This window comes from Corvus hawaiiensis, chromosome 3 (genome assembly GCF_020740725.1).
Source record: "Corvus hawaiiensis isolate bCorHaw1 chromosome 3, bCorHaw1.pri.cur, whole genome shotgun sequence".
NCBI lineage: Eukaryota > Metazoa > Chordata > Aves > Passeriformes > Corvidae > Corvus > Corvus hawaiiensis.
The window spans coordinates 103,704,962-103,948,754 of record NC_063215.1 but is presented as its reverse complement, the minus strand read 5'-3'; the positions used below and the strand labels follow the sequence as shown (position 1 = coordinate 103,948,754).

Here is a 243,793-nt window from a genome sequence, read left to right as displayed (position 1 = left end):
CAGCCCAGCACGAAGCATCTTAGATGCAGCAAACACTCTCCCATCTTCTACTGAGAGCAGCAATGCTCACCTGAGAAATGCACACAGTTTTGTTCAAACTCTTCCTGTCAGTCTCCTGCATGTCCCACCACCAGAGAAACAGTCCTCCCAGATGAAGACCTCCAGAAAAGGGGATGACAAACCATCTGGAGGCCCTACTGTAATAGAACAAAGACATCTACTTAAAAACTTAGGGCCTGATAGCCACTCCTGATAAAACTGCTTGCCCAGAGGCAGAGCAAGGACAGAGGCAAACTCTCTCCCCCTCACATGCCTCAGCCCAAGCCCTCTAGGGTGAAAGTCACCTTTAATGTTATACGCACAGGCCATACTCCCTGCTCCCAGGAGCAATTTCTGGTTGAGATTCTGTGTGATTCAAAGTTCTCAGGAAATAAGACCACCTTTTCTCCACAGTACTGAACTGCAAAGGAGGGGTTTGGGGCAGCTAGAGGGTGAAAGCTTTGGCCTCCATTACTAATGCTTTCTGCAAGGACAGGCAAAACAGAGAAATACATTTTTTAATTGCATATTTGTGAGGAAACCAAGAGGAAGGGACAGCCACATTTCCAGAGTGCCAAGCCATTCATTTTGACTTTGGGGAACTCATTTGAATGCTCTGAGAAACCACAGACATGGCCAATATCACCTCCAGCTGCGCTGTCTGCTACCAGGGTCTCAGTTTCTTCTTTCTGACACAGGATACCTGCTGGAGATGTGGGTCTTTCCCTAGGGCCATTATGGCAAGGCTATTCCCAACTGGGTAATGAGGAGCTGAGAAACAGCCCTTGTGCCTCTACATCAGAGTAGCACTCAAGCAATGGAGAGAGAAACCAAGGGGCCTGAGACCTGAAGTTACATTAAAAAAAGGTCCTCTAAGAACATGAACTTTGCCATAGATCATTTCTTGTGTCAGTAATTACATGGGAGGTAACAGAATATGGCTAAAATGGAGGACTTACCCACCTACCACTGCCTAAGGCTATTCTTTAACAATCCTGGTTAAGCAGCACAGCAAGGCTGAAGCTGAGCTGTGGTTCTTGGACACTCAAAGGTTTCTGTGCCCCTTTATGTAGATGCTGAAAAGGCTGGCAGAGAATTTTTCCTATATTTTACAGCTGCTTGTGAGAGTCTCCTTTCTCATGCAAGCTAGCTGTAAACAGTGTAGGGGGTTTTTGTAAACCAAGACTTTTATCTCACAGGTGCAAACTTGTTATGCAGAGTCTTGTTCTCCACACTGAAGAAAATATTTTGAAATAGCTGTCGTAGCATTCAGCCAATCACTCTGGGAGGTGTATGGTCAATACATGTCAATATGGTCAATATCCAATAATGTCATTTCTCTATTGTGAACCAAGTTATATAAATGAGGTGATAATTAATTAAATAACCCCATTTATCCTGGACTTCTGTGTCGCTCTTCGCACCGTCCCTGCAGACAACAGTGACACCTTTACATGAAGAAGCTGGAAGGGAGGGTAGAGCCAGATGCCCCTTTCCAGCCTCCCATGGAGAGATGGGGGATTCTTCTTCCCTCAACAGCCACAAACCATGAGTGGAGCATCGAAATGGACACCAGTCTGCCTGAGCCAGTCAGCCATATGACTGAAGACAAGTGCAGTAAAAAGAAAAGAGCAAAATTAAACACATGCAATGCTTCAGGTCTTTATTGTTGCTGTAGAGTAACTGGTACATGGTTAAAACATTCTAATAATATTATCAGTGAAATCTGAAAACTAAGGCTTTCTCCTGGTGTTTCCTTTCACACAGTGCACATATAAAATCAAGTTATAAAAACATGGATCATTTTTAAACAACACCGATTGATGCAATGCACAAAACTAGGAAATACATCTCCTATGATCAAGACAACACCTTACAGAGCAGCTTTGGGCCTTGCAGCTTTGAAGCCAAGATAAAAATGTCTTGGCCTGACATGCTGCTACCCAGATGAGCCTGATGACACACACAGATGGCAGGATTTCAACCTTCTGTTCTGAGCAGAGAGAAAGAAACCCCCTGATGCTGATGAGGAAACATTTGATTGAGCAAAGGGGAAGCAGCGTCCTTAAAACACAGCCTTGATCCCAAACAATATATACAAGACCCAGCAAGATCTGTAGGTCCTGCAGACAGAGCTCAGAGGTGCAGCTGCTGGGCTACGAGAGAAGGTGAACTGGGACAAACCAGCTACTGAGACGAGTCCCAGTGCCAATCCATGTCTCATGGAAGAGGGTGATGTGATTCCTGGAGTACTAGCACCTTTAGCCCAATAGCATTGAAAAAATTTCAAAGTGATTGACCCAGCACAGAATCACAGAATGATTTAGGTGAGAAAAGATCACTGAGTCCAACTGTAAACTCAGCACTGCCAAGTCCATCACTAAACCATGTCCCTAAATGCCATCTTGGTGATCTTTGAAAAGGGAGACAGGGTAGGAACAAAGTACTCTCCAAGAAATCTGTATATTAGAACCTTTTGAGTAAAAAGCTACATTTTCACCAAAGGAAAAAAAATAATTCTTCCCCCAGTTCCTTAATCACTTTTTATACAAAGAATCTTCTCTATCCACAAAGTTTTTAGTTTTTGTTCAACATTTTTCCCATCTTGCATTTCTAATTGACCTGGAAAACGATGCACATAATCTAAACATTTACATCAGACACAAACCCAACACCCCTTCCCTGTGAGAGGAGGATTCTTCACTCACCACTCACTCTGCATCACGGGCATTGCAAACGTGACATTACCAGCTGAGAAGCAGATTATTCTTTCTCTTTGATCCAAACATGTGAGAGAGGAAGACAAGTTACAGATTTTGCAGGATGTTTTTACCACATTACAGTAGGTCACATTTTTGGCTCCAGCTGGGAGAAAGCCCCTTGTAAGGGTCAACGATGGATTGCATTGACTTCATTTTCAGAGCTCAACTTTAACTACACACAGACATAAATCCTGTACTGTGCCATGACCAAGACTCACACTGGTGTTCCTGATACATTTGATGACACCACAAAGTTCTCTGAATGACTGAGAAAAGCATAGCTGGTATTTTATGTCACCAACACATGAACCTGTCCTCTGAAGTCATTCCTGAAGATTATGTTAAGGCTATTGGAGTAGGCTGCCTATGGTTACTCCTGGTATGAAAGCACAGCCGTGGCTCAGGGCAGACTGGAAGAAGCCTTTTAGGTCTCCTCTGCATTAACCACAAATGAGGCTTTTAGGTTTTCCCTTGCAGTGGGTTACCTGAATGTGCAGGGTATTAGCTGAAGAAAAACCAGGCTATGGAGGTTTAAGCTGCAACCATGCCTGTGATATCACAGAACTGCTTTAAAAAAAGACCTCAAGGCGCAGAAATGACCTCCTTCCCCTCATGACAATGCAACACCAGTTGTCAGGTACACAAATACAAACACGAAAAAATCATTAAGAAACATAACCCTAAATAGAAACCTAGTTTTATTATTTTTAAGAAAAAAGGGATTAAAAAAATTGGAGTAAAACAGATGGCTTCAAGTACTTTCCGCATAATAAACTATTAGTTTTTATAAGCATAGATTAAAAAAGACTTGTCACCTTGCAAGGGACAGCTGAATAGAGGCTGGTGATTCGTTCAAAAAATGGTCTTTGAAACAAACACATTAGACAACATGCTTAGTGTTGTAATTTAGAAGCAAACAGGTGTGTCCACCACGCCGACCCAACACTTGAGATATGCAGCACAGTACGAGATACATTTTGCACTCTGGTCTTGCATATTTCACAGCAATGCCAGTCAACAAACGGAGCCAGGCCATCTGGGTCCAGCTCAAACAAGCCCTCATGCAATAAAGAACAAACACTTAGTAAGTGAGGAAGGTTTTGCAGCAATACAATTGTCAAGTTGCCTAAAATTTTTGAGGTTGCAAAACAATCTAACCTGAAGACCTGAAGTGTCTCCGAAGTGCTGGCAATGTTTTTGTCTTTTTCTGTGTGAGCATGAATATTACTTTTATTATGTATGACAAGGGATACACTTGAAAGTGCCTTGTCTAAGACTTCAGGTTTTCTGAATGGCATGAAAATAAGGGAGAGTACCATAATGTGAGCCCCAGAAGAACCCCCCAAAAATTGCGAAGGAGGTTGAAAAAGTGTTGTCATCAGGCAAACAAAGCCAGTGTGCAAAGGGAAGATGCAGCTCTTCCCTGTGCTAAGTCTAAAACCCAAACCCATCTCTTGTACCACCAAGGAGAGAACTTTTGCATTTCAACAGGTCTGTCTGACATGCACTGAACAAGCAGTCTTCCTGCTTATGTACATGGACACGTGAAATGCCAAAGGAAGCAATGTGAAAACCAAAATTAATACAAAAAAAAAAGGTATCTTGCCTACTCTAAAAATGAAATAAAATGCTTTCAGCCAAAGAATGTCTACAAAGATACAAGGAAACCTTTTTGAAAAACATTTTCCAGTTACTCAGAGAGGAACAGCTATTTCTGCCTCTGTGAGAAAAAAATACCATTAAACCAATAAAAACCAGCTCCCCTATCCTGCAGCTCTGCATACTACAGTAGGAACAAGTCTCCCACAGCTAACAGGGAGACTAAAACAGAAAGAAACAGTGAGAGATAAAAACTTAGCTGCACAGGTCTATTAAATAATCAGCAAACACTTAAATGGAGACAGAGTGAGCACTGTACTGTTTTCTGTACTATGACACAAGACTGCAAGGCTTGAAAATCCTCCTGAGTGACCAAGCCAGAACAGTTGAATAGTTGGTAGGTTCAGTAGTGTTTGGAAAAGCTTATGCAAAAATATTACTTCAAAATAAGTTTGAGTATTTGAAATAGAAAAAAGAAACAGAACAACTTCTCCTTCAACTTTCACCTACCATCAAAACTTACCAGTTTTCCAAATCCGGTGCTTACTTCATGCCAATGTGACTACAAAGAAATCATACATCTGCCTCTCTTAGCCAACTGTTTGGGTTTCTACATGAAACTTCAGTGCATGTCACATTTATTAATGTCCTTATGATTGTTCAATAATCCAGCAATTTGTTTCCTAATGACAGCAGAATGCAGTTGCTAGCTGCTTGTGAGAGCAATGTCGAAATTACATTCAGAGATTAAAAACTACCATTTTCACGTGTAGCAATAACTAACATTTTTCTTTCTCTTCACAGAATCATGTGCAAATGCCTAACAATGGCGATAGTAAAAGACAATTCTCATGCAAAAATTGTTCCCTGTGCATCAAATTTTCAGGGCATCTCAAAACCACCCTTCCTCGACCCCAGAACTAATTGATTTTTACTTTCGTGTCGTGAAATTTCTGTTGCTTTTTAAAATACCGATGGCAAGCGAGTTCAATGAGTTCCAGCCCACCAAATATCTTTTGCTGCACAACGAAAAAGACGACCATGGCTGCAAAGTACCACTGTGCAAAGCTGTACAGGTACAGCAGCACGAGCATTCCCAGTGGGAACACCGTCCAGTACAGCAGCGAGGCACACTTCACCGCCAGGACCCTGAGCTCAGATTTACAGGGCGGGACAATGCTCTGCCCCGTGGCACTGAAGCGTTTTCCACCTTCGTAGAAGTGTCGCAGTCTCTCCTCTTTCTCTTCCCAGCGCTTCTGGCACCAAAGCTGCAGCTCCTCCTTAGAAGTGGGCACTGTCTCTATGGGGTATCTCTGGACGTGGAAGTGAATCTCCTTTGGGAAGTTTCCTTTCAAAAGGTGCTTCTCCGTCTGAGGAATGTTTTGGGGGTATGCCACAGTGATGTCATGGATGGCATCGAGATTGTCACCTAGAAGAAAGGTTTGGGGGAAAAAAGATGAATACAGATCATGCAACACTCAGAACACTAATCTGCTTCAAGACATGAGTGAAAACTGTCCGAATTATGGCAGAAATCCCAGAGATACATTAACTATGCAGACTGTGTTTCACCCGCTAGAATATCTGAAGGCTGAGAGGTTGAACTTTTCCCAATCACTGCACGTTCTGAATCTGAACAAAAAGCTTTGGGAACAAGATTATACACAGCACACACTAATGCAGAATTACAATAGTAAGAGAATTAAGTCAAATGTAAAGGAGAGAAGATGCACATCTGGTCTTGGAAAACAAGAGCTGCATGTGAGTCTGACGTTCAGCTGTTTGGGTGAAGGGAGCATAGCTAACCATTCAAACAGCAATTGCAGAGTAGAAATTCAAGGGGATATTGATGAAAAAACCCCTACTCTTCATTAGCATGCCTGATTGAGCCAACATTTTTGAAAGGATATCAGTATTGCCAAAGCAGGGCTTGCTAGAGCATCCCTTGTACTAAGTGTTTTTACATTTTGCACTTTCTAAATACCGTCTTTATCCCCCAGCCTCTGAACAGACATTCTTTTTAGATTTCATAAAGTAAATTCTGCTAGTGTAAAACTGATCTAAAAATAGGCATGTGGTGCACTGGACGTTGCATAACTGTTAAGTTCTGCCAGCAGTGATTTATGTTGCTGTTTTTATTTGGCTGGCTGGCTCAGGGCAAAATAGAATTGGAGACTAAAAGCCGTCTCCAGTTGCAGCAATTGAAGACCTTTGTTCTCACAGATGATGCCACCTCTTGCAAAGATGATCAAAACCTACTCTTTAGCCTCACTCTTCGTTTTCATTTCCTCCCCATCCCTGGCATTTTGGTTTTCCTTTACAGCCCTAAAAATGACAGGGCCAGAATAGAAAGTTACTTTAAAAGGCCATGTTCAAAATGATGTATCTAAAGTTCAACTCCAAATATCACAAGAAGGGGAAAAACCCTACTCAGCCTTTCAGAGTATTTTATGATTGTGCTGTTTTGAAACGATCTGTCGGACAGTTTTGTGGCAGGTTACTTGGGGTTTTAAAGAGATTTATATGGCTCCCTGGAGGTCTATCAGGGAAAAACTCAATATTCCATCTTTTGTCTAGCTCTGGGATCACCTCTGAACTGAGCAGAGAATCCCGGTGTTCTGCACAGGTACAATCTTTCAGATCTCCTTCCAAGAGATGCCAAAATTGGACATGCCTTAGATGCCCAGCCCTAGCAAAGGGAAATAATGGTCAGCCTGTTGCACCTTAGCACAAAACGTTTTAGTTTTGAGAACAGCTTGCACTTTTCCTCCCCTATTCCAAATGCTTCTACCATCAGAATTACAGCCATCCTACAGGACAGACATCCACCCCTTAGTTCCTGGCCCAACCAGGGGAAGGGCTGCTACATAAAAAACCTCCAAGAGATTTCCGTCTCTTACAATCTCCTTCCGCCCAATCCTCCATAGCTTCCCAGCTCTAGTGGAACATAAAACCTACACACTTTACCCCAAGAGGGAGGCCAGAAAGGTCCAGTCTTCCTGATATCCTTGCATCAAAAAAGCCTTTTATAAGAAGAGTTTTTGGCTAGATGAGTTTCTTGTACATCTTGCAGTCATTCATGTCTGGGCAGCTGAACTATCAGTCTGCCAACTACATGAACTACTTGAAAAATCAAGGCTTGACATTTAAGGGCCACTGGCATACAGATCACAGATAATAAATCATCAGATATGCTTAAGACACAGATTTTCTGACTCTGTGCAAGCAGCACTAGCAGGACTCCCTGCACTCACACAGCTGGTCTGATCTCTTTGGTATGCAGGTGTATTTCTCTCCATGAATTCCTGATCAGAAATAGGAAAGCCTCTACTCCTTGCCTATGGATCCATAGCATCCCCAGACAAGATACCTTCCAGTGGGGCTTCCCACCAGACTCTAGAAGGTCTAGACTACAATATGGCTTCTTAGTCAGCCAGAACAAAGTTCAGAGCTGCACACAGGAGGGTGAACGTTACTTTTTCCACATGTGGGGAAATTGAGGCAAAGGAGGTTTACCTGGCCTGCTCTGTGTGTCCAGCTGGAACCAGTATCTCCTAATTCCAGCTGCAAGGTTCATCTATGAAAGTGTATTTTACACAAGAAGAAAAGAAACATCAAAGGCAAATTTAGCATATCTGAAAGAGCAGAAATATCAGAAAGAGAAAAGACCAGAATACTGGGTTTCGTATGCAACAGACCCCTTGCTTGGGTCATACATATTTAAGAACTCCACACAAATGGCAGCCTGAAGCTTTAATTCCCTGGCAAGGCAAGTTACAAGACAATCTGCTAAGAAGAAGAAAAGTCACCACAGCAGATGAAGGTAGACCATTCATGAGAAGGGACAAAATTCCCTTAGGCTAGGTTTAATGAGGCAGCTCTGAACCTGCATCCTTGGAGCATCTTTACCATCTCTTCCCCTGTGAAGTTAGGCTGTTGTCTCTGCAATCTGGAGATACCTAACAGCACGTGTTTCAGGTCAATAGCAAAGTGCCAGTCAACCAGAAAATCAAGTGATCCTAAGTGAAGACACAGGGCAGTCACTGACTTAAAGATGTTTTTTCCACCTGAATTTAAAGACCTGCTTCAAAAACCTGTTTCTGCTCATTTTAAGAAAAAATTTCCCTAAGGGAAACTGCATCATCCTACTTCTCTAGTAGGTCAAAAAAGAAATAAGCAAACTCAGATACTTAAATATCTGTTCATAGCTCAGAGAAGCTGTTGGAGGACAAAACACTTCTTGCAATATTTTTAGTGACATCTGAGGATCATCTTTGTCCTGTGTGTATCCATGACCCCTTGAGGAAGGAATGAAGGACAAAGGAAATCAAATAATGTTCAGAGATTTGCATCTGAAATCTAATTAAACTAAGAAACTGCCATTTAGGCTAAAATGTCAGGCAGGTAGCCCAGCTCCTCAGGACAAACAGAAACACCAATTTCAGTAGCTTTACAGTCTCAAGACTCTCTTCCTGCAGTAGAACTATGTATCCTTCATACCCATGAATAATATTTTGTCCTATGCTTTATTAAAACACCTCAGAAAAGGAAAGCTTACTGCAGTGCTCAGGAGTGAATATAAAGTCTGTTTCAAATTATTGTTAAGTGGCTGTAAACTGCACAACATGCAGACGATGATTAATCCATGTGGCAGTCTCCATTTTGGGATGACAAAATGCCTCAAAAGCACTATTCTTTAACGTACTGAACTTTCTGTGCCCTAATCAAAGTTATTTATATTTCAGCTCCGTTGATACACGACGTTACTTCAGGCGATTACAATGCACAGCTGGTTGCTTTGGGCACTGTGCTCAGAGGTGGCACAGGGAGAACTTGACCAGGCTCAGGACGAAAATACCAGCATCAGAGAAAGACATGTTTTTTAAAGAAACACCTCCAAGGAAAAATGAGGACGTTTTCCTTCACTACACCAGTTGTTCCATCAGAATTTTTACCCTGCAGTATCTGGTAGCCCAGTACAGCTCAGTTTCTGAAGCCCCCTGCCCCAGCAAACCCGAGCACACAATCCCAATATGCTCACACACAACACAAGTGTACTATACACGGGCACAGCCAGCCAGCCACGGGCCAACATGGACAGAAAACAGCTCTCAAGCAAACAAAATGGCCCCATGGTGTTCCCCTCTCTGGCTCATTAGGATAAAGACCTGTCAGAGGGAATTAGACACAGGCTGTGGATGCCTCTATTACTGCCTGTAGCCAGTCTATGCTGCAGCTGGCCCGGATCCTTGGTTCTCCCAGGTGCTGGTACACCTGGACACACGAGCCCCCAGGGCCACAGTCCTTCTGCAGTGGTGGTCCAGACTCCTTGCACGCACTGCTGACCTCTCCAGTAACTGGCTTTGCACACTGAGGGCCATCCAGTAGCTGGTCTTTGGATCCTCTCTTTTTCAGCTGCCTGTTCCTTCCCTAAACATCCCATCATAAGCCTTGTCCAAACCCCAAATGCTCCTCTTTGGCATCCTGTAGTGACTCCCAGAGCCCTGCCCCAGTCCATAAGGTGATGGACAAGGCCCTCTCGCTGTGACAGGTGTCACTCCTGGCCCATGGGCTGATGGCCCCCCTGTGACAGCCCTTGGAGGAGCTGGGCTAAGGGTTCTGTTCCTCCATCTGAGCTTTGGGGTTTTCCCTGCCTGCCCTTCTGCCTCTGTGCTCCCTTGTATGGGTCCAGACAAGCCTTTTATCTCATTACCTATTATAAACTTTACAACCAAGAGCCTCTTACTAGGTTCAAAATAAAGATGTTACAGGTAAACTGAAAATTACTTTTAATTGTGTGTTCAATAATACCATGACAACACAGTATTTTAATTCTAGGGGAAAAAACCCAGCCTGAATATAAAAGGCAGGATTAAATTATTTTCAGCTTCCTTCAAACACATTCACAAAGAGAATATTGCAGTGCAGCTACAATTGCAGACAACTGCCAGAGGCGAAGCTCAGCCCTACAGCACGGTCCCAAATAAGTGGAATAAGCCCCTGGTCCTGGATGGATGGGCCCTTTTCCTGTGCTAAAGCATTGCTTGGGAGCTCAAGCACAGCCTGTTTCTCAGTTCTGACTCACACCAACTACAAGGACACTTGCTCCTACCCAGCAATGCTGAGCAAGCTCACTGCGAGACAAAGAGATCTGTACAAACAGGGACTCGAGGGCCAAAATGATTCAGAACAGGAGCTCTGAAAGCCAAAATGACCACCAGTGAGCTAAAAAAGATGATGGCCCCAAGGCAAATCCATGCAATGAACTGCTCAGACTCTCAGCAGCCTCAAAGGTGAATTTGAGTCTCCTTAGCATTAACAGGGGTGGCTGTTACCCATTTCTATCCCTAGAAAGGATCTCAGCAACCCTAATTTGTCCTACTTTAGTTATCATTGACATTCCTTTAAACCTTACAAGGATTATACCATCTCTTCCCCTGCTCTGATCCAGCAGAGAGGATACTATTCTTAACCAGGGTACATCACAGCAGCAGCTGATGAGCTGCTGAGCCACCAGGGGAGAGGCACACGGAGATGCTCTCACAACAGAATATTCATTCTTCAATTAAGCTGCTCTGTTGAAAGTGGGACCTCTATGCGAGGCCCTTATCCATTCATTCCATCTCCCAGCTCAATGTAACTGCTTTCTGCTGCAAAGTCCCTTCACTGCACAGCTCCAGATATTTCATACACTTCTAGGCTTCCATAAAACACTGGCAGTCACTCGCCCACCTATGCCTTAATATCCTCCACCCTATACATATTTCCTTAGGAAACTCGACAGGAGGAGGCTTGGCACTTCTATAAATAAACTGATCAGCAAGGTCATCAAAGAAAAGATAGAAACAAGTAGAAGAAAACTTGTCAGGTTATCCAATATGTGAGTATTGTATGTCAGCCTTAGATACACTTTTAGACATTAAAACAAAAGCCATCTAAAACTGCTTACTGGGAAATATTACTGTCTTGGCTCACGAGATTTAAGTGATTTTTCTCTGAGAACACAGTATCAGGAGGGAGCAGCTTCAAGGATTTACAGCCCCTCCTGGGAAGTATCATGCTTGTGAGGATTTAAAACTTCAGGCAGCCCTCCTTAAAGCAGTGGTGTCAGCTGGGGTTAATCTAAATCACTTTCAACTCAGTAGTTATTGGAAATCTTTTTTAGGTAAGTGTAGCAATCAAATAAGCAAACAAAAAAAGACAGAATGATAATGCTGGCTTTGATTAACAGAGAAGAGTGATCCTGCATACCAATTCTTTCTATACCTATCTGATTTTCCACTGGCATTGTGATACAAGGAGAGAGGGAGACCTTCCACCTGCTGACACGAAGGAGTTAAGGACACTGCACCTCTAGTCCCTGAGGGTGGGAGCCAGGGGAAAGGACAGCCCTGTCTGCTTTCTGCTCCCCAATAGGAAGGAAACGTGCTCTGGGTGCTGCATACAGGAGTAGAGGACTACTGGGATCCCACCCCAGGAACCTCCAGCCCAGATAGTACAAAGATCAAGAGATCCAAGGATATGCTCACAGCTATCAGCAACCATTACATGTGCTTAATTCTTCCCCTAAATACATTTAAATCACATCGTTTTGCAGCCTGATGCTACATCTCATTAATGTGTAAACAATACCACTAACTGAAGTTGCTGAGAGAGTGGTGGTGGGGAGGGAGATCAGCTTTGACTTTGAAATCTCTGTAAATACCTCATTTAATTACTTTAAGACCAGACAGAACGTTATCATCATCTAATCTGATCTCCCGAATGACATAGGAGCTTATGCGGAATGCTTTTGGTTTTGCCATGGGATGTGGTGAGACAGACATCCGCACTGCCCTAAAGCTTTTACCATGAGATAAGCAATTCCCCATACTAATCAGGGGGGCGTGTATGTGTCTGTGTACATTATTTTTGTACTTCTACTTCCTGACCACGTAACTTGGCTAAATTTAGAGAGCTGTCTGCTCACAGAGGTAAGTGGTGGTATGATCTGTCAACTTCGTAAGTTGCTCCTGAACAAACTCAACCTACTCAGTTTCTGAAATCTCAATATGAAACGTGGCTTTAAAAGCTCAAATCCCTTCAACAGCTTTTTGAATATCTTCTAATATTTCAATATACTTTTCAAAGCCTGGGTGCTGGAAACAGTAGAATTTTCAAAAAATGGCCTCATTAAGTCCATACACAGGCATCTAGTACTAACATTCCTACTTGCTTCTTGTTTTTCCAGTCTTACCTGTGATAGAGCCTGAGATTCCCTCACCCCAGGCTGGTGTCTGCTAATTGGCTCCACCAGCTGCATCCTGGGCTGCATCGAAAGCAGCGTGGCCAGCAGGTCTAGGGAGGGGATTCTCTCCCTCTGCTCTGCTCTAGTGAGACCCCACCTGGAGTGCTGCATCCAGCTCTGGGGTCCCTGGCATAAGAAGGACACGGACCTGTTGGACTAAGGCCAGAGGAGGCCATGCAGATGCTCAGAGTGCTGGAGCATCTCTGCTACAGATAGGCTGAAAGAGCTAGAGTTGTTCAGCCTGGAGAAGAGCCCCATGGAGACCTCAGAACACCTTCCAGTACCTGAAGGGGGCTACAAGAGAGCTGGAGAGGGACTTTTTATAAAGCATGTAGTGACAAGACAATCAGGAATGGCTTTAAAGTGAAGGAGGGTAGGGTTAGATCAGATAGTAAGAAGAAATTCCTCACTGTGAGAGTGGTGAGGCACTGGCACAGGTTGCCCAAAGAAATTGTGGATGCCCCATCACTTGAGGTGTTCAAGGCCAGGTTGCATAGGGCTTGGAGGAACCTGATCTAGTGGAAGGTGTTCCTGCCCATGGCAGAGGGCTTGAAACAAGATGATCTTTAATGTCCCTTCCAACCCAAGCCATTCTATGATTTTTGATTCATATTTATTGCTTGAACACGTCTCTCCCCTTGCCCTCTCCATCAGTCAATTAATAAGAGGGACCGCCAGTAAGCCTGCCAGCTCCCTTGCAGCTCTCCAAACTGAATCAGATGGTTTAATATGGAGTAGTCCAGTTATGTTATGAGAAGTCAGTACTGTGGGAAACCTAGGAGCAGACCAAGAAGTATCTTATCCTGATCTGCAAGTTAAGATGTATCAAGTGCTAAACTGATCCTTAGTTTGTGGATTAATCTGGATGAAAATACTGGGCATGGGAGTTGAAGCCAAACACAGAAGATTCAGCTCAGAATTATTGCAGGCATTGTTTACACATTGTGCTTTACAGGATAAATACAAGTATGGGTCGTGGTGGTGGATTTAATGCATTTCAGGACAGCTTACAACCCCCACCAAGGTTTCCCAGATAAAACTCAGCCTTGCCACCTCTCCAGACACAGGGCCTCTTGACCCTGCTGCTGTCAAAGTCACAGCCAGCTGGTTTGAAACATCTCACGTGGCTCCTGTCAACACAAACCCATTAATGACTTCAGGAACCGAGGCTGCTTGTTTAAAAAAGAAATCTCTGTGCAGATGAGGGAAGGATGTGCATGGGAAGGTGGGGATCCGGCCTTGGCAACAGGGAATGATCCAGTGGCTCCATCCACAAGACTGCCCAGGAGCTGCTGCTCCTCAGTCTTCCCTCCCTGACTCTGAAGGGTTATTTTACAAATTGCAAAGCAAAAGCTGGTCGAGCTATAAATAAAACACAAAAATATGTGGAGAGAAGGGAATGAAGGGATAAAGGGGTTGGAATAACAAGTTATTTCAGTCACTAGAGATGACCAGGCAAAACTGACTCACCACTCTTTACTCTATCATTCCCAAACTATATTTATCAAATCCAGATAACAAAAATGCCATGTTTATTCCTTTGCCTGCATATCTGCTCTCTCCCAGCCTCCCATACTACAAGTCTTCTCTACACACACATGTGGGATTTGGTTTTCAAAGGTATGTTACAAGTTAGGTAGAAGAAGACACGCTGTTTCTAGGCTTATAGGACACCATTAGTTTTTCAAACAGAAAAATGATGTTTCATGTAACAGAGAGACACTGACATTCTGGTATGCAACTTTCCAACTCCTCTGAGCTCGAACATGCATTTCCCGGCAAACTGCCAACCAGCTCAGACAAGAATCACAATTACGCTTGAAATGAAGATAATTTACTACACTTCAGTGAAATCTTTTCAAAAAACATCATGTGTACTCTACCTTGTCACGATAAGATGTCTTGCCAGGCAGGCAAATGTACCTAAATTAGGAAATGGCTGAGTTATTTTTATTTTTTAAAAAAATGCTAAACTACTCATCCAGGTATTTCTGGAAAGCTAAGTATCATTACAATTAAGTAAAAATAAGACACCAACTACCCTTAAAATAAATCATACACAAACATATAGAGCTTATTCTTATCTTTAACATAACAGACTATCCACCTAATTCTTCTGTTATTTGTTGGGCATTTCAAATCCCTGGGAGTCTGAGAAAGAAGTAATCCACCCCTGTACACTTATTTCTTTGCTGTCTGCTTGAATGAACAATCTCTCTCCAATGCAGATGAAATTAAGCATCAATCTCTACAACAGAAAACACATTCCTATTTGAGGTAATGCAGTTCTACCAGAATCCAGCTGTTGTATCTGCAATTTCCACTGCCATTTCTGACTGGCCTCACTGAGTTAACAGTAAAGCAAAACACTCTGGAGCAGTTTACATACACAACTGTCATACCAATGATGCTCAACATTGCAGGATGTTGCTGCTAGGTACACAATGGAGCTGGCTTAAACCCTGGAATTTTTGGAGAAGAAAGTGGTACATTTTTAACGATGCGAGCAGTAGCAGTAGGTATGAATTGCCCTGTTGTAGTACAACAGCATATGCAGGCTTTTGGGATCCCAATTAAAACACAAGCATTAAAGAGGTTATACTTCCCAGTCTCCCTGGTCTTCTTATTAGGTGCTATTTATTTCCCTCAATTCTTCCAAAACCCTTGCTCATACTCTTTTCAAATGCTTCTATCTCTTTTCTGTACTTCTAGGACTTGTCAGGATATAAGGTAGGAATTTTCTCATAATTTTTAAGCACTTGCACATTGCCTCAAATAAATATTTGCCAAAACTGCAGACTGAGCATGCAACTTATTTTGAGCCTTGTCTTTGGTAAAGTCACTACAAAACTAGTGTGAGTCACTGTGAGTAGAGGAAACTAATTCACCACAGATACTCAGAAGGAAGCAGTTGTGGCAGTTCTTGCTTGGTAATCAACAGCTCAAAGTGCACCCCACCTCCTCGGAAATGCCATGGATTCTTGCTGTCCATCAGCCCTCACTTCAGGCCAGTGGAAGGATGGTGCTATGAATAGCATAACACCATCCACTGCTGTATTGCAACAGTAGCAATTAGTAAATAAATGATGACTATTAGAGAAAAGACATTTTATTCTTGGCTTCTAGTGCATTACAACTATTCTTTTTCGTAATTCAGATATGAAGGTCAGCTTCCTTTCCTCACTTTACTCTGTTTCTCCCTTTTTTCAGTAGCTACTGATGAGTACCCTTCCCTTAATTCAGTGCACTTTGCTATCCGTCCTCACTACCCACAACCAACCGCTAGAGAGAACTCTTCAGCTGTGCACTGACCTAACACTGCCTCCAACCCTGCCCCTTCACACTGTCCCAGGCATCACTCAGGGGCCTTCAGCAGCCCCAGGAAGAGCAACCTGGAATCAGGAGACAGCTCTGATTCCATGAAATATGACGGATTGGCTAGATGATATACCCAGTACCATTACATTTGGGATACCTGACACTGAAAACGCATTTTGAGATACTTGATATTACAAATACGGCCCATCCCAAACCAAAACACTAGATGAAAACGTACCCTGCACCGAAAATAGAGTATGAACTGGATATTGAAAAAAACACCTGCTAGCTGCCACCTCAAATATTTGGATGGAGTGCTTCTGCAGATGTCCTGAGCCGATCTCTTGCACGCCTCACCAATTTGTGCTATTGCCATTCTTGGTCACAGTGGTTTGTTTTCATTTCTGTGTACAAAGCAGGAGGAATGCAGAACAGCACCAGCAGCCCCACAAGAAGGCATAATTTCAGCACACAGAAAACAGTGATGCTTACAAGCTCTCTCCAATGGATATAGACACTAAAGCCATATCACGCTTTAGTTTCACCTTGATTTTTAAACCCAGGACAAGGGTTTTGCTCTGAAAACATTTCATTCTCTGCTGTTAGAAGAACTTCTGTCAGGAGCATCTGTTTTATTATCTGAGTTTTCAGCTGAGGCATATTTACATAGAAATGAGCTCATCTATACATCTCCAGGAGAGAAAATGGTTTGGGGTAGAAAAGCACTCAAGTCTGAACTCAGCAGAAAAGCCCTAGTCATGAAAGTCAAGGAAACAGAGCCTCTAACATACTTTAATCTTCCCTTCTTTATTGTAACCCTCTAGATGTAACTTAGCCCTTTGAAATTCAACTCTAACACTGCTAATTCAATTCCCATGGTTTTTTTCCACTGCTGACTGACCACACAAACCATACAGCCCCCTGAAACACGAATGTACAGCACTGAGCAAAACAGGCGTTTAGACCCATGGCTGCCTGCACCAAGATATGAACTTATAGTTCCCAATCCCCTGGTGCTAAAACAGTTTCCACCAGACCACGATACACACAAGTGAACAAATCTTATTAAATTTAATCAGACCAGTACTTGGGGGAGCCATCTTAATCAGAAAGGGATTTAATGAAAAGCCGCAACGCCAATGAATACTCTTTAATTACGACTGACTAATATTTATCCACAAAGAGGAATTTGTTTCAGGATTAGTCTGAGACCTGGAAGAAGCCAACGACATCAATTTAATAATGGAATGCCTAATTAAAGTATAATGGAAACCTAATTGTGATATACTGCTTTGTAGCGCACATGATTTATTTAGAACAATTGCTTTTCACTGGGCTCATTAGGGAAAGTTAAACAAAACACAATAGTTAAAAAGAAGAGGGAAAAACAGACGCACTGGAACTTCCAAGATGATTATAATCAACTGATGAAAGACAGTGACATATTTGTCAGATAAAATACCGCCATCCCTCTGCAGGCTGTGATTAAACTTTCTAAAAAGGATAATGATTATACAGTTTCTTTCCTTCCTAATGACACAGGATGAGACCCAAACCCTACTGCAGCTACGTGGTGGAGCTCCTCTGATGGAAATGAGACATGAAGCTGAAGGGTCTGACGGCCTTTGGATCCTCCTCATGGGTAGAAGCCTCACACGCACACGTGCACCCTCCCAGCTGCGACGGAAGGAGTGAGGATAACCAGTGCAGACCCCTCCAGTCCTTCCCACCTGCAGAACCTGACTGCAGGACTGACTGTTCCTGATCAGGATGCACTTCTAAGAAGGGATGGCCCTACAGGTACCCATGGCACATAACTGAATGTCTCCTATTTTTTTTCCCCTAAATAAAAAATAAAAAGCTGCCCAATCCATTCTTATTGAAAAACCAAACATCTTCCTGATGGCATCCTGGTGGCACTGGCATGGTGGTCCCCACAGGATACTGGGCTAGTTGTTACCCTCCCTTCACTCAAGCCAAGTTAAGGACATGCACTGTTTATCCTGCATCACATTTCTAGAGTGTCAGAGCAAACAGTGTTTCTTCCCTTCACTAGCAAAATGGTAGGAAAACTGAAGGAGGTGCTCCTCTGTCCTGCAGTGCCCTGCAGAAAATAGACATGGGGAGGTCCAGGAACAGATGAGCTTCCTCCGACAGTGACTGCTGGAAGCACAGAACAATTCCCTGAGCTCCAGCTCGGTTATGTTTAACTGGTGATGTGAGAATGGCTGTACCAATGGAAGCTGTCATGACAACAATGCCACAGAAAAGAGAAAGGGATGCTCCATACCACGGGATGTATGAAAACACAGTACCATGGCCTTATAGATGCATGAGGGAGTGCAGCCATTTTAAATGCACAGCACCACAAAGATCTGTCTCCAGTGATAAAAAGATTTGCTAATGTTTTTCCCCAACTACTGCTATGAGTGCCTGGACAGTCATTCCTGTGCCCAGACAGAAGTTGAATTTTGGGCACCCATCTTGTACTTCCACGTGTGTGATGCTCTCAGACAGCAGAGAAGTAAAAATCAAATTCCTTTTGCAAGGACAGCAAAAGAGTCAGATACAGGACAGTGGTTCATCTCCCGATCTGGTCTTAATGTTGCAAGAACAAAGCTGAGAGAGACCATTTACCCCAGTACGCAATGGCCCAACACTGAGGCAATGTGTTGCTCAAGGCTTAGGGTCATCCTCTATGCTTTGTACCCTCATATTAAAGATGTGTACAGCAGGGGTGTGCTGGTTTTTATACTGATCAGAAGGCAAACCCATGCTGGCAGCTGAAGTCACAGATGAGAAATGTTGTAAATCCTTCTTGTACAGGCATCTTTGAACAGAAGTTTAAAATCGATTTCCTGAAAACATCTGCTATAAACTTCCATTTCTGAACTCCAGTGGAACGTTTAACTCCACCAGCACTGCATGCTAGAAAGCTCTGAAAGCACTCATCACTAATGTTTTTAACATTGTTTTTTAACACAAATATGAGTATGTACATAACTAAACCACAATGAATAGGATCAACTTAGGCAGTTGAATTTATTTCATAGGAATTACAGAAACAAATGGCCTGAAATTTAAAAAGCCCATTGTTGTCAGTACACAATTGTTTTCCTTCAATATTTTAACTCAAGGAAAAATGTAGCCTCCTAAATTTCACACAGTGCATGGAGAGGACAATGCTTAATTAAGGGGAGAAACTATGTGTCACAACAGAAAATCCTTCTGAGCTATGTTTTCCACAAATATACTTTGCTATCCCTAACACATTTGAGTTCAGAAACATCTTCCCTCAAAACTACCTGAACAATCAATCTATCTGCATGTTGATCCCCTAAGGCTTACCACTGACAGCACAAAAGGCATCACGAAAATCCTCACTCCACAGCTTCCTCCACTGGGAGATCCCAAGGTGGACAGGAACAGCAAACAGATGAGAAACACATTGGGAGGACATCCCAGAAAATTCCATGTTCCTCAGCAGAACATTGCTATTTTCCCTCAAGTGCTCCTGAACATAACCCTGTGTACTACAAACAACATTTAGCCTTGCTAAATTCTGCCTCAGTGCCCACGGACAAGCTACACACCATCTGCACAGCCTTTAGGGAAAGACTGCTATTCCCACTCCTATTTGGACTATGGACACAAACAGCTGTGGAGGGCTTCAGGCAGGAGGGAAAGGAGAAGAGCCCTCCTGAACACCACTAAACACACCAACACCTCTGCTCTGGAGGAATGAGAGCCAAGGAAGAGACCCAGCCCAGGGCTGATGTAAAACTCTCTACTGCCTGCAGGAGGCCTTTGCCATGGTACAGCACGATGTCTTCACCAGCCAGGTGCAAATGGATGTCTCTCATGTTCCATCCCAGTGGGAAGGGAAAAGGCTGTCCTTACAAATGGGAACAAAGAAGTTGCCATTGGGTCACACAGCAGGTCAGCAAAGGTGGTGAGAGAGTGAAAGTTTATCTGAAGAGCATAATCTCTTTTCTGAGGAAGAGTTAGGCTTTTCAAGAGCTGCTGAATGATGAACTGTCTGTTAGTCTTCCAAAAATAAACAGTGGGGTGGGTGATGAAAAATCCAGTGTAGCGTGGCTGGGCAAAGATAGTTTAGCTCCATGAGGTAATTCTGGTTGAAACCTTTCTCTCTGTGGGCAAACACAAGCCATGGAGAACTTCAGTAGCTTTGATATACTTTTTGAAATGCATGGAGTGCTGAAACCTACAGTCCACCACTCAGTATATCTGCTGCCTAAGCAATGGTGACACAAACTACCTCCCACCAACTCTTCCATCTGCCCTGCTTCCAAGAGCACTAAAACAAATAAACACACCAAACAATAAGCAATTATAGCATGAATATCTCTGGAACTACACACACTTAGTGACTGAGACAAAAGAAATGCAAACCAAACAGCAAGACCTCTTATTTTTATTCTCCCAAAGCCATGTCAACCCACAGTCACGAGTTCATTAAGTGATGACAGCAACTTTAACTGTGTCACTCTACCATAGAAACGGCCTTTCAAATGTCCAGGCTACAACAATATTCATTTGGCCATCTGATCACAACTGTCCAAACACCTGCAGTAAGTCATGTTTAGGTGGCCTGCACACCAAAGTGATAAATTCTTTGATTAGCTTATAAGACGTTTTGAAAGACAAATCAAAACACAGTGTTAGAAGAGTGAGTATGCTGCTGCAATAACAGCTAACGTCTCAGGTTACAAATGGAATATTTTTCTAGATCAGTGTGTGATCTGAGAAGTCGTCATAGTATCACTCCACTCACCAACTGCAGATATGAATGAATAATTCTATCCATAGAGTAAAACCCTGGCACACTTTGGCATTTTAAATTGACTAGTACATTGAGTTATGGCACTGCCTGTGATGAAATAACATTGTAGGCAAGGGACCCAAGATGGAAATGAATTGGCTACTGTCCATCTGTCTTCACTGACTTTCAAAAAACTTCTCCCTCGACACTAAGAGTGAAAAATTAGGTAGCAACATGTTTTTAGACTCGTTGGTAAATTATCTTACTTAATCTGAAATAGGAAACTTACGGAAGTCTGGAACGCTAACTTTATTCACACCTTTTAACCTATTTTGGCTACTTCTCAGTTACAATTACAGGGCACATTTCTCTATTGCTCCTTGTGAGAGCAGAGAAGTAGCAGAGATGTACACCGTAGTAGACTGGGAGAGTTACATCTCCACTGCTCTCCTGGCAGTCTCAGGGAAGGCAGGAGGCCAAATTAACTATCTGTTCCTAGTTACTTACCTGGAGCACTCTCCTGGGGCCAGCCGCAGGGAAATCCCACTGAGACTCCCAGACGGAAAACTTTGGATGTGTCCAGTGCTTAGCAAGGAAACCCTCCTCTATTTACTGTATTGTGATTTGGTGATGTTTGTCCTCTCCATCCAGGTTAACACCAGGCAGACCCCATGCATTGTCCAAGGTCCTTCACAGAAGAGCCTCAGCACCACGTGCCAGCAGGGCCTCAGTGGGATTTGTACAGTGCCTAAAGTGTCAGGATCTGCCAGGGGGGAGCAGGAGGACCATGCTGCTGAGTGCTGTCACCAGCCCAGACCCAAGTGTGCCATCAGAGCCCTCTGGCTGAGCACAGTGCTCCTGAGCCAGGCAACCAACAGTGGGTCCTGAGAAGCCTAGACCCTGAGCTTTGGATTTACCATCTGCAACAGGAGTGAAAAGCTCATCCATCTACAGATGCCACAGGCACACTAACACATAATAATCATTTTTACAGCACTTGGAAATATACCCAAGAGTGCTTGTACTCTTAAAGAAGAACTGCATGCAATAAAAAGGGAAAAGACCAGATGAACAATTACCTTCCCTTGTTTTCCTGCACTGAAGACACACTTCTACTGCCAACAGTTGAACTTGAACTATGACATACAGTTTTGAAGTACACAACCAGAAATGTATCCTCTAAAGATGAAGATGACTAAATGCTGAGGAAGTATATATTATCAAGGAAGGATTCCAAAATTGAGAAGACCATCATTTTGTCCTGACATAAGCAGGACCTCAGCTAAAAATGCAGATGCTATAGCTACTATATAGCATATCTACATAGCTGCTTCTGATTTACCACACATTGCTTTCCTTTCATGATCCACTGTCTGAAAATGTTAGCCAGTAACAATACCTGTCTCATTTTTAAATACTGGAAAAGGGAACAGCAGAACAAAATACCAGGAAATGCATGATGCCTTGAATTCCTTACTCTTAAGTATACATTCTCAAAGGGCTGTTTTAAGAAAATATTTACTTTTTCGTTGTTATGGTGATCATCTTTTCACAGCAGTTTATAAAAATAGGGATGGCTAAAAATAAAAATCCAAAGGAACCTAAGACACTAAAAAGGAATATGGCATGCAGATTTGCCTGCTTCAGAATAAATCTGCATATAGTGTCCTGCAGCAGCACGTTTTACAAAGGGAATTAAAGCCATGAAATTAACATTTTAATGAAGTAGAGAGACCATTGACGTCAGGACTACTCACTGATTGTTGCTTCCAGGTGGCCTAATGAGATGAAAATGAAGTTTATATCTTCAGCTAGTCTAAACCAGGCTTGTTTTGTGACTGTGATTGAATTTAAATGAGAAGATACTGCTGTGTGCAAACATGTCTAGGCTGGTAAGTAGCCTTATCAAATCTAGGCATAATAAATGCTTGATTTTAAATATTTTATGTTAAGAAAGGGGATTTCAGTCTTCCTTTCACAATTCAACACAAATGCAAAGCCCAAGTCTTATCATTAATTGTATAGCACGCCCCAGGTTTTGTGCTGGTCGCTCCAGGAATTCCCACATAAAATTTTTACTGCAAGATGTGCTTGTTTATCTATCCAGGCACAGAATACATTCTGCTTACGAAGGTGAAATAGGAAATTGTAAATCCAGTGTAGCCTGTGGATAACCCAGAATGAGATGTTTTGGCACCAGAGGCATGTCAGGCATTAAGGCACACTGATGGAAATGGGAGACCACCATATATTGCGAAACACAATAAACAAGGAACTGCAGCACATCATAAATTCCATGTTCCTGAATGCCACTGAGAGTGCTGCGTTTCATTTTCTGTCTTCACTATCCATAGTGAATAGATGTGTATAAATATTTTTCATTGTTTTTTATTAGAGGAATGAATTGATACAGGTTTTGCTTTAAATACCATATTTCTACCTAGAGAACAAGACAATCATCGTGCTGGGGACATACCCTCACAATTTCTGTGAAATCCTGTGAATAGTTAGTACTGTTTCACTTTTGACCCCTTGACACCATATCAAAAAATAAATAAAACCCAAAAGCCAGGCTCAATTCTTAAGACTACACATATTATTTAGGTCTAATTCTCACTTAATTCCTGGGTTGACACATCTGTGAAGTAGTCTTCAACAGTTCTAATTTCTCACTTCCAAAGATGTCCTGACATGCAATCTGCTACTGCTGTTATAACTGATCAGCAGCAAAGGCTGGAGCAGGGCTAGAGAAACCCAGAAAATAAACTGACTGGCCCTCCAACTCAGATCTTCTCTGTAATCTAGAGCTAAAGAAGAGCTACGAGGGGATTTATTTTAGATATTCTCTGTTTTGTCCATTATAACATACATAGTTTTACGTTCATAGCAAGAATAAAGGTAGCCCATCAACAGCTCCTTGCTCTTTTTAAAATCTAAAAACCTCACAGGAAAGCCCCCTGTTCCTCTGCAAGATGGGGCCACTAATATTTACTACTTTTAGCAGACTGCCTGCAAGCCTTTTATAGACATCAGCTTTCCAGTCAAGATGCATCTCTGGATACAATATGTATATTTACATTCCTTTTTCCTTTCCCTTCATTTTTTCTTCCCCTTCTTTTTTTCTTCCCCTTCTTTTTTACTTCCTTTTTTTCTCTTCCCCATGGGAACAAGGATTGTTGTATTTGGATTACATCTAAGGACTCTGTAACTAGGTTTAAAAAATGGCTCCACTGGTAATGTAACAGTCATACCATGCCTAAGCTACCCCTAAACCCTACACAGCATGGCCAAATAATCTTCCTGCCTGTGAAGGTGGAGATTTCCAGAAATTTCTTCCTGTTTGAGATCTTGAGATCTCGAGATCTCCAAGAGAGCTGGTGAGGGTCCTTTTATAAGGTCACGTAGTGACACAAGGAAGAATGTTTTAAACTGAAAGAGGGTAGGTTTAAGTTAGGTACTAGGAAAAAATTCTTTACTGTGAGGGTGGTGAGGCACTGGCACAGGGTGCCCAGAGAAGTTGTGGATGCCCCATCCCTGGAAGTGTTCAAGGCCAGGTTGGATGGGGCTCTGAGCAACCTGGTCTAGTGGGAGGTGTACCTGTCCCTGGCAGGGGGTTGGAACTAGATGATCTTTGAGATCCCTTCCAACCCAAACCATTCTATGATTCTGTGATCTTACTAGGTATGAGGCACAGAGAGATTGTTTGGCAGGACTTCATGGAATGTTCTCCATGCCCTGCAATAGGAACTCGAACACAGGGAATGGGGACTGCTGGGAGCAGGAGGTACAGCTGGCAGACACATATTGGGGATGCTCATGCATCATCAGCACAATGACCCATGTTCTCACAGGCAAATAAACACATCTGAGCTCAGGACCACTCTCTGGCTCCTGGGAATACCTTGAATATGGATCTTCTGATCCGCTGCTTGCGCTCCTTTAATTGTGGGGACAACTGTCCTGGACAGAGGGCTAGATAAGAACGTGAATGTTCAGCATGCTACCATGTTGTACCACAGGCTACCACAGTGTAGCTTGTTCAGTCTGACAGCAAACACTTTTCCCTCCAAAAGGAGGTTTTAAGCCTCTTTTATTCTTGGGATGCAGGTGATACAGCAAAACCAATCCAGTAATATCCCCTCTGAAAGGAATTATCTTCCTGTCTCCTGCCCCACACTGGATGCTCCCTTTACTTCTCCAGATCCTGCACTGAGTCCTTTCAGCACATGGAATCAGCAGAAGCCAGGCCTGCCAAAGAGCTGTACTCGGGCTGCTGTGGAATCTGAACCCCTGACTATGGATGGAAGTGGGACACAGGTATTCCCACTGCTAGCCTGCAGAGCCAGGGAAGTTCATCAGGCTGGATGCTACAGGCACAGTATGTTTTCCTATTAGAAACCCCTTCCTTCATCCAACAAAGAGGGTAAGTGCTGTTTCCGCCACCCACCCAAGATGTAGGTCCAGGCTTGTCTCCTCAGAGCAGAAGACCCAACCTGCAGCTGACATCTGTTGTGTTGGTAAGATGCAAAAACAAGATTACACAGAACACAGCGTCCTCCTGCAATTCATATGAATTCTGGGCCAAGGGTTGGAACATTTTTTCTTCATTATTCTCCCACTGCCTAGAGTAGCATTTCCTCTATTAGTTGCTATTGCCTAGTTGAAGCATCTGGAACAAGTTAGGTAGCCAGAGGAGAGTAACAGACATGAGCTCAGTGTGTTCCCAAGACCTGATTTTCAGAGATACAACACACCTGCAGCTTTCAGCAAATTCATCACAGAGCTAAAGGGCTCAAAGCTATCTGAGAAAATCAAGCCCATGCTGATTAAACCCTCTTGGGAAGTATGCCACTGCTTTGTACACAGCAGCTAAATGCTCGGGAGACTTAGGAACATTTGCTCCAAGTATGGATTGCAGTATTTCAGCCTGGGAGGTGACAAAGACATGAATAACCTCAGCAAGATCCACATCCGAGAAGGATGTTCACAAATTCCTGGCTAGCAACAGATGGAAAAAACAAAGGCATGGAACCACAGCTGTTGCTTTTCTGAAATGGTGACGGGCCCAAGAGGACCTCCGAGCTACAGACTCCAGCAGAAGTGAGGGGCACACCCTCCCTCCTCCCTCCGGAGGTGTAGGCACTCACTCCATCCCTGCAGACAAACACGCTCTGCCCATCAGCTCCGCACAGCACTGCTGCTCAGAACCAAATCTCTTCACCACTGACAAAACACAAGAGAGGCTGGATTACAGAACAGTCTACCTGCCTCATGTGCGTTATCACAAACATCCCCAAACTAGGTGACAAGAAAACAGCAATGATGAACTCAAGTTGTCACAAAGCTTTATGTGGGGTTTAGTACTTTTTAACCCTTCCCCAGTATCCTTATGCATTCATTTATCTAGAACAGCAGAAGTTGCCCCATATTCCTGAAGTTAAAAACTTTCAGGGAGGAAGAAACTCATATTAAATATCACCCTGTGCCATCAGTCAGTGCTCAGCTCTGACACCTTCACACTAACAAAAAGGTTGCTGTTGTCAATAGGAGATACTTAAAACAGCAGTGCCTCAAGAGAAGAGCAGAATGACTGGGCTATGCCACTGCCTCGAGATGCAGAGCCCTGAACTCCTGGATATTGGAATTTTGCAGATTCTATCTAAAGAGCAAAACAAAAGCCCAAATAGAAAAACAAGTGGAATAGTTCCTTAGGCTGTTTTTTTTTTTCTCCCCCAGCAGCAAAAAAAAGCCAGAACTGACTTCAATTTATAATTTTAGGTTTGAGGGTTGTTTCTTTTTGTTTCCAAACTGAGGGTCTGTGTTTCAATACAGCAATTTTTACAAGATGTTTCCTGCCTCCCACCAGTCACCCAGCTCTTGATCTTAACTGATGGGTAAGTGACAAGACACATACATTCCTTATTACACTGCAAGATGCTCAAAGCTCCCTCTGTGACATACTGAGCTGATATTGTCTTAGCAAACAGTGCATTTCTGTCTTTCAGTGCTTTTCAGTTTCAACATAAGAATTCCTACCGAAGGCTTAATGCATACACTTGTAAACTGACAGATGAAACAGCACTAATGCTTGATGCAACATAATTACTTCTGCTACAGAAAGCCCTGTTGAAAATGAGTAAGCATGCTTAAAAAAAAAAAAAAAAAAGAAAGAAAGAAAACAACCCCTGCTTTGCCTAGTCCTTCAGTCTGGCTTCCTCGACTTTATACTGCTTTCCAAATGACAAAGTGCTTGACCAAAGAATTAACTGCAGACACAGAAACAGCAACCAAAACCCACCTAGGATTGTTTATAAGAAACCATGTGAGGCCCAAACACACCTATTCAGTAATAAAACTCTGAGTAAACATCTGCAAAAAACCTGGTTCAGACAAAGAAAAAGAGATTTGCCATCAAAGGAGCATGGAAAAGACAAGCCTGAACTAGACACAGGCATTCTCCACCATGACTTTTGTTACAGCTATGAAAAAGCAGTTCTAAAATAATGGTTAATGCATTTTCTCAAAACCAGGTTGTAGTCTGTACACCTAATACTTGGAATTTACAATGCTTTAGGAGACAGGAGTATTTTTTCCACACACAATGCATACAAGAAACATGCATGCTTAAACCCGTCTAATTATATTTTCTGCCTTTATGAAATGCATCTAGAATTTCCATCCTCAATTACACCTTGGATTCTTCATTGCAAATGACGTGACTCACCCCTGTATAGGTAATCTGCCAAGAACTGCATGGCAGGCACATTACTGGCACCCCTGCACATGAATTACCTCAGTCCCTGCTCTCCCACCCACCAAAAAGTGATCTCCAAAGTGTTCAAGTTCAAAGATGCTTCATGCTGCTTTTTGGGAATGCTCCCGCCACATGCAAAATGACCAAATTTCTGCACGGAAACAATTTTCTTCCAGGGAGGATCTGTATCTTTTTGTCTGTTTATCATGTATTCTCTGTGCTTGGCAGATATGAATCAAACCTCTGGGTCCTGGTCGGTACCTGCAGAAGATTATTAAAATGCAGTTCATTACAACAACTTTCAGCTTTATGGATGAATTTCAAAACAAGCCTGTGTGTTCCAAGGAGGCTCTTACTAGGACAGAACACATAATTTATCTTTAAAATTACCCAGACTGGTTGCTGAAAAGCTTGGTTCAGGTTTTTAAATGGTTTCTATGATGTTTCACTGCCTGTTTCTGAAAATTAGCTTCTAAGTGTAGTAGATCCACGTTCTTCTGTTGCTTAACTCAAGTACTCGACAGTTTAAGGATGCCTCGCTTAAACAGAACTTGAGCTTGTACTTTTCCATTTCTCAAATGGAAATAAGATCACAGAACTAAATGCTGTGTTCTCTTCTTGTTTCATGCACAGAATTGCAATTAAATGTTAACTTCATACCTTCAGAGAAGAGATCAACCAAGGTTTCAAAAAGGTATTTTTATATTACACTCCAAAACAGAAAGGAAAGGGGCTATTTGGAAAAATAATGCAGCCATTCTGAATTGAGGATGATTGCGTTGCATTTGATGAAGTCAAAATCTGCATCCCTTCACCACATTATAGCACTGGATATCCTGTGTGTGAAAAAGACCCCAACCCAGGTACTACACAAAAAGATGGCCAATTCTGGTTTTGAGAGAAATGCAAAGACAATTATAATCTACTTTAGCATTCTGTAAATGTATTTTCATATATCAAACCCTAATAAATTAGCCTAAAAAGCAATGCAACTAGAGTTTTAAAAATTTACTATTAAAAATATCAACTGCTCATCTGGAAAACTACATATTTTATATATATATATATATATATATATATATATATATATATATGCGCAGCTGTATCTGTTTATCTACATGTCTTAAAAAACAAGTAGAAGGTTTTTATTCCTGTGGTTTTAGAGTAAAAAATTATTCAAATTGGACAGAAAGTGACTACTGACAGCATTTAATAAAATGTGCAAAATACATTTGGAGGAAAAACACAATAAAACAGAAATCAGGCCTGGTTTTTTTAGTTGACAGGGTAACTAATAAAAATATATTGTGTTTCAACATGTTTGAAAGAAAGAAGATGCCTGCAGAAGATGAGTTACATAAGGAATGCTGTTTGGGTTTCATATAAATTGCTTTATTTTTATTTTCAGAAACCTAATGTACTAACAGTCCTGAAATCAGATGTGCATAACTTGCCCTGTGTAGTTGTGCAGTCCCTTGACCACAAATGAAATTGCTACATTAGGATCTAAAATGTAAAGAACCCCCTTTCACCTCTTGCACCTGTTTATTCATATGCACGGCCACCAGCGCCTTGAACAGTTTACAACCCCTCTGCGTACGCTTATTAATTTTCCCTGTGCCAGCTCTTTCATTTCTCCTTATTTCCTGCAATCCACAAACCACATTCCGTGCAGGCAGAGGAAGCCATGAAGTGGCCAACTGCACTTGCTGAGGCAGTAAGTAAGAGCAGCAGAGCATTATATAACGTGTTATTCTCTGCTCACGTACGTTATTCGATTTTCTCGGACACACGATTTGAAGATGAGGAACACAGACCCCAGGTCACTCTGTTTGCACATGCAGTTGCTGTAACAGGACACAGGTCAGGTGAGTACACACACAGTCATTTTGGAAAGTACATCTGCATACCCCGACCTACAGAGTTTGCTGTAAGCCCACCTATCTTTACTGCTATAATTTTTGAAACCAGCACTAAAGGTTATTTTCATAGATTTGACTTAGCTCATGATTAAAAGTATTACCTCTAACATTTACCAAAAAAGACTCCTAAATCTTTGTTTTTTAAAATCTGCCAGCGAAGCTAGGGAAACCTTGGCTTTTTTACAGCTTTGAATTGAAAAGATTTAAAGAAAGATAATACCTTTTAAGTTGCATCTCACAGACCCTTAGTCCTCACTGGAAAATGTTTATATAACATTTCCAAGTTATTCTATGTTGATATATAGACCCTGAATTTTATTAACAGAATTTAGTGTGATCAAAATCCCAGTAGGGTATGCTGACATTGCTCTCCCTCCAGCTGCTCTTCTCCATCTGAAATGTTCTCCAGTCCATAAACAGGAAAAACTACTAAGAAGCCGACAGCATCATATGCTGCAGACACATGTGTCCCTGCAAATGTGCAGTTTACAATATCAACAGCTGTATGGAAAAAAACACACAGAAAACAAAAAGGAACATTTCATAACAAGATTAAACAAAAAACCCCCTCTTAACAATTAAGCAGTTTTTCATTGAAGCTTATTACAAATATCCTGTCTAAAAGTTTCAGATTGTCCAGATGCAGAAACAAAGATAATATACAAAGACAGATGTCACTCTGAAGATGGTGCTGCATGCAAAACTGTCCATTTTTACGTCTACTAAAACACAACTGAGGGTGTGCAGGAGGTGGAATCCTTTTGCCAAATGGACAGAGGAAAAAAGAGAATTTCAATACGGGATCTGTCCAGAGAAAGAGGTCAGAGAGAAGAGAAAGGAGAAAAGGTCACATTCAAGCTTTTAATAGGCAAAAACATTTTCTGGAGGATATAATTCCAAAACTATTTGGCAAAACTTCAGGACATCCATCAGCACAAGCAAAATGAGGGTCAGTTGGCTATTCTGTGAAATATTGAGCATTTTATGAGTCATAAATTTAATAAAATGTGGATGTGCTAAATTTACTCCACTCCCAAGTCACACCCTTTTTTGGTAACCTCTGTCCATGATATTCTTCAATGCATCAATAACTGGAACCCTCCAAAAAAACTAAACTCAAAGGAATTAAGACTGAACAAAACCAGACAATACATGAAAACTTAAGTCCCATTTAAGGTTACAAAACAACAGGGTAAAAACTACAGACACGCACACAAGAAGACCAGATATGTTGTTTTTGCTACAGGGTTGTAATTAGTGATGGGAGAACCAACATTTCACAAGGCTCCCATAGCTGAAGGATCAGAATCTCATGAATAGTTTTGCTAGTCTCTGATAGATGTTTTGCAGCTCTTTTACTGAAAACCTCAATTTTTAAGCTAAGCCATTTCCTCACATACCTGGTAAATAACACTACAGAGCTGCAGAATGCGTCTCTCCAGTCCGTCTGCCCATGACCTCACTGCCACAGCTCACAAAAGTAAATTCCGCTAGACACAGATTTAGAGCACGTCCAAACCCATGTTCCTCTCTGTAGTAAACCAGCAATGATCTAGGTGGCAGACTCAGAGCATTTACATCTTCAGGTGACTCCTAGACAGACAGATTATTATGCAATTTCTTTGTTTCTTGTATCTCTTCCCGAAGCAGCTACTGAAGGAGTTCGGATACTCATTATTTTATTTCCCTTTCCTTTAAAAGACCTTTGCCACTGCTCTGCAATGCCTTCTCAAACCCCACCCTCTCAACCACAGTTTCAGTGGACAGGGCTCTTTTTCCTAAAGTCTTCAAAGGGAGCATGGGAGACTTGCTGCTACCCCATCCCTTTGCAGAGTTCTGCCTGATATTCTGCCTTTTTATTTTGACTGTGAGTTCCTTGGTTCAGCATTTAAAATTACAGTGGAATGAAGGAAGAACTATTGCTACAGTAAAAAAAAAAATCGCAGAGCAACGTGCCCCAAACAAGGCAGACTTTACATGAGTTACTAAGAGGTGGAGACTCAGGCACAATTTGCAGAAGGCCTCACAGATATGCTCTGTTAGAGTTTTAAATAATTCCTGGAAGAAAGTCAGTAGTGGCAAAGGGACAATCTGTAGATCCCAGTACTTTTACTACCTACAAATTAGCATGAGTCATGAAGAAAACGCTGGGTGGAGTGGGAGGGCAGGGGAAGCAAGGCCTAATTCAAGAAACCACCAAATGGAAGCTTTAACTCAACCAACACTTATATGTTCCCTTTTCAGGAAAACAAGAGAGAGAAAAGAGGACAGGAGGCTAAATAGAACTGAAACTGGCAAAAAGTCAGGTTCCCAAACAAATCTTCTTGTAAGAAACGATATCAAAACCACAGATTAACGGACCTTTAAAGACACTGTTTTAAGGAAACCTTTCCATGGCTGAGGCTCAGAATTTCAAGGTCCAGCCAAGAAAGAAAAACAAGAAAGTGTCTCTTATTCTTGGAAATTCAGAGGAGAAAATAGGTTATCACTGTTTTACAAGCATGACTTAGCCTGTATTTTGGCATCTTTCAAAAACACATTTGTTTTTATATTCACTTATTACAACTGACTGCATATTTCCTTAGGAGTTTCAATTCATCAGATGTTCTCAGAGAAGCTACAGTGGTCAGCACAAAATGAACAATTTCTTAAACTGCCAGAACTACAGTCACCACAGGTGACAGAGTTTGTATTACAGATACATGTAATTACTCTTGAAATCTCCAAAACAATCTTCTGAAAATAGTCCTGCTTAGTTTAAACTCTCAGGATGGTCAAGAAGAAAGGTGCTTGCTCCTCAGGCCGTGCTTGCAGATAGGTTCGCTCTCATTGTTACCCTAAAGTTGGGAGCACCCAGACGTTCAGCTTTTACAGCTCATCTTGAAGTACTCACGTGTTAAATTTAAATTATGCAATCTCTTGCAAAACCACTAAAATTGCAGCTGCTGGTAAGGCTACCAAACATTCTCATAAAGTACAAGAAGTTATTTTGTTTCTGTCTAAGGGTTTTTGTTTGTTTGTTTGTCTGGAGTGAGGAGGATATTTGCTCATTTTAGAATCATCCTGTCTCATATGAAGTACAGCAGGCCACGTTTCTTTATTATGGTCAAGCCACTTCTGTCTTACTAATTTCAAGTTAAGTGGCTTTAAATACAGGATAATAGCCACATTTAGGGGAACATTTAGTTTCTTTTGTTATGACTCCTGCTGTTTAAAAAGCAAAACAGGAATTAAAGCAAACAATATCTGTAGTATTTGTATAAGAAAGAGCATATATTAAACAAAAACAAGTGATGAAGCTCTATAAATTCTGGTAAGTATCTTTTGTCTTTTGGTATTTCTAGAACATTCTTTTTCAAAGAGAGACTAATCTGAAAATGGAGACTACCAGTATTTTACTGAATTATTTTATACCAAGCACAGTGTTTTTGTTAAGTTTAAAAAAAAAATTAAAAAGCAAAAGAATCCCACAACCTAAAAGATATTCTCGAAAAGAAAAATGTTTAACTGTTCCTTGTTAAATATTTGTAATGAATTGCTTTGCCAGGTTGGATGGGGCTTTGAGCAAGCTGGTCTAGTGAAAAGTGGCCCCGCCCATAACAGGGGATGGAAAAAGATGATCTTAAAGGTCCCTTCCAACCCAAACCTTTCTATGTGTTTGTGATTCCTACTTTTTGGAACGCAACATGGGGCTCGAAGAGCTTGAGATAATAAAAGATTGACCAGGGAGTATTAGAAGGCATTTACACTTGTTAATAGCTGTGGGTCATGTTTTTGATTCATCTGTATCTACAAGACACAAGCAATTTAAAAACAGCAATGCTGACACCTAATATCAAGCTGACTTCTAATGAATTCATGTTTTTTTCTCGATCAATAGAAATAAAGCATTGAATTCTCAGCAACCTCTGCTCATATACAAGAGGAGACAGCAAATACTAAATTTCAGAGGATGACAGTCAACTGGAGAAAAAAAAGAACAGTATCCCTGAAAATGGCCAATGTGCCAGATTTACCAATTTCTTCTGTAGCACAGCGAACACAAGAGTGTGAAGAGGAGACCTGGACTCTTCATGTGCCCACCCCCCATGAAAGTAAAACAGTTCAATACCCCGTGGTCTTTTCAGATGTATCAAACTGAGTCATCTGCCCGTTCATACATGTAAGAATGTATATATGTAAGAATGGTTTTATTTTGCCACTTGGTCTGATTGCCCTGCTGCTTTAGATGAAGCCGCAGCACTTCAGGTGGCATTCTCTACTGTCATTAAAATGAAGCAGCTTCATCCACCTCCTTTGCTTTCTGGCTGTGGCACTGTAGGTTTGCTCCTTCCCCCTACAACCAGTGCTACGACATAAGGACTTGCAGGCCAGATGGTGAATCATATAAGAAAAATTCTCCTGTTGTACAACAACCCTTTTCCTTTATTTTTCCCCCAGTGGCAGTCACTGGTTTACATGCACATAAAACTACACAGTTGGTTACAAAGCTTTTGGGTGGACTAATAATCCCCCCATCCCTTCCACCCCAGTTGTATAACTTGTTGAGAACCAAAGCAACTTACACACGGCTTCCTGGTTAATCTTTACTTAAAGTTTAGCTGGGAAATTAAAACCTGAGCTTCCAAGTGCAAATCCATACATTCTAGCTAAAAGAAGTGCAAATACTTGACTGGATGTACAGTGACAAATCTGTAGGTATTTCATGAGAGCTGAACTAATTCACCCCAGCTAAAGACTCACATTTACAAAAGTAAGGCAGAAAAGCAGCAGATCTGCACTAAAGTCGGCAAAGCTGGATTCAACTTGGAAGGCAGCAAAATAACTTTACCCATAAAGGGAAAGATGCTATTAGTAACAAAATTCTTCACATTCTTGTTGCAAAAAGATGTTTCCTATTGCAAGACGATCTCCTAACAAACCAGCCTTAGATGGCTGGACTGAGTCTGCACAGTGGCAATGCCAACATAGCACACGTTCTCCCGACCAAGCAAAAATCGAAGCAGGACAGATTGTCCAGTCCAGATAGGGCTATTTCATCTAAAAATAAAAGTTCCTGAGCACCAATTTTATGCTAGTATGAAACAACTCAGATGACAACAGCCAATTTCTTTTACTATAAAGCAGGCTTAGTACCTCCACATTACAATTTCCCAACTCTTTCATTACAAGAACCTCCTGTAATTGCTATGTGCAACAACAAGTTTAAACCTCTCCGACTGAAGTGGTTTAAATTTCCAGGCTCTTTCAGACTCAGATTCTTTCTTTTATTTTTTTTGAAGGGAAGAAGGAGCACCACAATCTCAGTTAAAGCAATTCAGCTATATCAAAGACTGAGGCTATGGAAAAAATGTTTTTGTTACTTAAAAAGTCACAAAGAATTTCAGATGGTTTTTTCTTTGGAAAGGAATAACATCCCCAAGCCTTGGAACTCGGACTTGAAGTTTGGCAGGAGATGGTATTTGTGTCAGTAATATGCCTTTTGCCAACTTTCAAGAAAACATCCCAAATTTGGCCAACAACTACGAGGCTTTGAAGAATCCTAATTTTGCACATGCTCAGCAAACATTTTGTAGAGTTTACAGCTGAAATTTAAAAAGAATCTGTCCTTACTGAGTATTCTCAACTTCTAGTCCTCATTCATGCACCATTCCCTCTGAGTAAAGGACTACATCCCCATCCCCTTGTGGCTCCTGCATGTGACCACCCATGCAGCACGGGGAAGGAAGCCATCTGATTCAAATGCAAAGGGGACAACTATTTAACAACTCTGGAAGGGAATTTGGCAACCAAAGCAGAGACCCAGCCTGTGGAGGGATGGTGGCAGTATCTGTTTGGTGATCAGCAGCTGATTTAGTGTTTGAAAACATCAGTAGTGAAGAACATTAGGTTGTAAAGTTCATTTCTCAGATGTAGGGAAATGCCAGATCTAAGGCTGCCCCTGCCTGTATAATGGATATTATCTTTAGTTCTGTGATGATATACTACTTTGCCCCAGGACGTGAACCTGCAGTGAATCAGGGCTGTCTAACAACTGAATGCAGGAGCTTTGCTTCATCTGCTGCATAAAGGTCTGCAGCAAACAAAACAGAGAAAAGGGAAAGCAAACAGGACAAGTTCAACTTTAGGCAGCTGAGTCTCAAACCAATCTTCATGCTAGATAAAACCCAAGAGAACTGAATGCTATTTCTGCCTTTTTCATAAACAGACTTGAATTTCTCAGCTTCTGGCTGGGCCGAGTGGACGTTTCTGGGGTCAGTTTTACAGCACTGCTGAGCAGGCTGAGCTGCAAGGGGCACGGAAAGTACCACGACTGGAAAACAAGCCCACAGGTGGCTGAAATCACGCAGCAGACCTGACCTCAGTCTTGCTGCACACTTCCATTTCCCACACACATGAGAAATACAGGCATTGTGAAAATAAATTCTTTCAAAATCAGGAAGCACTCTAGTACTAGAGCAGCAAGCAGCAGAGATGCTTATATAGAAAGTCTGTTTTCAGAGAAGGGTTTGAATAATGCAGCACATAAACCCCAGGGCCACACACTGAAGATGAGAGGAAAACAAAATATTTAAAAGTTGCTCCTTCAGTGAGTGCTCAATGAGGCAGAGGATGTGTGTGTGGAGACAATGGCATGCAATCATTTAGCTAAAGACCAAATCATCTCACATATACATGTAAGAAAGCCAAAATAAGATTCCACAAATAGCTTTATGATGTTTGTCAACTTCTGAGTGTCGAATTTTTTTCTCTTTCTCTCTCTTTTTATTTTGCTTTCATTGTTGGTTTCATCCAATCAAAACTACCAGTTCTACAACTAATGGAATAAAATAATCCTGTAATATTTAATGATACTGGATGCAGAAATGTGTTAAAGAAATCTGGCCTCAGTCCTAAAGAATATGTTTAGATCTTCAAATATTCAGTTTTGCCCCAGCTTTTAAATTCAAAGCCCAAACCTGACCTCTGAAGGAAAACTCAAATTTTATAATGTCAATGACCAAGTCTTAGCACTTTCCATGTATAAAACCAGTGCTCATTAGCAACTATAAAGCTAATTCACTATGATTTTTCTGATTCTGTTTCTCAGACATTTATAAATAAAATTACTCATTGATTTTAGACTTCAATTCCGTGTGAAAGTTGTAGATTTGGAAACAAGCTAAGGAAAAAAAATTAGAATCTCATAATTTTGATTTTCAGCTCAATTGTTAAAGCCTCATCTACAAACTTTACACATATAAACTGTTTGCAATAAGGGCCTATTTTTATTTTTGGCCATTATAATATGAACTCAGATGATGCTTTTAATTTTTGTTAATCATCCCGAATACAAACACTAGTCCTCAGCCCTTCCAGAGTGATTCAAACCTTTGTAATACACAGCACTGTATAACACAGAGGTAAAACACTGTGCCCTGCCTGCCTCTGGCAGTTTATTTACTGCTGCTGAAGGACTCCTGTCTTACAGGAAGCTGAGTGGCGGCTCAACTAATCAAATTCAACAGTAGATTAGAAAGAAGGAACAGCACCAAATTTGCAGCTTCAAGCTGAACTCTCTGTCATGACAAACTGCTTGACAGGCACTGATCTAAATGCCTTGGGATTTGTATTGCAAACTTGAATAGCCATATGCTTACCACTGAAACGTGCCAAAGGCAGCTGTTCCTTCACAGGCCTTGAAGTTTGTTTACCAGTACATATTAATTCCAACATATTTCATAATGGCTTTAATACCCTCCTCCCTGACCCTCAAAGACTAACAGCTCCAAGAGAGTTTTAAAAGGTATATACATCTAATCTGAACTTTTTGTGTACCCATGGACAATTCTGAAATGAAGTAATATGAGCAGCATAAATAAACCATGCATAAAGTCATGATAAACATTGCCATCTATCAAGCAATCTCCAGTAGAAGGCTAAAGACAAATGCACCCTCTTTTTCAACTTTTTCCTCGTCCTTAACCCTTCACAGTTTTTATTCTCCACTCAGTCACCACAAGTGAGTTTTCTATCTGTCAGATAACAGTCTTGAGCTGAATTTCTGCTGGAGCTATTCCCCAAGGAAGCAGTGTGGTGCAGCTGAGCCCACCTTAGAGCATCTCCACCTCTGCCACAACAGTCTACCCACAACACACTCCCTTTGGAGGGAGCACCCTTTTTCATTACTTCCACAAAGTTTTGGAAATAAGCAATCCTTACACAATCTTGGCATTAACTATGCCTTCTTATCACACTGATTCAACACGAGCCTCTTTAATCATTAAAAGAGAGAACACAGACATGAAACCCACAAAAAAATTAAATTAGCTTTTTAAAGCCTAAACTGTCTGATTGTTTCTGCACAAGACGTCACCTATGAAGACCACATTTTTACAGGGAATAAAGCAGACATTAAAATATCTACCCAGGAAAAGACAGTTTAAGAAGAAAGGCTCTATTTCAAGTGCGAATTTGCTGCTTTGTTCTATTCAAATGCAAAACAGTGTTGTTGCTTATTATATTGCCACTTTCAATGTTGCTTAATTTACATAAAAATTAACTAGACTCTTCTTTTGCATGCATCAAGTATTCATGGTTAGCTATCTATATATATTTAATATATTTCCATGTCATCATCCATTGCTAGGTAATTAGTTCCTGGAACTCTTACTGTGTTTCAAACGGTGAAACATAAGATGATCTTATTTAACATCAAGTTTCCATTCAACAGATGAGTAGCAATTTCCCACTCATCTTCACCTCTTCTGTGTTTTGATTCTTTTTTTCGGATGTTTTACACTTAAAGGGGATACACATTTCAGTTTCACCCGAGTTCAAACACACATCTAAGCTCTCCCCTCCTCTGTATTGCCTTTTCTCAAAGTCATTCCACCTATCCCAACATACTGACATACAAGATGTGCAGAGAAAGCCTCACTGAAATTCAGAATAAACACATCAATACCCGTTTGACACACTGGGATTTAAAAAAAATGCTGTTTATCGACATTATACATTATTTTTGTCACATGCGAGAACACATGTCACCACCTTTCTAGTACAGTCAATATGAAATTTTCTGCTAAATTCACCAAGTGAGGGATTCTGCAATGATCTGGTGGCCAAACCAGACAACTAAAATTATCTTACCGCAATCTTACAATAAAAGCCACTGAAATTTCTGGAAAGGAATTTCTACCTTATGACTAGATAAGACAGAACTGCTATATTAAACAAAAAAAGCCCCAAAACATTAAAAATGTTTGTATTTTCACAGTACACTAAGACCGATCAATACTGAGGTATTGCAGTAGCTGGGGCACAGGTTTGACAAAAATAACTTTGCCATTTCCCTCCCTCTTAAGGCACTTTAAGCAGTTTGCAGTTCTGACATTAGGTTCCACTCACATCTGCTATTCCTGGGCTAGACACTTTGGACCAAATTTTGCCTACACTTACCAAGGTGGCTACCTGCTGTTTGTTTGCTAGCAGAGGCTTAATCTCTTTTCCTTTCCAGACTTGGTGCTTCAGGCATTTATTTTCAAACCCAGTCAAACATTCATGGCAAAGCTACAGCTGGACACCTGCCCTCAAGTCTCTGCCTTCTGCCCAGGGCACCATTGAGGTGCTGGTACAGACCTTCCAGTCCCTCACGGAGCCTTACTCACACATCCTCTGGGAGCTTTTCTCAACATGGAACTGCCTTCCAACCTGATAGATAAGATCATTCAAGCACATCACCCGCTGGAAGCAAATTCCTTTGAGAGTGACCAGCTGGCTGGCTGTCATCTAAAACACAAGTTTGGGAGACTCAATTGTTCATGACTATTTATAAAACATAGCTAATTGAATTTCACTCAAAATGTCATCTATGGGGTGCATTATTTACACTGAACAAAAAAAAAGGAACCAAATATCTCGGCAGTGTTGAGTTGGAAATTTTACTATCACAAGTGCCTGTTGTGTGGCAAGAAATTCGATCAATTACATGCTGGATTAAAACATTATTGTACTGGGCAACTTCTAGGCATCAGCACAACCAGGGCTGCCTCGGATGGAAGTATGCAGAGCAGAAGTCTCACAGGGGCTACAGAAGGGTCCTTCCGACAAACACCTGGAGTGCCTTTGTTGAAGAAAATTAGCAAAGCATCATGTTTTTCATGCTTCAGAGAGGGGCCTATCCAAATTATGGCTTCTTTCAAGAGAACAAGCTGAGCAAAACACACAGGAATTACCAGCAGTTAATTGCACTGTAGTTGGTTCCAGAGCAAGAATGTGGTGGTGAGCGCACAGAGAAGAAAGAAGAAATGTCCAATAGACAAAATCAGGAAAGCTTGAAATTTCTTAATTCTCTTGAAGTTGAGAGTTTCCTGCCTCTGCTCTCAGATGAAGACAGAAAAAAATCAGGTGGTGTAAGAGAGAAGGAACACTGAAGAATGAACTGTCTTCTGCAGAACTGTGATGCCACTTAGGACACTCTTCAGGCCTATCTGAGGCAGGGGCATCAGGACACACAGAGGACAGACCCACAATGGCTTAAAAGTATTACATGAAAGTGTATTTGGAGTGTTTAGAGCAGGCAAGTGTAGGAAGAGAGCCTTCATAAAAATCCTGCTAGTGTTCTAACCAAGTATGTGGAAAAGACTGAGAATTTGGATGACCCTGAGCTCTTGTGTAACAGCTCATATTGTAATTGACCTGAAAGATCTTACTGGCTGATGAAGAGGTAGCTGGCCATCAGGCTCAACGGGGTACACTGGCAAAGGCACCAAATTCCAAAGCTGCTATAGGCTGCCAGAAGGTCAGCTCCATTTTAGAAGAATTGCACACTATGGTATTAAGGCTGAACTAATTTGACCCTTGAGACAAACACAACTGCCCTGTGGTGACAACAGTTACAAAAAGGCACTCTGCTTCCTCATCTACCCCTTCCTTGTCAGCAATTTGCATCTGATGGCTTCCAATTAATCTATTTCAGCGCCAAGGTTCTGCTGATAAGAATCTGCTCCTCTGGACTGGATTGCTTCAATCTCATTTTACCTTGGTTGATAAATCAGAACATTTGTGATCTTCATGTAAATTTGAACCACAAGTATGCAAATATATTAGTTACTGCTCTTTGTTTTTGACCAAAGTAGACTATTATGGAAAAACAACAGAAAGAATAATTTATCTCATCTATGTCAGCATTTTGCTTCTCTTGTAACTTTAAGTAACTCCTTTGGTTTATTCCTATTTAACCAGGCTCCCTAGTGTATTTATCTGGTTCTGAACATTCTTTTGTATAATAAACACTGCTGAAAATAATATCTTATGAATTACAATAACAGCCTGAGAAAGACACTTTATCCTTACACCATTCTAAAACCAGTTCCTGATAATAGTCATATTCAGCTATGCTCCAAAATTCACCCAGCATTTTCAAACACAAAATTTATTTCCCCAAACCTTATTTCCTGTGAGTAAGAATACCTGGTTCTCAGAGTTCATTGTAATGCTAATGAAAACCTTTTTTCATACTGCCTTAGTTGAAGGATATCCTGTCCTTCTGCTGCATTATTAATACTGCCAAACCACTGGAAAACTAATTGCAAATGCCAATTCACTTAGTGCTATCATTCGGCTCTACAGAATTTTCCATTTTAGCTACAGTGTGTGCTAAGTAGCAGACAAAATATATTTTACATGCAGGTCTCAACCGTCTTTGTTTATTTTGTGACAAAAGCCTGACCAGCATACTGCTCATGTTCCTATTTGTTTATAATTGCTTTCTTAGTGTGTTTAATATTTTTCAGAGAACGATTTTTGTGAAGTGTCATACTTCTGGGATTAAAACTATGCTGGTGCTTCTTTTCAAGATAGCTCTTGATTTTTTTTTCTACATCAGGTATACATAGCAGATTCCAGGGAGGAAAAAACAACATGACATTTCTGCTCCATAAAGCAGAAGTAAAATTTAGTAATGAAAGCCAACAAAGAAACATCACTTGAAAACTAGAAAAACTTTTGTGTGGTCTTTTATTTCTTTGCTTGTTTGGGGGGGGGTTTTGTCATTTTTTTTTAAGAGAAAATCTGAGAGCTAGATGCCTATTATGTAACCATGTGCAAGTGTCCCTTTGACAGACTACTGTTTCCTAAAGTGTAGTCTGGACTACTCATGGACATAAACCCCATCATTGTATTTACAAGATGTGGACGTATGCACTGCTGTCAAAATATAAATCTTCAAGCCTCTAATTTCTTTCATCTATCTCCACTACTTCCATCCTGTTGTATTTGCCACAATGCTTCTACTAAAATAATGAAAATATCTTAGGAATGTGTTTTCTGGATAGCAAAATATTTTGAGAAAACAGTGCTGAAATAACAGCTGTAAAAGAGTTACTATAGAATATTTGAAAATGAAGGCAACATTTCAGGAGTTATAACCAGATACTCTTGAATTCCACCTTTCTCCTAGGAAGAAACTGTTCATTTCCTCAGGTTCATACCTCTTGGGCTCTTCCAGAGAACATTACAGATTATGGAATTTGCTTTATTCTTTCACAGTTTCTCACACAGCAGATCAACTTCAAAGCCCTGCCAGCAAAAGCTCTCCATTCTGATTTTTTTTTTTAACTGTTGTTTGAAATGAAAAAGCATGATATACACAGTTAGAAGCTTGTCATTCTAAGCAAAGAAAATACCAAACTAGCAAAACACGTTTGTTCTCCTGTTCCAAAGCGAACGCCACAAGAGGGCTGCATTCAATCTCCCTTTTTGAAATTCCCACTTCTCAGTATTTAGTTATGCAATCTGAATGTCTGACACTTTCCGAATCCTGTGTTACTTTGAAAAGAGGCAGTGCCCTATGAGGCTGTTTCAGTTGTAGATCAAGACAGGGCATCCTGATAGCAGATGCTTGAACAGTTTCCAAGCAATGTGTACCTACTCAGTTGAGTTCCTCCTCTCAGCCAGCTAATAGACAGCAATGGGCCTTCAGCAAGAGGCCCATGAAACTCATTCTGAACAACCATCTCCTTAGTTTGGGTGTAAAGCAGCCCTGGTCTGCCCATGGTGCTTTCAGTCAGCTTAGAGGGAGTGACAAATAAAACCATTTTGCTTATAAAAAAATCACGGGGCAAATATCCTTATGCATAAATCCACAAAGGTTAAGTAAGATTTGTTTTCTGTAACTGTGTTAATGGGGTTTTTAGACTATAATCCTCATCTGAGACAGTTTGCCAAGAAAGATGGAAATCAATCACCAAAACTCCTCTATATACATACACACAGTTCTGTATGTACACAATATACCAGACCTTACAGGAAAAAACCCACCATTTCAGTCACAGGCTCAAATTATATTCTATCAGCATTTTGGCTGTTCAGTTTTAATGAATTCTGTGCTGTCCACTGCTATCCAAAGAAGAAGACATGAAGAAGAATATGCTGCTGGTTGATTACATGTGCCAGAATACAGAAAGGCACAAGGCTGAAAATCAAGAGAATTTATCCCTTCAAGGAGGAGAATAATCCTCTGAAAACGTTCTATCCTAATGTACAACACTGCTATTATAAATTAGAAATTATGTATATATTTGAACATGGAGTGCATGCTTACGTGCGTGTCTCAGTGTGTAATGTCAACTGAATTTGTCAGCACCACAGGTAGCAGAAATCCTGATGAATCTCCAGAGCCTCTGTGGTTTGGAATGTATTATTAACAGGTTTATTAAATATTTGTAATGCTGTGGGCATGGAGAGTGCACTGTTTGAGACAGCTGTGGCTTAACTGCTACCTGCTCCAACAAAGCTTACACACCAGTGAGATGGGTGTTTCAGAGGTACCAAAACAAAATACCTGCCTCAAAAAGACACAGGCCTCACAGACAGGGTGTGAACAACAGGGAGGAAAGAAGAAGCCACAGAGCCGCTGAGCATATGTTTCATTTAATTCTCTGATACATGCTACAAGAGTAGCCAAGCAAAGGGCTGACAGAGGAAGGCAGGGAGCTTTCAGGTCTGTTGGAAGGAATGCTTTTTGGATAACTGAAGGCAGAAGTCAACTGGTTAAATCACAATGGTGCTGCTGACAGGATGAACCTGCAGAGCACTTAGACAAAGAATCCTTTTGAGGGATGATTTTTCAAAAGCATCCAAGCAGATTTAAAAGAACACTAATTCTTACAGGATTTTAAATGGGACTTATGTCCCTAAGATCTGCCCTCTGTGTTTGGCTTTTAAACGCCAGAACCCGTAGCAACTTCCAGGCAACGCAAACGTGCCATTGCTCACAGATTCCAAAGTCTCTGAAGCATTTTGAGAATGCCTCTCTTCTTTTTATTTATTGTGCATGCTCTTCTTTTCTCCTAATAGATGTCCTTACTGACAGTGCCATGCCAGAATCCATCAGGTCAGGCTGGCTCCTTTCAGAGCAGCGCAGTGAAGGACTGGCGATCAGGAGAAGCCCTGCTCAGGTCCCTGCTTCTGGAATTCTTTTATAATCATCGAGAGCATTTATTTTTATTGTTAGGCTGCAAGGGCAACAATGACTATCTATGCAAACAAAATGACAGTTTTGCATAAGTCTGAATATAGATTATAGGCATTTCAGAGATGCTTATTTTAAGATATTTGTTTTTAATGGTATGAAATAGGGAGAGACACTACTGACTTTAATGTATACTAAAAGAGTTCTCCAACTCTTAACTGGTACCCATTCTACAAATAAATGAATTTATGGGGAAATATATTCACACCCTATAGCTGTAATATACTTCATTACAACACTTAATGCATGTTGCACTTCAAATAACTGGCATGGCACACAGGCAGTAAAGGGAAACCCTTCCTATATCCCACCAATGTTTAGTGAGAACACAGAGAGCCAAGACCTTACTTCCTGCCCTCTAAAATCCTGCAGTTCAGAAGAAGGTTGACAAAATAAGTCCCAAAGACAGGAGTATTTCAGATTACATATAAAGTGATGAATGAGGTGTAGAGTTGAATTTATGCTGAAGTTTATGTTTTGATAAAAATCTATTTTAAAAAGCATTTATGCTCTACTACAATTTTTCCCAAGCTCCTCTGCCCTCTGATGTTTTTCGTTTTTCAGTATCAGTCCCATAGCAACATCCAGGATTCATGGCTGTGGCACTGCTCGCAACATCTCTGGAGCAGAGCCTTGCAAATGATTGCTAAACTCAGGGATCTGAGTCAGCTTGGAAAAGTCTGACTGGGCTGCTGGGCTCATTTTTTTATATCCTGAAAATAGTGGCAGGGGACTGGGAGGAGGGCAAAGGGAAGGAGAGTTGAAGCTGCAACAGCAGAAAGGAATGAAAGAAACAAACTACTTAAGGTTTAATGATACATAAGCAGCATATTTTGCAAGTAGATGAGATTGAAAGTTTTATTACTGTCTTACAGATTTGGAGGCTATATCTGAACAGTTTGAGGATTCCAACATTTCCAGTAACTGAAACGATACTCCATGGACCCTCTCCCCTGCCAGTAATTACTCATATAGAAAAGTGGTATCAGGAATACACAAAACACATTTGCAGCAACCTTAATGCAGCTGGAAATAAAAACAGCTAGCATCTGCAAAAAGTGGAAGAGTAGAGAATCCAAAAAATATGACTGAGAATCTCCTGTACAATAAGACTCTTGATTTGGGATTAGTCTATTCAGTCTGTAGATGCTGCTATTTTTCTAATAAAACACACCAGGAAACATCATCTCCTAACGGAAACTAAAGCAATTAAAAAAAAAAAAAAAAAAGAAAGAGTATGGAAAAAGTATGTTTAGGTTCCTCTCTACTCAAGACTGCTTGAAGTGATTATCTGCCTTGCTAATAAACAGCTGAGAAATGGGTAAGCTGTGTAAAGCATCTGGTAATAGCATGTGAAACAAATAGATGCCAATACTATTCGTTTAGAGGAATTAATTTCAACTTTAGCAATCATTAAATATGCTACCAATCCAACCAACATCACCTGCAAATTCTTGCATCATCGGCTGACAAGAATGAGCAGTAATTAATGAACTTGTACTTTAGCTGAGGCTCACCTATTGTCTGTTGTAAGTCTTTAAAAACAACCATAAAGGTCAGTACTCAAAACACTCAAATCAGATGAGTGACCTTTCAAAACACACACCCAGAGAGATGCTGACCCAGTCTGGACCAGCAGATACACCTTGTTACTCACACTTGTGGTCCACCACCTAGTCAAAGCACATCAACTACCAGAAAAACCTTTCTTAAAAAAAACTTCAAGAGGAGATAAACATTAGATTAAAATCAAAGGGCAGGAACATTTTCATAATTCTGAAGAAAATAATTCCAGTTTTTCCTGAAAAATCATTTTTCCTGAACTCATCTGTGGCCAAGCTTCGTTTTTACATATGCAATCTGATGAGCTAACATCATTCCAGGCCTCCAGTTGAAGCAATTAAAAAAGTCCACACTTGCCAAACATTACCACATGGTTACCACAGATACTGTGTATTCAGAGTCAAGGGAAAACAGTGGAAACCTCTAATACCACTGTGGGGTAACTGCTGGCAAATAGTAACTTTTTAGTATGGTTACCACTGCAACTATTAATAACCTGTGAGGAGGTAAATGGAAAATGATCCACTGCATGGTGTATCTGCTTGTCACAAGCCATGACTCACACGTGAGAGACTGCAAGGGAATTACTGCAGTAGGCGGATCTTGATAGGCTCGAGAATGTAAAACCTGAAATATTTCCGATGTATATCACAGATGAGTGGTGACACAAACAGCAACATGTCACCCTGCAAACACTAAAGAGGCAGCGATTCTTACACCATAAACCCTCCAGTGAAAGGCTGTGCTCCCTTCTCAGTAACAGTGGGGGGTGGAAAGAGGAAAGGATGGGGGCTGAGAGAAAAAGAGTGGTTTGGAAAAAGCAAATCCTTCCCAGGAGGACTGAAACAATGGACTGTTTTCCACAGAGGTGGGGCGAGCAGTGCAGAATGCTGCTCCAGTAAGACACGAAAGAAGAGAAACAGAAACTTCAACGTGTACCAAAGGCAAGAAAATATCTAACAGAAAGCTGGTGCTCATTCTGAGAAGTACATCACAGCCAACACACACAGATGTTTGCAAGACATGGTAATCATCAGCGGTTAACATGATTCTGGAAAAAGTCGAGCTGCCCTTTCCCATGTTCCAGAGTACAGAGACAACTGTCAGCATCTGCAATAAAGCACAACAGCCTGCACCCGATTTTCTGCATTGCTGAATTTCACAGACATGCCCAGCAATAAAAGCGTGCTTTTGAACAAGGTCTCTGCCTTTTTTTTAAATATAACTAATGTTGTGAATTCTTTACTGACACACAAAAGGCATAAAAAGCATGCAAGCTTCAATTTACATACCGATATTTCTGTATCAAAGGCTATTCTATTTAATGCACAGAATCCAATTCTCATAAAAGCAGAAGATCAATGACAGCAGTCAGTGAAGCTCTAATACTGCATTTTCAGCTAAAAACTTGCTCAAAGCTCTTTCACAACGGCTCAGTAATTTCAGAGTATCAGTCTACTTAGTAACATGACTCTGGGAGGAACACATGCACAGAGGAAAAAAAAATTGTGAAGAAAGAAATTCCTTGCATTAAGGAATGATGGTTTAGAGTTGCTGTTTAATCTCTGCAAACCTGATGGACATACGGGTGAAATTAGTTGATTGAGGATCCAAAGCTAAGGCTAATGTGGACACTTACATTTTCCTATTTCGAAAACAGACTGATTTTAGTTTACACAACCGAGCAACCAGCACAAGCAGGCAGGAGCTGCCTCTGAGAGATGGCAGTGCTGGTCAGTGTGCAAGCTCTGGCCTCGCCAAAACCCACAGAAGTCTTGGCAGTGGCCCAACATATAATTCTAGGAGTCAGAAATCTGTTCAGTCACAAAGAGGGAGGTTAAATTGCGTTGAAACAACAAATCTAACCTTCTCTGTCATTTGATGTGGGGCCTTTCTATGTCCCGTACATTTGTTAAACAAGACAATTATGCACAAACCTGGAAACTGCTACATGGTTCTGTCTGAGCACAGAAAAACTCTGCAGGTAATTCAGCAGACACTCCTGTGATCGAGACCCACATGCCTCACCCAGTATTTATGTGAAGAGGAAAGAAACTATGTAATCAAAATTAAAAGCAGTTTATTTAATATGTATATCTATTCATTTATACGCCCCACCTACCACAGCCTGAACATTTCAGCCAATAAATAGACCTGATTTTCACACTTGCATCAATTTTCTCTTTAGAAAATGTAACACACTTAGAAATTGGTATTACTTTGATTTATGTTGGAAAGAACGAAGGGCATCTGTCTTGTAAGCTGTAGGTGCTTTGGACATAAGTGTCATCTATACCAGAAGACAAGCCCTTGGCAGTATCATGGTAGCATTTCTCACTGACATTTCATCAATGCATGCAATCAACCTCCTGCCTCTCTTTCAAAGTCAGAGTATGAAAAAAGCTCTGGGAGCTCGTATACTCTGGCTACTTCAAGCTGAAGGGTTTCATTAATAAATATTCCTGGTGCACAGCAAGGACGTCCAGGCACTGCTCACAAAGACCTGCTGCCTAACCCTGGCTACTTCACACCTCAGCAAAGGGGAGCCAAACCTTGTGGCAGCTTTCAGGAACTGTTAATCATCGTCTCCTATTGACTGTCTTCTGTATTGATCTGCAAATCACAAACTGTCTCCTTACATTATTAGCTCCTAAGTGCCGTGTAAGCAAATTGCACCAGAACGCAAATAGATGCCGTTAAGAGTTCAGTACATAAATATAAATATAAATATGCATATCTAGATACTCAAACTCCCAGAAAAGCATACAGAATCTACGTAATAGTCACTAAGCATCCCAGGATTAAAACATTTACATAGTTTGATATAGAGATAACCTGGACTGAACACCTAAATAAAACTTTCCTGCCTTAGCAATGAAACAGGTTGGAATACCTGCATGTAATTACTGAAACAATTGTAAAACCCAGGTATGAACATTAGAAGATACAGACTAGTTTCTGACTGTGTGTGTAAACATTAATTTTAGGGCAAAACTATCAATTCTGAACCAATCATAGGAAAAGGATGAGAATCACAGTTTCTTTCCATCAGTAAGGATGTGCAATGAAGGCAAGCATGTTAAATTTGTATCTTTGTTTATTTTGGGATGCTGTAGTTGGCAAATGTTATCTGCAAGATTTTTTTCAGTTGGCTAATTATGAACCAGAAATAAATTCAAAGCTGAAATACTGTAATACAACAACTAATTCTGACTAGTCATTATACTGTACAACCAGTAAAATATAAACCCCATAATGGGAACATCCAGTCCAATGTATCCAGCTATTAAAGACTGATGGCTGTAGAGGAAGTATCAAAAAGAGGTCAGTTTAAATTTAATGTTGGCAGAAACAATTGTCTACAAAAGCATGAATAATCTTCTAATGATGCTTTAAAGCTTTAGCTCTGTCTTAACACTGTTTACTTAGTCCAGAGAAAATGCTTAAAAGCCATGAAGCAATTTTAAGAAAACATTCGTAAACAGCTATTTTCTCTTGACAGACTATTTGGCTACAATTACAGATATTATGCCAAGATAATATATGTAATTCAATGAATCCAGACAATATTGAATCAAATCAAACCAGTATTATTTTCCATCTCTTTCAAACTGAGCATTCAAGTCAGCTAAACTTTCAATGTCATTTGGCACTTCAGAAAAAAACTTTATAAAATACAAACAGGTTTGAAAACCTATATGTCATTTCTGGGTAACCTCCTGACCATTTACAGAAGGATCTCACAAACTGGATCTTCATGAGCATTACATAAACCACAAATGTTTTCAATTAACATTGTTAAAGACATGCGTTTATAAAAGTCGTATTTGTGCACATTTCAGCCCTTTTCAAAGTCCCACATTTTGTAAAAGGAGATGAGTTATCCTAGCCCAAGTTCTGCCAAAAATTACTCCATATGTAACATCTACTCAAAGTTTCAGGCTTAAAAAAAAAGGATTAAAAATTATTTTAGGAGATGGTTAAAGAGAGGGATGAATTAAAAAAAGTAATGACCAATGTTCATTTTGATGCCTGGAGTTCATCTTCTGTTGCTCATTCACATGTTTTTACTCCATCTTTCAAAAAATGCTCACCTTTGTTCCCCAAAGAAATACAGTGAAAATCTCTAGTAATTTTTTACCAGGTGCTGATTGAAATCAGGATTCCTTACAACTCAGACAAGACAAATGAATTATTTGATCAAGTGAACAGAATTAGAAAGAAGCAAATCACCTATTTTATTTCTCTTAACGTTCCATCAATAGTCATTAAACCAGGTATCTCCTGCTTGAAAACTAAGAACAGCTGCATTCCTTATTCTCCTGAGTTTATTATTAATTATACATCTAAAGCATGTTCATAGTCTGTGTTTACTCTTGGGTAATTCTATGGTTTCTATGAATGAGAAAACAACAATGTGATCTTTTACAAATAAAATAATATTTTCACTGTTTTGGCACCTAAACGTAATGAAAGGAAAAACCAGTCAGCTTATGCGTGAGTTTCTGTTTAGAAGAGTCAGCTCAGGGGGGAAGAGCTACCACTCATGGAGAACCAGAATGGGGAAAGAAAGGGTATGACTCAAAAGCCAAGGAGATGTATTACCTAAACAACTTTTATTGCTTTTTGGTGGACATTATATAGTTCTTTTTTTCTTAGCTCCCATAATCTCAGCAGTGACTTAGAAACCATCACAGCAGCATCTATGGGCCAAAGAGACCAAATAGTTGAAATAATGACCATATAAGAGAGAAGCCAGCCAGAGGAATCCAAGTGCTTTTTGCCACCTATGGAAAGCAAAGAACAGGTAACTGCTCAGTTTATGCTGGCAGGGTGCAGACAGTGATTCCTCTAGGAATAAACTCCTTTGCAGAGATACAAGCAAAATTGTATTGAAGGTTATTTTTGCCTGATTCTTCATTTCCTATTCAGAAGGGTCACTAATAGTTATTTTTATATAATAACAGGTAACTATGCTACAGCTTGTGATGCATATTCATCGGGGTTCTTGCCAAATTAAATTAGTTTCTTCAACATTTAAAAAGCAGTTAAACTTCTAATGACATTTTCCCCCTCTTTTCATCAACCTATTTTTGGAGCAAAATAATGTACTCAGGCCTGAAGAAAAGACACTTGAGCCTCAGGAATGGAAAACAGCCACGAGCCAAAATGTATTCATCACAGGAGAGCTATGGGGCAATAAGGTTGTCATCTATGCACAAAAATACTTTCAAAGACGTAAACATGATATTAAAATCTCCGCCACTCCCTCCTGCATGTTAAAGTCACACACACTGCTCTATGCCTGCAGTTATGAGGAGTAAAAAAAGAAAATAAATCTATTTTGATGATTATTACTATGATTGTAGCATTAAGACACTTCAGAAATGGGGCCTCAGGTTAACACCATAGCCCATGACAGTCCTGGATTTTGTGTTACTGCCAGTATCAGAAATTAGGATTGTTAAAAAGGCATTCTATCAATTTAAGTAGTAACTCAAACCAGAGCTGCACAATAACACCAAGTACCAACTAGGCCATCTGCATCTCAATATCAACATTGACATCTATGTCGTACACATAAAAAGATAGAGATATGCATATGTATGTAATATACTGAACTATTTTAAAGTTCAGCAACTACAGCTGGGTTTCATATATATATATGTATGTATATATAGACAGATAGATATATTAAAAAAACCCCAAACTTTTCAACACAAATGGTCCCCATTTCGCACACTTGGAAGCAGTTGAAAACCAATTCTTAAATTAATAAGTAATAACCAAGTACTTTAAAATGCTGCTTGAACTACCTTCTCACACATAATTTACTACATAATAGCATACGGTTATAATAGATATAGCTTACGATGCCTATCAAAGTACCCAATATCTAGTAAATTCAACACTAAAGGGACATTAATATTTCACACAATATTTGTCTACCTTAAATAAAAGGGAGACATAAAACCACTTCAAAGGCTGGACTGTTATTGTTTTTCCCCCCCGCTTTCTACTGCATAAAATCAGTTAATCAGCCTCAAATATTTTCCTTTTTATAACCCAAGAGCCTAATTTGAAAAGATTGCTCATAGAGCAATGGAAGAGAAAAGCATTTTTATACAATTAGAAAATTACTGTAAACCACAAAGCTTGTTCTGCAGCAAATACAGAAATTTTTTTAAGTTATTAATATGCTGAGTGGAAAACATTTCTTTAACTGAAAATCTGTTCCAGGTTTGAAATATTGTTAGGCACTAGGTTAACTGAGTGCTGTGAAGTTTTAGGTAAAGCAAGCTTTTGAAATTGTGTATGTGGCAAATTTTTTTACTACAGCAAATTGAGTAATAAACATTCAAGAGAAATGAAAATCTAAGGTGTCCAGCTCCGAATGTGCAATACAAATAGGGTCAAATAGATATACGGTACAACTGGGGCTGTCCACCTGGACAAAATGCCAAAGTGCTTGCAGTGATTTTAGGATGCTTAGTAGGAAGCAGGTAAAATGCAAGCCAGGTCTGCTTCTAAAATCCAAGCGTGGATTCCAGCTAGCAAAAAAAACCTACCAGCAGACCCCTATTCTTTTTAATAATCTGGAACTTCTTCCTTTGGCAGTCAAAATAACCAGCATGTGTTAAACATCTAGAATCGCTTTTCCCTGAAGAGCCAACCTATAAAAAAGTCACTTCATATCTACTGTACATGTTTATTTTCTTCAACCATATATCCTGCAAATATTCACTCATCTGTACTTGAATCCCTGCCACATCTCTGCAATTTAAAGGTTATATCCTGATGGCCTCAAACCTCATCCAAACGCCCATTCCCAAAACAACTCCCAGACATCTCAATCTAACAATCACATCTTCATACTCTGTTCTCCTGATAAAAGGGACTCAACCCTGACCCCAGATTAATACTGGGATGGAAAACCACTTCTGGGTAAAAAACAAGTATCACTCCTTCTCTTACCCACCACCCTGTATTTCACACTTCTCCAAGTCACCATCACCCAAAACATCTGGCAGCACTGGGCAGCCGACTTGCTGCATTTCCACACTGCTGAGCATGCCCTTTGTCCATTTAACATAACTTGTTTACTCAGCTCTCAGACTTAAACCCAGAAGCCTTTTCAGAGAGGGCAGTGACATACATGCCTGTGTGTTCAGTGTCAACCACCCACTTGGGGTTGAGGATGGTATGGGCTGAACTTCCTTGGGATTTTTTCCATTAGCTTTCTGAGGTAAGACTGCTAAACAAGCTAAAATACTTAAAACAAAAGTTGCTTTCACTCACTGCATACCTTCTGATGATATTAGTGTCTCTTACCAACTCTCTCAAATCTCTCCATGTTACAATCATTTTAAGGAGGGTTGCAAACAAGGGCTTGCTTCGTGATCAGTTTTCCTGAAATTACTTCAAGCAGTTTTCTGAACATCAGCTTGGGTAAGATCTGTTACCTTAAAGGGAAAAAAAAGGACAGAGCAGGATTACCTTCCCTTAGACGCTCAACCACAAAGGTGAATCCGGTCGTTCGCGGGTGTAAGACGTACTCGTATTTTTTAAGTCCATTCTTCTCAGCAAATTCATGACTGCGGGCTTTGGTATTGGCTGAGGAGAGAAGGAGAAGCACCACTTTGTGTCACTGTGCATGCAGAGCTTGGATTAAATGGAATGATGACACGACAGGAACAGTACAACAGCAGCTCACACAGTACAGATGTAGAGGCAGACACAAGTGTGCTTTCAGTTGGCCATACCATGGTATGAGGAAGAGCCATGTGGATTGCAAGAAAAGCCTTTTTACCCTCTCATTTAATTTTAGCAAATAATCAGTAAACCTTTCATACTTATCAAATGCAATCTGAAATTTATAAATTAATAGTCTGTTAATAGCTCTCTGTACACCTCAATACCCATTCAACAGTAAAATGTGTTACTTGGCTCAGTTGCGTTCTGGGCTTTTTTCAACTCAAAAGGCACAACATACAGCAATGTAGGTTTGACATTATGAACACAAATACCTTGAAGTCAGTGTTTAGGCATGTTAAACTTATTTCAGAAAGAAAACATTAAATAGAGGAAACCAGTTAATCTAATACATTAAAATGGTATTTTACATCTTCGTTCTGAACTTGCCATGTTTCATTCATCAACCTGTGCTGCACATACCTACCCCATTTTAATCTTTTGACCAAGCACTTCAGTGTCACAACACATGCCTGCCACTCTACACAGAGTACACGCAAGGCAGCTGGAAAGCAGCGTGGCTAAACCCTGTGACAAACGTGTTTCAAACCTCTGATAATCAAAACCCTCTCGTGAGAAAACCAAAAGCCTTCCGGGGCTGGTTGCTAAGAGAGGCCACTAAGCAAGGAAGACATAGACACCAAAGCAAAAACTTCTGGAGACAGGTGGAGAGGAGGCAATTTGTTCTCCTGTGATGTGCAGGAGGCTCTTCCAAGCAGCCTCAGCCAGCAGACAAATGGACTTTGCTGGCTACACTCAGGTCTTTACTGTGGGCCCTGCTGTGCCTCCCCTGGGGCCAAAAGGCAATGGACATATAAAACGTTCCCTTGACAACATGGCAAAAATCAACTTGATCAAATAAATTACTTAATAACTCATATTTATGAAGTTTTACAGGTGTTTAAAAGACAAAAATCTCAGCAACAGATCTAGGGAATAAAATCACTGCTGAAGTAATCTATTTTTTTTTTTTTTAAGCAGAAAAAGATCTTTTTTAAGGGTCCACAGTTAAGCTTAACAGAGATGGGAGATAAAGTAATGGAAAACATATTGCTGTTTAATAATTTAACAGAAGGGATATTTAGAGATAAATCCTTCCCCTTAAAATCCTCATAATTTTCTCCTGTAAAAGCACAATAGCACAAGTGAACAAATCAACAGCAGTGAGAGGTTTCCTTTTTGTTGCAATGCAACATTCCCCCATCTTTCTTTTTTCCCTAAATTACATGACCTCTTTATTTATCAAAAATGCTGGTGCCCCTCCTAAAGGTTTGTCTACCAATTAATAAATACTATAACATATCAGTATACTGAATATTTTTTCCTTGTGACCTATTGTTTCCATGCCTAAGAGTGCTGCTTTTTGTATGTGCAAGCTTTAAGATTCACTGCACAGACTGCCTATGTGATTTGGAGGAAAGGAAAGCTGTTGCACAGTAGCCAAGCAAGTGATTCAGCAAAGAGGATCCAAAGATTTAATTCTTGCCAAATTGCCAAAACGTACAGATACTTGAAAAATACTACAACTTCAAAAAGCATTGCTAAAATTACAGAATGTGTCAAATACTAAAATTACACTTGGCTATGTAACTTTAATTTATCTTCCCTTGGACATATACATTACATCTTTAACCACACAGTCAGAATATCTATTTTTGCCTGCTCAACTACTGCTCCATTCAATACTGCAAATGACTATTCTGAATCAGCAAACGGGGACTTGCCTTGCAGACTCCCACTGCAATGGCAAAACTTGCAAAGTGAGCCATGAGCAAGATTTGGAATGGCTGAAGAAGCAACAGTGATCTGGTATTCATTAAATGCCCCTCCAAAAAATCAGGTTCTACCTCTTAGGTGTACCAGTATTAGCTCAACAACTAAAACTATTTTCTAAGAGGTGACACTGATGACCAAGCGTGTTCCTATAAAAAAATACCCAAATCAAGGGTTCTTTTCCAGATTCTGGGATGATTCAAGTAAAATGTTTTAAATTAATTTATTGCAAAGTTCCTAATGTAATGTATTGTTGTTTCCACAGGACAGAAGCAGCATCTTCTTCATTTTCTGCATATCCAAGTTTGGGTTTCACTTCAGAAAATTTGCAATCTGCATATCAAGTCAATCAGAGCTTTGAGACACAAGTGCCATATAAATCTACATAAAGTGCAGCAGTCTGAAAAAAAAATTCTAAGTCTTAAGCATCTCAAACTGCACCCAGTTAATGAGCACTCAGAAAAAACTCTGTGTGCCTGCTCACTAGCACTTTGCTTCAGAGGGAACATGAAAATGAACTCCTTGGTGTTTACAAAACATTCCTACTTGCACCAAAGAATAACCAAGGAGGGAAAGGGCACTTATGTTCTCTGAGTAAGACCTAATTGATGCTGCAAAGAAAGATCTGGGACCTCCAGTGCCCATTGCCTTGAAGTAATCATCTTCCTCTAAGATGGAAACATCCTTTAAGTGCACCTCCCTGCACTTGGAAAGAACTCACTGTAAACATCTGCAAAACATCTTCCAAATTTCCCTTTACTACACTGCCTTTCTGAAATGTGTGAACAGCTGGACATCAGCACACTGGCCAACACTATTCAGCTATTTCCTGACATTTGTATGCCTGTCTTGCCTCTGGACTGTAAGTTTTATATAACAGAGACTGTTCCCCTCCCCTTTTGCATGACCCTAGTGTAATGGGATTTTACAACTAGAATAATGCTCCCAGCTAATACAACGATCATTGTCATCTGGAAAAATCATCTCCCTCTCCCCTTCCTAACAACTATAAAGCCACAGGTCTTTGTGCATTAAACATTACTTATTACAGCAAGTCAGGAAGGTCAATGTGCTTTGATAATATACTGAAAGCAAGGATAGGGTAACCATTCACTCTACAAAAAAAGTAGGAGTGATGCCCTCCCTCCCCCTCCTGTAATCTTGGCATTGGAAAAAAATCAGTTTCTTACTCTTTTATAACTTATGACTAAATGCTCTGACTGCCATGTCATCCAATGTAAGGACCTTCATGCCCACTGCTGTTTGGGATCCTTGTGCCAGACACCAGTGCCCAAACCTTTGGGGGGAAATTCAGAGCAAATTCTGCTGCTTAACAAAAGGCAGAACATGTGATACTCCCCATTTTATGAAACCCAGAGGTTAGAAAACCAATCCAGGAAATTAGAAACCCATTTTTATATCCTCTGCAACTTGGGAGAATTCACACAACAAACGCCTCTTTAAAAGCCCTTAATCAATAGACCAGGCTGTACTGTCAGTGCTGCAAAACTTAAGCAGATGTCTTACTGTTCCACAGGCCAGTTTATAACAGTCTTAGGTGGAATAATAAAAAAAAGTGAAAGATGCCTAAAAACTTCCTTAAAAAGAGGAAACATATGTTCTTTTCTTCCAAACTACCAACACAAACAGCATCAAGCAGTTCTTGAAACAGAACCTGGAAATGCACTTGGTTTGGGTCTCCTCAATCCCAAAAGGCCACTCACGTCATTTGGTTGGCTACAGGTAATGTCCCCTATCACCAAACCTTCTGAAAAGTTGAGCAAGTGCTGCTTTCTAGGAACAAGTATTTTCTTTCTTACACTGTATTTAAGTCAAAGCAAATTTACTCCCCAAGTTTTTGCTCATCATTCCTATTACGAGTATTTTAACACCTTGGTTCTGCTTGCTGTTAAAAAAGAATAAGGAGAATAAGTTATTTTTATGGAAAGCCACCAGTTTATCAATTGAGGGTGATGTGGGACATTTCCAGAACTGCTTCATGCTCTGTCTCCTCAGGTCTCACACCAGCTTGCCTCTCCTCTGCCGTCTCCTTCAGCTAAAACATGCAGCCTCTCAGAGCATGTTCTGTGGGGTGGTGACAGGTACAACCATTCAGTTTATTTGAGTCTTTAGACACTTCTGCAGAGCAACTACCAAACTACATAAAAATACAAGAATTTAAGGGTTCTGGCCAAAACGTCTTTTTTTTTTTTTTTGCTCCTGCACCACCTTTGGTAAATAATTTGATTACATTTTTTCCCATTTTTCTCCAAATACCATTTGCCACACTGTAAAATTACTGGAATAGCTGAAAGTCAGCACTTTCTAGAAGCACTCCACTTCAAAATTTCATTTCAAGTAACTGGAGGAAGAAATGATGCTAACACATTTTCTTAATTTTTGAGTCACAGATTTTAAAGAACTTAAATTGCTTTTGCTCCTGAAAAGCTGTGCATAATATTAACAAATCTATTTTTTTAGTAAAATTACATTTTTAGTTTGTGAGCTGAAATTTGATACTAAGTACTACCTTTTCCTTTAATTTCACTTGTATAAAAACCCACTGATAAAAACATGCATGTTTTTCTGTGACTTCAAGTTCTCTCAAATTATATTAGTGCCAGACAGTGAAAGAATAAATGAGTACTCCAAAAGTCTCTCATACTAAATAAATAAACAAAATCCTCATCTATTAGAGGTTTGCATAGAATTTAGAAAGCTGTATTGGCTCACAGTCAGTATTTTAAGAAAAAATTTTTTTTTTCTTAAAAGCAATTTTTCTTACTTGTGCTACTTTCAACCTATTCCATGTTAGAGCAACCCCTACCAGTGCTTCTGATCAATATTTTCTTTGTTCTACCAAAGCACATCACATTTACTACCAAAGTTAAAAATCCAACTGCAGTTGATTGTTACCTTCCATCATTCACATCGCAACACTCCTGCCAAAATCTGAACTCCAGCAAGCTTTCCTACTTGATTTTTAGCTGTTCCTCAAGGAAAAAAGCTCTGTGCAATCACACTCTGTCCACCTGCTTGGTCCCCTTAACTTTTGAAGCTATTGTCCCCTGCAAACAAAGTTTATCAGGGACAAGAGATTCAAAGATAATCCAGCCCAGCAGAAGCTTTAGAAAAAACTGGGTAAAGGGAAGCTTCTGAGAGTACAGATGTGAATAAGGGAGAATCCAGGGTGGGGTCCATGGCTGTTGGTGTGCCAGGGCTCTCAGCACAGCATGCAGAGTCCATTGGGTGACACAGGGACTGGCGAGGGGCAGCCACAGCACACGACGCCTCTTGCCAAGGCAGCGGCAAGAGCTTTGTGAGGAAATGTCACACGGAAGGAAACACACAGAAAAAGGAGCAGGTGGCATGAAGAAAGGACCATGTACAGGGATGCAAACACAAATCCAGAGGAAATGAGGCTTTACCAGGCACAGAGCAACACAGCAACTTTTTTTTTCTGTCACTGCTTTCTGAAGAATTACTACAAACAATCTTGTAAGGAACACCAAGAAAAAAAAAAGAACAGGCAGTATGGTGGGTTGTATTCCAGCTTTCTGGAAGCATGAAACTCATGGTTGCTTTGTTTTCTTCAGGGCTTCAGAAAGTCTGGCTACCTGTTTACCGGCTGAGGGCTTCTTTTTAAGCAATTACAGTAAAATACCTTTGAGCTTTAACCTTCAAGTACTCCAGAGTGAAAAGATGGCCAACCTATCAGAAATAAGTATATAATTATACAATTATTACCTCAGCCCCTATACAATCCCGTCTGCAAATACAGTGTTCAGGGTTCATGGCATTACTATTTCTAAAATTTATTTACGTAGCATCTTCCACTGCAAAGTACTTCACCACCTTAAAGTCAGGCAGTAGCCCATAAATAAATACAGTCTTATTTTACATTTCTTTGAAATCTCATTCTCAAATACCTGAAAATATTATAAAGAGGAGTAAATCTATCATTGTCACATGGCCACTGAGAGGATAAAAAAATGACAGCAGCTGCACAGAGCTGCACAGCAATTCTGCTATTTAGCGATGTAGAATGTTACTTTTCATTTTAAGCACCAGAGGAATTTTGTTTTCAGAAGTAATTAGCAGTTCTGCCATTTGGTCAGAAAACAAGAGTCACTGCCTCTATTTTTGCAAAATGTTCCCTAGAATTTTGAGCAACTGTTCAGAAAAAACCCACAGTTTATTTATTATTCTAAAGGATGGAACATGAGGTTGCAATAGGTCCTAATATGTCAATAATGCAACAGTTCTCTGATAATAATTTCTTCAAAATGTTACATATATTATGTTCTAGCATTCTCATATGGCATAAATTTACTGCTTGGTCAGGATTAGTTTGTCAAGGGATTTTTCCCTGTCTCCTATAATATTTTAAAATATATATGAAGCAATATTTCCTGTGAAGACAATCAGAGAGGGAGAGCTATTTACTTCCACAGAAAAAGTCCCAGGGTTTTGCCTGTCTCTATTCATCCTTTTATGCACAAATGTAATATCAAAGTGGCATTCAATACTTGATGGCAAGTTAAGAGTGGTAAACACAGAACAGTTTATTATGTCAGAAGCCAGCACAGCAGTACCCTACTGTCTTCCCTACCCATCACTCCCTCCTTCCCACCGTTCTGCTTCCTCCAGGGCCGCTCACACCCACCTGTGGTGGTCTCAGCAGAACAGCACAGTTACTGCAGCTTTCCATTGGGCATTGTGAAGTTAAAGAGTATAAAGAGGTATAAAGAGTATAAAGAGGTATAAAGAAGGGTAATCAGAACCACAGAAATATCTTACCAAATGAAAAAAAAACTGTCAACAATCTGCGTTCGAAAATTTCATTAGAATTTTTTTTATATTAAATGAAGAAACTTGTTTCCATGGTATCAACAGCATATAGCTGTTTAGCCTATGTCATTTATATCAGTAACTACAGCACAGAGAAAACCCTGTGTTTCCTTAAGCAGCTCTACATTGAGGTGGGAACATCCTCACCACCAGTCTTTTGGACTCTGCAGCACAAGTACTAACACACTGTGGCTGTCTCAGTCCACAGCCAAATCTTTTTTAAAGCTCCAGTACAAAACTTCCTCAATTCTATAAAAATCTGTTGTCTCTCAGGAATATTAGGTTCTTCTAGAGATTAAAAGGCATACATAATTCATGGAATAAATCACAAGCAATCCAACTCTTTCGGACATCTTGAGATGGAAACACCTGTTCAGAGTATGTGAGTGCTCTAAGGAGGTGTCTCCTGACTCTATGAGATTGCACCTCATAATTATGAGAGCTAGGAGGAGACAGTTCCTCATGAACTCAAAAAAAATATTTGAAGTGAGATAATTTCATAGAATCATAGAATGGTTTGGGTTGGAAGAGACCTTTAAGATCATCTTTTTCCAACCCCCTGCCATGGGCAGGGACACCTTCCACTAGACCAGGTTGCTCAGAGCCCCATCCAACCTAACCTTGAACATTTCCAGAGATGGGGTATCCAGAGCTGCTCTAGGCACCCTGTGCCAGTGCCTCACCACTCTTTCAGTGAAGAAAATTCCATCCTTCTTCCTAACTTCAGATACAAGATAACCAATTCAACAAGAGATATCATGTGAAGCAGTCCAGGAATGTTCAATGAATTTATCCTCTTTTAGGAAGGCTGATCAAGTGATGACAATTCCCTACAGCATGACAGCATCTGAATACTATATACATACCCATTTTAAGGATATTTGGAATACAGAAGAAAAAACAGCAGGATATGCTAGTTATTCTTATACCATGTCTACTACTTACTGATGTGGCTTTGCAATAAAATATGATTTGTGAATATATGCAATAGAAAGTATAGCAAAAATCTTTTAAATAAGCTAAAAGTTAGAAGCTTAATTGCAATTGATTTTCTATTTAAAGATAAGGCTTATCAAATCAGGCATCATGCTGGAGGCATGAACCACCACAGAACATTCATACAGTGTTTTCTTTTATAGACAACTTGAGTTGTCTTCAGCACTGGTTAACAGCTTGCCACTGATGCTGTAAGATACCTGTACTAAGGTAGATATCTGATGAAAAATTAATACAGGATCAAACTCATTACATTTACTCCTATGGTAATCTCAACATTTGTTTTACAGAGTTATTTCCATAATAGAGGCAGATACAGACTGCTTACAGTGCTTACACAGCCTAAGGAACAAGTATCTCCATGTTCCCCTCTTAAAACATTAGGCAAGAAATCAAATAGAATCATAACCCTTTGCAGTCACTCTTTCATAGCTATGAAATTATTTTGTCACAGTAATTCAGGAAATGGGAGCATGCAAGTGATATATTCCAGGTCTTGAAACCTGCTTTTGCTAATGCAGTGCACGTACAGTACTGACCAATAAAAAGCACTGTTAATCATCAGATGCTCTGAAATGTAAGTTATTTCAGGAAGACTGGCAAAGTCTCTCAGTGGAACTACGTTTGTGCCTCTCACATGAATCAGCACATCATTTGAACATTTACTATCATTTCTACTACCCATGAGAACCAAGTCTTGCTCCTGCCTTGGACTTGCTTAAATTCTTTCCATAAACAACAAAGAATTTCTATGTTGAACATACCCTGAGAAGATGATAAATGCAGCCTACCTGTGAGATCAGTTCCTTCTGGAAAGATGAGGAGTTGTAGTGGTTCACGAATGTCACAGAAATAATCCAGCATTTTTTCAAAGTGACTCTTGTCATCTTCCCACTTTCTCTGAATGAAAACAAAGGCTGCAACCTGCATCGCCCAGCCTAAGGTTTAAAAAAATACACCTTTAGCAACATTTCATTCTGATACTTCCACAGTGTCTGTTATTCCAAAGAATTTTATAAATTATGTTAGACACAACATTTTAACTGCTGCCCACCTGCCCTCAACTCTGATTAAGAACACTTGGTTACCTTGTAAAAAGAGTTTTGGATTGGTAAAAAAAAGAATGCATAAATGCATTCAAAATGCAAAACTCAAGTTACCAGAGGAAGAACAGAGTCAATGCTGTCCTGAAAGGAGGTTGTAGCGAGGTGGGGGTTGATCTCTTCTCCCAGGTAACATGCACCGGGACAAGAGGAAATGGCTTTAAGTTGCACCAGGTGTAGACTGGATATTATGAAAAATTTCTTCACGAAAAGGGTTGTCAAGCTAGCCCTGGGAACAAACTACCCAGAGAAGTGTTTGAGTCATCATCCTTGGGAACATTTAAAAGCTTTGTAGATGTGGTGCTCAGGGATGTAGTGCTTAGGGATGTGCTCAGAGTTGATAATCTTCAAGGTCTTTTCCAACCTAAACAATGCTATGATTCTCTGAGGTGAAGCATTTAAAACCAGACAGTATCTGTTCCTTTGAGGGCTTTATTACATATACCTCCTTATAACTTTCATTACTCATAGAAAACACTAAGCTTTTCTTTACATTTGATTATAGAATTTTTAAAAATTATGTATATCTACCTGTTTGTATCAACAAACACAAAGATTTGCAGCCTGCCATCAAACTGACAACATAATGCAGTAAAGTAAGTGAAACTGCTGCTGAGCCTGCAGCTCAGGGTCACACCCCATTATCTTCAGTAAGTATTCTTGGCTCTTTTTGGCACAAGTATATAGTATGCAGCATACCACACAATATTACAAGTTCTGTCCATTAGCTCAGACAGCAGGATAAAAAATCAGGGCTACAGCTCCAGACTGAGATGCTCCCTTCTTAAAAAGGGCTCAGAAGAGCATGACATTGCCTTGCCACTGTACTTGGCGAGCTTGCACCTCATCAGAAAACCTGCAGAGAGATGCTGCACATCAAAGAGAAAACACCACAGCTACCCATTCTCCTCTTTGCTCACCACCATTCTCAAAGCCTGTTTTTCCTTTGCTGGTGACTTACAGCATGTTATTCTTGCCCTTTACTTCAGCTCCTCTTTACGGGATTCCTTTGTATTCTGTTCATAGCAGTATCTCACAAGGACTGTATGCTAGAAAACTACTTATTAAAGTCACTCATTTTTAAATCAGCTTTGTAAGTCACTCCGCCTGGATACATTACATTAACCTGCTGCATTATCTCTCCTGTATTGGTTAGAAATATTAATTGTATTGTTACAGATTTGTGACCTATATCATGGGGCGAATACTTCTAATTTTTAAATCAGTTAAACAGATGGAACATGCATAATTTGCATGCCTTCTGCAATCTGGACCTAATGCATCTCAGATATCCAGATAATCAATGACATTCAGATAACTGAATACTAGAAGCGGTTATATGAATTAAGAAAAGAAATGCCCAGAATGCAGTCTCAGCAAATCTTTTCAAATCTTTTCCCTATATTTGTGAAAACTCTTTGTAAAGGAAACTCAACTTTGACCACAACATTTTATATGCATTTATGTACACATCACATTCCCACACCTGCAGTATCAAGAAGTGTCAGTACAGCTTTATTAACAGAGGCTATCCATGTTTAAACAAATTGTTTGCAGGAAAAAAAATAAAGGTATATTTTACAGTAACTTTAAAATAACTGATGTAATTTAACTATGCTATCTTTTGGCATGTAATCATTTCCTACTGCTACAATACACAGCAGGAAAATGGTGCCAAAGCTGTATTTGAAATTGAACTAATCAGGGCTTCATTTCCACACTAGTATTACATAAAGAGGACATCTTTACATACCAAGTGCTGCCCAAGCATTTGGTTCCTCTAGAAAATACATGGAAATTGCACAAAGCTGCATACAGGGAAGTTCAGATTGGATACTAGGAAAAGGTTCTTTACTGAGAGGGTGGTCAGTCACTGGAAAAGGCTCTCCAGGGAAGTCATCATAGCATCTCACCTGGCAGAGTTCAAAGAGCACCTGACTGATGCTCCTGATCATATGGTTTCATTTTAGGTAGTCCTGCAAGAAGCAGGGAGTTGGACTTGATGGTCCTTATGGGTCCCTTCCAACTTAAGATATTCTATGATACTTCATCTGATATCAAATTCATAAAAATGGACAATGCAAAGGACAAAATCCCTCTGAGCAGAAACAGAGATGTCTTGACCACAGCATTTACAACTGTGAGAATGCAGATGCTCCACAGGACAGAGTGGAAAAATACAGAGATTAGGAAAGTTCTGCTGTGGTTTTGGTGTTTTCCAATCCTTCTTAGTCCTCAGCCCAGACCTTTTTATGTGTTTTACATAGGCAGGACACTACACATAAGTTAGTACATGGAAACCTGTACTGTGCCAAGTACAGGTACCATTTTATTGTGTGGTATCACACATCAGGCCTAAATTATTCAGTCCTTGTGTTCTCATTGCATCAGAGTCTGTAGGCTGAAAGAATGGAAGCAAAAAGCAAAATAAATGCTTACTTAAGGAAGCCTGCTGATACTTTCCCAGGTCAGCAGCTCCTTAGGAGTGATTTTGGACCATAACAAAGGGAATACGGAAAATACTGCCAGATCCCATCCTTTCTCCTACCTTTCTTCATGCAGCACAAGGCTTTAAATTATATCAAAACTTGCACATAAACTCACTCTAGCTATCATTCTTCAATAGCACTGTGAGCATCAAATTATAAACACCTTTAGCTGCTAGCAAAAGATATTGCTTGGGTGACTTGTACTTTACCTGACCAAACTGCATAAAGCAGAGGATATAGTGCAGTAGTTGCCCATTTCTGCTCTAAGTGGTGGTGTTATAGATGGGCTATGAATAATTAAACAGAGGCAGTAATGTAATGACAGTACGATGTCAGGGAAAAGGACTGGGAAAGGAGTTGGGAGGCATCCAGTTTTTAAGATAAACAACAGGTTTGATTTTCTAACCTTTCCAATAAATAACATCCAGTGTTCTGGAAGAATGTGTCTATCTTTAAGTGTTTATCTAATTACATAGAACAGTCCTGAGTGTTCAAATAAGAAGAGATTATCTAACAGATAGATGACTAAGAGTAAAGGACCCAGGTTTCCTCCCGACTTACTCCAGCACAGCACCCAGGGCCAAGCTATTTTACCATCTATGACAGTGGAAAAATTTCCACATTTGCTCATGCTTCAAGGCCTCCAGGCAACAAAACCACGAATTTCTGATTTCTGTAAAGCCCTGGTTCATGCAGCAGTGGGGACAGTGCCTGCTGTTCACGTGTCTCACCATCCCACCAGTGTGAAGTGGGAAAGGAAACCCCACACAGATGTCTGCCTTTGAACAAAGCAAAAGCAGCTCTTGCTTTGATTTCAATTCCAGTGTGTCTGCATTGTGCTGCTGCAGAAACAACACGTAACAAGTCCAAGACATGATGTGGGAGCCAAATGGGAATGCATGGGGAAACAGGAGGAATTCAGTAAATCAATGGGTAGAATGAAAGGTTTTGCTAATCAGTAAGATTTATGAATAAGCAGCAGAAGGCAGTCCCTTCTCATGTGCAGCCTGCAGTGAGATCTGCTGTTCAGTTTAGGTCAACATATTGTTCGACAAAATTAAATATATTTTACTCTTTTTGCACAGCTTTTCTGGTTGTCTAAAAGCTCCTGGACAACAGAAATTTTCCTAACAAAAGCAGCATTTACTTGACTGGGGAAAAACGGCTGCCTTTGGATTTGCAGATTCTTAAGAAATCATCGATGACAAAAACACAGCAGAGAAACAGCAAAGCTAAAGAAACCATAACAATGCACATCTATTTCTTTGCTAAAATAATCTTCTTATAGGAGCCGACATTTTGGATGACTAACATTGCTTGGGAAAGCATACAAAAAGCATCACATTGCACAGCTCTTGTTCAAAATTGCCAAACAGCAGTGCAAAAACCTACCAGAGAGAATAGCTAGCCACATCGACCTTTAAATCAACTTTTCAGAGCTGAAAAATAAACAAGGCGGCTTAAAATCTCTAGGAACACAGACACGGTAATGGTATGTATCCTATCAGGATATAATTCTACACAGAAAAAAAAGTGCTTGCACAAAAAGAAAAGCCAGCTATTGAAACAGAGAGATGTGCTGTTCATCAGAATTCCCTTACTGCCTTGGGGATAAAGCAAACTCCAGCTCATGCAGGTCGAGAATTTGCAGCATTGTATTAAAAATGCTAGCTCCAAGTCTAAAGCTTTTTAAATTCTAAGACCCTGTATTTCTATTTTCCTCACCCCAAAATCCTTTAGAAGAAAACAACACTCAAAGCTGAAATTTCTTGAGTGTGTTTTCATTGCAAAGGTACTTTGGAAGTAAGCAGATACCAAGGATGGATGCGGCAATGAACAAAAGAGAGAAAGAGCTGAGTTGTGCCAAAAAAAAAAATCTTTGTTGGGTTTTGTATCAGAATTTTATATACATAACCTCAGAAATTAGATATCCCCCAAAATGTCACATCTCTAAGAGGGATATTATGGCTGATATTGAAAGCAAACACACACAAACACCCCTAAAGAAAATGGTATCCATGTATGTTACCTGTAGCAATGTAACAACTAATAATACTAAACCCCCTGCAAACAAATTCAACAAATGATTCAAAACTACAGAAACAAGCAGGAAGGTAAAAGGCCCAACTATGGGGTTTGCTATTATATCTATTCATCCTCTCTCTTTTCTTCCACTGCATTATTCACTGGTTTTTCGTAGCATTATCTTGGTCAAAAATAAAAGCCTTACTCGGTGTGCCTGAATTCAACAGGGTTCTGGTCCTGATCAGAGCTTTTGAGGCATCAGGGAACCAGACATCCTGGCTTAATAAGGGAAATCACTTGGAAGCTCATGATCCCACTGTACACAAATAATTGGGCCCATTAACAGTTTGTTACTCCAAGTGTTTTGCTGCATAAAATTACCACAAGGTGACAAGTACGCAGTTCTGAATGTTCCCTGTTTCAAAGATCCATGGGTATTGAAAAGATGCTGGCACATAGAAAATCACACAGGAAGCCAGGGCATAAAGTTACTGTGCATATTCACTGCTGAGTTTTAATCAGTATAGACTGATAAGCATGTTCCTGCAAATTCAATTAGAATTGGGCATTTTGCTGTTGTTCCTATTTCCTAGATAGTTTTATGTCTAAAAGCCCAAAGCAATTTTTTTCCTTTTTTTTATGTTTAATGTAATGGTTTGAGTGCACAAACTAGGAAAATAAAGAAAAAAATGCTTCTTGAAACAATCTTGTAAAGCACAATCTCTGCTCCTGGCAAGTTTTCTTTAAACATGCTCTTTTCCAATAATTTAGTTAATAGGAGTATAATGAATTGAATGATTACTACCTGATTGGGTGAATTCTTTCGAGCAAATTACAAGATAAACTAAGACATAAAATTCACCAATATAAATTCACAGTAGTGTTCCTTGTTTTATAGTGAATCATCTAATTTAGTCTATTTGTTAATTTGATTCCATCTATTTGTGAGGTGTCCATTTAAAAACCACCATGCTTTTGCTACTGCCTTGCCCTATCAGATTCTGAATATTAATCTACATGGGTTTAAAATTATTTTTACAGTCATGTCGAGTTTTTCATATATTTCATATATTTCATACATATACATCCCATGTAGTCTACCATGTATCCTACAGATAATCATCTCTTCCAATGTATGTGAAGCCTAAACCTTTTTTTCCTTGTTCTCATGCATTTGTTTCAGTACCAAATTATTCCAAATTTTATGTCCATTTCAGTCACATTCAAATATTAACACTTTCTGCATTTCCTGTACTCTGCTTCATTCTCTTGTGGAAGAATATAGGATGTGCCAGTACAAACCCCTGCTTTAGCTTATTGTTTACTTACAACACAATAAGAAGCTTCTTCAAACAAGGTTTGCAGTACAAGATTTCCTCGTCAGGACAAGAACAATGCTGTCAACGAGCTAGTCAGATACAGTGGCCTGTGTCTCACCTGTGAAAACACAACTGTGGAACCTTCTAGAAAGAATATTCCATTGAATAATTGGTATCTCGCAGCCAAGGAACACACACAGAGTGTGTGAAAGCATCTGGGAAAAACTCATTACAGTAGTAGCAGGATATGTATGTATATAAAGCATCCAGAGATAGACCATTTTCTTGGAAAGTATTCTTTTAATATTCAGTGCCTTAATTGTGGTTCAGAAGGATGTTATTTGGACACTTCATATTTGAAAATTCATTTCATTTCCTAAATTATGCCATTTTAATAGAATATGGACAATTAGATGATTAACTCTACCATTATATTAGTGCTATTCACAAAATGCTATAAATGTCGTCATGGACTATTAAACTGCTTCAGTTACAGTATCCATCTTAAAATAATACTTTGAATTTTATTTGATTTGATGCACTGTGTAAGATCAGAACAACATAACATCACTCAAAAGTAAAGCAAACTAAAGCAAAGGCTCTGGGATGGCTGGAAAGTTGCTTTTTCTGATGCATTTTAAAAATACATCAATACAGTGAAACAGCACATGAAAACCTAAATATTAAAAGAGGTGAGTCTTGCCCAATACGTATCTAGAGAAAAGCCCCACGTCACTCTAAAATCTCCAAAGACATGAAGAAAACAACCTCCAGTTGTGAGACTGTGAGGAAGAACAAGCAGGCTCTACCGAAGTGTGAGACTCCCCCACAGATGTGTCATCTGAACTGCCAGTCAGGAATGGGGAGAGATTCTACAAATGAAATAGCTCTTCCAAAGGCCTGCATCCTCTTCAGATGCTCCATCTCCTCCATGGAGGGCCGTGCAGGTAACCCAGCCTGAGGAGCTGAGCTGTACAGATGCTGCATAACCCACTGATAACAGCAAAGGAATGCAAGTTGGGAAAACGCACCAACCGAATTCTGCTCTTATTTGTTCTGTGAGCTTGGACAAAACAACCTCTCCCTCTATCACTTATTGTTTATAAAATGGGGAGAATGAAAGAAGTTAGCATCTGATCTCACACTTCTGATGTGCATTTTGGAGAGGCAAAGGGGTAGAGAGCAAATGGAGTCCTTACTACATAGAAAGGATAAGGAAAGTTTAATGGAACACAGGCGAGTTGGCTTTGGTTGTGGGATTTTTTTTTTCCCTGACGGGGTGGGAGAAACTTCTTATGCCTTTGCTGGATAAGACAAGCTGGGAAACAGGCCCCTAAGCTTTTCTTCCTTACAAAAGAAAAAAAATAGCATATAAAGTTACAGCCAACTTAAGCTGCATTTCTGGTGCAAAGTAATAATCCTTCATTCACACTTAAAACTTCTTCAAGAGAGTCTTCACCCGGAAAAACTGGCAGAATAACAATTGTGCTTGCCATTAGAGAGCATACTTTTCAACTTCTACTCTCAAAATCACGTAGGATAACAACTCTATGGTAATTAAGTCTGGCAGCTCGTAATTGAATTGCTAGAAGACAAAACATCACAGCTCCTCAAAATTCTCAGCCTATTTTAATGTAAGATACTTGACACAGGAACTATACTATAAAGTTCAGTAGGCTACAGTTTAAATGTTTTAAACTAATACGCTCTGTTGGTAAGAACTTTAATGTAAATCCAGCTATAGCCTGAACAAAGAAGCTTTATGCTGCAGCATTTCCATCCCTACCTATGGAAGTAGCTGTGGCAGCACGAACACTTCCATGCCAGTATAAATGTGTACAGATCCTCCACAGCACGCTGCTTTAGCTATACTCCAATTGAGTTAAGTGTTAAAATTTTCTAGGCTTAGTGACAACAATATTTTACTTCATGGTAGCTGATCCATCATAGCTGTCGGTGTGCATGCTCTTAGCCCGTGGCAAAGGCAGGATAATTTGAGTTGTTTTGCCCTGCTTCATTGAAAACTAAGATGACTCAAATTACTTTGAGCTTGCTTCAGGCGAGGCTCGCACACTTGGACAGCTATAATGGATCAACTGACGTGTAGTAAAAGATTGGTGGGGCTAAGCCCAGTGCTGAAATAGAGCAAACGTCCTTTTTTTTCCCCTGGTACTTAACTTGAGCCTTTGAGAGCTACAACATGTGAGTGAACAGATGAGTGAAAAACAACTAAAAAGCTCCTACATCTTGCAATCTTCTCTGAGAGCAGTGTTAGCCACAGAATAACTTGAATCCAGAGATAAAGATCTGGACAGTCACTCGGTTATCTTTGCTCCTAACTACTCCAGGCTTGTCAGCTTTGCTTGTTCTCCTCTTTTTTCTTTGTCACCTTGTCTTTTCCTTACCTGTTCCTGTCCCAGTGTGCTTCAACTATAATTCCCTCCTTTAGCAGCCTTAGTGAGCCTTCGCAAAACAGGGAAGTCTTCAAGATATGTCCATCAATGGTGCCTGCAACACCTGCATACTTTACATTTGTACACTGAATTATGATGGTATTTATCTTTTCCATCTGCACTAAGCAAAACTAGAACTAATATTATCTCATGTGGCATCCATGCACTGACATTAGTCCCTCTGGTTACCCTCTCTCACTTTTCCAAAAATTTATCTGATAGCGCTCAAATTAACCCCAAATTTCAATTTATTTTTCACATACATGTTGAGGCACATTTAACCACTACAATTCAAATATTAGTTGAAGCTCATCCAAAACATTTTGTCCATCATTAAAACACATACCTCTTTCCAGTGAAGTCTTACTGGTTATCACAAGAAGACTTTCACAAATGAAACTATTAAGAAAAAATCAAAACTATCTCCTGGTCATTATCTTGTCATCTAACACTGACATCTAACATACCTTGTATGTTCCTTGGTACCTACTAGAACAGTATTCCATAGCACATTCTGAACATGACTGCACCATGATCGGTATCACTTCCAAAACCACTCCTCATTAATTGAGAATAGATGAGAATATTAATTGTTCCTATCCATTACAAGTACTGTAGAGAAGCCCTATCATGTCAGACCATGCAGGAAACTGTCAATGCCATTAGAAATTCTCCTTGAAAACTGATACTGCAGAATGTGTCAGTAGCTTCTGATGATGTCAGATGAGAAACTGCAGCAACAGCCAAGAGCAGAGTAGTGCTCCCTCGAGACACCAGCTTTGGCAAGATGTACTGAAATGCAGCAAGAATGTTTCTGAAATTGAGATTACTGAAACGTAATATCTCTTTTTGAAAACTTTACTGCACCCAATTCATCAAGTCAAAGCTACAGTTCCAGGAAGAAAGGACCATCTGTTTTTCTTTGGACTTCTTTTTTTAAAGCTCACCTTTAATCAATTTTAAGGTTTTTTTCATACACTGGAATGCAAAGAATTAATAACTTAAGAACCAGATAAATGACTCAATGTGTCTCCTTGAAATACTGAATCCTCTGATTTTAATTATAATTAACTAGAAAATAACTGCCTATTTGTAATACAGACTCATTAAATCTGATACCTTTACACTTTTAACCTACAAAAGGGGCCAGAAGAACTCTGGATCTATTTCCATTCCCAGCTTTGCCCTTCACCTATCATATGTGCCATTGGAAAGAGCATAATCTCTCACAGACCTATTTTTACACCCAAATGGGAAACTACTTATGACAACAAACCTGCTATGCTGAGTACAGTAAGGCTTTCAGAAATATGGATATGGAAGATTTGCATTACAAACCTTATCTTAAACATAATTTTAACTTCAATGCTTGTTTAAAAAAAAAAAAAAGCCTTTGAAAGATCACCAAAATATTGCACTGAAAGAAATATGGCATATTCACTCAAATACTTCTGAAACTCCAAGCATGACTACCACTAGGTTAAGATTTATTAGAGGTTACATTTAGCCAGTATATCAAACTTCCCTAATCCTATACACTTGACTATGTACAAATAATCCATATAAATATATGAAAAGATAAAACTGAAAGACATGATGAGAGTAGCTCCTTGAATTTCCACAAATATTATATCTTAAATGACCAACATCTAAATATCAATAACATGCAGTGCACTGAAATTGTCTGGTTGATTTCCAAGTGATCTTCTGGCTTTTACAAGCTCATAAAATGGAACTTTTAGTTAAAAACCACAGGACACAAAAAACAAACCCAAAACCTGATAAACACTTATTAAGGGTCTATCACATAACACAGCAAGGCTGGGAGCAGTAAGTGGGAGAAATTCTACTGTCACTGATGAGATTCAGGGTTGTCCTTTTTAGACACTATTCTCTGCAGTGATCCTGCCCCAACAAACTTCATACAGATTCATCTTTTTCCATCAATCTTCATTTAATCCAAGAGTGCCACTTTCCAACAACACCCTATTTACATGGCTATACAGAATACTTTATTTTTGCAAGAAAATGCCACCCAAACCACAGTCTGACTGAACACAGACACATGCATTTCTAAGGCCTGTTTTTAGATACACTATGATAAAGCAGAAGCCTATCTTTCAGAATTTCAGGACATTATGGCTTCAGTGAAGGATGCAGTTTAGCTGAATTCCCTTCCTGTGACTAATAACCCAACAATAACAGTTTACTGAAAAATAAGCTATAATTCACAAAATTGCAAAGAGAGTCCTCAAAGTCCATGTATTGTGGACCATTCTTGGGGATCTGGCATAAAAATAGTGGTTTATAACACTCCAGACCCAGGTGTCAGCTCTACCACCAGAAATTGTCATCCTGTAATGCAAACAAGAGGAGCAAATGTCTGCCTGCATCATCTCTACATCACAAAGTGGAGTACGAGCCCAGAATTTTGTTAGCAGCTTAAGCTGCTACATCAGAACAAAGATGGCATCGTGGTCTGTCAATATTGACCTGACACAGATCCATCTGCCTGAGCCCACTGATCAAATCTATTAGATGTGCTCAGTTTATGCAGAGAACTAAGAATTGAATTTTTTTAAAAAAAAGTCAATCTGAAGAACTTCTAACACTATTTCAGGAACTAAATTTTACCAAGCATAGCTTAGCATCCAAGCTCCTGGAGCTGATCTTCCAGTTTTATTAGAGGCATCAAAAAGCACACACACAAATGTTTTTTTTAATAACAAAACATATGTTACTTTTGAAGAGAGAAAGCTATGAATCTTCCCCAGTATATGCCTGACTTCATCTTCCACCATTGCTTTAAAAAGTTGCATATGCAGCTGATTCCAAGATTTCAAAACATCTCTGCTGTATAATGAAGATACCTAAATATGCATTTTCTCAATTCCTGTCACATTAAAAGAGATTTGTCTTTTGTCAAGCAAAATTGACCTTAACATTTGGCTGTTAGGGGAAAAAAAGCATATTACCCTGTTGCTGCTCTTACTTAAAGAGGACTGAATGCAACACAATGCAGCAGTGAATGCAATACAATGCAACCACAGGAGAGCTCCTCAGGATGGAATCCTGCCAAAATTATCTGTTCAGATAAATGGCCTGACAAAAGGCAACCATAAATAAGGTTACTTGTTCGACATCATAAAGTTGACGCATATCCTGCCCAAGCTAGTTTTGTATAAAACAGCAAATAAATCTAAGAGATAAATAAAATGCAGAGATGCTTTTATTTCAGATAAGTCTGCCTATTTATTCAGAAACCATTCGTGCAACAATTTTTGGACTATCTGAAGCAATTTCTCTGAATACGTGCAACTCAGATCTGTTTCCAGCCTACATCACTATAAATCCTGATGATTTCACATCCTGCACAGCATATATTGCACAGTCAAGTTCAATTTAAAATTAGTTATTAAAATGAACCATTAACTTTGCAATTGCCTACAGAGCTTTTTTTTTTTAATCTTCACAATAGTATACATTGGATAATGAAGAAAGAAGCTTGATGAGAGCATTTGCAACGTGGGGTGAAATGGCACCCAAACCACAATGCTGAAAGAGACTTTGAAAAACTGAAAATCATTTTTCATCATCTTGAAAAATGCTTTTGGTCTGTAAAGCAGAAATATTTTTACCTACAAGCAACAGCAGCACATGCAGTATCTTTAAAAAGAAATGTTTAGGCATGTAGTCCAGGTGTCCTCTGGAGATTTATGGTTTAATTGCTCCACATGCCACATATTTTACACAAGGTTTTTTTTAAATACTGAAACAGAATTTAAACCTATGTCTTTTAGCAGGTTATGAACTGTGCTGGACATAATTTAAACATACTTTCCTTTCAAATTAAAGGGTTTAGTGACATACCAAATCCCGGAATGCTTTTGAGACTGGATTTGAGACAGATTTTTTCAAGTCTGAGGTAGCTGTATCGCAGCAGGCAGTTCCACAGGAACATCCAGTCCATTCGTGTGCGATGGTTCATGATAATGACACTCTTTTCTCCAGGAACAAATCCATCTCCAGTGACAACCACCTTGGCACCACACACCATTTCCAGCAAGGCCTAGAAATAGTATTGCAGTTTTATGGCTTTACTCCCAGAAGAAAAGCATCACCCCATTAGCAATAAAAATTAATTTGAATTATATAATTTCACTTATTCACTCACATTACAACTGGTAAACAAACTTCTGTTTTCTAATAAAGCAGCCAGCTTTCCTGCAGTAATAGCAGTGTTTAATGGAAGAGGAAACAACAATTAAGCAGCACTTCTTAAAAAGCACTCTATTATCATCACTGCATTAAACTTACCTTTCCATGGTTTTCCAGGAATACTATCATGTAGGAGTATAACTGAGACAGTATGGATTATAACTTGGTAGGTAATCTAAAGAGAGATCGGCTGCACAAATCTATTTCCCCTAAGGTCAGGGTCACTGGCAGCACACTGTCCTACCCAGCCAGCACAGAAAATGAAACCAGCAAAATACCACAGGACCTCTATAGGCCTTAACATAAAAAGGCTTCAAATTACCTCCTTACCCTCTCTTCCCCACTCTTCCTCAAAAGAACTAACACTGGGGATTTAAACAGAGCTCTAGAAAGTAAAACGACTTCTGTTCGTATTTCTGCCAACTCTGTGTGTGCCTAGCATAAGCCAAACTAAACTGGAACAGTTAAGACCCACCTCACTGTCCCATCCTGCTGACTCTCCTAGAAAGGAAATAAAATGTGATAGCAGAGTGAGGAAGGGGGAAATTTCTTACATCACAGAGGTCAGGGTCAGAGTTTCCCTGCTGGAGTCCAACTGGTACAACAGCACTTTATTGTTTGGAGACACAAACCAAGAACCTGCTTCTCCTGACTAAGAATGCAGCAAGTGTAAGAATAGAAAGCTAAGGCAGACAAGGTCCGAGCCTCAAAATGGTTGGATGGAAAATCTTTTTGAGACTCCTTTCTTGAACATAAATCCCCAAGATTCTTAAAAGACAGAATCCTTTTCACAAAGATATTAAAATTGTTTTAGTTTAGCTCTAGTGTGGGCTAAAAAAGTCAAACTTCTAGACTACAAAAGTTATCACAAACTAGTTGTAATAACCCAGAATTATAAAGCCCAGGCAACTAATCAAAGAAAAGACCGGTATTAGATTTTGGGGAGTTTGATATTATGGAAAAATTTGAAGACAAACAGAGAAAGAGTTATTTTGTGACACTATCAGTACTCAGTTAGATTTCACCATGACAAGAAATAACCATCTATTTCCTTTACTGGTGATTACATGTGCCCTCCTAATTTCACTACATTCAGTAATGATAAAAACAACAAGAATTGTAGAATAAGAAACAGCTGAGGCCCCTTTAAAACACACAAGGCAGAAACAGCAAAAACAGAAACTATTTGATATACAATAAGGATAAAGCTTCCTTTATGCCACAAGATATATACTTCTGCACACCAATATGGTATTTTGCTTCAGAAAAAGTTAAACAAACCTCTAATGGCCTAGAGGAACAAAGTCCCCTCACTTTTAGAGAACGGAAGAAGAGACATATCCCATTCACACTGCCTTTCCTTTGGAACTATTCAGGGAAGAGCTTTGTTATTGATTTCCAGACTCATATAGCTATAAAGTTCATGTATTATAAGTGAGGAATACCTAGTTTCTAGGGGAAACTCTTCTTTTTCATCTGAAAACATTTATCTCTAATTCAACTACAGGGGCTAAATTCTAAAATGATTAAGTAACAGAACAGTGAAGGTTGACAACAATGTACCAGACGGGACAATTTTCCTAATAAAAAATACTTGGAGCAGAGTCCAAAGAAAGAGCTTACAAGACAACTCATTTAGGAAGTTTACAGTTTAAAAAACCTCCTTCTGTTTAGTAGTGTTTCACCTACTCTTCTCTGCATCTGACACTGGATGGAGATACCACAAAAAGGCCTTTTCAAGCATAAAATTAACTCACAGCATTAGCTGATATATAAATTAAACTGTGAAAGAGGAGGACTGTAAATAGGCACACGGTTTACAACACTGAGCTAAACTCTAAGTCTCCACAGATAATAAGTGTGTTAGGGCCTGTTTAGACAGAAGCATAAATAGCTTTAAAAACCATAAAATAAAACCCAACGTGTTAGTGAGCAAGCTAAATTGTGGGATTATGGACAATTGCCCAGCCCTTGGCTCAAGCTGCCACTTACCACAGGGAGTGTGAGCCAAGTGGCCACAATGCAGTCGGTGATCCAGCGGTACCAGGCCGGAGAGATAAACATCAAAGGCAGAAAAGGGCCCAGCATGAATATACTTCCAAAGAAACTTCCCAAGAATAGTGCAAGTGCAAAGTACATCCCCTTCCATGACACCATGGCTCTGAAAAACAGAGTTGGCATTACGTTAGAGAGACAAACTGAAAGCAATTACGTAATTCTTCAAGTCTGCAAGCCCGGTTTGAGGTAATTCCTCCTTTTTTCCATGGCTAACAACACAGGACAACAGTAAACACAACCAAAATGTTCTTCTTCCCAAGCAGCAGTAAGAGAAGGACCTTATAAACACAGTGATTTGTAAGGTGAATTGGGATATTAAAGGGGCCATAAAAGTATCAGCTCCATAATAATTTCCTCCCATTACTACAATATGTAGTTCCACTCAAAAACCTTCAGCAAGCTATTTTTATTATCCAAAGGTACAAAAGGGCTATACAACAGAACATCAGCTACATCAAACTTTTTGGCCATTATCTTTGTCTGTGTTGAAATACTAATGTTGCCATTTTCTAAAGACAGGAAACTTTGCTTTTCTATTTCTCCATCACCTTTCTTCTTGCTAAACACACAGCGTGGCAGAAACTCATCTTCCCCATCTAACAACCATCTGCATGTCACCTCCCTCACAAACCACTCAAACCTGACAGGACTGAGCAGTCCTTTCAAACACCAGTTCTCTTCTCATCCCAACAGGGCAGGCAAGCAGTGACTGAAACCTCCCAACCCACCCTGGCTCAGAGCTCATCACTTTTTGTAGTCTGCTGTACTTCAACTGCCCTTATCAGTTATTTTCCAACTTGCTGAACCAAAAAGCCGATAGCTTTTGGGTTTTAAGGCATAGTCTAGACTTGAAATATTTCAGTGTCTGTGCTATCAGCTACACTCTCTTATTACAAATTGAAATGTACAGAACACTGAGCTACTTAGTGCATTATGGCAGAACACTCAGCAATCCTCCAAGCATGTGTAATAGCTACAAGCTTTCACAATTTAGCAACTACTACCAGCTATGACGAAGCGAATGTGGAAACATCAATTCTCTAAATTAGGGCCTAAAAATAGACTGTTTTCATCTATTTAGGACTCAGCCAATTGTTTATAAAATCAAAGGTTAAGCAGAAGTCACTTTTTAGTTACTTTACTGAATTCCTTTTTTTGACAGGCTATTTTAGAAATTCTAAGAGCTCAGATAGACAGGACTTCAGGACAAGAAAAACAGGAAGCTGGTGGGTTTAATTTTAAAATGAGCAATGGAAAAGTAATCCATTAAGCCTTGTGTACTGTAACATACATGATTTATCTCAAGCATGTTTTGTACAATGTCCATAGCAATGATGTTTGCTGAGCAAAGTATTTGAGAGTCAAGAAATGGGAGCGCTACGGTTGATAGCAGATTAAATTTGCCTCTGCTACTTCATGTTGACAAGTAACAAGAAAGTAGCTCCACTCTGAGATATTTCTAGGTTTAAACAATTTTCTAGACTGTATGGTATTTGGAAAAAGGCTGAGACAAGAGGCCATGCAAATTTGTTCATATAAGAAGGATATAGGAAGCTGTATTTAACTTGACTTCTACAGCACAGTAAAACCAGCAACACTGAAAACAAATGTTTGCTGATAGCTGTATCAGAAAGATTTTAACACAAAGAAATTTGAATTCAAACAAATACATATTACTTATATGCTGGAGTACAGAGCTCTCTCCTTTCTGCCAAAAGCAGGAACTAAATAATCACGTCTGCAGATATGCATGCACTAAGTAGGATCAATTCTGACACATCACGGGAACCTTGAAGAGTAAGGCACTAAAGGAAATGTTCCACCTGACTTTTTCTATTTGTTACTGCAAACCTCTCTGGGGAAAGTCCAAGATAAAGGCAGAAGAGGACAAAAAAAACCCCAAACCAAAAACCCAGAAAAAACCAGGAACCAACAGAAAGGGGAGGGCGGGGGAGGAAGCATTAGCTGCAGCAAGACCAGAAGAAAAAGCCTTCTCTTGACATCAAGATTTGAGACCTACTGCAAAAAGCAGCAGACAGAATTAAAATTGTATGGGCTTGATCTAATCAGGCATTTTTTGAGTAACAAATGTATCTAAACAACTGGAAACAGCTTTATGACAGGTAAAACCCACTAGCAGACACAGAACACAAGTTTGTTAGGCTTTAGCCTGGTCCTCTGTGAGGCTCTCAGGGCCATCAGTCAGATGCAGCGGCATTTGCCAGACAGACACCCCGGCTCCAAAAGGCTGCCAGACAACAGGGATGGAGGACATGTTCCAGTTCCAAACACCTGACCCAGGTGCACACAGGTACCCCCAGAGCTAACGAGAGGAGACATTGCTCTGTTATCCTTCTAGACTCTTAGAAAAGCAATGTGGGTCACTTATATAGGGGCTGTCCTTTTCACAGTTTATACTGGTCCTTCCCTCAAATTATTACACACAACCGAAGATCTAAGGAAAAAAACTTTGTTGCATTTTCTGTGAAAGACTGTCTCATAAACACTTTCTTTTGTTTCTTTGTTTTAGATGAAAGTATCTGAGCTTTGGAAAAGACCTGAGGAAGTTCTGAATTTCCTCTTCAACCGGCACCCAGCAGTACTTTTACATTCCGGTGTATATATTACAAGTTATAGTGCATTCCAGTGGGTTAAACACTGTGGTGTTTATTTCTAGACACAAAAGATACCATGTGTGTTTTCAATCAATGCCATTTATCACTCTTAAAGCCACATTTTTAGAGTGATAAATACCACATTTTGCTTATTGCTTCTATATAACACACTCTATATCTTTACACATGCATTTACCTAGGATAACTGATAGACTGTGACTTTGTCTCTGAATTACCTCCACCACAATGAAGGGGAGAAAGGGAGAAAGTTTCAGCAGATCCAGCTGGGAGTGCAGTGCACAAGTTTGTAAGGGTTGAGGATGCAAGTTTGGCACAGCTGCGCCAGGCCAGGCTCTGCACACCCAGGCTCTTGTACCCAGTTTATCATTCCACACCCCTACCACCAAAGACAAGAAGGAACTGACTCTATTTTCATCTTTTTGCATTCCTCAGCCCTTAAATACCTACCTTAGAAAAAAACTAAGATATGTCAGCCATCCCAAATCTAACATCTGCATTCAACAAGTAACAGCTACAAATCAATGCAAAATACATGCCTGTAACCTCGAAACATGATTAAAAACCAGCCAAAGAAGGGAGTACTTAATAAGGACTTGGAAAATGATCTAAAACAAATGTGAAAAATCTCAAAACAAAGAAAATTGGAGCTTACTCATGTCAGAGATTAGACACCCAAGAAATGAATTACAGGATTTGACAGGAAGCCTGAATAGAACCCAAGCATTTTCAACGTACAGAACTATTCTCTTACTGCTGCTGACAACTACCTCTTTCTAATGCAGCAATCACCCTCAACACTGGATTTAGAATGTAGGATGGCCTTTATGCATCTTAAAGCCACTTTCCACTAGTTGTGTGGGTCAGAGTTGCAGGGAGACAATCAAAAGTATTTTACAATTCAGACTGAAAGCTGCAAACAGTGATAAAGACAGCACCCTCATACTGGGCTTGTAGTTCTTCATCTATTTCATGGCAGAACTCCAAGTTATTGGGGTACTGTACTTCACATGTTCTTGTTGCCATAGCAGAAGGAAAACATGCTCTGTCTCCAGGTAACTGGAAACAATAATTCTTTAAATACAATTTTTGCTTTCTATTTCAGTTAATTTGAAAAATTCTTGGCCACAAGGGGAGAAAATACTTTCCCAAACAGTTTTTGTAAACGTCATTTTTATTAGAATATTTACTTGAAATTATTTTGATATTCTATGCAAACAAAACGTTTGCATAGTAACATAAAGCAAAGGTACCTTCTTGTGATCGGATTTTGGCTTTTGTTTAACATCTAAATGCTTTTATTGAAGGTACAGCTGAAATGACAGACAAACCACAGCTTAATGTGATGATGATGATTTCAAAAGGTTTTAAGCAGCCTGTTCTCTACAAAAAACCTTTTCTTCACAACTGCTTCAGTGGTTTGTAAGTGGGCAAAGGATGCAAAATAAGTTTATCTGATAAGAAACAAAGAACTTCTAAACTTAGAGATCTAGAAGTTTCAGAATTGTCAAGACTCACCACACGATTCACCTTTCCTTAACAGCTCCTAGCTAATTCGAAGTTCTTGTACAAACAGGTTAATTCATCTTCCAGGTTCAATGTAATTTAGCCTCAGCATAGCATTGAGCAACACTACCTGACAAACAGAGCCAGCTGCCTGATAACTAGAGAAATTTTCAAGCACTTAGTACTATGAAGTGAGCAAATCAGGTTTTATTACACCATTGAAAAAATAAATTCTCTTCAGTGCCAATAAAACAACAGTGTATGATCACTGGTCAGCACGTTTCCATTCAATCAGCACGGGCAATAAAACTATTCATTACTCTTAAAAAACTGAATGGGGAATACTAGGAAGTGGATTTAATGCTTCTTCCAGAAGAAAAGGTAAACATCTTCAACTAAAATCCAGCAGAAACTCACACAGACAGCCAGTGATGCCTCTTCTCTAAGAGTTCTGCAAAGAAAGCCAGCACTTAACTATGAACTGACTTAACTTCTACATTTCCTCCAAGCAGGGCACGTGAAACAGGTGAGCTGGAAATTCCAGCTCCAAGATTCAATTTTGCATTCGGAAACATAATTTCCAAATCAGAAGATGCAATTTTCAAAACAATTTTTAAAACCTTTGATCGGGGTGATGTAAATAGAAGCTCCAGGAGGTGGGCAAGAGGGGAACAAAATTTGCCAACTACTTAGTAGTCCATTAAACAAACCAGCAAAAGAATGACCCAAACTTACACTTGTTTACTGTTTTTTTAGGTTACTAAACAAAATCATCTAGACCAGAGAGCAGGTAGATGGACAACCCTTCCCAGCTTTAGTGATGCAAATAATGAGACATCTGAGCACAGTGCCCACTCGACAAAACATCAGCCAAGCAAACAAAGTTTGAGTGGAAATGACACATCCTAGCAGAACGTTTCAAGTCCAACAAAATCACCAGGCTTTTTCTATTTGAGCATTTTATGGTTTTCTTCCATAACAGCATTTCAAAGGAAATTTTTATCAATTCCTGCACCCAGAGCAAGAAACTAGTTTCTGTGCAGCAGCATATTTAAAAAGAAACTTGCTCGCAGCAAGTTTGCGTAGACTGACTCAGTCGTATTTCCAGATCTACAACTCACCCCGCCTCTTTGATCACATAACTTCTCACTTGTGCCTCAGTTAAAAGAACTGCAGAAATAGAAGAGGTTCTAGGGGAAGCAATGGCAGGAGGAAGCTGAATTATTAATTGCAGAGATATCCACTCTAATCAGAAGTCCACGCAACACAGGCAAGAAGCTCCATCAGTCTCCACAGAAGTCCTTATGAGCTACATTTTATGTCTGATCCTTCTCTCGGGCACTTGAGTATTTTAAGGAACATACAAATATGGCACAGATCACTATCACTGAAAAAATATGTGAAGAAACAGGCAGTTGACCACCAAAACTACTTCCTTTTTTTTCAATTCTTGCATTTAAAAACCTTGAGAGATACATGCATCATAAAACAATATAGCATAGGGCAATAAAGGTAATTATCATAACAAGCCACACCCCTGACAGTATAGCAGATATTAGCTTACACATGCACTAAAGTACAATACTTAATGAGCAATTTCCGTAAATATTACAAATAAAATATGATTATTGCTGCATCTTACGATTTATTATCTCTTTTATTTGCCAAGACTTAATCTGACTATTATAATTCAATAAAAAAATTAATAGAATATTGAATTTGCTCTTCCAAGTAGTTGTGTCTTTCCAAATGCAAAAATCCTGGCTGAGATTCTTTGCAGTACAGCCTTTAGACACTGTAAGCAGATAATTCAGTCAGGGTACAGACATCAAATCAGTCTGATGCTTTTTCACCCTCCTTTACCTGTTCTCTTTCCACTGTTGCTCCAGACAACCATTAGACCAATAACGCTTGAATGAGAGCTTGAGCTAAGGTATTTGAAATCATTTGTAAGAGGGTATCATGCAATAGCTACAGCTGCTTCCTGAAAAAAAAAAAAAAAAAAAAAAGAAACAATGATTTATGGAAAAGTAGCTTGCTTTTATTCCTTACTATAATCAGAAAATCTAGATGAATTGACAAATTTGCTGCAGGAAGAACTGCACAAGAGCTTTTACTCCCAAAAGCTACCTCATTTTTTTTTGTTATGCATATTGCACAGACACAAATAATTTTGAATTACTTCTTCATGGCTTTCCATGCATAGAGTTGTGCTCTGCATTATCCATCAAGCTGCTGGGGCCCCACAAGCCTTTATTAAACAACAACCAATATAAATAGAGTGCTCTGGTTGACAAGTCATCAAGAATAGGTTTGGCAGATGAAAAACAGCTGCTGTATTCCTCCCATCTCATCTTTAAATAAAAGAAACAAACAAAAAACCAACATAACCTTGCAACAAACATGGAGCAGTGTCAGTTTTAGGGGTTTATTAAGCACTTCATATAAAACCTGCAGGTCAGCTTGAGGCCTAGTCTACTTTTCAGAAAAGTTACTTGTGGTCAACAGCTGGCAAATCTGAGTCCTCTGGTTTTCAAAGTCTACAGCAGACCAAAAAGCTGACCAACACTGATGGATAACAAATCCAAGTAAAAATCATGAAAAACAGATAAAATATTCCACTTTGTAACTGGAGATGTTACAAACAAACCAATAAATCAATTTCTTATTCCCCTGCATAAGAGCACCCCAACACTTTAGTTCAGAGCTATTCTTGGTGGGAAGAGGTGACATTTATAATTTCAGAAGTGTCTATTTCACAATAAAATCCTCAGTGGGGGAACAGAAATAAAGGACTTCATGCTGAAGAACAGTTACTCAAATAGAAAACTGGTAGTTTTCAGAGGAGTATCTTTAAATCTCTGCCACTGGCACTGAACTAAAAATCTCTTTTAGAGAAGGAGACATCCATGGAACTTCTAATGGCTTTTTTGCCCTCATCAAGACAGAATTTTCTCATCAGGTTAACAACTCAGAAGAAATACAGGAAAGGCATATAAATAAAACTCATATAGCCTAGGAAAACCAGTGACTATCACCAGGACAGTAACAGCATGATAGCTTATGCTAACTCATATTATTCAGGGAGTGCAATTATGAAAATAAAGAGGGGGGGGGATGTAAAAGCAGACTTTCAGAGGCCTTAAGCAAGGTAGCCAACTTGGAGAAAGTTTCAGTGAGAGCTCTGTATTTGTGACTATCCTTTACAAAAACTTCTCTCAGTTTTAAAACGGAACATATTAACCCAAATAATTCTTCCTTTTCCAGCCATAATGTATGCTGCAAATGAATGTGATTCTGGATGGATATTACTGCAGTGTGATTTGTTTTTCTTACCCAGTGCAGCTTTGTTCTTTTTTAGTATCTTTTATACTGTGACAGTCATCACCTACAGAGCAGCAACAATTGCTAAACTACTTTATTCTCTTCCTCAGGAGCACATAATATGCTATACAAGTTCAGTGGGCCCCATGCTAAAAATCCCAACAGCAAACTTACTGAAGTCAGTGAGTTTCCACCTAAAATCAGTTGCAAGATCAAATTATGGATTTTATCTACTCATAATTGTTAAATGGCTGAAAAGAAAGACTAGACATTTGTCTTCATTTGCCCACCATGTAAGTCATTCTGGCTCAACAGTACTTAGACAAGAGACGCAGAACAGCACCTACAGACAAATTTATGTCACTATTTTTAAAAATAATAATAAAGATAAATTGCTATTATCAAAGGAATGTAACTCTGCCAAGCCTCTGAGTCTGTGCAACTGCCTCAGGCTTTAAAAAATGTATTTCCAAGACAAATATCAAAGAAAAAAACAGTTTGCAAATAATGTTAAAAATGTTCTAGCCATTTAATTGGAAAATTCCATTTGAGAACTTGAAATTTTGCAGGGCTGCCTTTGTGTCAGGAGTACACAGCACTCTGAAGCATACTTACACATCAGCAAGTATCACAAGTTTATAACAACTTTAAAAGTCACATAAATTGTAGTTTTCTAGTGAGCTGTGCTTACAGGCTGGCTGCTTTCCAAGGTAAGCATAGAACAAACAATAGATGGGTTACCTGGCAGGCTCCGAAGCAAAAGAAGAAAAATGCAGCAGTTCTGCAGAAAATTTATAAACGTTTCATTCCCACTAGAAGCAGCAGAAAGAGCTCATATGCATTTGCTCCATTTCTGGATATGAAATCCTGTTTTCAATCCATTATGTAGATCAATATCCAAAGCAAAGTCCAAACCCACATTGTTGCCAAGCTACCGTCCCACTATTAACTAATAATAATATTTCTGCTTCAGGACCCTACAGTCAGAGATGAAGATCTGCTGTGCTTTTCAGTCTTCCAGACAGCAGCCTTCACATCTCGTTTGCACAGCTCACCAGTAGGATCAGTCAACAGCATATCTGGATATTTCTAAGATTACATTCCAAACCACTGCTAAGAAGGGTAGCTTTAACCCCATCTTCAGCTCTGTAATTCCCTCTTTCCATCAGCTACAATGGGAAGCTTTTCTCTCCTGACAGAACTCCGAATGGATGTCCCCAGGGCTTTGGGTGGATTGAAGTCTTCAAAACCATTTCTAGCAGAGCATTTCAGGGTGTAAAGCATCGGTATAGTGCTGTGCATGGGGGCAGGCTGTGCCTGGGAAGACGCACAACTGAGTTGGTCCATCTGTACTTGCGCTAACGAAGCTCTGTGGCTCAGCAGGGATTCTCACGGCAGCAGCCTGATGCAGACATGTTGCCTCTGCTTCCAGGGCTACTGAATCTGATTCTATAAGACATTGTTCTTCAGACTTAAATGCTCTCAAAGCCAGAAAATGTCTCATCAGTATAGTACAATAAAGCAACTCGTTCCTTGTTAAAGCTGAATGGCTTTGGTCCCTCAAACACTACAAAGATGTGAGCGACCGTTTGATTCTTACTTGTAAATTTTTTGGCATTTAGATGCAAAGGATCCAGTGCTATTGACAAATGAGTAACAAAATGTTTTGCATGAACATTTATCAATTTTAGCCTAAAACAAATTACCAGCATAAGAAGCTAAATAAAGTAATTCAATGCTGAAACAACCGGGGAAGTTTATCTGCCAGCGCTTATACAATAATTTACTAAGCTGCCAAAAGACAAACGGGGGAAAAAGCAACATCTAAAACTAAGATTTTTAGCTTTTTAGCCTTTTATTATGTAAAATAGTAGCTCATTTGAAACACAAACTCAGTTTCTAATAAAGTTTGCCAGAACAGAAAGGAGCTTATAAAAATAATTAAAGTGGTTTACTAGGTGCTGCATTTCCCACCACAAAGACCAAGTCAATGTACAATAAGTGAGCTTCAAGTCAGCTGCAAACACATTTGGCAGTTGCAGATTCTTTAGGCAGACATGCTGTGGCAGACACAGAGATGCTAAGCAATCCAAGAACAAAGTATCCACGAAATAATTATAGAACAGCAACTGACCTAGTCAGGGAAATAACCGATTACAGCTACTCAGGGACTACCAGATTTTACACATGTGAGCAATGCTCTGGCTTAACAAGAGCTATTAGGAAAAAGGGGGGAGAAGAAGGAAAGCCTTCAAGAACTACAGATTAAGAGCCTCCCAACAACATCTGGGGCATCATTACAGATCAAGTGACCTCCCTTCCAGTCTCTGACTCAGTACCACTGATGTTGCTACAAAAGTGCCTTAAAAGCTGAAAAGCAATAGGGGAAAGAAACAAAAAGAACAACTTTTAAAAGACCACAGAAGCAAAAAAAAAAAAAAAAAAAAAAAAAAAAAAATTGTTTAGATCATTCAGAAAACTACACTGCTCATACCTAGAGAATGAGAGGCCAAAAGATAAATAATACCCTGACCTACACCAAACCTAACATGTGGAAGATAAAGGAAACAAGTGACAAGTTAGAAATAGTCTAGAGAAGGTAGAAATAGTCTAGAGAAGGTTATTTATTGGTATCCCCTCTCTCCCTTAAAATAAATAACAATAAAACAGGAATCCAAGAGGAAATGCAATGAGTCAATCTTTGCACTAGATAAATCTTATCTGAAAAAGGAAGATACTGTCCAAATCTGACTGTGCAGGTCATGCTACCAGAAATATCTAAATCAATAATCTTCTCACAGCATTTTTTATAGTCATTTTATATAGTTTAACATCAGCCATATCTAGACTTTTCTTTAGGGCCAGAAAGATTTAATGATCCACCAATTCATTATAAGGATATTTTTTCCTTTTTTTTTTTTTTTTTCCATTTTCTCTTCTGCTACAAGAATCTCTTCCAAGAAGACCTAGTATTGTCTCAGTTATTTCCAAGTCGAAATACACCCTGGGGTGTGCCTCCCCTTTTATCAAGGGCCCTGACCTTTCAGGAAGAAGATTATACAAAACCACAGAATTCCTGGAAAGAATTTGCTCTTTCTGATTAGCACAGTAATATCACAGAAAAGGAAGCAAGAACTCACCTTCAAGGTATGAAACATGCTCATTAGTAAGTAACTGGACAACTGACTAAGGATACATGAGAGAAAGCACACACATCTTTCTAGCTGCATTTGTAGATGGATTCTCAAATGTAATCATAGCTCTTGAAATGCTTTAAATGAGTTCACTGCAATGGGCATTGAGGAAGTGATATTTTTATTGAGGAAATTATAAATTATGCCCTTGTCAAAAATAGTTGCTTATGACATTCCATTTCCCTCTCTTCCTCATCAGGTTGAGGCTTCTCTCCCTATGTCACCTGAAAGTAAACACGATGCTGAAACTCTCAGTGCGGTTTCAAATAATCAAAGGACAGTACGCTTTTACTTACTGGGACACTCTGCATTCAAACACTACAGCCTCAAGAAAATTATTCCACCTCAGGTATGACTACAAGGCATGCTCAAGTTAAGAAAAAACATCACAAACACAGGTACAAAGTTAACACAGAAATGCCAGCATTAAAAATAAGAGCATTGACTATGAAATACTCTTACGTTCCAGAGTTAAGTGACATTTTTCATCAGAGCAAGGAAGAGACAACTATATTCTCCCACACTGAGATGTTCAGGTGCCAGCAAGACCATCAAAAGCAGCTTGATAAACAAGTGCAAGAGTAGTGATAGCAAATGATGCAACACAGAGGTCAAAGACCTGAAATTACATGCTATTGCTTGGAGCCTATTAACGCCATTCATTTATGCTAACGTAAGTAAATACAGAGAAACTACTTAGAGAAACTATAGTTACATTATCTTCATCAAATAAGGGACAGGAAAATTGTTCCAACCCTTTACTAAAATGTTATGAATTAATTAACTGGTAGCTGGGTCAACTTGCTGTCTTTCCCAGAGGCATAAACCCAAGACAATACGCAGGGATGCCACTTTCCAAGATCATGGGCAGAATGAATAGTATGGGAATTTCTGTTCTAGTGGAGGCACCAAACGAAGATAACTCACTCCTGTGTCTTAAGTCCTACCGAGCAGGATTTTACACCTAATTCTCCACAACAGCACAGAAATAAGAGCCCCAGTGACAAGCAAGGTCTTGCTCTTCATAATTCTGACTTCTGCCCTCAGACAGATCCACCTTGAACAGTGATTGAGGCAGTGACATCTCTGAAAAAGTTAGCTGTGGTTGTTAAGCTAAAAAATCCAACTTCCACAGGGGAACATATGTGGACACTTCTGAGTGCTTCCACCCCTAACACTGAGTATGATTTCTTGTATATACTTTAATCTGAATTTATACAGAAGCACTGGCTTCCCATAAGGGTAGCTCTTAATATGTAGATAGCCTTAAAAGCTCTCCTTAGAAATGCAGAGAGCATTATATTGTTTTATTTAAAGATTAATAATGCATTTTTCATAGTTTAAACAGAAGATAAGGCTTGCAACTTCTACTGGTATCTACAAATACACTGTGAGAAAAAATCTCTGGCTGTTACAGTATCAGTTATATACTTGGGATTAACACAAATAACTTAGAAGGCCATAATTTCTCAAGGCTAAAACATATACTTTTAAATTTTATGTAAAGTTGCTTAACATTCAAAACTTTCTTCTCACACAAATAATTTTCACCTGCTTCAGCTGTTGCTGCAGATGAACAGCCAGGGAGAGAGGACAGAAAGAATCAAAACAATGCAGCATTGGGAATGAAGGAACACACTATGTCAAAGGGGAAGCCTAGAGCTATTGGAAAGCCCTGTACACTCCAGTTAAGCAAGGCAAAACAACATGCCTTCTAACAAAGACAATTTGAAACCAATTACAACCCAGAAGATTAATGTACTGACTCAGGCGTAGATGAGCCTGAGTTTTCCACCGCCCATATTTCCCAAGAATCCTTGACTAACTCGCAGAAGGAGGGGTAGATCTGCTTGTAAGAGGATTTTCAAAATGCAGTAAGGAGAAAATTTGAAAACAACTTGAGGAAACATGGATTCCTGCTGAGCACAGAGTTTTCAACAGCTAAGATTTATTATATTGAAATTTTTTTCCACATAGATACAAGCTACAACAGCGTGTGTTTCCTTTCCAATTCAGCCACAGCCGAACATTTCATTGAACCATTACAGTAAGAAAAGAACCTTTCACAACAACTTTAAGAAGCTCTCTTCTTTTGGGATCAAACAAATATATTATTAAAGTAATGCCCGTAAGAGGAATCAATCATTGGACTAAGTGATGTCAAGGATTGCTGGGCAATTAAATCCAATTATTAATTCTGACGTATTGATGAGAACTTCAGAACAGAGTATTGAGGAAAACAAATTGAAGACAAATGCTCGTGAAACTATTCTTTGAGTCTTTACTTTCCCTCTGCTCTGGATCTGGATATTAAGAAATGCAAACAACCTTCCTCATCAATATTTAGAAAAGTTTTATGGGCAATACATACAGTAAATTCAGTTTTGAATAATGATATTACTAGCATACTTACTAAGCAATCAAAGTTTTCTTTTGCTTGTTTGGGGAGTTTTGCTATAGAGATTTGGGAACAGACCAAAAAAGTGACACCTTTGAGAATTTCTGCTGTGGAAGGTAAGCTAGCAATAGTCATCAAACCCAGCATCTTTAGATCTTCCCCCACCTTCACTAGTTTAATGGTATGACAACTTAACACCCTTTTCAAAGAGAAATACATAACCAATGTAATACAAAGCCAGTGAAATAACATAGCCATATAAACGCTGTTTGGAAGCAGCTGACAGGTCAAACAGCACATGGGTAGTCCTCATTAGTCCCAGTGTGCGCTGCTCTTTGATTTGTTTCCATCAGGCAAAGGATGTCGAGGTAAAGGTACAGCTGGTTCTTTGAAAGGAATATCACTAAGGGATAAAAATAAAAAACTCAAAGTATCAAGAACAAGTTGTTCAAGTATCTAGAACAACCCATTTTCTAACAACATCAGATGAACATTCCCAATTATTTCCTTACAGAAAGGAAAACATTTTTTGTGGAATCTTACAGTACTTACAATCAAATAATCTTTATTATTTACATAAGCCACTTTTAAAACCTCTCCTTGTGAATCACATGTAATTCTATTACTTGGTTTTATTTTATCCTTTTTTCTTTTCTTTCTTTTTTTTTTAATTAAACTTTGCTCCACAGAAAACATCAGCAATTATGCTTAGTGGAATAGGGTAAGAAGTTCACACAAAGCTCTCTCACTGCAAAGGCAGTGATGACAGGTTCTGTTAAATATGCATTTTCTCACCTTAAAGATATTTCACTGGAAGAGCCTGAGCAGGAGAAGAAAAAGTAATGGTCTCTTGGCAAGCACATATAAGCTGCCATTACTGTGATGAAACATTAAACCACAAGCAGCTTCCATAGCCAGACCTGCTTATGTAAAGGAGCACGTTTCTTCAAGTGTTTTAGCTTAAATAAAGTACTTTTAAGAATTCCCTTCTAACTCAGCTTTCACCTCTTTTGTATGGATATTGCAATACATTACTGTGTTTTTGGAGTAAGAGTTTGGTTGTTTCTGCTTTTTAAAAATCTTTGAGAAAAGATTAAATTGAAAGGAAATTAGCTGCCTTCTGCTTCCCACCAGCAAAGTAGTACAGACTTTAAAATCCTGGATCAAAACTACCTTATGCAATTTTGAATTTGCCAAGCCTAGTACCAATCCATCAAAGAAGGATTTCCCTCATTTCATTTTGGGCATTTACATAAGTACCTTAAGTTGGGTCACAGGAATTATTCTCCCTCATTCCCCATCCCAGCCCGCTCCTTCAGTAGGCTCATCCTATAATCTAATTTCACAAAAGAAAACTGCACTTTCTCTCCCTGTGAAGCAGCAAATATACATACAGCTGATTTTCATGGAGGCTTGATCTACAGGGGGTTAATATTTTAGAACTCCAAGGTAAAACTTGCAATCACAGTAGGAAAAGCTAAAGAGACACTTTAACCTCAGGGATGCCTCACATCTTTGTGACATTAGGACCCTCCAAATGCAAATTACTGTGCAGGCAATATTTTTTCAAGTTCTTCCTCTGAGAAAAGGGAGTGAAGGAAAAAGCTACAAGATGCCCTGGAAGAGTTTACTGTTAGGAATGAAAGGTTTTCTACAAGAACATGCTTACCCCTGTAGACCCACACAGCTTGGATTTCTAAACTGAATTTCAGAATGCAATGAAATTTAGCCCTTTCAAGCTGTTTCAGAGATCAGTTCAAGAGCCAGGTCATCAGATTCACTAACACTGAGATACGTCAAGGACAAGAAGTGACAATAAAATGGCCATTTTTTTCTTTACATGTAAGAAATCACTAAATCTGCAGAATTACAACAAACTTCAGTAATGAAAAAAAAACCTGTTTGCAAAATTAATTGCTTCTGCAAAATAGCTCCCTCTTCAGTTTTCTTTCAGTTTGATCCTGCTGATTTGAACATACAAAGGAAGATCCTTCCATCAACATCACAAGTTTGGAAAACCTGTGTTAGATTGAGGTGATATTTTAGTTATCATGGACTTGTCCTCCTCAAAGTTAAAAGCCAGAAGATACAATTAGATCACTTAATCAAATGTTTATGGAATGCTATTCAACAATAGTTGGTCTGCAAACAGGTTTCCCTGTATTTTGATATAGTAATTTTGATCTATAAAGAGAATTGCAAGCTAACAACAAAACTTCAGTCTTCATTTAGATAAACTGGACAAAAGTAATGTTATATCATGAACAGCCAAGGAAAACACATTACAAACACTTCTGAATTTTTTCAGCCAAACTTATTTTGCATATCATCATATGTATTCAAAGAGCATCATAGGCAAGATGCACACTGGGCAAACACTGCTGTGACAGCTTCACAGTTCTATTTTCAAAAGAAATTATAAAAGAAAGTAAGTAACCTACGGACATCAAACACGCATCAGACAAAGACCGTGTACTCACTATGGTGTGAGGGTAAGCCAGTACTCTCCAGTAGTCCCAAGAATCGAGGATGTTACTAATGCCATGAGTATCCCAACCTCTTGCTCCATACACACTCTTTATGTACAGATACATATCATGTTTTGGTAATAGGCTCTGCCAGTCCTTAATAATGGACTACTTAGTACAGTCGTCAAAGACGTAACTTTGACTCCAAAAATTTTCCTTCTGTCATGACAGCTCCATTTAGTGGATAATTTTTCTCATGGCTCAAGAACAGCCACATTTGTCTCCAGTCAAATTATTCATAATCCAAAAGAATAAACAGTGATCAAACTCAGAAATTTAGTTTTCCTACCTTAACAAGGGACTTTCTGAGCATGTATTTTGAAGAAGTTGGCCTTTCAACAACTACTCCTTGCATTTATTTTATGTTCAGAGACAGGAACACAGAAATGAGATTGCAAAGCTTTTGTTCAGGTTCCTACCTGGTGGAACAGTTAGAGAGCATCTATCAATACTTAGATGTATTGATACCCCAAAACAAGCTAAGAATTCACAGTTTACACGTGGAAATGCACAATTGAAAGTGAGCTGCAACACAGCTACTTATTCCTGGAGGAAAACTCACTTCATTTTAGAAAGGGGAACTAAGACAGCACTGCCACAGCTGAGGAAACTACCACTTTCTCTCAGTATTTGCAAGATCTTATCATGTGGTAGTTCTAAGTTAATGCATGGGATATTTCTCTAGCTATATCAGGGTAGGAAGGTGTGGGGGGGGTAGTTTTATATTTATTAACTTATTTTAATTTTATTTTGGATTTCAGTTTCCAGTTTGTTCTTGAGACCTTTTTTTGAGTATCCTGAACTTGTTTCAGATGTAGCAATTTGTCCAACTAGAAGAAATTACGCTATTAATGATGTTGAAGGGGTCTAGATAAGAAGTCAGCTTAATTTCTCTACAAGATAAGCTCTTTTTTCATAAAGGATAAGGATGCTAAACCATGAAATTTTCAACATTTAAGAGGACTGTACTGCTTAAGAGCAGAGCAGGTAGGTATATTTCTAATTAAAGAGTAAGTGACATTCTCATTTCAAGGTTCTCCATTTGACTGCTTAGGTTTCAAAAAAGGGAACAGTTAGTTATAGAAGTGGTATGTGTTTGTGTAAATCAAACATACTACCAGTGTAGAGATCAAAATCAAATTAACCTCTACAGGCAATTTTACTTAAAGTATTTATGCTTTATTTTCCAGAATTTCAATAATTTTGCTTCACTAGCAAGATCACATGATTTTTTAAAATACTCACACTGATCTATCTGAACCCTGGATCGGGGTAGGGAGAGGAGCAGCCTTAATTCACTGTGAGGAGCACTCAGTTTGGTGATCTGATCACACAAGTTTCTATGGAATCAGACATTCTAAGAAACGCTGCCAAGATCCTCAAGAGCTTACAATTCTTCAGATGCACTGAATTGTTTTACTAAACCCTAATGGCACAAGAGGAATACATTTTTGTGGATATTTCTACAAAAGAAGTAAGCCTTATCTTAGCGGCACAACAAGAACCCCTGAGAGTGTTGATTTTTTTCCCTTGCAAGAGAATTAGATTGTAGAGCTTTAAGCATGTGCAGGAGTTTGGTCAGACTAGATGGATTCGCAGTAAATACAAGTATTTATGGGTTCCATTTTTGAGTAGCAATAACCATGTGTTGGTGAAAGACTGATATTCTATCAAGCTTTTGAATCTCCCACACTGGACAAGGAAAAGGAGTTAATTACACAAGTTTTCAATCCAGAAAAGAGCTGCCTGTATTACTTAGAAGATGGTGGGTCACATTTCAGGGAATGAGTTTTAGAAAATTCTATATCCAGCAGGGAATGTACATCACCATGAACTGAAAACTGCAAGCCAGAAGCTATGAAACCATTACAAATTCCCTCACTGACCTTCTTTCAGCACAGGACCTTTGCAAGGATCAATACACACCTGCTAAAATAAAACCTGCTTCCCACCACCTCTTCACTCACACAATACATGTGGTTAATATCTGTTTTCTGTGGAAGAGTATTCCTTGCTTCCTGTGTATTCTGTGCTTCCTGTCCTTGCTGTGCAGAGAAATTAGAGACAAGAGGACAACTGCCCATATAGAGAATGGAGTGCAATGTCCATATGAATATACACCATTGCAAAATCCACACCACACTGGGCCAGAAAAAGCTACCAACTTGTCTTTGAAAAGAAAAAAAAAAAATTAAAAAGCCCAAACTATGGACTTAAAAAGGAATAAAAAGGAAATGAGTCATGGGGAAAATTTCAGGGAAATTTCACATGAAAAGGAAACCCATAAGCAATTTCATAAAGTTTTCCATGTTGTTGTCCACCTCCTCTCCCCCTGTCTTTTCTTTTTTCTTTCCCAGAAGCTTGATGGAAGAGGACAGGCCTCAAAATACTTTTATTTATCCTGCTATTAGAGGTAGAACAAAACAGAGTATAGGCCACAGTGTGCTCTGACACTCTGAAGATTTGTCTGCTGCATCTTTTTATTCATGGAATAAAAAAATGCATTGCATCAAGAACTGGCAACTACAAGCATTCAAAAACTGTGAATCAGATTGCCAAACCCAAACACATTAAATAACCATTCCATCTCCAGTTTTCAGACATGCTGTCAGGAAATGAATGGTTTCTTTCTTCTCCTACGTCAAATGGGCAGGTGGAAAATGCCCAAGCACGTTCTTCTCATGGCTATGTTCTCAATCAGCTGGAAAGCAAATGTGTCAAAGTCCCAGTAAGGTCATTTGGATTTATATCTTAAGTCCCTCCCTGACACTCAGAGGCAGCCTTCTGTCTTTGCTCCTGCACTAGACAAACTAGAAACCTGGGATTGTTCAGATGTAGAAGGGGAAAAAAGATCCCAAGAGATAGATGGGTCATCAACATCCCTATTGTAAATTGGCTTTACTTAAGCAAATTATCTTCTTTCCTCTGTAAATATCTTAAGTCATCACCTAATTAAAGAAAGAAAAGCAAGCTGCTTTGCTGTTCCAGGCCAACATACTTTTCTTATAGAGAGCACAATAGTTTGGAGAGAAGATGGAAACACCTGCTGGAAGCTCTGAAGGACACTGCTCTTCCCAGCTGCTCAGAAGACTGAGGCACATTGCTCTGCTTGATACATTTACCTGTTCACATGCTTACAACCTTTGCAGCTTCTAAACATCAGAGTCAGTCTCGGCTCTAAACACAGCCCAAGAAAAGGCTTTCTCAAAAACAGCTCACCACAAATACAGTCTGCAGGGTAATTTGTTTGAATTAATTCAGAACAAGAAAAATTGAGTCCTCATGCAAAACATTTGTTTCCAGGAGGCTCACAAAGGGATTCTGCTACTGAAATGACATCATGTTTGTCTTGAACAAGTGTGGTTTTCCAGGAGTCTTCCAATGAGACATTGGCTGGACTCAGTGAATCAAATTTTCTAGCTTTAGCACTTTCCAAAATAAATAAAAAAAGAAACTATATTAGCAATCAAAATAGAAGCAAAAGCACAGGAATTGAGAAGCTCTTTTCCTACACAGACATGGTACTCAGATTCCAGACTATGTCTCAGTTTGGATGGCTGTTCCCTTTGGTTTGGAATTATACTTTGACAGTCATTGACCTGGAAATACTTTATAGATACTTAACCCCCTTGGGGAATGGTCAGAATTAGGACTGTCAAAAATAAACATTTTAGGGAGGTCACAAGTCCCACCATGACTCACACACATAGAGATGGTTTCAAGGAATCAATTATTAGTTCTTTGAATGTGTCATGGCACAGTTCACACACAGTCATTTCATTATACGGATCAATCGTGCAGCTCTGACACATCAAAAGGCAGCAATCTCAACAGTTTGAATGTATAAATTTGCACAGCAGAATTTCTTCTAGTAAAGCCACTGATGACAAAATTATTCTTTCCTATCACACTATGAACATGTTTAAGTTCAGTGGTTCGTTGATAAAAAACATCTCGGGGGGGGGGAAAAATCTCTTAAAACTCTCATAAGAATGAATTCATTGTAGCTGCAAGAAATTCAATTAAAATAAAAACAACCTGTAGAAAAAGCAGCACATGTGACTCAAGACAAAAGCTGCAGCCACCCACCAGCATAGCAGGAGCCAAAGAACTCACCTTGTGAACTCCATCAGTGGAGGTTGCCACACACTCCTGGTACAGAAGAAACCCAAACAGGGTTTATTCTGTAGCTGCAGGTAACATCCTGATTATTGCTCTAAGAACCTGATTCCTACCCTGCTTGCTGCCCTTTGGTCTTAGGTTCTGATCCAGCAGCGCTCTTTGCCCCCGCAGTTGTAATAACTCATTCTGCCAGCACAGCCTTGGTTTCTAATCCCACCTCTGGTCCGCTTAACACTAATTCCTGGATCTCACTGCCTACCATACCCCCCTCCCCTTCCCTACTATTTCTAATCATTTCACTGACACTGGAGGAGGAACAAGCAAGCAGGAGAAACCCCCCAGCCTGGGATCACTCTCTGGAGTTTGTATCCCCTGGTTTTCCACTTCTTTGCAACAGTGTTTCACTCCTGTCTGCCCTAAACTAGAGATCTATCCACTCACGCTCCAGTTCAGATTCCTTGCTATCAAGTGAAAAAAAAAGCAACTGGCACCAGCCCAACTGATACCCTAGAAACAAGAATAACACCTGAGCATCATCAAGACCTACCAGGTGCCCTAGAGTTTTCTGCAACCTTAACTGATGAGGAATAAAACATTAACGGTCAGATAAAACGTATACCCTTTACAGTACTTGTTCCCTAGCATTTGTCTTACAGCATCTATTCTGAATTAGAGCAGAGGCTGAAAAAGAGTCTGGTTTATTTTGTGGATTCTTTGGGAAGTTTTGCTATTATGCTGGGACAGTGAAGGAGAGAAACATTTACAAAAAAACTTGGCAAGAAGTGGCAACACCCACTTTTCTTTTGTTATTTTGGCCCCCATTGCCGATATTTTTGGATTCTCATTCTGGAAAAAGGAGAAAGATGAGGACTTGTCTGAAGCAGTGTTTGCTGGGCTGCTTGCCCTCAGAAAACTGGAAAACTGCCGAGGCTGAAGAAAGAAAGTATTCTATAAACTCAGATCTGACTTGTGCTGAACAGAACAACATTTATGGAGAATTAATATTTCCAGTGTCTTGACCTAGGAAACTTTGTTATCTTGAATGATGTTCAAAGAAATGACCAGTGGAAAAAACACAGAAATTGCCAAACAATCAGCAGTAGTGCACCCAGTCATCCTGTCTGACAGTGTCTTGTCAGACACTTGGATAAGAAGGTGCAGGGAGAAAGCCTGCAAGAGACAGAGATGGTGAGTTTATTCTTAGCCTCTGTTAACATTTATCTTATGCCATAAAATACTCAGGCTTACATTCTTCTCAGTATTACTCATTCATTAGCAGACTGATCTTGTCTTCTATATAAAAAGACCTAATCCTTTTGTTCTACAAGCAATCTACAAGCTGAGTACCCAAATTTATAAAGGAAAAGGACTGACAGCAGACAGACAACCTGCCCATTCAAGCAACAAAGGTACAAATCACACCCTCGGGTTCACTCAGCTACCAGTAGCAGGTAATCAGTCAGAAGCCCCATGCTTAAAATCCTGTAACTTTATTTTCAAGTCTAAATGCTGTATCTTGTTCTAAGGAGAAGTTCCCATTTTATGGAATATCTTATTAGAAGGCATTGTTAGTTGCGAATGGTGGCTCAGAGTCTGTAAAACAGCTTAAAGGCTTCAGGGAGCACCGTATTAAAGAGGAAGAAAGTAGTAAAGAGAAGATTAAATCTGACATCTGGGATTTGTTCAGTTATTACAGAGCAAGGGTGCTCTTGAGAAGCTGTCTCTCCATGCTAGGGAGGTCTGGTTGGGCTGGTCAGCTGTCCAAGGTGCCAGCTACTAAGATTTAATCAGCCTTTAACTGTTGGAGGAAGGTCCCATACTCCTCCAGCAACCCCAGGAGGGGAACTGGGCAAAGGAAGGACACAGCCATACTAAAAGGCAGCCCTGGAATGCCCTTTGAAGAACAGCTGGGAGCGACCAGCTGAGACAGCAGAACCAGCACAAGCAGTCATGTAAAAAGACCAAGACTGCAGTGACTCCTTGTAAAACAAGTATTTGAAATCTTATACAGCCTATGTGGCTAAAACCACCAGGGGTAAAGAAAAGGAAAGGTGCCAGCTGGAGATGTCTAGTCTAAGAAAACAAAAATATGAATTCCTGTTGCCTGCCTCATTTAGAGTATAATTTATTCATCACCACCCTGGTCTGAAATGTCTGAGCAACTTCCAGAGCACTGAGAAGTTATTTTTGCCCTCCAAAATATAAGGAGTATAAGAAACACAACCAACAATCACTGTTTAATACAATAATAATGCAATACTATGATTCACTTGCATTAAGTCTGACTAAATATGTCATTATCTTTAAATAGAAATGGCAACTAATAATTTTAAAACCAAAAATAGAAGGATACGTGATGTGAATCCTATGTGATTTACTCCTAACATTAATATATTATGCTGTCTTTCAGATGTTTTCCTAGGTGCTTTCACCTGTGGTAATTTTTTTCTTTTTCACTCAATTTTGCTTTATATTTCTTTTGCATACCAAGATAACATCTAGCCACAGAAATGCATTTCTAGAATTTTGTACAAAAGAGGACTACATCACTCCACTCTACATCACATATGAAATGTAGATGCCACTGTAACTAAAAAAAAAATCAAATGGCAGAGAAGATGACAATGAAATATGTGGGAGCAAATACACAAATAAACCCTTTATAATGAAAGGAATACTAAAAGCCTTCTAAAAATGTCAGCTAGGGGAACTCAATAAAGGTCAAGACACTTTGAAAAGGAGAAGTTAATCAAAGACTTTCTGTATTTACAGTCTTTTGTTCCATAACTTAGTACAATGTACTCTAGGTTACTTTAAAGCTGTGACCTTTCTTGCCAGCATTCACTGTTCACTAACATAAAAGTCTCAAGTTTTGCCTGAAGAAGCCAAACCTGTTGATGTGTAAATTGTTAGTCTCCAAAACCACTACTTAGATGAGAGAGCTTCACCAACATGATTACTTTTGACTGTTCTTGCATAAACCAAAATAAACAACAGGTGGGGAATGACCCCAGAACTCACTTCATATATTTTAAACAGCCTTTAATGTTACCATTCCCACCACTAGCAAAAGAAAATAGGTGGGGCAAATATTTTTGTGCCAATAAAAATGTTTCATTTAACAACAAAGCATGTGTTAAGAAGGCCAATTAAAATGTACAGGCACGTTTTGAAGTCACTGAATTTAGAGTTGTGAAAATAAACCAGCATTTCAAAATGGGAGCATTACAAAAATGATTAAAAAAGCAGATTTCTATCACTTTAAGGAAAATCACTTTTTAAAATCATTTTCTTTAAACTGTCACTATAAAAATGAAAGCAAAAATCAAGAATGAGAGAGATTGTGAATAGTATCAAAATCACTCTTGAAACTTATTTTTTTGTGGCTTAATAACCACATTTTCCTGTGTTTTAAAGTGCTTCTTTCCCTTCCTAAAGGGCAAGACCACTAACACAAGAGGAGAAACAGCCTATAGCAAGACTACACAGCAAGTGCTTCTGTCCCCCCGCCCTCAGGAAAGAGTATTATTTTCCTAGGGTGGCTTAGTTACAATGTACATTTAAGTTGCTCTAACAGCAGCTACAACTACAGCTTCGGTTTTCAATTCACAGGATTCCCAAGACTTAAAAGTGGAAAGGAAATTTGTTTCCCAAATAACACCCCTTATTCTGCAGCTTACTTAAAGCTAAGTAGTTATCTCCTCTGAGAATTTTAAAGGAGTTAATAAGGCATCTTTTCAAGAGCATCATCCATGAGTCATCTCAAACCAGTACCGACACAATACCATTACAGACAACAGATCCACACACAACGGCTGAGGTTGGAAGGGACCTGTGGAGGTTTTCTGGTCCAATCATCCTGCTCAGGCACGACATGAGCTGCAGCCAGTGAGCTTGTGAGTATCTGAGGGAGACTCCATAACCGCCTTGGGCAACCTGTGCTGACCCTGCCAGCAAAAAAAGGTGTTCTCTGATGTGTCTCAGATTGTGTCCATTGCCCCTGGTCCTGCCACTGGGCACCATTGAGAAGAGCCTGCTCCATCCTCTCTGCACCCTCCTCTCAGGTACTTCTACACAATGATAACATGTCCCTCCCCAAACCTTTTCTCCTCCAGGCTGAACAGTCACAGCTCCCACCCTCTCCTCACATGTCAGAGATGCTCCAGCCCCCTCACCATCTTTGTGGCGCTTCACTGAACTCTCTCCAGTATATCCAGTAAGTGTTTGTGCAGGGTCTCAGTCCTAAAAATTTCTGGAAGAATCTAGACTATCCTGATTGGCTGGGAAGTTAAGCCTGAAGGGTTCAAAGTTTCACCTAAGCTGCCACACAAGGTTTTACAAGAAGGCAAAGAGAGCTCACTGCCCTCCAAATTCACCATGAGGGGGTTTCCTCTTTAGCCACTAGAATAAAAGCTTTGGTCCTGGTCTAACTCAGCGCAGAACAATTAAGGCCAACTTTCAGGAAACTGAATTATGTCTGAAACTATCTCCCTGCTAGCTGCAAAATTAAAGAGACTATAAAGCCACTTTAAAATTCATCAGTCCTCAGCTTCATTTCAAACAGTTTAAGCTTCATGAAGCAAATAATAAAGATGATAATGTTGTAGTGAAATATTGCAGGGCTGAGAATTAAACTTGCACGAGATTAAAAGACAAAACATGAAGATCAAGCTAATAAAGGTGACATTTTCATACCAATCATTGTCCAAAATAAATGAGAGAAGGGAAACAGGTAAAACTGTTTCCAATTTTAAAGCTTTTTATAACATGTATAAGGTATCAGTAGCTCTGTGTCATAGTATAACCTATCAAAATAGTTCAAATTACTTTACGAAACAGTAAATATATATAAACAAAAAAGTTCACTGATTTTCCAACTTTTCTCCCTCCACATTTTGGTAAGAGGACCCAATACCAAATACCTAGGCATACTAGAAGACATGAGCAATAACTGAAAGTTCCTTTACACTTATTTATATTAAGCCATTATTCTTTCATAGTGCTTCCAGAGCAATTTACAGTAATCTGCAGTATGAAAAAGGGATATAACAGACAAAGAGAATGACAAGTTGTGTGATTAACATTTCTTAGGATGTCAGAATTTTTAATAACTAACACTGTAGCAAAGAAGAAAGAGATTAATGGCAACAGAGCAAGCAAGAAATGGGATTTTAGGTATATTATGGAAAATAAAAAATTGAAAGTGATCTAAAACCTCTAACAGCATATTTGTAAGTAACAGATTTCAAGCTTCAAATCAGGTTTGACTGCATTAGTCACTAAGGAAAAATGTGATAATTTCCTGATACTTCACTGAAATTCTTTGACCAAGCTACAACAAAAATAAATAATAATCCCTTTTAGAAGGAATATTAGAAAAGGATTCTCCTCCAGTTGTTCAGGAACGCTAGGGATTTAAAGGATTTCAAAATGTCTGGCTGCAGTTCAACACAACATGGCTAATGCGACTCAATATGAAGTCTCCCGTAACACTTTATCTAGTCAAATAATTTCTCTTTATAACTTTCTATCTCTAGCTTCTATACTGCCAGATAGAAATATCAAGCATGTAAATGGGAAACTACAGTAAGATATATCATAACTGACTCTTTTAAGATTAAAGTAGGTTTTCCTATACATTAAGAACCACCTCAAGCCAGCTGCAAGATACCCTATAAAATAACATCTCCAACATGCTATTTCTGTAAAGCTGTTACACATCTTGATAGTATAATTTAGTCACTTTCTATTATGCAGACCAGGTAACAGAAATACACTTTGAAATGGTAACACTTTTTCCCACCAAAGTTTATTTGGTGCATAGAGGAATACTTTTTTTTTTTTACTATTAGCAGGGAATTCAAGGCATTAACTGTAATTTGTTATCAGATATACCCATGAAGCTGATCACTGTGTCCTCCATCAAAAGCTGAAAAAGATTTAACTGATCATCAAATAAGGTAAACTACGATAAATCTAAAACTCCAAGCTTCACACCTCATCTAAAATGCATCTCTCCAAGTTATCAACTGCAAAGATGTCCACCAGTTCATTAAATCAGCTTTGTCTCATTCTAAATATCTTAAAAGACTAAGGTACATTTATATCAAGTAACTTCAAGTACATTTTTAGGAGGCTGAAACCACTGTGAAAGCCAACAAAGATTAGGCAAAGCTGTCTATCACCAATTAGACAGCAAAAGTCAAAGCACAGAGGCTCAGTATTAATTCCTTGGGAGAGAAGCATCCTGATCAACATCCTTGATCTTGACTGCAGAGGTATCAGCCTGAAACTGGAAGAAGTGCTCCTAGATGGCCAATACAATCTTCTCAAGTTACTGTGAGGAAAATTTCAGAATGTGAGTTGAGAAATTAGAACAGGCTATTTTCCTCTTACTTCTTGGAACAATAACCATGTGCTCAATCACGCATACGTAAATAGACAAGGAACCATTTCACTCTGGACCAAAGCAAGATTTAAGTGAGAGGCGTAAAGCAGAACTCAGTCAAACTGCAGAACAATTTGGATTATAAATGGCTTTGTAGAAATAACTTGGAATACGGACAGATTTCTTTTTCTGGTGCTCTTGATCCTATATTCAGGAACTGAACCCAGTGACCTCTTTTTGGAGTCAGCATTGATCTTGGGTATCTATCATTTGCCTACAATAAAACAGACTGCCAGGAAATCATAGTTTCAGACCACAGATGAAGAGATTCTGTGGAAGTCTAACACACAATGGTTAGTTTTTGCCTGAGAAGTGTTTTGGTCAGATACAGCACCATTGGAATTTACAGGAGGGAGAACATCACCTTTAGCAAGGGGTCATCCTCAGCCTAAGTACAGTTTGCTACACTCACAGCAGAGATCAGGGGATTTAGCACCACTCTAAAAAACATTGGGGATACTGAAGCTGCACAATGAAACATAGAGAAATTATAAACCACCAGATTTAAGGCTGTTGCTTCCTGGCTGGTTTGTTTTTTCACACAGGAACCCCACCTAATCTAAGGCACAGGCCTTGACAGCAGGGTGAACAATGAGAAATTAGTTTGTACTTCTTTTTCCCCTTCTCATAGTAGAGTGCTCATATAATAGTAATAATATAATGTCAATATTTTAGATATTAAAATCTAGGACAAACATCTCTTTTTTTCCCTTTTTCCTCCATCTTATGTTTATTATACTGCTATCTGAAAGTGTTATATTTCAGTAATTTATTTTCACAAAAGAGCCTATTTATATTTTTATAACTCAAGGCCTACAGCACACACCATATGAATTGTGTCTGCTTAATCTGGAATGTTTCCATACTACATTTTTTTCAGAATATTTGTCACTGTGCAGTACATCACAAGCACAATTCACAGTTGTTATCAGCTTCAGTTGCAGCTGTGAAAGCTTTGCATTCTTTATTTTAGAGATGTCGAATTTGGAACCTTACTATTCAAATACAAGGAGCACAAGTAGTTACTGTTAATGATGTTACATATCTTGCTTTTTAAGTAAAAAGTAAAATCCAGGTCTTCAGTGGCATTTAACTACAGAAACCTTCAGAGGATCACCTACAATCCTTTATTCAGTTCAGGATACAACATCAAGCACATGCAACAAGTAAAATGGGTTCTACAGGCCACATTCTTTAAAACTTTAAAGTATTTCTAAAATACAAGCCATGGTAAACAGCAAGTTTTTTAAGGGGAACAAAAAAGAGAATGTGTTAATGGAAATATATCCTGTCAATTCAAATATGGAGATATGGGTGACATTAAAAAAGTTAGCCCATATATCACCTGTCACTTACTTTTCTGGCGGTATTTTAATAAAGTCTAAGATCATGAGCCTACTGTGAAGAGAATTTGGGAGAATAACAGCTGCTCATCTCTAATAGCAATCATGTAACTTAAGAAATGTCATTTTAGTACTTTCAAGGAACAAAGGAAAGGAAAACACTCCAATGACATGGCAGGACATCTTAAACAGAGGAAGACCCAACATTCCCATGTATAATATGCACGCTTTCCTAAAAATCAAAACCTCAGCATTTAAGTTGGCCAAAAACCACAACTTCCAAGCATTCTCTTCAAATTCTTTAGCTAAATTTAAAAAAAAAAAAAAAAAAGAACACCAAAACAATTGGAGCATTATCTATAAAAGGTACTGGACATAACTATTTCTGTGTTTGCTACATTTCAGAGTTGGTCTGATAGCAACAACAGGTTAATGGGTGAAAGAGCTAATTAAAGAAAAAGCTTTTATTTCAAGCCATTACAGTAAATCTCTATAGTCAGTGTACAATTCCTTAAACCAGCAGGCTAGAGTGGGTTAAAGAAAGAGAAAATCCTATCATATTTAATGCTTCTCATGCCTGATCTAGCTCTCTTTTTATGAGTACTTCACTATTCTCCTCTACAGAAGCAAAACAATGTCTTCTAGTGCTATTTAATGTTCATAAAATAACCGATTTTCAAATAAAAACATTAATATAAAAACCCTAAAATATAACCTATTTTCCTTTTGAAATAAATTCTGTCCATCAAGAAGAACCAATGAAAGCAGGCTTATAGAATTTGAAGGTAATAAAGTAATGATTCCAAGTCTTTTCTTTTCCTTTTTTTTTCCTACTAGTTACATTGTAGTCAGAAAATTTCTTTATTCCACATTAAGGAACAACTTATCCAAGCTAACTTCCTTCTGAAAAAATTAACCGAGCTTTTATTATGATTGCATTTAGAATGCTTATATAAAAATTTCCTAAGCTTTTTCCAGAGCAAAAACAGTTAAAATGTTTTAATTAAACCACTTTTCCTTGAGAGAGATTTCCTTTACAATGTTTTTAATATAACTCAACATTGGCTGCATCTTTCTTGACAGATGGTATTTCCTTAACAGAGAATGTCTCAAATGGTTTATGTATAACATTCTTTCTAAAATTCATTTCCTTTCTGTGTAAGAAGTTAATACACCAAGAAAAAAAAAAAAACAAACCAGGAATGTTTCATGCCATGTGGGATACAACAGTTCTAGAGTTTTGCTTTAAATTAGCCGAGTAATGTTTTTGTAGAAATATTATTAACGTGGTTGAAGCTTAACATTTGGAAAACGGAAAAATACTTGCCCACAATGCTGCTTCTCTCCAGATCCCACTCCAACATTAACTTCTCTTTTATGTTCTACTGCTCAGTCCCACGTCTGGTGGAAATCTGACAGATCTTAGTAAGGTTCAACTTAGGAGAGAGATGTTAACTGGGTGATTGTTTTCAAGGACAACAGACTGGTAGTTCTGTAACAAATAGCTCCAAAACCAGGAAGGAAAGTTCTTACAACTTCACTCCAGAATCATTTAAGACACTGTAATCAGTAGAAAAGCACACTACAATCTTCCTCAGAAGGAGGACAGACACTGAGGTCGCAAAGAAGATGATGCAGCTCCTAAGGGTGGGCCGCTCCCCCACATTAACACCAAAACACAAGTTCTTAAGAGGGGGACTTGTACTGGCTGAATGCAGAAGAACTAAGGTTCCACATGCAAAAATCCTGCAGAAAAGGAATCTTTGCAGGCTATTGAAGCCAAAGGTATTGGATTTGCAGCTGGTAATGTACACTCCCTGTAAAGGTTGTAAACTTTTGGAGAGCTACAGTAGTAAGAGTAGTCCTTAAGTGATAAAGAATACCAGTTGAAATTTCTTTTCCTTCTTGTTCTGCTATAAATATTCATTAAAATATTACTTTTCTAACAGATCACATAATTTTCTGTACTGCTGAAAATTTTTATTCTAACATATTCTGCAGCCTGTGGAACTGTAAGTGCAATATTTGGCAATTACGATTTTCCATTTTTTGGGCATCTCTGAGCCAATATGTCATTTTGTGATACTTCTAGTAACATTATCATGTATGTTAATACAGTATACATGGAGAATATCTTGCACTGAAATCCAAAGCTACCAGTTTCCCTAAATGTTAAGGTTTGCGTATTTTATATTTATGAAAAAATTATGTATTTCTAAACTTCAGCAAAAGCCTGTCCTAAATCTGCGTCTTCCAGCTACTTTTGTATTTCAAGACCCAGTGAGAGATCATGGAGATTGCAAATATCTTTCTTTCTAATATGCAAACTCATTTTAGCTTTCTGCTCATAGCAATGCTACCTTTAGTTCTGAAGGCAAGCTGAATGCCCAGAGCTCGTGATAATAAAGTTTTGGACAAGATGGCAGTGCCAGTTTGCCTAAAAGATTTTTATGGATGCCTTACATAAAGTTAAAAAAGAAAAAGAACAGCTGCATTTAGCATCTCTATTTGCCACTGACTACACATAAAATGAATAAGGAGCTGAATGAACTTGGAGTCACAGACAACATGGGAAAAACTTAAAGCTTCCCTTTACAAAGGGGAAGGATTTCCTACAGCCACTTTGGGGGCCTGGTGCTCTTGCAGGAGGGTGAAGGTCTGCCAAGCTGCAAAGGCACAGAAAGAAGAAAGACCATCAGAAAATCCAGCTAACATGTGACTGAAATAATGAAATTTGCTAAATCCTCTAAACTTTTCATAAGGTTCTTTCTCCAATTAAAAATAATTGCTATTACTATGTTTTCCAAGAGAACTACTGCACAGGGGTGCTGTGTAACACATCATATTTGTTCTTCAATGGACCAGCCTACTGCAATTATTTCAACAAAACCCACAAAATTTCGGCTATTTTTCCCTTTAGACAGCAGATAATACGTATTCCTGTGCTATCAACAACCATTTTAGGAATATCCCTGTTGTGACCACTCCAGCCACATTTGCTTCTGCCTAAACTTAATTTCCATACTTCCATAACTACAGAGCCACTGTCTCAGTCATCTCTCAAGGTCCTTTGATGGCCTGCTGTAATTAGAACACACACAAAAAAATAGCTGCTTGACCTTTGACAACTTTGCAGGCATTTGTCTTTCAAAAACTATTAAGGTGGCAGACAAGATGAATATGCAGCTTTTTTACCCACTGTCATAAACTAAATGAGATGTGCTGTTCACTTCAAGCATTGCCTTAAACTGTGGGGGGTTTTATTGCTTAGTGGAGTTGACACTGTTTAACATCTAACCCTGTATCCAACAGAGCTGCAAAACTAAATGCTTCTCAGTATTTACAGAAAGACGAAGATTCTTTCTTCAGAGTAGGACTGAGATACAATACATACAATGCCTATCTTTATTACAACACAAGTGAGACTATTCTGTGAGACACATTTTAATAGAAATTATTATTCCAAGTATATTTTGGAAATTGGCATCTCAAGATAGAATAATTTATGGCAAAATAATGAAGTATTCATTTTGTAATGAATGGTAGACCCATGCAAGCACTGGAAGTAATGGATAACTGTAAGGATTTCATTTAAAACTTGGTATTCAAGAGAAAATTTAAATCTGATGTTCCTAATAAAAGAACACACTTCTCTGAGCAAAGCCATAATTTTGGGAGAGACACACCCTTTGTCACTTCCAATGGTTAGAAATAGATGAGTCTGCAAAACATTTAGTGCAAATCATATTGACACACGAGTATTTTTTTAAGGAAACTCTAGTGCAAAATCTACCCATCTCATGGAAGCAGCACAAAATGCAGCAAGACCAATCCTTTTCTGAAACAGTCTATCACCAAAGTCTAGAAAGATCAAACACAACCAGAACACTACATTCCATCTTCCTAGACAGTCTGTAATTATTTAAGAGAGATATTCAAACAAACCAAACACCCCCTTTCCAAATGTGAAATGCATGCCAATTCCCAGGACATTAACTGGGAATTCCACTATCTGATGATGAATTACACATAAATAGCTCACTGGCAACCCATCATTTTTACTTGTCCCAAGGACAAATCTACTGACCTGGGCAAGAGATCCTAAAGAAATTGCTAGAACTGTTTTTCTTTTTGAAGGAATTCATGAGTTAAGCTGACAGATTTAGTGGTGTTTTCACACTGAAAAGGGAGGATCAGAAGAAAGCTATTGTGTGTGTAGGAGGCTGAAGGGAAATGATCAGCCTTACCTTACCAGAATCTACAGGTTGTCTCAATAACCTTGGCATGAGTGTATTACCTTATACCTTCTAAAATGTTGTACTCAAGAAAAGAGGATTTCCATGAGTGAAGAGTTTAAAAAAAAAAAAAAAAAAAAAAAAGGACTGGTTCCCAATAGAGACTTAACAGGTAAGTATTTCTTTTACTTGTTTTGCTCTTTGAGAAATCTTTTGCAGTTCTCCTTGGCTTTGTCAAGAACCAAGCAATGACTTCCCTGGAGCACACGGCCCCCAGCTCCAGCTGATACAATCTCAAAAATTTACCCAGCAGAACCAGAAACAAGCTCCAAGTTCTGACCACAGCCTGAAAGCCCATCTGCAGCTTGGCTCACTTTGAAGAGTTAAATCTTCCATGGATCAGCATGTGGTCACCACTGTCTCCTGGGTAATCATGCCAGAAGTGTTAAAAGTTGTTTCTCAGGGAGGACAAAAAATGTAACTGCTATTCAGTGAGTAGAATGCTCAAGAAATTCCCACTGTACCACAAGAATTTTGAGGAAAAGTTAGTCAAGTTTATGAGAAAAACTCATTGAGTTAAATTAGAAGTGTTTCATCATGGAAGTTTCTTAAAAGTAATAGCACAGGCTGCAGCAATTAGAAGAAAAAAGGGAAGCTTTACCAGTCATTAATAAATTTATTATTGTTTATTCTTGCTAAAGTATTATCTGCTTTTTCAAAACCAATGCTCTTTACACTCAAGCAGATCACAAACATGATCTTGATAGCAAAGGGAATTGATCAACTGAACAGATGAACGATTAGGTGTTAAAAACCAGAAGGATCTAGTCCTTCTAGCATCTGAATAATAAAATAAAGCATCCAAAAAACTAAGTGAGCTTTCTCACAATTCCATTCCAAACTAAGACTTTTTTTTTACATTATTTTCACTAGAGAAACAATTTATCAAAGCTAACCTGCACATCTCCTATAAAAACACATAATGGTAATCCAGAGAACTCATCATTCTCTTACATTTGTCCTCACATTTAGGGAAAGGAAGTCACTCTGCCTGTGATCAGAAGAAAAGGCCTATCTGAAGAGAAGTCTGCTGACAGATTGACTCCCTTGATCTCTGAACACTCTGCCAACCAGAAACCTTTCTCAGTATAGTCAAGACTTTTTTTTCTACATTTGGGTAAAAAACAGTGATACACGTTTGGTAACAGTTTTTGGGGTCTTCTTACTTGAGGGGTTTTTTAGGACTTTTCTAGAAACTGAAACTACCAAATGTCTAGCAGTAACTCAGAGAGTTATAATAGTCACCTGATAGATGCAATTCAGACTCCTTCCCACTTGTGTGTGGGAATATATACAATGCTGAATATCCTCTACCCAGAGCTTTACACTTGCCATACATCTGTTTACAGCTTTAGCTCACTAACTGAAAATGAGGGACTACACCCTGCCCAAGGACATACAAGACAACCAATGAAAACTTCAGTAATCTCCAAAACAAAGCTTGCAGAGAAGTCTGGAAAAACAGAGGCATTTTACTTTGTTTTGATGTTGTAATTTAGCTCGATGAGTGGGATTTACAGTTTCTTCCTGAACAGCTACCTTTCAAATTTCAGAAATACAGCATGAAGTGCTTTCAGTGGTATTTATTACAAAGAGACTACTAGTATCCTATTTGAGCCCGTCTATAAACAAATTGTAAAAACACTTCAAAAGCATTAATCAGCTTAAAAACATTAATTTCTGCATACATTTTTCTACATAAGTAAAATCACATTAGGAGAACATACTTCTTAAAATATGGCTTGAGCTAATTTTAAAGATGGTTGGAAAAGTTTGGCCTACACTGATTAAAATCTATACTTAAATGAAAGGAAAATTTAACCACAAAAACTGTGCTCATTTTAGAAAAACAAGCATATCACTGCCAAAGTGCTGTCCTAAGTTTAGATTGCTGTCTGACTAAAACATCATAATTACGAGAAACTGAAATGGATTTCTAAATGTTTCAAGATGAAACAGCCATTGGGTAATTTGCAAGATATGCAATTATCTTCTGAATTCGAACACATAATGCTAATACTCGATCTGAACAAATGCAGGCTGTTCGTGTGGAGACCGAGGAAATCAATGTTAAACATCAATACCAACACTAGATAAGAGTAACCATAATGAAATCTAAGAGCAGAATTACTAAGTGATGTGGAATTAATTACTTCAAGAATTTTCTTCGAGGAAAAAAAAGGCTTGGAATCTTTATCTGTTGCTTCTGTCTCTCCTAGAGCTGCTCAAGCTGAACAGAGGATCCTCAGCACTTTTATCCCTGTTAAAACTGCATCAGGAGGCATTTCACCCAAGCTCTCATGTGCAGCAAGACAGCCACATTTTTACCTTCAAACACCAGAGAGAGTCTTCAAATAAATTTGAAGGGTCATACAACAAATGTTCTGCTACTTCACGGGATCATTATCATACTGACCACGCAAAAGTTAAAAAGAAACAAAAATTAAACATAATCACAGGCTCACCTCAGACCTCTTTGTCTGTTCCACATATAACCATCGTAAATTCCAGTTACTTTGAAAAGTAAGTTAAATCTTGATCTGCAACAACTATTAACAGTTTGCTGCAATTAGCAGGATTTCAAGAAATCAAAGTAAGTCATTCTTGTTTCAAAATCATGATTGCACGTACTTGTCAGCACCTGCACTGCCTTTTATTGTCTTCGATTTAGGAAGAAAAATTAATGACTTGGTTGTGTTCTATTGCTTGGTTGCCTTTAAAAGACTGAGTGTTCAGTTATCTTTTGACTCTTCTGACTACAGCCCAGTCTGTTGTTTCACTGATTTGGTGAAAGGAGTACAAAACAATCTGTCATTAATATATGAAACACACAGGAACAGTGAGCATGTCTGGGGACACAGCAGCTCATACAACCACCATAATTCAAACAGTAATTTTATAAAGGACCAGAGAAACTCCTCAGGAAAAATTAATTCTCTTTCTACAAGCAATGTGTGGTGATCCACATAACTGCTTCATACAGACTCATGAGGCAGTCTTCATTTAGCCTTTGTGGCACCTCTGGAGCTGCCATCAAAGGAGAAGAGCAAATAGAGGTAAATTTCTCTCAACAGTAAGAGATGCTGGATGACTTAAAAATAACAAAACCATCGTAAGCTCAATGAAAAAGCGCCTGAGATTAGGCAATACCTTTCAGAAACACTGGAATGAAAGCAATACCTGCTCCCTTGGTACCTAAAATAACATCAGCAGCAGGCTTTATACCCAAGGATGCCTGAAACAAGCTCCTCAAGAGTCAGGGGAGGCTTAGTATCACACATGAAAAATCTTGGAAAAACATGCTGAAAAGCAGCAAGGTGAAAAAAAAGTTTTGTTCTCAAGCAGAAATCACCTCAGCCTATTGACATATTAAAGGCAAATTAATTTTCTCAAACTCATGAACAGATAGTGTGTGACAGATAGTGAAGCTACTAATTTTACACTGACAAGTAAAGACTCTCACAGTTTTTAACCCCTAAACATATAAGAAACTTTAATACAAACAAATCTAGTTAGGTAAATTAAATTTATTATATCCAAACAAGTTCAAGTTCACAAGTAAACTAGCTCGGCTAAGAGAAAAAAACTAGGAAAATGAAGAGACATTTTGGGTATGTTTGAAGAATTCTGCTAACATAGCTCTATCACATCTCACTGTGCCCTGCTACAGCAAAAAATTGGACAATTCACAATGCAGAATTGTCTTTCAGGAGCAATTTACTTGTTAGGCCAAGGCAACAAATAGCAAAATCAAACTGTGAGCCTTTGCCCACACTCAGAAGGGACCCATTCCAAAAATGCAGCTCTCTGAAGGTTCCATCTCCCCCCCTCTTAGCCCTAAGTGCTGACCAAGCACCACACACACAACATGAACAAGCCAGCTCTCCTCAGGCCAGCGCTAATAAAACATTTAACCAGACACTGGAGCTCAGTGCCTCTTGTCTGTGTGTTCCCAGCACTGTGACCTGAAGAAATAAGGGAACAAGGAAGGGACAACCTTGAACAAGACCGTAAGTGGAGAAGAGAAGAATGAAATAATGAAAGAAGGACAGAGGAAAACACTGATCATTTGTAAATAATGATGAAAAGGAGGAGGAAAGCATAAATTGAGACAAAGACTCTGCATGTCCAAGAAGCTGGAAGAAGCAGCCAGAAAAAGTAAAAAAATGTGCTTTGGCAAAGCAGAGTTGGGAGGACTAAGGGTTAGCAGCACACTGAAGGATGGGACAAGTGATAGGAAAGAAAAGACATACATGAGACTGCCTAAACAAAAATTAAGGGAACGAAACTCTATGGGGAAAAGTCTTGGACAGAATCAGGTAGAAAGCCAGCAGAAGGACAAGAGGATTTGCACCTGAGGCAGTTCAGATGATTAAGAATCTAAGAATTAAAAACCTGGCTTTACTAAAAATAGCCGCTGAAGGAGTAAAGGCTCTGCAGGAACAGATAAAACACGACAGCCTCCCACATGAGAATGAGAAAGGGTTACTTGATCCAGCAAATCCTAACACCCCTAAAACCCCACGTGAGTGTGAAGATGACACCTCATTACACTTCTGTCCAATCTTCTTCCCAGATTGCTTTTGTGGGGAGGGCAGGCAACTCCACAAAAGCAAAACTCATTGAGACTGAGGAGCTGGACCATACCAGAATCAAGGTTTCCCTGCACAACCTCAGTCTGGCTTTCACAGCAGGGTACAAAATTATCTTTCCTTCAAGATTCTGCCTCACTGAGTACACATGGTGGACTAGCCCCTGAGGTCTAAATAAAGGTTTGTAAGTGACTTCCCTCTTTCAGCATGGAAACACTTTGGCAAGCAGTGAATGGAGAAAAAACTCTGGAAAGATGGAAGTTCCTTCACAGGCTTATACTCTCTTCACTCTCACCACATATTCCCTACACATGGCTGACTTTTCTTTTTTAAAATCAAAACTTTTCAGAAGTTTGAGGTGGAGTTCTGACTTTCTGAATGACCAATTTGAGATTTGGTTTCTCGAGGTACAGTTTCACATTATGGTCGACCCACAGCTGGTTTATATTAGTGCAGAAGGAGAAAGAGCTTTCATTCATATCAGAGCAAGCACTCAGTGGAATAACTTCCATCCCCATAAAACTGTTAGATCAACTGTCCCTGAAATCATCCAACCACTAAATCCACTACAAAGAGAGTAACAAGAACCCATGGCCAGCGATGGAAAGGAGTGAGACCACACTCTTCAGCTGCAGCCCACACACTGACCAAACTATGCATTCACACGGTTTAAGGGTACCTTGATCTCCTGAGGTACAGCTTCCACTGCAGCTTTGCATTCAGACTATTAGATAATACTATAAAACATGATTACAAAGTCAAGCAACTCATTTTAGATTTCTGTGTTCACTTTAAGACATATTTTGGCTTTGTTTTTTTTAACCTAGTTTCCCCATTTGTTAAGTAAGAAGCAGGATGGAGGGGGACCCATCTGTTAATCTCTCTGTTTTACAGTGGAACAATCTTATGCTTGAGAAACGTTAAAATATTACCATGCTATCTACAACTGAAAAGTCCAATGGCCCAAAAGCAGAAGCTAGGTAGTGTCTTGAAAAGAACAGACAGCTGCTATGAAATAAGGCAGACATGGTGCTGCTTTCAATCAACAAGCGAAATACACTACTACCCATTAGTGTAGTCCACTCTGTGCACTAGCAAAAGTGGAGATTAAAGCAGTGCAGTGACCAAGAACTGTATTGCAATGAATACTCACAAGCACCAGTGTGAGGCTGCATGCCCAGTTTAATTCCAGGCTTTATTTTTAGTGCGCAGCCTCTTGCAGCCACAGCTATGTGCTGAGCAGCCCGGTTGTGCAAAGCTACGAGCCTTGTTCCAGCACTCACCCTGCACTTACTGCGCAAGAGGCCATTGAGGTCAAAGTTTAGCTTTGCCAGAGGGCACATCCAGCCCAGACAGCAGCACTCACGCCAATACTAACGGGAAAAGTGACAACAGACACAATAACCAGGGAAAACCACGCAAACAAAACTGACTGGCTTCCGTGTATGTGCAAGTCAAAACAAGACACTCTGTTTTTTCCCAAAAGGAAAGATACTAAGGATGAGACTATAACTACAGGCCTCCGGTTATTTACTCCTCCAGGTGCAACAAAACCAGCAGCACTGAAACCGAGGTTTCGGGTACCGTACACGTCTCACACACACGGAACGCCTCCGCAGACAGGCTCAAGCGCTCTCCTCCATCGCCGCCGCTCCCGGCCCTCTTACAGCGCGGCGACCATGCCTGGAGAGAAACGGGAGGCGGGTGAGAGCCCGGCGGGCGGGAGCGAACCGGCGAGGCCAAGGCAGCTGCGCAGCCCCGGCGCCGCTGCCACCGCCAGCACAGCGGCCCGGCCCCCCCTCCATCCATCCGTCCGTCTGTCCGTCCGTCCCTCCCTCCCTCACCTGGGACGGGGCAGCGCCGCGGCGGGGGGAGCTCAGGGAGCCGCCGCGCCGCCGCCATCGCCCGTGGGCGCCAAGGCCGCCGCCATGTTGCCGCGGCCTCTGACCCCGCTCACTTCCGGTCACGGCGGTCACGCCGTTGCCATGGCAGCGCCCCGCGGCCGGCCTCCCTTAAAGGGGCCGCCCGCGAGAGGGGCTCGGAGGGGCCTGGTGGGGCCCGGGTGGCTCCCGTGGGGGACAGCGGGGCCGGGCCGGGCCGGGCCGGGCCGCGGCAGGCAGAGCCCGCGTCTGAACTCGGTGATTAGCCGAAAAGGGACAGTGATTCATCAGCCCCACAGCGCTGCGCGAAGGGGAAAACCGTACTACTGTTCAGCTGTGGAATTTGTCATAAAGTAGCCTGTCGGGTGGGAGAGGAGTGGAAAAAGACTGCGGCATGATTTCCACTGCTGTGAGGAGATGGTTTCTCTTAACTTTCCCCGAAACGGGCTTTATTTTCAGTTTTTATTGCATCGCCTTTGCCGCCGCTCACTGTTGATAGAGTTAACCTCTTTATACTCTTTCCACGTGTATGTTTTTACAAAGTAAACAAACCTGGTGAAATCCCCAGGCCAAGAAGGGAAACTCCAGGAGGTCTTAAATAAAGTTTTACGTTTGTGTGGAACCAAAGTGAGCCCATGCCCGGCTGACAAGAGCTGCTGGATTGGGACCAAAGCAACCTGGGCTCTCTTGCTGACTCCACATCCACTGCATGTGCATAGATGAACATGTCCCTCTGCAAAACTCCCCCAAAGTACGAATACCGGGACAAAACATGATGCCATGCCCAATAGCCATTCTCCTTCTGGGATCCTTCTTTCCCACTCCAGCTAGTTTTGAGGACAACATTGTCTCTTCTGATGTGCCTGCAATGATCCAGTGAGAATTTATTGCCATAGAGAGTACCTTTGCAGACCCGAGAATCAGCCATCAGTTTGGTCAATACTTGAAATTAAAAATAAATAAATAAATAGGGAATGAGCCTTTGGGGAATTTCATCCTAAAAGTCATAAAAACATTGGAAATTCCACTGTTGTCACTTTTTGAGGGGTCTCGTTTGTTCATTCAGCCTGGAGAAGTAGGAGCTAAGGGAGTACTTTAGCTGTTGCCTGCAACTGGTGGAAGGTAATTGAGGAAGTGGAGCCAGACTCTTCTCCAAGATGCACAGCAAACAGATGACAGGCATTGGTCCCACGCTGCAGCAAGAGAAATCCCAATTAGTTAATAGGAAGGAATTCTTCAAAATGAGAGCAGTCAAGCACTGGAACTCGCTTCCCAAAGACCTCGTGCAGTCTCAAACCCAGCCTGGACCGGGTGTTATGTAAAAGTACCAATAGCATCCCAAATCCTCCAAAATGCCTTAGCTGAAGAGATAAAGGCAACTCCCCGCTGGAGCGCTCTGCCTCTTGTGTCTGGAGGCTCTTTGTCGTGTGATTCACCTCAGCTGACTTGTGCTAACCAGCGCAAGCATTTAGTCAGACTTAGTCACCAAGATTCCCTCCTCTAGGCAGCTCCAAGAAGTGACCCATTCCATCCCAAACTGGATGTCTAGAACAGCTCAGCACACGGGGAGCTGAAATGGCTCACCTTGAGTTCACTCTGGCTGATGGCATAGTTAAAGCCAGGTGAAATGAATCCTCACTGGTGCCTCCTGAAAATAAGGACAAGAGCAAGGCAAACTGCTGAATTTTAAGTAGCAATAACTTAGCATGAAAGACATAACATCAGCAGAATGTCTCCAAGGGTAACATGTGCCATGGGCTGTCAGCCATAGACTTGTGGCCAGGCTCCTGGGCAGCCTCAAAAATTTGAATAGAAACAGGGCAGTGATGGCATCTGCAATATCTGCAAAATTCCTGGTGCAACCCTGTAATGCTAAATGGAAAGCTGTCCCCAAACTATTATACTGCTGTTGTCTAGGAAGGCAAGAGGGCTGAAACTGCAGTCATGTCTATGTGTGGCTTTTGATATTTGTGTTGTAGGGCAGTCCCGGCTCTTTCACTAGTTTGATAGACTGAGCAAAAATGCATATGGCTAATTGCCTCTTGGGTTGAAGCTCTCTGCGTGGAAGAAACACATGCTAAAAGAGGTTAATAAAATACTGAGAAAGATTTTGCAAGTAAGTAGCTAAGTGAGGAACTTTGGCACTCTGTGCACAAATGTAGGCCAGAATCTTACTGCAGCCCCCTCTCTGCCACTTCCAGAAGGACCCTGGATAAATCACCTCACTTTCCTGTTAGCATAGTAGGAATAATGACATTTTCTTCTTGCTGAGAGTGCTGTCAGGAGATGGTAATCAAAGTTTGTAATTTGATTAGAAAATGTGAAACATTATACAGCACTCCTTACAAGGCCAACACCTCACTATATAAACTTTCAGTTAAGATATTTTACTTAAAACTGTGGAGAAAACAAATTAGTAAGACAAACAATAATGAGTAATTGTGTTCCTATTTTCCTTAAGAACCCCAGAGCAATTTTGTACTGTTTGGAGATAAATCTCTTTGTCTATCACATTGGCATTCAGGCAGCTGAAGAAGAACATGACATCTTTTTGAGCGTTCACCATAGCACTCAAGTAGAAAACACAAAGGCAAATTTAATTTTCAGTTGCAACTACACAGGCAAAGTAGATAAGCACCTTGTGCTTTGCACACATACACTGAAAGCTGAACTTGTGTGGAGTGTCTTAGTGTAAGCATTTTGTTAGAAAGCAAAAAGTCTGCTCGAGAAAAATACAGGCATTCATAATGCCCCTACAGTTTTTGTGAAAGTGGAAAGTACAATTTCTACAGCCAAAGACAACAGTGAGGGGAAGAAAAGAATGTTCAGTATTCAGCAAAAAGGAAGAATCTGGCTGACTGGAAATGTATGTGCATTTCAGAAGGCTTTGTTAAAATAATATTAAGGTACTGGCTTTACGTCCACAAAAATAATGCCATTTGATGCCGAAGTCAAGCTTTCCATGTGTTTGAAATAAAACAATATATATTTAATTTAGCCACAAAACAATTCCTGTGGGGAGAGCTGGAAGCAGCAAGGCCTGATTCCCAACAGACTTGCTCTTTGTGCCCCTCAGCCCGTCTCCATCCCCACTGCATTAATTTTGTCTCCTTCCCACTCCATGGACAGCATCCCTGCAAAGCAAGAAGCAGTAGGTGCGGGTGGGCCAGCAAGTACCAGCTGCCAAGAGAAACAATAATGTTTGCTCAGTCAGGGCATGAATTTAGTTCTCACTCCTCTATCATAATGTCTGTATTAACAGATCTTGTAGGAGCATGATTGTTTCTGAGAGTTCTGTCTTTCTGCCCTTCTGTCAAATCTGAGCAAAATTCATCAAGAAGGTTCAAAAGCTCTTGGAGAGGGACTTGCAGCCAGACTGAAAAGCAGCATAGCCACATAAGCAAAGTTCAAATGAAAAAACAGATTGAAAAACTAAAAAGTTGCCCACAGTGGGGGAAAAAACCCCACAACAGTAAATCTTTTTGCAAGAGGTTGAAATTGAAAATGATTGAGTCTTTCAAGTTGTGTTAGCACCTGAGAAATAGAAAGTGAAAACAGAAAATGATACAAACTACTGTCTGTCCACTGATGAGACTTGGAAACATATGGCATGAAGAATTTAAGATCATCATAGGAACACAAGAAAAAGGAATTTTTTTATTATAGCTGAGGATAGCTTTACAAAACAGTTTTTGGCGATGTGATGTGTAGTGGGACCCCTCCATTCATCTTGTGTTGGCATAGCTCAGCTGGATGACAAGTGGCATCATGGAGCTCATAACAAATCTCCAAGAGGGGACACAGAGAGGAGGGAAATAATTTGAAACCAGTGTTACTAGCAACAGCAGTATGCCTAAAACGTTTTGAGTTTTAATCACTATTGCTTAGCTCTGTGTTTTTTTGTAGACTGAGTCCCCTTGGGGCCTATATCTGAGCTGAGGGAATGATAGACCATGTGGCACTCAAAGGGAAGAAAAGATAAACAATATGGAAAATATCATTAGGCAGCCAGTCACGCCTCTCTATAACTGCCAAAGAACAGCAGAAAGATAACTCATGTTCTCCTGTTCCTTGGGAAAGCCTCAGTCACTTGAATAAAGAGACTTTCTAGGAGCTCTTGTCAAGAAATGGCCTGAGCTGTGCTTGCATCAAATGGTTTCCAAATTGAGACTCACAAGTTACTTATGGATCTGCTGTTTACGTGGCTATTTCCACTTCCTAAATCTCATCAGAATGTGTTAAATGCTTTCCTAATGGTCCTATACCATGTAAACAGTTGCAAAATTAGCCCGAGAGATGGTGTTAAATGGTAAATTCAAGGAGTGGAAGAAGAGGAAGAGGGAAGGATTGCATGACAGAAAGGGAAAGATGAGAAGGGGTCATTAAATGCCAGAGGTGGGAAGTCATGAGATGCATTCCCCAAAGCCCTCCACCCCAGAGCACAGTGCAGATGTGATCCTCTACTGCCTTTACTCCAGGAACGCTTTGGGATGGCTCTGCCCTCACACCCGTGCTCTCCCCTAACAGCCCTCATGTAGCTCATTTGCTGAAACTGCCATACTCCACATCCACCTGGGTTTTTGCTCTCTCCTGGGTTTTCTAAGCAAATTTCACTGCCTGTGAGAAGAGCTAAGTTACTTGATGTCTGGATCATTCACCGTCTCGCCTCCATTTGCCTACTTTTCAGGAGGGTTTGAGATAAGGATATGACAAGTCTGCATAAGGATTTTCACCTCTCCATCTGCTTGCAAAGAAAATCAGATATCTGAGCCCACATACCCTCCTAGGTGTGGGAATTTGCTAACTGTTCATAACATGCCTAAGCTGCACTTGTTAATTTTTCTTTCAGAAACACCAAAAGTAGAGAAGGGACCTTCACTCGAAGGGTATCAGCACAGCAGTGAATAGAGATTACCATCACCAAATCAAAACAGGGGAGGCAGTGACAGCATGGAAAGCTTGCACTGATTTAAGCTGGTATAATATTTCTGGTGCCTGCAAGGTAGGTGTATATCTCTGGAGACAGACTAAGCTCATTCTTATGCACAGCCCCATGAACAGCAAACAATAAAGGCCACTGTTTACTGCCCTACAAATATAGTAACTGGCACAGGTGATATAATGGATTTAGCTGATTTGGGAAACATTATGAATTTAAATGTTTTTACTATCGAATTCAAAAGACATCTGCAGGTGCAACCATAAAAGGTGATACAATAAATCACAGGGTTTTTTAAACTCTCCAAAGCTGAAGAGAAGATGGAGTTAATTCAGAAATGTTTATTTGATTTAGTTGCTGTTTGGTTCACAGGAGACTCCCCACAGGGGCAATAAAATCCAAGGCTGCCTTTTTTATAGTGCAAAGATTTTACACTGCAGTCCTCTCCAGTCTGTTTAAACATGCCCCTTTCTTGCTCCAAATACTAAGAAATTCCATTCATCACAACTCAGAAATTTCAGAGATGGAAATGATCTATTAAGCCCTATGATCCATCAACCGAAAAATGCAGAATTTCTCCCTATAGTGCATTTTTTTTCTTAATGTTTTGTCCATCAAGTTTGTAAGGTCACATTAGTGAAGTGTACATTTCATTACATTTCATGTTTATGTCAACAAATAATATGTGGTTACTTAATTTCAGTATAAGTGGTCGTACGGATGTACCAGGGAAAGGGAGCAAGCAGTAGCCAGCATAAATGGCACATGCCAGAATCAGGAGGGGTTGTTTTGTTGCTAAATGGGATCAGTGCTGTGCACAGTGGGCTTTCAAATATTCCTCTTTGGAGAATGGTCATTCTAATGTCAGTCATTAGCAATTTGCTGCTGGTCACTTGGGAACAGCATGTTTCCTGCAAATTGCTTCTATTAAGTCACCAGTTCTTGTCCAAATAATTGACTATGAGAGAGACAGAGCCTGTGTGAGATGGGCGTTAAGAGGGTGGCAGCGTGTACGGACACACTGTTACAGGACACACACTTTGCATTTTTTGAATGCCAAAAATTAGTGGAATGGGCTCAGATCTCTTTTATGCTGGGGTCAGGCTGGAGCTGCACCACCAAAGTCCAGTGGAGCCCTTTGAAAAGCCAAGGCTAATGCACATGAGGTCAGTTTCTGGCAGCAATACAGCAGCACATTTGCTCGTCTCTGAAATGCAGTCACCTCTGGCATGAAACCTGGCAGCTGTTGCACATAAAATGGTCAGGATGTGGACCAATATCCTTCAGGAAAGGAGGAAGAGAAGAAGAAGAGCATGGAGGAGTCTCACTGGTTTGCACCCTTCTTATTCCTGTCATCTGCCCCTTTAGTGAAAGCTCTTCTACACAGTGTTGTTAGTTCAAGCACCTGCTCTTTTGACAGCCTTTTATCTCACTGAAAATAGGTGTTTCAGCATGACAGAACATACAAGGAACAAAACAATTTAACTTACCTACTAGAAAGAAAAATGCTGGGGGAAAAAAAGCAGGTCGCAGTAGCACATCAGGAGTCAGCTGTCATTCTCATCAGGAGCTCCAGTCCTCTCACCATACCATCTGAATTCTTTAGGTTATTGCTGGACTGCTCCTGTGGCCCTGCTGTACTTGGTTTGTGAAGGCTGAACCTGAGAGGGTACAGGGCTCAGAGGTAACAAATGTCCTCCCAATAAAACTCATGTCAGAGTTATAAGGAAGTTTCAAAGCTTGTTGTTGTTGGGGTACTTTTGAGATGCCAGGAAAGGAAGCTTTGAGTTCATACAAGTAATTCTGGAGCCGCTGAAAATATATATTGTGACCCTAATGCAGGAAACAGAGGTGTGGAGAGAGAAGCAGCAGAACCTTTGAATCCAAAGCTGCCAATCTCTGGACTGGTGTAGAGGGGACTGGATGGTTACTCCCCAAAGTCTGGGTAGGAGCCATGGGGGGTACTGGGAAACCAGAGCTTAATTGCTGCTGTCATGGGAGAAGGCAGCAGCAGCAGGACAATGGATGGGGGTCAGAGAGGGGATAGAGGAGGCAGCCTTATGTAAGCCATTTCTCAAAGTTACGCAATGGAGTAAAGTAATAACACTAATGCACTTCTATAATGCATTCCTACAGAGATTTAAAATGCTTAGAAAAGTAAATATTGTATCACAAGGTGGCAGATGGAGAAAGCAGAGCAATAAGGAAATTAGTGGCTTCCTTGTAACTGTAGGGAGAGTCAGAGTTGTGGTGGGGAGCAATAGAAAGGTCTCTGGAGCCCTCTGAGCACTTGGTCACAGACTTCCAAATGCCCAGGTGTGCTGGACAGGAGAAAAACTGGTATGTTGGGAAGAAATTTTTCCTAAATCAGGGAAACAAGAAATGCATTTTTCAAGATGGGAAAAGATGTTTGGTGAAAACAACAGAGAAACGTTTTGGGTTCCCAGGATTTTATTACCTTTTCTAGTGTGAGCCAAAGGATTCTATCCAAGTTTCCAGAGATTATTCCTCACAGGAAAAGCAAAGCTGTAATAAAGGACATAGCACAGTAAAACATGGCGCAGTAAAAACAACAACAATAATGAAAAGATGTCTTTTGTTTAATCACCTGGACAGATCCAGCATGATGCAAATAAAATATGGGATAACAAGCTCCAAGAGGCAGGTCACATCTACAGGGGCTTGTCAGGCCAAAGCAGCAGAGGGAGCCAGAGTGAGGTGCAGGTGGGTGGCGAGGAAGGGCAGCGCTTCCAGGGACACGGATCTGCCTGGGGTCTTTGTGGTAAAGCTGCTCTTTGTCATCAGTGCCAGTGACCCTTAGGAATTGTCTGCTCTCCCAAAAAACTGTTCAAACCACTTGTTGATTTCCCACTGACAACAGACTGTCCACCTCTCCTTACTACCTCCCTGGGCTGGATTAGTCCCTTCGGGGTTACTGTGGGGGGAGTAACAACCTCGGGAGCAATCACTGGATGCAGAGGGACCTCCATCCTGCAGAGGATGTGTTCTGTGCCTTTGAACATGTCTGCCCCATGCAATAAGGAGTGCTGAGATCACCCTGCTCATCCCTGGCTGTTAATTGCTGTGTGCTGAGGACATCCCCTGACTGCTGCTTTGCTGGTCTTACAGCTCTCGGTCCATTCCTGTTGCTCTGCCTCCACTCATGGGTGCAGCTGCACCCTTTCTCCTGGGACAGGAAGCTCCTGTGCCATGTCCTCTCTTCTGCCTGTGGTACTGCTGTGGGCAGGACAGATCTTCCAGGAGACATTTTAGCTGGGGAGGTCAGATTATGTGGCTCAGGACTTTTTCTGCAGGACAGAAATGGAGCGTTCACCAAAAACTCAGCTCTCACCCCTCCTGGACTGAGAGGAGGGCTCAGCCATGCAGCCAGAGGTAATGCTGTACAGATCTGTAGGAGCAGTCCTGTGTTTTCTGTGTTAGCTCAGCTTTCAGGAACTTACAGAAAAATACATGTCCTGTCATAGGAAATGCAGTAACTAATAAACAATGATCTGCATTTCTGCAACATTTAGCAACTGCTCATGACTTCAGTGTTGTAACAGGTCAGCAAGCAGCCAGGTGTTGCCCCCATTTCTGGTTGGGGAGATCTGGAGCACAGGACCATGGCTGAAGGTTGCTTTCTTTTCCAGAAGGGGTGGTGCATGGCGTCCTTCCCTGTTATAGTCTTTCCATGGGCAATACTGCTGCCAGGAAGAGCTGTAATCTCCCCTGGGTTGGGAAAATGGCACAACAGGCACATGTCCAGGTCACGCTAGCTGGCTCACTCATCCAGCAGGTTTATCTGTGGGTCCAGAGGGGAGCAAGGTAGTAGAGTGCCAGCCATCTCTGCTGGAAAGTCTGTACCTGTGGCTGCCAGGAAGATTTTGGCCATGGCTACATGAAATCCAGTGCTGTTTGGTCAGTCTGAAGCTGATGCTCTCCTCTGCTCTGGCTCATCTGGACAGGATCCGGCATTCTGGGCGAAAGCGAACGCAGCAGCTGAAGCTGGCACAGAGGGGACTGAGCCGGCTTCAGAAGAAGCATGTGGCTTTCCAAACATCTTGCAGTCCAAAGCAAAACCAGCAGTTCTGACATGCTGTGAGCAATAAACAATGAGCTTTGTCAGCATGTCTAGAGGAAACGATAATTCCCGGAGTGTGAATGATGAAATGCTAACCAAGATGGAGGCTTTGGATAGCATTGTGGTTAGGAAAGCATATGTGCATCAGTGTGGAAGAGCTGACACTAACACTAAGAGCCCTAACTAAGACATAGAGATCTTCCAGGTCTCACAACTTACTCCCCAGTGGTATTTTCTCCTGTTCCCTATGTGAAGTGTAAAGCACTGCTTGTGCTTAAAAGGGAGATTTGCAGTGCTGTAACCAGCGCTTGAATCTGCCCCTCTGGCTGCACGGCCCTGGCTCTTCATCACCCACAGCTCAGCCCTGCCACCAGCCCTCTGAGGGCTTGGTGCAGGGTAATTTACTGTTGTATCTGCATTACGAGATTGGCTGTTCCTCTTTTCTCTTCTTTGAATTAAGAGGCAGCTCCGGTCACTCCAGCGTAATCAAAAACCGAATGAAATCAGGGGGAGTGTTTTTAAGGTTACAGTCACCTTGACAGAGACCTGGTAGCCCAGTGCTTAAAAATTTTGCAAATCTTTTGCACAGTTTTGAGGCCAAAAAGAGTCAAAGTGCGTTTTTCCCCTTTGCTTGGAAAATGTTAAAACTGTTCTCTGCAAACCATGTGAAATGTTTCCAGTCACCTCAGCAATGAACAGCATTGACATGCATGTATTAGCAGAAAACAAGAATGACTAGAGTCAGAGAAAATTATGCAATTATTCATAGTAATAATATTAATTTCACAATGTCATCGCTTTAGGTGCCTGTTGCAATAAATAACCTTGAGAGTTATCTTAGTGTGTGTGACAGAGGACGTATGTACAATTGAGATCGGATTGCACAATAACTTTTTCCCAATGTGCCCTATGAAGCATGGAACCTTGATCTCACTCACCAGTCACCCACGCTGGGGTTGCTTTAAGAAAAATGACATTCAGGACCATTATTCAATGGAGGAAAAAAAAAAAGACTCAGCGTTCTGCTATGGCTAGTGTTACCCTCAGGCATTTCTGGCATGTTTCCGTTGTAAATTCATTTTACATGTGGCCAGGAAGTACAACATCTTGTTGCATCTTAAAAAAAAACCTACCATATTTTTTCCCTGTTGCTCATTTCCAATCTACAGAAGCATCTGGTGGGAGCATGTCAGAAGATCTGTCACTAAATGTAAGAAGTTCAGCCCCCAGTGCACTTTAATGCCTGAGTCTCATGTGAAAGAACAAAGTGAAATAGTATTTTACTCTTCTACTTTTTTAACGGTGACTTTTTTTGTGTGTGTGGTTCTTTTTTTGAGTAGGACAATGTTTTTCTACTAAATACTGTTTTCACCACTGTCACTTCTGAGCAATTTGTTTTTGGATAGAGAAAAAAATTAACACTGTTGCTTTCCAGGAAAAGCCTAGCACCATGAGTTTCCACCAAAGCTTGGCCCAGGTATCCAAGTTTTGAGACACCCTTAGCAAAAATTCCACACGGGGAAAAGTGATAAAAGGCCAGACACTCAAGTTTGCATGAGTGGTACTGCAGGGCTTGAGATGATGGCTGGCCATGCTGTGGCATTTGCCAGAGGGCCACAGATTTGTTGGAGAGTATGAGGGCTTATCTTTAGTGTCATAAACATGGCCTCTCTCCCACCTCTCATTCCTTTCTATTTCTCCCTCTCTAGACCAAGCCAACATCTGCATCACCATTCCCACCACTCTCACAATGGCAACCCCAAAAAATGTCTGTTGATTGTTAGGAGGAAGGTAAAGAGCTGTTTGCACAGCATAAAAATTGCTTTCATTGCTCCTACCAAGCCAAGGTCCAAGCACCATAGTCTTGTGCACTTTCTACTGGCACAGTGCCTGTCCACTCCCTGCCCATACATATCGACCTGGAGCTCTGTGGTGACAGAATTGGATCATTTCTGCCATGCTGTTCTCCCATGACCTGCCTGCTTCTGTCCCCATACCTTGTCTCCCATGAGGGTTGCTGTCTCGTGGTTAATCTGGGAACTAAGATGTGAATAAGAAAGGTTGCATTTCCCAGAGGTCAGGCTGGTTCCCCTGTCATAAGCCTCATGCTTATAATAGAAGCAGGAAAATTTGAGAAAACACATCTGATGTAATTAGTGTAACCTTTCTGCCAGGTGGTTAACAGCAGAGAAAAATGTTTGGGTTTAATATACCCATGGCCCCTCTTGATAAAGGACTAAATTCCAATCTCCACTTAGAAACCTGAGAAAACTAAACATACCCTCCCCGGGAGCTCTTAAAGAGATGGATTTCCACCACTCACTTGCATTCCCAGATCTTTATTGGGCAAGAGGGAGCACAGTCATAAAGCCAGGCAAAGCCAGCAATGGCAATATATATCCAGATAATGAGCAAAAGAACCCACTTTTTCAAATCTGTTGGCAGAGCTCCACCTCCCTTCCCCCTGTTTAGTGAAAAGGTGCCCCAAAGAGAGCTCCATGGCTCCAGCACCTCAGCCAGGATCAGGGAGCAATCCTACCCAAAGAGTCATGGAGGAGCCAGCTGCCGGTGCTATGGATAGAAGAGCTCTCAGCTGCCTGCACAACCACCCAAAGACCTGGTGAGAACACACACTGGTACAATTCAGGGTGAATCAGGCCACAGAGTGGCACAGAGCTGCTAGGCAGGAGTTCAGGCAGCAGAGTGCCATCAACTCACGTCCTCCAGTTATCACCAAACTGGTGATGGAATGCTGTGTACCCACACTTCTACCTCCTTGTGAAGCCTGCAGGCAGAGGTAGAGGAGGAAACACTCTTCCAGCCCTTTTTATGGCATGTCGTGAAAGCAATCCAGGTATGCAAAGGACAGACCACTTTCCCATGCAACTGAGATGCTGCCTCCTCCAAGGCACTATCATAAAAGTCAGGTTTTCATTTCAGTGTGCCCTGAGCACATGGGTTCTTAAGGCTTTTGGGCCTCAGATGGCTAAAAAGGAATCACTGTGGTCTCCAGAACTGTTTTATCTTCTCAGCTGTGCTTTACTGGGAGGCTGCATCATGCCGGTTTGGAGGTGGGAACCTCTCCTCTCTGGTCTGTTGGGCCATGTAAGCTGCCCTGCCCAGTACTAGAATTTCAAACTGTTTGGAGGCTGCTGCTTCATGCTAACTATGTTGTGCCCAGGGCAGCATTTACCATGAGAGGTACATGGGTGCCATCATTTGCAACTGCTTATGAATGATTTGGGGCTGAAGTTGTAAATGCTGGTCTTCAGTCTGAAAGTCCTAGAGGATTTAACATGTTTAGTCTGCTTTAGGAGACTGACAGCTTTTTAATTACAGAGTCTACTACTCTCCCCATTCTCTTTTACTGGGTCAATTTGGAGTTTACTGAAATACCCATGGGCTGGCTACCGATTCAGTGAGGCCTAGGATGGATTCTTCACCACATTTAGCTAAAGCTAAGTTCAAAACTAAGCATTACTCTCAGAGCTGAAGCTGTGGAGATAGAAATGATTGGGAAGGTGTATGTGGAAAGTGCTAAGTGTGAGGGATTTGGATGCTTTCCAAGTTTTGCGTATTTCAACCTTTTGTCTGACTAATTTATACATTACACCCATTCTAAACCTAGAAACATAATCAGAAGACCTAAAATAATCCCTCTGAGATTATTATAATCCCTCTTAGATCCCCTTTAAACCTACCTTCCCTGGAAGAAAAGGAAGGTGCTTTCTCCTTTCTGAAATCCCCCATTGAAACAATACATAGCTTTGAATGCAGAGCAAGAAACAGGAGTCAGGGGTAATAAAGGAGAAAACTTACATGGAAAAGATAGAAATAGTCCAAGCAGAAGCAAAGAGGCAACATGAGTTGTCCATGGGCGGCTATCCTGGCAGATTCACTCATCTCTGCCTCCATCACATGGGGAAGCTGTGTTGACTGGTCAGTGTCCCAATGGAGCAGTGAAGAGCATTATTTGGTGTTTGAATAACATATCCAGCTGTCCTCTTGGCTAGCCAAACACATCGTGTGACATGGACACAGGTAAGAGAATCTGCCTGGACAGCCTCGGCAAGGAACAGAACTCATTTTCATTTTAGATCTCTTCTTTTCTCTCTTCTTTTTTCCATTCCTTCCCCTCCCCTCTTTTTCTTTGTTCCAGAAGGCACCCATCCAAGCGGCCCCACTAGCTGCCTGTGCCATAGAGCTGTTTTCCTGCAGAGCAGCCATTGGCTGGCAGCAGCTGGTGGGGGAGCTTGGCAGCGGGAGCTGTGGTGACCTCTCTGCTGTGGGGTTTGCACAATGCCATGGGAACTCCTGGAACGGATGGGAATGATGTACACAAGAGATATTCCTGGGGCCATTACACAATGCTGGAAGAGGCTGGATTGCAGTGGTCCTATTAATGTCTTTCATTCATCTCCAGTGAAGTCAACAGTTGAAAGCAATTTTAAGCGCTTGGATCATCCAGAATATATAAATACCTGTGTTCTGTGTAGCTGTAAAAATTCAGTGATAAGTATGACTCCCTGGTGAACGAACAGGGTATCACAGGCTTACTTTGTCTTCCAAATGGGTCGGAGTTGAATCTTTTACTGGATTTCCACATTAATTTTCTCTTAACAGGTTAGATTTTCACTTGGAGAAGGCATTGTTGTAGTTCTCAGACTCATGATCACAACAGAAACACCTCCAGATTTTCCGAAGATATTTAAAACAAATTTGTTATAACCTGCAATTTGGTACTACTTTCTCATGAACACCTTCATTTTTATGTATCAGTATAGGTCAGGCTTATGTATTCCATATATATAGATCCAGTAACCTTGAATCAATATGTATCTCTTCATGACTACTTTAAGAGGTACTAAATTCATTAACCTTTATAGGCAATAATGACCTTTCCTGTGGTATTCTTGTTTTGCACCATTATCTGAAATAATGAAGTTACAGCCTTTTCTTCAGATATATGATGTTCAAAAACAGTATCAGCTTTGTCTGAGATGATAGTGTTTATAATCTCTTAAAAGAAGAGCCATTTAACATTTCTTTACAATGGTGCAGTTAGAGCATTTCTAAGAATTTCAACAATTGCTGAAAGTTTCACCTGACAGCTGGTTGAAAAATGTGGAAAATACCGAAGTGTGCTCAAGAGTCAAATTGATTTGGCTAGTGTGTGTATTTCTCTAGGCTTTAAAAATAAGGCAGTGGGATAAAACAAATTCTGATCTTAGCATTAGGCTTTCAGGCAGACTGTATGCTGTGTTTTCCAGTGTGCTTTAGCACTTTTACTCCATGTGCAAGGTAGATATCTATAGATACACACATGCTGCCCAGTTTTCTGCACTTGCATGCTCAGCTGAGCCGTGTTTGGGCTTCAAAGGACATGCATGCAAATACACATTCATGTGCATGCACACAGAGATAAATCCAGCTGTGAACATGTATGTGCAGTAAATGCAGAATTTTTGCTTGTATTGCACCTGCTGCCTTGCAATCAAAGACCTCAAAGTATTTTGAAGTCATTTAAATACCTTGTCCCCTGTTCACACGTTTCACTCATTTCTGTGCTTCTCTCTGTCCACACTAGATAGGCAACAACTAAGCCTCCTGTCACTGTTGCAAAGTGGATATATTTATACATTTTCTAGTGAAGTGAGCTGATTCCCCCAGGTCCTGAAAGGTTAGCAGTCCTAGGAGCAACACCCACATTGTCGCCCTAAACCATGTACTCATCATCAGAGCTGGTGATCTCTCCAACATCTCTTTTTCGCCACACACTGCTTTTGTAGATTTTCATATCCTGCTCATCATCCTGAAGCAGAAGGAGAGACATTTGAAGCATCCTCAGCTGTGAAAATGGTTTGTTCAGAACCTCAGCCTTATTTTGTCAGAGGGAACACAAGTGTGGTGATTGTCAGCTGTGTGAATCCCAAGGGAGGACCACAGGATTCCTGCTGGACAACTGATGAGCCAGGCACAAAGCATCCCAGGTCTGCTCGGAACATCACAGAAAGACTAATAAAGTTTTAAATTAAAAAAAGAAATTCCATCAAGATTAATCTTTCAAAAGCCACAGTCCATCTGGGTGCCTTCTTCCTTGGTATTAATTACAAAGACCCTAATCCATAAGCAAAATATGAGCGAGATGTAAGCTTGCTACCATTGTCTTTAATATTTTGATTGCTAACAGGGCATGTAATCCACCATGAGTAGGAGTTCATCAAGCCTCAGGGGCTACCTAAAGCACACAATCCCTCTAAAAGAGTAGTAATCTCCTCCATGGAATCTTCCATCTCATGAACTAATAAGTGATGCTAAAGGCTCATTTGCTCTGGGATCTCCCGGTGGTGGAGGGGATGACACCGTACCCAGCTCCAGGCACAGCAGAGAGCGGAGCCCTGGGATGACTGTGGGCAATGAGGCAGATTCCTGGCACTTTTGCCTTTGAGGTAAAGAGCCCTTCTTCCTTGGCACGTGAGTGCTCTGCCAAAATTTGTGAGCATGGACACTGGACTGAAAAGATCCCACCAGCGGTTTCAAGCAGTGAGATCAATAATAATTTCCACACTCAGCTCTTTTACATAACACTTCCCTCCCTGCTCCCCTGGGATAAACAGTGGGACTCAAGGCTGACATTTTGCAGATGCTGGGAGAGCGGGCAGGTCCAGCAGTGGCAGCAGGAGGAGGAGGAGGCAGCATGGGGGAGAGGCACAGGCAACTGAAATTCATTACTTGGAGAGGTTGTGAGGGTCAGTGACAGTGGCACTGAATGGATTTTTCCAGCCGTTTTGAGATGAGATTTGCACTCTGTAATCTGAATGCTTTTATCTATTTCTGAAAATAGACAGGAATTTTTTCCACAGGCTGCTCCAATCTGGCCATGGAGATGCAGGGAAGGATTACAGGGATAAATTCAGGTTTTGTTAAGCAAGCATAGCTTTTCCAAACCAAACATAGACAGCATTCTCACAGCACAAACATGTGTACAAGAGCTCTCTTGTCAGAAGGACGTGTCCCCTTGTGCAAGAGATGAAAGTGCGAGGTGCTGTGCACAGCCCTGGAGCCCTTAACTCCTGTTTTGTATTCTGCTTGCCTCTCCAAGCCAGCTGTGCAAGAGCCAGCAAGGTCTCTCCAAAGCTGCAGAGAATGACCTAGATTTGTTTCTCTGCTGAACCGACAAGTACTAGTTTACTCAGTGATTATTTTCTGTTTCACTCACATTTTGCTACAGTTGAGTTTCCTCTCTTGCTTAGTCATGTCCTCTTCTGGCAGCAGTTTCTCTGAAAAGAGAGCTGATTCTAGAAATTAGCTAGGACAGAAACTGTTGAGTGGTGTATTACAGCACTTTCAGGGATGAGGAATTGATAAGAATCCAGCTTTATTCACTAACTTTTTCTATTCAGAATAGAAAATATGATTCAAGGGCTTGGTTTTAGTGTCACTAAAATGTTTTTAGCTAGAATCTAAAGGATGTGCCTAGGTGTGGATATACTGTTGTCTTGAGGCAAAATAGTGTGGGAGAGCAGGACCTGCAGTTGCACAGCATCCACTGTGTTCACAAGGTTTTACACTTTCCTGGTGTCCCTCAGTGCCACCAGCCTGTCTCCAAGCACCACACCTGCCCCGACTTGAGTCATACAGTCACTTTCCTGCCCAACTCCTTCCAAGTGCCAGTAATTTTCTCTTACCTGCACTTTAGCACCCCCACTTTAAATAGAAAACAGCTGCTACGAAGCCCAGATATACCCTCTGTGGGTGGGAAGAGCTGGGTACTGAGCTGTAACTCTGCTCTCTCAGGCTGCAGACATGCCATTGATAGTGGCCAAATGTTTGTGCAGGGGCAAGTGCTGGGCCAGCAGATCGGGAGCTTTCCTTACTGTCCTGCCAGGAGGTGGCTCTGCCTAGCCATGCCCAGGTGGCCCATGGAGCTGCAAAGTAAACATTCAGGAGCAGTAACTCTTGGGGAAAGCGAGGGAAAGGAAAAGGTAATTGTATTAAGCACTGCAGTCATTGATGGTAGTAAAGCCTTTGAGGTGTGGGGGTATGGATCTGCTTGGAAAATTCTACACATGGCCAGGGCCACAGCAGAGCTCGCAAGGGCTGGAAAACCATGCCAAGAGCTGAGCTGTTGAAGCATCTTGACAGCTCTGAAAGATGATGATGGTGAGTGACCGTTCCTTGGAAGCCTCCTGGAGATTCAGACCAGGGGAAAGGTCTCTCAGGAGGCAGCCAGATCACTGAGCTTCAGCTGTTTGACAGAGGTTTAGATCAGCCCTTCTCAATGCAATGCAGCATGTCCATCAAAACAAAAAAGCAAACAAGTTAGCAAGTGCAAAAACCCATTGGCGCTCACCCATGCCCTTAACATTTACCAGCAGCTTCTCACCACCCTCCTGTCTGTGCATCCTGCCATTTGCCTGAGCTCAGAGCACAGTTTTATTTCAAGCCAACAGCAAGCACTGCCTGGGGGGTGCAGACACCTTCAGATGCAGCCGCTCAGTGCCACAGAAGATGAGACATCAACCATTTCCCCTTGGCGAGCTGATACGGACAGCAAAATTAGTTGAATCCATAATTTGGAAATTGTTTCTATGATTTACCAAGGCAGTCAGACTATGGCTCTAAACATCACCTTCTGGACAAATGAAGATACTAAAAACATACCCTAAGGAAGCGTTCTGAGGAATTTTCTTGTGGGGCAGGATGTTTGTGCAGATGGCAACCTAATTCCAAGGATTTAAGATGGTGCTTGAGCTCAGCAGACTCTCCACACTTGCTCCTAATGGTCCCACCAGGTGCAGTTCCCCACGTACCAGCCTTCCCACACTGGTGCTAGATGGGCTCTGTGCTTCAGCTGGCTCTTCTGCCTCTCTCCCTGCCTCCTCCAGTAAACAAATAACGGCAGACTCCTGTTCAGCCTTGTCTATTTTGGGATCTCTAGCAGTCCTACTGATAATCACTGTTATAAATGTTTACACTGATAGGAGACTGGCCCATATTGTACAGAGATAATAACAGTACAATTTGATATTCATGAGGTGGTGATGATCTCTAAATATAGAAACAGAGTAATTATTGCTGGCATTACAGGCTGGGTTTCAAAAAGCAGATAAATGGAGAAATGGATATGCTATTTATTGCAGCTTCAACAGTAACAACAGGAAAGCTGTCTCCCTTGATTAGGCAAGGGCCAGACTGCAGAAGGCAGAGCTCATGGCAGGGGGTGAAGGGATGTGATAGCTACCAGTGGAAGGGAAAAACACAGCCATAGAAAAGAAATCTGAAATGCACTCAAGGCCAAGCTCAAACCAATGAACGTGACTATGCAGGACGGCAGTGGAACAGGTTGAGTGTACCAGGAAAACCCATTGTGACTGGAAAAACCATCACAGACTTTTTTACCAAAACCCCTTAAGGAAAGGCAAAGCCTTTGGCCAACACAATCAACACCTGTCTGCAGCTGGGTCAGGCTGCCAGGGTGCAGTGAGAGCATGCTGGACTGAGATCCCAACCATTTGCATCCATGGGCAGTGAGCTTTGGCCTCACTCCAACCGCATGAGCTGCAGGGGCACTCAAGGCTTGCACACAAGGCTGAGCAGGGGGAATGGCAACCCTGCATGCTGACCACTGAAACAAGTGCAAACTCCTGCACCTGGGTCAGGGCAATGCCCGGAATCAATCCAGGCTGGTGGATGAAGGGATTGAAGGCAGCCCTGTCAAGAAGGACTTGTGGTTTCTGATGGATGAAAAATTGGACTTAACCAGCAATGTGCAGTCACAGCCCTGAAAACTAGCTGCATACTGGGCTGCATTTGAAGCAGTATGGCCATCAGCTCAAGGGGGTGATTCTCCCTGTCTTCTCCACTCTGGTGAAACCCCACCTGGAGTGCTGCATCCAGCTCTGGGGCCCCAACATAACAAGGACATGGCCCCGTTGGAGTCAGTCCAGAGGAGGCCACAAAGATGCTCAGAGGGTTGGAGCACCTCTGCTATGAAGACAGGCTGAGAGAGCTGGGGTTGTTCAGCCTGGAGAAGAGAAGGCTCGATGGAGACCTTATAGCAACTTCCAGTACCTAAAGAGGGCTTACAAGAAATATGGGAACAGGCTTTTTAGCAGGGCCTGTCTCAGCAGAATGTGGGGCAATGGTTTTAAATTAAAAGGGACTCATTCCGTTTAGATATAAGGAAGAAGAGTTTTACAATGAGAGTGGTGAACCACGGTAATAGGTTGTCCAGAGGGGTGGTAAAGGCCCCAGCCTTGAGAACATTCAAGCACAGGTTGGACAGGGCTCTGAGGAATCTCGCCTAGTTGAAGATGATCCTGCTTATTGCAGGGGGGTTGGAAACGACCTTTAAAGATCTCTTCCAACCCCAAATCTTCTGTGATTCTATGGATGTGTGCATTACATCATTTCCCTTTTCTGACTTCCTTTGCTTCATTTTAGGAAAATTCAGGTCTTACTGAAGACAAGAAAAGTATCAGGCACTCAGTGTTTCTGATGAGCAGGCTGCTGGTTGACTACAGAGTCCTTCAATATAGGTGCAGGCACTTAGCTTTGGGCACGCAACTCGGTATTGCTGAGGAATTTCCTGGCAGCATCTCTGCTCTGTCAATGCTGTGTATGTTGGGGTATGTGTTTGGGGCCATGTCCTTCTCCCAGTCTCTAGAGGATGCCAGCGAGGTTAGTTACCTAATGACTGGGCAGATCCCCATCTGTCTGGAAGCACGGCCTTTGCAGTTTCCACAGCAGTGGTACCCACAGAGCTGATCGCTGCACTGGCCAAACTGCCAGAGCCATCCAGGATCCGACACTGTTTTGTGCAGCCCTTCCCACCCACCCGTGTGAGGAACCTCACCCCTGGCTGGTGTTTCCACAACAGACAAAGCCAGATTTGCTTAGACTTTGCCCTTTACCATCACTGTGCTGGACAAAGTGCTCAGCAGTTTCTGTTGCTGTAGAGAAAAACACGTGGACTGTAGCCAGGCTGCTTCCCCAGAGAGATCAAAAGAAGTGAAACCCCAAACAGAAAAGGGCAGGAGCTGTGGGTTCACCTGGGGTTTGATTGTTGGTATGACTCTTGACAACAATTTACTGAAGTGAGATGAGGAAGGGATAAAATTACCCACCGGTAGCGGACTTCGGTCTGAAAGGTCCTTGCAAAGAGGATGTTTCTAAGACCAGCAATTCCTGAACCCGTCTCCTTATTAGGTGATCCTGCACTCTCAAGTTCTCTGAGGTTTAGGGAACTCATGCTTGCATGTGAATTTCACATGGATCACCCCAGCAGATGAAGAGTGAAAATTATTCACAGGCTCTGCTGCTACCCTTCTGCCCTTCCTGTATCTTCTCTATGCTTACTACTGTGCAAAAGGGGAGAGGAGAAAAGAGAGAAGAGGGAGAAAAAAAATCTAAAAAATCACAAGTAAGAAAAAAATTGAGGTGAAACTTCCTAGCATGTATACAGTGTTTAATATGTTCCTGTAGGTATACAAATATTGACTAAACCTTAAAATGTAATATAGTTAACTGAAGTGGGTTATTCTGTGTTGGAGCAGAGGGAGTCAAAGTTCCCTAGACTTTTACAGCTCTTTGTCAGACAACACCTCAAAGTTTTTATTTAAGTTTTACAGTTGGGGAAACCAAATTGCTGAGAAGTTACATCACTCAGCCAAGAACTGCAGCAGGTCACTGGCTTTACTTCCATGGGAGCTCAGCCTAGTTCTGGGTCACCAGCACTCTCAGACAAGAAGGGTCTTGGTTAAGCTGGACATGCGTGGGGCTTCAAATTAGTTGCTCCCAGCAGCAAGAGCTACCTGGCTTTGGGGAAACTCTCCTGTGCTGTGCTTGGATGTGTGTCAGGATGGTGCAGAGAAATGAGTGGCTGTGCCAAGCCAGTGTCACAGTGACTCTGCAAATGGACCCTGAGCTCTCAGACGAGCTCCAGGCTTGTCTGCACCAAGTCGGCTCTGCACAGACAGATTCACTAGGCATTTTGCTTAAATAACTGGCAGGGGATGTTCTTGCTGTTGAACATGTGTTTCAGTTGGATAGAATCTGCTCAGCCTGTAGGGAATCTGTGCTGTGGCAAAGGCAGAGCAGAACAGTATTTTAAAATTAATAATAATAATAAAAAAAACATTTCAAGCATAGTTTGTACTCTGCCAGGGGAGGAGCTCTCTGCCCCTGGGGAGTTTTCAGGATGCTGAGCCATGAGAGCAGTTGCTGCTTCCCTTCTTGCTGCTCTTAAGCAATACATTGCTCTCCTAGGCAGGTGATGATGGAGGCAGAGCACCACCTTCTCTAACATAATCCAAAGTTCCATTCAGTCTGTGCAGGTTACAAAAGAACGCTCAAACTGGGATGCTGCTTCAGAGCTGGAGGACAGAGCCATTTACCCTGTCATTTGCAGGTCCCCAAGGGCCTTGGAGGAGCTCCAGGGGTCCAGCACAAGGCAGAGAGAACTGGGTGTGCTGGCAGGAGGATTGGATTAACTATGAGAGTGGTGCTGCTGGGAAATCTGTAGGCCCCACAAATCAAAATGCTCAAGAATGCATCGCTGAGGTCTGCTGCTGTAAGCTTTGTGAAGAAAAGACAAATCATTAGTCTCTAGGGACAACACTAAATTTTGCATAAGGGAAAAATGTGACATTCATTTGTAACTTCCAGGTTTTCCCAATTCCCATTTGGTCACAGTTCAAGGTTGTGCTTTCCGATTGCAGCTCTTTACTGTTGGGCTTTTTTCCCCCCCACAAAATATGCATTTTGTACTGATGAGGTCAATGATTGGAATTTTCTATTCAAGAAGCTTTTCTTCTCAGTCTCAGATGGCCACAGCCTGAGCAGCTACACAAATCTGAAGGTCACCAGCATCCTTTGGCGACAATCAGCGTTTCTTACCAAAATCATTTCACTGTGCCAGAGACCTGGTCCACCCCTGCATTAATCTGGTTGTGTGAAACCAAGGGGTAAAATGAGGAGGAGCAGAAGAGAAGAGAGCCAAGAGAAGAGGGTTAGAGTGGAGAAAAGGTGGGAATCCCAGATCTTCCCTTCTCACATGACTTGTCTTATGCACATTACAGAGAAGTTTGTCAAAAGTGTGTCTTCACAGGCTGCCACAGGTCAGTCTGCTGAGGGTGGGAAAAATGAGAGTAGGACAGGGAGGGTGGGAAGTGGAAATAATTGTTGTTTTTAGCTCAAATCAACATGTCCAAATCAAACCTTCACAGCTATCTTTCCTCATAACTTTTTCCACTTCCACTACCTGCAACCATCCCTTTGGAATGAGCGGTGGAAACAGTCCTTGTGGGTCGTGAGAAAGGATCAGACCTCTAAACATGTTGTTATTCCTGTTTTCCAGCTCTTGGAACTCACAAAAACAGATGATTAAATAGAGCAGGTAGCAGTCAACTGATCCAGCTGTCCCAGCAGGTACAGGGAGTTCTCTGTGAGGAGCAAAACTGCTGGAGTAGACATTTTCCCTATTGTATAGTCACTTGTTATGCTTTACAACCAAAGCAGTGCAGATGCTGCAAAGAGACATCACCTTACTAGAACACCTTTTCCTGCATGTTCAGAGTTATTGTGAATGCCTTGTCTGCATTGCCCTGTAACAAACAAACTGAGAAGCAAATCAGCATCTCTCATACTTTAACAAAGCAGTCTGGGGTTTGCTTTACAGATGTAATTATACAGGAGATAAGAGAAAGGGCTTTAACTTTGATCCAGGTTGCTTGTCATGAATAAGAAAAAATAAATATCAGTAACCACATAACACACATACACCCCTTATCTAGTATGGACAATTTTGAATTTATGATAGCCTTACACCTTAAAAGAAAAAAAAGGTTTCTGTCTTTCTGCAGGCCTCAGAGCTATGGGGTCTATTAGACACAGACACCAAAGTTCATTTACCGCTTATGAACCATCACTCCTCTCGGTGATCTGACTGGAATTTACTTCTCCTCAAGCATTTAGAGCCATCATGGCAGAATTAGTTTCAAAGCTCAGAGGTATTTTCTGGAAAAGCATATGAAACAGGCCACACTCACTGGAAGCTGTGGGAATAACTTGCTGCGATGTTGCTGTTCCCTGTGTGTACTCCAGGAAGAGCTCTGTGCACATGCCTGGTGAGAACGGGGGAATAGGAAAAGGTGAATGGCAGAAAGAAGCCCACATGGCCTGCCCTGGGGCTCTCTCAGGTGGTTCCAGGAGCCAGGACATGGGAGAAAATTAGGTGAGAAGGGAAAATGCAGCAGGGAATTACTACAGAAGGGGCTTTTTGCTGTCCCTGAATGGACCAGGCTTTTGGATGGTGGGAGGAACGGGGCCCCTTTGTTAGCTTTCCCCACCGCTCCTCATGACTTCCTCAGCTGAGCAAATTCCTTGGTTTCTGCTGGGAGAAGAGCTGCAGGAACTTACGAGTCCAGGCTGAGGAGAGGACTCACGGGTCTCTCTTGGAGTAACATTCCATGGAGTAGTCAGACACAGAGATGAGAAAGCTTCAAAGCGAATCAATATGCAACATACGCAGCGCAGAAGACCTCCAAAAGTTACACTCCATGACAGCCCTGGTCAGTGAGTCTGGAGCAGGACAGGGGCCAGCAGAGGCTACGCTGCTGCCAAACAGGAGCAGAAGCCCAGGACAAGCACCTAGAACACTGATCTCACACTCTGGCAACAGCCCCCAGCCAACAACAGCATGGGAAACAAGTTACACCAGTCCGCAAGATACAGAGCCTGAAGGAAGGATTACAGACTTCCAAGCAGAAGCAGTACAGTCCATCATGTCTTCAATCCCACATCACTGTGGGGACACTCTGTGCCCCAACTCTGCTACCCACTGAGACACAAAACACCTCCTGGCCTGGCAGCCTTGGCTGTTGTCCAGCAGGATTGCTGGTGAAAATCAGCCTTTAGGAAATGCATGGCCACCCCACGAAGTGTGCCATTTTGCTTCAGAATGCTAGCACTGTTCTCAGAGAAGCCAAAGCCATCACAGTCTTTGCTGTCTGCATGGGGTCACTGGTTTAGAGTGGTCCCTACTGCAGCAGCATTGGGGCTCCTGGGCCAGCTGGTCCAGGTGAGGTGACCCTGCTCAGACACCTGTGTATAGGTGCTTTAATGCAGTCACTGCTTTGCACTGCCTGAGTAGAAATTCAAGGTCGGGCAGCCTTGGGAGATGAAAATCAGGGTCACTCAGTAGTCCTCAGACAACACTATAGATACAGCACCTCTGGCAGCCCTGGGTACAGTGAGGAGAACATAAAGCTGCCTGCAAAACCAGCAGCAGTGCTGCTTGCATGCGTGTGCAATTGGGAATGGTCGTGCTATAAAGGGAGAGTTTAAAAACAGCCAGACATTTTTCCTTTGTTCTTTGTTTGTTTCTGCCATGACATGAGGCAAAGAGCAATGTTCTACAGATGGTCAACAATGAAGCTGTGTAACAAAAGAAAAAAGCGGTTGTCCTAAAACATCTGACTGGGATCCATCATGATTAATCAAGGGCCAGAAATAAAAGTGACCCCCACTGCACTGGTAGGGGGAGCTGGGAGCCGATTCCTGAGCATGTCTAATATACCATATCAAAAGGCTACCTGAAAATCCCTCACTGGAGTCAGCTGAATTATTCAGGGACCTCAGCCAACTCAAGTATCTTCTGCTTTATGAGCCTTGAGGACCCTAAGGCATGTGCACTCTTGCTATTCGCTGCAGTGGATTCAGACTGGCTCTCTGCTATCTATATTTATCACGATCCCCTCAGGAAGTGTTTTGGCAGGATTTTGTAATGAAAACCCTGCCCAGAGCACTCTTTGGCATGCAGCGAGCAGCCTTAAAATAGTGCAGTGACATACTGCAATAATTACTCATATTAACACTCTTCATTGTGCTGTGTGACGCTTTGTCCCCGTCGCCTGGCTCATCCCACCACTTGGCGCATGGTGGGACGGCAGGAAGGAGCTGACCTTTCCTAAAAGGCAAAGTTCAGCGCCAGGCCCAGCCCCGAGCCCCTGAAAACCGGGCAGCCGTGGCTGCGGTCCCATCCATCACTCCAGCAGAGAGCTGGCACCAACCCCCCCATGTGCTTCCAGATCCAAAGTTTGCAGGTGTTCAGGCAGGATATTTTGGCTCCTCTCAAGCCCGTCAGTGTTGTTTGAGGAGATGAAAAAAAAAAAAAAAAGCATAAAAGTCCAACCACACAGGATAACTGTGAGGAGCAGGCTGCTTGCTTGCCAGTGACATGCTGGCTTCCAGTCTAACCCATACATTCAGGTTTTTATCCCCTTTGGAGTAAGTCTTCATGAACTGTGCTAACACTGTATCTCGTTTCACCTTAAATAGTAACAAAAGAAATAGTTTTCAGTCAGAAGAGGGATGGGGAAGTGGGGACAGCTTTGTTTGAAGTTGATAGAACCCTCAAAGTTTCAGTATTCTTGAGAAAAATTTCTCTGTTTAAAAGAAAGAAAACAACTACTTTAATTGCTTGAATTGTGCATCTTGAGCATCTGCAGCGTGTTTTTTCTGTTGATGACAAAACGAGCTTTTGAGAAACATTTTGTTACTCATGCCTATTTACCTAAACTTGCTGGATTTCAAGAGCTCCATCTAAAACCCATCCAAGTCAATATAAAGAAAAAAACTTCAGTGGGCTTTGATTAAAACCTCATGTCATCTAGGACTGCTTAGTATTCCCCACAGTCATGGTCCACATGTTTCAGGATGACACAGTCCTGTAATTGCAGAGGCCATGATCTCAGAACAAATATTGATGTAACTGCTTAATTATGGCTTCACAAGGAGAGAGAATAGTGCAGTCCTTCCAATATACTCTGATTCAGCGAAAGTTATGGCACAAAGCCTCCCTTCGATCTTTATTTTCAGTGAGTGCACTGTCAGTTTGGGGGAAATTAGCACCTGATGCCATCATTCCATTTGCTGGGATATGAATCAGTGGGTGCATAAAGACACCCCAACTACCCTCTTAGTGTGTGCCAGCCCTTTGTACTTCCATGGTGTTATCTCAGCAGATCCAAGCCCCTCCTGAAGTTTAGCTGTGCCTGCTAAGGAGTTACATGCACGCTGATATTTGCCCGCTTATGTAGGCTCGATGAATTCAAAGACACAGAGAGTTTCAGAGCATTCACAAACAACAAAGTGTGACTGGAGGAACAACAGCAACTGGAATCAACACATAAGGCTATTTTTTTCATTAAGAAAACTCATTTAGGCCACATGAGCTAGTGAATGTGTTCACAACCACTTCTGTAACTATGATGCCATGGAAAAATGCTATTCCAATAAAGCATCTGGCTAAATACAACAGACTCCCATTAAGTGAGCCTACACTTTTGTCAAACTGCAAGACATCTTTCAGAATATAACAAAGAACATTTTTTAAAGCTGCCTTTCTCTAGCTTGTCATCAAATCTACCCTGAAAGAGCAGCGAGGCAATGAACTCAGTATCTGACTTTGTAACGGGATAGGTATCTGCCAAACGCATCGTCACCAGCCAACAATGCACTAGTCATATAGATTTTTTTTTTTCCATGCAACAGCCTTTATTAAAACTTTCTCAATTAATTGTGTGGTCTCCAGGACCTTCTGCCAAGGTCACCATTCATGGCTGAAAGGGCTGCTCACTGAATAATGGACAGTAACTTCTCTGGAGACTTTCTTGTAAGCCATAATCAAACACAATCTTCTGTTAATTGCCTACGCATATTTGGTGCATTAACAAGAGGAGCTTTAAATACATATATATATATATATATGATGTATGTATAACCAAACACAACTGCAGAAGGAAAAGCTAAGATATTAGCACCATACGAGGATCCTGTTGATGACTTTTCTATCAAAGCCAGATCTGATTGCTGAGATGGGGGAAATGTTTTATTTTGCATAAAGCCCTTATTTCAGAAGACCATGTCTCAAATGCAGTGCTGGATGGCTACTCCTGTTCTTGAATAAATTCTTGCCTGTGAGAAGAGGTCAATAATAGGCTCTTGACCTAATTATAGCTCTAGATCTAGCTGTCTGCTGCAAATTCACTCCTAGACATCTGATTTTGAACCAGACTGGGTTGGTTAGTCACAAAGGCTTCTCCTTTGATGTGCAACTCTCTAGGGCACAGCCTGTCTCACCACACTCAAAAGACTAAGAGGTCTAAGGAAATGCTGTCAGGAGCAAGCAAGACCTCACCAAATCAAAGCAACCAACTCACATAGCATCAAGTAACATTGTGTTATTAGAACTTGTGGAAATGCTGATATTTAAAATTGATCAGTTGCCTTGGCAGTTATCAGAATGGCTCTCAGCCCTATCTCACCATGGCTGAACAGAAGTTGATTGCTACTGCTGACCAGTCTGTCACTAAGCTAAGCCACAAGTGGCCTCCCCTCCCCAAAAGGTTCCTCAGTTTGCCTTGCAATCTCAAGGAACTGATACCCTCTGCTGAAACACAGCACAGAGGAGGAGATACCACTGAGAGCTCCAGGTATTGGCAGAGCTCAGCAGGAAACCAGGAGGCATAAGGGGAACATGTGTCCTGGTCTCTTAAATGAAAAAACCTGCACATATCTGAGCCTTCTGCTGGTATCAGTCCTCTGCTCTTAAGGCCACTCATAAAGAAGAGCATCTGGAGACAGCATATTTTGGTTTTCAGATGCCTCAGGTGAGGCTACAGGCCACCCTTCTTATACCAAGCAGACAAGATCAGGCATCTTTACATGTCTTACAACATTGCTTCTTATCAAGGGTGCAGCAGGGCAACCTCTAATCCCCAGGAGGGAAACCAGAGGGTGCAGTGATGGAGAACTAGCAGAGCCTACCAACGACTTGTGCATTTCTCTCTTCACTTTTTCCCCTTTGAGGCTTTTCCCTGGGAGTCCTTTAGACTTTTGGACTGCTCAGATAGTAATTTCAATGGATACTGCAGTTTCAAAAGAGGGTTGGATCAAGGTTCTGGAGAAGAATAAAAGAGATCCCTAGATCTTTTCTCCTTTCTTATGCTTTATGGTCCTCCTGTAGGGTAAGTTAACAGGTTTTTCTAGATATGCCACAATCCATATTACGTTATTTTTCCATTGCTAGTTTCAAATTATACTGCTTCTCCCTCTAAGCTCATAAAGTTCTTTTTAAAAGCTCATAAAATTTCACCTGTGTACATTTATGGCTCTCAGGATGTGAACTAAACTCAATTGATTTAGCTATATTTACCACTGCTGAACTTCACACTGTATTTTACCGCACCACCTTTTCAGGAGGAATAAGTCACTTCCTCCTCCTTTCCTCTTCTAGTGCAGCCACTGAATCCAGAAGACTAATCCATTTTTTCCCCCTTTTGTTTGTAAGCCACCAATACAATTCTGGCTTAAAATATAAATAGGTATGTCTACACTGACAGATACATTTAGCTCTGTACCTCTCTCCAAGGCCCTAAATCTGTGGTCATCCATACCACATATTCATAGAACAGTACAGGTTGGAAGGGATCTTTTAGGGATCATCTGCTCCAACCCTGCTTCAATGAGCAGGGACATCTTCAACTAGATCAGGTCGCTCAGAGCCTTGTCCAACCTGGCCTTGAATGTTTCCAGGGATGGGGCATCATCTACCTCTCTGTGCAACCTCTTCCTTGTTTGCTCAAAGTACTTCCTTCCAGAAGGAAAACCAAGCACAGCTGATGGGACTGTTTCCCTACATTTCCCATGAGGCAGGTAATACAGGTGTGGAAGACCCCAGTTGTGGTACCTCCTCCAGGACCTTCCTCACTAACCTCTTCTCTGAGTATTCACACACAACAACCCTGAGCGTGCAACACATACCAGTATCACCACATAATGAAAGCACCAGCCTGTCTGGCTGCAGCACCCCCACAGATATTTTTTCAAGCTTCGTTAGGGGGGAAAGAAAGAACGAAAAAATGAAACACGCAGAGGGTTAATAATGACATGTCAAGGTCATAGCTTGTGGCCCAGGAGAGACCTAAGCCAAGAGCTTTGCAGCTCTTGGGACTCAGCCTCCAGCAGTACTGACATCAGCCACTGCACACCCATGTGATCTGGGGACACCCTGTGGGGTGGCTGCCTCCAGGAACAGGTACACTCAATGAGAGAGTTCAAGGCTCAAACCCTGCTCCAACAAGCACCCAAATCCATGACAGCACCTTGCAGACCTCAGCTTCAAATCACAGAATCTGCTGAATTGGGAGGGACTCACAAGGATCATTGAGTCCAGCCCCTGGCCCCACACAGCACCATCCTCAAAAGTCACACCATGTGCCTGAGAGCATCGTCCAAACATTTCTTGAAGTCTGTCACACTTGGGGCTGTGACCACTGCCCTGGGAAGCCTGTTCCAGTGCCCAACCTTCTGTGCTTCAGTGGTCCAGCAATCTTAGGGCAGGTCTCTCTTGGTCTTGTCAAGGTTGGACAAAGAGGCCAGCAGAAGAGCAATAGCAACCGTGCATCTACTTAAATGACAGAAATTAACACCAGTCAAATAACGTGGTAGCCAGGCATAAGGAGGCAAAGTTTTATCTAAAAACATTTCGGTTACCATGATTCCTTTTCCCATTTTAGACAAGACTGTGAAAACAGTTTTGATCTCTAGCCCTTTATTTCCTTTATGGCTGGAACATAAAATGAATCAACATTTCAGAACCTCCAAAATATTTTTATTTGCTCTCAGTATTTGCTTATAAAAATGATTGGAGTTTGTCAAAGGGAGCAGAAGAGCTATGTTATTTTTCGCTGCTTGGGGAAGGAATGAATTTGCAAGGGGTACAACAGAACTGGCTCCAACCTTTTCAACTTTGTGGTTCGTTCTCTTTCTTGGTTTCATAGTAAATTGCTGCACAGGACTGGAAGGATGCTTAATTTCTCACAGATGTGTGACCCTGAAGCAAGGGTTTAGCCCTGGAAGCTTCATGCCTTGGCAGTGGTCACCTCTGCACAGTCCTGACCTCCACACAAAAGAACATGACCCCTCTCCCTTTGTAGGGACTTTGTAGGGTGCACAGCTGCCACAGGAGGAGGGCAGTGGCAGTGGCCATGCAGAGGCATCCTACATGTTGGACAAGGGACCACCAGGCACCTGCTCCTGAGAGGGAGGCAGCAGGTCCTGGTTGCCACTGAAAGCAGAAAGCTGATTTACTTCACTTACGTGTGTATTGTACAGAATAAAGTCTGATGGAGGGGAAGAAAAAAATCTCACCAACATGGAGCTTCTGCTTTTTCTTCTCCCAAGAGACAAAAAAATCCCACACTTGTCCTATCCAGAGAGATCTTAAACAAGGACTGGGCTAAAATCAAGACTCCCGGTATGAACATCCTTGAAGTTTATGAAAGGACCTCTTCTCTTAAGATGGGCCATCTTAAAAAACCTCTCTATAATGGCCAAACTAAAGTCTTCCTGGACTCCAAGAAGAAATGAATTTAAGAATATTACATCCAGATGCAGATTTTAATTTAGTAGGTTTAGGCTGTGGGAAATTACTGACATGACATGCCAGACCTCAAAACTGCTTTTCTTCAGTATCACGTGCCCCAAGACACCTTGATATAGAGACTGACCCAGGAGTGACTCCTAGAGTTGGGTGAGTTTTCCCAGAAGAACTCCAGGCCCCATATCCTATCTGTTTGCCACCAAAAGGCAACAAGGTGTTATCTGCAGTCCTTGGTGACAGACACGTACGTGCGTTCTCTCGGTACACCAGGCCAGCTGGAGGGGAACCAAGCAAACTGTGGCTAAGTGGCTTTCTGCCTGGGCTGGCTCGTGCCCTCCCAGGTCAGGGCACAGACAGTGCAAACACAGCTGCCTGCAAGACACTGTGTAGGCAGAGAAGGCAAGAGGCAGACACAGAGTGCTGCAGCAGTGCCAGTCTGGTAGAAAGCACCTAATGATCCCTGGAAAGAGAGTTTCTTTGAAAAGGTGGACTCTTCACCCTGTTCTCCTCATGATCCCAATATGTCCTTCTTTGCTGCTAGCTATTTTCAGGCTGGAGACAGGTGAACAAATAACCATGTACTCTCTGAAGCTTTGACAAGCAAAGTTGCTTACATTAAAAAAGAAAAAAATTACAAATTTGTCTCTTTCTCCATTTTTAAAATGGCCCAAATTAAAAATAAATAATTTTTCTCCTTTTGGTGGAAAGTTACTTGACACATTTAGGTTAGTAAGTCCAATTGATAGATGAGTTTTCATTCATGCTCCCATTTCCTAATCACATCCTTGTCTCACATCCATCCTGACTGAAGACTGATGAGAGCCTCTAATAGCCACCGCAGCCGCCTTGCCCCTGCCCACACCGAGCACAGCACCAGGTGCTGCAGTCACGGGGGAGGGGGCTCTGTGTGCTCCCTCTGCAGGGCAGACACAGCTCAAAGCCCACCTGAAAGCAATACCTGCTGAACCTTTTCCCCCTAGCAATATCCTTGTGTTCTTAGAGTGGTGGAGGGAAGTCTACAGCGATGCTTTGCTAAGAGCGGTGGGTTTAGAGCAGCACCTCCTGGGGAGCATGGTCTCCATGGGATGGGTGAAGAGCACTCCAGACCCACTGCTGGCCTTGAGCTGGAAACCATCTGCAAGGCTGGGTGACTGTGGAGGAGGCAGGGGCAGCTTGGGGGAAGGAGGAAAGAGTGCAAGTTGTCCTCGGTTGCTCTGCCTCGGTTAAGGAGCACCTGTGGGTGAAACGTGGGTGGTCACAGAGCCTTTGTGGCTGGAGTGCCAGAAAGCCATGACCCAACTTGCAGCCACTGCCTTGACGAGCAGCTCAAAGAGCAGCCAAATCTGTGCCTGGTAAATCCTCTCCCATCGTGGCTGCCGTGATGGATGATCTCTGTGACGGCAGGGTGGGCTGTTGGTGCCTGGAAACTTCTGCAGGTGCTCTGCTTGCTTCATCACCCTTCCTGTAGGTGCCTGTTAGGGCAACACAGCTCCTTGCCTGCCCTGCCCGGTGCCCTGGGCACAATTTCACACATGGTTCCCATCTCATCAGACCCCTGTTATCCAAGGGAAGAAGTTGGTATCGCTGGGAAAAATCTGGGTTTTGTGGGAACTGAGCTCTGCTTTGTTAGAGGCCACCCAGCAGTGCAAAACATGAGTGAGAAAGTGCAGGGAGGTGCCACTGTTCCAGAGCAATGCCAGCTCTGAGCCATGATTCAGTTGCTGAAAGATGCAGGCAAAGATGCAAAGCTGGACCAAGATGCTGGCTCTGGTCATGGGCTGAGAGACACCAGCATTTCCCAGGACAAGACAAGTGTGATCTCCTCTAGCCAAGGGGAACTGCACCTCCATGAGCTCTTTTCTCAAGGTGTATCTGCAGAAACACTCTCATGCAGCACTTAAGAGTCAGAGCTGCTGGACACCTGTCTGAATCCTGCAGGTGTCTGATTCTTGCAGAATTTTTTCTTCTTGCAGTGCTCTTTGCATCAGAGGCAGAGGCTTTTCATTTCAAGCAACTCATTATTTAACCCACCTTGTTAAATCTGCTCTAGCATCAGAATGGGAGTTAGGGGATGCCCACTCCCAGAAGCAGTGCTGGTGACTGTACTCCCCGACTGTATTTGATTGCTTTTATTTCATTTCCCCTTCCATGCTTCCTGCTCAGTCCCAAACAGGGAATTGGGACACCTGCCCAAGAGCACAGTCTGAGAAAGGGGAGGTCCCTCTCTCAGAGGCAGGGCTGTCCTTTTGCAGACGTTTGATAAGCAGTGTTGTGAAAAGTAGACATTTGTTTAACTTTCCCATAAAAGAACTTGACAGAATAAAGCAGGGACTTTTCTTCAGTCTTACTGACAGAGGCCTGCTTAGAGGAAAATTCAGTGTAGCCAAACTCAAATATGCACATAAAATTTAAACCCAAATCTGGGTTATATTTCTTCTGAGTGGTTTCTATCTTTCCACTCAGCTGAACCAAGCTCACCGGCCTCAAAACTCAGTTTCCAACCAATGTCTTGAACCTCTATTAGGAGAGCAGCTCTCTGTGCAGGAGGAGAAACAGTGCTGAGCACAAGCATAGGTGGAGACAGAGAATTCTGAAACATGGCTGTGCTTCAGTTCCTCTCCTGTACCAAAACATTTGGGCCTCTACCCCTTTCCATTTCAATTTTCCTACACCACTTCCCTTTCTCAAATGAGCACATCAAATACTCATGGGAGTCTCATTAAAAGCCTGTATACGTAAGTCTGATGCTTGGGGCTGTCTCATTTTGGGTACCTACAGGGAGGTTTCAAAGGGGCCTGAGTTGCCCTTATGCTGAGCCCTACACAAACCAGGCCATCTAACATATTTGGGGCTGAGATTATGAAAAACCTTAAGCTCCTAAAAAAAAATTTAATCATAAACACCCCCTGAAAATTGAGACAGGTTATATCACACATGAAAATAAGGTCCAGAATATCCAGTCTGTTTCCTCATGTGAAAACAGAGTAAGAAACAAAGATGCACCCAACAACTTTCTGCAAGCAAATGCTGGGGCTTTTTTAAGGTCATTTGCAGTGAAGAACAGTATTAAACTCTTATGCCTCAGCCCTTTGCAAAGAAAATATTTGCAAAAGTACCTGAATTGTTTATCTCAGATCAGTTCGGATCTCCTTTTCCCTCGCAGTGAAGGGAAAAGTGAAGTTTTACCCGTCAGACTGCAGAGACCGTGTGACAATGTGACAAACAGCAGAGCTGCAATGTACTAAGACAGCTATTGCTGAGGAGCTGCAGATGGACCTTTGCCCTCTTTGGTTTGGACAGCATTTACAACACTTCCAGTTCCATCTCCTAGTGAAACCAGTCTACTTAAATTGTCCTCCAGCAGGAACCCAGAGCACCACAGCTAACAGGCAGCATAGTGCTAAGTTAAACCAAGCAGAACAGAGAAAGCCCATGAAAAAATAGAAGTGCAGGCACTTTCAGTGATATAGCCACAAATCTCTCTATTACATTTTTCCTGTATCACCTGTACTTGTAATTCCTAATTATCCTTATCTTTGCCATCTAAATGCAAATGCAACAAGGCACATTTTCCATATTTTAGTCCATCCTTCACAAGTCTCTTCTTTTGTGCCAGAGCTGATGGCTGCAGGCTGGGTAAAGGGGCTGTGGGAGGGAACAATGGCCCACCTTGCTGCTTCCCACTTCTCCAAGGTCATCCCGCGCACCAGTGGAGCAGCACCATGCTGCTGCTGTCCTGCTGCTCATATTTGAGAGTTGTTGCCATGGCACCAGGGGACAAATCACGTCTTGACTGTGCCCTGCAAATCTCTCCCGGCAGAGCTGGGGCCTGGACCTGCAACCTTGGCTATTTTTAGCCACGTGCTGTATAATGCAGAAGTTGATGACCATCTGCACATCTCCATTAGTCAGCTGTTTCCAGGTGCTTGGTGAAAGGAACAGATAGCCAGAAACAGGGGGGAGGCTGGGATCAAACACTGAGCAAGGGCAGCTGCTTGCTCTGCCTTTTGGTGGAGCACTCTGTCTCAGTTTCACTTGAAATCCATCACAATGGAACTTGATGGAAAGGGACCTTTGTTCCCTGAATGCTGGAGGGACACAGACCCATCACTCTCCTTCCCTGAGGTGCCCACACTGCCCAAGGCACCCAGGCACCATGTCATGGTGACGGCTTCTCCCTTGCTGCCTCCCATCCCATGACCTGCTCCCCAAGCCCGCTTTGTGCTTGCAGCCCTGGCAGGGGTGGACCAGGGCAGAAGGTCCGGAGGTAACACTCCGATGGCACTCCAGATGCCATTAGAATGGTGTCACAGGTAGGTTTTTAGAGGAAGAATCAAAACGAGATTTCCAGGTGAGGAGTGCTGTGTGATGAAGGCCTGGCTGCACTGGAGAGGTCAGACACCTCCTGCCCTGCAGCCCAGCCCCACCTGACATGCAGACTGCCCGCCTATTGAAGCTTATTAAAAGTATTTCAGAATGGCAGGTTCTTTTTTTTTTTTTCACATAACAGAATTAAAACAACGTTACAGACTCACAGCTATGCAAGGATACACTTGGGTTTTCTTTAGGCTTATTGAGGGCTAAGGGCAAATCTCTCAAATCCTGGATGCTCCTGTTCAAACAAGATGAGGTATGTGGGCAGCCCACCAGGCAACCTGCATCCTAAATTCTCTGGTTTAACCCAAGCTCAGGAACAGATTCTTCAGCAGCAGAGCCAGGGTCTGGGCTGGTGAACCCATGGGACTTGGGAGTGCTCTGACTGAGAGGTGCACTGCGATGCATCAGGAAACCACCGACCAAACGCCAGCTCCAGGCTCAGATGTACCCAGAGCAGAGGGGCTGAGGTCTCAGGTCTGAGGTTCTTGCACAGATTTTTGTCCCCATCACCCTGAAAAAGTGATCGTGCTGACTCTATATCCCCATCTGGCATGCAACTATCAGAGAGAAAACCCTGAGACTGGAGCTGCTGAGGCAGCCTGATTCCCTCCAGAGCCTCCCAGCCATTGCCCAGCCAGAATACAGCAAAGTGGCACTCGGGCAGCCCAGAGACAGATGTGCTGTTCCTGCTCATCCTGTTCCTGCCCTGATGAGGATGGCCAGCTTGCACAAAAAGCAAAGCAGCAGCTGAGCACAGTGCTTGCAAAATTCAGTATTGCTGTCCAGGTCCTTGTGCAGGGTCTGACACTGAGACAGGTTTGAGAGGAACCCTCACGTGTGAGGAGTTGCACCATCTCTGGTGTGTAGGGGTATAATTCTGCAGAAACCCAAGGAGCTGGGCTGATTCACACCAGCTGCAGAGCTGGTGACTGAGAAGCAGTGCTGCCTCACTCCATGTTTTTCTTATTTTGTGTCATGTCAGGGGGCAAATCAAGGCCATGTGAGGCTCTGCACTAAATCACCCCCTGTGATTTAGGAAATGTGTACAAATGCAGGCGTGTGCAACTACATGAGGGACCAGTAACCCCTCTGAATGGAACCAAATAAACACACCACCAAACCTGAAATGAGCTGTCACAGATCACTGCTGCTAAAATGAGCAAGGATTTGTATCCTGGTACCCAGACCTTCATGCCACCTGCAATATGCTTTGGTTTGGGTTGTTCTTTTTCCAGCCTAATGAGTGCTGTGCTTCCTCCCTGTGCTCAGACCAAACTAGAGGTGACAGGGTTAAACTGCTGAGCAGGGTGACAGCCGTGCTGGGAGGTGGGAAGAAAGGGTGGCTCAATTTGAGCTAGGCAGGAATATCCTGGTTAGCACAGAAAGCGGGAGCTGTAGATCCAGGCTGGGGTCAACAAGAACATTTCCTCATCAGACCTTACCAACAGCACTGGTGGACTTCTGGATGCTGCAGAAGGATCACATCCAGAGCAATAACACCCACCAATGGGCTCCCCATCTATGGCAGCTTCCCAGCATCTGACACATGCCAGGGTCACAATGCATCCTTTCCCCAGCCCTGATGACCCACAGCTGAATCAGTGACATGGGAGCAGCAGCACCAGCACCAGCAGCACCAGCAGCCTGAGGGCCCCACTGTCTCCCTACATGCAGTTATCCCAGCCTGGCATTCAACAAGAACAGCCTCAGCCATCTTTCCTGTTTTCCTGCTCAGAAGGGGAGCTGGAGAGGGGAAGCCTGATAGCAAAGAATGATCTAGGAGCCAGATTCAGGAAGCTGAAAAAAATTGGACAACAGCCTTCACCCTCGCATGCTGGAATTGTTTGTTTATCTTCTTGCTTCCTCTATAAAACAACTCATCCCAGCTGGGTCATAAGGAAAGGAACAATGGCCATACAATTTTAGGATCTATCTGTGAATAAGTGATGACCAGTTTTTCCATTTTGTCACCCAGACCATTTTGTTTCAGCAAAAGACCCTGCACAGCAGGGCAAACCATGAGTGTGCAGGGAAGGGGCAGTCGTGGCAGCCGGGGACTCCCCCCTGGCCCCTGCATCTGACAGCCCCAGCCCTGCCTGGTGGCATCACACTTGTGCCACCTCCAAGAAGTGAGGCAGCACAGGGACCCCCGAGTGAGATATATCCATAGCCATTACCCATAACCTGCCAAAGGCTTTGGACATAGGGGTGTCTAAGACCTGCCTGTGACAAAAAAAGGTGTTTTTTTCCATTTTCTCTCCCTTACTGCAGCATCCTTGACTACACAACAGAGATGTTCCCACACTAGAGTGCCACAGCCCACAAGAGGCAAGTGCTTGGTGCCACAAGCAAGTGCCTGCTCATTAAGGAACCCAAGTTAACAATGCAAATCCACAGCCTAAATATAGTGTGTGACAGAAAGTCCCAGTCCAAATTCAGCAACATGGCACCTTGGGGGACTGTCAGAGGCAGGAGCAGCCCAGCCACGAAAGTATGGGAGAGGAAATGCAGCAGCTTCTGGCCCTGTGGCTCCCCTGAGGCCCAGGGCTTGCATGCACCACCAGGTAAACTCAGCACTACCACAAAGTCTCCAGCAAGGCACAAAGAAAGCAAAGATGTCACAAAACCCAGACCTCCTGCTTCTCCTTCATCACCTCAACCAGTGGCAACATCAGGGAAGAAATTAAGGGTGGGTTTCAAAAGCCCCTGGTGAGTCAGGAGCACAAGTTCTGCTGCCTGTGAAACATTAAATAGTGGATGGGACTAATTTCTCCTTAAGAAAGACAGGAAAAAGGTTGCTAGGTCAGATTCTTCTCTACCTAATCTGTTCCACTAAGCCTCCTCTGAAGCAGTATCTCCCAGTAAAGCGCAGAGATAGCCCACAGAGCTCCTGTTTGGCAGCAGTTTCTTTTCTTGTGTTCCCAGATGAGGTAGCCTAGGTGTAGAGGGGTGAAGAGATTTGTTTTCACTTGCATGGAGTATCACAGGAAATCCTGCCTACTGGCCCTTAATCATAACTCTCTCAGCAATCATGCAGGCTCCTCATATGGCTTTCTCCTTAGCTCTAGGGACTCTCCATCCTGTGGTTATCCCAAGTCTGTCTCACACTCCCTGCTACTTCCTGACGAGGCCTTTAATAAAGGTGTTTTATCTTTTCCATGCTTCGGGGCAAGTCTCAGGTGCTCATCTTGCCCCAGCCCTCTCCCACTTTTCATAGCACTGATTCATAGGAAACACAGGCACAGCCTGGATTTCACATGAATCATTCCCTTTTCAGCTCGTGTTCCCAACGATAATATTTTTGTGGAGTAGTTTTATTCTGTTAGCTCACAAAAAACTCCATTACTCAAGCCTTTCCCAGATTATCCAGTGGGTTTCTCTAAGGAAGTTTTTTCCACAGTGCTGCCTTATAATAAATCCCTTTCCTCTCTAAAATGCAGGGGTGGAAGGATGCAGAGGAAATGAGTCTACCAGCAAATGGACGGACTTGTGCAGCTGTTTCCCAACAATTTACACTCAGGAATTAGTATTTCTGAGGACATGCACTGATAAGAGAGAAAATAAAGCCTATAAAAAAGTGTTTCTTTCTTCCTAAACGTATATAGGTGCAGTGCAGGAAAAAGCACTCATCTTCATGGTCCTATATACATATATACATACAGATGGGATCTGCCATAGCCCTGCCCAGCCTCCCTGCTGCTCCCAGGCTCTCCTGTTACAGTATGTGCACTGCCAGAATTACACAGACTATCATCCCCCACAGATTCCTCTCATAGCCCCCAAGTCAGGCATGGGGGAATCCAAGGAGAATCACATCAGCTTGTACCTCCCAAATTAGGGGCATCCCGCTGCAGCTGTGCAAGGAGCTGGGGGAAAGGACAGTCACCCTCCACAACTTAAACAAAATGCCAACCCCCCAAACAAACAAATAAAAAAATAGGCAAAATCAAAACCAACACTCCCCCCTCCCCCCACATGCTCAGAAATATTTACTACTCTTAAATTTTCCATTCTGGACCTTGGCCAGGAAGTAAATTTCTTGTTTTGGAAAAACTGAACACATTTCTGCAAGTGTAGGGGAAGTATTACACTTTCCCCATTTCCAAAGTGCCAATTGTGAAAGAGTCACTCTTACATATCTCTAAACTGATTATGACTTTAACAGAAAATAAAGAAAGGAACAGCAAAAGCAAGAGATACTGCTTTGTGTACACCTCAGTGCCTGCTGAAGTTATGGAAGAGATTATTCTAGGAGCTATTGAAAAATACCTGAAGGACAACGCAGTCACTGATCACAGCCAGCACAGCTTCAGGAGGGAAGGCCTCAGCCCTGTGCTCTTCAGCATCTTCATAAATGACTCGGATGAAGGACTGGAAGGGATACTGAGCAAGTTCACAGATTATACAAAACTGGGAGGAGCTGTTGACTCCTTTGAAGGCAGGAGAGACCTCGACAAATCAGAGAGCTGGGCAATCACCAACGCTATGAAGTTCAACCTGGGAAAAGTGCTGGATTCTGCACCTGGAATGGGGCAGCCTGGAATGTATGGACAGACTGGGGAATGAGATGCTGGAAAGCAGTGCTGTGGGAAGGGCCCTGGGGGTCTAAATGGCAGGTTGAACATGAGCCAGCAGTGCCCTGGCAGCCAGGAGGGCCAACCCTGTCCTGGGGTGCATCAGGCACAGCATCGCCAGCCAGGCAAGGGAGGGATTGTCCTGCTCTGCTCTGCACTGGGGCAGCCTCACCTCGAGTGCTGGGGGCAGGTCTGGGTGCCACAGTGTAAGAAAGACGCTAAACTATCAGAGAGTGTCCAAAGGAAGGCAACAAGGATGATGAAGGGCCTTGAGGGGAAGCCGTGTGAGGAGCAGCTGAGGTCACTTGGTCAGTTCAGCCTGGAGAAGACTGAGGGGAGACCTCACTGCAGTTACAACTTCCTCATGAGGAGCAGAGCAGGGGCAGGCACTGATCTCTGTGGTGACCAGTGACAGGACCCAAGGGAATGGCCTGAATCTGTGTCAGGGGAGGTTGAGGTTGTATATGAGGAAAATGTTCTTCTCCCAGAGGGTGGCTGGGCACTGGAACAGGCTCTCCAGAGCAGTGGTCACAGCACCAGCCTGACAGAGTTCAAGAAGTGTTTGGACAGCGCTCTCAGGCACATGGTGTGACCCATGGGGTATTCTGTGCAAGGCCAGGAGCTGGGCTCGATGATCCTTGTGTGTATCCCTTCCAACTCAGCATATTCTGTGATTCTGCGATGTCAGGAGTGAGTCCTTAATGCCTATTTAGGTACAACATCTTTTCATGGCCTTAAAAGAGCAGCTCTAGAGAGCATCTGGCACTGCTGCCATGGCTTGCAGGCCACCTCTCTCTGCTGCTGGCTCATGGGGACAGTTGCCTGTTCACCCAGAGGTCACAGACACTCCATAGACCTACCCTCAGTTCATAAGAGCAGAGAAGCAAATCCAAGCTCCCAGCACACCCCTATAGCAAAAGGGGCAAATGACCTCCTAACATGTTAGTGGTGGGGGTACAGAGGGAAAGAAGGGCTTGCTTTTACCCAGCCCATACTGATTGCACTGGGTGCTGAGGTCTGGGATTTGGAAAGGACACTGAAAAGGCAGGAATAGCCCAGAGAAAGGAAGGAAGAACCCCAAAGGACACAGCTGATCCTGGAAAGTGGCTTGGTTACAGCTCATCTGCTGTCATGGAGGACTCTAATCCAGCACAGAAACGTGGCAGACTGAACAAGAAAACCAGTCACTGTGGCTATAGGCCAGAGGATGGGACTGATGTTCCTGCCTGCCTTTAACACGTCTGGAAGGGGCACTGAATTTACCTAGACAGTAAACACCTGCAGCTTTGGTGTTCAAGTTCCCTGGATCACAGGCAGCCCAGCTGTGTGGCCAGGCTGCACTTGGGAGACCAGACCCAGCAAGAGATCTTTTTTGCAGAGCCAAATCTGCTCCTCTCCAGCAGCACTGAAGGGGAAGGTGCTCAGAGCCTGCTGAAGCAGAACACGTAAAATACAGCAGAGCCTTTGGGGAGCATGAAGGGCAAAAAGAAAAAGAAAGAAAGAAACCACCAAACTCTAAAAAATAACTTCCCTACCTCACACAGAAATTGAGACTGCTGAATACCAGATTTTCAGCATTTCTGTGTTGTTTTGTTATGTACTGCCTTGTCATTTGTAGCAGTCAGTGTCTCTAAAGAGAAACCTCTCTGCCATATGCAGGTAGCAGAGAGCCTGTGCCCGCCTGCCAGAGGGCCACTCCAACTTTGTGAACCCCTTCCAGCTCCAGGCCAAACTAAACACATTTCCTGAATCCCTGCAGAAATGAGGGGCTCTGAGCAATTTGCACGTTCCTCCCCCTCCCCACAACAGCATCCTCCAGACCCACACCTCCTTCAGTTGAAGTCACTCCCTCTCCTAGCAGGGTAATCCCCTTGCAGATCCCTGGGATGAGTAAGGATTTTGCCAGAGGATGAAGCAAAGCCCACTGTGTCCCACCTGCTTCCCTTCTGCAGGATGCCCCTGTGCTGAGAGTGCCTCAGCACTGCTGCCAAGCCTCCTGACCCACCGGCACTGAGGAGAGCCTGAGTAAAAGGTATCCCATAAAACATCCTCTCCTGCTCTCTAGCCCAGCCCCTTCTATGGGAACTCTTGCCTTAGGAAAGCTCCCTCCATGTTTTCAGTTGAGACTTGCCAGTGCCTCTTTTATACTCTTTTTTTTTTTCTTTTCCTCCCCCTTTCCAAATATTTGTTTTTATGAGCTTCTTGTTGAGATCATAAAATACTGGGTTGGAGGACTATAAATTCACAAGGAGGTATTCTTTGAAGAGAGCTTTTTTTTCCTTACAATTAAAATGATAGTAATAATAATAATAATTTTTTTTAAAAATCCCTATTCCTCCCTCTCTTGCAAACACTCTCCTGTTTTGCAGCACAGCACGTAGGTAAGGGTCTGGGCCCTTATCCATCATTTTGTCTCTTAGATTTAGCCAGAGCAGGGTTTTGCTGCCTGGGAACCACAGATAGAGGTGAGCTGCAGCCAGCCCTGATGTCAGGTCTTGGGCCCAAGGAAAGCAATTTCTTTTGGAGTTTTGCAGAGATAACAGTTACCTGTTCCTGCTGTGTCCAGCTTCTTCTTCTTGCCATGTTAAGAAGCACAGTGCAGTCAGACAAGAGCTGAGGATGCAGGATCATCACGTTTTCATCAGGAAGCCAAAAACACTTCATGGAGAGATCACCACCAGACTGCCGGAGGACGCTGAAAAGCCCAGCTCTTTCCCCCTCACACATGGTGATAATGTCAGGTGTCTCCCCAGAGACACACCTGTGATTCAACCCAGTGCTACAACTACCTCACATCCATTGCAGGACAGCCTGGGGTGCCCTGCACTTTTCAGGAACATCACTGGTTTTGCAGGTGGGGAAACTAAGGCTGGGGGACCTGTTCTGTTCCCCTCACTGTCCTGCTCCAGGCTCAGTCTGCCACTCACTCCCTGGTGGGTTTGTGCCAACTAAGTCATGTCCTGCCCATGGCAAGGGAAGAGCTGAGGGGGCACAACTGACTTGCTAAATAAAGAACACTCTGCTGGGATTTGGGGCACTATTAGCTAAATCTCGCAGCCTTTATTCAATCAAGCCTTCAGCTGAGAGGCATTCCCACTGTGCAGCCTTAATTGACTTATTTAAGATCAGCCGGGCCAGCTGAGTCAGTGAGAGGGAGTGCAGGGGGCTTCCTCTCATCTTTGTTAAGGGAGTGAGTCCCATCTACTCCTGGGGCTCTGCAAACCTTGACTTGGCTCCAAATTAGCCCCAGACTCCACTGATGGCATGGGAACTGTGGCTGCTTCCATAAGCTGCCCGGTGGCTGCTGTAGGCTTTGGCTCACACAGGAGAGCAGGGCAAGGGGTGCCTGGCTTCCAGCCCTCTAAGCTTGGATATCTTCCTGGCCTCTCCCTGTCCACTGGTTAAAGAAGGGATTTGCGAGAAGCAGGACTGAGGGCACGATTTCTGCAAGGCAGATCCCCTCGTCCCCCATTATCGCTGCTTCTTTTAAAAGCAGCAATTGTGCACAGGGAGGAGGAGGAGGTCACATGAAGGATGCCTGAAATTCTTTCCAAACCACAGCCATTTCTGACCCATCAGAAATTTCCCCACTTACTCTGGCCTGTGAACTCTGGAAAATGCAATTAAAAGAGAAAAAGCAGAGGCCCGAAACCTCTGATTCAGGCGGGCTCCCTGACATTCATTAATGAGGCCAGCCTTACACGATGCTGATTCAATAGGAGCGACTGTCTGCTTCCAGCCCCAGTTCATCAAGAGTTCATCACTTCTCCCTTCCAACAGAAACCCGCCTGAAATTTGTCCTGCCTTCACAGAAGTTAGGGGAGTGCCTCTTTTAATGGTTTAATGTGACTGAAATTGCCATTTTCTGGATTGACAATGGACATGAGCAGCCCTTTATGTATAGGTACTTATATATATCCACTATAACTCCCCCCTTATAGCATCTTCTCTCTATATCTGGATGCACCTCCCAAAGCCTGGCCAGGTGACAGCAGGCAACTGTGGCTCCCACCCCAGCAGGAGCCAGCTTTTCAGGGAGGGCACAGGACAAGCTGCCAGTGTCACCAGAGCCGGGCCAGCAGCTTCTGGGCACGCTGTCCATCTGTCCTCCGCCCACGTGCCAGCAAGCAGATCCTGACACCACCTCTCTGATTTGTAATTTGATATTTGGTTCCTACCCCAGACTCACACAGCTGCAGACACATGGCCACCTCTGAAAGGGTTGGTTTTAACTGTGGAGCTCATTTACTGAAGTAGCAATGGCAAAAGGAGATGAATGGCTCCAGCATGTTTGGAGGTAGCCCTGGGGTGATGATGGGTCTGGGCAAGAGGAGATAGAGGAGGATAAATGGCTTTGGCATGTTTGGAGGTAATCCCAAAATAATAGTTAAAATATTATAAAATTAAGCTAAGCCTTTGGGCTCAGAGGGGTTACACTCCTGGGAATAGGTGAGTTTTATTGAGAGCAGTCCAGGTGACCTAACCAGCTTTCCAGGTGGACCTAACCCGCTTCTTTTCCCAGTAAATCTGCCCGCTACCTGCTGACATCCCAGGCCTGTCCATGGCAGGAGAGGCTCCCACTGCTGCTGCAGATCCCACTGTACAAAGCTCACCACTTGATCCCCGAGGTAACATTACCCTCCTCTGTTTAATACCATTAAGCAAAACTACCTGCGTGGGGCCACCTGCGTAACCGGAGAACTTCCCACGGCCTCGTGCCAGGGTGTCTCCTTCCAGCCCCGACCCACCACCAGGGCAGGAGGGGGACAGTCTCGGGAATGATCCAGGGCTCTGGGCTGCTCCAGCTGCTGGTGAAGTGAGAGGAGCCCCACCTGCTCCAGGTCTGCAAAGGGCAGGTGATGATGCAGGGGGTTGTGCACCTCTCCCCAAATCCATGGAATGACCCCCTGGCCTGCCCAGCACTGTGAGGATGGGCGGGATGACTTTTCCAGAGCAGTCAGTCGGACTTGATTTTTGTGGGCAGAGTCCACATGGGAGAGCCAGGTGATTCCTCCCCACGTGTCAGCGCTCAGGAGAGCGCTTGGCTGGCTGTGCCTCTGCGCTCCTGTGCCGAGGGAGCTGCCTCTCACCACAGCCGTGGCAGCTCCTCCCTGAGCAGCCTGAAATGTATCCCTTCAGACCAGAGGCATTTTACTGCTTTCAGTGGGGAATAATAGAGATGAGAAAGCAGAATATGGCTGGGATGAGGGCCCGTGCCCGAGCCCTGGTACTTGGTTTCCACAACACAGAAATGCCGAAGCCTGACAATCATAATCAACGGCAATATTGCTTCCTTCAAGATCTGGTCCAGTGCAAGGCTAAAATCTTGTGGAAAGAACTTATTTTTAACTCTCCCACCATGCCAAAATTACAGAGTTTTTAAAAACCACCCCGCCCAAAAAAAAAGAGTCAAACATTTCCATACTTCTCTGTATTTCAAAGCACAGAATTAAAACAGTTATGGATTTGAAAAACGGAAACTCACTCAACTTGGAGCCCACTGGCTGGTTTCTACCCCAAGTTCTCAGAGCAGTTTTTAAAGGTGATTGAGCAACAACCTCTGTTTTGCAGATGGGGAAACAAATCACGTTTTGGATAAGCATCTAAAAGCAAGTCAAGGAAAGGTGGTAGCAACACGGGAAAAGCCATCCATGTCTCCTGACTTTTCCACAGATTTGCCACGCAGGGACTAAATGAGCAAAATAGATCTCAAACCAATCATGAGATTTCATGAGAGAATGCAGAAAACTCAGGTGAGACACCAATTAAAAAAATGCTGAATCATACCCACCACAATCTGCAGTTAAAGTGATTAATTCCTTCCATGGAGAGAAAAAAATGGTTTTGAAGTCTGTGGCTTTGCAGGCAGATTCCTCCCCATGAGAAAAGGTGGGATGAAGGGCTTTTGCCCTGCCTGGTAGGATGGTCTGGGGAGCAGGAGATGCCAACAGTACTACCCAGGGTTGAGTGGAGGAGGCTGAGTGGGCTAAAACACTGTGTCAAGGGTAGGGCTGAAGTTGGAGAACTTTTGTTCTTAATTTGCCTGGGTTTTTATGGAAGAGTGTTGTGTTCAGATTCCAGCTGCAGCTTTTTAGCTGCAAGAAATTATTTTGACACCCGGCCAAACAGCACATCACCTGTGAGGATGGGGGATTATAAAAACAGAGGGGGAAAACTCATGGTGGCTATTTGGGACAGACATCCATCTGTAACCAGGGTTTTCAAACTCAGCTTGTGTCTTCCTCACCTCACAGAATTTCTCTGTGTAGCTCAGGTGTCTTTAAAAAGGGTCCCCTGAATTACAAGGAACGCTAATGTGTATTTAAAAGCAATTTCTCACAAGCCCCTGGAGGGCTGTTGGGGCAGGACTGGCTGGAAGGAAGGATAAAGGCTCCTGGCTATCATCTCCAGGAGCTCAGGTTTTGGTTATTCAAGTCCCTTGCATGGAAAGTGACCTTCCAGAAGTATTTCACTCTTTAAATGTTTGGCATTGGCTGACTGTCCAGCCCCATAATTCAGGCAGGGGTAGGGTACCATGGCTTCACAGGAAACATCCGTCAACACACACATCCCACAAGTTTGTAGTTGGTAAGTAGTCGGGACTGCAAAAAAACAAAGAGCGAGCCCAAACAATTCTATGGCACACAGTTATATTTTCATTTACACCAGCTTGGCTTTTTTTCTTTAAACACATTTCTGTCTACAGCCGTAATTGGATTTACTGGGCCTAGCAGCTCAGTGCCAATCATGTTTCCATGGAGAAAACAGTAGGTCCAGCTCATTCTCCTGTGTACTCTTATCTCCAGCTCCCTTGGAGGCACTGCCTTTGTCACTGCTCAAGAAGCACCCTTGCATTGAGGACAGGAGTCCCAGGGAAACAATCATGAACACAGAAAAATAATCAGGAACATAGAGACACGGTGTGCTCACAGCATCCCAACAGCCTTGGATGAGGGTTTGAGGCATCTCCTTTGCCTGCCCTTCCAGGAGCAGACAGACAGAGCCCCAGGAAGCAGGGCATCCTACAGAGCCCAGGCCTCCCTAGCTCTCCTTGAACCCTTCTTCAGCACCAGAAAGTACCCCCTGCCACAGAACATGCAGCCAGGGGTTCAAGGGCTTACAGGAGTTTACACTCCTTTCTCCTTGGTCTGGGCACTGTCTCTTCCTGCTGTAGGGACTAGTGGAAAATGCTCACTGCAACCTCTGCACATCATTCAGGCCCCTCTTGGTGTTCACTTTCGTGTGCAGCATCATATGAGGGAAGCTGCCCTTCATCTTGGAGGTGGGGCTGCCAGAAATCCATGGTCAGGCCCACCCCCATCTTTCATACCTCATTGCTGATGAAACTGGGCTTTGGGAATCCTGGTGGGACCAGCTGGCATCCTCAGCCTGGTTTGCTCTGCACTGCCTCAGGAAGTCGCCCTTCTCTGACCTGTGCCACCCCATGCTCCTGAGAGGTACCCACCGATGGAGTGGGGCCAGCAAAAGCAAGGCAGCCTGTTTAGGGCTAAGGGTGGCTCCCAGCTGTGCAGTGGCTGTTGCCAATGGCCTCCCTCCTCCCTCACCTCCCAGCTTCCTCAGGTTACCCTGGCAAAATTTCTTCAGGTGCACCAATCTACAGCCCATGGCTAGCCTAGGTACCTATTGAGAGCTGCTTATAGCCCACCACTGCCCATGTTAGACAGATCCCAAAAAGCTCTTACAGGGAAGCTTTAGTGGCTGTGGCATGGTGGGAGCAAAAGGCACCCTCCTGCCTGTGCGACAGGGAGAGGACACAGTCTACTGGGAGATTTGTCCAAAGCCATGGCCCAGCAGTGGTCCCACATTTTTGGGCATCCCGCACTCCACAGCCTCTCCTTTTGCTGGCAGTCACTGCTTCCCAAGCCACCTTTGCTGCCTGGCTGTGCAGCCGCTGCTACCAGTGCCAGGCAAAGGGTGTAATCAATGGTAAGCAGGCTGCATTTTAATTACCCTTTATATAATGCAAACGTGACTGCATTAATAATCCTCGCAAGCCATGCGACTGTCTTACACAACCTTTAATTACTTGGGGAGCTCAGCATTTTCCATTGTCGTACAATTTGCTTTATCTTCTATTATCTCACCGGGCTGCCAGGCCCTGCAATACAAAGAGAAACACTTTCTGCAACTTCATCCAAGCCAGGCATCTCAAAGCTTTGTACCTGCTCCAAGACAATCATGTTTCCTCCCCTTTATTTCCTCAGAGCAGAAAGACAGAACATCACCCAAACACATTGTTATTAGTAAGTGCATATGCACAGGGTGGCCTCCCCTCCAAAAAATCCCCACCTTTGTGGTGAGAGGGTTATTTCCACACAGCTATCTGTATTAAAACAATAAAAGATAAGAGTAATGAGTGCTTGACACATTGCATGGGGCCAGACACAGCAGAGTGCTTAAGAAAGGGAATAAAGCTCTTAAGCACATTTTCCCATTGACTGGAGCTTACCTTTTATTAAGCACTGAACACAAGTGTGGGGGTGTTAGTAGAAATGGGAATTAGGTTCTGACGTGACATCCTGGATCAACCAGATTTTTCCAGCGGCTTCAGCAGCAGTAGGAAAAATATTACTCATCAACCTGTACCAGAAGCTGTCCTCCTTCATGGGAATTGGCATGCTATAAAGCCCTTTGGGGGACAAGTACCAGAGTTCCCATGTCCTCTTGCCCTTCATACCACCAATAGCACTCAGGTGCCTCTCAAGTGTCTTTGCTCTCCAGGCCCTTGAGGGTAAGACTTGCTCCATTTCATTCCCCTGTCCCCAGTGCAAAGTCACAATGGGCAACTCCGTGTCATCCTTTGCAAGTTGTGTCAACACACTGGAGTTCCCTGGAGTCTGCTGTAAGCTGACAGGTCTGCTGAGATATTGGGTATAATAAAACAATAAAGAACATTTAAAATAACCTAATAATAAAATAAGGCATCGCGTTTTTGCAAAGCATTCAAGTGGTCATCAAAACCCAATGGATCGTATTTATTTTGCAGATTCAGTGTTGAGAAGAATAAACAGGAAAAAATAATAAATAGATGTTCCTTTCTTGCAAGGGGGTTCCCCTCAGTGCTGCCCAAGCCATTGCTCAGCCTTCTGCTGTGGATGTGGACTGAGATCCATAAGGAGACCTCAAGCAAAACTGCCTGGAAGAGTATCCAGATTCTTGGATGCACATACAAAGGGACTTCCTTGAATTTCTTTCCTTAGAAATCTCCTGCAACTGCTTTTTCACACATCTACAAGTGCCATTAAAAAAATGTCCCAGCTGGCAAAATGGTTAGAGAACAATTAAAATTCTGAGTCTGATACTGGTTTGCACTGGCGCCAGATTTAATCAACATCATGCTGAAGTGTATCTGCAGAATTGCAACCAGAAAAGAGGCTATAAATGAATAAATATTAAGGGAAGCAAAATTCAGTATTTAAAGCATTTGTGGATGTTTCCCAACACCCCACCCCCGAAGCTTTTATGTACAATTAGTTCTCCTAAGGTCCCTATTGGGGATAATTTCATTAAATAATAGCTCAATGCTGAGTTACAGAGTGAAGTCTATAAAATATTGTAAGGCATGGTAAATTATGTGTGAAGCTGAACTAGGTCAGTTGGGGAATAGGGATTTCTATTGTCTGGAAGGTCACACATCTGTCTCCAAGGGCCATGACAACAAGCACAGGTATGCAGGAGCTACCCCACTGGCTCAGGCTGTTGGTCCTTATCCTGCTCTACCTTGGCCTGGCAATTGGCACAGGCAGATGTTTCACTGCACAACCCCTCCTGAACAACCTTCCCAAGGCAGAACTTCTCTGAAGCCCCCATGAGTTAAGGCTACCAGAGGGTTCAAGGCCTTAAAACTCTCTGAAAAGTCTTAAAATTTTTTTAAAATATGCTTATTCCTGCAGATATCTTTTGTTATTTGTGCACGTTTGTCCTTGCTTGGCCTCACTTTTGTTTTATGGCTGTGACTTCCATATAGATTGGGTAGAGAAAAAAATTAATTTTCCTTAAATGAGTTCTGAAATTGTGCCTTTTGTGTTCCTTTTAGTGTTCAAGAGTTCAGTGCAACAAAGGAAGGAGAGGAAAGGGAAGGAGATACAGGGAAATTGCAGAGGAACAGCAAGTGATGTTCTAGCACAAAGCATTAACCAGGTCCTAAAAATACATTCAGAAGAATTTTTAACCTGGAACTAAGAGACAGCATCCATGTCCTGGTGTCCATGGCTTCAAAAAGAGCTGGAGAAGGTGCTGATAGGAAGGTACCTGGAGAACCATCCTCTTAGACAGCGGATTCAATTACAGTGCATGAACACATAACTCCAGGCAGTAAAAGGCTCTGTCAGAAAAAGGGAGAACCAAAAATAAAAGCTGTAGACCAAAACTGGAGAAGTAAGAAATGCATCAGAAACACAAGCCTGAGAGTTGGAAACAAGCACCAAAGGAAACAGCAGAGTCCCCATCTTTTGAGATGGTCAAAGCCAGCTTGGATAGCTCTGTGGAAGATATGTTTTAGCCAAAAAACAAGCTCACAGGCTCAGGGCATGAGGGATGAGGTGTGGTTGGATGGCCTTAAGCACAGGGAAGGTGAGACTGACAGTGTCCTGTCGCCTGGTGCTCTGTGGCACTATATGGCAGGCTGCAGTACAAATCACTTCCCAAAAAACCTTCTTTTCCTAAAGACTGCAGTGCTGTGGAAGCCACCAAACCACAGCTTTTAAAAGAGGACTGATTTCGTGGATAACTAGGTTGAAAGGATACAAAAACACCTCCAGAAATACATCACATCATGGGGTAAGAAGGTCATCCCCATCACTCACAAGGAGACAAGGGCTGGGGACAGCCAAGCTGATGGCTGCTCTTCATCCCTTCAGGCAGGAGAGGAAAGCAGAAGGTTTTCAAAAGGGGGTTCTTTGCTGTGAAGCCTCAGCAGAGCTGGTGGTTAGTTGCAGGGATGAAGGGCTGGGCCGGGAGCACTGCCCTGGCCAGTCACACATTTCTTTTTCCTTGGCACACTCAGCTGCAGCATCATAGCACCACTCAGCTGATCCCAGGGAGACTTCATCAGTTTCACCACAATCCCCTGGCTTTAGGAGGAGCTTGGCTAGATTGGTACTCTACAAACATCAATTATCAGCAGCATCAATTAACACTGTTAATCTCAAATTATAGTTAATACCTGTCTGTGGTCAGAACCTTGTTTATAGTTACATTTGCAAAGAAAAACACAGGGAGCCTTATCCACCTCCTGGCACAGGCTTGCTCAGAAGACTCCAACAGGGATGCCACAGCAGCTCTTGTTGGCCCCAAGCCACCATGGTGGTCAGACTTAGCTCTGTGCCACTGCTGGGGTGGCACAAGCACTGCCCTGAGCTGCTGCCTCAAACTGGGGGAGCAGCACCACACAGAAATCAGGCAGATGCAAAATACTGTTCTCATTCAAGGATGCAGAGAAGGAAACCCACTGCACAGCCCTCACCCCTGGCATTAGCAAGGAAGTCCAGACCTAGTGAGCTCTGCCTTCTCCTTGGAGTAGCTTTAGGCATGGAAATGGTTTCCTGCTACCATTAGCTTTTCCTGATACAGTAGTTAATGTGCCTTCCTGCAGAAGGAATACCGATTGAGAGGTAAAGCCATTGCCTGGAGAGAGCTGGCCTTCCAAGGAAGTGCTAATTAGTCCTTATTTTGAGAAACCTGGTTAAAGCAAGTGAGCAGGTGTTGCTAGAAATTGGAAATAATCTGTACAAACATGTCCTTTCCTATGTGACAGCAGAGCTAATTACACCTCCTTGGGTCACCGCTCCATTTTACCTAATATCTCTTTGTCAAAAGTGTCTTCCTGCTGCCTGGCACTGGCTGCCAGAACAAACACTTTAGCACTTGGTTTCAGGGGTGAATCAACTCCTTCTCCCATCATGGCTTGAGAGGAAAGATGTTGCTACCAATCCCACTTGCTCCAAGGACAGGGTAAACCTCTCCCATCTCCTTTCAGGCATGCGAAGCACCGTGAAGTGCACCCTGCCCTGTGCCTCGCTGTCCCATTGCCAGCCAGGTTCAGGGTCATCTTCCTGGGTGTCAGCATGGGAAGGGCTTAGGGATGGTTATGTGCTCCATCCCACTGCCCTGGCGTGCGATCAAAGCTTCACAACCTCCTGGGAAACTGGAATGTTCCCTGAGGGAAGGTGGTGATTGACGTGCGGAGAAGGGATGATGCCATGGCAGCAGCAGAAGCAATCACGAAGCCCATTATTGTTTATATAAGATGTTATGTGTGCAGACTGTCTCAGACACAATGGTCTCAGTCTCAGGCTGGGGGGAGGTGTCCATGCAGATCTGCAAAGCTGGATCTGAGGAAAATGGGAAGCGATCACTCGGCACAAGCCAGCACAGGAGGAAAGCAGCCGGCTGCGGGTTGATTTCAACAAGAAGAATTTCCTAAGCACCCTCCCAAAGCAGAGGTGTCTCTGCGTTGTTTAGCAAGTGTCACGCAATCTTAACTCCTGGTTTGCACCACATCCATAGGAGATGGGCCAAGCACTGTCTGCATGGCCACAGAGACATCTGTGTGTCACTGTGTAACCTGGGAGATCCTCATGGCCCCCTGGACCTTGCTTTGCTTGGATGCATGGATGTGTTGGTAATGCCTGGGAAGTGAGAACTGTTGGAGGGAGGGAACACAAACACTGTGGCTACATTTGGGAGCAAAAGCCCGTTTTTAGGGTGCCTGCTGAGGCAGTGAGGTGTGTGCTCTTCCCGCAGGCAGAGGATGCTGGTACCCCCAGCAGAAGCTCTGCCATGGCCACAGGCCTCCTGCCTTTTGTACCAGGATGAGGATGCACCTGCAGCCCAGGATTGCCTCCTGCCATGAGACACCCTGGCCATTCCACCTAGTATATACAGGATAATAAATGAGGACAGGTGCAGTACTGAGGCTGTGATAAATGTCAGTGCAGACAGAATATGCTCCTGACAGCTGGCCATGGGATGTTTCAGCCCAAATGTGAAACACAAGCCCAGGCAGACCTGGTGCCCAACAAGGCCAAGGAATGGGGGCAAATCCTCATTATATTGCAGGATAATGTGAGTTTTGCCTCTGTCGCAGCCGCAGGTGCAGTGCAGGCTGAGCAGGGCAGAGCCCTCAGTAAAACACCACACACATCAGCCAGCTCAGGCAGCTTGCACACAAAGCCCTTTCTCTACAGGCAGAACCTGTTCGGCATCCACTGCTGAGCCACCTTAGCAGCAGCAGCAGCAGCAGCAGCACTTTCCCCAGCCCTGGGCACTTACAGCCAGGGCTGCAGCTGGTCTGAATGAATGGGAGCTGAGCCTGGGGCATGGTGGCACAGCCCTGGTGGGACCAGCAGTGGGATAGCCCCTTTCCAACCCCAGCAGAAGGGGTGTGAGGGGTGTGCTCCTCAGCAGTGCAGCTGCCCCTGCAGTTGCTCCCAGCACTCCTTGTCCCAGCAGCTGAGCATGGCCCAGCTGGACATGGGGGAAGGAGAGGACAGACCCCTTTTGTAAAGTTGATTCCAGACATACTGCCCTACACGTGCACCCTGAAAAGAGGAGCTGTTAAGGCTCAACTAATCAGAGCTGGGATCACACTGGGGATGAAGTGGCAAATTCAAGGTGGGAGCTGGTATTTAAGACACAGGAGTCAATTGCATTCCTATGGAAATGCTTGTTTGGGTCCTATTTTCCTCCCCTGCCCACTGTTACCTGATTCAGAGGCCCAGGAAGAATGTGCATTATTGCTTGCAGAAGAAGACAGCCAGAACTGATCAGGGCGGTGTCCTTCTCCACCCACAGGAGAACCCACTTTCATGCTCAGTTTTTCCTAAAGCCACTGCTGCCTCTTGGAGCTATAAACTTGCTTATCAGAGGGACTGACATGGCCCTGAAATGATAAGATCTGATTACTTGTTCTGTTAACATGCATAAGGCAGAGTGATGGTGATGATCCCATCCCTGAGATGAGGAGAAGAGATACAGAAGTAAAGTATTTCCCCACTGAACTCTTAGTCAGAGCAGGAGCTAATGCTCCACTGCTCCATTGTCTCCCTTTTCAATCAGGGATGTTCCTGTACTTGATTCCACAGAGGTGGGATGCAAGTGTCTTAGCAGAAACAGAAATATCTCCCTCTCTCAGCTGGCTTGTTGTGCCCTGGAGAAATGTCCTTCCCTCAGTCTCAGCAGGTCGAGTTAGTTTGATCTTTTCCTGTGGAACACACTTCCTTAGTCCAATGTTTACCTTTCCCATAACATCACTACCATGCTGACTCATGGCAAATTAAAGTTCAAGTATTATGCAGGAGGCTTAGAAATGTCCTCCCTGAGACCTGGGAGCTGGCTCCAGTCTGAAGATGGCTGCAGTTCAGGCCTCTTCCAGCCATGATGCTGACTGTAAAAATAAATCCTGTTGGTTAAAATAAGAGCATACCTTGGATACCCCTTCAGGTTTCTGAGACACCTAGGTCAAAGCTGGTAAAGCTGGGTGTGGGATCATTTTTGTTTGAGTGGAAGCTCAGATTCATCATTCAGATGACATCTGATGATGGGATTTTAAGCAAGTACACACATTTCATAGGGCTTCTAATAGGCTGCCTCTACTGACAGCTTAAAAGCTGCCAGTAACCTTTAAAGTCCAGCACAAGGAGTGGTCACCATACATGACTCACTCCGGCCCCAAAGCCCTACTTTATCCACAGGTGATGTACCAGCTCTTGCAGTGATGGAGAAATGCTGCTGCCCAGGGTGACTCTCAGAGCATCCTGCCTTTGTAATGTGGGACAGGGATGGAGAATATAGAACTGAATTAACTCACCTTAAGAGATGATGGGCACAGTATGGACTCAGCAAACTCTGGTTTCATGCAAATCCATGGCTGTAGCTGCTGCTGGTGTGTGTGTGCATGATGGTGGGAGAAGCTTTCTGCTTACCAGCTCCTCCTGCCCCTTAATCCTGCAGCATCTCCTGCTTGCTGCATGGCTGTGGGATTTGCTGGCCCTCAGAGAAGAGTTGGTGTCCAGACTGGACTGGATTTGGGATTGATAAAGGAGAAGATCAAGGAGCAAATCCACTACCTATTGCGACTTCAGAGGCAGATAAAATAAAAGCACACTCTCCCTTCCTCCAACAAGGAGTCAGCTGAGAATTGTGTTTTTCTCCTGCAAACAAAACCTCTTTCCTCTGCCATCTCGATGCTGCTTCAGTTTGCAAAGAAAGGCTGCTAATGTGCTCACCCATTGACAGAGCAGACTTGAAGAATAGTTTATGGCACCTACTGTACTCTCTACTCAGAGATGTAAAACAATTTTCACTGTAGCTGCTGAGCAGGGCTTGGCTAGTACAGCCATGTCCAGAAATATCCAGCAAGAAAAAAAAAAAGACACTATTAAAAACACTCACACACAAGCCAGGAAACATCTTATTATAGATCTTGGTTTGAAGAAGGGAAATTAAAAACCCATACCCACACTCAGCATATGCCCAGCTATATTTGTCTGATCCATTTATTATCTTAGCCAATGCAATTTCAGTGTTGCACTACTCCAGCCTTTCACGCTAAAAAAAACAACAACAGCCCAGTGCACAAGATGCCATCGCTGCTTTACAGCTGTGGCCTATCCTGTTTCTCTGAACATTTGCTGATCCGGCATCAGCACAATACGGAGGGAAGAGGAGGGTGGGGGTTCAGATCTGCCTGGAAGATGTGGATCACAGCAAAGCAAAGCTCTTCCTGTATTTATAGACGTGCTCCGTCGGAAGCGCAGCAATTTGTTTGTGCGCTGATCTCTAACATTGTGGTGGAGAAGGCATCACTTTGACTGGGATCCTTCACTAATGAGGTACCTCATGCATGCATTTTCCAGGCTGTGGAATTGCAAATCCAAGCTCTGGCAAGGCCATGGCATGCATACAGAGTTAAATATGCAATGGAAAACATTACAGCTCGGTTAGTTATTGCTCCCATAGTGCAAAGACTGGAAATCGATGCTGCAAGTACTTTATGAAGCAGTAGGAAGCTCTTGGCGCTGGATTAAAGCAGTGTTCATGCTCATGGGTAAGAGTGGAAGAAACACAGCCATGCTGTAGGCTGAGGTTCTCCAAAGCCACCTGCGGGTGTAGCCATGCCAAAATCACTGGCGAGCCCGCTGCCTCCATGGGAGACGTGCCACGGGATGCTCCATAGCATTCCAGTGCAATGGTGCTGTACCCATGCCCCTAAGGCAGGTTTGCACCAGCTCCTCTTGCACAGAACGGACACCAAAATATCACAAATTCAACGTGAGCTCAAGTGGTCTGTTGGCTGAAAGAACCAAAATAGTTTGGGTAGCTACTTCTGAGTCCTTGATGCAGCAAACTTATACGGGGCTCTGCAACACTCGCTTTTATTAATAGCCTGGATGTCCTGAGCATTTTTCTTTTTCAGTTCTCACGAGTTATTTTCACTGTACAGCCTCCCATGATCACTCAGTTTTGGGAGCTGATTGGACCAACTCGTGGGACAAATCCCCACAGATGAAAAAAACCCAAACCAACGCACACCCAGAGAACCAAGAGTGTTTCTATAAAAAGTTAGGAACATGTGCGTGGTATTGTGGGTACAAACAAGACTCGGCACGTATCTCTCTGCCTTTCCTCTGCTGAAAAAGACTCATTTGGGTACGTGGGGCTTTATGTAAAGGAGATGCTGGCCATGCATCATGTGCCACTCTTGGTGGTACCTGTCCCCTGAGTAGCCCATCCTGTGCAAGCACTCAAGGCATTACCCGACAAGGGTAAGGGAATTACATTTCCCTGCTAGCTCTCCTGTTTGTAAAGCAGTGCTAGGGATCAGATCTGCCTGTGACTTGCTTTTGCATGAAAACCTGCCCTCTTTTAGTACTTTGAACATCCTAGGAAAGACTATTGTGCAGGGGCAGAAAGTCCTCACAGACACAATGAGTGCCGGATGGGTGGGGAAAAGCCTTTGGGGCAAACGCTTCACTTAATTCCCACAGCCTGTCTAGGCAGAGATGTCAGGTTGTACAGCCACAGCAGTGATGTGGAACACCCACAGCAACATCTTGGTCCTGTAGAAATCAATAGCAAAACCCTCCTGAATCCTGGACTGATGCCAGGCCATGAGAAGAGCAAATTGTGCAGAAAAAGCCAGAGTTAGAGAAAAGCTACCAGGAGAAAAGGAATCAGCGCTCTGCAGGAGCTTCCAAAGGCCTTTAGGGTTTGTTTCCTCCAACAATGAGGTATCAAGGGAGCTTGCAGGATGGATTTAAGCCACTACGGTGGGACTTGGACAAATCAGGATCTCCATGAAGATCCAACGCAGACTATTGAGGGCACAGCAAAACATGCGCTCAGGTCTCTGGGGATATTAACTCCTTAACTCACGGTGCAGGTACTACTGCACGACCACAATGACTGCAGACCATTTTCCCCTCCCACATTCAGGTCCTGTTCTGGATTATGATAACTCACTGAATGAGAACTCTGGATTTTATTTTACGCCCCTCTGTGTGCCTTTTTATTGTGCCATAGCCAGGCTCTGCTCTGAAGACACTTCTATTCATATTTTCAGGAGTTTTGTTTGATCTTTGTCTGTATATTAACAGGATGAGCACTAACAGCACAGGAGGACATTCTTCTTGCCTCCAACTCAGGTATTTGGACAGACTTGCCAGCTGCCAAAGTCTAACACAGTCCCTGGCTTGGACTTGCTTAAAGCATATAAAATCTTCTGGGAATTTCTCAGTAAAATCCATTTGAGCATATGCAAATTACTTTCTTGCCCTCCAAGGTTTGACACAGCCTAACCTAGAGGTACTGGGCTGGCAAACAGACTGGGTCCCAACATATTTTATAATTCCCAGCAGTATGAGTATTAGAGCTACTCTAGAAAAAGCTGGCCAGAATTTTAACTGGGGAAAAACACTGCATTTTCACCCCCTCTATTTTTGGAAATGTCTGAACATCTCTAAATAAAAGAATAAAAAAATTAGCTGGAGGTAGAATCTGCCAAGGTGAGATATATCAGGCTGAGGCTGAAGCAAATGGGAAGCACGTGATGGTCGCTGCATGGATCACAGCTCAGCTCTGCTGTACCGGAGATAAGGACCCCATGCCAGCACCTCCAAAGCTGCAGTGGATCCTGCCATCACAGCTGAGACATGGGGAAGGGCCCTCCACATTTCAGCATTGAGCCCGTGGGCAAGTAGTACACCTGGTGTGATGTAGTCAAAAAAAGTAGCGCAGAAAGTAGATCTGTCTGCTGCCCAAGCTGCCAGACTGTGCTTTCCCCCCAACAGATACACCCACAGACCATCTCTGCATCCTACACGTGATGTATGTTCCTCTGGGAGAATGACAGAGGGACCTGACCTACAGCAACGCCCAAAGCTGATGCTGTTGAAAAGACAGGGAATTAGAAGATATTTTCTCCACAGCCACTGACAATATGGATATTTTAGCACCACCCCTGCACATAGCTAAGATAAAAATAACATTTCTATAAATGCACCACTATATTCTGACGTCGCACAAGACTCCCAGTAAAATCACTCGAAAACAACTTACTATTTATCTCAATAAAGCAAGCTGGTCTCTAGTTTTTCCTTGTCTCTTCTCGCTAAGAAAAAGCCCCTGGAGGATGACTATTTTGATAAATTGCATAACAAATTACGTTTCAGGGCTGTACATCTCCATCGCAGAGCATGGATGCAGTGTAAGGCCACCTGTTTACATGAGCTATTTTGGGACCCGGTGGACAGCCCTGGCTTTCTCAGAATCCATCAGCAGTCAGTGTTTGTTCCCAAGCATGCACACATACACCCATCACTGCACGCCTCTCGATGACCCCGTGTTCCCACATATTCCCCCCAAACATTCCCCTTCACACCAGTGGATAACCAGGAAGATGTTCCACTTGAGAAGGTCTGATAGCAAAAGGAAAGAATTCAACTCCTCCCCATGGTGGGCTTCCAGCTTTGATCTCCTGGATAGCCACTGCATCTGGTGACCATCTGTGGTTAAATATGGCTTCCCAGGAAGAAATGCTCAGGCTCAGCACGGGGAGGTCAGTTATTTTTAACCGAAACCCATTCCACCTTGGTGCCTCAGGAAAACAAGCACGTTCAGCAGAGCTGGTCCTTCAGAGCCAGCGAGTGCTATCACCATGTAATGTTGCTTTTGGCAAACAAACCAGTATCACCTACTTGCCCGGGCTCATCCACTTACAGCATGGCTGCCAAGGGAAAACAGGATGAAGAAAGGATGACACATTACTAATCTCTAACCATGCATGTTCAAAGTGCAAATGGAAAGAATGAGCACCCTTGACACCACACTGCCCTTGTTTATCACCGGAATAACTGGAGCCCTGGATGTGACTGGGCAACTTTCCCCTGAGCATGAGTATGCCTCTGTCCTAAGGAGAGGGTCAAAGGGTGAACTGTGACTCCAGACCTCTTCAGCTACAGAGCTTCTGAGCTGGAATCTCACTTCTGAGAAGTCAGTCATGCAGTGGCAGGGATACAGGGACACTAAAACTGGGCCATGTCAGACCAACAGCTCCCACTGCAAGGCAACAGAGAGCAAGGGCTCAGTGTCTGGCCTGCCTACTGTTCAAGAAAATCTAACAAAGCAAAACCAGGAACCCATAGAATCAAAACACTTGCCTCCTCCTCTCTTCATCCTGCCCATTTGTCATGGGCAAATGGGAAAAAAGGGGAAGAATGGCCCCATCTGCATCTCTCTGTCCTGGTCAACACACTACCTCATCCTTGGGACCATGGAGCTGGGACATTGCTTTGCATTTTGCCATCACACGCCTTGTGAAGTGTAAACGCTGCAAATCTTGACTTTGCAGTGCCGGGATGTGCGTCCGCGCTGAGTCAGGGCTGCACTCTGACTGACAGCCCCCTGCTCCAGGAGCCTCCCAGGGCTTCGGTGGGGGAAGTTCTGGAAGCAAGGACGTTATGTAAGTGGATAGCTATTTTTGTCTGAAGTTTGGTTCTGTACTCTGCAAGACTAAAAATACCCGCACACAAAGCTAAAGAACGTGTTTCTCCATGCCCCTGCTCCCGTCATCCTCTTCCTGGTGGTGGCACCTGGTATTATGTGCATTGCAAAGAGCAAGGCTTCTCCTTTGTCACCTGCCTCCTCCCCCTCTGCCTTCGTCATTCCCTGAGCCCACAGTCCAGCACTCCAGACTCCACAAGGACTTCCACCATAAGGATATGTGAGCAGAAAATAAGACTGCCTTAAGGTGCCCACAGGCAACTGCTGTAGCTCTGAGGTCACATGCATCTGGGGCAGCCCTCACCTGCCAGCTGCAAAGTCCTTTTAGCAAAGCAATCACATTATTACCCCCAAATTATGAGGAAGAAGGGTGTCCTGGCAGGCAGGTGAGGGCAGCACAAGAGGCTGTGAGCTCCTGGGAGAGGAAAGGCAGCTATGTGACTGACAGCTGCTTCGTTTTAGCAGAAGCCAGTGCGAGAAGGAAGCAAGTCCCCCACACGTCCATACTCCAGTCTCAGAGCAGCACATACAGATGACCTGGTAATGCTGTGCCATGACTTCTCTTCTCTGCCCAAAACTTTCTGAATGATCTTGGGTGAGTGTCTTAGGGACAGATCCACAGAGGTCTGCAGGAAGGCCTTTGGGAGATGGCCCAACAGCAAAAGTCTGCTTGTCTTGGTTCCTCCCCCTGTAAGATTCAGATATCAGCATAGCCCCACTTCACCCAGTATCAAAATCATACTTTTCTTGCTGGCCAGGAAGTGGTCAAGGGCCTGGGAGCAGAAGCCAAACTGAATAAGGTGTAGCTCAGACACAAACTAAGCCTTTTATTCTGCTCCATGAAACTTCTTTAACTGAATAAATCACACCTGCCACAATTTTGATGCTTTGAAAAAAATCCCACTGAACTTCTAGGAGATTGTCTGCTGTTAGTTGAAGACTTCAGACAGTCAAATGATACTTGCTAATTCTGGTACTATCCCTGGGCCCAGACATCTGTCCCTGCTGGCAGGTCTAATGAGGACTTTGGTCTGCTCAAGAAACAGTTATTCATCATCAGATCTCTTTGCCCCTTATGTAAATGCTCTGCTTCATGTCAGAAGAAAGGGGAGGAAAAAAAAGTCTACAAATAAAAAGTCAGCAGCTATTTTTGGAAAAGAATTTTCTTCCTGGTGTATGTGTCTGCGTGTGTGTAAACAATTGTCTTCTGCATTTTTGTCAGCTTATCTTGTATCTTAAACAAATACCAAAGGGCATTTTCTTTAGATTTTATTTTATTTTTATCTCTTTTTTTTATGGCCTGGGTGTCTTTATCAGTCTCTCTGAAGGACTCCTTCTGGGGTCACGTTCTCCAAGCACCACCACATGTCCACGTGGTGCCCACTGTGGTAACTGAGCTGCAACTGATGCTCAAGGCAAACTCTGGCCCTTGGAGTGCCCTTGGCAGGGCTTGTGAAGACATCATTACCTACAGCTTTCTACCTGTATATTTATACCTGCTTATTGCAGATATAATTTCACCCACCACGGTGCTGAGGGGGTGCACCTGAGACTGGTTTTTGGCTGCAGGGAAGTGCTCCCTGCACCAGCCCCCTGCCCATCAGCGTCCTCTGAAGCACAGCACTGCCACTGCCTCTTTCCAGAATGAATAGGTGGGGAGAGACATCGCTTAGGTGCCCCCAGAGCAAGCTGGAATAGCCTGCCCTGAGCTTGCAGGAGAGGGCTGGGCTGAAGGGATTTCAAAGGAAATGAGGTGGCTGCCATTTCAGATGGATGGGTACTTTGGGGAGGGGAGCAGGCAGGATATACATAAAATGAAAAGCAACTTTAGGAGAAGAAACGAGCTGCTAATGGCAATGGAAAAGCTCTCCACAAGACACAGCAGCCTTATGCGTGCTGATAAGAGATAGGGTTGAGTGGAACATCACATTCCTGGACCATTCATAGCTCTCCTTCCTATGAAAGCAACAAGCTCTGGGGCTGATAACAAAGGAATGTCAATGCAGAGCTGAAAGAAACCCCGCCAACCCTCATGTGTGCTGCTTTAAATATTCCCAGGTACTCGGGACAGAAAGAACAAAATTACTCAAATGCTGGAGTTGCCAAGACAATAGCAAGCACATTAAGGGGTTAAAAAAAGTGATTGTCCTTGTCCCCAACCTCTTGCTGCCAGCATCAGGGACACAAGTTTGTATAGACCTCAGATCCAACACACACGTGATGCCACTTCCTGCAAAGAATCATCAAATAAATAATAACTTCTAAACTATTTAGCTGAATTCCCATCCTGTTGAAGTCAGAGTTCTGTCACTGCACTAAGAAGGGCCAGAAATGAAGTGGTTATATGTGGCAGAGGGGACACTTCAGTCCAACCCAACCTCCCAATCAAACTCAGTACCCGATGAGAGCCTGTCAGCTCATCCTTCTTGCAGTGCAAGAACTCAGTGTTTCCTTGATCCAGTTACCCAAAGACTCTTGAAGGTCTTATGCCAGCATGGAGAATATGTTGAGTACTGACACCCACAGGCCCTGACTCCCTTGCTCTCAGAGTTTCATAGATTCTTTCAAAGGCCAAAAAAAAAAACCAAAACAGAGAACAGGACTGAAGATACTTGGTTTTTCTCCCCTCTCTACTTTTATGCTTTGAGCTATCATGGGAAGGTTTTCAGGGTGGGTTCCTGTGTGTCCAGGCTCCTAGCCCAACACATCCATGCCCTGATCTTGGGAGGCAAATGCCCATGCTACAAGTGCAGTCACACAGAGGCCACATGTTCTGCATATCTCTGAAAAAAATCAGGCCAGTGAAATCTCAGTTTTATCAGTTATAAACTGTGATTCCCAAAACCTCTTCCCCAGATCCTGAATACAGTCCTTTGCCTGAATTTGGCTTTCCTTGCTCAACACCACCTACCACACTGGGAAGTGGGAAAAGGACCACAGCTTTTTGATCTTTATGGTGGCAGAAAACGTTCCAGAGAGCCCACTGCCACTTGGCTCCTCTGGTTAACCCCCTGTTGTCAGGGCCACAGGATGCTTTTAGCTGGGCTCCTTCACCACACCATGCAGGAAGCTCAGGGCTGCTTCCACCCAGAGCTGGCTTTGGAAACGAGTGCCTGTGCTCACTCTGCTGCAGGCACCAAGCTCTCCGTGCACCAGCTTGGTGGGAAAGTAGGTATCAGAAATCAAACAAACAACTCCTCCCCCAATTTCCAGGGCTGCACTGTGAGTGCACATTCACATGATCTGGGCAAACCCAGAACTGAGGTGTCTCGACTTCTGTGGGGGTTAGGGCCAAAGGCTGGACTCAGCTCACACACTGAAGTCAGTGTGGTTTTGTGGGTGCAAGCTAGACTGGAACTTCAGTCTGGTGGTTTGAGGAGGATGGCACAACTTAGCTTTGATTTGAAAAGGAAAGAGAAACAAAGTAAAAGGTGCCATTCCTCTGCAGATCTCAAAGTCTCTACTATTTCTGCTGCAGTGGGCTGCTTTCCCCAGTTGACAGGGCACTAGAGATTGTTTCCACCAGTTAGCTGCTCTCGTGGGGCATGAGAACTTCCTATCCTGTTGGATAGTTGGTTCATCTCTCTTTGCTAGGATTCCCTCTCCCCACAAAGGTCTTCCATAAGGATGAAGCCAAAGCTTTAGACTTTGTGTGATATCAAACCAGCTTTTCTGTACTCACTCATCTTGCAACCACAGTTTGGATCTCTGCTCTGAGTTCTGTCTGGGTAGGGACTTCCTACTCCTGTTTACTCATCTGAAGCATCTCCAGGCAGCTGAATGTTGCAGCCACCCACTCAGCCTTACAGAACAAGCATATTTCATCCCAGTTTCAACGGTGTTTTCTGGATTTCCTTTGCTGCTAAAGGCAAAACAAGTCCCAGCTCACCCAAGCAGAATTACTGCAATGTGGAGAAGAAAAATAAGGGAGGCAGAGAGGACCTTCAAGCAGGAGGAAGGTTTCCAGCAAGGAAGCATAGCAATGATGATGTAGTGCAGCACCCAGCCAAACACTGCCTGCTCCCCACAGCTGCCCCAGGACCCACTCTGTGGCTTCAGCTAGAGCCACCCCAAACTATTGTGATGGTTTCACCCCACCATCGTTTATCCACACTCTGCCACCAGATAAGATGACAGGTATCTCTCACCACCTTGATTTTCTCCTGTTCATTAACTGCATCATTTCTTTTCAGTCACTGCCTGAAGTCTTAGTAGATTCTCGAGGGAGCACTGGGGAGGCAGGAGGGTCTGGCAGGTTGGGCAGACTCTGCCCAATGCCTTGCCACTCGTTGTTGCCTTGGTGTCACTAGTGGCAGAAAATGTGAAACCTACATTTGCCCTAATGCTTTCCCAGGCAGTGCAATCCCTTCTAATTTTGGTTTTGCTGTTCCTGGCTCACACCCCTGCAGGGGTCTTGCAGCAGTGCCAGCATATCCATATGGCAGTGTCACATTTTAGCCTGCAAGTGGTGCCCACTTTGTATTTCTCTGTGCCAGTGAAGGGTCTTCAACAAAAGGCATGCTTGTCACCCATGGCCAGCAGTCAGTATCACCCAGGAGCTGCCCCATCACCAGCTGGGACCATCCAGGTGCTGAGACTACTGTTGGGAAAGCCAAGCCAAGGAGTGACTGAACAACCGTGTCCCACACACAGTGTGGAAATGATGCCTCGAGTAATCCTGGGAGTGAACAATCCCAAACAGTTCTTCTCCTGCCTGACTCCACAGAGAGCGAGGAGGATTGAGTTCCCCCCAACACCTTTACCAGCAGCAACATCTTTACTTTAGCTGGATTCAAGGAGGCCAGTTAGACCACAGAGTGGGATGAGACCAAGTCTCCACCACACAATTTCATGCCTCAAAGTAGCCTTCAAATACGAACTCAGACGTTTTGTCCCCAGGCCAGAAGGACATCAGATGCCAATATCTTCAGATTCCATGATAAAATCCTTTCCCATCTGGCCTCCTCTTCTGTGGGCTTCAGAGAAGGACTGAAATAATTTGATGGTTTTCTGAAGTTTCCTGGTTGCAGTTCTCCTGGTAATGATAATAGTTCAGTGGCCTCGTTCACACTGCCCAGGGGTATAAATACACCTTGAGCAGCTCTCCCAAGGAATTTCTTTAATGAATGGTAGTTGTTGTGTTTTCTTCTGTTGCAGCTTCAGGTGACATCTGAATTAGCAACTAAAAATTAAGAATTCAAGAGGATTTCTAGTATCTGGGGTGCCACTTACACTAGGGACACAGCTGAGCTGGCTGACTGGCAGGTGAATTATTGCAGAATTAATTTTAGTGTCCCATCTCTGTCCTGTGCTGTGACAGCAACCTTTTAGAAGGTGGAGTCAAGCTTTGACATATGAAATCCATCTCCAGAGAGCCCTCAAAGGACAATGAAAAGCTTGCTCCAAAAATATCCTTCATGATCTTTAGGAACAAGAGGAAATTCAATTTTCCAAAGGTGGGGTGTTTTGTTGTTTTTTTTGTTTTGTTTTGTTTTGTTGTTTTTGGGGGGGGTTTTCTGTCATAAGGTACAATACAGAAAAGCAAGGGAATATTTCAGAGCCTCACTTCCTGTTACTCATATACTGCAAACTGTCTTCAGCACAAAGGGCTGAATATTCCCAAAACCTAAATGAAAAAAGTAATTCTTCCATGATTCCATATTTGTCCTTTGTTTGTTTTATCTGAATCTACTTTCTCCTCAGACAAAGAGACTCCTTCATACCTGCACACATCCACACTGCAGCCTATCTAGGTACCATTTAGACCAACATGTTTTACTTCCAGCTCAGCAGAAAACACAGCTACAGAGGCAGGATTTTCTCCAGATGTGCTGACATGACCAGGACAGGGGGTGCAGGGAATTGCTGCAGTCCAAATTGCCATAAGCACCACTGCAGTGCCAAGCCTGAGCCTCACCCCAGGCTACCATCAGGGATCCCTAATCAGCCTAGTTCACGGCTAAATGAGTTCCTTCTCTTTGCAGATATTTCTGGGCAGTGATTGTTGCCTATTCAGGTAAAGGTTTCCAATGAATTCTTTTAAGGCCGCTCCTTTCCCTTACTTAATCCCTGGTTTTCCTTCTTCAGAAGTAAAAACTCTCAGGGGGCACAAAAGCATTGGGACATTTCCCTTTTCCAGTGCTCACGAGCACTCGGAGGCAGAAAACACTGCCCGGCAGCGTCTCTGCAGAGCCCTGATCCCTCTTCTCCCAGCATCCCCAACCCCGCAGCCATCCCGCGCCCGGAGGAGAAGGCAGCTGGCTGAGCTGCCACTTCCCTCTCTCCCAGCCCAAGTGACCTTAGTGTGAAGAAATGTTTTCCTGGTATTCAACCTACATTTCCCCTCGCCCAGCTTATCCCATTGTTTCTACTTAACCCTTCCTCAACAGCCTCATCACCCTGAGAAGCTCTGACTGTGTGTAGATGCCATGCACATTTCTGACATGATTTGGGGTAAAGTAAGTCAGGTTAGCAACATACATGGTGCCCCAACAGACAGGCGTGTGTTCCTATGCCTTTCACATGTCCCTTATTTCCGGTCTTGAATTACCCTGTGACTTTCTGTTGGAAATAATCAACAAGAAATGTAACATCAGTGGATCAAACCTATGGAGGCGAGCCCCTTGCCCACAAGGAACGAAATCCACATCCCCTTGGAGCTTTCTGCAGGATTTCTTTCTGCTTGGTTTGTTTGCCCCACAGCTGCTCCTTCTCACATGCAATATTCCCCACTGGAGGTGTACATGAAAGGAATCAAGACACCAGCACAGCCTCTGCATTGGACACAGAGAGTTCAGAAAGGGACAGTGGATGCAGAAGGGTTGTGTTTGGAGCTGGCAGTTCCAAGGCGGATCCCTGCAAACCCTTCTGGGAACAGAGGTTATTGCTGCTGGTGTGGGGCAGTCTGAAGCCAGCTGGGACACAAAAAGCATGGTTGTAACTCTTTAAAGAGACATAAATAACCCTTTAAAGACATAATTTATCTGGAGGGTATTAACAGAGAAGGTATTGGGATATTACAAAGCACCTTTGTGCTGTGTCTGACTACTGCTACCCACAAAAGCAAAACCTGTTACTAGCAGATTTCCTGGAAATCACTTTGAGCTTTTTCATGTTTTCTGTGAATTTCCATTACTCCCTCCAAATACAAAACGTTTCTTTAAAAATACCTGAGATTAACAGAGAAACATTACAGAATGTTTCTTTAAGAGTTTAAGAACCACTTAAAGTCCCTCTGCCTTGTGATCTTCTTTAACCCTTTAATGCTTGTCACACTCTCCAGAGTGCATTTCATGTCGGTACCCTTAACAAGGGCACGTGAGATAGTACCTTTATCCTGCCAGATCTCCCCCAGGCTTCCTTCCCAACCATTTACTGCCTTTCAGCCATTCAGTTATGTCCCAGGAGCTATCTCCTTGGTCCCAACACTTCTCTTTACCACTGAATCAACCACAAGCAGAGCATTTCTTCAGCAAAACATGGTCCAAATTGGGCCTGTGCAAAGTTTTTACCTTTGTACAAGCCTGGGGATTCATTAGCAGATTTTCAGGACTTGAGGATGCTCAAAGCACTGTTAAAGGGTTAACGCTGTGACTGTTTTCAGACAGTGAAAGGTCTGGCTACAACTTCCCTTTGTTTCCCTGTTCCTTCTCCCTTTCCCACCTTCCCTCCTGCTGCTTCTTTTATGGGTATGTCTTTACTGTGCCTCAAAAAAAAAATTGCCCCTTGACGGCCTTGTTTTCCCTTGACTGCTTGGGGCTATCAGAGATCCAGTCAGAGGGCGGCTTTTGTAATAAGGAAAGCTTCTTCCAGGCAGAGGAAGACACTGCCTGGGGCTTCTATATCCACAGCCTTTCTATTTCTGGCTCTCCCTTTTCACAGGGCTTTGTTTGCTAAATGCTGCTCTCCCCCAGGGGACATTAGTGAGCATACTTACCTCAGAAACGGAACAAATAGAAAAGCCCCCAACGACTCTGGCGCAGCCCACCCCAAAGAAAAGGGGCTTTGCATCTTACCTCTCTGCCTTTTCCACTTTCAGCAGGCTAATTAATAGGAATGCCTTAGCAGCTTAAATCCTGCTCTATGGATTTCAATTTGCCTCTTGAGGTGGAAAGTAAAAAGTAATCCTATTTTCAATATAGACAGGGGTAGGCTGTGCAGAGCCCAAAGCAGTCCGAGAAAGGTCACTGCAATAATGAGATGCACAGGCTCAGAGAGCCCCAAGGAGCTCGGGGGAGCTGGCATCAGATGTTAAGGCAAACCTAAGGGCCCCAACCCTTCCTCTGATCGCTCATAGAAGGATTTCAGCCCATGACATCGGCTCACAGCCCTCCCAACCCCAGCATCAGAGATGTGACTGCTGCCTGCACCCACAGGCTAGGTTGGGCATCCCTTCCCTTCCCTCCTGCCTTATCCTGTGCAGCACAGTCGGGTATTGGCACCACCAGCAGCACACACACACACACACATGGAATTCAGTGATCTGAATTCCTCAAGCCCTTTACCATCCCGGTGTGTTCCAGGCCCTTCAGCTCAGTCAGAGCATTGCCAGGGTGCCCTGCTCAGCAGCTGCCAGCCCCATTATCTCACCCTGGCTACAGCCGTGCTTTGCATGGGTTTAGTGGCTTTGCCATCTCTCATCTTCCCAGTTCAGCAAGTTTCTGAATGCCAGGCTTTCCCCATGCCTGTCTCACACACAGTACAAGCATCCTGAAGGCACCACCAGTTCAATTTTACAGTACATTGTAGTGATCTGTTGGTGATCTGTTCTAAAAGCAGGGGAGTTTAGCTAGAGCAGGATCAAGCATCCAGCTCAACACCAGATTTTGAGGCAATGCTTGAAGTTCCTTGTCACAGTGCCTAAAACACATAGGATGGGTAAAGCACTGCAGTCTCTCAAGATCTGCACAGGAAAATGCAGATCTGGATCTAACTGCTCTTCTTCCTGAACCTTTTTCCTAAAAGTTTTCATCAGTCTTCCTGCAAAAGCTCTGTTTAGTCCAGTCTCATCAGTGAAGCACACAGTTAGCTGCTCTCCCATCTTCTGAGGGTCCCAAAGCTCCCTCCTGGAGGTTTTCCATCAGTGGCTGTTTTGAACATTTTTTTCTGATGTCTCTTTAAACAAGCCAGTGTTCAAGCATGGCCTGTCTGACACCTATCCCGAGGTCAAGCCAATAATTGCACTCCTTGCCCAGAGCCGCTGAGGCAGTCACAGTTTGCACCAACCTTTCAGCATTTCCACCGCCTCCAGCTGAGTGCAGCCTGACTTGGGAAGTTTACACTTTGTCACTGTTGACGCCTGCAAAGTCACCAAAAGCATATGCCACCTCCCCAGCCCTCTCCTGAATAGCAAATGTTTTTGATACTTCTCCCTTCCTGAATTTCATACAACTGGTCCCTCAGCCAGAAATTCTCTAACCTTGAATGCAAATTTCTCCAGGGTCTGACAGCAACATTTTGATAAGGTATTGATAACAAGTGTGTAATGGTTTGCATCTACACGTGAGGCCACCCTGTTCCCAGGAGGGCACGGTCAGGGAGTTGGTTGTAGTCTTGGATGGTTCTCCAGGCTCCCAGCTACCACCACCAAGGATTGATCTGCCCATGGGAAGGTACTCTCATTCACTTCTTGTCTTGCCAGTCCAGCCAGTTACTGCTTTTTGATATCCAGCCCATCGCTTCAGTTCTTTTGAGTTGAGCACTCCCATTTTCTCACCTGGCACCAAGCAGATGAGAAAACACTTGTGTGCTCAAGTCACAAGTGCACACCTCTATCAGCTGGTCTAATTGCAGCCTGGTAATTTCCAATGGGGCAACAACAGTCTTGCCAAAACCAGCTCTTGGTTCCCTAAGCACTTGCTGCAGCAGGAATAAAGCTTCTCAGAGAGGAATCAAGTCCTTTTAACTTGACAGGAACCACTGAGCAGCTCTGCCAGAGCAACAATATTCCCCCACTGCTGGCCTGGATGAACACTGTGAACCCAGAGGTGAAGGACTTTCATAGCCCATTACCCAGCCTCCTGAGCCATGCAGTTCCCAGCTGCCACACAGAAGTTCAGTCCCTGCTCTTTTTCTCCTTCAATCTCAGCTTGCAAACAGAGTGTGAAAACACATTTCCTCATCTTTGAGTGGTTTTTTTTTTTATTTCCTTCTCAGCATATCTGCTCCTAGCCCATCACCTTGAGGTGCAGGGAAGAAGACAGTCAGCATTTCAGGAGAGGTCATGTTTAACCTTGTGCATGACAGAAGCTGGAAACATGCATTATCAGTAGCACTAGGGCATGAAGCTGAGAATAAGTAGTGTTGTAACTTGGACACTTCAGACACAGCCACAGGAAGATGCAGTGATGTGTTCTTTTATCTCAGCCTAACTCCCAGAGGGTCGCTATCATACGAACTGCTTGCTAAAAACCAGATACACCTTCAGCCTCACACAAGTTGCAAGTTCAAACCCTTCTCCCCCAGTTAAAATAATGATTAGAGATGGTTACTGGAAATGTCAGAAAGCCTGGATCCTGTCTTGAAACTGCAAGCTTGGTGACCCTCCTGACTACCTACACATGCAAGGGAAGCCTGGCAGGTCCTGCGTGCCAAGGCAGAAAATCATAAAATGATTTAGGTTAGAAAAGGCCTTTAAGATGATCCAGCCCAACCATTAAACCAGCACTGCCAAGTCCACCACTAAGCCATGTCCCTAGGTGCCACATCTACGTATCTTTTAAATGCCCCCTGGGAGGGTGACTGACCACTTTCCTGGGCAGCCTGTACAGGGCTTGACAATCCTTTTGGTAAAGAAATTTTCCCTAATATCCAATCTGAACCTCCTCTGGTGCAACTGGAGACCATTTCCTCCTGTCCTATTGCTGGTTACCTGGACACACTCCAGCACCTCAGTGTCTTTCTTGGGAGTGAGGGGCCCAAAAACTGAACAGAGGATTTGAGGAGTGGCCTTACATCCTTCCCCTACCAGCAGCACAGCGGCATCTTATGGGTGTTTCCACCAACAGATACCAGCACAATTTGCAGATGAAAGTAGCATGTTGTCATCACTACTGCACTTTTTGGAGAGTGGCAAGGCTGAGGTTAAAGAATAGCAATGAAAATGAGACAGAAGTACATAAGATGGTCAGGAAAGTGAAGCAAAGTTTTGTCTGCTGTTACCAACTCAGGTCAGGATGTCCCCATTGTCAGTGAAAGCCCCTAGAAATGGGTCTTCAAAGGGCTGCCTAAAAGTGTCCAAGATGCCAGGCTGGTGCTTACCAAAGCTACTTTCTTCCTCCATGTGAAATTTCCCATTTTTACTTATATTTAGCTGCTCAGGACAAACTCCAGGAAATACCAGCTAAAACTGTGCTAAAACATGTCAATAGCACAAAGGGAGGAACACGTTTGCCTGTCCCCAGCTCTCTGAACTCTTTTCCTAACCTGGCAAAGACTAAAGCAATTCAGACAGTGATGGAGAGACTCCATTTGGGTGGAGGCAAGACCTGCCATGCTGTCAGGTAGGATATGACTACAACTCCATAGTCCATTCACGGACCCAGAGCCTGGATGTGCATCAGTCTTCAGGGAAACTTTGAGGTTTGATGGGTCCCTGAGCTAGGAAGTCAACCTATGTCTTCCAGGAAAGCATCATTGTGTCTCTCTTCCCCCAGAGGGGACACTCATCCGTGCACACTGGAACACCTCTCTTGCAATTGTCTTTTCTAAGCATCTCTATCGAGCCCCTTCCCAGGCCAAACACTTTCTGATAAAGTCAACACCAAAGATTTAGCTCTGGCCACAGCACGGTTCCTCCCTTTATACCAGAGGCCAGTGCTGCAGGTAATACCTCACTTCCAGCACCAAGAGATTTATTACAGCACAAAGACTGGGAGATGGCACTTGCTGCAAAGAGCTCAGTCTAACAGGTAGAGATCCATGATCCTCATTCAGACAGGAAGCCGGCCAAAGCCTGGGGGACAGCAGGATTTTCCTGGGAAGGCTATGGCTCTCCTCAGTACCATGTGATACCCTGCTGCACCACCTCGCTTCTGTGCCTGCTCAGCACCACTGACCCACACAGTGTTGTCTCTGCACCACTGAGCAGCACGTGCCTGGCGCAAATTAATCTTCTGATGTCCAAAATCCAGCACTGTCACATGACTCCTGGACTGCAGGAGGAGGAGCAGCAGGTCTCAGTGACTGGAGCCTCATTGAAATGCTGCATGCCCACTCTCAGGAGCTGAAAACACACCAAATATGAAGGACGAGCAGAGGGAGCAAGGGGATTACTCGGGATGCTCAGGGCAGCTAAAGCAAGCGGGTGTGAAAGTTTTGCTTTGGTAGAGGTCCTGCAATCTGGCTGACACATCCAAACTCTCCACCTGGTGTGCATCCTCACTTGGATCAACACCCCTACAGGGTACTTCCTAATGGTCTATTGATTTCAACAGATGTCCCAGTAAATGTGTTAGAGAGGGAACAACACCCCAGCAGCAACTGCAAGTTCATGTGCTAATGCCCCCCTGTCTGGTGCAAAAGGGAAAATGAGTTTGGAGAGGGTAAGTTCTTAACAGGTGAAGGGGATATTTGCAATTCTGGCAACAAGCTGCCTACCTCAGAGCAGGGGCAACGGGGGCAGGCACAGCACAGCCTCCCCTGTGATCTGACCTCAAAACCAGGGTCACCTCCTTGTTCACCTTCCCAAGGCTCCTGCCACCCTCCTGACATATCTCCATCCTTGGAGGAAACATCACTTGCCAGGCCCAGCCCTGCCAGGGCAAGGCGCATCCCAAAATCCACCTGCCAGCTCCAGGTAGGGGACGACCTCCTGGTGACCATGGTCCTGTCAAAGCACCAGGCCTGGGGAACACAGTGTGGGGCAAAGCAGCTCGGCCACACGAGGAGGAGTGTGGCAGGCAGCATTCCCTGGAGCAGCCTCTGCCGAGCAGCAGAGCGAGGACTGCATTTCTATTCTGGGGCTGTCTGCGCTTCCCGTTCGGTGCGACAGCCTCAAAGGGGGTTAGCATTTATAAGGCTCCAGTCACATCATCCCTTTGTTCCCATGAAGTCAAGAGGCTGCTGGGGAGAGAGGAAGAGAGAGCAAAGCACCTCAGCAGGCTGCCCCAGCCGTGGCTCCCTGCCAGCAGTGGCACCTTGCAGGGAGGCAAAGCAAACAGCACAGTGATGTCGGTGATTGCCCACCTCCTGCCACGGAGCAACACAGAGAGGGCAGTCAGATGCTGGGAGCACAGCTTTTCCCTCCCCAGGTGTCCTCTGATAGTGGAAAAGGCAAAAAGGACAGGGGAATATTTTTTCCCTCTGGCAATCTATAAGATTGCATCTATAAACACACTCCAAAGTCCTTGTAGACCAAATGACAGGAGCTTTAAAGGCTTTTGAGTGATGTCAGCTTCTCAGCTGCTCCAAAGCCATTCCTCCTCCAGAGCCATTCTGTTTTCTGATGCACACAGATCAATGTCATGCCACAAAGAGGCCCAGTGCCTTCTCAATGGCCTGCATTTTCCTCTGCAAGGAAAGGAGCCTCCTACAAAGGGAGGGGACGCCAGCAGGGCCCCAGGAAGAGGCAGCAGACCCCATCAGCCCACCCTACCCAGGCCACACACAGCAGGGGGGGATAGACAGCAGAGCAGAATCAGGACAGAGAAGAAAACAAGAGTCTCACAGAGGGAATTTGGGGAGTAAAGGGGAATACAAGACAGGAGGGTGATGCAGATGTGGCAAATGGAAACTAGAAATAGGTCCTGTGCACACAAGAGCCCTTGGTAAGAAGCAGCACAGCATGAATAAAAGCTATGTTGGAGCTTACCTCAGAGTGCTGCTCTTCAGCGATGCACAGCACCTCTACTAAATACAGAGGAAACCATTTTGCTCTTGACAGGAGGAAGGGGCAGAGACAAAAGAAAGATAAAAAAAGAAAAGATCCTGCAGCAGTACTAAGCCACAGCTGAAGACAAAGGCCTTTGATAGGCGAGACAGCCAGGTGAAGAGACTGCAGTAAAACTCTCTGATTATTTTCTTCACTTGTGCTAGGAGAGACTTGCACCTCCTGGTGCTGCACAAGAATGAATGCAATGAAGAGGATGAAGCACCAAGATGATAAAGTGATGGGGGTTGTGCAAGTTCCCACCTAGGTAGAACTCTCTGCTTCAACTCAATCAGCAGTGGAAACTGTTTCTCACGACTTTTTCCTAGATTTTAAAGCCTCCCTGAATCTGTACTTGAGGGACCACGTTGACTTGACGCAGGTTGCATCTCAGTCTCTCTTTTCCCATGGATTGGGACTCAGCATTTCCCATGAACAGCATGAGAACAGATTGCAATCATTTTAGGCAAAATGAGGTACACATGCACAGCCTGGTCTGTGAGAAAGATCCAGCCTCCAATTTTGACAGTCAGCTTCAGAGGACCCCGACTTTCACCTGCACTATTTGCTGACCTATAAAGCAATTCACTGAACGAGAACTTCTGCTGCTCTATACCTTTGGCACGGTTTCATACATGATGTTTTAAGAATTTTTTGTTGTTGTTTCCCTTCCTCATTTTATTTCCTCTCTAAATTCCAAGACAACTGCCTGTGTGCAAGGATAGCAGCTGTTTTATTCCTGGAATTAGCACTCAGTTACCGGGCAGCCAAACACTGGGCTTTCTGCAGGAAACTTGGCTTTCCTGATTTGTTGCTGTTTTCCTTAGGCTGAAGTTAATGTCTGCTAGAGCCAGAACAGACATTTAGGGTTTTGTCTATGGAAAGAAAGAGTTCACTCCTTGTCAGCAGCAACGTGGGACCTTCCAGAAACAGAAATATTTTCACTCTTAGGTTTCAGCAAGACATTTTGGCAGCATTATGAACCCAAACCTTTGGCAGAATCACACAGGCAGTGAGACAGAGAGAGGGACTTCATGGGAATATGAAGAGCAAAGGGGATCAGACCTCAGTGCTGCACTAAGTGTGCAGGAGTCCTTCCCACACAGCCCTCACTGTTGGCACAAAGGCACTGCACTACCTGCTCTTCATGTAGAACAGCTCCTCACATCACAACAGCTGCACCTCCACAAATGTCCTACAGAACTCACACAAAAAACCCAAAACCCATTCTGGAAGTTTGGGATTTGGGTGCTGGACCGACAGCAAAGCTACGGAGAGAGCCCTGTACCTGCACCTCCTCTGTGAGGGGCAACAGCTCGCTGGGACAAGATTAGAGTCACCAGCTGGGGAAGCATCTCAGGTAGCCAGAGGGCTGTCCCAGAGGGCTGGGGGCAATTGGCACTGTGCTTGCATTGCCACAGGCCTGCTGAGACCAGAACACATGATGTGACAGAGCTCATTTTTCCCTCCAGGAGCCAGGAGGCCCAGTTAAGTCCAAACACACTCAAAGTAAGTGCTGAAACCTCTGGATGTCGATCCAGTGCTAAGTGAAGCTTCTAAAACCATTAGGTTTTCCCATCTCTGACTGTATTTATCTCCTTTGCCCTTTGCTCAGCTGCCTTTTCCTTTCCCTTCCCTTCCCTCTCCACCATGTCCACATGGAGACTTTAGCTGGTCCTGGAGCCTGCCCTCCTCAGGACTCATCCCATTAAGGGCCCAGCTGTCCTGCAAACACTTCTAGGGCCCTAAGAGCTGGAGAAGCGCAGGTCACAGGTGAAAATGAGGATAGGAAAAAGAGCAAGGGTAGAGCCTCATCATCTCCTCCTGCCCCACCCTGGAGCTGCCAAAGGCTTTTCCAAGAAAGGATGGAAGGCTGGAACATTGATTGCAAATCAGATATTCAGACAAAAATGGTGATAGGCTTTGTTTTGGCACTGAGATTTTCCAAAACAAAAAACCCCACTGAATAAGGATGGCTTTGATCACAGATCTCTGCGTTAATATTCTGCTTAGTTTAGGTATGACCTGGGTTCTCTTTTCCTTCCAGGTCTGAACCTTCAGGTTACTTTACTTTCTAAAGATTTTCTCTGGCGGGGGTGGGGGGGGGGGGGGAAAGGACTGGAAATGCTCCTTTTCTTTTAAAAGGAAGCTGAGACTCCCTAACAATGAGATGACTCCAGCAGCTGGGCTTTTAAGGACACTCTGGAAATTACCAGACTCCTGATAAAATCGTAGGAGTTGGCGAGGCCAGGCCCTATTTCCCCTGCACATTTACAATTCCTTTGCCTGTGGGTATTGCTGTGTTGAAATGACTCTAAAGTTCCTGCTATGTCATTGAATTTGCATGCATTTCTTTTCGATTCTTTTCTTCTCCAGCCCCTGCCAGAGAGTAGACATTCCTGAAAATCAACTAACCACACTCCCATAACTTTACAGCCTGAAGACCTTGAAGCAAATGAGCCTTGAAGAGTAATTGTAGAATTACAGGCACCAAATGATGCTGAATTATGCAGCGCTTAGCGGATGCTGCTTAGTGGCTGGATTTGGGGAAAAACGCTGGATAACAAGAGAAAAAAGTCACTTCTCCGACTGATAAAGCAATGCTAATAAAACTCTCACTGTTTTGAACTCTATTAGCAAAAGAATATGGGATTAAACAGTTAAACCTGCACTGGGAAAGGTCAAATTTAGGCATCCCCTTGACACATCTGCATTGCTGTAGGAGGTGCTAAGAGCAATCACACACCAAATCCAAGCACTTCAGCTAACAAGCATCAGCCAGCATGTACCAGGTCTTGGAGGCAGGTGTGAGCCAATGTTCCATTCTGGTGGCTCAGATGCTGTGGGATGCATGGACCTTAACCAAGATGCATCTTGCTAGCAGGATAAATTAAATCCTATTGACGGCGAGAGAGAATTTTTTCTATTTAGAAGACATCCCAATAGCATCAGCACTGACCAAGCCAAGAGGAAAGCAGCAGCAATAGAAACAGGAAATTAGAAATAAATAGAAAGAAATACAGTGGATACATGTTCAGTGATGCCTGTTGGTGTACATTCATTGCAGGGGGGTTGGAGAGATGACCTTTAAAGGTCTTGTCTGAACCAAACCATTCTATGATTATACGTTCACTAATCATTGACCATCTCTATGTCTTCATGTGCAGGGTGTTTCTGCACATTCTATGAATGGCCTTCATTATTGGTAGTATTATTACTATCATTATTTCCATTCTTTACAGGTAGGAATCAAGCTGAAATGTTAGTATTAATTAAGAAATTAATGTAGAAGATCAGCAGCTTGCTCAACATCACACAGGAAATGGGTGAGGACTGAGGGATGGGAAGCAGGTGTTCCTCTGACCAGACTGTCCAGTTGTAGTGGCTTCCTGCCAGCAGCTTGGCATTGCATAGAACCCATAAAACACAAGGCTGCTGTAATGTTTGGAGGTCCTCTTCCCCAAAACTGTGATATTTTCCAGGGACAAGAACTTGAAGAAAGGCAGGAACGGAACGGGGGAAGTCTGGGTGCTGGTTATCAGTGAGAGTGGTGGACGAGGCAGTGGGAAGAGCAGGAGCTTTGGTGGGTTGACCAAGAAATCCCCAAAAGCAGCAGTGCCTGAAGGGCCTGGCATTCTCAGCAGGTGAAAATGGGAGCACATGGCTCAGGTGTGCCAGCAAGAGGAGGCCTGCTGCGGCACCACGAGTGCCAATAACCCTGTCACCCGCAGAGCATCACCTCACCCACCTCACCCAGGAGCAGAGACTCCACGCTTCTCCAAACTGCGTGCCAGGTTTCCCAGCACCCACCTCCCGCCCTGTTCCACGTCCATCGACCCCGTTCCTGAGCTTCCCACACAGGCTGGCTGGATGGGAAAGCAGCGAGTGATGAAGCAAGAGCTTGAGGGAGGATAGGGAGGAGGGAGGGATAAGTAGGTGACAGTCTAATTAAGGACCGCGTGATAACGTCTGGCTCCAGCAGCCGGGCTGCAGGCATTTCTTGGCCGCGGGATGCTGCCAGCTTTGCCTCCTCAAAGCTTGCCCTCGCCCAGCTTTGTAGTCGTTGGCCACAGCCCCACCGGGCTGATGGAGGAGTGTCCAAATCCATTGTCCTGCTTGCGTACCCATGGGGAGGTAGAAGCAGAGGCTTTAGGTTACCTTTTGGCTTGCCCTCGTTGTTGGGTGTTTAAGCACAGGTGTCTGCTGCTGTTGACACTGAGTGATAAGTGGAGACATTTTTTCCATCGGAAAGAATCTCAAGAATTTCCCTGTTCTCTTTTTATTCTTTTTTTTTTCCCTTCTGCATGGTGGTAAAGAGCCTGTTACTGGGGAGGGGGTGAGGGAGGCTGGCACGAAGCAGAGGTGAGGTGGCACTTATTTGAAAATTAGATCCCCCTCCATTCCGTTCTCACAAGCATAGCCACTCTGGCCCCAAGCTTAAAATTCTTGTTTAAATTAGCTATTCCTCCCTTTCTGCACCCTCAGCTGCCTCTAATACCTGGTCCTTAATGCTCTAGTCCCTGACTTGGAAACTAGTTCCCCAAAACAGCAGCCAGCAGCCACCTCAGGGGATTAATTATCCCTTCAGAAGCGGGAGGAGCTGGGGTCCTTCAGTGTAGTCTGTGATGCTGAGGCTGAATTTGCACCTTTGCATCCAGGCTCACAGTTCAGCTCCCTCCTTGACCCCTTCAAAAAGAAGGGCTAAACACACAGAGCTTGGTTTAGCAGCTGGGAGAAAAGCGTTTGGATGTCAAATATAAAAACACCACCTTTCCAAAAGGGAAAAAGTAGACATGAGCTGGGAAAGGGCCCCCCTCCCCTTGCCCATCCTGTGACACTGACCTGTCACCATAAAACACCCCAGGCTGCCATTACCAGAAAGCACCTATTTTATTTTTCATGCTTTACTGTGTCTCAGCTCTGTTTCAGCTCATTTCTTATGCCATCCAAGCTGGTTAGAATTTTTCCTGCAAAAGAAACCAGTCCTGCCTTACTTTGGCCCACCTTGGGGAGCAGGAGGAAGACCCAGTGACCCCACACGTGTGCTCACACACCCTCCCAGCGCTGTCACCATGGGGAAAACCTGGTCTCCCAGGGAGCTGAACATCCACGCCCACGTGTGTGCAAACACGAGAGGCTGAGGTACTCCAACACGAAGAAGGGGCACATCCCAGCACATGAAATTGCTTCCCAGCAATGCTGCCCAGCCCCTTTTGCTGTCCCAGGACTTTGCTGGAAAGCAGACAAGGCACCTCCAGCCCTCCTGCTGGTGCAGCATGCCAGAGGGCATCTCCTCCTCTTGGGGCCATGGTTACACACTGATAAGCAGGCACCATCCCCAGCATAGGATGGAAAGTATAATAAATGTGCTTTAAAAAACCCTGGTGCAGTGGAAAGCAGACCCAAGGGGACTAAACTGAGCAGCCTGGGACTAGGCTTAGTCCCAGCTTACCTAACACGGTCAGTGGGGCTTGGCCACCACACAATTGCCTGTGTCTTGTGCTCCTGTAGCAATTAGCTGGCTCTGGTCATCAGCTGCCCCTGCCCTGGGAGTGGGGAGGCACAGGGTTCCCAGCACTGTGTTTCCTGGGAATCTGGGCTAGCACAAAGCCAACAGGAGTTATTTTCATGGTAAAATTATTTAAAAAACCCTCACTGCAGTGCAATGGTCACCTCTCTCTCATCTGCTCATGGGCTGAGGAAATGTTGGTGGCAGTGAAGCTGGATGGGTTGGGATCCTTGCTGCAGAGGATGCCAGCTCTTCTGGAGAGGATACAAACCTGGGGTTCAAAACTCATAAATTGCCCTTTTTCTCCCCTCGCGTCCAATGTGCTGTGTGGGACTGCACATCCTCACCCTCAGGGAGCCGGTGAGCTTCCCCACCCATCCCTCCCATCTCAGGGGAGGGGAACAATGGGGGATAAGAAGGAAAAGGCAAACAAGGCTTGTTTTGAACAAAAGGATAAAGAGGCCAAACCACAGATGAAACATTACCACTTCAAAGCGGTAAAAAAATAGATAACAACATTAGTCACCACCAGTTAACGACCTGCAGCCTCCACAGCCTGCGGGGGGGATATGAGGAGCCTTCCATCCTCCTCATCCTCCTCCTTCCCGTCCTCCTGCCCCCACTCCTGCCTGTTTATCATATGGTTTATGACAAAACAACTTATTAAAGGAATTATGCAACTGAGCTCCTAACCCTTTCCACACTGGATTTTTCCAAAGCCTTATTCTTATCAGGTAATTGTGCTGGAGATACCAGCTACCTGTCACAAGCCCTGTGGTGTGGTTGGTTTTTTTAATGAGGCCTCATCTCCTTAATTGCTCGCCTGCTTTGTTGGGAAAGCTTAGTCACATGAGTGTGAAGGTAATCCAGGAAAAGTGCTATCAGTGTGCCCAATTCCGGGGGCTGGCACTGCCTCTGGAATTGAACTCTGCCCACAGCCTTGGGACCAGCATCCCAGGAGGGCACTCGGTGAGAGGACATCTTTACACCTCGCCGGGCAGACTGCTGTTGGCTCTGCAGCTCATGGTCCATGTGCCCCATAGGAAACTCATGTCCTAACAGGGCCCACGTGCTGGCTGCCCTGGGATTACCCAGAAAGGCCATGTGACAGCTGAGGAGGAATGTGTGAGCCTGTGCATAGGTACCTTCTGCCTTCTGAGATGCCTTTGGGTGCCCGAGGCTCCTACCCACGGCTGGCAGATTTGGCCCAGGAGCTACCAGAGCAGCATCCTCTAGCAGAGGCAGATGTACCTCTTGCCTTGCTCCATCCAGACGTAGCCGGGCACCACCCAGACCTCCCCAGGTCCACAGCCCCTCACCAAGAGCTCCCTCACCATCAGCGGGCACCAGCCCTGCCCTGCCCTGCGCAATCATCCCAATTTGGACTGTGAAATTTGGACCAGAGTTGGTTTCCAAATGCCCCTTAGGCTGCCAGCAAGGGGCTGGCACACACGCAGAGCAAATCTGTTACCTGTGTTAGAGTAAATCCCAAGAGAGCCAGCACTGTGGCAGGTTTTGAGCCGGGCACTGTGCAGACACAGGGGGAAGGGCACAGGGCAGGTGAGTGTGTCCTTGCACAAAGCAGCTGGGTGGGTAAAAACCCAGCTCTCACGTTCACAAGAAAATCCTTACCTGCTATTTCAGTTTGCTGGTTTCAGGCTTGGCTCCAATTTGGTGTAAAACAAATAAAATCACCTACAAAAAACCCACCCTCCTCACTGCAGCCCACTGGGTCATCTCACCCAGCCTCAAGTCTTCTGGTAAACAACGTTCATAATGACAAACACCAGGCTGCTCCAAGCCTCTGCACACATTTGTAATATGTAACACAGCGTATGAAAACCGTATCTCTGTATAATTAGGAGTGCTCAGAGCGGTGACTCAGACATTCCAGTGCACTTTCTTCTTGTCGTTAGTGTGCGAAATCTAACTTTACTCATTTTTTCCAACGACTTTGGACTTTAAAAACAGTAATTAGCAAAGTCAACTTGTTATCAGCTCCTGTCGGTTACTCGTCCTCCTGCCAGGCCTCCACTGTGTTTTGGTCACAGGCAAAGCTTTGGCAGTCATTTCCCAAGACTTGCTTTGGTCCAGAGGACGAGGGCAGCCAAGTGAAGAAAACAGGTGCCAAACCTGAAGCCCTTCCACACATCCTCATATTACGCATTTGGTCATTGAAGTAGCTCTAGACTTGGCCATTATGTAACATGGTAAATAGCAGGTAAGACATGAAATAAAACTTTAGAGGCATCATTTTCTCACTTCTCCTTCTGGTTACCACTATGCAGGCATCAGATGGAAAGTGAAAATACTGTCCTCTCATTGTTGTGCTTCTCCTACCGTGTTTCTTACAGTGCCTTTCATCTGTGCTGCTCACAGCTGGCTTTACTGCCCATCCATTGTCACATACTGCTGCATCTGCACGAATGGCAGGCTGCTGCTTTCCACTGCTGATGGGTGCTCTGCCTTCCTAGGAAATGTTTCCAAGGGTGCTACACAAGCCCGTGCTTTGCGAGACGCAGGGGAAGCTGCTGGTCCCCATATTTTCTTCCCTGGTAGGACAGACTGGTTGTGAGACCCCAGCAGAGAAGGTTGAAATACCAGCATCCCCCTGAAATCCTTGTCCAGCCAACCTGCACGTGTGAGCCACCTCTGATCGTACTTGGACTGGCGTGTGTGGGAACAGAAAAACGCTCAAGAGAAATACTTAAGTCCACAACATTTTAATATGAAAAATTAGAGTGGAAATAAGAACATTTCCTGAGAAACTGAGGCGATTCCTGGTGAGCAGATTGTGTTTGTCTGCCATTTGTTACGGTGAATCCCTGACACACACAGAAAGATGGGGTACTGTGCAAGACCCATCTACAGCCACAGGTTTTTGCTCTGGGAGCAAGGGAGCAAACAGGATCAGGCCCTACAGCTGGGCTGCAGACAAAAGACAAAAGACCCAGAGCCTGTTTAACCTTCTTGGTCTGTTTTCCTCAGCTCAGGTGGGATGAACCTCATCAAGACTTCGTGAATTATCTGCATGTGTTTTGTCCCTGCCACCTCTCCTTCCATCTCCATGGTCTTCATTGCAGTTGTACTGTGTTTTCCTCATTCTTCCCGTTCGCCATTCGGGTTTTTTCCACCCTGTTGTGTCACTTCATGTGACTGATGTCCTGCTGGTTTGGGGTTATTTATCAAGAAATGTGAATTTTCCAGCAAATTCAGTCCACTGGGCGTACACAGAATGTCTGGCCATGGATGCATAAATCTTTTTACACTATAGAAGTGGGGGCATTGACATGTGTAGGGGCAAACCCAACAAAGTGAAAGCACAAAAGAAACTAGGGGTGAGGTTCAGCTCATCTAGATTCAGCTGCTTGAAAGCTGGGCATGCAAACTCATAAAAACATAGAATGGTTTGGGCTGGAGGGGACCTTAAAGATCATCCAGTTCCAGCCCCCTGCCATGGACAAGGACACCTTCCACTAAACCTGGCTGCTCAGAGCTCTATCCAGCCTGGCCTTGAACACTTCCAGGGATGGGGCAGCCACAGCTTCTCTGGGCAGCCTGTTCCAGAGTCTCACCACTCTCACAGTAAAGAATTTCTCCTAATATCTAATCTAAACCTACTCTCAGTTTGAAGCCATTCCCCCTGTCCTGTCACTATAGGCCCTTCTAAGTAGCTCCTCTCCATCTTTCTTGTAGACTCCCTTCAGGTACTGGAAGGGTGCAATTAGATTACCCCAAAGCCTTCTCTTTCCCAGGCTGAACAATCCCAATTCTCTCAGCCGTTCCTTGTAGGAGAGCTGCTCCACCCCTCTAATCACCTACATGGTTATCTCCATCTTCTTGCTGGCCTGAGGACATTCTTTCCAGATAGGCTGTTAAGATGATTCACCTTCTGGAGCTGTTTACTTCCTTCCATGGAGTACAGGAGGAGACCTAACAACTACCTCAGACTAAACACACAGATTCTAATTACCATGGAGGCAGTTTAGCATGACTTAGCCCAGTGCCAGGGTGGGAGGTGGCATCACAGGGTCTGCAGCTTTTGGGGTCCTTTTTTCGAGAGTCTGGAGTTTTGCTGGCTCTCTGGGTAAAACTCAGCCAAATAAACCATCTCTTCTAACAGCAGTGGTTGTGGAGATTTCTTCTGATCAGGTTTCCTCACAAGTGACTGCTGCTGCATCACACCAGGAACCTTCCCTGTAGACAAGTGTCTAAGATTTATTGGAAGAGACAGGTATGGAAAGTCACTGATGGCAAGTCCCTATAAAGAACGAAATACCCACTTAAGTTAAATATTATACTTCATGTATTCTGTGGCCAGATCAAGCGAGGCAGAGATAGGAAACCCTGGAGAAATGGCTTGAGCTGCTACTGAGAAAAAGTAGAAAGGATTCTGTATGGAAAGGACCCCATGGACAGGGCACAGCCTGTGAAACAAGCTGCAGCAAACAGGCAGCTGAGAAAGGCCCTGGCATGGGCCAGGACAGCTCGGGAGTCCATCTGAGAGCACCAATGGGGTGCACAGTAGCATGCAGGATGGCTCTCACCCACCCCATATGAATGCCCAGAGGCTCTTGCCTCTTCCACACACAAGCACCCAGAGCAGACCCAGCCAGGAATCCACATCCGAGTGCTGAAGATTTGGGCAAATCCCATTTCGGCTCAGCTGAGAGCCCCACATTTAGAGACAGGTCATGAGACTGCACACTACAAAGTCCCTTTGTCCTTGGGTGCAGGGGATAATACCCCCAGCACGATCTGCTGAGCCTGGCAGGGACTGAAGAGCTCCTGCAAAGCCCCCCATGTCCTACTGTCAGAGCAAGTTTATGCACAAGACCCTGCTCTAAAGCTGACTCTGTCTTCCCCTCTTGTGAAGGTATCCTAAATGCCACCAGGTGAAACATTACTGGATTAAGCCCACCAAACCAATGTCAGAATGTGCCAATTACTCAGTAGGCTGTGCCGAAGGTAAAGCAAGCTGTGGGCACGGGAGCAGGGGAGGGCACTGAGAGGCAAATCCCACAAGCGCACACACACATGCAGGGCCCTCCTGGGGCACGGGAAAGGTTTTTCCCACCCGAGGGAACATGGAAAGCAGCTTCACCTCTGCTGCTTGCCCCACCACCCACCTTCAGCCAGTTCACCTCCACCCCGTGGGACCCAGGGCTGTTGTCACCCGGCCACCAAAGAGGAGCCGCTCCAAGCAGGGGAAGTGTGGCTGCAGCTCTTGTGGCAGCAGGGGTCAGTCCTCAGCCCCGCAGGCAGCAGCCACGGCAGGCTGGACAGTGCTGGCAACAACTGCAGTGGAAAAGAGTTGTCAAACACCGCTCAGGAAGGCTCGTGCTTGACAAATATTTGTTGAGCTGATTGTAACCTGCCTGGCTCATACCTCTGAACGCAGAGAACCTGTGGGGAAGAGCTCAAAGCCCTGTAAAGCAGCCACCCTTTTTTCCCTGCCCCGGTGCAGCTGGAGAAAGCTGCAAACCTGAGCCACCTCCTCAGCCCAGCTGAGCTGTTCTCAGCATGGAGAACGGCAGGAGCAGGCTGTTGCGTGGCAGTGACCACACTGGGATTATATTCCTATGTTTCCCCTTGTGCTGAGCCTCACCTTTGCAGTCCAGAGCCAAAGGCACCAGGAGATGGGGCCCTGGAGGAGGTGGGGATCTGCCTGGCCATAGCTGGACGAGGCTCTGGCTGCTGTTCCATCCCTGCAGCTTGCAGCAGAGCTGCAGGTGTGTGCATGAGGCTCCCAGCATCTTGGCAGGGCACTGTGCACACAGCATGTGGCCACGAGCACCCCTGGGCCAGGGGATGTTTGGGAGACAGGCAAGACACACTCTGGGACAGATGGGGCAGGAAATACCTGGGCTCCTGAACTGGCTGAGGGCAGAATAAAGAAGGAAGCACTGAAAATGAAAGCAGAGCTGCTGTGACATTTTCATGCTTGGCTTGTGACATCCCCTCCCTCTCATACACTCGACTTCCTTGCTTATTTTTATCAGATGAAGCTGATGGTCGCTGCTACGGTAACCCTGTGTGGTTACAGCTCTGGCAGGGAACGAGTGCTCAGTGCATGCTTCCTTTGTGGCTTCTCTCCCCGTGCAGTCTTCCCACCCCTCAGGGCTCTCAGAACAGTGGGTTTGACTTTGTTCTGCCTCAGCTGCCTGCTGTGATGGGTGGAGGTTCACCCCTCCAGGCTCTGTTCCCTTGCCCACCAGCCACTGCTACCTTCCATCTCTTCTTGTCCTGTCTTTGCTGTCTTCGGTGGGCAGTGTACAGGTCTGTGACCCAAGCATGGGGCTGGGTTTTTTTGTTTTAACGTGGAAAAAGCAGAAGACAACTTTCACGGAGTTGGTAATATGGTGTGGGAGAAAAAGCTCTTCATTGACAGGAAAAGGTCTGATTTGAAACAACAACAAAAAAAAATTACTTCTCTTGCTTTGAGCCAAATCCTTCCTCTTTTACCCATTATAGGGAAGGTGGGACCAGAGAATAAAGGAATCTCTTCCCCAGCTGGTCTGTCTCCAGTCCTGGCACCCAAACTGCCCTAGCCTGCTAGCCCAGGCTTTCAGCTCATGCTGTGGCCATCAGCACAGCACAACACAGTCGAGCCCCATTCATCTTATCCTCCAGGTGAACTTCCACTGAGCAAAAGTTGGGAGCTGCAGAGGTCAGGGTATGTCCTGGCACCATTTCCAGCACATCAGGCACAAAACCATGGAGCCATAAGGACCTTTGGCAGAGCAGCTCCCCACTATCACACCTAACAACCCCACCCACAGTGCCTCCCTCACTTTGCAGCAGCTCCTGTTCTCTCCATCCCTGCTGATTATCACATAAACACACACAATGCTCCTACCAGTCCCAGGCATTTCCTGCGTGAAGCAGGTTTCTCTGCACTCAGTTCCTCCCTAGGTGGAGGAAGGGCATGAAGCCTCTTCCCTCCCCCTCCTAAAAACAGCACTCATAAGCCTTCATTTGTGTAAGGATGAGTTTGAGCTTAGTTCAGTAAGCTGCTCTGGAGCCAGGCTTGCACAGCCCTTTCTGCAGGTGGATGATCACTGGAGCCGTGGAAAGTGACACATTTTTAACCCAAGTGGCTCAAAGGCCATGTCACTGTGCTGCTGACACTGCTGGCCTCCAGGAAAGCCCGGGATGGGCCATGGCACAAGGGATGTCCCACACGCTGCCCTCCTGCTGCAGAGACATTGACACAGACACTGCTGAGCGTGGGGGCACCAGGCAGGTGCATAACTAAACTCTGCTGTGCTCTTCCAGATCCAGACACAGATCTTTGCTGTCCAAACATAAGCAGAAAGGCATCACTTGGACCATGAAACACCCAGAGCTTTTCTCCTCAAGTAAGGATTTAGGGATAGTAATTCCTCTTGTTTATATAGAGATGTGTAGTGCTTGGGATTGCTTTCTGAGAGCTCAGAGCATGTGCATTACAGGCTTGCATCCCTTGGTTTGTTCCAGGTGACTAGCTTTGGAGGATTTTGTTTTAATTTTGATTGTGCTTCAAGGCGTCTCAAAGCAGATCAACATCACAAGGATGAAAACTCCATGTCGTCATCTGCTGGGAACTTCCTACGGGGATTAAAATTGGGAAGAGACAGCTCACCTGAAAGAAAATTCAGCTTCTCCTGTTGCTTGCAATGACAGAGTGTGGTTACACCAGAGCACGACTTTGACCTGCACCAAGGGGACCTGTATCTTAGGGGTGACTGCTCGCCACATGCAGTGCTGGTGAATTATCTTTGCACTCCCTCAAAGCAAGAATTTTTCCTGTCTGCACCCAAATGTAGGCAAAGTCAGATGCCAGCAGTTCATGTGCAGAGGTTCCAGCGACTCTGGGCTTTGATGAAGCCAAACAGCAGTGGATGCACACTGAACACTGCAAAAGAAATGTCTGGGAGAGTGAACACAGGCTGAACTAAGCAGGACAGCAGTGCAGGACAGCTGTGTCTTCAGTTTCAACTACAAAGGCAAAGCTGTGAGGAGGACAGATGCCTCAGGTCTAAATGTGAGCCAGGAAAAACATGGCTCTATGTGCAACCAAAGGTCCTTATTCCACCCATCATTTTTTTGGGATGACTAAGGCTCACCCATTCAGCAGCAAGCCCATTTTCATTTCATGATCCAAGTTCCAGTTTGGCCACAATAGCTGGAGTAAAGGAGCAGAGAAGAGCCTCCTTCCCACCACCCCTGCTCCAGGCTGACACAGGGCAGACCCCCTGGCTGAGCAAGCCCCACTCAGAGGCCAACACTTCTGGTCTTGTCCCAAAACAGGATGATCCATCAAGATTCATTCTCCATTCTGATGTGAGCCTGAAAAACCTGTTGATGTGAAGCACATGGAAGTAGCAGACAAGTTCAATACATTTGCACTTTCCCTAACCAGTGCTGTATTTTAAACAAAAACATTCTGGGTCAAGAGTAAACATCTTCACTGATTTCAGACCAGCACATCTGGTCACCTTGGAAGTGCTGCAGAAGCTTCTACAAGGCAAGCAACTCTATTCTTGAGGAGAGGAAAAAATCAAAGCATCTCTGCTAGAGGTTGACTGAAGAAAAGGAGAGGTCAGCTTTAATATTGCATTTGTTTCCATGGCATGAAACATCCATGAGGGTTGAGCATGATACAATTCATCTTTGAACTGCAGGGCTCCCACTGAGCATGCCCTCAGTTCAAGCATTAAATGGAAGGGTCATTAGTTAGTGTATTTAAACTAGTCTCATGTAAACATAACACTCCAGCCTCAGCTGAGCTTGTTTGCCTAGGTAAGATTAGAGTGTTAGCTGCCAAATCACAGGAACTTCTATCTATGTACCTTAAAGATACAGGTATTCCAGGGTATTTGCTTCTTATCACCTGGTTTTAGTGGAAAATTTAATCCCATTAAGTACACAGATTGAATTACTGCATCCTGGCATGGTCAGACTTCTACACCCAGAACAGTGCCTTGGTAGCAGAGCAGCTCAGACTCATGCTCAGAAACGCAATTTCCTCCAGCAGCACCACGAACCACAGCACAGAGCCATGGGTGTGTGACAAGAAACAGACAACTCCTCAGGAAGAGCTGACCTCTAGACCCAAAATGGCCAACACAGACAACCCTGGGTAGCTCAGCTGAGACCCTACAAGCACACAGCAAGGCAAGACTTGTCTTCATGAGTGCTGCTTAGGGCAGGGAAGAGCATGCACAGGGAACATGACTACTAACAGCAGCTGTGAATAGTTTCCACTCTCCATGACTTCATGTTCTGTAAGGTTAGGTAAGGGGGTAGATGTAGATTACAGATATAAATATGGATTTTTTTTCAGGAACAAATAAGCTGAAGCAGCAGTTTGCTGCAGCCTTTCACACAGCAATGAGCAATCACAGGAAGATGGAAGGCAAAGGTGCTGCCCCTCACTCAAGTTCCAATGCCCTATGGCACTGGAAACCTAAGTCACTCTTAAGTTGATTTAGGTTTCCAGTGCCATAGGGCACGAATTGAGGCCAGCCACAAGCATGAAACCAGCATCTCCAGGCGCAACTGATAGACATGAGTCTCTTCAGGTGTGTGCATTAGCCTTGCAAGTCAGCACACCTAAGACCTGAAACACCAGGGCTGGCCATGATCTGGAAGGCTGACCATCCCAACCCACTTCTGCAGTAAAAACAAAGCCAGTATGTTTGGAAAGCATTTTCAAACTTTATTTACAACTGTCACAGTGACAAAAATGTAGTTTGAAAAAAATGCTAGCTTCTCCCTGAGGCTCAAAAAAGAATTACAGAAATATAGAATGTATATAATACAACAGGAGGAGTTTTACTGGAGTGCTTTGTTCTTTAGATACGTTCAACAACAAATAGAAATATACACAATACTTCCAAAAAAAGGATGCAGACAGAAATATGCAAGTCTTTAGGGCAGACAGCAGGTCTGAAGTCCAAGGATTGCCATCTCACTGCTGCCCACATGGTAATATCTTTGATATAGAGCTTTGACTTGGTGGTACAGATGGTAGAGACCAATAGAGAGTAACACTTAGAACTAAGACGACTGGCTGGTATGCAGGTGTACAAGCTCATTCCAGTAAGACAGCGAGACTAGAACAAGTGTTACAGACACAACAGCTGAATCCATCGCTAGAGAAAATGGTATCACCACATCATGGCCATTCAGTGATCAACCATCCACCAAGGTGGGCAGGGAGAGTGTCTGACTGGGTCTGCATGGCTGGGCCAGAGGCCAGCTGCAGTGTAGGAACACTGAATTTCTCCTGCTTTGTGCTAACTCATCTCCAAACTCCGATCTGTCCGAAAATAGTTACACAGAGCTGATAAATTATTGCCATTATGTTGAAAGGCAAGCAAGACAAGACTAAAACAGTGCTGCCAGTATGTCAAAAGCAGTTCCCAAACCCCACCAGCGTTTAACTACTCATGAGGTATTAAAAATACAAATACACACATGTCCAAATAGATTTTAAAAATGGAACCAGTTATAAGCAAAGGGGGGTGGCATTGGGATTATTATGGAAGTTTGGTTAAGGCCTTGACATTTCTTTTTCTCTTCCATGACCCCAGATTTGGTTTAGGTGGTAACGGCTCTCATCCTATCCCAAGACTGACTGGCTCCCAAGCTGGTCCCCAAAGCTGCAAGATCATCCCTTTCCAGGAAAGCAGCAGGTTACCTTGTCTGGCAGCAGACTGGCCTTCTCCTTGAGGAAGGATATGGTGAAGAAAGGACAACCACAGACTTCACAAGCCAGTCTGCACTCCATTAAAGCAACCATGAACATTTCACCCTCACTAAGAAGCAGGAATACATCTTGTCTAAGGACACCCAGGCTAATCCTCTCCCAGCAGACCCCATCCTGCAAACCCCACTGGTGATCCACACTAGATCTGGTGTTTCGTCTTTGGATGACCCCCAGGTCTGGCAGCCCTCCCCACAACACCCCCCCACCAGCCTGTCCTGCATTGAGGAGGCCCTGCAGTGCAAAGCTGGAGGAGAACCCCCCACCCCAGCCCATTGACCAGCAAGTTAAGAGACACAAAACCCTACAACCTCAAGGACACCAAGGCAAGGAGGCATAAATCTCCACCCTCGGGCTTGGGGCACCGTACAAGACGAGACCACCCCACAGCAGCCTCAGCAAATAGGAGAGAAGAATCTGAGGTGTTCTTGCCACAGACAGAAGCACCTTTTTACATCGGATGCACATCACCTCACACTCACCACCTGCAAGACAAACTAGGGCGTCGCAGGAGAGACGACAAGCAGCAGCCTAACGCTACCCTGAAAATACAGCTGCTCAGCATTGAAGAGTCTAAAGGCAAACAAAGGGGCAGAAAGTAACTTTGGGAAAAGTGGCTGGAAAACAGGCTCAACAGCAAGAGCAAGAAACCAGACTACTCCTATGGATGCTCACCTTACCCTAGGAGGTGCCAGACCAGGGAGAGCTGCAGGCCCCTTGTCACTAGATCATTTAGCCATGCTTCGCTATGGACACCCTTCCACCCCCCAACACACAAAATGGAAGCTATAAGAAAGGCAAATCTGAGATATTTCGGCTCTGTTCTCATGCTTTTAGCCAGAGGCAGCTCCCAGCCAAACGCTGCCACCTCCAACTTTCTTCCCCCTCCCCGAGCTCCCCCCTCCAGCAGTCCTCTCGTGGTCACCCTCTGCCATGTGCTTGGAATTTCACTGCTGCCTCCGCCTCGGAAAAATACAGATAATGATCTCGAGAACAGCAAACATTTCTCTGCTTTACTTCCTTCCTTCCTCAGGAGGTCTGGTGACACCGAGGGCTTCAGTTCTTGATACAGAGAATACAAAAAAACTAAGATCTCGCAGGTGCAAAATTGAACTTGTCTTTTTAAAAAGACTTTCAAAAAAAGAGTGGCTCTTCCTTCAGAAGGGTGCAGTCCCTTGCCTTTCCTCAGATGCCATTTATTGCTCCTTGTTGTCCTTCTTTGCATCTTCACAGTTTTCCTCCTCCTCTTCCTCGTCCTCCTCCTGCACGAGGAACTCTTCAGGCGGCCATCTCAGCTCCCCGCTCTCCACATCCCCCTCCGTGGGCTCCACCACAATGGAAGGCAGGCGGTCCTTCAGCTTACAGTAACGATCAAAGTCCGAGGGGTCAGGGAAGATCTGAAAGAGCCAAGGAACAGGCTTGTGAGAGGGGCTGCATTCACACAGTCTCAGCCAAAACCCAGCTCGAGACATTTAGGTCTCCTGGGCAGACTAGTCTGGACACAGAGTCAACCACTGAGTGATGGGAATACTCTTGAACTTGTAAATAACCTTTTCAAGTCTCCAAGTAATGGAAATGAGCACTGCCCAAGAGGCTTCTGAAGCACGCGCTTGCTTGGATAGTGCTCAGCAAATAGGTGTCTGCCCTTTTGGATATTTATCCAAATGCCTCTCCCCCCCAGCCCTGCTTTTGCATTAATGCTCTTGAGTTTGCACACAGAGCTATCTCGATCAGAGAATCTGAGATCTCATTTCCTGCTGCTGGTCAGGCTGCACATGAAAACAGGCTTGTTCTCCAGGCCCTGCTGCTGGGAGGCAGGAGGCTCATGGCAAGCCAGGGCCCATGCAGCAAGGGCCTGTGCCTGGTATCACTCCAGGGCCACAGTGCCAGCCTGAAATAGCCCAGCTGCATTTTAGAGATAATTTTGGCAGTGTTCTGCACACTACAGCTACCATATATCAGCAGCAAAACTGAGCAGGACACTCATTTTATGGAAGGGCTAGGGACTGGACCACATTTCTTCAGGAAAGGGGTACCTGTGCCATAGCCAGCAGTTATGCACTGTATTTCTCATGCAGTGATTATGAGGACTCCTTGATCTCCAGCCCCTCAAGGTGCACAGACCTTACCCATTCCCTCCCACCCATTGCTTGCCACATGGATGCACAGGCTCGTGCAGTGCAGCAGTACCAGGGCCCACACTCACTGGTAGTGCCACTGGGATGCACACTTTGGTCCTACTAGGAGCTGAGGCAAAGCACAAGTACAGGAATAAAACTGCTGCTGCAGCATTAGCAGCAGCTTTGCACGACTAGATTGCAACGTGAACAGAAAAGCTTGTGTTACTTGTGGGTAACTTGCTAGGGGAACAGCTTCAAATCCCATCTCATCCAGAAGGGAACTGCTGGGTGCTAAAATCCACTTGCCACATCAGATCTCCTGGTTAGTAACCAGAAGTTTAAACAACCAGAAGGTTAAACCACCACCTGCTATTTCAAACAATTTTATCAGTGCCCATTTCACATTAGAGTTGCATTTAAACACCCCAAAGAAGAAAATGACAAAGTGCATTTTCCCCTTGAGGTTGTAGGCCAGGTGAGAAGTCATGTGGCTGTACTCTTCTTTGAAAGTCATCTGCATTCAAGTGAGTCGCAAGAGCATCCTTGCAGGGAGCAGCACTGCCAGTCTGAGAGCAAGACCTGATCTGCTTTGATCTTTGTGGTTCCAGATACCAAAGCAGACTCCCTGTCCAGGAGCCCTGAGCATTAACCATGAAGCCTCTTTCTCCTTGTGCCAATCATGTGGGTACCCACCACCTTGGGAAGCCCTGGCCACAGAAAGTGAAATAACATCCTATCAACTCCTTCTTTAGCCTAGCAACTATTAACTACAGCATCACCTCCTTGGCAACATTCAGTCTTCTACTGTTCAGCCTCATTTCTCCCTCACATCCAAAGCTTTGTGGCAATGAGACTGCCAAGCTGAGAAAGCCACCCAGCTGCTACCTAATGCAAAGCCAGGCAAGGTAACAAAGTAATGCACAAATCAGGGGCTGGTTGCACATGATCATCTGGTCCTGGGGACAGTGGTGCAAGAGACCAGCTCCCACCATCCACGTTTTTCAGGTGCACAAGAGCAGCTGAGGTCCTTTGAGCACAGCCACATCAACCTGGGCATCACAGTGTGAGCTACTTGCTATTAGTCACTCCCCGCACCGGTGAGACAGCAACTGTTTCTTGGAGCTTTGTGGCTTCTGCTTGGCCAAACAAAGGCAGTTTCAGGCACACAGTGCATTACTGAAAGTACAGTCAGTGGCTCTTAAGCATCAAGTTACCTAAACCCAGGATGGGGAAAAAAAATACCCTTGACATTACATGGTTTAGAAGGTTGCAGTGGAAAAAAAAAGTGTGGTTCAAGAGGTTACATAAGCTGATAATGTCATGAAAATAGCCTCCTATGCAAGAAAAATAGCAGTATAATAATTAAACTAACCTTTGGCTGCTATTATTTTAAGCACATTAGGTCAAATTGGAGCAATTTCTTTGAAAATAGCCTGCCAGATTTTTTTCCAGAAACTAAGTAGTAGTCATTTCCTTACAAACAAATATCCACAAAATGTGGTGAGCAGCTTTTTTAATAATAAAAAAAAAAAAACCCAGCACAATCTTATCTCAAGCAGCTGCAGGACAGGCCGAACTCAAGAAGGTCAGGATTTTTTCCACTAAGTCATGCTTTTTAATCGTTGAGGCAGCATGAAGGGAGATGTTGCAACTGCACTTTGAAGGGGCGTGGACAGTCAATGGAAAAAATACAGAAAGGCAGATTTCCTCCAATGTGACAGGCAGGGCGACAGCAGGCCAAGCACCAGGGCCCAAGGAAAGAGGGTTTAAGACTAAGTGTACATGTGAGGAAGCCAAGTGGAAAGGTTACCCCAGCCAGCCTCCCCACTCCTCTTTATAGAAAAGGATAAGCAAGCACCAGCTCTCTCTGTCCTGCTCCAGTAGTGCCATGCTACATTGGTTCCACAGACCTAATCTGGTCCCACTCCAGATTTAGACAATGGGGAGGAAAAAAAACCTCCCTAACTTGCAGCAAGCTCCATGCTGGGAATGCAGCAGCTCAGCTCTGACCTGGGAGCTCTGCACCCTCCAGCAAAGCAGCCAGAACAGCAAAACTCGCCTCCAAGCCTTTCTGCTGACATTACCCTGCTCAGGAGCAGGGGAGCAAGACACTGCACCTCCCACCCCACAAAGAGGGCAACAGACTCGAGTTAGCTTCTCCCTCTCATTCATGACACAGAGCCACCTTGCACACAGCTGAGGCAGATGCCTTCCCCTGGCTGACCTGGTCACTTGATGAGGGACAAGTGACAACCAACTGGTTGTGATGGCTGCCTAAAAGCAAATTTAGCAACAATTCAAAGGTATCTTCCACCCCTTCACTTGCATGATACCGCACAAGGGGCTGCAACTGCTTCCACAGAGCCTCCCCCTGTAGCTGGGCCCTAATCCTCACCATGGAGAGACACATCCAACACCTCTAGACCCACAGAGGACACGTATGTTGCTTCTTGCACTACTCAACACAGCTTCTTGCTAACAGCAAGACTGGTTTTTACAGGGCCCTCTGGATTTATGTCTGGGGAACTGCTCTCCTCATGAACTTACCCAGATCACACACAAATCTACCAAATTCTTGCCTTGCAGCTGGAAAGGGCAGGGAAAAGCAGAACTTGAAACAAAAGCTTGAAATGATTTTAGGAAGATCATGTTTGCCTCTGCTTCAGATGATCTAGCTTTGCTATCCTCAGATGAAGTCTTGGCAACAAGAACGGAAAGTTTTCATTGCCCTGGGGAGGCTCATACCCTCTCTCAGCATTCACAGGGATGGAGAAACACCAAAAGCAGGAGAGATGTCAGACAATTAAGAAGATTAGCTCAGCACTACCATAATCCAAGTGGCACTTGTAAATTCAAAACAACTTCCACATGTGTACTCCATACCAACACCCATAGTTAAAATGCTTGTCTCCCCTCCCATGGGGCTGAAAACTATTTAAATTGTATTACAGGGAGACTAAAAAAATGAGATCTTTCCAAATTAAGTTACTGGTTTGGGGGAAAGCATTGCTTCATTGTGGTAGCACTATACAAGACTGCAAAGTCCATACTGGGAGACATCCCACTTCAGGTACAGGATACACACCCCTGATGGACACATCTCACTCATCCTCCCTGGGCTGAAGAGCTGAATTTTGTGCCTCTTCAGCAGTATCGAGGCAATATTCCAAATCCCAAACCATCATTTAAGTTCTGAAAATAAAACTTTACTGCCATTGAGAAGCATGGCAAGTTCATTTCAGGAAGTATCTCAGCCACCTCTCAGTGTCCTCTTTGGAGGACTTCTCCAGCTACAATGCATACATTTACTCACACAGTAGTCATGACTTGAGAACGAGCTCCAAGTATGTACATAGCAGCTGTGACTCAAGGTGATGAGCCACAAAACTCCCCAGCCACAGAAATACTGCCCTGTCTCAGGTCATGATGTCAGGGAAACTTCCTACATCTAACCATTTTCCCTCAGAGTAACAAGGCATCAAAGTAGGGGGGAAAAACACGCTCTGAGGTGTTCCAATGAGCTGCTGTCCTCAGTTTGGACTTCAGTGGAACACTTGTGCACAGCATAGCTGCAAACATGATTACTTTTGGATCTGTTTATCCCATATCCTGCTTCGGCCTTCATTTAGGTCCCAGACCCTGGAATACACATTGACTCTGCCTACTAATCTTGTCTAGCAGCTGTGCTTGCTATCACCACCTTTTTGCAGCCTTGCCTCGAAACCTTCCACAGCAGCAAGCAGCAGCTCTGCTGAAGGACTTCCCCTGCACAAATCAAGGCTGCACAGACATGAAGCACCTCACAAGAAAACAATTACAGAGGAAGTACAATTTCCATTGAGCCAACAGCCCCATGGTCAGTAACATACTGGTGGTCATTTAATTGGAGGGATCCAGCAAACACAGCTCAAGCCCCTCAGCATGGGAAGCCAGTGCTTCCCCAGGGCTGGTGAAGAGATGTTGCACTCACCAGAAATGACTTCCCCAACACCAAGCTTTTGGCACAGCCACTGGATAGAGCCTTAAGCCTATTTACCCAGATTCAGCTACTCTGACGTGCTTCCCAGCAAGCTGTGGCTGTGATTAACCTAGACAGATCCCAGCATGAGATCACGACTTAATAGAGCTCAAGCTCCCCATGACAACCAAACCTCAGCTGATGGCATGAGGCAAGCTCAGCCCCCACAGGCCAGTCTCCTACATGGGAGCCTGAAGGACCAGCAAGTCACCAGCCAGCAGCAAAGCAGCACACTCAACTCAGGACACTGCCTTTGCTCAGAACACACACTTTGGAACTTGAAGTATTTTCCATTGTGCTCAGACCCTGCTCCACTTCCAAGAAGCAAGGTAGGATTCTGGTCAAGGCACTGTTTTGACAGCAGCTCCATGAAATGATTAATTCAGCCTCAGTTTCAGTGGCATTGTTTGTGCCACTGGGAGACAGCAGCAGAGGACAAGCTGGCAGAGTGCTGATGAGGCTCTTCAAAGAATGGGTATTTCTAGGGCTGGGAAACAGCAAACAGTGCACTAGCTCTGGCTGGCAGCAGGAACAGCCCAGCTCACTGGACATTGCCAGGCAGGAAGTGCATGAAGCCCTCCATAGCCACATCTGTTTGTAGCAGGGGCAACTTGAGCCATCAGCTGCATTTCAATGAGTTTTTTGTTTAGTAAGTCCCATGGGAATTATGGGACATCTATTAAAGATCCAGAAATAGCTTCTCACTGCAGGCACAAGACCCAGCATGACATCATCTCTTCAGTCACATCTTCTGTTTTGTCTATGCTGCCCTGTTCTGGGACTCATGCCCCAAATTCACCACTCACTTCTGCTCAGGCCCTTGAAATCTGTTGACTGAACCATCTTCAGGGGGCTCAGCAGCTTGCTGTCACAAATACAGAAATGAAAGGTGTCTTGCAGAGGAAGATTTTGAAGCTAGCACACTAGCTTACAAGCATTTTGCATATTAACTGGAAAAAGGGCATTCCTATGATGAGAAAGAACATTTGCCTTAAGCCTATGGAGGCAACTCAGTTAATAGTGGTATTACCTCTGCAGTCTGAGTTTTCACACCATTGAGCAGTGATGATCAGCCCAGCAAAGGGCACAGTGCTTCACCAGGGAGGGGAGTACAGAGCTTCAGCTAATGTCCAGGACGGACAGACACCCCAGGGGGTGGAAGATGCAGAAGAAAAAAAAGTCAACAACCCAAGTTCCCTTCATAAGGGCCAAGACAGAGAAGAGCCCTGAAGTTCAATGAACTCCACAAGACAGAGGAATCAGATTGCTGAAGTTTATACTCAGGGTATGAGCTTGCTTCCTCAGTTTATTTCCAAGTAAAGGCAAAAAGACTTTGAAACAGTAGTCTTGGTAGAACAAGTCTGTCTGCTGCAGGTACTGGTGTGCTTTAGAATTCCAGCAGTGCTGCTGTGCTGTACCACCTCCTCTGGTCCAGACAGTTTCATGCCTGCCTCCAGTGGCAGAAGCAGCCCCCAGTCTCACAGGCAGCATCCTACAGACCAACTCCCAGGCAGTCCCTGCTCTACACAGCTTGAAGGTGGAAATTTTGAACCTCAGTTTGAGGTCATCTTTGTAGTAAAATAAATTCAAGATCTACTAAAGGAACAAGAGAAATTTTTGAAGCTAAAAGTTTGCCTCTCCTGGTTCTGGCTCCACTTTTTATTTTTTGCTTCTCATAGCCAGCCCAGGGCTGTTAGACTGTGAGCGCCTGACGCTGCAGATGAGTGGAGGAAGATACTGCAAGCTTAGAACAACAAGCCTCAGTGTAGGAGCAGTCATGCTCCATTAGCCCTGTCTGGTTTTAAGTTATTGCACTACAGCTTTCAGACAAGCATACAATTTTCCACGTACCAAACTCTCTCCATCAGCAAGATGAGGCACAAAGTGCCAAAGTCTGAGGTAGAACAAAAAGTTCATAGTGCTATTTGCATCAGATTTGCCCTTGCTGGTCTCAGTTGAGTTTTCAACCCTTTAAGGATGCTTTCAACTTACCTTGACTTACACTGTGACATTCTCAGCCTAGCAGCCAGAGAAGGAAGGCTGGATCCTGCTCCCCAATCCTCTTTACACTAACCTAATTTAGAGGTAGACCTCATACACAGCCCACACACTGCTATTGCCATAAGAGTCTTGCATTTCAGCTCCTTTACTCTTGCTGCCATCAGTTTGCTTCACATCAAGGTGAAGTTCCTTGCAGGCATTTGAAAAAAAATCATCTATGACTAGACCACTAAAGAGAACAGATCTAGGATCAAAAGCCCTGCACAGATATGAGTTGTCAGCGTTTATGACTCACATGCTCAGGTTCAGGTGATCCACTCAAAACCAAACAGGCCTGTTCCCCAGTTGGCCCAAGCAGACTTATCAAGGTCCTTAGCACTTGAGGAAGAGCCTTGCTGAAGTGATCATTAGAACAAGCAGGGCACCTAGATTCTGCCTCTCCCTGGGAATTTGGATGGGTAAATAGAAGCCTTTGACCTGACTGGGTTAAGCCTCTTCATAAGGTGACCCATAAAGACATCACATGCAGGTTAGTTTGCTTCAGGTCTAACCACTGTCATTCCTCTGCACTCCGTCTGTAAGAGACGAGGAGAGGCTGTAGACTCCCCACTAATTCAAGCACTGAAGCACAGCTATAAACCACACAACATGCATTATCCAGAATCCTGACTAAAAGAAGGAATGCATCCCCTTTTCTTCCACATAGCTTTGGCTTCTGCTGGAGGCCTGAGCCATGGCCCAAAGTTCAGTCGATTTCATGCTCCGGCGCACTGCTGCTGCCTTGTAGTTCCCTTTTCAGACATAAATATGCAAACATACAGCACCTCATCCTGAATGCACACTTAGAGCAAGTGCCTCTGTGCAGGTTGTGTAACATCTGCAAAGGACGAACCCTGCATCTGGATCTGCCAATAAGAGTCACCCAATGTACAGAGCAGATGCAAGTCATCTGCCAGCACTCAGCATCTGTGTCAGATCTCATCAACAAGTCTCCTGGAAGTGCAGGAAGCCATGGAGCTTGGAGGCTAAGGTGCCTAACTTGTGCTTTGATTAACTACAGGCTAGGAAATGAAAGGGGTTTTGAGACTAAAAGACTAAGGCTCAATCTAGTTGAAGACCACTTCTTCACCCCAGCCATTGATCTAGAGATTAATAGCTAACTACATTGCTCAGAACTTTCAGAATGAATGCAACTCGTGCCCCCAAATACCGATATCTCCAGTGACATTTCAAGGCTCATTTAGGCTGTGGCTGGCTTCACTGTATCCTACAGAAGACTGTTAACCCTTTCAAATGGGCACATCAGTCAGGAAAACCAGGAACTAGATCAAATAGGTGTGGATGCCATATAAACAGCATCCTCCTGCTCTCGGCAGCTCAACTCTATGCTGTGTTACAAAGATCTCAAGAGCCCTCTCAGCCCAGTGAGTGGCATGAATCCTTCTTTAACCCATCTCCCACTGAGCCCCGGGAATGCTGAATGAGTGGGGGCTCAGTCACTTCAAAACAACTGAATCCTCTGCCAACCCACACTGATAGCAAGTGATATTTTACACAACCATCTCCTGCCAAGCAAACATTCCAGTCTGTTGACTAGGTCTCACTACGGCAAAGACGTGCTATTAGGTCAGGCTATGGAAAGGTACATTAGACCAAGCTTACAGTCTAGCCCAGGTAATTCCACATGGGATTAATGCCTCAACTGCCAGAAAAGCACTTACCTGATACGACAGCCCATCCTTGCGGGGGCTTAATCCGATCTCATCCATGGCTGGGGTGTTCATCATCACTTCAGTCATTTCAGCGGATTTCAGATAATCAGCGCTAGAGACAAAAGACAGCATTCCAGTGATCTGAGGGGCTCCGGGAGGACGGAGCACAAGTCAAGCAGCGAAGCGAGCAGCAGAGCCTGTAGGCAAGTCTTTTTCTGGTCCCTTCCTTCCTGCCCCCCCTTGGAAGGCAGCGGAAAAAGCTCAGTACCTCGTAAGCCAGAGCTACATCCAATGCCCTCGGAGCACCTCCCCGGCTCTCCCCCCAAGAGCCCAGCTCAAGCACACCCGGGGACGCTCCGGCAGCAGCGCTTCGCTTTTAACTCCGCTTCCTCCAGCTCTGCCCCGCGGCGGAGGCTGAACTTGAAAAACCACAGTAAATAAAGTGCAAGCGCGGGGGTTTTGGTTTTTCTTTCTTTTTTTTTTTTTTTTTAATTTTTCAAGCCGGTGTGCTTTAGACCCCGCTGACTTATTTTACAACCTCGGGGACTTCCACGCCGGCGGAGCGCGCGGGGCCAGTTCCAGCCCGGCTTTTACAGCCTTAATAGCATTTCCAGCGCGGGGAAGCGAAGCGAGCTCCCGCAGCTCGCAGTTCCTCCGCTGCGGCTCGTCCCGCTATCGCCCGGCTCGCACCGCCCGCCCTGGGAACCGCTCCCCGGGGCCCCTCGCCGTCCCGCTGCCCGGCCGCCTCCCGGGGCAGGGGGCGGCTGAAGGGGCTCGGCCTCAAGCGCCCCCCGGCCCCGGCAGCACCCCATCGGCAGAGCCGCCATCCCCCGCCCGCCCCCCAGGGGAAGCGCCCACTCACCAGGGCAGGGGGCACAGCACAGACATGAAGTCCCGGCAGAGGCTGCCCCGGGCGGGGAGAGGCGGGAGGGGCACCCAGGCGCTGCGGGACACGGCGGGACGATGCGCGGCGCTGCTCGGGACCGACCAAACTCCCTCACGCCGCGGCCGCCGCCTCCGCTCTGAGCCCGGCGCCCGCCGCCGCGCTGCCTTAAATGGCCCCGGGGGCGTGGCCGGCCCCAGCCCCGCCCACCCGCCTGACGTCAACTTTTTCATGAATGGCCTCGGCGCGCGCCGCCGCCGGGGGGAGGTGTGGGGGTGTGTGTGTCCGTCCGTCCCCGTGTGTGTCCGTCCGTCCCCGTGTGTGTCCGTCCCCGTGTCCCCATGACCCTATCGCCCCAAGTCCCCGTGGCCCCGGGAACAGGTGGCGGTGGCGACCTCGGCCCAGCCCAGGTGCTCCCGGTGCAGACACGCGTGTTCCCGCTGTTTCAGCCCGGGCCGAGGTGGGATGCGGCCCCCCGCCTCCGCTGCCGGCCGCAGGGGGACGTACCGGCGGTACCCGGAGCATCTCTGGGACTGGGGCTGGGTCTCACGAAGCCCACCCCCTTCATGGTGGTGATGGCGTGGGGGGGGGGGCCGGGGACACGGCCAGGGACGGCACGTACCGGAGAAGTGGCAGCGGCTGCTCAGCCCTGCTCCTGCCAGCACCTTTCGTGCCCCGCACCTCTTGCTGGAGTAAAAGCTGAGTGAGCATCTTCACGGGTCCGAGCTATATTTAGCAAACCAATGTGAATCAATGACGGGAAGGCGCAGGAAGAGAGAGAGAAGCAAGTCCATTCGCTGCCCGAGCAGCGTGAGCACTGTGGGCAGCTGTAGGTGAAGCACATTTCCCGCGTTCCCCTCCCAACATGAAACTTCTGGAAGGCAAAGTACATCTTCGGGCGAAAGGCCTGGGCACCCGAAACTCAACGTGAGTCCCGCCATTGTGCATCGATCTGCCCGTGTTCGTGCAGCTTAAGAAAAGGGCTGTGCCCCGAGGCACATGCCTGCAGGGCAGGGCTCGGCCACAGGATGAGCCGGGCTCTCCAAGGCTGCTGAAAGGTGCTCAGGGCTTTTGGGGACCGTTCCCTGCTCTGCCTGCTTTCCCAGGGAGCGGTATGTTGCCGTACGCTGACAGGTGAAGTTTGGTGCCGGGAGTGTTTGGATTCCACCTGTCGTTCCATGCTGCTGCTCAGACTTGGCCAACACAATGGATAACCAAGCACACAGTTACAAACGCTTCTCGTGTTTCCCTCAAACGCAGGACACAGCTGCTGCCGTGCTTCACACACATATGTATGCACGGCCAAATACACACTCTTTGTCCCATTTTTTAAGTGCTAAAAAAGCACAAGTTCAGTGCATCTGAAGGGAAGCTTTGCCCTCAGCTATCCTGCAGACTGTGTATAAATAAATGTGTACGTTCATACGTGCATGCGTTTCCTCAGACCGGATAATTTAATCTTCTTAGATTCATATTATATAATGTGAGCGTATGTGGGTGTTTCACATCAGGCTTCAGCAAGCTGCTACTTTGTGCCAGATTAAAATGAATCGCAAGGAGTCAATCGAGCCCCTGCAAGTTTGTGGAAATTCAGGTGGGTGTGAGTGAGCTCCCTGCAAAGGGCCACCAGTCACCTTCCACAAGGTTAACGGGAGGGAGGCAGCAGAGGAGACTTGGTGCACAAGTCCCTTTGCCCTCCTCGAGCCTCCTGATAACAAGGTTTGGAGCCAGGGAGAGGAGTAAGAAGACAACCAAGTCTTCAAAGTGCTGAGGAAACAGCTTCCCTGTGTTTTGCTGGCCTGTCCACTCAGACCCCCTCTCCCTGCTGCATCCCGTGGGACATATACATTCACATTGACTATCTTTGCTGATTTCTGCACTAATAGAACACAAAGACTTGACTTATAAATCACTTTTTTGAAGCTGAACAGTCCAAGTCAGTGGCTGGTGGTACATACGGGGGCTGGGAGATCACTCTGGGAGAAGGAGAGAGACAGGGTGCTGCTTCAGTAAAGTCTCTTAAAATTAACTTTGCAGCCTGCCCCAAATGCTTTCATCTCCCACCATGTCCAGCTAAAACGTGGGACATGAGATGGTACCATAGCTCAATTCCCTGGGACGTTTCATCCAAAGCAACCCTGCCTGCGTCCCTCAAACATACACACACATGCTATGGATTTCCTGGTGTTGTCTGTATGAAGTAAAGGCCAATGAAAACCCCAAGTTCCTCTTGCAACAGGCACTCCAAAATGTCTCTGTAAATGCCCTCCTCCAATCAGCAGGTCTTGAGGGTCAAGGTTTTGCCCTCCTTGGGAAGCTCATTCCTTTAAGTATATAATTTTTGATACATCAGTGTCCCTGAAGGAGGTCAAGGGCCAGGACAGGGGTTCACCCTCCATGGCTCCTGCAGCCACCACTGACAAAAAGCAGCTCAGATCAGCCCTTTGCCTGTGTCCTCTGGACATTGCCTTGCCATCTTGGCTGGCACGGGAAGATAGTTTTGAGTTTCCACCTGGATAAGCGCCTTTCTGGGGGCGTGGGAGGGATGATACAGAACAAAATCCCTGGGTGTCTGTGCACTGAGTATGCAGATTACTTCCCAACGACTCGGTGAGAACATGGGCCCGGGCCCTGGCCAATTCCCATCTGGAGGCCTGGGGATCGGTGCTTTTATTGCTCGCTTTGGCACCAAGCCACGGTGAGATTTATTCGTGTGATTAACCCTAAGCGCGTTAATAGTCCTTTTGAAAGCAAAGGCACACCTCCCGTGATTCCCATCAGCCGCGCTTGGCTGCTTCCCTGCATCGGGGCGGCTCCACAGCCCATCCCCACCACGGTGAGGTTCTGTAGGTGACCTGTGTACCAGGAACACCACACCTTTGGCCCTACCCTTGGGGGAAGCCTTGCTGAAGGTATCCAGGTATCCCAGGGATGGGAGATGTGTTACAAGCCTGGGGAGGCATTCTCCATGCAGGGGAGATGTCCTGTAACAGCTGTGCCTCCTTCTGCTTTGCTGGCCCCAGCCAGATGTGAAAAGCTGGGGCTGCAGAGGTCAGCAGGAGGGGCTGTTGTACCTGCAGCTCCCACCTTGCTGAGAACAAGCTTTCCCCTTTATAACAATGTCTAGGCTGAAACCGAGGGAGCCAGATTAACCCTTGAGCTGCTGAGCTGCCACCTTGGAAATGGCGTGTCCAAGCAATCAGTTTTCATTCCATCCCAGATCCTAAAATGCCAAGTCCTCACTTCTCTCAGGGAGCAAAGCAAGAGGAGTTTCCTGCCATCCGTGGCCCCACAACCACAGAGCAGAACATGGGAGTAGAGAATAAAATAGGATCAGCTCAAAGTCTTTGATTGCAAATGAGAATGAGCCCCTGTGCTCTTTCTCTGCTCCCTTGAGAGGAGCAAGACACAAGCACTTCAAATTGGTATTTTTTTGTCTTTTGTTTTCAGCCAGTTCTAGTAAATGGAGTTCAACCTGCCCTGATTTCCCCTCGTTCCCTCATCTCAAGCGTTCACCAAGTTTCACTGCTGTGTGTTTTTGCATTAAACACTGGGGACTCCCCAGCTACCCGGGGGCAGGAACAGCAGCACTTGGGCTCTCAGCTGGGGTAAAGGGCTTTCCAGGGTGCTGAGCTGAGGGACACCAGATGAGCCCTCATGCCTTTTTTATTGCCTTCAGTTAATTTTATAAATCTCTATAATATTTTGCTTTTCAGGAGAGCATAAACCAAAAGAGGACAAACAAGTGGTAGCTTGTACATTCTGAATCAGCAGCAATTCATCAGGAGCAGAACAATGGTGAAGGACAGCCTATCTCTATCCCCACAGAAGACACTTGTGCATAAGCAGAGCCAAGGAGATTGCTAAGTTCCCCATGTCTTCCCCAAATCTGTTTGCAATTGTAGGAGTTTTCATTGCATTTGCCTCCAAGCAAACACAAGACACTACATGTCCAGATTTCGATCCCACTTGGCACAGGCTGACCACATGATAGCCGGCCATGCTGGCATCCCAGCCCCTCAGCAGCCATGCACGTTGCCACCTCCCTTTTCCAAGGGGGAACTGAGGCTGCACAAGGCGACGTGACCAGCATGGGGTCACCCTTGGGGTCACCACCATTCGGGAGCAGAGCTCGCTGGTTCTTGTCTCCTGGCCAACGTTGCGAATCCTACAGGGAAAGTTTCCTAGTGAAAAAATAAACTCTTCCCACTTGGAATTTAAAAACAAAACCATGGAAACATTTCTCTCCATACTAATGTTTTGCAAAAAGTTATTTTAACAAATTTAAATTTGGGGCTTGATTTGACCGTCCGGTGCCCTTTGAAATAGTTGAATCCAGGCCATCACCACAACCATGTTGGAGCCAGGCTTCGAGCTCTGGCTTGCCTGACATCCTGCCAGCACCTTGGGCATTAAAGTCCCCCCTTCTCAGCTGAGAGCTGGTCAGCCTCTCCCCAGTTCTGCGTTCCTCCACACATAATGTGCAGTAGCTTGTTTTGCTTCACCACGTTTCATGACCCCCTTGCAAAAAGCTTGAATGCCCAGGGATGCTGCAGACAAGCTGAAACAGCTGCCACCTGCAGGCTGCCACTTTGGTGGCACCACCAGAGACAGTTCCATTTGCCTCTGCCCAGCAGAATCTTCCCAAGAGGTGGTGACTGCAGCTCAAACAAACTCTGGACTGTCCCTGCATGGCCCTACCTGTGCATGACCTGGCACAAACCCTCTCCTCTCTGTGATCATGGCACACAATCTATTTATTTCCTTGGAAAAAAATAGGCTCTCGCAGTGTCATTCTTTCCAGCCACTTTCCACATAGCATTGCATTTCACAGTGACTTTCAGAGAGTGATTGAGAAGAAAAGGCCACTCAGTGTTTGGCTGTCCTGCTCTGTGTGCCTGGCTGTGAAGGGGGCTGGAGAGCAGAGAGGAAAAATGGGGTTCATACTCTGTGTTGAACAGAAAGAAGGATGGATACAGCTGGCAGAGCACAGGGTTTGATCTTATGGACCCAGATGGGCTGCTAAGGGCTTGGGAATTGGATCTGCTTTTCAAGGTTGCCTCTGGTTTTATTTTACACTGACCCCCCAGGAAAGAAGGGGCCGTGCTGGAGCTGAGTTTGGAGCCTCTAGTGAGGCTGGCTCGGGGTGGCTCAGCTGGTTTCCATCCAGCTCTGCAGGCCCGATTCAGCAAAGACCTTAATCTTGTCCTGATAATTAGGTTTATGCTTAAAGACTTCTCTGAATCGGGGCCTTTCCTAGCATGGGGACAGCTCCTGTAGATAACCAGGAGGTGAGTGGAAGGGCTGGTGATAGGAGGAAAGGACAGAGGACATGGCTTCTCCGTCTCAAGAAACCTAAAATAGGATGACCTTGGTTTCTTCATGGTTTTCCTCTCTTTTCCTCTCCGTGGCTACAGGTGACACAGCTTGTTAGCCCCATGTCCTCCCTGGCCAGTTTTTCACCCACAGCCTGGCCCTTGTTCCACCCAGCCCTGCCTGGGACACGTCCCCACATAGGCTGCAGTCTTCCTGGGCACATCTGTCACTCGTGGCTGGTCTCCATGGCTCTTCCCTGGCCCTCTCGGTTGCCCACCACTCACAACAGAGGGGCAGAATTTCAGAGCTGTTTCGCAATAAGGTAGAATTCCACAAAGCAGGAGAGAATTGGGTTCAAACCCTAGGGAAGGGGGTTTGATGTGGACCTCACATGGAGTAGGCGTCTCACCAGAATCCCCTTCAGGCTCCTGCAAGAGGAGGTGTCTTCTCCATCCTTCTGCTGAACCCTGATGGCACCCGCAGGAGATCCACTCGGATAAAGCATGGATGAGCAGCAGAGCCCCATGTTCAGGGCAGGATGATATATCCTTGCTGGACTCTCTGGAGTTGTAGTGAGCACCCTGCACCCTCAAGGAAGCCAGTAGAAAATGTGAGCTCTCAATGCAGCTCCAGATCATGCCAATACAGAAGGACACATTGAGAACAACGAGTGTCTGGATTAATATTTATATTCTGTCAAGGGAACAGAAATGCCTTTTGGCTGGAATTGGTGTATGGAAGATCTTTCATTTAAAAAATTGAATCCTTTACTCAATCCCTGCATTTCCCCTTTTCATCATCCTAGAGTTTTATTTATTGACAGGTTTATTTTTTTTAACAGGGTATGTTTTCTTAACAGTGCTTTTTTTTTTAACCAGAGTGTATTTTTTTAACACTGCTATTTATTTCCCTTTTAAAATCTGTTGGTCAAATGAGTAGTTCCCTGAGAAGAGTTGACCCTGGAGGCAACATCACCCCTTCCCAGTTTCTGGCAGGTCACTTGCAAGCATCAGGGAGAAAGTGGGAGCATGAGAAACACTGAGTCCCCTCCCTAAGAGGGGGAGAGGCAACATGGAAGTCCAAGCACCAAGAAGGCACCAAAACACAGGATCTGACTGGGGGAATTTATTGCTTCTGTAGTATCTCATCAGTGCTGTTGTACTTGTTTGGCTCTGGTGCTGTAATTAAAGCTGTGACTGCTGCTCTCACAGCACAGAGCAGCTTTTACACCGGTAATACTATTTTTACACCAAAGGAGGACTAACATTCTCGGTGCCAGGCACATCTGTCTCTATAGAACTGAGCCAGTGCTCTAGCTTTGGCTGCTGTAAGGGCAGGTAAACCATCGTGTCCCCACCACAAAGCATGGGAGAGGCTGAACGCGTGGGTGCGTGGCAGCCCCCGGAGCTTCCTCAGCAGAGTCAGCTTTGTTAAAAAGAATTGAAAGGACCGAGGGAAGAAAATCGGTGCTGAAAGTTTAGCACTGATTTAGGGGGATAGCTGCTCACCCAGCACTGAGCCTCAAGCTCTTCTACTTGTTGGATGAAAGCCAGACTTAGGAAGAGCTATGGCCACACTGCAGATGAGGGGCAGAGGACAACTTGAAACCAGGATGTGCTGGGTGGTCTGGCTCCTGGCAGGCATCCAGCTCCTCTGGGTTTGTGGTAGGTGCAGGCTTGGGGAGCAAATGCAGGCACTTGGGAGAGAGGGACTCTGACCACATGGGTCTCAGCAGTGCTCATCTCCACACTCTGTCCTGCATGTGCACAGGTGTGAAAGAGCCAGCATGGTCCCTTGTGGTCATTGGCCTGTCCCATCCCTGTCCTGATGAAAGTTTCTTACTGCTGCCTATTAAATCAAACCACGATGCTCAGCACCGACCTTAACTCTGACCAAACAGGACCTACATCTGTCAAGGAGCAAGAAGTAATCCCATAAAATCCTCAGCTTCCTACTTAAGAGTGGAGGCTAGTTATCCTTTTGCCTTCTGCTCCGAGAGCTCACTAAGACAGGGAATGATGCAGTAATTGCTTCTTTGGGGACTCAAGGAATGAATAGCTGAAGTAGCTCAGCTCTGAAGTCCTGTGCCTACTCAGTAGCAGCTCTTCCCTCCCTTTCCAAAGGCTGCAACATGGCCCCAATGGGGATTTGTGTTCCTGCTCTCGGTGAGACTTCTCAATCCCTGCTTTGTGACCCACTGCCCAGAATAACCATGTGGTAGGATGGTTCCTCTCTCCCCTCACCCACCACTACTCCTACCGTTCCCAAAGCAGCAGGGAAAGGATCCTGGCCCCAGCTCATCACATCCCATATAGTTACACACACGGGAGTGGGACACAGTCTTCACTATGTAGCCCCTTCATCCAGCAAGGCCCCCAGGAAGAGCCACTGTGGTTTCTCTGTCACAGCTCCGGGTACTTCCCATGGTAGGAAGCAGCCTGGTGGCTCCTGTCCTCTGGCAGCTGCATTGTCTGGCCAGCCCTCACGGGAAGGGATGGGCTTTATCTTAAATCTATCACTGCTGTTGAAAAATTGTAATCAGAAAGCTCAGTCATGCCACTAAAGAAGAGAAGAATTCTCTGCTCACCTACCTCTACTTCTATGGACTTCGGTGCAATCGCACCGGGACAAAACCCAGCCCCTTTGCCCCGCTGCGGGTATCGCTCCCGGCTGCTGAGGGCACCCAGGACACGCGGTGTCCCCATGCCACCCTGTGCCCATAGGTGGGAGCGGCCCCCCGCCTGCCACTGAAACCTGGGCACTGAAATTCCTGCAGAAAGCATCTTAGGGGAAAATTGCGTCCAGAGCGTGAACCGGCGGCACGAGCTGAGGCCCGTCCAGCTCTCCGAGTCGTTCTGGACCGGTGTCAGGCACGCTGGAGCGTGCCTGGGGGAGCAGGGACAGCGGCCGGCCGCCGAGGTCTCGGCCCATGGCTCTCCACCCCCTCCTTCTCCTGCACGTCCTGCTCCCGCGGCGTGCGGGACACGCTCCCTACCGGGAGCGGCCGGCCCTGCAGCATCCCCGCGCCGCGGGCTCTGCGGGAGCGGCCCCGGGCGCTGCGCGTCCATCTGTCCTCGGGACGGACAGGCGGACGGGCCGCGCCGTGCGCGGAGCGGGGCCGCTCGGCGTTTCGCAGCTGCGGAGCGAGCCTGCGTGCCGGGTTTGCGGGGGGGACTCCCGTTCGGCAGGCAGACGGCAGCAGAGGGTTTGTGGGTGGGAAGGTGTCTCCAAACACAGCCTCAGCCACCACCAGCTTAGTCTTGCAGTCGGGGTGTTTCTGCAATATGGAAAACTATCACCATGGCTCCCCCCTCTGCAAAAGAGCACTTGGCAGCCGAGGAGACAGGTTGCGAGTGCAGTCACAACCGATGCTGCAAGAAGTGGCACTCGTCCCACAGGAAGCCTCTCAAAATGCTCCATGGCTTCCGCGCATGAGCATCGCCGACACCTCCATGGCGCAGCCACCCCTACAGGAGGGTTTGCAGATGAGGCCGTGCCAGCCACGTTTGACAGGCATGGGGAAGGAAGGTGGAGGATGGCCTTCTCCACCTGAAATTAAAGGCTACAGAAGCAGGCAGGAGAACTAACAGCCCCCCCTGCCAGGGCTGAGCAAGGTGGCAGGAGCTGGCATCAGGTGGCAAATGTCCCTGGACCTTCAGAGCATCTTGGTTTGTATGAAGGCAGATTCGTCCCACTCACCTGACTGTGGACCACAGGGTCTCACCACCACAGGACACGTGGAGGCCAAGTCTGCTCGCAGACGAGCCAATAGATTCCCTGGGTTATGTTGGACAAAGTCAAAACCTGCAGCTCAGCTGCGGTGCCTGGGAGCAAGGGATGGCACAGAGGCCCAGCCAGGGATGGCTTTCTCATAGCAGTACCACATCAAAAACAGCATCTCATTTGAAATATGATGTTCCCTGACCTGGCCAAAACCACACCGGGCTTGCAAGGTGGGGCTGGCTGGCTGAACATGGAGCTGCACAGGAACCAGGCCCCACATCTGTGTCTGCAAGGAAGCCCATCTCCCTTATCAGCGCCCAGTGTTGACCCAGCATTGCCTGAGTCTTAATAACTATCAGCACCACCATCCTGAGGGTGTGCCTGGGGCAGGTCCTTGCAGAGATAACCCAGCTCTGTGTCAGCAAGTGTCTCTGGAGCCATGCCCCCAAGTGCCACAGCACTCCCCACTTCTTGTGGGGAGCCCTTGGACCAGCAGAGAGAGCCAGCATTAGGGAGATGGGAAGGAGGATGATACAGCAGTGGAGCTGGCCAAGCCTTGCTGTGAGCTGCTTCAATAGAAAAGCAATCACTCATGCTCCACCTAAAGGCCTGTGATTTAATCCTGGGGGACCAACGAGGGGAGATCCAAGATAAACAACATCTGTGCATTCACAAATAGGAAATGGAGTTGCTTTCATGTCCTGAGCCTGTTGATTAACCAGGTTATTGTTTGGCTTGGCGCTAGAAGCTCGGTGACTTGGAAAGAAGGTAACTAAAAGGGATCATTTTGTTACACTCCCTGAATTTGAGAATCTTTAAATAGTGTGCGGGCTTGCATTTTGCCTGCAGAAGACTGATGGGAAAAGGTAGCAGAAGAGTGCAGATGGCTATCAGAAAGGAACCTGTGTTTAGTCTGCTTGTGCCAGATGGGAATGGAAAGTTCACTCCCTTGCCAAGTGTTTAAAAGAGGAAATAGGATGTGATATTCTGCCTCCCACTCCTTTCTCTCCCCTGAAACCAACCCACTGCTCTACTTCCATTTGTTGTAAAAAGGTAAAAAAAATGTAGCTTGGCCCATGTAAAGTCTTGGAGACAGTTGGAGACACACCTTGTTCCTTTTTAATGTGTTTATTATGTGGAGATGGATGGAACAGAGTATTTTTATACGCAGCTGGGCCCAGCATTGCACAGCACCTGTCTGTCAGTCGCTCATATTCGTCCGTGTCACAGAAACAAGACTGCAAAGTCCCAGAACCGTCTTCTGTTGTCATCTCCTCCACACAACTCAAGATCCAGACACCTTGGCTGACAAACCTACCTGTGAGATGGACCAAAGCTTCTTGTCTGAAATCCCATTATCTCCCCTGGTTAATAAATCCAGGTCTGCTCTGAACTGCGGCTGCCTGGGGTACTCATGGAAGTGGGGGAGACTGAGATCCTGAGACTGGTTTAGGGCATTGCTTTAGGGAGTCCCAGGGATTGACCCAACACTGCCCTGTTGGCATGACTGCTGGAGCACTTGGTGCAGTGGTGCATCAGTAAACTCTTGGGTTCATTGCAGAAATATCTCATGGATGTGGAGGACGTGGATAACAGAATCACAAAGCAGATCTAGGCAGACAGGACTGGTCCAGGGCCTCCAGTCCAGCCCCTGTTTAGAGCCAAGCTGATCTGCAAAGTTGAGAAGGCAGCAGAGGGCTGGTCCAGGGGAGCTACAAGTGTTTCCCAGAGCAGAGATCCCACCACCTCCCCAGGTACCAGGTCCAGGGCCTCACTATCCCCATGGTGAATATTTTTCTTTCTCTCTAACCAGAACTTTCCTCTGCAATTTGTGCATGTTGCCTCTTGGTATGTGCCTCCAAGACGGGTCTGGCCCCACCTTCTCACCAACCCCCCACAGGAGGTGGATGACAGTATCCAGATCCCCACCCTTGCTTCTTCCTCTCCAGATGGCATAACCCCACCTCCAAGTAACTTAAAACAATGTCCTCACAGCAATAATACCCATCCAGCTGGTCTCAAGCACAGGCACTTCAGCAGTGTCCTACAGCTATAACTTCTGAAGGATGGCTTTGATTACTTATTTCCCCAGATAATTAAAGAACATTTGTATGAACCTTTTCACAGAGGCAAATGGCCTCTTGTGCTCCAGCCCTGATCTGTGTGTACCCAGAAATGAAACCATGACTGAGCAGAGCAGCCCTGTGTGTAACAGCAGAGCCTTCAGGAGAAAAGCAAGCACAGCTTTTACCACATCTTCCCCTACAGTCTCCAGGCCACAAACACACAAGCCTTGTTCATAAAGTCACAGGGCACTGGGTCTGGGCATGGTCCCCACTGCTACAAAAATCCTTGGGGAGGAGAGGGAACAGAGCCCAGCAGCCACCCAGCTGGAGATGCTGCAGCTGCTGGGCACTGACCACATGGCCATCTCCAGCCTGAAAGGACACAGCTCCTCAGAGTGGGGACAGGGCACCCTGCTACTGGGTGGAGGGCTGAGTGTGGTGGCCAGCGTGTGGGCAGGAGGGCAGACAGGGAGCTGGGGCAGCCTGGTCCCCTGCCGTGCACGGGAAGCCACCCGGCAGCTACTTAACTCCAAGGGACTGGGGATTTAATGAGCAGGAATGCTCTCAGCTTTGCTGTCTCTGGCACTAATTACTAAATGTTTCCGAAGCTGCCCTCTGCGTGAAACGAGGCCCTTCGTTACATCCATGCTGCTGTGGGCAGCAGGGCGATACTGCGAGGGTGTCTGCTCAGTCTGGAGGGGGTGTGCATGTTATTCCTACCTTTTTCTCCCAGAGAAAGAAAGGAGGTGGTGAGAAAGGTGCTATCACTTGTCTTGCCAGGCAATGGGGTGTCCTGCCTCTGCTCTGGGAAGGTGTAAGGCTCTCCGGTGTGGGGAGCAAGGGAATGGGGCAGAAATAGGCCTGCCCAGGGCATGTGTGAGGACCTGCCTCCAGCAGGCAGGAAATCCAGATGAAGGCTGGTGAGACCAGTTTAGTAATGATCCCAGGAGAAAAAGGAAAGACAGGGATGGGGAGAGACAAATGCAAGATGGTTGGGTGGCTGGGACCTGACTGGCAAGTGATGAGAGCTGTGGAGTTAGGATGGAGCTGTGTACACGTGGGGACAACTGTGGGAGAGAAGCTTGAGTAGTGCTGGTTGTTTGTGTAAAAGAGTTACCATGGGCAATGGCCACCCAAAGGGCAGCCTTTCCCTCTGCTAGTGCTGGCCTCCAGCAAAGGCATGATACATGGGGAGGCAAGAGGCAGGCTGTACCCCTTCTCTGCCAAAGGGCCAGCCAGGTTCCCATCGCCAGTCCCTTTCCCTGCCTGTAAGAGGCAGGGAGAAGTGCTTAACTGCATCCAGGGCAGTGTGAAGCCCTGCTGTGCAAGAGCTGTTTTTTCTAAGTGAGGCTTCCCAGATCACAGCCCCCTCAAAGCTGCTGGATGGTCACAACCTCCTGACAATGGGAGCCTGGCAGGGTGTTGCTCCCAGATGCACACCTTGCTGTCAGGTACAGAAAGGTAAAATCTATTCCATTGCTCTGGGCTCCTGGAAGTTTAAGCCCTGGTTAAGGAGAGCTCACAAACAAGGAGTTTGACGAGCTGTTTTACCTATGCAGAGAGCAGTGGCTGCATGTGGGCACGAGTGGGGGCCGAGCACATCCCTGCTGCAGGGCTGCTGCCGGCTGCACTTAGGGAGGGATTTAGCCCTAAGAGTCTTAATGACGCATCTTGGGAGACTTAGGCTGAGCCTGGCTTGCAGAGACGTGACCCGTGCTGCATTTCCCGTGGTCACCTGCCAGTCTGCATTATGTAAGCTGTCACCCGCTCCCAGACACAACACGTGAGCACGGTGGCACAGGGGCTTGGAGAACAAGGAGGGGGGAAACCACCCCAACTCCTTATTCGGCCCAGCCTTGCCTCTGCACCAAGGCTGCTGAAACACAACATGGAACTGCTCCCAAAGGACAAAACCCACTGCTTAAAGCTGGCAGGGAACCAGCAACCAGTTTGCTGTTGCTTGAACTGGAAGGAGGAGATGCTCAGGGACCTTGTGTCTCTGGGTCATCAACAGGAGAGTCCTTACCCACTGCCTTGGGGGGTCAGCATTAGAAAGGGAAAGAGCCAGGACTGTGGTTGCTGAATGCTGGCTCCTGTTTCACTTGTACTTGCAAGAATTGCAGCATGAGTCACTGCAAACAAAGCAGCAAAGACCAAGGCACAATTTAATGACATTGTTGTTTATGATAATCCTATCCACGGGTGTATTTTTATAGCTGGAGAAAATGGGAAAAGGAAAGTAAAGGTCTTACTCTGACTTATAGAAAGGCAGCCCCAGGGCCAGCACCAGCACTGGGAGAAAAGAGCAGCCTGCTGGTTTTCACTGTGAGGACTGGCTTGTACAGAGACCACCCACTCCCAGAACTGACCTGACTTCAGTAATCACGTTCAGCTGAGATGAAAGTTGAAACAAGGCCAGCTGTAGTCCCCAAGAAACCAGGCCACTCTCAGGACTCAGGACAATCAGGTCCCATTAAAAAGCATCTGCCAGACTGATGTCCTGCGGGTCGCATTACCGTGCTTAGCAAGAAGTCATCAGTGAGGACTGATCTCCCGTGCCCTGGGGAAGGAGTTCAAAAGCTGAAGGTCAGTTTCAGGTGCAGCAATGTCTGTTTTCAAAATTTCTTGTCTCCCAAAGGCAATGGGACAGTGCCTTTGGCAGGTAGTGTACTCAGCTTCTTCCCTAAAAGACATGGAAACTTAGGAAGAGAAATGTGACAGTCTTGGAAATGACAGGTGAAGTGCTCAAAGTACTCAGTACGTGACAGGGCACAGCTAATAAGCAGCAAAGAGGACACCATGGAATTGCCTGCTGTTGTTTGCTTTTTTCCCTCACCATCCATTTGTCTTTTGACTACTGCAAAGTCTCTGAGCCACAATTAGGAGTGAACTTGTTGCAAGAGTTCCCAGATTTAACTGAGCTCCCTTGAAATGAAACCATTTATAACAACCTTTTGCAAGGATGAAACATGATGTACTCTGCTCTGGTACAGCCAGGAATATGCTGTCCTGGGGGCTGGGGAGCCCTGCTGCAGCACACAGGGACAGCAGCCACCCAGGGACCAGCTCCCTGCTCCAGGGGGGAGCTGGTCTGGCAGCTTGAACCCAATCCCACTGAAATCAGTAGGGATTTTAAAATCCGTGAAGCAGGATGCAGAACTCGGGTCTGGCTGCAGGAAATATAATTAGTAGAGAGGAACCAGAGTGGGCTGTTAGGAAGATTTTTTTGGTTTATTTCATGTATCTCACCTTCCAAATGTAGTGAGATCCCTGGCCCAGTCCCTAACTGGAGTGCATCTTATGGGACCTTGGTTTGCCTTTTTTAATGAATGAGGAACACTGTCTGCCCTGCCTCTTGGCAGGACAAACAAAAATGCTGACATTACAGTGGTGGAAGCATAGAAGGGCAGATCCAGACCTTGGCTCATGTTCTGGACCTCTTGCTTGTCCCTTCTCCTGAATAGCTAGACCTGGGTGGCAGCTGAGGATTTCTTCATGTATTTTTGGAAGACAACTCTCCTAGCTGTCTAGAAGTCATGCACTTGCCTTTCTGCCTGTCTGGGGCAAGAGCACATGATGCCAAAGTCACGAGCTGACCCTGGGTGACACTTGGACATCTCTGGTTATTATAGGAATAGGGCTCAGGGGCATGGCAGGACCAATCATTTACTCACTAAAAAAAGGTTGGTTTGGACTAAAGAAGAACGTTTACAAATGTCACCCCAAGTCAGCAGACAATCACACCACTACTTGAGACAGTAGGGTTAAATCCAAGTACAAAGAGGCCCTGGATGGCTTCAGACTTCTTTCAGGGAAATTCTTTCATTTTGCTGAGAAAACCAAACTACCAGAAACATTCACATCAGACTGATCTAAAATGAACCCGGTTGACCCTCTTTCTGATTTGATTAATAGGAGGAAGAATTTCGTATTTGTACAGTTTTAATAACAAGCCATCAAGGAGAAGCCGTGAACTGTGGGTGCGCCATGTCGGGAGCCTCCTGGAGAAGGGAAAATTGTCCCAGACTGACCTGCAGCAGCTGCAGCACCATGAGCTCAGTGGAGCTCCTCAAGACTCACTGAGGTGCCACCTCCCAGGCCCTGAATGTTGCAGTAGGAGGACACCCCTCATGGCTTAGGGGTGCTGCCAAGAATGGCTGCATTATCAAAAAAGTCCTCATTGCAGCAGGTTTTACAAGAAAGAGCAGAGTCAGCATGGGGCACTTGGAGTGGGGATAGAAAGAAGAAAGACTTGCAGCATTCTTTTACCAATAGAGTTATTTTAAAATGTTGAAATGTATCTAAAATAAAAAAGGCCACAATGTAGAACTGGCCAAAACTAACATGACAATAAAACAGGAACACATCTGCCTTGTTTTATGGCCTCCTGCCCTCCACACCCAGCAAACAAAGCCCAACACCAGACCACCAGCCTCGTATCCAAAGAAGTCACGACCCCCAAGAGCAAATTTGGCAGCAGCTGCGTTGCAGAGTAACTTTGTAGAGAAGCAGCTTGTTTCCTGCGGGGACGGGGAGGCAGGGATGTTATGAAGTAAAAACTGTCCATGTGTATCTAAACCTAAACCTGGCTTTACCGAGGGCCAGAGGCTTCAGGTGTTACTGAGCACGAGCAGACGCTGCTGATGGGTGTTCCTCTCCTCTGATACACACTTGTTTCCTGCTTTAGCTGGACGAATGAGCCCGGCGGGCTGGGGGGGGGTGACCTGCCGGGGCTTTTTGCGGGGCAGCGGTGGCGGCGCGGGGAGCCCGTGCCGTGGTGTTCGCCGACAGCAGAGGGGGGTGTTGGGCCGCTTTTCCTGCGCTTTTCCTGCGCTTTTCCTGCGCTTCCCGTGCCGAGCCCGCCGGCCGAGCAGGAGCCCCGCTCCGCCCCGCGCTCCGCGGCGCCCGCGGGCCCAGGGCCCGGCGAGGGAGCGGAGCCACCGCGGGCCCCTCAGGCCGTCCCGGAGCGCCCCGGCTGGGCGGGTCGGCTCCCATCGTGTGCCGGAGGGGTGCGCGATGGAACGGAGCGATGGGGGCTCTGCAAGGGCTTCTTGCCTCTCCTCATCTCCAGGTCTCGGGTGGGAGAGGGGGGTCTTGTCCTGACAGCTGCTGTGGCCCCTCGGGTGCTCCCGCGCCGTGTCAGAGCAAAGCCCCTCCATGGGCAGCGCTCAGGAGCACAACTCACGCCTGGAAAGTGGCCCCTGGTGGGCGGGGGGAAGGGTGGGAATTCATTCCCACCAGAGAACTGGAAGTGCTCAGCTCTGTAGGGCCTTGGATCACAGCCTCTGGCAGTCACAGGCCCGAGGTAAATTCAGAAGTGTAGAATGGTTTGGGTTGGAGGGACCCTCAAAGGTCATCTAGTTCCAAACCCCTGTCAGGGGCTGGGACACCTTCCACTAAACCAGGTTGCTCAGAGCCCCATCCAACCTGGCCTTGAACGCTTCCGGGAAGGGCCATCCACAGCTTCTGTGGGCAACCTGTGCCAGTGCCTCACCACCGGCTGTGTAAAGAACTCCTTCCGAACATCTAATCTAAATCTCTCCTCTTTTAGTTTAAAACCATTCCCCCTTGTCCTATCCCAATGTGCCCATTTAAAAAGTCACTCTCCCTCTTTTTAATAAGCCCCCTTTAAACGCTGGAAGGTACTCTAGGGTCTCTTTGGAGCCTTCTCTTCTCCAAGCTGAACAGCCCCAGTTCTCTCAGCCAGTCTTCACAGGAGAGGGGCTCCGACCCTCTGATCATCTTTCTGGCCTTCCACTGGACCGGCTTTAAGAGGTCCATGTCTTTCTTCTGCTGCACCCCAGAGCTGGGCACAGCACTCCAGGTGGAGCCTCACAAGGGCAGAGCAGAGGGGCAGGATTGACAGTGCTGCTTGTGATGCAACCATGAGAATCCCCAAGTCCTCATCAGGGCTGCTCTCAAGGAGCTCTTCTCCCCATCTGTACTCATGTCTGGGATTGCCCCAACCCAGGTGTTGCAGATGGCCTCACTCTGAGCAGGTCCTGGAGAAGGACAAAGGGACAAAGCACCCTGCTGAAGTGCTGTGCAACCTGCCCAGTGCCAGCCAGTTGTGTAGCTGGTCCCCCTGAAACAGTGGATATAATGGTGAAAGAAGGCCCTGCAGGGGAAGAGTACACCTTTTATAAATTGGTTTAGCTCCTGGGGACGGAAGGTATTCTATGAAGTTAAGTATTAAAGCTACCCTGGATTATTCATTAAGCATCAATTATCATCATCACATTTACTGTCAGATGTTTCAATGTTGCTACTCTGCTCCAGGAGGGATCATATTTTTAGGCTGGTTTCCGAAGGAAGGATGTTCTTGGGGTCAGTTGTGCAGTGTGCTTGTCTGTCTGTCCTCACCGATTTGGTGAGGACATTTCAGCCAAAGTTTTTGGCAGGCTGGAAGTTTCCAGATACTGTATTGCTGCAGGTGAATTAGCCAAGGGGATGGTGGGGAGCCCCCCAGACCCAGCTAGTGGTGTGGGTGCAGGAAGAGCAAGCATCTGATGGGTACAAGAGATGGTCCAGGCAGGGCAGCTTTGCCACCAGCACTGGGGACCTCAGCCATGGGACACAACACCACGGGAGACTCGGCTTCCCTGACTGCTGCCCGCTGAATAATTTACACACACCTGCCAGGTATGAATTGGGTCCTTATTCCACATTCTTTCTGTTACTTCTGCCTCCCCTTGTTTATGCTTTTATAACATTACGAACTTGGAACAAGCTTTGGTTTAACAATAGAGGCAGCCTCATCTGCAAAACAGGATGTTCCAAAGTAAGATCTAATTTTCCTCTGCGAGAACCTAAGGCAAAAGTAAATTGATATCCACTCTAAAGACAAACACAAACAAGGACTTATTATTTATCATTAAAACATCTTAAACAGGCTCTAGAGCCCTAAAAGCAAAAGTTTGATGCTATATAAAAGAATTATGTTTCCGAGATGTATCAGTTCAATAATTAAAACAGCATCTATGAAATATAAATGTAAGATATTAATAAATTAAATTAAATTAAAGCCACTGAAAGCCAATTATCTTGTAAAAGATCTCTGATAGCTAAACTAATGAGATGTAGAAAGATTAATTTAGATCCCCATTTTGGGAGGTGATTATAAATTGCTATAATGCCACATCCAGTTACTAGGTTGTTATTGAAACCTGTGAAATACATTTGGAAAGGTTTTTAAATATTCAGGATGAAGCAGAAATTAGAAAGGAGTTAGAAATAATTAAAAATTAGCTGTCTTGTCACTTTGCAGCTTTAATCCTATTACCTCTTCTAGTTTACAAAGCTTCAAATGTCTCTCAAAGCATTGATCTGTGGGGACGGTGGGGTTTATGAGCAGGGATTTATGTGTTTTAATAACTGCTGAACTTCAAATATTTCTGTGGTTTTGCTTATTCGAGGGATTGTTTCTATGTAGGATTATCGCCCTTGCTCCCAGCGCTGCCTGATGAGTTTCTTTGGCCATAGGGCAGGTCAGACCATCACCCATGGTCCCATTGAGCCCCCAAAGACTCACTGCTTTCCTTGCAGCTCCTGGTGAAAATGCTGAGGAGCATCAGTGATGGTCTTTTTGGTCAGGGTGAAGCACAAGGCCTTTACTCCTCTATTTCTGTGGCTGTTGTAGCAAAGCACAGGGCTCTTGGGGAACACAGCTGGGTGATGGTGGTGCAATGCATGCCCATAACCCATGATCTATGGTCTTGCCACTGCCAGAGGCTGGTCAACCTTGTTTTGGTTGGGACTTGCCATCTGGGGACCTCTTGGAGAGCGTTGTAGCTGTTACAGCAACGGCCTAAGGACTCAGGGACTTCACCCATCAGTGCTCAGTTTTGCTTCCCCTGGTCCAAAGGATGCCAAAAGGTCTCCAGCAGCATGGCTTGGCTGTATTTTTGCAGTGCAGCAGGAGCACAGCAATCTGTCCCTGAGCCAGCAGGAAAATCGCAGGTAGGGGAGGGCAGTGGGGCCTTGAAACCTCTGGCACAGGGTGATAGCAGCAGCCCCAGCGCTGTGAGCTACTCCCCCATGGGCAGCTGCTGCATCAAGGGAGCACGGCCTTGGGGCTGGGGCACTCCACTCACGGGCAGCAGGGAGGGCAAGGTCAGTTCTGCAAGGTGTGCACAGCTCTGCCTGGAGGGTCAGTGTGGACATCACTGGATCTGGGGGCTGAGGAGCAGGGCAAGGGGAGCCTTAGGGGTGGCACACGGACAGCCCCGGGTGGGCTCCAGCAGAAGGGGAGGCAGAATCCTACCGCCACCAGCACCCTGGAGAGGCAGACAGAGGGGTTCCATCACCAGCATCGTGCTTCTTGGAGGTGAAGGAGTCATGCCAGAATGCCTGCAGCCATCCTAGGGCAGCAGAGGGGTGAGCATAAATCGGGGAAAGGCATAGCAGACAAGGGAGGGAGTGGGTTTGATACTGATAAGGGATTCGTTTTCCCTTTTATCTCCTTTCTCTCTAATAGTCTAGATAATATCATCCAGCACTGTAAGTGGATTGATTAGCACTCTTTCTTTGATCAGGCTGTTAGAACCCTGAAGCAGTCAAACAGCAGATTCTCCTGAGTAAGGTGCGTTTCTCCAGCCCACGTAAAGGCACGAGCTGTGGTGCACAGAACCAGCAGAGAAGGCAGCAGCCCTCTGGGGAGCCCTTATGGCATTTTTGTGAGTAACCCTTCTGGGAGAGCCTTTTTTTGGGTGCCATCCTGTGGCAGTCAGGGACAACCAGCAACAAGGCTACTCTGTGTTCACATAGCCTCAAGTGTCTTGTTGAAAGCATAGCATCCAGTTTTGGGGGCAACACAGACTTGTTGAAAACATTGAAGTGGGAAATCCAGCAGGTTTGAAAGCCTTCTTCCTGAGAAATGCTCAAGGGATGCCTCTAACCATTCTTGGACAGAGGAGTGAAAGCTCTCTGCCTTGTCTGTGAGAAGAGATAAATTAGAAATCCCTGCTTAGGGGATTTCTTGGTTAAGAAAATTTTCTGTAGTGAAGAAGTACGCTAGAAAAACAACAGAGGAACAAGCCCAGATTTGGGTGAGGCTCTGCTATCTTCTCTCAGCCTTCTTGAGCTGTAGTTTGTGAACAGACCCTTCTGTAAAGTCTAAAATACCTTTAGAGGAGAATAAAAGATGTCAGAGCTGGCAAATTGGGTTATTCAGTGCGGACCAAACCCCTGGGGTCCAAACTCTTGCAGAAGTATCCAGCAGGCTGACCTAGAGTTTGCCAAATTAAAAGAGATGACCAAGTCTAAACTCTTCTCCCGAAAATCCTTAAAGTGTGCAGCAGCGTGGGCTGTGTGGTTAGTTGCCAAAAGCTTAACTGAAGAAAAACAGGCAGCCCAGGTAGAAATTCAGAACCTAAGGGAGGAAAACAAGAAACTGAAAGAAATAAAGGCTCAGCAGCTTAAACTAGAGGAGGGTATAACTCGAGAAGGAGCTGCGGCTGAGGAACAAGTGCGAAGTGTTCTCCAGTATCAAGAGGTGTGTGAACAAAAAAAGGCCATTTTGAGTGAAAATCAGGCACTGAAGGAAAAAGTAGCCATCAGTACAAAAGCTGTAGAGGAGGCACAAAGAACAATCCGATTACTGGTGCAAAAAGTACAGATCCTAAAAGAGAGGGGCACAGACCACCGGGCCTGCAAGGTCAAGATGGAAAAGTTAAAAGCCGCGTTAGAGGCGAAGCACGAGGCTGTCACGGCCCTTACAAAAACACCCCTCCAAAGAGATGGTGAGCACTGTGATGAACACAAATGGGTTAATCCAGATGGCAACTCCTCCACAGAGGAGTGTAAGCCTGCAAGCCCACTGCTACTAGAGTCTGAGAGGCCAGAAAGATTTAAAGCAGATCCTGTTTCACTTACCTGTGCTCCAGTGGTTGGGAAAAGGGAGAGGGGAGCAGCAGAGCAGGGAAATGAGGGAAATGTGCAGCCACAGGCAGAACAAGTTATCACAGAGGGAGCAACCACCACTGACCCTCGCCAATTCAAACCCAGGAGCACCCAGGGAAGGAGAGAGCAGTTGGTGGGGAGTGTCTGGGCAAGGGAGGACAGAGGGGGATCCAGGAGAGGAAGGGGCAGCAGAGGAAGGGAAAACTCCAGGGATATGAGGGACCCAGAGGTGCTGCAGACCACTGCCTCTGCTGGTGTGACCTCCCAGAGCCCCTTCGTGGGAAGAGGGAGGAAAGGAAGGTGGCAGGGCAAGAGACAGTGGCAGTACGGTGCAGGCCCTCGATTTGTGGAACAAAACACCATGTCCAGGAGGGAGTTAGGCATGATGCGAGTGGACATATGGAGGGAGCTTCGCAAGCAGGGGGAGGACATGGCCCGCTGGGATAACGCTCCCACCAGGGTTTTGTTGGATCGCCTGCTGGAGATCAGCAGGAGAAAAGAGGGAAGCGAGCCCGGGGCTCCTGCCCTCCCTGTCACAGCCTAGACAGACAGACCCCTCTTCCCTGGGCTCGTGGTCAGACCAAAACCGGACCACTGGGGAAGGCTCCCATGCTGGGAGCACTGGGAGATGGGAAGCAGAGCCCTCTGGGTATCATCCATGTCACATACAAACCTGGGGCACCAGGCTGTGTCTGGTGCAAATTGAGACGGCTCCTCTGGTGAGGGAAATGCAGGAGGAGTGAAGTGTTAAGGGGTTTTGGGTTTGCTTATTTTTACAGGAGAAACACAGCGGGAAAGTTGACTTTTCCAGCAGGAACAAGTCAGGGCTGCAGTAAAGCAGAGGCTGCTTGAGCTCTGCCACAGCCACCCTGGCACCCACTTTGCTGCACTGAGTCTGGGCAGGGATACCAAATGCTGCTCAGGCCATGTTAGCAGAAGCTGTTTTGGGAAAAAGAATGCTTTTAGGACTGATAAAACACCGGAGCTGGGATCCCAGCTGGGCTGCAGGGTTTGTGAGCAGTGATGTGCAGCAGTGGGACTGGGAATGAGCTCTAGGTATGAAGGGCTGTGCAAGGAAGGTTACAGGAGTCCCAAGCATGGTATAAACCTTGAGGGTGAAGCAAGGAGGAAAGAATAACATCTTCTTTCTGGGTCTTCTGAAGGCAATTTGGAAGGGTTTGGACTTGCAAAAAGAAAAAAACCCCACTATTTAAAAAAATAATACCTGCCTGTTGTCAGAGGCAAAGAGAAATCAAGAGGTAGAAGCAGAGCAAATTCAAGAGGTACCCACAAAATGAAGCAGCTCATGTTTAGCAGTAGTATTGTTAAATTCACTAGTGTGTTCTCACATAAGTGTGTGGAAGTACATGCAGCAAAGAAACTTAGGAGTGGTATCAAAAAAAAAAAAAAAGGAAAAAAGGATTGAAACAGAGGCATGCGAACTAATTGCTACCAGTGCTTAAAAAGTTACAAGCTGGAAAAGTGGCAGATCATGAATGTACTCATAAAGGTTTGAGGGGATGGTTATTAATGATAAAATATTCTAATTGACTTGGGACAGAATTCACTCTGAAAGCAAAAAGTTAAGTCTGTGATGCATGCTTATAGTTGATGTGCTAATACCAGCATTTTTTTCTTAGAGTGGAGAAAAATGAAGTAAAAAAGAGAAAATAATTAAAAAGGACCTATAATGGAAAAATGTACACATCAATGTAGTATTTTAAAATTAAAATGTAAAGTTCTTCTGTTACAGACATAAGATGGAAGCACCTGAAACAATTATGATGGAGGATTGGTGAGCAACTGTTTAAGAACATAAGCTAATAAATTGTATAAAAATATGTGAAGATGCAGTTTATTAGATCCTTAATATCATCTAAAGTTCTATGGGTGTAAATGTTTTCTACCTTGGTTAACTGAGATAACTACTTATAACAATCTTTGCTGTTTTGTCTTCCATAGGTAGCACAGAAGAATAAGTAACAATTCCAAATTATGGATATTATTAATTGTATGATGCTTACTGCTTTCTTTCTTGCTTTTATTTTGCTTTATTATCATACATGCATAGATGTGCGGAAAAATATAATCTCCTTTTTTTTAGAACAGTTGCTGTTGCTGAAGTTCAAATAAGAGAAAAGAACTAACAAACTGTGGTGACAAGGAAAAAGTGGATCCATTTTGAAGGGATCACCATCTCCAAATAAGAGAAATCTAGTTTCCCTTGATGAGTATGGACATACCTCCTGTTTTTGATAGTGATCTTGAAATGTAGAGCACCTATGTATGTAACACAGGAAACACAGTATTTTGAAATGAGAAGCAAAGATGAACAAATGAAGTGTAGAAATTTCTAGTAGGGTGAGTTATATTTTAAAAATATATACGCTTAGTGTGGATTTGCACAGTTTTGAGTTTAATTTAGAGCACCTATGTATAAATTGATGGTGCTGGGAGAGGTAGAAAACTAAAGGTCCCCAGTGATGGGGATATCAAATCACTGCATACATGGATGATACATGTAGTGGGCCAATAAAAATTGTTATTTGGTTATGGAGGAGATGAGGAGGTGACTTTAGACACTGACAGCAGGAGGTTTTTTGAGATGAGAGCTGCACAGCGGCCATGTCAAGCAGCCCAGCAAGGTGGAGTGCTCCCAGCTGCCTCTCTGGAGGAACACCAGCAAGCAAGAAGCACTCACACGTGCAAATTGCTTACAAAAAGATAATCAGTTTAGAACTGGGTCTAGCCAGAGGTGAATATAAAATATATCCTTTAGTTTCCAGTGGGAATGTAATCACTTATATGGGATCCAGCTGTGTTTGTGTATCTCCAGAATCCAGAAATTCTCTGCATGTCTAAGTTGTCTGATAATACATGAGCATTAATGTAACTTTAATTTAAATGTATGATTTTAATGACACGATGCTTTTAGAAGTGACACTAAAATTGCTAGAAACTTTTTAACTGCATACTGAACAAAGAAGCTTTTAAACTGTGTACATTTGGGCTAGGTTTTGATCAGTTGTTGCAGATAACAGCACCTACCTGTAATTTTTGTAGTCTCACAGGCACCAAAGCAAGGTTTGCAGTATGTCACAAAAATGAGCAAGTTGCTCTTACTACAACAGCAATAAAGGATGCTGGCCATCATACCTGGTGTAAATCCTTCCTTGTTGGCACTCCCATCACCTATGGAGATTTTTAACTAGGCTGTCAAGTCTAGAAGTGTAATCCTGGGAATTGCAAGAATTCGTTTAATTGTGCAAACCCTTAAACTGGCTGTAAAATAAAATCTTATGTAAACCAAGTAGCAGCCATGCACCAAAGTCAAGAGCTACAGGCCACCCTCAGACCCATACGAGGCAAGACCAGGTAGGAAAGAGCAAATGCCTCCAAGAAGATCAGCTGCTCGGTCCTGGTGAGGAGCCTTGAGCCACAGGAGGGTTTGCAATGTCCTTGCTGGACTCGTGTGTGACAGCTCATGCCCATGGGCTGGCAGAAGGGGTCTGTTTGCCTATAGCCCACGGAACACAGCCTGGCCACTGCCAGAAACAGGCCACGGGCTGTTTACTAATGCTGCAAAACCTGAGAGAGAGGTTTATGAACCTTGCTTTGGTTGGGACATGCAGGGACCCAGCAGCCCCAGCGCTGTGAACTACTCCCCCACAGGCAGCCGCTGCATCAACAGAGGGACGTGACCTTGGGGCGGGGAAACATCGCTCACACAGCGAGGAGGGCCAGGAGCAGCCCTGCAGGGTGTGAGCAGCTCTGCCTGGAGGGTCAGTGCGATGGACCCAGCTCTGAGGAGCAAGGAGTACTGCAAGGGGAGCCTTAAAGACAGGGTAGAAGCAGCTGGACTCCAGCAGAAGAGGAGGAGGCAGAATCACCCTCCCACCGTTGTTGCTGTGCTGCTGGAGCAAAGGACTTGTTGGGCCTGTGACACCTGCAGCCTTCCCCTTTCTCCTGGGGGATAGACAGCACCTCTGAATCTGGTGCCCTGGGAGTGGAGGGGTGAGCAAAGCCCAGGAGAAGCTGCAGCAGCTAAAGTGCTCTTGTGTGTTAGTTTTGACCCTTTCTCTCTAATATTCTAGATAATAGTGTTTATCATTTTTAGCATCGTTGTAATTGATGAGTACTCTCTGAGCACACTGGTAAAACTTTGAAGTCGACTAACAATAAATTAAATGTTTTCTCATACTAGCTGTGTTTCTCTAGCCAACATAAATGGCAAAAGTAGTGGTAAAACAACATTGGCTTCCATGAGGGAAGGATTTTCTAAGCTGAAGTAATGATGGCAAGAAAGATGAGCATCCAAAGGTAATAACCTCAGAGAACTGGGTCTGGTTGAGTGTCACTCTTCATTGTCTTTCTGGGCTACATCATCAAGCCCAGGCCTTCTTGGCCTTTCCCTGCAGTGCTGCCACTTGCTCAAGAAATGATTAAATGATCTCTGTGCTCACAGTGCAGGTAATTCAGTGAAGTGCCCAATTTCCAAAGCACAGCCTCACAGGTACTGAAAACCAGTGTGCACCAGCCCCATCTCTGACACCAGCGGCCCGGGTACAGAGCATCACATCTCAGGTATTTTAGGATGTGTACAGTGTTGTTCAAACACAGAGCAAGCTGCTGCCTCCTCCATCCCACCAGGGAATAACTGGAGTACAAATCTGGGTCAGGTCAGAAGAGCAGCCATTGATTTACAAAAGCTACGGGAGAGAAACAGGTCCTGCTGCCGTGAGCACTGTTTGCAGAGTGGATAGAAGGTTTACATTCCCTTAGAGGTGCTGTGCTAAAGACAAATAGTCTGTACTATTTACTACGAGTTGTACACATCTGTTACACACACAGGGCTGCAAGACCACTCATGGCCAGTCTGGATTCTTTCTTCAGCACAGGAACTGGTTTATCACAGAGGTTACACAGTGATTTCTGTTTCAGGAGACAGGGTGAAGGTTCAGTCAGGGAGCTACTTACACCCTAGCATTCCTACTTCCACAGTCCTCCAGAAGCTGTTCATGGCAATCAGCAGTTCAGGGACACTGCCCATTAAATGGGAGCACAGAGCTGCTGGCAGCTGTGATGGGGGGTTTCTCCCTCAGGAAGGTGGGTGATGCAGACTTCATGCTGTGAGACACAGCTGCTGCACCACGTATCTGACACTCGCCTGCATAAATACTTTTAAACAAAATTCCTGACTTCCCACTGTGAGCCAGCTTAGTCCCTGCTGTCACCACCAGCCCTCAGGAGAGTCACCCTGGAGCACTGCGTGGTGCAGCCACCCCCTACACGCCATGCCCAGAGACTGTTGCTGTTTGTCAGGCTACTAGTCAGACTCTTGGCTGCCAAGAAGGGGATTTGAAAGGATTTGCTTTACGTTGGCATTGATTTGTACACATCTTCTCATTCAGGGTCCACCGCAGAATTTTCCTGAACTCTGCATCAGTGGAGTTTCATCACAGGTTAATGTCCTAGGGGTGATGAAGAGGTGACCCACCACTTGTCTCTTATGGAGACAAGAGAACACATTTTGGGGGAAGGGGAGGGAGAAGATTTTAATCAAAAAAATTATGAAAACACAGAGAAACTTCCTTCTCACTGGAGCACCTCCAAGCACTCCTGTACCAGGACAAGGAAGCAAAACTGGCAAGGTCAGTATTTACAAAACCAGCTTGTCTGAGAACAGCAAAACCTGATTTTCAGAGCAAGCAGATACCCATACCTCTCACTTGCCTCTGTGCTCACTGCACCCTGCAAACCTGTCCCTAGATTCCCCAAGCCAAGCTCTGGAACAGCAGTACCTACTACGTGTGGCTGTGTGAGCACCGAGCCCAGCGAGCCTGGCACAGCCACATGGGTGTTCAGGAACCACAGTGATTCCCCATCCTCTTCAAGGCTGCACATAAACCTCTCCTCCTTCTCCAGGGCACTTTGCATCCCTCAGACAATGATATCTCCTACCAACACTGCAGACCCTTAATTTCTTTCTAAGGGGGCTTTAAAACTCCCTCGAATTACAGCAGCCATCAATTTCTTTAATCATCGAGATTCCTCTGTAGGCTGAGTTGTCTTCCTGGCCTTGGGATTAGGCTTTCTGGCACATCTTAAAAGCACCCCTGCACACCTGACTCTTAAAACATTAACTCTCTTCCTGTCTTCTTGCTCATTATCTTAGGTGGCCTTTGACTAAGTAATCTGAAGTCATATTCCCCAAATTTCAAATCAGCGTCAAAGCATCTGTTAAAAGAATGGTACAATTACAGCATTTTCTGTTAGGTCTGAAATGTAAAGCACTTCACTACCTTCTGCCTAATAACAGTGAACCACAATATTGTCCCTTAGGTCTGACATATAAAATGTTTCAGTACCTTATGCCTAATTATACTGAACTGGTGAAAGTGTGTCTAGAGGTAGGCAAGGGGGGAAAAAAGATTATTTACATGCAATGGTGTTTTTTTCCTTTCTTCTTTTCTTTGGCAAAAATGATAGAGAAAAATATTTTGCATAAGCCTCAGCCTTTCCCTTTGTCTTGTTGTTCTTTTCCTTTTGATGTCTGAATAAAAAGGGAGTAAGGAAAGTTTACATTCATAGAAATAAATGCCACGAGATTCATAGAACAGCTTCTGTGTCGATTGTTCCCTGGCATCTCCCAAGCCTATTAAAGCACTTGGAAATATTCAAGGGAAAAACATTGTAGAAATGTTTTTCTTTAATAAAAAAACAGTTTAGCCATCCAAGCAAGTGTGATGTGTCTAAGGGCAGGCTACCTTAATACAGGCAGGCCCCAAAGTGGCCTGTTTTGTCACATCACCAAGTTATTCCAAAATATTCCCCACTTCATCTCAGCTATTTCAGATATGTCAAATCTCTCTCATAGAAAAGCATATGTTTCCAGGACATATGTTTGCATTTTTACAGGTAAAATATCAACTGGTTATCATGTTCTCACATTTCCAATCTGCAGATAGATGCATTCCTGGAACAAGGAGGAATGCAGGGAGGATAGAAGTTAGCATAACATAGGACAAAGGCAAAATAGGAACTGGTACCCATCTGGAAAAACCCTCAGGTAAGACTCCTACAAGTTCCCAGTCCCTACAGAAGTAAGCAGTGGTATAACTCCCCAGCTGCAGGTAATTCCTGGCAGGAGCATTGTTATTATTAAGAATCTTAGCAACCAGAGTCTCAACAGTGGTTCCACTTGCTAGGTCGCCATTCAGCATATCCTGTAAACTCATCAGTCTGGCTGGAAAAGAATAACAGCAACAAAAGCAGGGAAACTTGAGGCACTTGTTGTTGCACTCTTTTGTTCTTCCTTCTCCCCCTGCCCTCCCCCCCCACCCCCCCCATCTGATATTCCTCTTTTCCTCACCCTATTTTAGGCTATTTTTTGTGACTCCTTCAATGTCCTTCAATTCTGGTAGAAAAGTCTACTTTTAGCCTGCACCACAGATGTTTCAAAGGCAGTAACTGACTCAAATTAGTCTTGTGATGGAAACTGTGCTGTAGCTTTACGTTGCCATGGCTTCTTTAGTTGACAAAATAGTACTTTTGACAGACAACTTCTACTTCTTTCACAGTTCTCTTATTTCACACAAGGTGGTGGTAACTTGAAAGACAAAAAGTAAAATGACCTTGTAGG

At 44.0% G+C, this 243,793-nt stretch overlaps 3 protein-coding genes and 3 long non-coding RNA genes across 9 annotated transcripts; 1 reads left to right on the top strand and 5 right to left on the bottom strand.

Annotated features, from left to right (window-relative positions):
- Positions 1 to 1,688: 1,688 nt before the first annotated feature.
- On the bottom strand, positions 1,689 to 114,898 carry LCLAT1 (lysocardiolipin acyltransferase 1). 3 transcript variants are annotated; one of them, XM_048298232.1, is made up of 8 exons: positions 114,807 to 114,898; positions 114,552 to 114,645; positions 82,582 to 82,702; positions 76,514 to 76,682; positions 74,174 to 74,372; positions 61,706 to 61,852; positions 53,040 to 53,156; positions 1,689 to 5,829 (listed from the first exon to the last, which is right to left on the bottom strand). In XM_048298232.1, the coding sequence occupies exons 4-8, from the start codon at positions 76,676 to 76,678 to the stop codon at positions 5,321 to 5,323; spliced, it is 1,137 nt and encodes a 378-aa protein (XP_048154189.1). In that variant the 5' UTR covers positions 76,679 to 76,682; positions 82,582 to 82,702; positions 114,552 to 114,645; positions 114,807 to 114,898; the 3' UTR covers positions 1,689 to 5,320. The 3 variants fall into 3 exon arrangements, with proteins under 3 accessions (XP_048154189.1, XP_048154191.1, XP_048154190.1); XM_048298234.1 differs by lacking the exon at positions 53,040 to 53,156; XM_048298233.1 differs by lacking the exon at positions 82,582 to 82,702.
- Positions 65,915 to 67,924, bottom strand: LOC125323355. Its single transcript, XR_007202491.1, has 3 exons — positions 67,861 to 67,924; positions 66,417 to 66,421; positions 65,915 to 65,945 (listed from the first exon to the last, which is right to left on the bottom strand). It is a non-coding gene; the product is annotated as an uncharacterized LOC125323355 (long non-coding RNA).
- A 6,378-nt stretch (positions 114,899 to 121,276) lies between the features above and the next one.
- LOC125323642 lies at positions 121,277 to 127,936 on the bottom strand. Its single transcript, XR_007202591.1, has 4 exons — positions 127,682 to 127,936; positions 123,646 to 123,877; positions 122,240 to 122,307; positions 121,277 to 121,442 (listed from the first exon to the last, which is right to left on the bottom strand). It is a non-coding gene; the product is annotated as an uncharacterized LOC125323642 (long non-coding RNA).
- A 34,347-nt stretch (positions 127,937 to 162,283) lies between these two features.
- LOC125323530 lies at positions 162,284 to 188,187 on the bottom strand. Of its 2 annotated transcripts, none has more exons than XR_007202549.1 (4): positions 188,094 to 188,187; positions 164,455 to 164,606; positions 162,732 to 163,138; positions 162,284 to 162,380 (listed from the first exon to the last, which is right to left on the bottom strand). It is a non-coding gene; the product is annotated as an uncharacterized LOC125323530 (long non-coding RNA). The 2 variants fall into 2 exon arrangements; XR_007202550.1 differs by lacking the exon at positions 188,094 to 188,187 and adding an exon at positions 167,987 to 168,154.
- Positions 188,188 to 203,341: 15,154 nt separating this feature from the next.
- On the bottom strand, positions 203,342 to 215,292 carry LBH (LBH regulator of WNT signaling pathway). The gene is made up of 3 exons (XM_048298706.1): positions 215,126 to 215,292; positions 214,273 to 214,375; positions 203,342 to 205,809 (listed from the first exon to the last, which is right to left on the bottom strand). The coding sequence occupies exons 1-3, from the start codon at positions 215,149 to 215,151 to the stop codon at positions 205,609 to 205,611; spliced, it is 330 nt and encodes a 109-aa protein (XP_048154663.1). The 5' UTR covers positions 215,152 to 215,292; the 3' UTR covers positions 203,342 to 205,608.
- Positions 215,293 to 231,697: 16,405 nt separating this feature from the next.
- On the top strand, positions 231,698 to 240,325 carry LOC125324189. Its single transcript, XM_048299825.1, has 2 exons — positions 231,698 to 234,627; positions 234,786 to 240,325. The coding sequence occupies exon 2, from the start codon at positions 235,394 to 235,396 to the stop codon at positions 236,693 to 236,695; it is 1,302 nt and encodes a 433-aa protein (XP_048155782.1). The 5' UTR covers positions 231,698 to 234,627; positions 234,786 to 235,393; the 3' UTR covers positions 236,696 to 240,325.
- The last annotated feature ends 3,468 nt before the right edge of the window (positions 240,326 to 243,793 follow it).

Bases quoted from the DNA above. Each gene is read 5' to 3' on its own strand.
- LCLAT1 (XM_048298232.1), bottom strand. From the start codon at position 76,678: ATGGTGTCATGGAAGGGGATGTACTTTGCACTTGCACTATTCTTGGGA. The intron at 53,157-61,705 runs GTAGGCTGCATT...TTCTCTCCTCAG, and splicing joins AGAAGGAACTGATCTCACAG to CCAATACCAAAGCCCGCAGT. The intron at 5,830-53,039 runs GTAATCCTGCTC...CCTTTCTTCTAG, and splicing joins GGTTGAGCGTCTAAGGGAAG to GTGACAATCTCGATGCCATC.
- LBH (XM_048298706.1), bottom strand. From the start codon at position 215,151: ATGTCTGTGCTGTGCCCCCTGCCCTG. The intron at 214,376-215,125 runs GTGAGTGGGCGC...TTTTGTCTCTAG, and splicing joins GTGCTGTGCCCCCTGCCCTG to CGCTGATTATCTGAAATCCG. The intron at 205,810-214,272 runs GTAAGTGCTTTT...TGGCTCTTTCAG, and splicing joins AGGATGGGCTGTCGTATCAG to ATCTTCCCTGACCCCTCGGA.
- LOC125324189 (XM_048299825.1), top strand. From the start codon at position 235,394: ATGTCAGAGCTGGCAAATTGGGTTATTCAGTGCGGACCAAACCCCTGG.